Genomic DNA, 258,392 nt, shown 5'->3' on the forward strand with positions numbered 1-258,392 from the left:
ATTTTCAAAGCAAGTAACTTTTTCAAAATTCCCTCCATTTGATTTTTACAAATATTTATCCTGGTTATTCTTTCACGTAGTCCTACATATCTTATAATAATCAATAGCTTCCAGTCCAAATTACATATACATCTAAAACCACTTGACCTCCCTCCATTGTAAACCCATTATAATTGCAATTTTTAATTTCACAGATTTTATATGAATATTTTCTGTGATGGTCTAATTTTCAATAGCTCACTCTCCATATGAGCTGCAGCAATTGCGGTGGGTTTCGTGACCTCTCTTATCAAATGGTCACCTTTTATTTTTTCAAAATTCCTCCCTGTTGATTTTTTACAAATATGTATTATATTACAGCTGTGGTTATTGATTTACGTACAGATCAAATGTTCAATAGATTCCAGTCCAAATTACATATACATATCTAAAATCACTTGAGGTTAGGTCTCTGAACTTCCTCGTCCATAGTACCAAAGACAGTCAAAGAATTAAGAAACAAAAAAATAACAAAGTTGTTTAGAAACTCGTGCTAGTACAATAGCGAAGCCGCATCAAGCTACTCCTGTCCTGGTGACAGCTGAACAGATGGGGGATAGCCGACACTACGGAACTAGCTAGCTAGCTATCAGTACAGCCGTCAACGAAATCAAACAAAGGGGTTTGAGGGCGTAACTGTTATACTCGATTAAATCAAGAAAGAGTGGATTAAATATGAACGTTAACTAGCTTGTTGTAGTTTGCCAGCTCGCGTTAGCAAGCTTATTTTTTTGATAGCTACCGTTATCTAGCAATGTAGGCTACACGTTAGCTAGCTAACCTAACGTAAACGCTATTTTCGTAAAGCTTTTGAGGCCTGTTCATCCTGACAATTTATTTTATAGTTAGTTAACCGAGGACACTACCAGCTCATTTGCGAGGTAAGTAACTTGCGAGCTATTTTTCGTTGCTGTACTAAAACCAACTAGCATCTCATGAGAGCCAACATTGGCTACGTAGCCTAGACCTATTTCTAGTTATCGTGTGGGAAATGGCTGTGAACTATTTGTTAGCTTACTATCTGGCATCAACAGGTTAACGTTAGTGTTCTAATTTGGTAATCTAATTATACCTAGCTAGTTTAATAAAAGTTCTCAGTCAGATATAGTTAACTAACTACCTACAGTACAGGTAACTCATTAGCAATTTCAACATGGCTGTTACAGCCAGTCAATTTATCCTTGGCGTAAATTGGTCATAGCAAACTAACGTTAGTTAGCTAGCTAGTCAGCTACATTTCCCTGAAATATAACTGCCAAACAGCCGTCTATAATGTTAGCTAGTGTTGCTGATTAACATTACTAGCTAACGTTAGCTACATAATTTCATTTTGCAGAGTATTTTGTTTTTCTTCAACATATAGCTAGCTATTCTTTCTATACATGTTATTTTACACAGGTTAGAGTTTGGGAAGTGCACGTGGACTTCCCACCCGCTAGGATTGTTTTTGCTCACTGTAGCACTGCTGATCTGTGCTACTCCCTCCTAGCTATCTGCCATCCATCCGCAGCAACAGGATGACTGACGTCCCCATCCGAATCATCATGAGACGCCTCCACCAGGGCTCCAAATGATATGATAGTAGCTAGCTGGATTGCATTCTGTGCCAGCAGGAGCCTTGTGCAGGTTCTGCTGCTCTCATTGGAGCAGTTATCGCTACGGTTTTGGGAAAGCCTCGAGACATCCGGGACTATGGGAAACAGCTGCGTTTGTAGAGAAGAAAGTGACGTGGAGGATGGATCGGCAACTCGCAGGCAACTCAGGCGAGTTGATCACCCCGCTGCCGATCCCCCTGTGGCACGAAGCAGTCGGCCCCGGGACCCTGTCAGACCCCCACGGCGTGGCCGGGGACCCCATGAACCCCGCCGGAAGAAACAAAACGTGGATGGGTTGGTGCTGGACACACTAGCTGTGATCAGGACTCTAGTTGACAAGTAAGTGTTTGAAATGAAGTCTATTTCCCAACCAAGCTAGTGGACATGGCATGCATAATAAACGTTGCTTCCCTTCACAGGTCTTGTTATGTGTCTGAACTGTAGTACAGTTTGTTCAGATTGTGCAGGCCCTTTGTTGGCACTTCAGACATTCACAGCACTCACCTCTGTGGTCTTGAGATGTTTGAGGGGTGTGTAAACTCTCACACGGGATAGGCTTACATCTTGGTACAAGCTTGTTGGCCATTGAGGTGTTATCCTCCAGACAGCCTCTTCTGCTCCCTCAGAACCCTGTCAATAGTGTTTAGGTTGACCGAATGCTTCCTCAGAGCTATAGAGGTCTGGGTCTGATTTTACGCTCTAATGATAAAGGACTTGAACCTGTGAACAGAGACAGATTCTTCTCTGGGATTATCCTCCAGGAGGAGTTACCAAGGGAGCATTAGGTCTGCTGTCATTGGTCAGATTTATAGGCAGGAGGAGGGAGGCCAATGTGCCAGCCTCTCTATCAGACAAAACAACATCCTCAACAGTTGCAGCCATCCATCGCACTGTTCCGCTCTGCCTCTAGCTTGTCATCTGAATTTCATAACTGCTTAGAGCAAGACACTTAACATTGCACCCACACATTACATGTGATGATTATTGAACTTCACTGTCACAAGATTCTCTGTTCACAATCACATTTTGTTTTTTAGCGACCAAGAGCCCCCCTATTCCATGATCACGCTGCATGAGATGGCAGAAACGGGTAAGACAAATGTCCTTATATGGTACTGTATGTGAGCATTGATGTAATACATGGATTTCATAAGTTTCTCAAGAAAGATTGTTAATTTTCTTCAGTATCAGATAGAACAGTAAGAGGAGCTCTGTCCTCTGTGGCTGTCTCCTGTGTCAAATTAAGTAATTAGTGTGTACTCTTGGCAGCTTTAACCTCTGGATATCGATAGAGTGGATCATAAGGTTTCCCAGGCTTTGCCAGTCATTACTCTCTGTTAAAGGCTCTTCTAGCCCACACAATGATACTAATGCAGGCTTCTCATTCCGTCTCTAAGGCAATAATGAAATGCCTTTGCGCCTGCCTATTAGTCATGACAATCTCACCTGATCCCACAGCAAGATTGTGTTCATTTTACATTGAGACTTGCTTGTAAAGTTTTACTATTAATGCTACTCGTTTTTGAGAACCAGACCCATAGTGCTAGAGCATGGTGCTAGTTCTTGTGTACAGTCAGTGGCAGGTCTGAGCCTCTCTTTAGCTGGTTTCAGAGGTGGATCTAGCGGGGCCTATCAGTCTTAACATCTGTATCCAGCCCGCCAGCTTGTCTCTCCTCTCGTTGCCCAGTCCCTCCAGGATTTCGTGACTTTTTTGTGATTTCTGTGGCCAAAAATGCTTGATTTAGAGGCATCTTTTCTGAAATTCCGAGCTACATTTTGCGATGTTTTGTTCACGTTCATTTCATATAAAGCAATAAAAAGTCATATGTGCTCAGTTTTAGGATGATTTTTAAGCAGAATACATAATACAAAAACAATTAGAAGCATTTAAAGTGCTCGATTTGTTTATTTTCAACATTTAAAAAATGCATTCCCCCATAATCTGTAGGTACTAAAAAATATTAAACTAGGACAAAAGAAACACCTGTGGTCCAAGCTGTTTTTAAGACATATTATATCTCAAGGTCAACTTCCATGAAAACAATTAGAGACAAAGTGCTCTTTTGGGCTGTTTCTTTTTTTGAAGAAACGCAGCTCTTTTTCTGAACATAACGAGAGGTGAAAATCGGAAAAATAACACTTGCATCAATTAATTAGATAAAATATATATCCGTGTGTCATTTATAATCCACTCACACACACCTCTCTTCTCCATCAGGCTTGGGGCATGCTATCAACACGAGATGAACCTCTCATTCACACTCTCTCTCAAAATACAAATGGATTCAAAGCTGATCAATCGCTTTCAATTTGAGGATCAATATTTATTTAGCATAAGTTGTCTTCAAAATACTTGATTGCGATTTTTTAAAGATTTTTTTCTGAAAGGGTCATAAGGGAGATAAAGAACAGAAAACGTAAAAATAGAGTATTGTGGTTGATATGTACCTTTAAAACAGTATTGCCATTTCTAAAAAAAAAAATCCAGGAAGATTGTGCTGTCGTGATCCATATTAAGTTTTACAGAGAGTTTAAAACGGCAAAGCTGACAAATTGCACTCAGTGCTTTGAGCAGCGCTCCCCATAGACATCCTGGGGAGAGCAGAATGCCAACCACCCTACTAAAGGCAAGGTTAGCGGAGTAAAAGTTTGAGTAAAACGCCACTCACCTTGATTCTTTCAGCGCTTGCCACAGTCTTTCCTGCTACCACTTCAGTCATGGTGATCTACCGCTGCTGTGGGAACTGTTCTGACATTCTCATATGCTTTGCTGATTCGAAGTGACTGTTGATTGTCGACTTTCTCTTGTGTTCCAGCACAACGTTGCACGGAGTGCAAAACAATTTCCCACCACTTTCATGTAAAACATTTGGAAATTGTTTCGCACTTAACCTGTTATTTTTGATGGCAAATGATTGATTTATTTTCATTGTACTACCTGTCAGCCATCAACAATCAGCCATCTTCGCACGTGAAAACACTGACAGGCCGTGGGGGGGAAACTTTGTTGACGTGTGGTTGGAGACGGCCATTTTCCACGGTATTTGGTCAAAATTACGAACCCGCTTTTGATTGGACCCTTTTATGCGCTAAAAGGGCGGGGATTGGTCAAAATTGCGAGCTTTCGCGTAATATGCGCAGATTGTTGGATTTTGCATTGAATTTTGCGATTGCAGAATCCTGGGGGCACTGGTTGCCACAGCTGTGTACTGTTTACTTTATTTATAAGTGCATCTGTTGTTTTGATGGTTGAGAGAGACTGGTAGGTTTGGAGTAGGGCAGTCGGGTGTTGAGTCACTGCTACTGGGAAGGGTAGAATGGAGTTATTCCTGGGCCTGTTATCAGGAATAGAAGTGGGATTTTTCTATGTTACACACTGATGTTATGGATATCTGTAAAAGGGTAATTCCCCGTTAACGGAATTGCGCTGAGACTCAGATTTTTCACTTTAAAATGTATGCCAAACAAAGTTGAACAAACCATCCAACTACACTACATGACCAAAAGTATGTGGACACCCCTTTTAAATTAGTGGATTCAGTTATTTCAGCCACACCCGTTGCTGACAGGTGTATAAATTGAGGACACAGTGACTCAGTGACTTTCAACGTGGCACCGTCATAGGATGCCACCTTTCCAACATGTCAATTCGTCACATTTCTGCCCTGCTATAGCTGCTCCGGTCAACAGTAAGTGCTGTTATTGTGAAGTGGAAACGTCTAGGAGCAACAATGGCTCAGCCGCAAAGTGGTAGACAAGCTCACAGAACGGGACCGCTGAGTGCTGAAGCGCGTAATGTGTAAAAATAATCTGTCCTAGGTTGCAACACTCACTACCGAGTTCCAAACTGCTTCTGGAAGCAACGTCAGCACAAGAACTGTTAGTCAGCAACTTCATGAAATGGGTTTCCATAGCTGAGCAGCTGCACACAAGCCTAAGATCGACATGCGTAATGCTAAGCGTCAGCTGGAGTGATGTAAAGCTTGCCGGCTTTGGAGCAGTGAAAACGCGTTCTCTGGAGTGATGAATCACGCTTCACCATCTGGCAGTCCAAAGGACGAATCTGGGTTTGGCTGATGCCAGGAGAACTCTACCTGCCCCAATGTATAGTGCCAATTGTAAAGTTTGGTGGAGGAGGAATAATGATCTGGGGCTGTTTTTCATGGTTCGGGCTAGGCCCCTTAGTTCCAGTGACGGGAAATCTTAACGCTACAGCATACAATGACATTCTAGACGATTCTGTGTATCCAACTTTGTGCCAACAGTTTGGGGTGAGCCCTTTTTCAGCATGACAATGCCCCTGTGCATAAAGTGAGGGCAATACAGAAATGGTTTGTCAAGATCAGTGTAGAAGAACTTAACTGGCCTGCACAGAGCCCTGACCTCAACCCCATCGAACACCTTTGGAATGAATTGGAATGCCGACTACAAGCCATCAGTGCCACTAATGCTCTTGTGGCTGAATGGATGCATGTCCTCGCAGCAATGTTCCAACATCTAGTGGAAAGCCTTCCCAGAAGAGTGGGGGCTGTTATTGCAGCAAAGGGGGGACCAACTCCATGTTAATGCCCATGATTTTGGAGTGAGATGTTTGACGAGCAGGTGTCCACATACTTTTAACAAATTACACTGAACATTTTACAAAAACACATTTGTTAACAGAATTTCTGTAAAATCTCCCTCAGATTTTTTTATGTACCACGTTTACCAAAAACTCTAAATATTTGCTCCGAATTAAGATTCAAAGATGTCTGCAGAAGGAATGGGGTGTCAGCTATGAAATGACACCTTGACTTATTCAACTACAGTAAGTAAAGTGGATTTACAGACGTTAACAGAATTACATCACAGGTCCCTGATCTGTACTATACAGAAATGCATAATTATGGATATGAATGTCATTCTCTTCATGGTGATATAGCCTGAATAGTAGGCCCCTATAAATTCTGCATCGCTGTGAACGTGGACAGAATCATGTAATCCAGACATTTTAAAACGGAATTCAACAATATTTTTTTAAATCATTGAACTTAGTAGGAAATCAATTAAATGTATTGAACTTATTAAAACATTTATTAATATGCCTAAAATAATCATAAGCCATGAACAAAATGCATCACTGATTCCTATTTTCCTTCAACTTTCTGAAGAGGAAATGCGGTAATGCCCCTGTCTTTGTGGGCACATTTCTCTACCACTTTGTGTAGTCGTTAGCCTTTCCATCTACCAGAAAACTTATTGCTTTCTCAAAAACCCTCAATTAATTGTTAACTGCAAAGTAGCCTGATATCATGATTATTTGCATCAATAAGTATCTTGCTGGTGGGTAGTTGAATTAGGGTATCAACACCCCAACAACAACAACAAAATTCCAGACCTTGTGGTCTCCTGATGGGGTTGTTGCGGACTTAGAACATCCAGTTTTTGTTTTTCTTCTTGCAGATCAGTGGGACGCTAGAAGATCTACTTCTGTTTGCACTCCAAAAGGTCCCAGCTACATCACAAATGGTTGTTTTGTTCGATAAAGTCCTTTATATCCCCAAAAACTCAGTTTAGCTGGTGCGCTTCATTCAATAATCCACCGGTTTCCCTCCTTCAAAACGCATACAAAATGAATCCCAAACGTTACCAATAAACTTCTCCAAATAAGTCAAACAACGTTTATAATCAAACCTCAGGTACCCTAATACGTAAATAAACGATAAAATTTAAGACGGCGAATCGTTATTGTTATTACCGGAGATAAACAATGTACGCGCATTCACCAGAACATGTAACAAACACTACAGCCAAAATGGGAGCCACTTACAAAAACTACAAATTCTAGCTAATTTTTCCAAAAACAAGCCTGAAACTCTTTCTGAAGACTGTTGACATCTAGTGGAAGCCCTAAGAACTGCAATCTGGGAGGTTTTCCCTTCATATTAAAAATGACAGCCATAGGAATCAATGGTGGGATTAATTTTTTGTTCTTTTTTTTCTGGATAGTTTGTCCTTGAGTCTTTGCCTGCCATATCAGTTATGTTATACTCACAGACATTATTTTAAAAGTTTTAGAAACTTTAGAGTGTTTTCTATCCAAATCAATTATATGCATATCCCAGCTTCTGGGCCTGAGTAACAGGCAGTTTACTTTGGGCACGCTTGTCATCCAGATGTCAAAATACTGCCCCCTAGCCCAAAGAGGTTAAAGTATGATTTTGAGAGAAAAAAAATGGAGAAGAAACGAAACATGGGAAAAAGCCCAGGAGAAAGCATAATTAGGATTAAAAATAAACTGATGTAGTAGTACAGGGATAGGCAACTGATGGCCTGCGGCCCCCCTTTTTGTAGACCGCGTCTACATTTTTGTATTTTATGAACTCAGTCGGTCTCAACTTACTGTTGAGCGTTAGAATAGTAGAATACACAAGGTGCAATTTCAAAATGGTGTGCATCATCAGTTTTTCTCTCTGTCAGTCACTAACCATATTTACATCCACAGCGTTTATGCAAGTGAAGTCATTCTGTATAAAAAATTAATTAAAAGATCACGACAGCTGTGATGGAAACACAGTTTTGGTACAATTTGATAAATGCCAAAAAGATAATTTGTTTGTTGGACATGGTGAGATCCAACATAATTATGCTTGGGGACCCCAAAAAGCTAGAGCCAGCTCTGACTGCATGCATGGGTATGAATGTGGGTACACAGACCGACGAGCAACTGCGGCCCCCTGACGAGCCACTGTGGTCCCCCACCCTATCAAAGTTGCCCATCCCTTTTTATAGGGCTCTAGAATAGGTACACAAAAGTAAGGAGGATATTGCATACTTCTATTCTTCACACTGGCTATTATTTTAATGAGCTCTGCCCCAAAAAACACCTAATTTGGTTGGTTAGGACCAAGCCTGAACCAATCATAGAGGTCTGTTTCACAAGTTTGCACATCAAAGTACAGCACAGTAGAGCTCAGTATAGTACAATACAGTACATTATACTGTACTCATACAGTACATTATACTGTACTCATCAAGTGTAGTGTTGTCACGATACCAGAATGTACTTCGATAACAGGTTTAGTGTCATGATACTCAATGCCAGAATTATACCACGGCAAAAAAAGAAAACATATTATATAAAAAATATAAACGCAACATGTGAAGTGTTGGTCCCATGTTTCATGAGCTGAAATAAAAGATTCCAGGAATGTTCCATATGCACAAAAAGCTTATTTCTGTAACATTTTGTGTATACTTTTTTTACATCCTTGTTAAGTGAGCATTTCTTCTTTGCTAAGATAATCCATCCAGCTGACAGGTGTGGCATTTAAAGAAGCTGATTAAACAGCATGATCATTACACAGGTGCAGGGGACAAAAAAAGGCCACTAATATGTACAGTTTTGTCACGCAACACAATGCCACAGATGTCTCGTGTTTTGAGGGAGTGTGCGATTGGCATGCTGACTGCAGGAATGTCCACCAGAGCTGTTGCCAGATAATTTAATGTTCTCTACCATAAGTCGTTTTTAGAGCATTTGGCAGTACCTCCAACCGGCCTCACAACTGCAGACCATGTATAACCACGCCAGCGCAGAACCTCCACATCTGGCTTCTTCACCTATGGGATGGTCTGAGACCAGCCACCCGGACAGCTGATGAAACTGGGTTTGCACAAACAATTTCTGCACAAACTGTCAGACACCGTCTCAGGGAAGCTAATCTGCGTGCTCATCATCCTCACCAGGATCTTGACCTGACTGCAGTTCGGCGTTGTAACCAACTTCAGTGTGCAAATGCTCACCTTCAATGGCCACTTGCACGCTGTAGAAGTGTGTTCTTCGGGCCTCCTGAGTGACGCAGCGTTTTAAGGCACTACAGTCCCGGGTCTGATCCCAGGCTGTTTCACAGCCGACCCGGGAGACCCATTTGGCCCAGCATCGTCCGGGTTAGGGGAGGGTTTGGCCGGCCAGGATTTCCTTGTCACATCACACTCTAGCGATCCCTTGTGGCAGTCCGGTTGCCTGCAAGCTGACTTCGGTCGCCAGCTGGACGGCGTTTCCTCCGACACATTTGTTGCGGCTGGCTTCCGGGTTAAGAGAGCAGTGTGGCTGGGCAGGGTTGTGTTTCAGCGGTAGCATGGCACTCGACCTTCGCCTCCTGAGTCCGTAGGGGAGTTGCAGAGATGGAACAAGACTAAATACCAATTTGGAATTGGGAAGAAAAAGGAGTAAAAAACATGTGTGCTCTTCACGAATGAATCCCGGTTTCAACTGTACCGGGCAGAAGGCGTGTATGGTGTCGTGTGGGCGAGCGGTTTGCAGATGTCAACGATGTGAACAGAGTGCTCCATGGTGGCAGCGGAGTTATGGCATGGGCAGGCATAAGCTACAGACAACAAACACAATTGCATTTTATCGATGGCAATTTGGATGCACAGAGATACCGTGACGAGATCCTGAGGCCCATTGTCGTGCCATTCATCCGCCGCCATCGCCTCATGTTTCAGCATGATGAGGCACAGACCAATGATGCAAGGATTTGTACACAATTCCTGGGAGCTAAAAATGTCCCAGTTCTTCCATGGTCTGCATACTCACCAGACATGTAACCCATTGAGCATCTTTGGGATGCTCTGGATCAACGTGTACGACAGCGTGCTCCAGTTCCGCCAATATCCAGCAACTTCGCACAGCCATCGAAGTGGAGTGCGACAATATTCTACAGGCCTGATCAACTCTATGCGAAGGAGATATGTTGTGCTGCATGAGGCAAATGGTGGTCACACCAGATACTGACTGGTTTTCTGAACCACGCCCCTACTTTTTATTTTTAAGGTACAGTATCTGTGACCAATAGATGCATATCTGTATTCCCAGTCATGTGAAATGCATAGATTAAGGCCTAATGAATTTATTTAAATTGACTGATTTCCTTATATGAACTAACTCAGTAAAATCTTAGAAATTGTTGCATTTGTTTTTGTTCAGTGTAGTTTGCAGGGGTCTTCACTTCAATTTTGTGTTTTAAGGTATTAGAAATACATCAAGACTTAATCTGGTCGATATTTTCTAGGAGCCCTTTTCTATCTGTTTGAGCCTTTGTTTCTTCCTATTTTTTTGTAAAATGGATATGTATATGGATTCATTTCTCAATATTGATGCTTAGCTTTCATTTGACACCCAATTTCATATACTCCTATGAGCTGTTGCTGTTCATTGGTCCTTTTACATGGAAATGTCCAAAAGACATCCATCTGCCTTATGTGCTGCTGTTGCCACAGAAGTTAAAGTTGAGTTACATAGTTTTATCACAGGGAAAGGTTAGAAATTATTCAATTATTTTGAGTTAAGGATGGCTAGGGGGAAGAGAAGACAAAATAATACCTAACTTTCCACCAAATTCAAAAGTAATTGAGTTTCAGTTTCTGGCCAGTTGAGTTATGCACAACAAAGCCTCCAAGCAGACGTGCTTAGACGCTAAACCTCAGACTGCACATATCTGCATCTAGTGTGACAACTACAAAGAGGCTGTTAATTAACCAGTTTTGCTGTCCCCTGCTAACCTCCACCTTTTCCCCCTACCCTACCCCCTGTGCCACCCTAAGATGACGGCTGGTTGGAGGTGGTCCAGTCTCTGATCCGGGTGATACCGCTGGACGACCCACTGGGACCAGCTGTGATTACCCTGCTGCTTGACGAATGCCCACTGCCCACCAAAGTGAGTACTAGTTACCATCTGGGTCTCGTCTGTGTAATGCCTCCCAAGATCCATCTTCCTTGCCTAATGCCTACAAACAACTCAAATTCAAAGCTCAACTTCCCAAAGCATGGCCATCCACTCTTAGACACTCATTGGTAGCAGCTGATTACAACACACCAAGCTCATGTTCCAGTAGGGGTGGGGGGATTGATAGTTACTAAAAATAACTAGGGTTGAGGAGTGATGTTGCCACTACGGTGCATTTGTAAGAATGCAGGAATGATGGTTGGAGACAAGGTTTCCAGTTCAGGGTACTTATTAACTAACTAAAAAGCACAATACAGGCACATGGGGGTAGGATGTAGATTTGATGGCTTGTTAGGCCAGTAGGTAAGTTTGTGATACAAGTTATGATATGAGGTTGTGGTTCTGGGGGTTATAAAATGGAGATACTAACACATGTTAACATATAATCATGACTGACAAGTGCAAGTGGATAAGAAATTGAAAAGTATCAAACGAGGGGGATCACGTGACCCTTGAACGAGATGGCCGCATGAACTAGGAGCTCCGCACAAGTAGTTTCCAATTCCTAATCTTACCTCCACTTCAAGTTTAAACTCATTTAGCTTTAGTTAAAAAGTCATGGCGGCTTCAAAAGGCAACACTACAGGTGACATTTTTACCCGGACTCGAGTACTAGCGACGGAAAAAGCCTCCAAGAAGCAGCTAGCTTCAGAAAAAGCTAGCGCCATTAGCCAGGAGAAAGAGGACCCGTCCCCCCCCCGAGGCCCAACGAATGCCAACCTCGCACTCTGTCGAAGACATCTTTTCTGAGCTGAGATCCCAACGTACAGAACTCAACACTAAACTAGATGCCATTAACGCTCAGCTCAGTGCGATAGGGGGCAAGGTGACAATCCTGGAAAATGCTTTGCCTGATATAAACAACAAGATAACCATAAACGCGGGGCGCCTGGACGAGGCAGAGGGGCGAATCCTATCCACGGAAAACTTATTGACAGACGCCATGGAAACAATAGCATATGCTAAAAAAAAAATAGAGCAGCTGGAAGAGAAAACAGAGGACCTGGAAAACAGGGGGCGAAGGAATAATTGTGTTCTATTAAATCTGGGCGAAAAAGAAGAGGGAAACATGCCACTGATCCGCTACCTGCAAGACAAACTTCCCGAATGGCTTCACCTGTCCACCGACAGGCCCATAGAACTCGAGAGAGCTCACCAAGCACTGAGGCCCCCACCAGCAGCCAGACAACCACCGCGCCCAATCACCATACGTTTCCTGAGATTCACCGACAAGGAACGAGTCCTACAGGCGGCGAAAACCAACACCATTACAGTGGGAAACGCCAAACTCATCTTACTCCAGGACCTGTCAGCTGGAATACGCCGAAAGCGCCGAGAGTTTGACGAGGTGAAGAAATGCTCCATTGACCGAGGCATCTTTAGGGGATTCAAATACCCAAACGAGCTCAGGATTCTTCACCAAGGAGCCCTGCGACACTTCAAAACTCCCGAAGAGGCAAAACGTTTTTTGAAAGACAACCCCGGTCAATGAGAAATGGACCATTGACTAAATGCGATTACTGTTATTACTAAAGGAGGTAAGACAACATATAGCCGATATCCAAAGACCCACCGCCCTGCTAAATTTCATTATAGCCGTCCAATCTATATTTATGTTCCTTTAGCTGAGAGGGATAGGCCCCATATTATAACCTAGGCCTACTGTATGTAGGCTGGGCTATTGATTTTATTTTCTCCCTTTTTTAATGTGGTCTGGACGTATACGCCCCTAACACAGATACTCCTGCTTTTATGTCGAAAATGATAACTCTGTTCAATGAGCATTGTGTTTCCTTTGGAGTGTTGGCAGTTACTCAATGCGGGCGGAGAGGATGAGGCATTTCTTTGGTGGGGAGGGGGAGACGTTGTGCGTTGCTAACTGTTCCCTGTCTTTTTTTTTGTTGGAACACAGAATTGTGACTGAGCGGGGAGGTAATAGATCCAACGGGATATGTCGAGTTGTTTGGGAACTCGGCTGGGGTGTTCAGAGATTGTTATTTTATGTAAACTATTTATTTTCCTTTTATGTGAACGCAGCTGTAACTACTATCCACCTTTACCCAGAGATGACTTGCACTAAAGTTCGATTACTGTTCGATGACGATGACTAGTACCTTAAATCTATTGACATGGAACTGCCACGGTCTAGGCCATGCAATAAAACGGAAAAAGATACTATGTGCTCTAAAAAAAGAAAAAGCAGACATCGCGCTATTGCAAGAGACACACCTCTGTGATGCTGAACATGCCAAACTCCGCAGAGCTTGGGTGGGACAGGTGTATTTCTCATCTTTCAAATCCAACAGTAGAGGTACAGCAATACTTATCCATAAGAATGTTCCATTCATAATTGACAAAAACATATCTGATCCGGAGGGGAGATTTATTTTGATAACTGGGTCACTGTATGGGCAACCAATTACTATCTTAAACATATACGCACCTAACACAGATACTCCTGCTTTTATGTCGAAAATGATAACTCTGTTCAATGAGCATTGTGTTTCCTTTGGAGTGTTGGCCGGAGATTTTAATTGTACCCTGAACCCAACCCTAGACAAATCATCTCAAGCCACCACCACAAATCCTAGATCTGCAAAGATGTTGAACTCTCTTACTAAAGAGATGGGACTGATAGATATCTGGAGAGAGACTAATAGCTCAGCTATGGACTATACATACTACTCTAATGTCCATAACACCTACTCCCGTATAGATTACATTTTTATCCCAAAGAGTTTCATAAATTCAGCCACGTGTACAATCGGACCCATAGCGCTTTCGGATCACGCCTTTGTCCACCTCCGCTTTGACCTCTGCAAAAACATCCCGAGATCAAAGAGCTGGAAATTCAACACCTCCATGCTATCAAACGAAGCATTCCATACATTGGTAACTACATGGATAGACTTCTACACACAAGACAACAAAGATTCTCCTGTTTCTCCGGCCACAATGTGGGACGCTGCTAAAGCCACACTAAGAGGTCATCTAATTGCATATGCTTCCTCTAAGAAAAAAGCAATGGAAGCACACAGGCTAGATCTGGAGAGGGAGCTGGAACGCTGTGAAAAAGTACATAAACAATCTCCAGACAGCACCTCCTGGAGTCAACTTAAAGCAGCCAAAGCCAAACTGAATTTGGACTATACTCGGGAGATTAAAAAAAAAGTTTTCTTTACTAAACAGAAATACCATGAGTATAGCAATAGGCCTAGTAGATTGCTTGCTTATCAATTAAAAAAAGAGCAGTCAGAGCGTACAATTATGGCTATCCGAACAGCAGAGGATGAGGTCACATATGACCCAAAAAAGATCAATTTAACTTTTCATGATTTTTACTGCAAACTATATACCTCTGAGAGAAAACACACGGAGGCAGAACTCCACTCCTTCCTAGAGGGAATCTCGCTACCTAAACTATCAGAGACCGACCAAGAAGATCTCAACTCCCCCTTCACTCCTGAGGAGATCCTGGAGGCAATTACCTCCATGCCACCTAACAAGTCCCCAGGCCCAGATGGATTCCCCAGAGAGTTCTACAAAGCTTTTTGGCCCCAGCTTAGCCCTATTTTCATGCCAATGCTGGAGGATTTTTGCAAAAACGGAGTTCTCCCAGACTCAATGCACACAGCTCGCATTACAGTGTTGCTCAAAAAAGACAAGGACCCACTATCCTGCTCCTCCTTCCGGCCCATAAGCTTGTTGGATTTCGACTACAAAATAATTACCAAATTGCTCGCCAAAAGACTAAACACTCTTCTTCCCAAAATAATAAAAGCGGACCAGACGGGATTTATTAGAGACAGATACTCTTATGATAACATTCGCCGTCTTTTTGATATTATTGATCAAGTAAACGCACAGAAGACCCCTGTCCTGCTGGCTTCACTGGATGCTGAGAAGGCGTTCGACAGGATGGAGTGGAGCTTTCTGTTCTCAGTCTTAGAGAAGTTCAACATGGGCCCAAACTTTATTAAATGGATCAAATCACTATACTCTCATCCAAATGCCATGGTGACTACTAACGGACTGAACTCTGACAGATTCCCTTTGGGACGGGGCACAAGACAAGGGTGCTCGCTGTCCCCCCTGCTCTACTTGTTGGGGGCGGAGCCTCTGGCAGAGTTGATAAGGAGCAATCCAAGTATTATGGGTGTTCCTGCAGGCGGCCTGCAGCACAAGATTTCGCTTTACGCGGATGATGTCTTGCTCTACATATCCAACCCTGAGAAATCCCTTCCTCCCATTTTAGATACAATTGCTCAGTATGGCACGTTTTCAGGTTATAAGATTAACTTTAACAAATCCACTGTCTGCCCTCTCAATATTACACTCACCAGTTCTATGAAGACACTATGCCCATTCCAATGGAAGACACAGGGGTTTCAATACCTTGGGATATTCATAACACCAGATCTGAATAGGCTTTTCAAAGAGAATTATCTTCCACTCCTGGATCAAATCAAGAACAACCTCCAAACCTGGATCTCCCTCCCAATTAGCTTAGTAGGAAGAATTAATGTAATCCGTATGAACATCCTCCCTAGACTGAACTATTTATTTCAGATGCTCCCATGCTATCTCCCAGCTTCCTTTTTCAAAACAATTAACCAAAGCATCACCAAATTTATATGGGGCAATAAAAAACCTAGGATCAAGCTTTCCACTCTATCGAAACCTGAATCTAAGGGTGGTCTTGCCCTTCCCTCCCTTCAATTGTACTACTGGTCTGCCCAAATCCGCAACATGCTAACATGGATCACAAACAGACAAGAGTCAACGTGGAGCCAGATAGAAGCCCAATCTTGTGGTTCATTGCCACTAAGCTCAACTATATTCATTGATAACTTTAGTGAAGTGGGCAACATAGCCAAAACATTTGTGATTTACAGTACCCTACGAGCGTGGCGGGACTGTAAGAAATACCTGGGCATCTCCTCCCAAATATGTTCTCACTCGCCTATAGTAGGCAACCCAGACTTGCCAAAAGCCCTGAGAGATGCCAACTTTAATCTTTGGCATACTCTAGGAATCAGGACCTTTTCAGACCTATTTCATCAGAAGACCACTACACTGAAATCCTTTCAAGAGCTCTGCAAGGAATTCAATGTGCCAAGATCCCATTTTTTTAAATATCTACAAATTAGACATGTCATCTCCTCATTTACTTCCAAGAGGAGGTTTAGAACTCAGTTGAATGAAGTTGAAACCCTTCTTGTCACAGCACAATCCATTAAAGGCAAAATATCCTATATCTATAGACTCCTTTCTGAGAAAGGAGGATCCTCCTTTACTCCTTTGAAAATAATGTGGGAAAAGGACCTTGGTCTGACTATCAGTGATGAGTTATGGGCGGAGGTTTGCGACAGGGTATACTGCTCCTCTACTAATGTAAAAATGAAAGAATCTAATTACAAATTTTTGTACATTTTATTACACTCCCCTGAGACTCCATAAAATGAAAACAGACATTTCTCCTAACTGTAATAGATGTACCTCTGAAAGTGGAACCTATATGCATGTATTTTGGAGCTGTAGAGAGATTGCCAGATTTTGGCAATCTATACATACTGCTGCACAGAAAATACTAGATGTACAGTTTGATATGACCCCGTGTCTCTATCTTCTTAATGCCCAGCAGGACTTTGTTCTTGATCCTGACAGAGAAAATTTGCTCATGACCATTACATACTTTGCTAAGAAATGTATTCTTCTATTGTGGGCCTCTAATACTTCTCCTACATTTAAAATGTGGATTGACCAGATTGTTGACTTTCTCCCTCTTGAAAAGCTCACTTATGACCTCCACAAGAGACAGCCCAAGTTTGATAGACTCTGGTCTCCACTACTCAACTATATTTCAAATTGGACAGAGTGAATGGGGGAATCAGGGAGATGAGCAGATGCGTGTTGTGTAAGGTGCTGTAAAATCTAAAAACTAATTATTGGCTCGTCATCTCAGCTAAGGCTGGAAATAGCTAATAAGAACCTTGATAGTACTGCTGCAAGTTCTATAATTTAATTTTTTTTATAATTATTATTTGTGTGTATGTGTATATATATATATATATATATATATATATATATATATATATATATATATATATACATACATACATAAAACTATTTTTTATTATTTTTATTTTTTTAAGTCACATCTGTGAATGTGGAATGTGTTTGGTTGGTTGATTGAAAACTTAATAAAACTTTAAATTGAAAAAAAAAGAAAAGTATCAAACAAACTGAGGATATACAGTGCCTTTGGAAAGTATTCAGACCCCTTTACCTTTTCCACATTTTGTAAGGTTACAGCCTTATTCTAAAATGGATTAAATCGCCCCCCCCCCCCATCAACCTATACACAATACCCCATAATGACAAAGCTAAAACAGTTTTTTATACATTTTTGCTAATTTATAAACATTTAATAAAGTATTCTTACCCTTTACTCGGTACTTTGTTGAAGCACCTTTTGGCAGCGATTACATTCTTGAGTCTTCTTGGGTATGACACTACAAGCTTGGCACACCTGTATCTGGGGAGTTTCTCCCGTTCTTCTCTGCAGATCCTCTCAAGCTCTGTCAGGTTGGATGGGTAGCGTTGCTGCACAGCAATTTTCAGGTCTCTCCTGAGATGTTTCGATCGGGTTCAAGTCTGGGCTCTGGTTGGGCCACTCAAGGACATTCAGAGACTTGTCCCGAAGCCACTCCTGCGTTGTTGGCTGTGTGCTTAGGGTTGTTGTCCTGTTGGGACTGGAGCAGGTTTTCATCAAGGATCTTTCTGTACTTTACGCCGTTCATCTTTCCCTCGATCCTGACTAGTCTTACAGTCCCTGCAGCTGAAAAACATCCCCACAGCATGATGCTTCCCCGTTGGATGGTACCAGGTTTCCTCCAGACGTGACGCTTGGCATTCAGGCCAAAGAGTTCAATCTTGGTTTCATCAGACCAGGGAATCTTGTTTCTCATGGTCGAAGTCCTTTAGATGCCTTTTTGGCAAACTCCAAGTGGGCTGTTGTGCCTTTTACTGCACAACAGTGCAGTGATTGGTGGAGTGCTGCAGAGATGCTTGTCCTTCTGCAAGGTTCTCCCATCTCCATAGAGGAACTCTGGAGCTCTATCAGAGTGACCATCGGGTTCTTGGTTACCTCCCTGACCAAGGCCCTTCTCCCCTGATTGCTCAGTTTGGCCAGGCAGACCGCTTTAGGAAGAGTCTTGGTGGTTCCAAACTTCTTCTGTTTGAGAATGATGGGGGCCACTGTGTTCTTGGTGACCTTCAATGCTGCAGACATTTTTTGGTCCCATTCCCGGATCTGTGCCTTGACACAATTCTATCTCGGAGCTCTATAGAGAATTCCACCGAACTCATGGCTTGGTTTTTGCTATAAACCTGTTTTCGCATTGTCATTATGGGATTTTGTGTGTAGATTGCTGATATTTTTTTATTTAATCCATTTTTAGATTGAGACTGTAATGTAACAATGTGGAAAAAGTCAAGGGTCTGAATACTTCCCGAAGGCACTGTATATACAAAGGTATGTGGACACCCCTTCAATGAGTGGATTTGGATATTTCAGCCATACCCGTTGCTGACAGGTGTATAAAATCGAGCACACAGCCATGCAATCTTCATAGACAAACATTGGCAGTAGACTGGCCTTAAGAGCCCAGTGACTTTCAACCTGGCACTGTCATAGGATGGCACTTTTCCAACAAGTCAGTTTGTCAAATTTCTTCCCTGCTAGAGCTGCCCCGGTCAACTGTAAGTGCTGTTACTTTGAAGTGGAAACGTTTAGGAGCAACAACGGCTCAGCCGCGAAATGGTAGGCCACACAAGCTCACAAAACGAGACCGCCGAGTGCTGAAGCACGTTAAAATCGTATCTCGGTTACAACACTCACTACTGACTTCCAAACTGCTTCTGGAAGCAACGTCAGCACAAGGACTATTCATCGGGAGCTTCATGAAATGGGTTTCAATGGCCGAGAAGCCGCACACAAGCCTAAGATCACCATGCGCAGTGCCACGCGTCACCTCTAGTGGTGTAATGCTTGCCGCCATTGGGCTCTGGAGCAGTGGAAATGCATTCACTGGAGTGATGAATCACACTCCCCCATGTGGCAGTCCGACGGACAAATCTGGGTTTGGCGGATGCCAGGAGAACGCTTCCTACTGAAATGCATAGTGTCGTGGCAATTTCCTGTATTACCAAATGAGGAGAGTTACAAATCACACACCAGTCAGAGTTATACTTAAATGTCATCTTTAATATGTGAGCTTTAAAATCGCCCTTTGACTCTCAGATCAATTCAGTGTCTATAATGAATTCTGAGAGTGCCTGCAAAATAATTTTACTTGAAAGGAATATCCCATAGCCAGATAGCATTAGCTATAAATTATTGTTCAGTTTGGTCTCTAAGACGAGGTTCTAATCTCGTTCCTGGTACTTCATAGAACCAAAACATTACCTCATCCAAGGCATAACTCAATTGTCAACTCTATATTCTCCCATCTCAAGTAAACCCCCTCTTCTCCCCACTCCTGGACAAGCTCACTGAGGGGAGTGACTTGCGCACAGACATTGTGGAGCCAAGAGATAATTGGTTCCCCCTTAATCACGCCATCCCTTCACATGGTTTAACAGATATTTGTGGCCTGCTGGAGGTCATTTTGCAGGGCTCTGGCAGTGCTCCTCCTTGCACAAAGGCGGAGGTAGCGGTCTTGCTGCTGGGTTGTTGCCCTCCTACGGCCTCCTTCACGTCTCCTGATGTACTGGCCTGTCTCGTGGTAGCGCCTCCATGCTCTGGACACTACGCTGACAGACACAGCAAACCTTCTTGCCACAGCTCGCATTGATGTGCCATCCTGGATGAGCTGCACTACCTGAGCCACTTGTCGGTTGTAGACTCCGTCTCATGCTACCACTAGAGTGAGAGCACCGCCAGCATTCAAAAGTGACCAAAACATCAGCCAGGAAGCATAGGAACTGAGAAGTGGTCTGTGGTCACCACCTGTAGAATCACTCCTTTATTGGGGGTGTCTTGCTTATTGCCTATAATTTCCACCTTTTGTCTATTCCATTTGCACAACAGCATGTGAAATTTATTGTCAATCAGTGTTGCTTCCTAAGTGGACAGTTTGATTTCACAGAAGTGTGATTGACTTGGAGTTACATTGTGTTGTTTAAGTGTTCCCTTTATTTTTTTGAGCAGTGTGTGTATATATATATAGGGGTATATGCAGCAGTTTGGGCTTCCTGGCTCGTTGCGAACTGTATGAAGACCATTTCTTCCTAACAAAGACCGTAATTAAATTAAATTAAATATATATATATTTGGAATAATGACAGTTTTAATAATACTGAATGAACAGTTTTATTTTAACTTAATATAATACGTCAATAAAATCAATTTGGTCTCAAATAAATAATGAAACATGTTCAATTTGGTTTAAATAATTCAAAAACAAAGTGTTGGGGAAGAAAGTAAAAGTGCAATATTTGCCATGTAAAAAAGCTAACGTTTAAGTTCCTTGCTCAGAACATGAGAACATATGAAAGCTGGTGGTTCCTTTTAACATGAGCCTTCAATATTCCCAGGTAAGAAGTTTTAGGTTGTATTTATTATAGGAATTCAAGGACTATTTCTCTCTATACCATTTGTATTTCATATACCTTTGACTATTTGATGTTCTTATAGGCACTATAGTATTGCCAGCCTAATCTCGGGAGGCTTGAAGCCATAAACAGCGCAATGCTTGAAGCACAGCAAAGAGCTGCTGGCAAATGCAGGAAAGTGCTGTTTGAATGAATGCTTATGAGCCTGCTGCTGCCTACCACCGCTCAGACTGCTCTATCAAATCATAGACTTAATTATAATAACACACAGAAATACGAGCCTTAGGTCATTAATATGGTCAAATCCGGAAATTATCATTTCGAAAACAAAGTTTATTCTTTCAGTGAAATACGGAACCGTTCTGTATTTTATCTAACGGGTGGCATCCCTAAGTATAAATATTGCTGTTGCATTGCACAACCTTAAATGTTATGTTATAATTATGTACAATTCTGGCGAATTTAATTACGGTCTTTGTTAGGAAGAAATGGTCTTCATACAGTTCGCAACGAGCCAGGAAGCCCAAACTGCTGCATATACCCTGACTCTGCTTGCAAAGAACGCAAGAGAAAAAAATTAATTCATGTTAGCAGGCAATATTAACTAAATATGCAGGTTTAAAAATATATACTTGTGTATTGATTTTAAAGAAAGGCATTGATGTTTATGGTTAGGTACACATTGGTGCAACGACAGTGCTTTTTCAAGGATGCACTTGTTAAATCATCACCCGTTTGGCTGTGATTTGAGGATAATTTACAGGCACCGCATCGATTATATGCAATGCAGGACAAGCTAGATAAACGAATAATATCATTAACCATGTGTAGTTAACTAGTGATTATGTTAAGATTGATTGTTTTTTATAAGGTAAGATTAATACTAGCTAGCAACTTACCATGGCTCCTTGCTGCACTCGCGTAACAGGTAGTCAGCCTGCCACGCAGTCTCTTCGTGGGGTGCAATGTGTTTAGTCGGTGTCCAAAAATGCAGATTACCGTTATGAAAACTTGAAATCGGCCCTAATCAATCGGCCATTTTGATTAATCGGTCGACCTCTAATCTCAACATCAACTGTTCAGAAGAGACTGCATGAATCAGGTTTTCATGGTCAAATTGCTGCAAAGAAACCACTACCAAAGGACACCAATAAGAAGAAGAGACTTGCTTGGGCCAAGAAACGGGAGCAATGGACATTAGACCGGTGGAAATCTGTCCTTTGGTCTGATGAGTTCAAATTTGAGATTTTTGGTTCCAACCGCGAGACGCAGGGTAGATGAACAGATGATCTCCATGTGTGGTTCCCACTGTGAAGAATGGAGGAGGAGGTGTTATGGTGTGGGGATGCTTTACTGGTGACTCTCTGATGTTATTTAGAATTCAAGGCACAGTTAACCAGGATGGCTACCATAGCATTCTGCAGCGATACACCATCCCATCTGGTTTGGGACTATCATTTGTTTTTCAACTGGACAATTACCCAAAACATACCTCCAAGCTGTGTCAGGGGTATTTGACCAAGAAGGAGAGTGATGGAGTGCTGCATCAGATGACCTGGCCCCCACAATCATCTGACCTCCACCCATTTGAGATGGTTTGGAACCGCAGAGTGAAGGAAAAGCAGCCAACAAGTGCTCAGCATATGTGGGAACTCCTTCAAGATTGTTGGAAAAGCATTCCAGGTGAAGCTGGTTGATTGTGCAAAGTTGTCATCAAGGCAAAGGGTGAATACTTAGAAGAATCTCAAATATATTTTGATTTAAACAAATAACTAATTGGTTACTACATGATTCTACATGTCATTTCATAGTTTTGATGTCTCCCCTATTATTCTACAATACAGAAAATAGTACAAATAAAGAAAAACCCTTGAATGAATAGGTGTCCGAACTTTTGACTGGTACTGTACAATAATGCAAAGTACTCACTTTCAGTCACGCACAACATGGAAAGGAAAAGTTGTCCACCACAAGCATTCGCCAACAAAAATAAGAAAGACTGGAGGGAGAAACTGCTGCTTAAATAGTAAAAGGTTCTAATTAGGGATATTAGTCGCTTAGCCGCCCAAAATACATTTGACCGGTCATGCTCATCACTCTATAAGTGAATTTGCATTATTTCGTTCAATTAAATTGGTGCCAGAATTGAACAAATCTCGTCACTCATAAAACAGGAACAGAGTCTTGGTTGACCGAAATTATTATTTAGTCGAAAATAGTAATGTACAGTGACTTTAAAGTAGAAAGTACCTTTCGTACCTCAACTAATGGCGGTCTCTAGTCAGTGATCCACGAGCAAGCCAGAGCGGAGACTCGTTGCTAAGCAACTCCGAAGCAGGCTGCAGGGAGCAGCAATGAAAGAGGAGCAGCACGAAGCAGCTAAGAACAGCTGTGCCAGCAACCAAAGTTTCACAGCATTTCTCTCCAGTTCTACTGTTCATATCTACTTTTTTAGATTGTCCAGAAGCCAAAGGCACAATCCTAGTCATATTAACAACCCATCTAATTTGTTGCATATTTACGTTTTCCCTCTTTCTAAGTTTCTAACGGAGACGTTCATCACTCTGTCACATGAAACGGCTCTCATCAGGTGCATCTTTTAGAACAGTGTTTTCCCACATTGTAATTTAGGAAATGTTTGTAAATGATGTATTACATTCTCTGCTTCATTACAATAGTTGCATGTTTAATAATATGAGAGGATAGGCTTGCTATAGTCACTTTTTTTTAAAGCTAATAATGAAAACAATTCAGTTACTTCCATGCATAGTATTTTCGGGTTAAAGTATTTTTAAGCCTTGATACAATTGAGACATGGATTGTGTATGTGTGCCATTCAGAGGGTGAATGGGCAAGAAAAAATATTTTAAGTGCTTTTGAATGGGGTATGTTGGTAGGTGCCAGGCGCACTGGTTTGAGTGTGTCAAGAATTGCAATGCTGCTAGGCTTTTCACGCTCGATCGATTCCGGTGTGTATCAAGAATGGTCCACCACTCAAAGGACATCCAGCCAACTTGACACAACTGTGGGAAACATTGGAATCCACATGGGCCAGCATCCCTGTGGAATGTTTCGAAACCTTGTAGTGTCCATGCCCCTGATGACTGCCACGGTTGGCAGTCATCAGCTATCCTTTAGCTCGAAAAGCTATCGCCAGTTTTGTACAACGCGACTCAGGCCAGAGCATACCAGAACTATTTTCTCTCCATATCCCTGGATTTCTACCGCAAGCTCTGGACATTTACACCTGGATCTTGCAGCTAGCTAGCTGCTATCCGAGTGACTATTGGCTAACGTCGGTCCTGGAGCAAACATCAATTATTCCGGAGCTAGCCAGCTGAAGAGTTCCATCAGCCACTCCTGGGCTACAATCACCTATCCGAACCTGTTTTACTGCCAATGCGGAGCCCCCACCGGGCCTTCATGACTGGACTACCGACGTTATCTGCCCGAGGGAGCTATCCAACTGGCACCTCCGTCGCGACGTAACCTGAACGCCCATCTGCGGCCCGCTATTCGTTAGCGGTCTTATCGGCTGTTATCTGAATAGGTCTATCGGACAATTTTCTTGGGCCACTATAACTATTTAGCCAATTGGATTGGTCCCCTCTACCACACGGAACCCCACTAATCTACCAACGGAAACGCACGAGGTGGCTAAAAACAGACCTCCATCCTCTGCCAGCTTGCTACCCATGGCCCGGCTAGCTGTCTGAATTGCCGTGACCCCAACCAACCTCACTACTCACTGGACCCTTATGATCACTCGGCTAAGCATGCCTCTCCTTAATGTCAATATGCCTTGTCCATTGCTGTTCTGGTTAGTGTTTATTGGCTTATTTCACTGTAGAGCCTCTAGCCCTGCTCATTATACCTTATCCAACCTTTCAGTTCCACCACCCACACATGCGATGACATCACCTGGTTTCAATGATGTTTCTAGAGACAATATCTCTCTCATCACTCAATACCTAGGTTTACCTCCACTGTATTCACATCCTACCATACCTTTGTCTGTACATTATACCTTGAAGCTATTTTATCGTCCCTAGAAACCTGCTCCTTTTACTCTCTGTTCCGGATGTCCTAGATGACCAATTCTCATAGCTTTAAGCCGTACCCTTATCCTACTTCTCTTCTGTTCCTCTGGTGATGTAGAGGTGAATCCAGGCCCTGCAGTGCCTAGCTCCACACCTATTCCCCAGGCGCTTTCTTTTGACGACTTCTGTAATCGTAATAGCCTTGGTTTCATGCATGTTAACATTAGAAGCCTCCTCCCTAAGTTTGTTTTATTCACTGCTTTAGCACACTCTGCCAACCCGGAAGTCCTAGCCGTGTCTGAATCCTGGCTTAGGAAGACCACCAAAAACTCTGAAATCTCCATCCCTAACTACAACATTTTCAGACAAGATAGAACGGCCAAGGGGGCGGTGTTGCAATCTACTGCAGAGATAGCCTGCAGGGTTCTGAACTACTATCCAGGTCTGTACCCAAACAATTTGAACTTCTACTTTTAAAAATCCACCTCTCTAAAAACAAGTCTCTCACCGTTGCCGCCTGCTATAGACCACCCTCTGTCCCCAGCTGTGCTCTGGACACCATATATGAACTGATTGCCCCCCCATCTATCTTCAGAGCTCGTGCTGCTAGGTGACCTACACTGGGACATGCTTAACACCCCGGCCATCCTATAATCTAAGCTTGATGCCTTCAATCTCACACAAATTATCAATGAACCTACCAGGTACCGCCCCAAAGTTGTAAACACGGGCACCCTCTCATAGATATCATCCTAACCAACTTGCCCTCTAAATACACCTCTGCTGTTTTCAACATAGATCTCAGCGATCACTGCCTCATTGCCTGCATCCATAATGGGTCAGCGGTCAAACGACCTCGACTCATCAATCAATCAATCAAGTTTATTTTATATAGCCCTTCGTACATCAGCTAATATCTCGAAGTGCTGTACAGAAACCCAGCCTAAAACCCCAAACAGCAAGCAATGCAGGTGTAGTAGCACGGTTGCTAGGAAAAACTCCCTAGAAAGCCCAAAACCTAGGAAGAAACCTAGAGAGGAACCAGGCTATGAGGGGTGGCCAGTCCTCTTCTGGCTGTGCCGGGTGGAGATTATAACAGAACTATGCCAAGATGTTCAAAATGTTCATAAGTGACAAGCATGGTCAAATAATAATCATGAATAATTTTCAGTTGGCTTTTCATAGCCGATCATTAAGAGTTGAAAACAGCAGGTCTGGGACAGGTAGGGGTTCCGTAACCGCAGGCAGAACAGTTGAAACTGGAATAGCAGCAAGGCCAGGCGGACTGGGGACAGCAAGGAGTCATCATGCCCGGTAGTCCTGACGTATGGTCCTAGGGCTCAGGTCCTCCGAGAGAGAGAGAGAGAAAGAGAAAATTAGAGAGAGCCAAGATTTTCAAAATGTTCATAAATGACAAGCATGGTCAAATAATAATCAGGAATAAAAGTCAGTTGGCTTTTCATAGCCGATCATTAAGAGTTGAAAGCAGCTGGTCTGGGACAGGTAGTGGTTCCATAACCGCAGGCAGAGCAGTTGAAACTGGAACAGCAGCAAGGCCAGGTGGACTGGGGACAGCAAGGAGTCATCATGCCCGGTTTGCCGTGACGTATGGTCCTAGGGCTCAGGTTCTCAGAGAGAGAGAAAGAACGAGAGAATTAGAGAGAGCATACTTAAATTCACACAGGGCACTGGATAAGACAGGAGAAGTACTCCAGGTATAACCAACTGACCCTAGCCCCCTGACACAAACTACTGCAGCATAAATACTGGAGGCTGAGACAGGAGCGGTCAGGAGACACTGTGGCCCCATCCGAAGATACCCCCGGACAGGGCCAAACAGGAAGGAAAAACCCCACCCACTTTGCCAAAGCACAGCCCCCGCACCACTAGAGGGATACCTTCAACCACCAACTTACAATCCTGAGACAAGGCCGAGTATAGCCCACAAAGATCTCCACCACAGCACAAACCAAGGGGGGGCGCCAACCCAGACAGGAAGATCACGTCAGTAACTCAACCCACTCAAGTGACGCACCCCTCCCAGGGACGGCATGAAAGAGCACCAGTAAGCCAGTGACTCAGCCCCTGTAATAGCGTTAGAGGCAGGGAATCCCAGTGGAGAGAGGGGAACCGGCCAGGCAGAGACAGCAAGGGTGGTTCGTTGCTCCAGAGCCTTTCCGTTCATCACTGTCAAATGCTCCCTGAAACACTTCAGTGAGCAGGCCTTTCTAATCGACCTGGTCGGGTATCCTGGATGGATATTGACCTCATCCCGTCAGTAGAGGATGCCTGTTTTTTTTTGTTTTTTTTTAAATGCCTTCCTCGCCATCTTAAATAAGCATGCCCCATTCAAGACATTTAGAACCATGAACAGATATAGCCCTTGGTTCTCTCCAGACCTGACTGCCCTTAACCAACACAAAAACATCCTGTGGCGTTCTGCATTAGCATCGAACAGCCCCCGTGATATGCAACTTTTCAGGGGAGTTAGAAACCAATATACAATGGCAGTTAGAAAAGCCAAGGCTAGCTTTTTCAAGCAGAAATTTGCTTCCTGCAACACAATCTCCAAAAAGTTCTGGGACACTGTAAAGTCCATGGAGAATAAGAACACATCCTCCCAGCTGCCCACTGCACTGAGGATAGGAAACTCTGTCACCACCGATAAATCCACTATAATTGAGAATTTCATTTTTCTACGGCTGGCCATGCTTTCCACCTGGCTACCCCTACCCCGGTCAACAGCACTGCACCCCCCACAGCAACTCGCCCAAGCCTTCCCTATTTCTCCTTCTCCCAAATCCAGTCAGCTGATGTTCTGAAACAGCTACAAAATCTGGACCCCTACAAATCAGCCGGGCTAGACAATCTGGACCCTTTCTAAAATGATCTGCTGAAATTGTTGCAACCCCTATTACTAGCCTGTTCAACCTCTCTTTTGTGTCATCTGAGATTCCCAAAGATTGGAAAGCAGCTGTGGTCATCCCCCTCTTCAAAGGGGGGGGGGGGCACTCTTGACCCAAACTTCTACAGACCTATATCTATCCTACCCTGCCTTTCTAAGGTCTTCGAAAGCCAAGTCAACAAACAGATTACCGAGCATTTTGAATCCCACCGCACCTTCTCCGCTATGCAATCTGGATTCAGAACTGGTCATGGGTGCACCTCAGCCACGCTCAAGGTCCTAAACGATATCTTAACTGCCATCGATAAGAAACAATACTGTGCAGCCGTATTCATTGACCTGGCCAAGGCTTTCGACTCTGTCAATCACCACATCCTGATCGGCAGACTCGATAGCCTTAGTTTCTCAAATGATTGCCTCGCCTGGTTCACCAACTACTTCTCTGATAGAGTTCAGTGTGTCAAATCGGAAGGCCTGTTGTCCGGGCCTCTGGCAGTCTCTATGTGGGTGCCACAGGGTTCAATTCTTGGGCCTACTCTCTTCTCTGTATACATCAATGATGTCACTCTTGCTGCTGGTGAGTCTCTGATCCACCTCTTCGCAGACGACACCATTCTGTATACTTCTGGCCCTTCTTTGGACACTGTGTTAACAACCCTCCAGACGAGCTTCAATGCCATACAACACTCCTTCCGTGGCCTCCAACTGCTCTTAAATACAAGTAAAACTAAATGTATGCTCTTCAACCGATCGCTGCCTGTACCTGCCTTCCTGTCCAACATCACTACTCTGGACGGTTCTGACTTAGAATATATGGACAACTACAAATACATAGGTGTCTGGTTAGACTGTAAACTCTCCTTCCAGACTCACATCAAACATCTCCAATCCAAAGTTCAATCTAGAATTGGCTTCCTATTTCGCAACAAAGCATCCTTCACTAATGCTGCCAAACATACACTCGTAAAACTGACCATCCTACCGATCCTCGACTTCGGCGATGTCATTTACAAAATAGCCTCCAATACCCTACTCAATAAATTGGATCACAGTGCCATCTGTTTTGTCACCAAAGCCCCATATACTACCCACCACTGCGACCTGTACGCTCTCGTTGGCTGGCCCTCACTTCATACTCGTCGCCAAACCCACTGGCTCCAGGTCATCTACAAGACCCAGCTAGGTAAAGTCCCCCCTTATCTCAGCTCGCTGGTCACCATAGCAGCACCCACCTGTAGCACGCGCTCCAGCAGGTATATCTCTCTGGTCACCCCCAAAGCCAATTCCTCCTTTGGCCGCCTCTCCTTCCAGTTCTCTGCTGCCAATGACTGGAACGAACTACAAAAATCTCTAAATCTGAAACTGGAAACACTTATCTCCCTCACTAGCTTTAAGCACCAGCTGTCAGAGCAGCTCACAGATTACTGCACTTTGTACATAGCCCATCTATAATTTAGCCCAAACTACCTCTTCCCCTACTGTATTTATTTATTCAATTATTTTGCTCCTTTGCACCCCATTATTTCTACTTTGCACATTCTTCCACTCCAAATCTACCATTCCAGTGTTTTACTTGCCATATTGTATTTACTTCGCCACCATGGCCTTTTTTTGCCTTTACCTCCCTTATCTCACCTCATTTGCTCACATTGTATATAGACTTTGTATTTTTTTATTTTTTTAACTCCATGTGTAACTCTGTTGTAGTATGTGTCGAACTGCTTTGCTTTATCTTGGCCAGGTCACAATTGTAAATAAGAACTTGTTCTCAACTTGCCTGCCTGGTTAAATAAAGGTTAAATAAATAAATAAAAATTAAATTGAGGCTGTTCTGAGGGCAAAATGGGGTGCAACTCAATATTAGTAAGGTGTTCCTAATGTTTTGTACACTATGTGTACTGTGCCTTCAAAACATATTCACACCCTTAGATTTTTTCCCACATGTTACGTTACAGCCTGATATTAAAGTTGATTTAAATATATATTTTTTGTCACTGGCCTACACACAATACCCCATAATGTCAATGTGGATTTATGTAAAAAAAAATATATATATAAAAAATGTATTCATAATTAATAATTAAAAATGAAAGGCTGAAATGTCTTGACACAATACATATTCAACCCTTTTGTTATGGCAAGCATAAATAAGTTCAGGGGTAAAACATTTCTTAACAAGTGACGTAATATGTTACATGGACTCACTCTGTGTGCAATAATAGTGTTTAACATGATTTTTGAATGACAACCTTGTCTCTGTCCCCCACACATACAATTATCTGTAAGGTCCCTCAGTTGAGCAGTGAACACTGATTCAACCACAGAGGGAGAATATCCAATGCCTTGCAAAGACAGGCACCTATTGGTAGATAAAAATACAAAAATCAGACATTGAATATCCCTTTGATCATGGTGCAGTTATTAATTACATTTTGGATGGTGTACCAATACACCCATACACAAACATACAGGCGTCCTTACTAACTCAGTTGCCAGAGAGGAAGGAAAAAGCTCAAGGAGTTCACCACGAGGCCAATGGTGACTTTAAAACAGTTAGAGTTGATAGCTGTGACAGTAGAAAACTGAGGATGGATCAACAACGTTGTAGTTACTCCACAATACTAACCTAATTGACAGAGTAAAAAGAACAAAGCCTGTACTGAATAAAAATATTCCAAAACATGCATCCTGTTTCCAACAAGACACTAAAGTAATACTGCAAAAAAATGTGGCAAAGCAATTTACTTTTTGTCCTGACTACAAAATGTTATGTTTGGGGCAAATCCAATACAACATTACTGAGAACCACTCTCCATATTTTCAAACATAGTGGTGGCTGCATCATGTTATGGGTATGCTTGTAATTGTTAAGACCTACGGAGTTTTTCCGGATTAAAAAAAGAAACGGAATGGAGCTAAGCACAGGCAAAATCCTAGAGAAAAGCCTGGTTCAGTCTGCTTTCCACCAGACACTGGGAGATGATTTCAACTTTGAGCAAGACGACAACCTAAAACACAAGGACAAATCTACACGAGTTGCTTTCCAAGAAGACGGTGAATGTTCCTGAGTGGCCGAGTTACAGTTGACTTAAATCTACTTCTAAAATTATGGCAAGACCTGAAAATGGTTGTCTAGCAACGACCAAAAACTAATTTGATAGAGCTTGAATATTTTTTTAAAGAATAATGGGGAAATGTTGCACAGGTGTAAAAAGCTCTTAGACTTACCAAGAAAGCCTCACAGCTGTAATCACTGCCAAAGGAGCATCTACAAAATGTTGACTCGGGTGTGATTACTTATGTAAAATAGATTTTCTGTATTTCATTTTCAATAAATTTTGCTAACTTTTCTAAAAACATGTTTTCACTTTGTCATTAAAGGGTATTGTGTGTAGATGGGTGAGGGAAAAATAATACACTTTGAATTCAGCCTGTAACACAACAAAAGGTAGAATAAATCAAGGGGTATGAATACTTTCTGAAGGAACTGTATTATGAAAGAAAAGACTATATGAAGTTTCAATAGATTTCAAGAGACATTGTTTTCCTGTGTTGGGCGTTCAAAACAGTGCTGGTTTCCCCTCCTTTGTCAGGATGCTCTACAGAAGCTGTCCGAGATGCTGAGCTTGAGTGCCACTGTGGCCCGCCAGGATGCCATCATCCCTTCTAAGCACCGCAACACTACTGCTGTACTGGGCTGCCTGGCTGAGAAACTGGCTGGTAAGTGTGGATGTAACCTGATCTCCTTCATTCTCTTACACACACACACGTTTGTTTTACTATCCATGAAGGCACAATTGATTCCCATTCAAAATCCTATTTTTCTTAACCTAACCTTACCTAACCCTAATTGTAACTTTAAACCCTTAAGCCTAAAAAAATATTTTTCCTTGTGGGGACTGGCGAAATGTCCCCACTTGTTTTACTAAACTTGATGACTTCTGGTCCCCACAAGAATGGTAAACCCCAGACACACATACACACACACACACTCTTGAACTCACATAATCAACAGTGAAAAATTAAAATGCTCTCAAGTGCCACAGGTTATTTGACCCTAGTTCCCCAACCAGTATTTGGCATACCAAACGGTCATTGTGAACTGAAAGAGCTGATCCTGCAGGTTTGAGTTGTATGCTTGTCATGACACGGCCTAAATGCTCTGCCTTTGCTCTGACAGTTCTGCTGAGCCTGCAGCACTGGGCTGGGGAGAGGGTGGCCAGGGTGAGACAACTCAGTCTGTCTGACATACCCAACAGAGGTTGCCTCTACTATTCAATGTCTGTTTGTTTACACCCCAAACTTTGAATTACACTTTGTCTTTCTCTGGAAGCGTTGTGTTACTGTTTTTCTTTGTATTATTATTTTTTAACTCGGTATCGTTGGGAAGGGCTCGTAAGCAAGCATTTCACGGTAAAGCCTACACCCATTGTATTCGGCGCATGTGAAACATATTATATATAATAATTTTTGTTGGGGGGTGCAATCCTGTGCCTTTACTGTGGCCCTTAGCGTTGTTCCTTCACCTAACGCCCACTCCACATGTCTCAGGTCCAGCCAGCATTGGACTCCTGAGCCCTGGAACACTGGGGTACCTGCTGGAGAGCCTGGTGAGACCACAACAAACATGTAGAACCACACAAATGCTGTTGCGCTGTCAATAGTCATATACTTGGGTTACATGTCATTTTTCTGTAGAATGAGGCCTTGTCTAATTTATCTGAACATCTCTGTTCCCAGAGTTCTGAGGCCCATCCTACTGTAATGCTCTTTGCCCTCATAGCCTTGGAGAAGTTCTCACAGACCAGTAAGTTTGTCCCCTTATCCTGCACATCCTTCTGAAGGTTGCTATGCTATCCCATTGGCCACAAAACGGACTAGTAACTGTTATATTTCCCTGTTGCAGGTGAGAACAAGCTAACAGTGTCTGAGTCGTGTATAAGTGACCGACTGGGGGTTCTGGAATCGTGGGCTGACCACACAGACTACCTGAAGCGCCAGGTCGGCTTCTGTTCCCAATGGAGCCTGGATAACCTCTGTGAGTAGTAGGCTACATCATGTTAGGGAGGACAGTTCTCATCCACTGACTGTTAATATTCCCTCTATCCTGTCTCCTCAGTCCTGAAAGATGGCCGTCAGTTCACCTACGAGAAGGTGAACTTGAGCAACATCAACGCCATGCTGAACAGCAACGACGTCAGCGAGTATCTCAAGATCTCTCCCAGTGGACTGGAGGTGAGGGGGCATCTCTCTGTAACACGCCTGACAGAGCAGTATGACTAGAATGATCCCTGTTGCGCACACAATAAATGATTATACTTTGTTTGTCATGCTAAATGCCAGTATTACACTGATCAGTATCATCTTGTTCCATAGAGATAATGGATCTGCCCTTTTCTCCCCTCTCCCAAGGCGCGCTGCGACGCGTCCTCCTTTGAGAGTGTCCGCTGTACCTTCTGTGTGGACTCAGGCGTGTGGTACTATGAGGTCACAGTGGTCACCTCCGGGGTCATGCAGATTGGCTGGGCCACCAAGGACAGCAAGTTCCTTAACCATGTACGTGCTTACATGCTGTACTGATACACACAGCAAGCAGTGTTTATTTCTGCTAGAGACTGAATGCCATAATGTGTGTTTTTCAGGAGGGTTATGGGATAGGAGATGATGAATACTCATGTGCATATGATGGCTGCAGGCAGCTAATCTGGTACAACGCTCGCAGTAAACCACACTCCCACCCCTGCTGGAAAGAGGGTAAGTGCATCCCAAACTCCATACAGTTTCATGTTGTAGCTCAGAGGCAGGCTGTAATGGGGAGATGTCTGTCAACACCTCGGCTTACACACATTTGTTACCGAACTACTGTCTCTTACAAGCATATGCTTAAGCCTTACACTTTCTTTGATCTGTAGGAGATGCCATAGGTTTCCTACTGGACCTCAGTAAGAAGCAGATGCTTTTCTACCTGAATGGACATCAGCTCCCCTCAGAGAAGCAGGTGTTTTCCTCTGCAACGTGAGTATACACACCCTGCTCCTGCTTGCTCTATTTTCTGGCCATAATTCAAATGCACCCCACACAAGTATTGACATACTGTACATTTCAGTAACTCAATGCTACGTCCAATATCCTCATTAGTCTTCCTACTTCCTTTCTTTTTCCAGGTCTGGCTTCTTTGCAGCAGCAAGTTTCATGTCCTACCAACAATGTGAGTTTAACTTTGGGGCGAAGCCCTTCCGCCATCCCCCGTCTGTCAAGTTCAGCACCTTCAATGACTTTGCCTCACTGGCGTCTGATGAGAAGATTATCCTTCCCAGGTAAGTCTGAGCTAATGTAGCCTTGGGCAAAATGGTTAGGCTTGAAATGATCACTCTAGTTGAACAGGACAACTGCACATTATGTGAACTCCCATGTACCATTTAGTGACTGTTTGTGCTTGTGTGTGTTTCTCAGACACCGGCGCCTGGCCCTGCTCAAGCAGGTGAGCATCAGAGACAACTGCTGCACCCTCTGCTGTGACCAGATGGCCGATACAGAGCTGAGACCCTGCGGACACAGGTACAACAACTTCCCTATCTGTTTCACCCCTTGTACCTGTATTGAGTATCTATCCATTTGCCTGTGTGTTACGGCTCCTTACGTGGTCTCTGTGTGTGTTTGTATCCTTAGTGGGATGTGTATGGAGTGTGCCTTACAGCTGGAGACGTGCCCGTTGTGTCGCCAGGACATCCTGACCCGTGTCAGACTCATCTCACACGTGTCCTGACACATCACCTTCAAACCAGGACATGAACGCTCCTCCCCTCCTCCTATCACCTTTATCCCAGTAATCAACCCGACCAATAGGACTGTGAGGCTGTGCCAGGGTTCCTGATCGGACCCTGGGCCTAATGTGAGGAGGGAGTGATGGGACCTGACAGAGCTCCAGGAGAGATACAGTGTTGGGGATAGTGTAGGGAGAATAGGACAAGGAGTGGTAACCTTTTCTTCTGCTGCACTCCATGGCGCGTTCTCTCTGTGAGGAGATGGGGCCCCACATCCCATCTGGGAGCAAAAAAGTGCTTGAAGACTGAGGGGGCAGTGGGAGGAAGACAATTAGAGACATTACCAGGCAGCAGCATTTCCAGAATCACCCCATCAATCTTAATGTCATAAACTCAGTGTCTGCACATGGATCTGCCTAATGTTCCCTCCCTTAGCCTCTGGTCAATGTGTCCTGTGTATCTCTGCTCAGAGGTTTTACATGTATCTGTGATTCTCTTGTTTTATTCTGACTAAACGTAAAGGCACAACAACGAAGAGACAGCCTTGGTTGGCTCAGTTGGCTGTGACAATGATGTTAAGGCCCTGCTCGATCATACAATACTAACTGAGCACAGATTTGTGTACCTCTCTCTACTTGAACCATTTCTGGGTTGATTGAGTAACCATGCTGTTATAAATGAGATTGAATTTTTTTTTAAATAACTGTTATTCAAAATACTATTATATTTATCTACAATTCAAACAAAATGTAATGAAATTGGGGTTATTGAAATCACAGCTAATCACATTTTATTTACGGGGTTATATGAAGTGGTTGTGGAAAATCAGAAGGTACTACATCTCGATCAATACTAATGACTGCATTTGGCCACAGTGTGTATATATGGAGGACCAGTTGTCTCCAGTTCATTCCTGACAATGAGTTAGTCATGGAAGAAATTACGAGTTAAAAGTTCAATTGTATCTGTCTTTAATGGAGTAGCCCCAGGGGTCACAAAGATGTGATTTACTGAATAATCATTGTTTTCTGGGTTATGATAATTGTAATAAATGTATTGTGTTGCTTGTCAATGATGCCAATTTTATTGACAAGATTTAGCAGGCTAGCTACATCACTATTAAACGCATCATCAGCCAGAATGTATGATGTGTATGCCATGCCGCATTATCATGGGACGGAAAGAGAAATAAATGTAGTCCATGATTGCAATAAAGGACCTATTAACGCACTTAAACATTGAACGTTAATTTCAGTTCACACGATGTTGAGAGCCTGACCGTACCGTACTCAACTGTATTTCCGGAACTAATTAGCTGGGATCCGTTTCCTCAAGGGACTTAATTTTCTGAAGGGAGCGTTTATTTCGTTGCCTTGGTAATTTGGTGCCTTGGAAGCGATTACCGAAAATCAGACAAACCTATACGTTAGCTAGCTAAGTAGATTTACAATGGACGTGAAAGAGCGAAGTAAGTAACTTGACAAATTGTAAATCATAAAAATAAAGTCGGATGGGAATGATTGCTATCTATTGCTGAGCTTGTTAGCCTTTAGTGTGGTAACTTGTTTGCATGCTAATTTAATATTAGCTTCCATTAGGCTAGCTAGCTAATGTGTTGACATGTTATCTCATTGAGATCGTTTGTAATTTCTAATTCTTTGCCATATCTAATGTTATTGTGCAATGACTTATTTTTTAGATCTGCTGGGTGATGGAAAGAACATCGTTGAAATGATGGACTTAGAGGAAGAGAATTTTGCTGTTTCAAAGTATGTGTGTCTGAGGAAGAAGTGAGTGAGGTAACTAGGTTAGAAGATAATGATGGTTTATGTTGTTTGGTTGCTGACTACGGTATGTTTTAACCTCCCTAGCTCATCAGATGCTGATGCTGCCTTTGATGCTGTCATTGGGAGTATTGAAGACATCATCATGGGTAAATTGCAGTCTTAGACATGTTTCAATGTGTAAAGGTTAAATGAATTGCTAATGTTACTAAATTTCCACCTTAGAGGACGACTTCCAGCACCTGCAACAGAGCTTCATGGAGAAACACTATCTGGAGTTTGATGACTCAGAGGAGAACAAACTCACCTACATACCCATCTTCAACGAATATGTAAAGCAGTGTTTATGTTAATCTGCCTCCCTTATTTGAACTAACTCATGTACTGTAAGAGCGTTTTTTTTTTCTGAAAGTATGTCTCGATCATACATATTGTTTACTTCAACCTCAGATTGAGAAACTTGAGAAACGCCTCGAGCAGCAGCTGATGGAGAGGATTCCCTGTTTCAACATGAGCACATTTAACCATTTACTCAAGTAAGTACATTTCCCTTCAGGAGTAACTTTACATGCTGCCACTAGGTGGCACATTGCCCCTTGTAAACCAAGTACACCTCACTGCAGAGTGCAACATGTATTCAGTTTTTTTTCAACTCTTAATGATCAGCTATGAAAAGCCAACTGAAAATTATTCATGATTATTATTTGACCATGCTTGTCACTTATGAACATTTTTGAACATCTTGGCATAGTTCTGTTATAATCTCCACCCGGCACAGCCAGAAGAGGACTGGCCACCCCTCATAGCCTGGTTCCTCTCTAGGTTTCTTCCTAGGTTTTGGCCTTTCTAGGGAGTTTTTCCTAGCCACCGTGCTTCTACACCTGCATTCTAGCTGTTTGGGGTTTTAGGCTGGATTTCTGTACAGCACTTCGAGATATTATCTGATGTACGAAGGGCTATATAAAATAAAATTGATTGATTGATGTATTGGTTCTCGTTTCACAAAACATTTTTTTTGTTTCAGGCAGCACAAAGATGAGGTGTCAGGAGACATCTTCGACATGTTGCTTTCTTTTACAGATTTTATGGCCTTCAAGGAAATGTTAATTGACTACAGAGCAGTGAGTAACAACCCAGAATGTTTCCGATTTAGATTTTTTGATTTTAGGATCTGCACTAATCATTTGTTAGAGAGGATTGTCTCTATGTTGTTGTGTGTCAGAAACATAGAGATAGGTGGAGGACTCTAGTGCCCAAAAGCCAGTTTAGTATGGGCAGTGCCATTGAGTACTTGAACCATTTTGAAGTAATCAACTGTGTGGGACTTCCCAAGGTTTAAGGAATGATCACATAATTCCATCCAGGTCATCAGGAGGGATCAGCCAATAAATTATACTTGTGAGGAAACATTCCATAACTGCAGGTGGCAGTAAATTGCCAACCTTGGCTTTATACCTGTTCAAACAAAACACATCAAGGTGCCAGTGTGCACCCTTTCAGTTTCTTTGCCAACTCATAGAAGTAGTAGAAAAATAAAATTGACTACCTCAAAATGGAGATGGCATCAATGGTGCTGCCTGTGCTCTCATAGACGCCATGATGTGATGTCTATGCTCAGCACCTATACCTTCTGTCTTCAGGAGAGGGAGGGCCGAGGGCTGGACCTCAGTGATGGCCTAGTCGTGAGGTCTCTCAGCTCTGCAACCTCTAAACCCATCACCTCCAGAACAACAGAACTGAAATAACCAGTTAAGAATCATCCCCAAACCTACAAACATACACATTCATTTCAAATAATGTAGTGCTGCTGGTGACAGAACATAAGTGTTCATGTCTTGCCCATGCTCACCTTTTGTATTTGAACTGTTGCAGGTTTGCAATGGGAATGGTATCAGTATATTTGACATCTAGCCATTCTCTGGTGAAGATGGACACTTTTGTCCTCATGGCACAAGGTTTTTTTATTGAATTAATTACTTTGAGTTTTGTGTCTGATTTTTACATCCGTACACATATGTCTGAAGTTTCTAAAACAAACAGTATTTTTATTACGTCATGCACTCAGTGAATGTCACCGGTTTGTGCATATTTGCTTATGTCCCATTGTCTGTAAATAAGGGTTTCAAATAAAGACATTCAGTCATTCTGTAAAATCACATTCTACTTTATTTTAAAAAAGTGTACTGGTGTGGATAAACCACAGCGCACACAACATATGATTCTCTTGGTCTTCAGAATGAAAAACATTTCTGAATGCCTGTTCTACACAGACCATTGGGATGCATGTGTATCTACAAGTATTACAATATAAATAGTGTATCATTCATGACACTTTCCTAGAGTATATGATCATAGTGGTTATGTATGGGAGCATGTACAGTATGTGAGTCATGAGTGAGTGTACTGATAGATGTGCAGTGCTGGGGTTGCCATAGCAACATACTCAGGAATGGGCTGCAAAATGCTTCTGGTGTTCCTTCCAGTCATAATCTTGACATCTCAAAAATCTATTGATGTCTAGCTTTTTAAAAACAGTTATTTGATGAGCAGGCTCGGTATCTCCTCTTGTCACGGTCTTGTCACGGTTCACACTGTACAAGTCTCTGTGTATGAAGAGGGTTTCTCAGGATAAGTAGTAGAGTAGTCCTATGCAGCACCAGAGTTGCAGACTGCATAACCTCCATTCGACTTCCAGGCCATGTTGTAAAAGAAGGCGCTGGCTCCGTATATGTCGGTACAATGCAGAAAAAACGGAACAAGTGACAAACGCATAGTACGACCAAATCAGACATGAGAGCAGAATGTTATCATAAAATACATGCCTGCATTCATTATTTCTCGATTGTCAGTTAACTGATATTGTTGATTTCTTAACTGGCAATGTCGAGGATAGGCAGGTGGGTTGTCAGTACTTGTCATATCTGTATGGGCTTTAGCCAGCTCATTTTCCAATTGTTGTCATGCCATACATGCTACATATTGATAATGTCTGACTCCTGACCTACATCTATGATGTTTGTGAAAATCTCTGGCCAAATAATATTAATGGTAGGATGGGAATATTTATTGTCTTGACTCTAGAGTCACCGGGCTACTGATTTCCTGGGTTGTAAAAGGCAGGAGATGCATGTCTTTAAACACGCTTTAATCTCCTATGCATGGTGAAACTGTTCATAAACTCTGTTAGACACATTAACAGCCCTATGTCTTTGTGCAACAGGGCCAATGTTATGGTGACTAGCTTGTTCCTCCCAGGAAGATCAAGGGCTTGACATATGCCTTATTGTAAATAGCAAACACAGCCACAGACACGTAAAAAGGCACACAGACAGGCTTGCTGACTTCATAGTTGGTTTACCTAGTTCTAATCAGTTGATAAGTGACAGAAACGCATGAGAAGGCCTTGTTTAGACAAGCACTCCCCTTACAGAGGGCTATATAGACTGAGTCTGAATACATTCCAATCAATACTTGCTATTTTTTCATTGTCAAGCAGAAAACCTTTCACAGGAAGTGCGGATATCCACATTCTATACAGTTATTGGTAGAATGAATAGAAAACAAAGAAGTTTGTTTCTGGCCCTCCTACTACTTGATCTTTTTTCCACTAATTGGTCTTTTGACCAATCACATCAGATCTTTTAATGTCAGATATTTTTCAGAACTGATCTGATTAGTCAAAATACCAATTAGTGAAAAAAATATCACATTTAGGCTGCCTGTGTAAATGCAGCCAATGTTTCGATCCGATGTCTGCATGTGTCTTTGTATGTCTGTACCAGGTGCTCTGTTCTTGATTTACCTTAGCAGCTGCCATATGGCCGTAGCTGTATATGTCTACTGGTAAGGCGTGACTGATGCAGCATTGGCCAGAAACGCTGTGAGGTACAGAACGGCTGCCACAGTATTATACACCATCACCTACAAGATAGAGAACAGATGTTGATGAAGAAAAAACTATAGGAGCATACAGCCTAAACGTTCCATTTTCCATTGAATAACAATTACAATAACAGGAGGTTAGGTTAGTTGCACTTTAATTGGGGAGGACGGGCTCGTGGTAATAGCTGGAGCGGGATTATCAACAACCAATTTGACAGAGCTTGAATAATTTTTTTAAGAAAGTGGAAATCCAGGTGTGCAAAGCTCTTTGAGACTTACTCAGAAAGACGTACAGCTGTAATCGCTGCCAATGGTGATTCTAATTCATGTAAATTAGATATTTCTCTATTTTATTTCCAATAAATTCACATTGTCGTTGTGCGGTATTGTGTGTAGATGGGTGAGACAAAAACAACCTATTTAAAACCATTTTGAATTAAGGCTGTAACACAACAAATTATGAAATAAAACAAGGGGTATGAATAATTTCTAAAGGCACTGTTAGCCCACTGTCTGTATTAAGACATTGTCTATATCGGCTCTCAATAGCTTCCCCCCCCCCCGTGCCTGTCACAAACTCAAGTGTCCAAACCTTAGCCTATATAATGCAAGCGGACCTACTTCATAGCTCGCTGATATTCTTCCTTGTTTCATTATTCATTCACATGTTTTTCGCCATACTATTGTTACAAAAGTAGCTCGCTGGCTATGTTTTCTATAATTTTATAGACAATTTTCACTCGGGTGCATATGCTCATAACTGCTACCACAGCCTAGTAGAATAACGTCAGGATGGCCGAGTGGTCTAAGGCGCTGCGTTCAGGTCGCAGTCTCCCCTGGAGGCGTGGGTTCGAATCCCACTTCTGACAATACTTTTTGGAAAGGTAATTTAATAGTAGTAGGTAGCCAGTAACTAACTATTCGTTATTTTTTCTATTGAATTGATCAATGAATGGTGTTCTAAAAGAAAGAACGAAATAAATAAATAACTGTAGCCTATGATGATTAAGCGGTGATAAAACATAGGGAAACATTTTAGGCAATGTTATTGTGAATATTTGTATTTTGCAACTAAAAGCAAATTGATGTTGAAGCAAATTAACGTTAGCAGCTAGCTAGCATATAATCATTAGCTAGCTAGCTAACGTTAGCACGTGGTTTCAAACTCTTGAATAACATTAAGTTACTGTGGCAAGCTTGATCTTAATTTGTCCTCCGTCAGGCGAGACACCTTGGAAGCTATGTGCAATTCTCATAGCATTTATTTGTTTGTTGAACTGGGAAATAACAATGTAGCACGGCTACTTGTTAAGCGATATTTCGTCTTAAAAATATTTTTCCCATTAGCATTGGTCAGTCGTCTGTCGCAGTGCTTAATTTGAGCCGGTTCTGCCGGAACAGGATCAGGCACCTCTCAGTTTTGGACTGTTTCGTTTCTTAACCCATTTTCCAGGATCGGGTACCTCTCGTGGCATGAAACATTATTTTCACTGTTTGCAACGTAAAAATGTAGTTAATTTAAATTACCTCTGTAATTCTCCTACCCACTAAAAAGGTTTAATGAAAACGTGCCTAATATTCTAAGAATGTATTCATGTTGGGCCCGTCCGGGTTTATGGTTCACTTTCTATGATCTTTCTCCCTCTCTCTGCTAGACATTAATGAATCAATCCAATTTCTGAAGCCTTTTTCACATAAGCACATGTCACAAAGTACTTGTACAGAAACCCAGCCTAAAACCCCAAACAGCAAGTAATGCAGCTCTCATCTCTCCAGCGTTGCACTTCATTTATTTCCTTGTAGAATGATAGCCGCTGGAGGTGCTGCAGAACCCTTGATAAATTGAAATACATTTGCGAAATGTATAGAATTACTGCTGTCAGTTCAGAAAGAAATGAAATCATTTAGAGTACTGAACCAGGAGTAGATCTATAATTAAGCCACAGAGGAACAATAGCATATTTAAAATAAATAGCCTAGTTATGGATTGAGTGTAGCCCAATCACAAGGCATGCCTACAGTCAGGAACACGCAGAAAATCTGTCAGTGAACCGCATGCAGGCAAAACAGGACTTTTGCAATATTTCAAATACAATCGCTGGAAAACTCAGGTTGGAAAGCAAATCGATTCTGCTGAAAAAAAGACTGTGGGCTACCAAATGTTGTCAATTTACAAATAGGCCAATTGAGTGAACAACGAAAAAGATATGCTTTCGGTATGAGCGCAACGACTATCGCTGGTGAATGAGCTGTGGGTGAGTCAGTGAAACTGGAAAGCTTGTATTGTCACACGCCAGTTCATCTTGTTTGCCAAGTCAACCAGCGGGTTTCTCACAGCCCCTGCTGTTCACGAGTCTCTTTTTCCTCGTCCTCCTGGTTCTGACCCATGCCTGTCCCGACTCTGAGCCCGCCTTCCTGACCATTCTGCCTGCCTGCTGAACTGTACCGTTTTGGACAGTGACCTGGTTATGAACTCTTGCCTGACCCCGACCTCCCTTTGCCTGCCGGTTGGACTGTAATAAATATCAGAGCTCAAACCATCTGCTTCCCGTGTCTGCATCTGGGTCTGGCCTCTTTTTATATTTATAGGAATATAATCTCCTCATATTGTACAATATGTGTGTCTCCACACACCTAGGCCTAGGCTGGTGATGGATTCAAGACAAGGTCGTTTTTATTGATCTCAGTTTGTTAGTGTCAAAGTAGCCTGTCATTTCGATAATTTGTGAGCTATTAAAAAATATTCTGCTAAGGTCTCCAGTCATGTAGAATTGCATGAAATGTGTTATAATTTTTCTCTCTATCAATTCAATTCAAGGGGCTTTATTGACATAGAAAACATATATTTACATTACCAAAGCAAGTGAAATGGACAAACAAAAGTGAAATAAACAAAAAGTGAACAGTAAATATCACACTCATATTATGTCAATACACTGTTGTAATGATGTGCAAATAGTTAAAGTACAAAAGGGAAAATAAATAAACATAAATATGGGTTGTATTTACATTGGTGTTTGTTCTCTACTGTTTACCCTTTTCTTGTGTCAACAGGTCACACATCTTGCTGCTGTTATTGCACACTGTGATATTTCACCCAATAGATATGGGAGTTTATCAAAATAGGATTTGTTTTCTAATTCTTTGTTGGTCTGTGTAATCTGAGGGAAATATGTGTCTCTAATATGGTCATATATTTGGCAGGAGGTTAGGAAGTGCAGCTCAGTTTCCACCTCATTTTGTGGGCAGTGTGCACATAGCCTGTCTTCTCTGCCTACGGCAACCTTTCTTAATAGCAAGACTATGTCTGTACATTTAATTTTGGGTCAGCCACAGTGGTCAGGTATTCTGCCACTGTGCACTCTCTGTTTGGGGCCAAATAGCATTCTAGTTTGCTCAGTTTTTTTGTTAATTCTTTCCAAAATTTTAAGTAATTATCTTTTTGTTTTCTCATGATTTGGTTGGGTCTAATTGTGTTGCTGTCCTGGGGCTCTGTGGGATCTGTTTGTGTTTGTGAACAAAGCCCCAGGACCAGCTTGCTTAGGGGACTCTTCTCCAGGTTCATCTCTCTGTAGGTTACGTCTTTGTTATGGAAGGTTTGGGAATCGCATCCTTTCAGGAGGTTATTGATTTTAACGTCTCTTTTCTGGATTTTGATAATTAGCGGGTATCGGCCTAATTCTGCTCTGCATGCATTATTTGGTGTTTTACGTTGTACACGGAGGACATTTTTGCAGAATTCTGCATGTAGAGTCTCAATTTGGTGTTTGTCCCATTTTGTGAATTCTTGGTTGGTGAGTGGACCCCAGACCTCACAACCATAAAGGTCAATGGGTTCTATAACTGATTCAAGTATTTTTAGCCAGATCCTATTTGGTATGTCACATTTTATGTTCCCTTTGATGGCATAGAAGGCCCTTCTTGCGTTGTCTCTCAGTTCGTTCACAGCTTTGTGGAATTTACCTGTGGCGCTGATGTTTCGGCCGAGGTATGTATCGTTTTTTGTGTGCTCTAGGGCAACGTTATCTAGGTGGAATTTGTGTTTGTGGTCCTGGCAACTGGACCTTTTTTGGAACACCATTATTTTTGTCTTACTGAGATTTACTGTCAGGGCCCAGGTCTGACAGAATCTGTGCAGAAGATCTAGGTGCTGCTGTATTCCCTCCTTGGTTGGGGACAGAAGCAGCAGATCATCAGCAAACAGTAGACATTTGACTTCAGATTCTAGTAGGGTGAGGCCGGGTGCTGCAGACTTTTCTAGTCCCCGCGCCAATTCGTTGATCTATATGTTGAAGAGGGTGGGGCTTAAGCTGCATCCCTGTCTCACCCCATGGCCCTGTGGAAAGAAATGTGTCTTTTGCCATTTTTTACCACACACTTGTTTGTGTACATTGATTTTATAATGTCATATGTTTTTCCCCCAACACCACTTTCCATCAATTTGTATAGCAGACCCTCATGTCAAATTGAGTCAAAAGCTTTTTTGAAGTAAACTCAACATGAAGACTTTGCCTTTGTTTTTGTTTGTTTGTTTGTCAATTAGGCTGTGCAGAGTGAATACGTGGTCTGTCGTACGATAATGTGGTAAAAGCCTATTTGACAGTTGCTCAGTACATTGTTTTCACTGAGGAAATGTACAAGTCTGATGTTAATGATAATGCAGAGGATTTTTGGGTCTCTATGTTTTTGGTTGGATAGATTTCTCAATTTCTTTCTTAGGCTTTTGCATTCTTCATCAAACCATTTGTCAATTTTATTAATTTTCTTAGATTGTCTGTTTGACAATTTTTGATTTGATAGGGAAGCTGAAGGGTCAAATATACTGTTTAGGCTTTCTACTACAAATTTTACACCTTCACTAATACAGTGAAATGTTTTGTCCAGGAACTTGTCTAAAAGGGATTGAATTTGTTGTTGCCTAATAGTTTTTTGGTAGGTTTCTACACTACTTACCTTCCATCAGCCGAGAGCTGACCAGTGACACGTGCCTACCAGATGAGCTAAATTACTTCTATGCTCGCTTCGAGGCAAGTAGCACTGAAACATGCAGGAAAGCACCAGCTGTTCCGGACGACTGTATGATCACGCTGTCCGCAGTGGATGTGAGTAAGACCTTTAAACAGGTCAACATTCACAAGGCCGCAGGGCCAGACGGATTACCAGGACGTGTACCCTGAGTATGCACTGATCAACTGGCAAGTGTCTTCACATTTCAAACTCTCCCTGTCTGAGTCTGTAATACCAACATGTTTCAAGCAGACCACCATAGTCCCTGTGCCCAAGAGTACTAAGGTAACCTGCCTAAATGACTTCCGACCCGTAGCACTCACGTCTGTAGTCATGAAGTGCTTTGAAAGGCTGGTCATGGCTCACATCAACACCATTATCCCAGAAACCCTAGACTCACTCCAATTTGCATACCGCCTCAACAGATCCAAAGATGATGCAATCTCTATTGCACTCCACACTGCCCTTTCACACCTGGACAAAAGAAACACCTATGTGAGAATGCTATTCATTGACTACAGCTCAGCATTCAACACCATAGTGCCCTCAGCTCATGACTACGCTAAGGACCCTGGGACTAAACACCTGCAACTGGATCCTGGACTTCCTGATGGGCCACCGCCAGGTGGTAAAGGTAGGTAACAACACATCCGCCACGCTGATCCTTAACACGGGGGCCCCTCAGGGGTGTGTGCTCAGTCCCCTACTGTACTCCCTGTTCACTCATGACTGCATGGCCAGGCACCACTCCAAAACCATCGTTAAGTTTGCCAAAGACTCAACAGTGGTAGGCCTGATCACCAACAACGACGAGACAGCATATAAGGAGGAGGTCAGAGACCTGGCTGTGTGGTGCCAGGACAACAACCTCTCCCTCAACGTGATCAAGACTAAGGAGATGATTGTGGACTGCAGGAAAAGGAGGACCGAGCATGCCATCATTCTAATTGACGGGGCTGTAGTGGAGCAGGCTGAGAGCTTCAAGTTCCTTGGCGTCCACATCGCCAACAAACTAACATGGTCTAAGCACACCAAGACAGTTGTGAAGAGGGCACAACAAAACCTATTCCCCCTCAGGAGACTGAAAAGTTTTGGCATGGGTCCTCATATCCTCAAAAGGTTCTACAGCTGCACCATCGAGAGCATCCTGATTGGTTGCATCACTGCATGGTATTGCAACTGCTTAGCCTCCGACCGCAAGGCACTAAAGAGGGTAGTGCGTACTGCCCAGTACATTGCTGGGGCCAAACTTCCTGCCATCCAGAATCTCTATACCAGGCGGTGTCAGAGGAAGGCCCTAAAAATTGTCGAAGACTCCAGCCACCCTAGTCATAGACTGTTCTCTCTGCTACCGCACAGCAAGCAGTACCGGAGGGCCAAGTCTAGGTCCAAGAGGCTTCTAAACAGCTTCTACCCCCAAGTCATAAGACTACTGAATATATATACAAATGGCTACCCAGACTACTTGCATTGCCCCCCTCTTTTATGCTCCTGTTATTCTCTGTTATTATCTATGCATAGTCACTTTAATAACTCTACCCACATGTATATATTACCTCAACTACCTTGATTAACCGGTGCCCCCGCACATTGACTCTGTACCGGTACCCCCTGTATATAGTCTCGTTATTGTTATTTTACTGCTGCTCTTTAATTATTTTTTACTTTATTTGTTATTTTTTATGTATTTTTCTTAAAACTGCATTGTTGGCTTGTAAGTAAGCATTTCACTGTAAGGTGTTGTATCCGGTACATGTGACAAATACAATTTGATTTGATCTACAGCATTTCTTAATATTGTGCAGTTCCTTTGGCTTTGATGCCTCATGATTAACTATTGTTCTGTTCAGGTAGACTGTGATTTTGCTGTGATCTGATAGGGGTGTTAGTGGACTGACTGAACGCTCTGAGAGAGACTGGGTTGAGGTCAGTGATACAGTAATCTACAGTACTACTACCAAGGGATGAGCTGTAGTTGTACCTACCATAGGAGTCTCCTCGAAGACTACAATTAACTATGTACAGACCCAGCTTGCAACAGAGCTGCAAGAGTTGTGAACAATTTTTGTTGGTTGTTTTGTCATAGTTGTGTCTAGGGGGGCATATTTGGGAGGGAATATTGTCACCTCCAGGTAGGTGTTTGTCTCCCGTGTGCTAGAGTGAGTCAGGTTCTTGTCCAGTTCTGGCATTTAGGTCATCACAGACTGGGACATTCCCTGGGCCTGGAAATGGTTGATCTCCCCCTCTAGGATGGAGAAGCTGTCATCGTCAAAGTATGGAGATTCTATTGGGGGGATATAGGTAGCACACATGAGGACATTTTCCTCTGTTGGGATAATTTCCTTATTCATTTCTAGCCAGATGTAAAATGTTCCTGGTTTGACTAATTTAATAGAGTGGGTTAGGTCTTCTACCAAATTAACATACCACCTGCGTCTCTTCCCTGTTTCACACCTGGTAGTTTGGTGGATGGTCATCAGTGGTTCCATCTCCTCTATACCATGATTTTTATAGAATGACAATGTCTGTATTTCCAATTTCTTTGATAAAGTCTGGGTTCCTGCTCTTTAGGCCAAAGGCAGATGACCTCAGACCTTGTATATTCCAGGATGACATTAAAAGCTTTGTGTTCCATAGTGTCGAGTGTTGTTTTTGTGTGGTTTAGGCCCGGACCATTACAGTAGGTGTGAACAGAGCATGTTGAGCATCTGATACATACCTCATAGGTCGCAAGATGTGGCTTTGGGGGGTTCATTAGTAGGGTTTGGGCCTCTTGCTCTTCTTACGGCCTGGCATATGTGAGGCTGTCATGTTGAGGTCCTTGCTGCAGGGGCCATGGGGGTGGCATAGGTCTGATCAAGGGGGGGCCTATATAGGGTGTGGCCAGGGTTTGTTTGGGGTGGTCTCAGCTGGTTGGGGTATGGGTGTTGGTCCTTTTGGCATGGGTTCTCTCTGTGCAGGTCCTTCGGGAGGCGGTCTTGCAGGTCTGGGAGGGTGTACACACACACACACACACACACACACACATACACACATACACACACACACACCTCTGTTCTGAATGCTGGAAGGAAGCCCAGGACAGTGTTTTTACTGTGGAGGGGGTGAGCACTGGGCAGAGGTTTCTGTCTCCATTCTGTGACTTCCTCCTGGCAGCACGCACTCAGCCTGTGTTGATGGAGATGTCTGCACACCAAGTGTTGCAGCTGCCTCCGCAGGAGAAGGAAGGATCAAGAACAAGACCTCCTGAAGACCACAGATAGCTCTAAATCTCTTGTTCAGAGTCTGAGTACATGTTGACTGAGGTGTCTGATTCACTGTTCTTACTTCTGCGTTGTCTGGTGTAGTGAAAGAGGGGATTCATGACTTACATGGGGTGTAATTTCAGGGAGTCACTCAATCTGGGCCAGGCCTCTACAACCCTTTTCATGGAGAGCTACTATCTTGTAGGTTTTCACTCCAACCCTGATCTAGCACGCCTGATTCTAATAATTAGCTGGTTGATAAACTGTACCAGGTTAATTACAACCGGGTTTGGAGTGAAAACCTACAGGACGGTAACTCTCCAGGAGCAGGATTGGAGACCCCTGATCTGGGCTGTCCCTGCCCTGCTGTATCTATCCACCTGCAAAAACCTCTGCTAAATATGTATATGTGACCAATAAAATTGTATTTGATTTACAGTACATAGCCAGCCCACATGTAGCAATGCTGCCTCAGTCCCCAGGTAGGACTGGCTATGCTCCAAAAATGCACCCGCTCTGTCAGGAGGAGAGTATTTATGTCTCAGCGTTGGCACAAGTGCGAAGAAGAGGATGAAAGATGCTTATTATTTCAGTGGCGGTCTGTGGAGAGTAACTCTCCCTGTGTGAACATTCGGATCAGTGATTATTTTATTCAAACTTGGCTGATACCTCAGCCTTCTGGCTGGCTGTATATCATCAGGACACACACTTTCCACTCCACTTCGATACACTGTGATTTTCGTAGCAGGTGAGGATAGCATTTTCACTAACTCTAACCCTTTTCCTAACCTTAACCTCAGTCTCCTAACCTGCTACGTTAATTCTGCTAATCTGCTGCGTAAATTTGCATAACCTGTTACGAAAAAGTGTATAAAAAAGAGTTTCTCGTAAATCATCACTCTACCCCAGACTTGACCTTTACAGCCTGTCATCTTGTTCTCATATCCTCCCTGAGCTCCCAAGAAGAGAGAGACATTGTGTGACTTGTCATACTGGTCAACTGTCAAGAAGCTTGTCACATAGGTGCTATGAGGAAGAAGTCCTATGAGCCATTTTCCCGAAACCTGACTGTCACAGCATTCCTCAGTTTAGTGTCTAACACACTTGTTTGCCCCCTGTGTAAGCTGGACAGAGGGGCTTCTGTGTGTCAGCAAAAGCAAGCACCACCCAAGCAATGTAACAGCATGGTGATAATCTGCTGCCATCAAAATGATTTGAGAGGTTATTGTTCCTTCCGCTTTCACTCAGAAAATACCAGAGGCCTCATTTATTATTTATAGTCACTGAGAGTTAACTAAATATGTCACACACTGTAGCAAGAGGGTATGATGCTGTCATGGTGATGAAGAAAGATCCCTCATATTGTATCCCTTTTGGTGTGTCTCCTTACTCCACTATCACTGTGGGAATTTGACTTTTAAACACAGTCTGGCTGGCAAACACACATACCTCTTACACACTCATCATTCCAATTCTCACAAATTGTAACTTCACATAGCCTAATATCTACTGATAGTTGAGCAAGTACACACTCAGAAAGTACTTGTATTTATGACCTATTACTGTATTGTAGCTATATTAGTAATAGAATTGTGGACTTGAATCCCATGACTTGGATTTGAATCGAGTCTCACAAATATTATAACATGATACTCGACTTGAAATTGGAGCGTTGACCCTCATGACATGTCATTGAAGTAGTCAGTCTCGACAGATGATATGATACACTACATTACCAAAAGTATGTGGACACCTGCTCGTCAAACATCTCATTCCAAAATCATGGGCATTAATATGGAGTTGGTCCCCTCTGCTGCTATAACAGCCTCCACTCTTCTGGAAAGGCTTTTCACTAGATGTTGGAAGATTGCTGCGGGGACTTGCGTCTATTCATCCACAAGAGCATTAGTGAGGTCGGGCACTGATGTTGGACGATTAGGCCTGGCTCACAGTCTGTGTTCCAATTCATCCCAGAGGTGTTTGAGGTCAGGGCTCTTCCACACCGACAAACCATTTCTGTGTGGACCTCGCTTTGTGCACGGGGCATTTTCATGCTGAAACAGGAAAGGACCTCCCCCAAACTGTTTCCACAAAGTTGGAAGAACAGAATCGTCTAGAATGTCATTGTATTCTGTAGCGTTAAGATTTCCCTTCACTGGAACGAAGGGGCCTAGCCCAAACCATGAAAAACAGCCCCAGACCATTATTCCTCCTCCACCAAACTTTACAGTTGGCACTATGCATTCGGGCAGGTAGCATTCTCCTGGCATCTGCCAAACCCAGATTCATCTGTCAGACTCCAGAGAACGCGTTTCCACTGCTCTAGTCCAATTGCGGCGAGTTTTACACCACTCCAGCCGACGCTTGGCATTGCGCATGGAGATCTTAGGTTTGTGTGCGGCTGCTCGGCCATGGAAACCCATTTCACGAATCTCCCAACAAACAGTTATTGTGCTGACGCTGCTTCCAGAGGCCGTTTGGAACTCAGTAGTGAGAGTTGCAACGGACTACCATTTCGTGGCAGAGCCGTTGTTAGTCTTAGACGTTTCCACTTCACAATAACAGCACTTACAGTTGACCAGGGAAGCTCTAGCAGGGCACAAAAACATCCGGTGGTGCACTGCACTAGCTTCGAATACTGTAGTCCCCGCGATGTGCAACTTTTCAGGGAAGTCAGGAACCAACATACACAGTCAGTTAGGAAAGCAAAGGCTAGCTTTTTCAAACAGAGATTTGCATCCTGCTCCACTAATACCAAAAAGTTCTGGGACACTGTAAAGTCCATGGAGAATAAGAGGACCTCCTCTCAGCTGCCCACTGCACTGAGGCTAGGAAACACTGTAACCACCGATAAATCCACGATAACCGAGAATTTCAATAAGTATTTCTCTACGGCTGGCCATGCTTTCCACCTGGCTACCCCAACCCTGGCCAACAGCTCTGCACCCCGCAGCAACTGGCCTACCTGGTTGAAGGTGGGGGGAGTGTATTTCAATACCATACATTTCAGTAGAAATCCCCATTCTGCTTTCACTAGTATTCTTCAACATTGGGACGTGTCTCCAGTCTAAATGACTCAACAAATGATGAAGCATATATTATGTTGATTAAATTGCTATACCATGTGCAAGGAAAAATGGACAGAGCTCCAGTCAATGTCCTGGACACCAATACATATGAATAAAAACCCTGGAACAAAATCATATTTTCCCTCTTAAGTAGTATATCATGCTGTAAACGTATTCAACTTGTTTGTTCTCTTAAGTTGTGACTGGCCCATCCAGAAAGAAAAAAGTGCCCATGTACGTGCTATGGAGACTGTGAAACAGGAAATTGTATATGATGCAAAACATTTACTGGAATACTGCTGGATTAGTAAAAGTGTGCCCTATTCCCTGAACCCATCTGCTGAACAAAAAAACGGGTGTCTGAACTTGCATCAGAGGGGCAGACGGCTGACACAAACTATAGTAAATACCTGGGCTCTCATCCTTTTTTCAGTATTGAAGTAAAATATTGAAGTAGGCAGACACACATGGGGGCGCATGACGAACACACACACACACAGAGACTGACTGTGAGCACACCTTTGTTCTGGTTCTCCACAGAGTGTGATGTCAGAGGTCAGGAAGGATAGTGAATGGGAGGTGTGTGTGAGCGTGTGCTGGAGCACAGGAATGGGGCCATTCCTCTCCAGTATAAATACGGAGTCCTGGTGGGGACAGTGGTAGAAAAGTGAGGCATACACCTTCAGGGCTGTTTGAAAAGGCACAAGAGGAGTCAAACTTATCATAAAAGGAGGTAAAACGGCAGAGAAGGAGGAGATATTCACAACAAAGACTGGAAAATGGCTGACCAAAACGGTGAGTGATTTATCATTATTACACTGCTTTTTCAAACCATTGATAGTGCTCTCTGAAGTAGAGGAGACAAATATTACTTGCAGTTTCCATATCTGTGAAAAATGTGCTACCATATAAATAAAATGTGCTGTCGTATGAATTCACAGCAGTGTGTTGAGATCACTCATTCTAATTTAAGCAATGCATACCAGGAGAGTAAGAGACCAATTTAGGCTTGTATGCACTATTCATAAAAATAGAAGGATGGGCAGATGTGCTATCTGAAAGTTTATCCTGAAATGTATACATTTCTAAATTTATACAGAATATACAGTAGATCAGTGTTTCTTCTAGTGGAAAAAGATGGTCTGTTTCTGTGTGTGTTATAAGTGTCAGGATTTGGCCAGGATTGTTTTGGTCACTAGATGCCCCCATTGCGGCTTTTTGAACCTTTTGTTTTTCCCTTGTTATAGTTATTAATTGCACCTGTGCCTCATTTCCTTGTAGGTATTTAAACCCTTAGTGTTCCTCAGTTCTTTGCTCTGTGTTTGTATGTTAGCACCCAGCCATGCTGTGAAACTTTACTTCTCTAGTTGGATTTTTCTGAGGTACTCTGGTTTTGTTCTTGTTTATTTTTGATTATTCTTTTTAAGGTTTGTTTTTTCCTGCTGTTCTTACCACTTTGTGGATTTTCATTGTATCTTGGAGGATACTCCTTTTTTCTCTTGGCATTACTTTTGACGTTGTGGATTTATATTTTTTGCATGAAGATCTTTTTCCTTTATTAAACCACCGTCTCTAGTACTGCTGTGTCTGCCTCATCTTCTGGGTTCTGTCGACTATTAGTGACTGTTTCTCACACCGGGTCCTGACAATAAGTACATGGCACACAAGATTTCCTGCCAAAATAGATTAGCAAAAAGTAATCAACTTAAGGGCATTTTATATTTTTTTCACAACTTTGAACCTAAATCCAATAACATGATGAAATGCTTTGTGGATTTCACGTTGAATTCACGTTAGTTGACAACTCAACCAAATGTAAATCAAAACTACATGTTGAACTGACGTCTGTGCCCAGTGGGTATCATCAGCACAATGACTGCAAGTCTACAGATACCTTAGGGTATGCTACATAAAAATGCTATCCACAAGTTCATCTGACACGGGATAAGTTAAAAAAAAACGTATTGATTGCCAGAATCTCAATCTCGAATGTTTTCACACAGTACATCATGCTTGAATGGAGTTGCCTACCTACAGTAGCTTCTATAAATATGAAGTGTGGTCCTTGACTTGGTGACTCATAATGATAGTCAGGCTCCAATTGATGACTTGTCTGACCTTTCTGTTGTTTGACCTGTACAACCATTGTGATTGATATGACTAAAATAGAGATCTGTCTAGAAATATGAATATCTACTAGAGTATTAGTGTATGGCCTGGTTACCACCAAAATTCCCTCATGAACACATTATTCCTAACTACACAGTAGAAGTGACTGTGCCCTATGTTCTTTCTTTTATTGTGTTCCAGGTGTATTCATGGGGATGGACCTGCGTTGCCAGGTGAACAACCATGCCCATCGTACAGGGGAAATGGACATGGAAAGGCTGCTGGTTCGTAGGGGGCAGCCCTTCTCCCTCGCTCTGCAGTGCTCCACACCCCTGCCGCCCAAACACAAACTAGCCATGATCCTGCATCTGGGTGAGCAACTCAATGCCAAGGACCATAAGCTTTAGTCAGCTATAGAGTGGATACTATTGCAAAGTGGGAGGAGGAGTCAGTTATGATTGACAGATATAAAACGAAAATGGTCTGGTAAAATAGCTTTGACTGACAGTATATGAGTTTTTGTTTGTTTGCATGTTTAGGTAAGGAGGGTGAGGTGGTGGTGAAGGTTTTGGATGCCCGTGCTGGCCGTGACAAGTGGTGGTTCCGCCAGCAGAGGGCTCAGAATGAGGTGCTGCTGACGATCCACAGCCCAGCAGACGCCCCTGTGGGAATCTACAGCATGACATTGCTGCTCCTCTCCCCTGATGGACACATCCTGGAGCAGACCACACCAGAGACGTTCTACCTGCTCTTCAATCCCTGGTGCAAAGGTGAGCTCCGACACATAAACACACACACACAAATTAGTAGAATCAGTTGAAACGGCTCTGTTTTATTTGCTCCTTTGGTGAGGGGAACCAATAAGGGCTCAGGAAGGTGTCATCGGTATTCATTACTTTTGCACTCTTAGTAGGTCAGAGTCAGGGGACTCAACTTCTACTTCTGTTGTGTGTTTTTCTCAGTCTGTCTCCCCCTGTGTTTACTTTTAAATATGTTTTAGCTAAACATGAAATTACTAGAAGGGATAGAGAAATGTCAAAGTTGGTGAAGAGATTGCTGATATGAAAGCTGTCAATTATGTGATACAATATCAAGTCAATAAGATTGCTGTTGCCCCATATGTTTTCTCACTCAGTCTTTCCTCTGCTGGGTCTTTGTTTTTCTCCCTCCCAGCTGACTCTGTGTACCTACCTGATGAGGAGCTACTAGAGGAGTACATACTGAATGAAAATGGCCTCCTTTACCAGGGCTCCTGGGACCAGATCTCCTCACTGCCCTGGAACTTTGGACAGGTAGCAAACAGCACACCTCTGAAGGATGGACAGCTAACCCACCTGAGACAAAATTGATATATAGAGAGAAAATCTTTTGATCACAACCCATCGATCCATTGAGAACAAGAACTCAGTGTTGTGTTGCCTAAATCACTGTTCTAGCTGAGACGTTTTCAAACAGAAAGATAAACAACAGGGCATGTGGGAGGGTGTTGGCAGCCAGTAGTTTCTGGCGAGTCTGATAGCTTGATGGTGGCCTGTGTGAATTGTCACAGCTTGGTGGCATTGGAGACACAGTGCCTCAGCTGGCTGAATAAATGTCTTTGGTGGATGTAAGGCATTTCTACCCTGGCTGTGTGAAAATCCAGGGTTTGTCTCATTTCAGAGAGAGAGACATAGTCACATAGACAGTGAGAGACGGACAGACAGCCTGCATGGCTGATTGTCTCCATCTAGTGAGGAGGATGGTACATATTCACAGTCACAATCACCAACTGTATGTTAACACTGGTTTGAGATTTGCATACCTCATCATGAGCACAATGTGTTCTCATAATATTTTAACATTTCATTTTTCATAGTTTGAACAAGATGTGGTGGATATCTGTTTTGAAATCCTGAACAATTCACCTGCTGCACTGAAAAACCCAGAGATTGACACAGCCAACCGAGCAGATCCAGTGTATGTGAGCAGGACAATTACTGCAATGGTAAGGTTCACCATATAAAGTAATTATTTCTACATCTAGGGGAATAGATGACGCCGGAGAAGAAGGCTGACGTTTTACATGTTCCTATCCAATTGTGTTTTTTGGTTTGTTTCTTTGCGTTGTTTGTAACTTTTTTTTAAAACTTATTTTGTACATAATGCAACCATCTCTTATTAGAACTGCGATTTCTCACCATGAACTGGCAGAATAATTTTTCCGTTTAACGAGTCCGACGAGCCCGACGTGAATGGTATACTGCTTTCCCGGGAACAGGCCCAGATCCCCGTCATTTGCGTTACGATAAGACGGAGAAAAAGGGGCTGGAGGGCGGGCTGCCTTCTGAGAATTCGTAGGCAATCGAATAAACCCCCACTGCCTTCCATTCTGCTAGAAAATGTGCAATCTTTGGAAAATAAAATTGATGACATACGCAGCAGATTAAACTACCAACGGGACATTCAAAACTGTAATATCTTATGCTTCACAGAGTCGTGACTGAACGACGACATTATCAACATACTGGTTGATTAACGGCTGGTTATACGCTGTATCGGCAGGATAGAACAGCGGCATCTGGCAAGACAAGGGGCGGCGGACTATGTATTTTTGTAAATAACAGCTGGTGCACAATATCTAAGGAAGTCTTGAGGTTTTGCTCACCTGAGGTACATAAGCTGTAGACCACACTATTTACCAAGAGAGTTTTCTGTATTCTTCGTAGCAATCTACATACCACCACAGACTGAGGCTGGCAGTAAGACCGCACTCAATGAGCTGTATTCCGCCATAAGCAAACTGGAAAATGCTCACCCAGAGGCGGTGCTCCTAGTGGCCGGGGACTTTAATGCATGGAAACTTAAATATGTCTAACCAAATTTCCATCAGCATGTTAAATGTGCAACCAGAGGGAAAAAAACTCTGGACCACCTTTAGTCCACACGCAGAGACGCATACAAAGCTCACCCTCCATTTGGCAAATCTGACCATAATTCTATCCTCCTGATTCCTGCTTACAAGCAAAAATTAAAGCAGGAAGCACCAGTGACTCGATCAGTAAAAAAATGGTCAGATGAAGCAGACGATAATCTACAGGACTGTTTTGCTTGCACAGACTGGAATATGTTCCGGGATTCCTCCATGGCATTGAGGAGCACACCGCATCAGTTATTGGCTTCATCAATAAGTGCATCGATGACGTCATCCCCACAGTGACCGTACGTACATACCCCAACCAGAAGCCATGGATTACAGGCAACATCCGCACTGAGTTAACCTGTTTGGCGTGCAAGCCCGACGTCGGTACACTTATGACAACAGCCAGCTCAAAGTGCAGGGCGCGAAATTCAAAATACACTGCTCAAAAAAATTAAGGGAACACTTAAACAACACAATGTAACTCCAAGTCAATCACACTTCTGTGAAATCAAACTGTCCACTTAGGAAGCAACACTGATTGACAATAAATTTCACATGCTGTTGTGCAAATGGAATAGACAAAAGGTGGAAATTATAGGCAATTAGCAAGACACCCCCAAAAAAGGAGTGATTCTGCAGGTGGTGACCACAGACCACTTCTCAGTTCCTATGCTTCCTGGCTGATGTTTTGGTCACTTTCGAATGCTGGCGGTGCTCTCACTCTAGTGGTAGCATGAGACGGAGTCTACAACCCACACAAGTGGCTCAGGTAGTGCAGTTCATCCAGGATGGCACATCAATGCGAGCTGTGGCAAGAAGGTTTGCTGTGTCTGTCAGCGTAGTGTCCAGAGCATGGAGGCGCTACCAGGAGACAGGCCAGTACATCAGGAGACGTGGAGGAGGCCGTAGGAGGGCAACAACCCAGCAGCAGGACCGCTACCTCCGCCTTTGTGCAAGGAGGTGCACTGCCAGCGCCCTGCAAAATGACCTCCAGCAGGCCACAAATGTGCATGTGTCAGCATATGGTCTCACAAGGGGTCTGAGGATCTCATCTCAGTACCTAATGGCAGTCAGGCTACCTCTGGCGAGCACATGGAGGGCTGTGCGGCCCCACAAAGAAATGCCACCCCACACCATGACTGACCCATCGCCAAACCAGTCATGCTGGAGGATATTGCAGGCAGCAGAACGTTCTCCACGGCGTCTCCAGACTCTGTCACGTCTGTCACATGTGCTCATGTGCTCAGTGTGATCCTGCTTTCATCTGTGAAGAGCACAGGGCGCCAGTGGCGAATTGGCCAATCTTGGTGTTCTCTGGCAAATGCCAAACGTCCTGCACGGTGTTGGGCTGTAAGCACAACCCCCACCTGTGGACGTCGGGCCCTCATACCACCCTCATGGAGTCTGTTTCTGACCGTTTGAGCAGACACATGCACATTTGTGGCCTGCTGGAGGTCATTTTGCAGGGCGCTGGCAGTGCACCTCCTTGCACAAAGGCGGAGGTAGAGGTCCTGCTGCTGGGTTGTTGCCCTCCTACGGCCTCCTCCACGTCTCCTGATGTACTGGCCTGTCTCCTGGTAGCGCCTCCATGCTCTGGACACTACGCTGACAGACACAGCAAACCTTTTTGCCACAGCTCGCATTGATGTGCCATCCTGGATGAACTGCACTACCTGAGCCACTTGTGTGGGTTGTAGACACCGTCTCATGCTACCACTAGAGTGAGAGCACCGCCAGCATTCGAAAGTGACCAAAACATCAGCCAGGAAGCATAGGAACTGAGAAGTGGTCTGTGGTCACCACCTGCAGAATCACTCCTTTTTTGGGGGTGTCTTGCTAATTGCCTATAATTTCCACCTTTTGTCTATTCCATTTGCACAACAGCATGTGAACTGTATTGTCAATCAGTGTTGCTTCCTAAGTGGACAGTTTGATTTCACAGAAGTGTGATTGACTTGGAGTTACATTGTGTTGTTTAAGTGTTCCCTTTATTTTTTTGAGCAGTGTATATATTTTTTAAATATTTAACTTTCACACATTAACAAGCCCAAGACACCAGATGAAAGGTACACATCTTGTGAATCAAGCCAACATGTCCGATTTTTTAAATGTTTTACAGGGAAGACACAATATGTAAATCTATTAGCTAACCACGTTAGCAAAAGATACCACTATTTTTACTCCATCTGTTTTTTACTACATCAGTAGCTATCACAAATTCGACCAAATAAAGATATAAATAGCCACTAACCAAGAAACAACTTCATCAGATGACAGTCTGATAACATATTTATTGTATAGCATATGTTTTGTTAGAAAAATGTGCATATTTCAGGTATAAATCATAGTTTACATTGCAGCTACAGTCAGAAATTGCACCGAAAGCAGACAGAAAAATTACAGACACCAACGCCAAATAACTAAATACTCATCATAAAACATTTCTGAAAAATACATAGTGTACAGCAATTGAAAGACAGGCATCTTGTGATTCCAGACAATATTTCCGATTTATCAAGTGTTTTACAGCGAAAACACAATATAGCGTTATATTAGCTTAGCACAATAGCAAACATAACAACAGCATTGATTCAAGGCAAAAATTGCTATAACGTATAAACCACCAAAATATATGAATTGTTTCACTAACCTTCTCAGAATTCTTCAGATGACAGTCCTGTAACATCATATTACACAATGCATATAGAGTTTGTTCGAAAATGTGCATATTTAGCGGCACAAATCGTGCTTATACAATGAGAATAGTGTCCATAACGTCAAGCAATCTGTCCGGCGCCATCTTGTAAAGGCACCTTTTCTTATCAAAAACTATTCATAAACTTGACTAAAAAAATACAGGTTGGACAGCAATTGAAAGACAAATTAGTTCTTAATGCAATCGCTGAATTACATTTTTAAAATTAACCTTACTGCGCAATACAGGCTGCGATAACGCAAGGCTACACTGCAGGAAATGGCGTCTTATGCATTTGACATTTTTCAACAGAACAATGAATTATCAGCATAAATAGTTCTTACTTTTCGATGAACTCCCATCAGAATTTGGGAAAGGTGTCCTTTGTCCAAAAGAATCGTTGCTAGGTTGGAGAACGTCGTCTTCAACGTTGCAATTAGCAGTAAACAATAGCCATGTGGGCCAGAGATACCCAACTTCCTACAACGTCACAAATAAATACCCGAAAATCGCAATATACTGACATAAACTGATATAATTCGGTTTAAAATAACAACATTACGATGTCTTCAACACCTATATCGAATAAAAACAGAGCCGGATATATCTAGGAGCTAAAACGGGAGCTTCTAAAATGACATGCCAAGACCCTCCCTGCGTCAGAGCGAAGAGTGGAAAGATGGGACACTTCGGTTCCAAGCAATTTATAACCTTTTGGAACTACGTAGAAACTCCATTTCAATTCTCCCTATTCGCTGACACCCAGTGGAAGGCGTATGCAGTGCATCTCAACCAATAGAGGACAGGCAAATTAATACACAGGTCTCAGAACAGCCAGCAAAATTCTGCATTCTGACATACACATAGGAAAATTGCTCTAAGTCCAGTTCTGTTTCACCCACAGATATAATTCAAATGGTTTAAGAAACTAGAGAGTGTTTTCTATCCAATAGTAATAATAATATGCATATTGTACGAGCAAGAATTGAGTACGAGGCCTTTTTGAAATGGGCACCTTTTATCTGGCTACTCAATACTGCCCCTTGAGCCCAAAGAGGTTAAAGGCTAGAGCTGCCATAGCCATGAAGTGCGTTGAAAGGCTGGTTATGGCTCACATCAACACCATTATCCCAGAAACCATAAACTCCAATTTGCATACAGCCCTAACAGATCCACAGATGATGCAATCTCTATTGCACTCCACACTGCCCTTTCCCACCTGGAAAAAGAGAACACCTATGTGAGAATACTGTTCATTAACTACAGCTCAGCATTCAACACCATAGTGCCCTCAAAGTTCATCATTAAGCTATGGACCCTGGGACTAAACACCTTCCTTTGCAACTGGATCCTGGCCGCCCCCAGGTCGTCCTCAACACAGGGGCCCCTCAGGGGTGTGTGCTCAGTCCCCTCCTGTACTCCCTGTTCACTCATGACTGCACGGCCAGGCATGACTACAACACCATCATTAAGTTTGCCGATGACACAAAAGTGGTAGGTCTGATCAACGACGAGACAGCATATAGGGAGGAGGTCATGGCCATGTGGTGCCAGGACAACAACCTCTCCCTCAACGTGATCAAGACTAAAGAGATGATTGTGGACTGCAGGGGAAAGAGGACCAAGCATACACCCATTCTCGTCGACGGGGCTGTAGTGGAGCAGGTTGAGAGCTTCAAGTTCCTTGGTGTCCACATCACCAACAAACTAACATGGTCCAAACACACCAGGTTATACAGCTGCACCATCAAGAGCATCCTGACTGGTTGCATCACTGCCTGGTATGGCAACTGCTTGGCCTCTGATTGCAAGGCACTACAGAGGGTAGTGCGTACTGCCCAGTAAATCACTGGGGAAAAGCTTTCTGCCATCCAAGACCTCTATACCAGGCGGTGTCAGAGGAAGGCTCTAAAAAATGCCAAATACTCCAGCCAACCTAGTCATAGACTGTTCTCTCTGCTACCGCATGGCAAGTGGTACCGGAGGGCCAAGTCTAGGTCCAAGAGGCTTCTACACAGTGTCTACCCCCAAGCCATAAGACTACTGAATATCTAATCAAATGGCTACCCAGACTACTTGCATTGCCCTCCGCCCCCTTTTTACACCGCTGCTACTCTCTGTTATCATCTATGCATAGTCACTGTAATAACTCTACCTACATGTACATATTACCTCAATTACCTCGACTAACGGGTGCCCCCGCAAATTGACTCTGTACCGGTAATCCCCTGTATATAGTCTCACTATTGTTATTTTACTGCTGCTCTTTAATTACTTGTTACTTTTATTTCTTATTCTTATTTGTACTCCATTGTTGGTTAGGGGGTCGTAAGTAAGCATTTCACTGTGAGATCTATACCTGTTGTATTCGGCGCATGTGACAAATAACATTTGATTTGATTTAGTTATAATCTCACAGTAATTAACTTACTTCCTCTACATCTGTGCAGGTGAACGCTAATGATGACCGTGGCGTGGTGTTGGGCCGCTGGGACGGGAAGTATGATGATGGGGTGTCGCCCACACGCTGGACCGGCAGTGTGGCCATCCTCAGGCGATGGCGCGAGGCCGGGACACAGAGGGTGCGATACGGACAGTGCTGGGTGTTCTCAGGTGTAGCCTGCACAGGTGAGGCACACATACCGCGCCCTGACACAGGATAGCTCTCTTTTTTTCAACTACAAATTTCTAACACTCTCTGGCTCTATATTTTCTTTAACCTTTCATTAGGGCTCCAGTAATATTCAGCTCTGTAATTCTAGACAGACTATATGCTATTTGCTGATTGGCTCCTTCCGTTCACCTATCCCACAGTTCTTCGCTGTCTGGGTATACCTACACGCCCTGTTACAAACTACTCCTCTGCCCATGACACTGACGGCAACCTGAATGTGGACTATCTGTACAATGAGCAACTGGAGAGTGTGTCTGAAGGCAGGAAGGACATGATCTGGTAAAGCTCAAAAGCTACATTTCGGTCTCGACAAAGTCAGCACATTCATCTGTTTTTTTATAGTGGCCTCCCTCACATCAATACTGTAAATGCTTTGTGTGTGTAGGAACTACCATTGCTGGGTGGAGTCCTGGATGGATAGGGAGGATCTTCCTAAAGGCTATGATGGGTGGCAGGCTCTGGATCCCACCCCACAGGAGAGGAGTGATGGTACGGCCCCACTTGATATTCATGATCAGTCTGTCTCACTAAGGAAAAGCTCCTTTAAAACTCTGTTATTGGGCTCTTCGTAACCTCACTCTTCAAATCACCCCATCCCCCCCACTATCGTTCCCTTGTCTCTTAGGGGTGTACTGTTGTGGGCCCTGTCCAGTCAAGGCGGTGAGGGACGGTGATGTGGGGATGAAGTATGATGCAGCCTTCGTGTTCTCTGAGGTGAACGCAGACCTGGTCACCTGGATCGTCTACCCAGATGGCCAACGCTCACAGGTTTCCCTCAACCAGAAAACTGTGGGCCGAAACATCAGCACCAAGAGTGTGTATGGAGACTACAGAGAGGACATCACTAAACATTACAAATACCCTGAAGGTATTCACTTCCTTTCGTTAAGCACAGATAAGCACAAATATTCACACCTGCTTCAATATTAGCACAGATGGGAACCGAACAGAAAGAGTACAGTACCGTTATACACAACAAATACATCAAGGGAAGGGTGTTACTATATACACACACATACCGTAAAAACAGACATTTTATATAACAGTATGACATCGTCCTTTCTTTCTACCAGGTTCAGTGAAGGAGCGTGAGGTGTATGAGAAGGCAGGACGTCGGATAACGCAGCTGAATGGAGGACCAGGGCAGCTGGAGCTGAAGATCAGACACGCCCAGGCCATCCTGGGGACAGACTTTGATGTGATAGTGGAGGTGCACAACGTGGGTGGGGAGGACACCCCAGCGCAGCTGACTGTGACGTCCAACGCTGTCACCTACAACAGCCTCCACCGGGGGGAGTGCCATAGGAAGACTGCCAGCCTGACCGTGCCAGCCCAGAAAGGTGGGCCTCCGCTTGTCACATACACCATATAGGTGCCGTAGGCGAGACGAATCAAGACTCAGAACTGGTGTCAGTCCCTGTGTTAGATTTGTTTTTTTACTTGCACTGGGTGAGTCTGACCTACAACATCCCTGGGTTTCTTGTATTTTTAGGAAGCGAGTAAACAGAGCAAAAAATACCACACCAAAGTGAAAAGAATACAATAATACTTTTTCCTCTCATCCCTATTATTCTCACAGCTCATAAGGAAGTGATGCGTCTACGGTACGATCACTATGGGGCCTGTGTGTCTGAGCATAACCTGATCAGGGTCACAGCACTGCTCCAGGCCAGCAGCCAGCCCGACATCATTCTGCAAGAGGTCAACATCCCACTAAGCATGCCACAGCTCCAAGTCAAGGTACTAGGCTATACTGTATGTAACTGTAAATAGCTGGTGAATAATTGCTTGATGAATTGCGTGCTACTGTTTACACTTTGCACAATTGTCAAGATTGGCCATTTCCGGAGGGAAAGCAGTTGAAATATGCTGTAGGGGCTTGTTTTAGATATACTGAAATAATCCTCTCTGATTATGCCTGCACTGTCCATTTTCTTGCTTCAGGTAGTGGGAGATGCAGTTGTATCTCGGAAATTAATTGCACACATCAGCTTCACCAATCCCCTGCCTATCACCCTGAGAGGGGGACTGTTCACAGTGGAGGGGGCAGGTCTGACTGCACCACGGGAGCTCCAAGCACCGTAAGTATCTCTGTGTTGTATGTGAGGGGACACATTCTTCATTGACTGTCAGCATGTTTGCCAATAAGTGTGTTCAGAGAGAATGTTACATCAGTATTACAGCCATGTTATTACTCTAAGTATAGAGGTGCAAAGTGCTATTTAAGCATAGAAGTTGACTCATCTAAGGTTTTGCTTAAATAGCTATGATTGTGGGTTTATCCATGAGCAATGAGTGAGACATGGCAGAATGAGTTTGAACAATGGTCTACTTACAATATGTAGACCTGAAACTCTTTAAAGCCCGGGGCTCTTTAAAGATCCCACACCTCGTGCAGCAGCAGATTTCGGACAGCAAGGACATACTCTTGCAATGTGGTCAGACTATAAAGAACAAGATCTGATTTTCTCACACTCCACCTCCCCCAAAGACAAAGAGAGAGCCAGACATACCCTCCTTTTGCCAGGCCAAAGACGACTAACCTACCAGCCCAGCGTGGCTCTCCAGGACCACAAGCCAAATGTTACCACACATAACCTCCAACAGGAGACGCCAATGTAAACATAAGCCATCAGACTAAACACAGGATTATTTCTCTGCCCATCAGTGACGTGAGGCTGGGGTAAATTGAACATTCTTTGAATGTTATTATGTTCAGATTGTGATATATTATTAAATCATGATCCAGACTGTTTTGCTAAGAAAGACCCAAACAAAAAACATAATTCTTGCTGGATGAACCTAGCCTACCTCATCTTTTGGTCAGTCATCTCATATTGTTTAAGTGTGAAATATTTTTAAACATTCTATGGCACACTGTCATAGCAGCACATAGTGTAGTAGCACATAGAAGCACATAGTGTAGTAGCACATAGTGTAGGAGCACATAGCAGCACATAGTGTAGTAGTACATAACAGCACATACTGTAGTAGTACATGGTAGCACAACGCAGCACATAGTAGCACATAGTGTAGTAGCACATAACAGCACATACTGTAGTAGTACATAGTAGCACAACGCAGCACATAGTAGCACATAGTGTAGTAGCACATAGTAGCACAACGCAGCACATAGCAGCACATAGTAGCACATAGTAGCACATAGTGTAGTAGCACATAGTAGCACATAGTGTAGTAGCAAATAGCAGCACATAGTGTAGCAGCACATAGTGTAGTAGCACATAGTAGCACATAGTGTAGTAGCACATAGCAGCACATAGTGTAGTAGCAAATAGCAGCACATAGTGTAGTAGCACATAGTAGCACATAGTATAGCAGCACATAGTGTAGTAGCATATAGTAGCACATAGTGTAGTAGCAAATAGCAGCACATAGTGTAGTAGCACATAGTAGCACATAGTGTAGTAGCACATAGTGTAGTAGCATATAGTAGCACATAGTGTAGGAGCACATAGTGTAGTAGCAAATAGCAGCACATAGTGTAGTAGCACATAGTAGCACATAGTGTAGTAGCACATAGTAGCACATAGTATAGCAGCACATAGTGTAGTAGCATATAGTAGCACATAGTGTAGTAGAACATAGCAGCACATAGTGTAGTAGCACATAGCAGCACATAGTGTAGTAGCACATAGTGTAGTAGCACATAGTGTAGTAGCACATAGTGTAGTAGCACATAGTGTAGCAGCACATAGTGTAGCAGCACATAGTGTAGCAGCACATCGTGTAGTAGCACATAGTGTAGCAGCACATAGTGTAGTAGCACATAGTGTAGTAGCACATAGCAGCACATAGTGTAGCAGCACATAGTGTAGTAGCACATAGTAGCACATAGTGTAGTAGCAAATAGCAGCACATAGTGTAGTAGCACATAGTAGCACATAGTGTAGTAGCACATAGTAGCACATAGTGTAGTAGCACATAGTATAGCAGCACATAGTGTAGTAGAACATAGCAGCACATAGTGTAGTAGCACATAGCAGCACATAGTGTAGTAGCACATAGCAGCACATAGTGTAGTAGAACATAGCAGCACATAGTGTAGTAGCACGTAGCAGCACATAGTGTAGTAGCACATAGCAGCACATAGTGTAGTAGCACATAGTGTAGTAGCACATAGTGTAGTAGCACATAGCAGCACATAGTGTAGCAGCACATCGTGTAGTAGCACATAGTGTAGCAGCACATAGCAGCACATAGTGTAGTAGCACATAGCAGCACATAGTGTATTAGCACATAGTGTATTAGCACATAGCAGCACATATTGTAGTAGCACATAGCAGCACCTAGTGTAGTAGCACATAGTGTAGTAGCACATAGCACCACCTAGTGTAGTAGCACATAGTGTAGTAGCACATAGCAGCACATAGTGTAGTAGCACATAGCAGCACATAGTGTAGTAGCACATAGCAGCACCTAGTGTAGTAGCACATAGTGTAGTAGCACATAGCAGCACATAGTGTAGTAGCACATAGTGTAGTAGCACATAGTGTAGTAGCATATAGCAGCACATAGTGTAGTAGCACATAGTGTAGTAGAACATAGCAGCACATAGTGTAGTAGCATATAGCAGCACATAGTGTAGTAGCACATAGTGTAGTAGCACATAGCAGCACCTAGTGTAGTAGCACATAGTGTAGTGCAACATAGTAACACATACTGTAGTAGCACATAGTGTAGTAGCACATAGTAACACATAGTGTAGTAGCACATAGCAGCACATAGTGTAGTATTACATAGCAGCACCTAGTGTAGTAGCACATAGTGTAGTAGCACATAGTAACACATAGTGTAGTTGCACATAGCAGCACATAGCAGCACATAGTGTAGTAGCACATAGCAGCACATAGTGTAGTAGCACATAGTAACACATAGTAGCACATAGCAGCACATAGTGTAGTAGCACATAGTAGCACATAGCAGCACATACTGTAGTAGCACATAGCAGGACATACTGTAGTAGCACATAGTGTAGTAGCACATAGCAGCACCTAGTGTAGTAGAACATAGCAGCACATAGTGTAGTAGCATATAGCAGTACATAGTGTAGTAGCACATAGTAGCACATAGTGTAGCAGCACATAGTGTAGTAGCACATAGTAACACATAGTGTAGTAGCACAGAGCAGCACATAGGGTAGTAGCACATAGTAACACATAGTGTAGATGCACATAGCAGCACATAGTGTAGTAGCACATAGCAGCACATAGTGTAGTAGCACATAGCAGCACATAGTGTAGTAGCACATAGTGTAGTAGCACATAGTGTAGTAGCACATAGCAGCACATAGTGTAGTAGCACATAGTGTAGTAGCACATAGCAGCACATAGTGTAGTAGCACATAGTGTAGTAGCACATAGTGTCGTAGCACATAGTGTAGTAGCACATAGTAGCACATAGCAGCACATACTGTAGTAGCACATAGCAGGACATACTGTAGTAGCACATAGTAGCACAAAGTGTAGTAGCACATAGTGTAGTAGCACATAGCAGCACATAGTGTAGTAGCACATAGCAGCACATAGTAACACATAGAGTAGTAGCACATAGTTGCACATAGCAGCACATAGTGTAGTAGCACATAGCAGCACATAGTGTAGTAGCACATAGTAACACATAGTGTAGTAGCACATAGCAGCACATAGTGTAGTAGCACATAGCAGCACATAGTAACACATAGTGTAGGAGCACATAGCAGCACATAGTGTAGTAGCACATAGTAACACATTGTAACACATACCGTAGTAGCACATAGCAGCACATAGTGTAGTAGCACATAGTAGCACATAGTGTAGTAGCACATAGTGTAGTAGCACATAGCAGCACATAGTGTAGTAGCACATAGCAGCACATAGCAGCACATAGTGTAGTTGCACATAGCAGCACATAGTGTAATAGCACATAGTAGCACATAGCAGCACATACTGTAGTAGCACATAGTGTAGTAGCACATAGCAGCACCTAGTGTAGTAGAACATAGCAGCACATAGTGCAGTAGCATATAGCAGCACCTAGTGTTGTAGCACATAGTGTAGTAGCACATAGTAACACATACTGTAGTAGCACATAGTGTAGTAGCACATAGCAGCACATAGTGTAGTAGCACATAGTGTAGCAGCACATAGTGTAGTAGCACATAGTAACACATTGTGTAGTAGCACATAGCAGCACATAGTGTAGTAGCACATAGTGTAGTAGCACATACTAACACATAGTGTAGTAGCACATAGCAGCACATAGTGTAGTAGCACATAGTGTAGTAGCACATAGTAGCACATAGTAGCACATACTGTAGTTGCACATAGCAGCACATAGTGTAGTAGCACATAGTGTAGTAGCACATAGTAGCACAAAGTAGCACATACTGTAGTAGCACATAGCAGCACCTAGTGTAGTAGCACACAGTAACACATACTGTAGTTGCACATAGCAGCACATAGTGTAGTCGCACATAGTGTAGTTGCACATAACAGCACATAGTGTAGTAGCACATTGTAACACATACCGTAGTAGCACATAGCAGCAAATAGTGTAGTAGCACATAGTAGCACATAGTGTAGTAGCACATAGTGTAGTAGCACATAGCAACACATAGTAGCACATAGCAGCACATAGTGTAGTAGCACATAGCAGCACATAGTGTAGTAGCACATAGCAGCACATACTGTAGTAGCACATAGCAGGACATACTGTAGTAGCACATAGTAGCACATAGTGTAGTAGCACATAGCAGCACCTAGTGTAGTAGAACATAGCAGCACATAGTGCAGTAGCACATAGTGTAGTAGCACATAGTAACACATAGTGTAGTAGCACATAGCAGCACATAGTGTAGTAGCACATAGTGTAGCAGCACATAGTGTGGTAGCACATAGTAACACATAGTGTAGTAGCACAAAGCAGCATATAGGGTAGTAGCACATAGTAACACATAGTGTAGATGCACATAGCAGCACATAGTGTAGTAGCACATAGCAGCACATAGTGTAGTAGCGCATAGCGTAGTAGCACATAGTAACACATAGTGTAGTTGCACATAGCAGCACATAGCAGCACATAGTGTAGTAGCACATAGCAGCACATAGTGTAGTAGCACATAGTGTAATAGCACATAGTGCAGTAGCACATAGTGTAGTAGCACATAGCAGCACATACTAACACATAGTTTTGTAGCACGTAGTAACACATAGCAGCACAGAGTGGAGCAGCACATAGTAGTACATAGTGTAATAACACATAGCAGCACATACTAACACATAGTGTAGTAGCACATAGTAACACATTGTAACACATACCATAGTAGCACATAGCAGCACATAGCAACACACAGTGTAGTAGCACATAGCAGCACATAGTGTAGTAGCACATAGTAGCACATAGTGTAGTAGCACATAGTGTAGTAGCAAATAGCAGCACATAGTGTAGTAGCACATAGTAACACATAGCAGCACATAGTGTAGTAGCACATAGCAGCACATAGTGTAGTAGCACATAGTGTAGTAGCAAATAGCAGCACATAGTGTAGTAGCACATAGTAACACATAGCAGCACATAGTGTAGTAGCACATAGCAGCACATACTGTAGTAGCACATAGTGTAGTAGCATATAGCAGCACATAGTGTAGTAGCACATAGCAGCACCTAGTGTTGTAGCACATAGTGTAGTAACACATACTGTAGTAGCACATAGTGTAGTAGCACATATTAACACATAGTGTAGTAGCACATAGTGTAGTAGCACATAGTAGCACATAGTGTAGCAGCACATAGTGTAGTAGCACATAGTAACACATAGTGTAGTAGCACATAGCAGCACATAGGGTAGAAGCACATAGTAACACATAGTGTAGATGCACATAGCAACACATAGTGTAGTAGCACATAGTAGCACATAGCAGCACATAGTGTAGTAGCACATAGTAGCACATAGTGTAGTAACACATAGTAGCACATAGCAGCACATACTGTAGTAGCACATAGCAGCACATACTGTAGTAGCACATTGCAGCACATAGTGTAGTAGCACATAGTAGCACATAGTGCAGTAGCACATAGTAGCACATAGTGTAGTAACACATAGTAGCACATAGCAGCACATACTGTAGTAGCACATAGCAGCACATACTGTAGTAGCACATTGCAGCACATAGTAACACATAGTAGCACATAGCAGCACATAGTGTAGTAGCACATAGCAGCACATACTAACACATAGTTTTATAGCACATAGCAGCACGTAGTAACACATAGCAGCACATAGTAGCACATAGTGTAGTAACACATAGCAGCACATAGTGTAGTCGCACATAGCAGCACATACTGTAGTAGCACATAGCAGCACGTAGTAACACATAGCAGCACATAGTAGCACATAGTGTAGTCGCACATAGCAGCACATACTGTAGTAGCACATTGCAGCACATAGTGTAGTAGCACATAGTGTAGTCACACATAGTAGCACATACTGTAGTTGCACATAGCAGCACATAGTGCAGTTGCACATAGTGTAGTAGAACATAGCAGCACATAGTGTAGTAGCACATAGTAGCACATAGTGTAGTAGCACACTGTGTAGTAGCACATAGTAGCACATAGTGTAGTAGCACATAGTGTAGTAGCACATAGCAGCACATAGTGTAGGAGCACATAGTAACACATACTGTAGTTGCACATAGCAGCACATAGTGTAGTTGCACATAGCAGCACATAGTTGCACATAGCAGCACATAGTGTAGTAACACATTGTAACACATACTGTAGTTGCACATAGCAGCACATAGTGTAGTTGCACATAGCAGCACATAGTTACACATAGCAGCACATAGTGTAGTAACACATTGTAACACATACTGTAGCAGCACATAGTGTAGTTGCACATAACAGCACATACTGTAGTTGTACATAGTAGCACATAGTGTAGTAGCACATAGTAGCACATAGTGTAGTAGCACATAGCATTACATAGTGTAGTAGCACATAGCAGCACATAGTAACACATAGAGTAGTAGTACATAGTGTAGTAGCACATAGTAACACATAGTGTAGTAGCACATAGCAGCACATAGTAACACATAGTTTAGGAGCACATAGCAGCACATAGTGTAGTAGCACATAGTAACACATTGTAACACATACCGTAGTAGCACATAGCAGCACATAGTGTAGTAGCACATAGTGTAGTAAAACATAGCAACACATAGTAGCACATAGCAGCACATAGTGTAGTAGCACATAGTAGCACATAGCAGCACATACTGTAGTAGCACATAGCAGGACATACTGTAGTAGCACATAGTAGCACACAGTGTAGTAGCACACAGTGTAGTAGCACATAGCAGCACATAGTGTAGTAGCACATAGTAGCAAATAGTGTAATAGCACATAGTGAAGTAGCACATAGTAGTACATAGTGTAGTAACACATAGCAGCACATACTAACACATAGTGTAGTAGCACATAGTAACACATTGTAACACATACCATAGTAGCACATAGCAACACACAGTGTAGTAACAAATAGCAACACACAGTGTAATAGCACATAGTAGCACATAGTGTAGTAGCACATAGTGTAGTAGCAAATAGCAGCACATAGTGTAGTAGCACATAGTAACACATAGTAGCACATAGCAGCACATAGTGTAGTAGCACATAGCAGCACATAGTGTAGTAGCACACAGCAGCACATAGTGTAGTAGCACATAGTTGCACATAGCAGCACATACTGTAGTAGCACATAGCAGGACATACTGTAGTAGCACATAGTAGCACATAGTGTAGTATCACATAGCAGCACATAGTGTACTAGCATATAGCAGCACATAGTGTAGTAGCACATAGTGTAGTAGCACATAACAGCACCTAGTGTTGTAGCACATAGTGTAGTAACACATACTGTAGTAGCACATAGTGTAGTAGCACATAGTAGCACATAGTGTAGCAGCACATAGTGTAGTAGCACATAGCAGCACATAGTGTAGATGCACATAGCAGCACATAGTGTAGTAGCACATAGTAGCACATAGCAGCACATAGTGTAGTAGCGCATAGCGTAGTAGCACATAGCAGCACAAAGTATAGCAGCACATAGTGTAGTAGCACATAGTGTAATAGCACATAGTGCAGTAGCACATAGTAGCACATAGCAGCACATACTGTAGTAGCACATTGCAGCACATAGTAGCACATAGCAGCACATAGTGTAGTAGCACATAGCAGCACATACTAACACATAGTTTTATAGCACATAGCAGCACGTAGTAACACATAGCAGCACATAGTGTAGTAACACATAGCAGCACATACTAACACATAGTGTAGTAGCACATAGTGTCGTCACACATAGTGTAGTAGAACATACTGTAGTAGCACATAGTGTAGTAGCACATAGCAGCACATAGTGTAGTAGCACATAGTAGCACACAGTGTAGTAGCACATAGTAGCACATAGTGTAGTAGCACACAGTGTAGTAGCACATAGCAGCACATAGTGTAGTAGCACATAGTAGCACATACTGTAGTTGCACATAGCAGCACATACTGTAGTTGCACATAGTGTAGTAGCACATAGCAGCAACTTGTGTAGTAGAACATAGCAGCACATAGTGTAGTAGCACATAGTAGCACATAGTGTAGTAGCACATAGCAGCACATAGTGTAGTAGCACATAGTGTAGTAGCACATAGCAGCACATAGTGTAGGAGCACATAGTGTAGTAACACATAGTTGCACATAGTGTAGTAGCACATAGTAACACATTGTAACACATACCGTAGTAGCACATAGCAGCACATAGCAACACACAGTGTAGTAGCACATAGTAGCACATAGTGTAGTAGCACACAGTGTAGTAGCACATAGCAGCACATAGTGTAGTAGCACATAGTGTAGTAGCACATAGTAGCACATACTGTAGTTGCACATAGTGTAGTAGCACATAGCAGCAACTTGTGTAGTAGAACATTGCAGCACATAGTGTAGTAGCACATAGTAGCACAAAGTGTAGTAGCACACAGTGTAGTAGCACATAGCAGCACATAGTGTAGTAGCACATAGTAGCACATAGTGTAGTAGCACATAGCAGCACATAGTGTAGGAGCACATAGTGTAGTAGCACATAGTTGCACATAGCAGCACATAGTGTAGTAGCACATAGTAACACATTGTAACACATACCGTAGTAGCACATAGCAGCACATAGCAACACACAGTGTAGTAACACATAGCAACACATAGTGTAGTAGCACATAGTGTAGTAGCACATAGTAGCACATAGTGTAGTAGCACACAGTGTAGTAGCACATAGCAGCACATAGTGTAGTAGCACATAGTAGCACATAGTGTAGTAGCACATAGTGTAGTAGCACATAGTGTAGTTAGCACATAGCAGCACATAGTGTAGGAGCACATAGTGTAGTAGCACATAGTTGCACATAGCAGCACATAGTGTAGTAGCACATAGTAACACATTGTAACACATACCGTAGTAGCACATAGCAGCACATAGCAACACACAGTGTAGTAGCACATAGTGCAGTAGCAAATAGTGGCGCATAGTAGCACATAGCAGCACATAGTGTAGTAGAACATAGCAGGACATAGTATAGTAGGACACAGCAGCATATAGTGTAGTAGCACATAGTGTAGTAGCACATAGCAGCACCTAGTGTAGTAGAACATAGCAGCATATAGTGTAGTAGCACATTGCAGCACCTAGTGTTGTAGCACATAGTGTAGTAGCACATAGTAACACATACTGTAGTAGCACATAGTATAGCAGCACATAGTGTAGTAGCACATAGTAACACATAGTGTAGTTGTACATAGCAGCACAAAGCAGCACATTGTGTAGTAGCACATAGCAGCACATAGTGTAGTAACACATAGTGTAGTAGCACATAGCAGCACATAGTGTAGTAGCACATAGTGTAGTAGCACATAGTAACACATAGTGTAGTAGCACATAGCAGCACATAGTGTAGCAGCACATAGGGCAGTAGCACATAGTGTAGTAGCACATAACACATAGTAGCAGCACATACTGTAGTAGCACATAGCAGCACATACTGTAGTAGCACATAGCAGCACATACTGTAGTAGCACATAGCAGCACATAGCAGCACATACTGTAGTAGCACATAGCAGCACATACTGTAGTAGCACATAGCAGCACATACTGTAGTAGCACATAGCAGCACATAGTAACACATAGTAGCACATAGCAGCACATAGTGTAGTAGCACATAGTAACACATATTGTTGTAGCACACAGCAGCACATAGTAGCACATAGTGTAGTAACACATAGCAGCACAGAGTGGAGCAGCACATAGTGTAGTAACACATAGCAGCACATACTAACACATAGTGTAGTAGCACATAGCAGCATATAGTGTATTAGCACATAGCAACACATAGTGTAGTCGCACATAGTGTAGTAGCACATAGCAGCACATAGTGTAGTAGCACATAGCAGCACATAGTGTAGTAGCACATAGCAGCACATAGTGTAGTAGCACATACTAACACATAGTGTAGTAGCACATAGTAACACATAGTGTAGTAGCACATAGTAACACATACCGTAGTAGCACATAGCAACACACAGTGTAGTAACACATAGCAACACATAGTGTAGTAGCACATAGCAGCACATAGTGTAGCAGCACATAGTGTAGTAGCACATAGCAGCACATACTAACACATATTAGCACATAGCAGCACATAGTGTAGTAGCACATAGCAGCACATACTGTAGTAGCACATAGCAGGACATAGTGTAGTAGCACATAGTAGCACATAGTGTAGTAGCATATAGCAGCACATAGTGTAGCAGCACATAGTGTAGTAGCACATAGCAGCACATAGTGTAGTAGCACATAGTGTAGTAGCACATAGCAGCACATAGTTGCACATAGCAGCACATAGTGTAGTAGCACATAGCAGCACATAGGGTAGTAGCACATAGTAGCACATAGTGTAGTAGCACATAGCAGCACATAGTGTAGTAGCACATAGTGTAGTAGCACATAGCAGCACCTAGTGTAGTAGAATATAGCAGCACATAGTGTAGTAGCACATAGTAGCACATAGTGTAGTAGCACACAGTGTAGTAGCACATAGCAGCACATAGTGTAGTAGCACATAATGTAGTAGCACATAGTGTAGTAGCACATAGCAGCACATAGTGTAGTAGCACATAGCAGCACATAGTAACACATAGTGTAGGAGCACATAGCAGCACATAGTGCAATAGCAAATAGTTGCACATAGCAGCACATAGTGTAGTAGCACATAGTAACACATTGTAACACATACCGTAGTAGCACATAGCAGCACATAGCTAAACACAGTGTAGTATCAAAATAGCAACACATAGTGTAGTAGCACATAGCAGCATGTAGTGTAGTAACACATTGCAACACATAGTGTAGTAGCACATAGTAGCACATAGTGTAGTAACACATTGCAACACATAGTGTAGTAGCACATAGCAGCATATAGTGTAGTAACACATTGCAACACATAGTGTAGTAGCACATAGTAGCACATAGTGTAGCAGCACATAGTAGCACATAGTGTAGTAGCACATAGCAGCACATAGTGTAGTAGCACATAGTAGCACATACTGTAGTTGCACATAGTGTAGTAGCACATAGTAGCACATAGTGTAGTAGCACATAGTAGCACATAGTGTAGTAGCACATAGCAGCACATAGTGTAGTAGCACATAGCAGCACATAGTGTAGTAGAACATAGCAGCACATAGTGTAGTAGAACATAGCAGCACAAAGTGTAGTAGCATATAGCAGCACATAGTGTAGTAGCACATAGTGTAGTAGCACATAGCAGCACCTAGTGTTGTAGCACATAGTGTAGTAGCACATAGTAGCACATAGTGTAGTAGCACATAGTAACATATAGTGTAGTAGCACATAGCAGCACATAGTGTAGTAGCACATAGTGTAGTTGCACATAGCAGCACAAAGCAGCACATAGTGTAGTAGCACATTGTAGCACATAGCAGCACATAGTGTAGTAGCACATAGTAACACATAGTGTAGTAGCACATAGCAGCACATAGTGTAGTAGCACATAGTAGCACATAGTGTAGTAGCACATAGTAACACATAGTGTAGTTGCACATAGCAGCACATAGTGTAGTAGCACATAGCAGCACATAGGGTAGTAGTACATAGTACCACATAGTGTAGTTGCACATAGCAGCACATAATGTAGTAGCACATAGTAGCACATAGCAGCACATAGTGTAGTAGCGCATAGCGTAGTAGCACATAGTAACACATAGTGTAGTTGCACATAGCAGCACATAGCAGCACATAGTATAGTAGCACATAGCAGCACATAGTGTAGTAGCACATAGTGTAATAGCACATAGTAGCACATAGTGTAGTATCACATAGTATCACAGAGTAGCACATAGTAACTCATAGTAGCACATAGCAGCACATACTGTAGTAACACATAGCAGCACATAGCAGCACATACTGTAGTAGCACATAGCAGCACATACTGTAGTAGCACATAGCAGCACATAGTAACACATAGTAGCACATAGCAGCACATAGTGTAGTAGCACATAGTAACACATATTGTTGTAGCACACAGCAGCACATAGTAGCACATAGTGTAGTAACACATAGCAGCACAGAGTGGAGCAGCACATAGTGTAGTAGCACATAGCAGCATATAGTGTATTAGCACATAGCAACACATAGTGTAGTCGCACATAGTGTAGTAGCACATAGCAGCACATAGTGTAGTAGCACATAGCAGCACATAGTGTAGTAGCACATAGCAGCACATAGTGTAGTAGCACATATTAACACATAGTGTAGTAGCACATAGTAACACATAGTGTAGTAGCACATAGTAACACATACCGTAGTAGCACATAGCAACACACAGTGTAGTAACACATAGCAACACATAGTGTAGTAGCACATAGCAGCACATAGTGTAGCAGCACATAGTGTAGTAGCACATAGCAGCACATACTAACACATAATAGCACATAGCAGCACATAGTGTAGTAGCACATAGCAGCACATACTGTAGTAGCACATAGCAGGACATAGTGTAGTAGCACATAGTAGCACATAGTGTAGTAGCACATAGTGTAGTAGAACATAGCAGCACATAGTGTAGTAGCATATAGCAGCACATAGTGTAGCAGCACATAGTGTAGTAGCACATAGTGTAGTAGCACATAGCAGCACATAGTTGCACATAGCAGCACATAGTGTAGTAGCACATAGCAGCACATAGGGTAGTAGCACATAGTAGCACATAGTGTAGTAGCACATAGCAGCACATACTGTAGTAGCACATAGCAGGACATAGTGTAGTAGCACATAGTAGCACATAGTGTAGTAGCACATAGTGTAGTAGAACATAGCAGCACATAGTGTAGTAGCATATAGCAGCACATAGTGTAGCAGCACATGGTGTAGTAGCACATAGTGTAGTAGCACATAGCAGCACATAGTTGCACATAGCAGCACATAGTGTAGTAGCACATAGCAGCACATAGGGTAGTAGCACATAGTAGCACATAGTGTAGTAGCACATAGCAGCACATAGTGTAGTAGCACATAGTGTAGTAGCACATAGCAGCACCTAGTGTAGTAGAATATAGCAGCACATAGTGTAGTAGCACATAGTAGCACATAGTGTAGTAGCACACAGTGTAGTAGCACATAGCAGCACATAGTGTAGTAGCACATAATGTAGTAGCACATAGTGTAGTAGCACATAGTGTAGTAGGACATAGCAGCACAAAGTGTAGTAGCACATAGTGTAATAGCACATAGTAGCACATAGTGTAGTATCACATAGTATCACATAGTAGCACATAGTAACTCATAGTAGCACATAGCAGCACATACTGTAGTAACACATAGCAGCACATAGCAGCACATACTGTAGTAGCACATAGCAGCACATAGTGTAGTAACACATAGCAGCACAGAGTGTAGTAGCACATAGCAGCACATACTAACACATAGTGTAGTAGCACATAGCAGCACATAGTGTAGTAACACATAGCAGCACAGAGTGGAGTAACACATAGCAGCACATACTAACACATAGTGTGGTAGCACATAGCAACACATAGTGTAGTCGCACATAGCAGCACATAGTGTAGTAGCACATAGCAGCACATAGTGTAGTAGCACATAGCAGCACATAGTGTAGTAGCACATAGCAGCACATAGTGTAGTAGCACATACTAACACATAGTGTAGTAGCACATAGCAGAACATAGTGTAGTAGCATATAGTGTAGTAGCACATAGTAGCACATAGTGTAGTAGCACATAGTGTAGTAGCACATAGCAGCACCTAGTGTAGTAGCACATAGTAACACATGCTGTAGTTGCACATAGCAGCAAATAGTGTAGTCGCACATACTGTAGTTGCACATAGTAGCACATAGTGTAGTAGCACATAACAGCACATAGCAACACATACTGTAGTTGTACATAGTAGCACATACTGTGTAGCACATAGTAACACATAGTGTAGTTGCACATAGTAGCACATAGTAACACATAGTGTAGAAGCACATAGCAGCACATAGTGTAGTAGCACAGAGTAGCACATAGTAACACATAGTGTAGGAGCACATAGCAGCACATAGAGTAGTAGCACATAGTTGCACATAGCAGCACATAGTGTAGTAGCACATAGTAACACATTGTAACACATACCATAGCAGCACATAGCAACACACAGTGTAGTAACACATAGCAACACATAGTGTAGTAGCACATAGCAGCACATAGTGTAGCAACACATTGCAGCACATAGTGTCGTAGCACATAGTAGCACATAGCAGCACATAGTGTAGTAGCACATAGTGTAGTAGCACATAGCAGCACATAGTAACACATAGTAGCACATAGCAGCACATAGTGTAGTAGCTCATAGTAGCACATAGTGTAGTAGCACATGGTGTAGTAGCACATAGTAGCACATAGTTTAGGAGCACATAGTGTAGGAGCACATAGCAGCACATAGTGTACGAGCACATAGCAACACATAGTAACACATAGTGTAGTTGCACATAGTAGTTCATAGTAACACATAGCAGCACATAGTGTAGGAGCACTTAGCAGTTCATAGTAACACATAGCAGCACATAGTGTAGTGGCACATAGCAGCACATAGTAACACATAGTGAAGCAGCAAATAGTGGAGCAGCACATAGTAACACATAGTAGCACATAGCAGCACATAGTGGAGTAGCCCATAGCAGCACATTGTAACACATAGCAGCACATAGTGTAGTGGCACATAGCAGCACATAGCAGCACATAGTGTAGTTGCACATAGCAGCACATACTGTAGTAGCACATAGTAACACATAGTAGCACATAGCAGCACATAGTGTAGTTGCACATAGCAGCACATACTGTAGTAGCACATAGCAGCACATAGTGTAGTAGCACATAGCAGCACATAGTATAGTAGCACATAGTGTAGGAGCACATAGCAGCACATAGTAACACATAGTAGCACATAGTGTAGTAGCACATAACAGCACATAGCAACACATACTGTAGTTGTACATAGTAGCACATACTGTGTAGCACATAGTAACACATAGTGTAGTTGCACATAGTAGCACATAGTAACACATAGTGTAGAAGCACATAGCAGCACATAGTGTAGTAGCACAGAGTAGCACATAGTAACACATAGTGTAGTAGCACATAGCAGCACATAGTAACACATAGTGTAGGAGCACATAGCAGCACATAGAGTAGTAGCACATAGTTGCACATAGCAGCACATAGTGTAGTAGCACATAGTAACACATTGTAACACATACCGTAGCAGCACATAGCAACACACAGTGTAGTAACACATAGCAACACAGTGTAGTAGCACATAGCAGCACATAGTGTAGTAACACATAGCAGCACATAGTGTCGTAGCACATAGTAGCACATAGTGTCGTAGCACATAGCAGCACATAGTGTAGTAGCACATAGTGTAGTAGCACATAGCAGCACATAGTAACACATAGTACCACATAGTGTAGTAGCACATGGTGTAGTAGCACATAGTAGCACATAGTTTAGGAGCACATAGTGTAGTAGCACATAGTAGCACATAGCAGCACATAGTGTATGAGCACATAGCAACACATAGTAACACATAGTGTAGTTGCACATAGTAGTTCATAGTAACACATAGCAGCACATAGTGTAGGAGCACATAGCAGTTCATAGTAACACATAGCAGCACATAGAGTAGCAGCACATAGTGTAGTAGCACATAGTAACACATTGTAACACATACCGTAGCAGCACATAGCAACACATAGTGTAGTAACACATAGCAGCACATAGTATAGCAGCACATAGTAACACATAGCAGCACATAGTGTCGTAGCACATAGTGGCACATAGTAGCACATAGCAGCACATAGTGTAGTAGCACATAGTGTAGTAGCACATAGCAGCACATAGTAACACATAGTACCACATAGCAGCACATAGTAACACATAGCAGCACATAGTGTAGTAGCTCATAGTAGCACATAGTGTAGTAGCACATGGTGTAGTAGCACATAGTAGCACATAGTTTAGGAGCACATGGTGTAGTAGCACATAGTAGCACATAGTTGCACATAGCAGCACATAGTGTAGTAGCACATAGCAGCACATAGTAGCACATAGTGTAGTAGCACATAGCAGCACATAGTGTAGTAGCACATAGTGTAGTAGCACATAGCAGCACCTAGTGTAGTAGAATATAGCAGCACATAGTGTAGTAGCACATAGTGTAGTAGCACACAGTGTAGTAGCACATAGCAGCACATAGTGTAGTAGCACATAATGTAGTAGCACATAGTGTAGTAGCACATAGCAGCACATAGTGTAGTAGGACATAGCAGCACAAAGTGTAGTAGCACATAGTGTAATAGCACATAGTAGCACATAGTGTAGTATCACATAGTATCACATAGTAGCACATAGTAACTCATAGTAGCACATAGCAGCACATACTGTAGTAGCACATAGCAGCACATAGTGTAGTAACACATAGCAGCACAGAGTGTAGTAGCACATAGCAGCACATACTAACACATAGTGTAGTAGCACATAGCAGCACATAGTGTAGTAACACATAGCAGCACAGAGTGGAGTAACACATAGCAGCACATACTAACACATAGTGTGGTAGCACATAGCAACACATAGTGTAGTCGCACATAGCAGCACATAGTGTAGTAGCACATAGCAGCACATAGTGTAGTAGCACATAGCAGCACATAGTGTAGTAGCACATACTAACACATAGTGTAGTAGCACATAGCAGAACATAGTGTAGTAGCATATAGTGTAGTAGCACATAGTAGCACATAGTGTAGTAGCACATAGTGTAGTAGCACATAGTAACACATGCTGTAGTTGCACATAGCAGCAAATAGTGTAGTCGCACATACTGTAGTTGCACATAGTAGCACATAGTGTAGTAGCACATAACAGCACATAGCAACACATACTGTAGTTGTACATAGTAGCACATACTGTGTAGCACATAGTAACACATAGTGTAGTTGCAAATAGTAGCACATAGTAACACATAGTGTAGAAGCACATAGCAGCACATAGTGTAGTAGCACAGAGTAGCACATAGTAACACATAGTGTAGGAGCACATAGCAGCACATAGAGTAGTAGCACATAGTTGCACATAGCAGCACATAGTGTAGTAGCACATAGTAACACATTGTAACACATACCATAGCAGCACATAGCAACACACAGTGTAGTAACACATAGCAACACATAGTGTAGTAGCACATAGCAGCACATAGTGTAGTAACACATTGCAGCACATAGTGTCGTAGCACATAGTAGCACATAGCAGCACATAGTGTAGTAGCACATAGTGTAGTAGCACATAGCAGCACATAGTAACACATAGTAGCACATAGCAGCACATAGTGTAGTAGCTCATAGTAGCACATAGTGTAGTAGCACATGGTGTAGTAGCACATAGTAGCACATAGTTTAGGAGCACATAGTGTAGGAGCACATAGCAGCACATAGTGTACGAGCACATAGCAACACATAGTAACACATAGTGTAGTTGCACATAGTAGTTCATAGTAACACATAGCAGCACATAGTGTAGGAGCACTTAGCAGTTCATAGTAACACATAGCAGCACATAGTGTAGTGGCACATAGCAGCACATAGTAACACATAGTGAAGCAGCAAATAGTGGAGCAGCACATAGTAACACATAGTAGCACATAGCAGCACATAGTGGAGTAGCCCATAGCAGCACATTGTAACACATAGCAGCACATAGTGTAGTGGCACATAGCAGCACATAGCAGCACATAGTGTAGTTGCACATAGCAGCACATACTGTAGTAGCACATAGTAACACATAGTAGCACATAGCAGCACATAGTGTAGTTGCACATAGCAGCACATACTGTAGTAGCACATAGCAGCACATAGTGTAGTAGCACATAGCAGCACATAGTATAGTAGCACATAGTGTAGGAGCACATAGCAGCACATAGTAACACATAGTAGCACATAGTGTAGTAGCACATAACAGCACATAGCAACACATACTGTAGTTGTACATAGTAGCACATACTGTGTAGCACATAGTAACACATAGTGTAGTTGCACATAGTAGCACATAGTAACACATAGTGTAGAAGCACATAGCAGCACATAGTGTAGTAGCACAGAGTAGCACATAGTAACACATAGTGTAGTAGCACATAGCAGCACATAGTAACACATAGTGTAGGAGCACATAGCAGCACATAGAGTAGTAGCACATAGTTGCACATAGCAGCACATAGTGTAGTAGCACATAGTAACACATTGTAACACATACCGTAGCAGCACATAGCAACACACAGTGTAGTAACACATAGCAACACAGTGTAGTAGCACATAGCAGCACATAGTGTAGTAACAAATTGCAGCACATAGTGTAGTAACACATAGCAGCACATAGTGTCGTAGCACATAGTAGCACATAGTGTCGTAGCACATAGCAGCACATAGTGTAGTAGCACATAGTGTAGTAGCACATAGCAGCACATAGTAACACATAGTACCACATAGTGTAGTAGCACATGGTGTAGTAGCACATAGTAGCACATAGTTTAGGAGCACATAGTGTAGTAGCACATAGCAGCACATAGCAGCACATAGTGTATGAGCACATAGCAACACATAGTAACACATAGTGTAGTTGCACATAGTAGTTCATAGTAACACATAGCAGCACATAGTGTAGGAGCACATAGCAGTTCATAGTAACACATAGCAGCACATAGAGTAGCAGCACATAGTGTAGTAGCACATAGTAACACATTGTAACACATACCGTAGCAGCACATAGCAACACATAGTGTAGTAACACATAGCAGCACATAGTATAGCAGCACATAGTAACACATAGCAGCACATAGTGTCGTAGCACATAGTGGCACATAGTAGCACATAGCAGCACATAGTGTAGTAGCACATAGTGTAGTAGCACATAGCAGCACATAGTAACACATAGTACCACATAGCAGCACATAGTAACACATAGCAGCACATAGTGTAGTAGCTCATAGTAGCACATAGTGTAGTAGCACATGGTGTAGTAGCACATAGTAGCACATAGTTTAGGAGCACATGGTGTAGTAGCACATAGTAGCACATAGTTTAGGAGCACATAGTGTAGTAGCACATAGTAGCACATAGTGTACGAGCACATAGCAACACATAGTAGCACATAGTAGTTCACAGTAACACATAGCAGCACATAGTGTAGGAGCACATAGCAGTTCATAGTAACACATAGCAGCACATAGTGTAGTGGCACATAGCAGCACATAGTAACACATAGTGTAGCAGCACATAGTGGAGCAGCACATAGTAACACATAGCAGCACATAGTGTAGTAGCCCATAGCAACACATAGCAGCACATAGTTTAGTGGCACATAGCAGCACATACTGTAGTAGCACATAGTAACACATAGTAGCACATAGCAGCACATAGTGTAGTTGCACATAGCAGCACATACTGTAGTAGCACATAGCAGCACATAGTGTAGTAGCACATAGTGTAGGAGCACATAGCAGCACATAGTAACACATAGTAGCACATAGTGTAGTAGCACATAACAGCACATAGCAACACATACTGTAGTTGTACATAGTAGCACATACTGTGTAGCACATAGTAACACATAGTGTAGAAGCACATAGCAGCACATAGTGTAGTAGCACAGAGTAGCACATAGCAGCACATAGTGTAGTAGCACATAGCAGCACATAGTAACACATAGTGTAGGAGCACATAGCAGCACATAGCAGCACATAGTGTAGTAGCACATAGTAACACATTGTAACACATACCGTAGCAGCACATAGCAACACACAGTGTAGTAACACATAGCAACACATAGTGTAGTAGCACATAGCAGCACATAGTGTAGTAACAAATTGCAGCACATAGTGTAGTAACACATAGCAGCACATAGTATAGCAGCACATAGTGTCGTAGCACATAGTGGCACATAGTAGCACATAGCAGCACATAGTGTAGTAGCACATAGTGTAGTAGCACATAGCAGCACATAGTAACACATAGTACCACATAGCAGCACATAGTAACACATAGCAGCACATAGTGTAGTAGCACATAGCAGCACATAGTGTAGTAGCTCATAGTAAAACATAGTGTAGTAGCACATGGTGTAGTAGCACATAGTAGCACATAGTTTAGGAGCACATAGTGTAGTATCACATATTAGCACATAGCAGCACATAGTGTACGAGCACATAGCAACACATAGTAACACATAGTGTAGTTGCACATAGTAGTTCATAGTAACACATAGCAGCACATAGTGTAGGAGCACATAGTGTAGTAGCACATATTAGCACATAGCAGCACATAGTGTACGAGCACATAGCAACACATAGTAACACATAGTGTAGTTGCACATAGCAGTTCATAGTAACACATAGCAGCACATAGTGTAGTGGCACATAGCAGCACATAGTAACACATAGTGTAGCAGCACATAGTGGAGCAGCACACAGTAACACATAGTAGCACATAGCAGCACATAGTGTAGTAGCCCATAGCAGCACATTGTAACACATAGCAGCACATAGTGTAGTGGCACATAGTAGCACATAGCAGCACATAGTGTAGTTGCACATAGCAGCACATACTGTAGTAGCACATAGTAACACATAGTAGCACATAGCAGCACATACTGTAGTAGCACATAGCAGCACATAGTGTAGTAGCACATAGCAGCACATAGTATAGTAGCACATAGTGTAGGAGCACATAGCAGCACATAGTAACACATAGTAGCACATAGTGTAGTAGCACATAGCAGCACATAGTGTAGTAGCACATAGCAGTACATAGTGTAGGAGCACATAGCAGCACATAGTAACACATAGTAGCACATAGTGTAGTAGCACATAACAGCACATAGCAACACATACTGTAGTTGTACATAGTAGCACATACTGTGTAGCACATAGTAACACATAGTGTAGTTGCACATAGTAGCACATAGTAACACATAGTGTAGAAGCACATAGCAGCACATAGTGTAGTAGCACAGAGTAGCACATAGTAACACATAGTGTAGTAGCACATAGCAGCACATAGTAACACATAGTGTAGGAGCACATAGCAGCACATAGAGTAGTAGCACATAGTTGCACATAGCAGCACATAGTGTAGTAGCACATAGTAACACATTGTAACACATACCGTAGCAGCACATAGCAACACACAGTGTAGTAACACATAGCAACACAGTGTAGTAGCACATAGCAGCACATAGTGTAGTAACAAATTGCAGCACATAGTGTAGTAACACATAGCAGCACATAGTGTCGTAGCACATAGTAGCACATAGTGTCGTAGCACATAGCAGCACATAGTGTAGTAGCACATAGTGTAGTAGCACATAGCAGCACATAGTAACACATAGTACCACATAGTGTAGTAGCACATGGTGTAGTAGCACATAGTAGCACATAGTTTAGGAGCACATAGTGTAGTAGCACATAGTAGCACATAGTAGCACATAGCAGCACATAGTGTATGAGCACATAGCAACACATAGTAACACATAGTGTAGTTGCACATAGTAGTTCATAGTAACACATAGCAGTTCATAGTAACACATAGCAGCACATAGAGTAGCAGCACATAGTGTAGTAGCACATAGTAACACATTGTAACACATACCGTAGCAGCACATAGCAACACACAGTGTAGTAACACATAGCAACACATAGTGTAGTAGCACATAGCAGCATATAGTGTAGTAACACATTGCAGCACATAGTGTAGTAACACATAGCAGCACATAGTATAGCAGCACATAGTAACACATAGCAGCACATAGTGTCGTAGCACATAGTGGCACATAGTAGCACATAGTGTAGTAGCACATAGTGTAGTAGCACATAGCAGCACATAGTGTAGTAGCACATGGTGTAGTAGCACATAGTAGCACATAGTTTAGGAGCACATGGTGTAGTAGCACATAGTAGCACATAGTTTAGGAGCACATAGTGTAGTAGCACATAGTAGCACATAGTGTACGAGCACATAGCAACACATAGTAGCACATAGTAGTTCATAGTAACACATAGCAGCACATAGTGTAGGAGCACATAGCAGTTCATAGTAACACATAGCAGCACATAGTGTAGTGGCACATAGCAGCACATAGTAACACATAGTGTAGCAGCACATAGTGGAGCAGCACATAGTAACACATAGCAGCACATAGTGTAGTAGCCCATAGCAACACATAGCAGCACATAGTTTAGTGGCACATAGCAGCACATACTGTAGTAGCACATAGTAACACATAGTAGCACATAGCAGCACATAGTGTAGTTGCACATAGCAGCACATACTGTAGTAGCACATAGCAGCACATAGTGTAGTAGCACATAGTGTAGGAGCACATAGCAGCACATAGTAACACATAGTAGCACATAGTGTAGTAGCACATAACAGCACATAGCAACACATACTGTAGTTGTACATAGTAGCACATACTGTGTAGCACATAGTAACACATAGTGTAGAAGCACATAGCAGCACATAGTTTAGTAGCACAGAGTAGCACATAGCAGCACATAGTGTAGTAGCACATAGCAGCACATAGTAACACATAGTGTAGGAGCACATAGCAGCACATAGAGTAGTAGCACATAGTTGCACATAGCAGCACATAGTGTAGTAGCACATAGTAACACATTGTAACACATACCGTAGCAGCACATAGCAACACACAGTGTAGTAACACATAGCAACACATAGTGTAGTAGCACATAGCAGCACATAGTGTAGTAACAAATTGCAGCACATAGTGTAGTAACACATAGCAGCACATAGTATAGCAGCACATAGTAACACATAGCAGCACATAGTGTCGTAGCACATAGTGGCACATAGTAGCACATAGTGTAGTAGCACATAGTGTAGTAGCACATAGCAGCACATAGTAACACATAGTACCACATAGCAGCACATAGTGTAGTAGCACATAGCAGCACATAGTGTAGTAGCTCATAGTAGCACATAGTGTAGTAGCACATGGTGTAGTAGCACATAGTAGCACATAGTTTAGGAGCACATAGTGTAGTATCACATATTAGCACATAGCAGCACATAGTGTACGAGCACATAGCAACACATAGTAACACATAGTGTAGTTGCACATAGTAGTTCATAGTAACACATAGCAGCACATAGTGTAGGAGCACATAGTGTAGTAGCACATATTAGCACATAGCAGCACATAGTGTACGAGCACATAGCAACACATAGTAACACATAGTGTAGTTGCACATAGCAGTTCATAGTAACACATAGCAGCACATAGTGTAGTGGCACATAGCAGCACATAGTAACACATAGTGTAGCAGCACATAGTGGAGCAGCACACAGTAACACATAGTAGCACATAGCAGCACATAGTGTAGTAGCCCATAGCAGCACATTGTAACACATAGCAGCACATAGTGTAGTGGCACATAGTAGCACATAGCAGCACATAGTGTAGTTGCACATAGCAGCACATACTGTAGTAGCACATAGTAACACATAGTAGCACATAGCAGCACATACTGTAGTAGCACATAGCAGCACATAGTGTAGTAGCACATAGCAGCACATAGTATAGTAGCACATAGTGTAGGAGCACATAGCAGCACATAGTAACACATAGTAGCACATAGCAGCACATAGTGTAGTAGCACATAGCAGTACATAGTGTAGGAGCACATAGCAGCACATGGTGTAGGAGCACATAGCAGTTCATAGTAACACATAGCAGCACATAGAGTAGCAGCACATAGTGTAGTAGCACATAGTAACACATTGTAACACATACCGTAGCAGCACATAGCAACACACAGTGTAGTAACACATAGCAACACATAGTGTAGTAGCACATAGCAGCATATAGTGTAGTAACACATTGCAGCACATAGTGTAGTAACACATAGCAGCACATAGTATAGCAGCACATAGTAACACATAGCAGCACATAGTGTCGTAGCACATAGTGGCACATAGTAGCACATAGCAGCACATAGTGTAGTAGCACATAGTGTAGTAGCACATAGCAGCACATAGTAACACATAGTACCACATAGCAGCACATAGTAACACATAGCAGCACATAGTGTAGTAGCTCATAGTAGCACATAGTGTAGTAGCACATAGTAGCACATAGTTTAGGAGCACATGGTGTAGTAGCACATAGTAGCACATAGTTTAGGAGCACATAGTGTAGTAGCACATAGTAGCACATAGTGTACGAGCACATAGCAACACATAGTAGCACATAGTAGTTCATAGTAACACATAGCAGCACATAGTGTAGGAGCACATAGCAGTTCATAGTAACACATAGCAGCACATAGTGTAGTGGCACATAGCAGCACATAGTAACACATAGTGTAGCAGCACATAGTGGAGCAGCACATAGTAACACATAGCAGCACATAGTGTAGTAGCCCATAGCAACACATAGTTTAGTGGCACATAGCAGCACATACTGTAGTAGCACATAGTAACACATAGTAGCACATAGCAGCACATAGTGTAGTTGCACATAGCAGCACATACTGTAGTAGCACATAGCAGCACATAGTGTAGTAGCACATAGTGTAGGAGCACATAGCAGCACATAGTAACACATAGTAGCACATAGTGTAGTAGCACATAACAGCACATAGCAACACATACTGTAGTTGTACATAGTAGCACATACTGTGTAGCACATAGTAACACATAGTGTAGAAGCACATAGCAGCACATAGTTTAGTAGCACAGAGTAGCACATAGCAGCACATAGTGTAGTAGCACATAGCAGCACATAGTAACACATAGTGTAGGAGCACATAGCAGCACATAGAGTAGTAGCACATAGTTGCACATAGCAGCACATAGTGTAGTAGCACATAGTAACACATTGTAACACATACCGTAGCAGCACATAGCAACACACAGTGTAGTAACACATAGCAACACATAGTGTAGTAGCACATAGCAGCACATAGTGTAGTAACAAATTGCAGCACATAGTGTAGTAACACATAGCAGCACATAGTATAAAAGCACATAGTAACACATAGCAGCACATAGTGTCGTAGCACATAGTGGCACATAGTAGCACATAGTGTAGTAGCACATAGCAGCACATAGTAACACATAGTACCACATAGCAGCACATAGTAACACATAGCAGCACATAGTGTAGTAGCACATAGCAGCACATAGTGTAGTAGCTCATAGTAGCACATAGTGTAGTAGCACATGGTGTAGTAGCACATAGTAGCACATAGTTTAGGAGCACATAGTGTAGTATCACATATTAGCACATAGCAGCACATAGTGTACGAGCACATAGCAACACATAGTAACACATAGTGTAGTTGCACATAGTAGTTCATAGTAACACATAGCAGCACATAGTGTAGGAGCACATAGCAACACATAGTAACACATAGTGTAGTTGCACATAGTAGTTCATAGCAACACATAGTAGCACATAGTAGTTCATAGTAACACATAGCAGCACATAGTGTAGGAGCACATAGCAGTTCATAGTAACACATAGCAGCACATAGTGTAGTGGCACATAGCAGCACATAGTAACACATAGTGTAGCAGCACATAGTGGAGCAGCACATAGTAACACATAGCAGCACATAGTGTAGTAGCCCATAGCAACACATAGTTTAGTGGCACATAGCAGCACATACTGTAGTAGCACATAGTAACACATAGTAGCACATAGCAGCACATAGTGTAGTTGCACATAGCAGCACATACTGTAGTAGCACATAGCAGCACATAGTGTAGTAGCACATAGTGTAGGAGCACATAGCAGCACATAGTAACACATAGTAGCACATAGTGTAGTAGCACATAACAGCACATAGCAACACATACTGTAGTTGTACATAGTAGCACATACTGTGTAGCACATAGTAACACATAGTGTAGAAGCACATAGCAGCACATAGTTTAGTAGCACAGAGTAGCACATAGCAGCACATAGTGTAGTAGCACATAGCAGCACATAGTAACACATAGTGTAGGAGCACATAGCAGCACATAGAGTAGTAGCACATAGTTGCACATAGCAGCACATAGTGTAGTAGCACATAGTAACACATTGTAACACATACCGTAGCAGCACATAGCAACACACAGTGTAGTAACACATAGCAACACATAGTGTAGTAGCACATAGCAGCACATAGTGTAGTAACAAATTGCAGCACATAGTGTAGTAACACATAGCAGCACATAGTATAAAAGCACATAGTAACACATAGCAGCACATAGTGTCGTAGCACATAGTGGCACATAGTAGCACATAGTGTAGTAGCACATAGCAGCACATAGTAACACATAGTACCACATAGCAGCACATAGTAACACATAGCAGCACATAGTGTAGTAGCACATAGCAGCACATAGTGTAGTAGCTCATAGTAGCACATAGTGTAGTAGCACATGGTGTAGTAGCACATAGTAGCACATAGTTTAGGAGCACATAGTGTAGTATCACATATTAGCACATAGCAGCACATAGTGTACGAGCACATAGCAACACATAGTAACACATAGTGTAGTTGCACATAGTAGTTCATAGTAACACATAGCAGCACATAGTGTAGGAGCACATAGTGTAGTAGCACATATTAGCACATAGCAGCACATAGTGTACGAGCACATAGCAACACATAGTAACACATAGTGTAGTTGCACATAGCAGTTCATAGTAACACATAGCAGCACATAGTGTAGTGGCACATAGCAGCACATAGTAACACATAGTGTAGCAGCACATAGTGGAGCAGCACACAGTAACACATAGTAGCACATAGCAGCACATAGTGTAGTAGCCCATAGCAGCACATTGTAACACATAGCAGCACATAGTGTAGTGGCACATAGTAGCACATAGCAGCACATAGTGTAGTTGCACATAGCAGCACATACTGTAGTAGCACATAGTAACACATAGTAGCACATAGCAGCACATACTGTAGTAGCACATAGCAGCACATAGTGTAGTAGCACATAGCAGCACATAGTATAGTAGCACATAGTGTAGGAGCACATAGCAGCACATAGTAACACATAGTAGCACATAGTGTAGTAGCACATAGTGTAGTAGCACATAGCAGTACATAGTGTAGGAGCACATAGCAGCACATGGTGTAGGAGCACATAGTGTAGGAGCACATAGCAGCACATAGTGTACGAGCACATAGCAACACATAGTAACACATCGTGTAGTTGCACTTAGTAATTCATAGTAACACATAGCAGCACATAGTGTAGGAGCACATAGCAGCACATAGTAACACATAGTAGCACAGAGCAGCACATAGTATAGTAGCATATAACAGCACATACTGTAGTAGCACATAGTAGCACAATGCAGCACATAGTAGCACATAGTGTAGTAGCACATAGCAGCACATACTGTAGTAGCACATAGTAGCACAACGCAGCACATAGTAGCACATAATATAGTAGCACATAGCAGCACAATGCAGCACATAGTGTAGTAGCACATAGTAGCACATAGTGTAGTAGCACATAGTAGCACATAGCAGCACATACTGTAGTAGCACATAGCAGCACATACTGTAGTAGCACATAGTAGCACATAGTATAACATACTGTAGTAGCACATAGTAGCACATAGTAGCACATAGTAACACATAGTAGCACAGAGCAGCACATAGTGTAGTAGCATATAACAGCACATACTGTAGTAGCACATAGTAGCACAATGCAGCACATAGTAGCACATAGTGTAGTAGCACATAGCAGCACATACTGTAGTAGCACATAGTAGCACAACGCAGCACATAGTAGCACATAATATAGTAGCACATAGCAGCACAATGCAGCACATAGTGTAGTAGCACATAGTAGCACATAGTGTAGTAGCACATAGTAGCACATAGCAGCACATACTGTAGTAGCACATAGCAGCACATACTGTAGTAGCACATAGTAGCACATACTATAGTAGCACATAGTAACACGTACTGTAGTAGCACATAGTAACACATAGTGTAGTTGCACATAACAGCACATACTGTAGTAGCACAGAGCAGCACATACTATAATAGCACATAGTAACACATACTGTAGTAGCACATAGCAGCACATACTATAGTAACACATAGTGTACTAGCACATAGCAGCACATAATAATACATAGTAGCACATCGCAGCACATAGTAACACATAGTAGCACATAGCAGCACATAGTGTAGGAGCACATAGTGTAGTAACACATAGCAGCACATAGTGTAGTAGCCCATAGCAGCACATAGTGTACGAGCACATAGCAAGACATAGTAACACATAGTGTAGTTGCACATAGTAGTTCATAGTAACACATAGCAGCACATAGTGTAGTAGCACATAGTGTAGTAGCACACAACAGCACATAGTGTAGTTGCACATAGCAGCACATAGTGTGGTAGCACACAACAGCACATAGTGTAGGAGCACATAGCAGCACATAGTGTACGAGCACATAGCAAGACATAGTAACACATAGTGTAGTTGCACATAGTAGTTCATAGTAAAACAGAGCAGCACATAGTGTAGTAGCACATAGCAGCACATAGTGTAGTAGCACACAGCAGCACATAGTGTAGTAGCACACAACAGCACATAGTGTAGTTGCACATAGCAGCACATAGTGTCGTAGCACATAGTGGCACATAGTAGCACATAGCAGCACATAGTGTAGTAGCACATAGTGTAGTAGCACATAGCAGCACATAGTAACACATAGTACCACATAGCAGCACATAGTGTAGTAGCTCATAGTAGCACATAGTGTAGTAGCACATGGTGTAGTAGCACATAGTAGCACATAGTTTAGGAGCACATGGTGTAGTAGCACATAGTAGCACATAGTTTAGGAGCACATAGTGTAGTAGCACATAGTAGCACATAGTGTACGAGCACATAGCAACACATAGTAGCACATAGTAGTTCATAGTAACACATAGCAGCACATAGTGTAGGAGCACATAGCAGTTCATAGTAACACATAGCAGCACATAGTGTAGTGGCACATAGCAGCACATAGTAACACATAGTGTAGCAGCACATAGTGGAGCAGCACATAGTAACACATAGCAGCACATAGTGTAGTAGCCCATAGCAACACATAGCAGCACATAGTTTAGTGGCACATAGCAGCACATACTGTAGTAGCACATAGTAACACATAGTAGCACATAGCAGCACATAGTGTAGTTGCACATAGCAGCACATACTGTAGTAGCACATAGCAGCACATAGTGTAGTAGCACATAGTGTAGGAGCACATAGCAGCACATAGTAACACATGGTAGCACATAGTGTAGTAGCACATAACAGCACATAGCAACACATACTGTAGTTGTACATAGTAGCACATACTGTGTAGCACATAGTAACACATAGTGTAGAAGCACATAGCAGCACATAGTTTAGTAGCACAGAGTAGCACATAGCAGCACATAGTGTAGTAGCACATAGCAGCACATAGTAACACATAGTGTAGGAGCACATAGCAGCACATAGAGTAGTAGCACATAGTTGCACATAGCAGCACATAGTGTAGTAGCACATAGTAACACATTGTAACACATACCGTAGCAGCACATAGCAACACACAGTGTAGTAACACATAGCAACACATAGTGTAGTAGCACATAGCAGCACATAGTGTAGTAGCTCATAGTAGCACATAGTGTAGTAGCACATGGTGTAGTAGCACATAGTAGCACATAGTTTAGGAGCACATAGTGTAGTATCACATATTAGCACATAGCAGCACATAGTGTACGAGCACATAGCAACACATAGTAACACATAGTGTAGTTGCACATAGTAGTTCATAGTAACACATAGCAGCACATAGTGTAGGAGCACATAGTGTAGTAGCACATATTAGCACATAGCAGCACATAGTGTACGAGCACATAGCAACACATAGTAACACATAGTGTAGTTGCACATAGCAGTTCATAGTAACACATAGCAGCACATAGTGTAGTGGCACATAGCAGCACATAGTAACACATAGCAGCACATAGTGTAGTAGCCCATAGCAGCACATTGTAACACATAGCAGCACATAGTGTAGTGGCACATAGTAGCACATAGCAGCACATAGTGTAGTTGCACATAGCAGCACATACTGTAGTAGCACATAGTAACACATAGTAGCACATAGCAGCACATACTGTAGTAGCACATAGCAGCACATAGTGTAGTAGCACATAGCAGCACATAGTATAGTAGCACATAGTGTAGGAGCACATAGCAGCACATAGTAACACATAGTAGCACATAGTGTAGTAGCACATAGCAGCACATAGTGTAGTAGCACATAGCAGTACATAGTGTAGGAGCACATAGCAGCACATGGTGTAGGAGCACATAGTGTAGGAGCACATAGCAGCACATAGTGTACGAGCACATAGCAACACATAGTAACACATCGTGTAGTTGCACTTAGTAATTCATAGTAACACATAGCAGCACATAGTGTAGGAGCACATAGCAGCACATAGTAACACATAGTAGCACAGAGCAGCACATAGTGTAGTAGCATATAACAGCACATACTGTAGTAGCACATAGTAGCACAATGCAGCACATAGTAGCACATAGTGTAGTAGCACATAGCAGCACATACTGTAGTAGCACATAGTAGCACAACGCAGCACATAGTAGCACATAATATAGTAGCACATAGCAGCACAATGCAGCACATAGTGTAGTAGCACATAGTAGCACATAGTGTAGTAGCACATAGTAGCACATAGCAGCACATACTGTAGTAGCACATAGCAGCACATACTGTAGTAGCACATAGTAGCACATAATATAGTAGCACATAGTATAACATACTGTAGTAGCACATAGTAGCACAGAGCAGCACATACTATAGTAGCACATAGTAACACGTACTGTAGTAGCACACACTGTAGTAGCACATAGTAACACATAGTGTAGTAGCACATAGCATAACATACTGTAGTAGCACAGAGCAGCACATACTATAATAGCACATAGTAACACATACTGTAGTAGCACATAGCAGCACATACTATAGTAACACATAGTGTAGTAGCACATAGCAGCACATAATAATACATAGTAGCACATCGCAGCACATAGTAACACATAGTAGCACATAGCAGCACATAGTGTAGGAGCACATAGTGTAGTAACACATAGCAGCACATAGTGTAGTAGCCCATAGCAGCACATAGTGTACGAGCACATAGCAAGACATAGTAACACATAGTGTAGTTGCACATAGTAGTTCATAGTAACACATAGCAGCACATAGTGTAGTAGCACATAGTGTAGTAGCACACAACAGCACATAGTGTAGTTGCACATAGCAGCACATAGTGTGGTAGCACACAACAGCACATAGTGTAGGAGCACATAGCAGCACATAGTGTACGAGCACATAGCAAGACATAGTAACACATAGTGTAGTTGCACATAGTAGTTCATAGTAAAACAGAGCAGCACATAGTGTAGTAGCACATAGCAGCACATAGTGTAGTAGCACATAACAGCACATAGTGTAGTAGCACACAACAGCACATAGTGTAGTTGCACATAGCAGCACATAGTGTAGTAGCACACAACAGCACATAGTGTAGGAGCACATAGTGTAGTAACACATAGCAGCACATAGTGTACGAGCACATAGCAAGACATAGTAACACATAGTGTAGGAGCACATAGTAGTTCATAGTAACACACAGCAGCACATAGTGTAGTAGCACATAGTAACACATAGTAGCACATAGCAGCACATAGTAACACTTAGCAGCACATAGTAACACATAGCAGCACATAGTGGAGTAGCACATAATGTAGTAGCACATAGTAGCACATAATATAGTAGCACATAGCAGCACATAGTGTAGTAGCACATAGTAGCACATAGTGTAGTAGCACATAGCAGCACATAGCAGCACATTGTGTCGTAGCACATAATATAGTAGCACATAGCAGCACATAGTGTAGTAGCACATAATATAGTAGCACATAACAGCACATAGCAGCACATAGTGTAGTAGCACATAGTAGCACATAATATAGTAGCACATAGCAGCACATAGTGTAGTAGCACATACTGTAGTAGCACATAGCAGCACATAGTATAACAGCACATACTGTAGTAGCACATAACAGCACATAGCAGCACATAGTGTAGTAGCACATAGTAGCACATAATATAGTAGCACATAGCAGCACATACTGTAGTAGCACATAGCAGCACATACTGTAGTAGCACATAGTAGCACATAATATAGTAGCACATAGTATAACATACTGTAGTAGCACATAGTAGCACAGAGCAGCACATACTATAGTAGCACATAGTAACACGTACTGTAGTAGCACACACTGTAGTAGCACATAGTAACACATAGTGTAGTAGCACATAGCATAACATACTGTAGTAGCACAGAGCAGCACATACTATAATAGCACATAGTAACACATACTGTAGTAGCACATAGCAGCACATACTATAGTAACACATAGTGTAGTAGCACATAGCAGCACATAATAATACATAGTAGCACATCGCAGCACATAGTAACACATAGTAGCACATAGCAGCACATAGTGTAGGAGCACATAGTGTAGTAACACATAGCAGCACATAGTGTAGTAGCCCATAGCAGCACATAGTGTACGAGCACATAGCAAGACATAGTAACACATAGTGTAGTTGCACATAGTAGTTCATAGTAACACATAGCAGCACATAGTGTAGTAGCACATAGTGTAGTAGCACACAACAGCACATAGTGTAGTTGCACATAGCAGCACATAGTGTGGTAGCACACAACAGCACATAGTGTAGGAGCACATAGCAGCACATAGTGTACGAGCACATAGCAAGACATAGTAACACATAGTGTAGTTGCACATAGTAGTTCATAGTAAAACAGAGCAGCACATAGTGTAGTAGCACATAGCAGCACATAGTGTAGTAGCACATAACAGCACATAGTGTAGTAGCACACAACAGCACATAGTGTAGTAGCACACAACAGCACATAGTGTAGTTGCACATAGCAGCACATAGTGTAGTAGCACACAACAGCACATAGTGTAGGAGCACATAGTGTAGTAACACATAGCAGCACATAGTGTACGAGCACATAGCAAGACATAGTAACACATAGTGTAGGAGCACATAGTAGTTCATAGTAACACACAGCAGCACATAGTGTAGTAGCACATAGTAACACATAGTAGCACATAGCAGCACATAGTAACACTTAGCAGCACATAGTAACACATAGCAGCACATAGTGGAGTAGCACATAATGTAGTAGCACATAGTAGCACATAATATAGTAGCACATAGCAGCACATAGTGTAGTAGCACATAGTAGCACATAGTGTAGTAGCACATAGCAGCACATAGCAGCACATTGTGTCGTAGCACATAATATAGTAGCACATAGCAGCACATAGTGTAGTAGCACATAATATAGTAGCACATAACAGCACATAGCAGCACATAGTGTAGTAGCACATAGTAGCACATAATATAGTAGCACATAGCAGCACATAGTGTAGTAGCACATACTGTAGTAGCACATAGCAGCACATAGTATAACAGCACATACTGTAGTAGCACATAACAGCACATAGCAGCACATAGTGTAGTAGCACATAGTAGCACATAATATAGTAGCACATAGCAGCACATAGTGTTGTAGCACATAGCAGCACATACTGTAGTAGCACATAGTAGCACAACGCAGCACATAGTGTAGTAGCACATAGTAGCACATAGTGTAGTAGCACATAGCAGCACATAATATAGTAGCACATAGCAGCACATAGTGTAGTAGCACATAATATAGTAGCACATAGCAGCACATACTGTAGTAGCACATAGTAGCACATAGTGTAGTAGCACATAGTAGCACATAGTGTAGTAGCACATAGCAGCACATAATATAGTAGCACATAGCAGCACATACTGTAGTAGCACATACTATAGCAGCACATAGCAGCACATAGTGTAGTAGCACATAGTAGCACATAATATAGTAGCACATAGCAGCACATAGTGTAGTAGCACATAGCAGCGCATACTGTAGTAGCACATAGTAGCACAACACAGCACATTGTGTAGTAGCACATAATATAGTAGCACATAGCAGCACATACTGTAGTAGCACATAGTAGCACATACTGTAGTAGCACATAGCAGCACATAGTGTAGTAGCACATAACAGCACATACTGTAGTAGCACATAGCAGCACATAGTAGCACATAGCAGCACATAGTAGCACACAGTAGCACATAATATAGTAGCACATAGCAGCACATACTGTAGTAGCACATACTCTAGTAGCACATAGCAGCACATAGTAGCACGGAGCAGCACATACTATAGTAGCACATAGTAACACATAGTGTAGTTGCACATAGTAGCACAACGCAGCACATAGTAGCACATACTGTAGTAGCACATAGCAGCACATACTGTAGTAGCACATAGTAACACATAGTAGCACATAGCAGCACATAGTAGCACACAGTAGCACATAATATAGTAGCACATAGCAGCACATACTGTAGTAGCACATACTGTAGTAGCACATAGCAGCACATAGTAGCACGGAGCAGCACATACTGTAGTAGCACATAGTAGCACAACGCAGCTCATAGCATAACATACTGTAGTAGCACATAGTAGCACAACGCAGCACATAGTAGCACATACTGTAGTAGCACATAGTAACACATACTGTAGTAGCACATAGCATAACATACTATAGTAGCACATACTGTAGTAGCACATAGCAGCACATTGTCACAACTTGGTCATTTCTGGCAGCAAACCAGATTTAACTATTTACTGTGTGTGTGGCCTTTCCCAGAAAAAACAAACAAAAAAAAAACGTTGGTATTACCGGGTCTGAAGACACTTGTCAGAGACTCCAGTCACCCAAGTTATAGTTTGTTTTCGCTGATACTGCACGGCAAGTGGTACCGGAGCGCCAAGTCTAGGACCAAAAGGCTCCTCAACAGCTTCTACCCCCAAGCCATTAGAATACTGAACAATTCAGAAAAATCGCCACCGGATGATTTACATTGACCCCCCCCCCCTCCTCACCACTGCTGCTACCAAAAGTAATTCCGTCACCATTTTAAATAAGCATGCCCCTTTAAAAAAATGTAGAACTAAGAACAGATATAGCCCTTGGTTCACTCCAGACCTGACTGCCCTCGACCAGCACAAAAACATCCTGTTGCGGTCTGCACTAGCATCGAATAGTCCCCACGATATGCAACTTTTCAGGGAAGTCAGGAACCAATACATGCAGTCAGTCAGGAAAGCAAAGGCTAGTTTTTTCAAACAGAAAGTTGCATCATGTAGCTCTAACTCCAAAACGTTTTGGGACACTGTAAAGTCCATGGAGAATAAGAGCACCTCCTCCCAGCTGCCCACTGCACTGAGGCTAGGAAACACTGTCACCACCGATAAATCCACGATATTGGAAAATTTCAATAAGCATTTCTCTACGGCAGGCCATGCTTTCCACCTGGCTACCCCAACCCCGGCCAACAGCTCTGCACCCATGCAGCTACTTGCCCAAGCCTCTCCAGCTTCTCCTTTACTCAAATCCAGATAGCAGATGTCCTGAAAGAGCTGCAAAACCTGAACCCATACAAATCAGCTGGCCTTCACAATCTGGACCCTCTCTTTCTAAAATGATCCGCTGCCATTGTTGCAACCCCTAATACCAGTCTGTTCAACCTCTTTTGTATCGTCCGAGATTCCCAAAGATTGGAAAGCTGCCGCGGTCATACCCCTCTTCAAAGGGGGTGACACTCTAGACCCAAAATGTTACAGACCTATAACCATCCTGCCCTGTCTTTCTAAAGTCTTTGAAAGCCAAGTTAATAAACAGATCACTGACCCTTTCGAATCCCACCGTACCTTGTCCACTGTGCAATCCCGTTTCCGAGCTGGTCACGGCTGTACCTCAGCCATGCTCAAGGTACTAAACGATATCATAACCGCTATCGATAAAAGACAGTACTGTGCAGCCGTCTTCATCAAACTGGCCAAGGCTTTCGACTCTTGTCAATCACCGTATTCTTATCGGCAGACTCAACAGCCTTGGTTTCTCTAATGACTGCCTCGCATGGTTCACCAAATACTTCTCAGACAGAGTTCAGTGTGTCAAATCGGAGGGCCTGTTGTCCGGACCTCTGGCAGTCTCTATGGGAGTGCCACAGGGTTCAATTCGCGGGCCGACTCTTTTCTCTGTATATATCAACGATGTCGCTCTTGCTGCAGGTGACTCCCTGATCCACCTCTACACAGACGACACCATTCTGTATACATCTGGCCCTTCTTTGGACACTGAGTTAACAAACCTCCAAACGAACTTCAATGCCATACAACACTCCTTCCGTGGCCTCCAACTGCTCTTAAACGCTAGTTAAACTAAATGCATGCTTTTCAACAGTTCGCTGCCCGCACGACTAGCCGCACTACTCTGGACGGTTCTGACTTAGAATATGTGGACAACTACAAATACCTAGGTGTCTGGCTAGACTGTAAACTGTCCTTCCAGACTCATATTAAACATCTCCAATCCAAAATGTAATCTAGAATTGGCTTCCTATTTCGCAACAAAGCCTCCTTCCCTCACGCCGCCAAACATACCCTCGTAAAACTGACTATCCTACCGATCCTCGACTTCGGTAATGTCATTTACAAAATAGCTTCCAACACTCTACTCAGCAAACTGGATGCAGTCTATCACAGTGTCATCTGTTTTGTCACCAAAGCCCAATATACCACCCACCACTGCGACCTGTATGCTCTAGTCGGCTGGCCCTCGCTACATGTTCGTCGCCAGACCCACTGGCTCCAGGTCATCTATAAGTGTTTGCTCAGTAAAGCTCCGCCTTACCTCAGCTCACTGGTCACGATAACACCCACCCGTAGCACGCGCTCCAGCAGGTATATCTCACTGGTCATCCCCAAAGCCAACACTTCCTTTGGCCACCTTTCCTTCCAGTTCTCTGCTGCCAATGACTGGAACGAATTGCAAAAATCACTGAAGTTGGAGACATATCTCCCTCACTAACTTTAAACATCAGCTATCTGAGCAGCTAACCGATCACTGCAGCTGTACACAGCCCATCTGTAAATAGCCCATCCAATCTATCTACCTCATGCCCATATTGTTTTCATTTACTTTTTTGCTCATTTGCACACCAGTATTTTTACTTGCACATCATCATCTATCACTCCAGTGTTCATTCGCTAAATTGTAATTACTTTGCCACTATGGCCTATTTATTGCCTTACCTCCTCTCACCATTTGCACACACTGTATATAGACTTTTTTTCCTATTGTGTTATTGACTGTACGTTTGTTTATCCCATGTGTAACTGTGTTTGTGTCACACTGCTTTGGCCAGGTCGCAGTTGTAAATTAGAACTTGTTCACAACTGGCCTACCTGGTTAAATAAAGGTGAAATAAAAAAATACTCGGTTTGTTTGTTACCTATGCATAGTCACTTCGCCCCCACCTACATGTACAGATTACCTCAACTAGCATGTACCCCTGCACACTGACTCAGTACTGGTGCCCCCTGTATATAGTCTCGTTATTGTGTTACTTATTACTTTTTATTTTAGCCTACTTGGTAAATACTTTCTTATTCTTGAACTGCACTGTTGGTTAAGGGCTTGTAAGTAAGCATTTCACGGTAAAATCTGCACTTGTTGTATTCAGTGCATGTGGAAAATAGTTTGATTTGAACCACAATTTACATTCGAGGATCATACCAAGGCTGAGTTAAGAGAACCATGCTTTATTTTCTTCTACAGAGGCAACATTGGCCCAGGTGAAGATGTGAAGGTCAAGTTGTCCTTCAAGCCCACCCGTGCTGGCCTGAGAAAACTGATGGTCGACTTTGATGCAGACAGACTGAGGGATGTTAAGGAGGTTGCCACTTTGATTGTGCGAAACAGATGAACTGTGAATTAAGAATGTATATCATATTTCATAGGTATATTTTTTATATGTAAACATATCCCTGTGAATGCAATATAAAAGTGAGGTGCAAAATAACGGGATGGTTTTTCATATTATTCTTTGACCTTAAGGGATTTGTTTTACCTTGTCCAAAGAAGTTAAGATTAGCAAAGAAAGGTGGGCCTCTAAATCCAAAAGTATTGTTAGAGTCGGAAGACTATCTATTTGTGAGAAAAAAGTAACTGTACTGTTACAGTATTTACATGATATAGCACACTATTTAGAAGCACATATTGCCTAGGACCAAGAAGCATGGAGGCAGCCTTTAGTTATTATGACCCCAGCCTCTGGAATAGCCTGCCAGAGAACATATATTTTTTAAAGAGATCATAAAACATTTTTTGCTTTGCTTTAAGGGTGCTTTTTAGTTGTTTAGTTTGTGTCATTCCTTTGTTTTTTAACTTGTTTGTTGTGTAGTAAATATTTCAGCGTTTATTTTCATAGTTTTTTTTTTTTTTTAAATCCTGTAAAGCACATTGCTTTGCATTCCATGTCTGGAATGTGCCATATAGATAAAGCTTGATTTGATGATATTCTACACCGCTGTGGCTTAGATAATGTATTCTGTTCTTAATAATTTCATAATTATGAAACATGTTTTACTTTAATAAATGATTTATTTTTAAATCTATGCATGGAGTCTGACGTGTCAAAACAGTAAAAATTGACAAATGTTATGACTGACTTTTTTCTTAACATCTTTTTTCATCTAACCTAGGCAGCCTATCATGGCTTGATGTGCATTCCCAGTAATACACTTGTGTCCCCCATGGACCTGCTCATACATAAGGCATAATTTTCCTCCATAACTAGCTTTAATGGTGAGAAGTGGAGAAAAAAAATGGAGTAAATATGCATTCTTTCTTTATGCAACACCATTTTCAGACCAATCCACGTTCAGCCAAAAGGTGTGCAACATCGTAATTTGTCCAAAAATCAGAAAATGATTGTGGCCAAAGGCCTTGTCACCATTAAAGCTAGTTGAGGAAAATGATGCCTTTGCAGCCTGAATGTTGGATGCTTTATGTACGAGCAGGTCCACAGGGGACAAGTGTATTACGAGGAATGTACATCAAGCCTAGACGATCAGCTGCCTAAGCTAGAGATCATCATGCAACACATTTTTCAGTCTCTCAGCTCTCTGATGGTGGTGCTTTTCTTCGTACTGCCTTGGACAGTGCTTGCTGAATGACAGGGTAGAGTTTGAAACACCCCTCAATACATGTGCGCACACCCCCAGTCAGGGTGTCCTCGCCCATCTCGCCATCCGATTGTAGTCCAGAAATCTGGTTCAGACTGGGGAGAAATGCAACTGTCAGGCTTCCCAAATTCTCCCTGGATCCTGAGGCCAAGTTGCATCCATGTTCCTCCAGAAAGGTAGGGTCAATAAGGTATGTGGCACCTTCCTGACGGATTGAGCATCCAAGAACCAGATCGTACATCTCTATACCTGCGTCCGCCAGCGCCATGGACGCACAGGTGACTGCATGCGCCAGGACGGCGCCGTCGTTTTCAAGGACCATCACATTTACTTCAATCTGAGAGCGAGGATACTTCTGCAAGCACACTCCTGGCCTCAGGCTCTCCAACAGCATCAGTGACAGATCCTTTTCATCACTACCTTGAATCCACGAGCCTCTCTCTCGACAAGAGAATGGGGCAAATCTCATGTCAGTAATCAGTCTTCCGGATTTCATATCGGTCTCATCCTTGCGCTCAGTCTCTCTGGGTCCATACACACAGCAGATGAGCTTCGTGTTCCCAGCTTCAATGTAAGCTGAACCTTTGGCTTGACTTATCAGCCCACATCGGACAAAAACTGAACGGACATCCACTTGACCACGCTGCCTGCCATCTACCCTGGCGTCGTTGGACTTCTTTACCGCGGTTTTACACAGAAAGAGAGATGGACTTTGAGACACTTCTGGGCCACGTACCCTTTTTGTATCAGTCGGCATGGTCGGGGAATAGTCCTTCCAAAAATGTTACTTGCTTGGGCCGCGTGATGTATTTGTCCAAGACTAGTTATTGCTAACTGCTTTTTCTGCTCCGGTTGCTCAATGGCTGTATGCTCGATTAGATCACATGGTATCGTGTGTGCGTCACCAAATATCTTCCCCGGCCATCACATTGTGCTTGTAGTTCCTCCTCACACATCAGCTCACCTGTCACCTGCTGGACTGGAGTACAGAAATTAAACAAAAATAAATTCCACAGTGTATAGAATACGATACATGCATTCTAATAATGCATCAGGAAATATACATTTTTTATTTTCAATCCACATATTGCTCTATAAGAGAAAATAAATAGACATTTTTATTGCATCAGCCATCGATAGCAGTTCGCGCAAGTGCGGTCGCGGGTTTGGCAATGATTGACAGTAAATTATAACCAATAGAAACTGAGTACCAATGCAGTGACTGTTCTGTCAAACCAATAGTGGCAGTGTATATGCGGGAACACTGCATTTCACTTTGATTGTGCCAGCGTGTGGTGTCTGTGCGAGCGGTGACAGAAACAAAATAAAGATAAACTTTGTGAGTATGGGAAATGTTTAATTGATAGGAGTATAGTTAATGGTGCCTGTCATTGATAAAATGATTAAAACAGCGTATTTATGTCTAATATAGCTACTTAATTCGTTCGAATGTCGCATATAGCTGACGTTTTCATTAATGACTTGAGAAATGAGAATGGCAATTATTCATACACTGTTGGATTATGCCTTACTATGGTATTAACTAGCTGGGTTTAAAGTTATCTCCATTAGCTAACTTTATTTAGCTAGTTAGCTAGTTACCTATATGGGTAATTAGCAGGCTGGCTAGCTAGCTAGCTAGCTAGCTAGGCAACCATTTAAGAACGAATGTATTACTAGTCAACGAATTTGCAAAGGGAGACGTGGAAGGGCTCAATGTAACCGCCTCATTTTAGCACGAATGCATCGATTAAAAAAACAACTACGGTCAGGGCAGGTTACAATTGGAGGATGAGTTTGCTGTAAAAATAAAAAAGACGGTGCGGGCGGTCGTTAACTCGGTTGTCAGGACCGGGACTAGCTCAAACTCTCTAGGCGGCGTTTTGCCTTCTCCCTACAGTTTTCAGCATTCGCTTTGCCCACAACTGGCTTGTATGAACTACAACCCTGACGCTATGTTTTTAAGGTTTAGTATTGTCAATCATCGCTTGTGACATAGCTTTCGAAGTATATGGCTCTTTCATCAGCAATAAGTAATCCTTCAATTAAAAAAGAGAAACATACTGTAGCAGTTTTGCACAGGTCAATACAGCTATGGATGCCTCCATCTGACGAAACTAAACTTCCGCTATACACTTCCCGACTTAAAGCCGGTGTACACTACAAGATTTTGGCCACGATTTAGCTGTCCCAGACACTTTTGAGATCGAAGACAAAATACCGATGTAGTTGCCTACTCTCGGCGCGCGGCCGTCATTGACACTTAATGTAATCGAGTCAAATACGCAATCTGGGGGCTATGGTTCTTGTCTTTGAACAGTCAGACGTCCCTATATTTTTAAACAGGTTTGATGTTGTCGGCACAAAATCTGCAATGCTCTTGTGTGAGATGCGCAAAGACAAGTTGAGAACGTTTGTACTTGCCTTCAACCAAAGCAAAAGTGTCAAATCTGTACAGTCTGACGTTCACAAGCAATGTGTAATTCAAAATGATGGCTAGAAATTTCAACACTGTATGGCAAGCGTGAATCCTGCCGACAACGATCTCTCTTGGGTTCCCGAGTGGCGCAGCGGTCTGAGGCACTGCATCTCAGTGGAAGAGGCGCAGGATTCACGCTTGCCATGCAGAGTTGAAATATCTAGCCAACATTTTGAATTAAACATTGCTTGTGAACGTCAGACTGTACCGATTTGACACTTTTGCTTTGGTTGAAGGCAAGTACAAACGTTCTCAATTTTCTTTGCACATCTCACACAAGAGCATTGCAGATTTTGTGCCGATAACATCAAACCTGTAATTTGTTCTTAACTGACTTGCCTAGTTAAATAAAGGTTAAATATATTTTTGTATATATTTTTTTTAAAGTCTGACTGAACGTTTAAGGTTGCTTTGAGCGACAGTTTGTAGCTACGTTCAATCGAATCACGTCATTTATTTCGCGAGACAGCATGGTTTCGACAAGCCTCACGACCAAGTGAAGAATCTTGTAGTGTGTGACCACCAGCTGTGCCACGTCGTTTAGTGTGTGCACCGCTATGGTGGCCACACACACAAAAAAACTACTGGAAAGACGGTCGTTTAATGTAAGAGGCTTAGCGATGTTAGGATTTTGAGTCGTGTAGTGTCCACCAGTCTTTACACACAGGTGTTAGGAGAATATAAGATAGCTAATTAGCACAGGTGGTCACCTCTTGGCTTCCACCTGTTTTCTCTAAACAAGCACGGTAGCATGGAGATATGGCATTGTGGGAATCAATTTAACCTTTTTTTTTTTTTAATTATTTTTTTTTAGATATTTTTTATTTTATTTCTGGCTGATATGAAAGAGAAGGTCCTTATGCTTTGGGGCTCTGAACAGAACTCCCCCATACATAAGACGCCTTCATCCAATTACTCTTATATGTAATGGAACTGAGAGTCATGATCAAGGGCTAGACCAGGACATGCCATTGGCTGTTAACCCCCAGGGGAGACACATGGGAGGTAATCTGCACCAGCAGTGGAGTTTCCTGCATTATCAAGGATTCCACCTCAGGAAATAGGACCTCTGTTACCTTTTAATTGTGGCTGTGACATATGCTATATGTCCACACATGACTTGGTTTTACTTTAAAGTAATGACTAGCTAAGTAATCAAGTAATCTTTGAAAGTTTAAGATTGACTGGCAGGTGTAAATTAGGATTACTGTATACAGCAAAATGAAAATCCTACCTCAGGGGAGGGACAGGAGATTGCTTTAAAGGTAGTCATACAAAGAGGAGTGTTGTATTCATGTGGGATCTTCTCCTGCCTTCCAGCCAGGCCTGCTATGAAGCTTCAACATTGGTGAAGATAATGGGTCTAAGGCCTAGACAGACCCTGGGGCCAAACTTGTCATAAACATGCTGCATAGGCCTATCCAAGGATGTGGAAGGCAGCTGCAATTAGTGTTATATAGGTCCAGTCAGGGATGTGCTGTAACGTAAACATTGTTTTTACATGAATTTGGTTGAAGCTGATATTCAGTTTGCCCCAAAAAAAGAAGCAAAACCCATGTTTCCACCTGCTATTCCAGTGGAAGCAAGGACACAGAATAATTTAATTGAAACTTTAGTTTATTACCTACAGTATTCGGACCTGCCTACCCATACTTTCTCCCTTACCGGCATTTCATGTGTTTGTTCCTAACTGTTTTTCCACTGTCTGTGTGATCGTCAGTCCTTTCAGAATGGATTCTTTGTTGACTGCTGCTCAGATCCGTGAGAAATTCATCGACTTCTTCCGTCGCCATGAACACCAGTATGTCCACTCATCCGCCACCATACCTTTGGATGACCCCACACTTCTCTTCGCTAATGCTGGCATGAACCAGGTACGCTGCAATACTATCCCCTCCCCATACTTCTCCCCTGGCATGAACCAGGTACGCAGCAATACTATCCCCTCCCCGTACTTTCCCCCTGGCATGAACCAGGTACGCAGCAATACTATCCCCTCCCCCATACTTCTCCCCTGGCATGAACCAGGTATGCAGCAATACTATCCCTTCCCCCATACTTCTCCCCTGGCATGAACCAGGTACGCAGCAATACTATCCCCTCCCCATACTTCTCCCCTGGCATGAACCAGGTACGCAGCAATACTATCCCTTCCCCCATACTCCTCCCCTGGCATGAACCAGGTACGCAGCAATACTATCCCCTCCCCATACTTCTCCCCTGGCATGAACCAGGTATGCAGCATTACTATCCCTTCCCCCATACTTCTCCCCTGGCATGAACCAGGTATGCAGCAATACTATCCCCTCCCCCATACTTCTCCCCTGACAAGAACCAGGTACGCAGCAATACTATCCCCTCCCCATACTTCTCCCCTGGCATGAACCAGGTACGCAGCAATACTATCCCTTCCCCCATACTTCTCCCCTGGCATGAACCAGGTATGCAGCAATACTATCCCCTCCCCGTACTTTCCCCCTGGCATGAACCAGGTACGCAGCAATACTATCCCCTCCCCATACTTCTCCCCTGGCATGAACCAGGTATGCAGCATTACTATCCCTTCCCCCATACTTCTCCCCTGGCATGAACCAGGTATGCAGCATTACTATCCCTTCCCCCATACTTCTCCCCTGGCATGAACCAGGTATGCAGCAATACTATCCCCTCCCCCATACTTCTCCCCTGACAAGAACCAGGTACGCAGCAATACTATCCCCTCCCCATACTTCTCCCCTGGCATGAACCAGGTACGCAGCAATACTATCCCCTCCCCATACTTCTCCCCTGGCATGAACCAGGTACGCAGCAATACTATCCCTTCCCCCATACTTCTCCCCTGGCATGAACCAGGTACGCAGCAATACTATCCCTTCCCCCATACTTCTCCCCTGGCATGAACCAGGTACGCAGCAATACTATCCCTTCCCCCATACTTCTCCCCTGGCATGAACCAGGTACGCAGCAATACTATCCCTTCCCCCATACTTCTCCCCTGGCATGAACCAGGTACGCAGCAATACTATCCCTTCCCCATACTTCTCCCCTGGCATGAACCAGGTATGCAGCAATACTATCCCTCCCCCCATACTTCTCCCCTGACATGAACCAGGTACGCAGCAATACTATCCCCTCCCCATACTTCTCCCCTGGCATGAACCAGGTACGCAGCAATACTATCCCTCCCCCCATACCTCTCCCCTGCAGGTCTGTTGAGAGTGTGGCTCTATTGGCTAATTAAAGCCTCAACTCAGTGGATGTGTCTTAGCATAGTGGAATATTACCCTCTGGGAGTGTATTGTTCTGAAAAAAAAGTATCCTAAACTAACACATTCTGTCTGTATTTGAAGCTTTTTTCAGTTGCATGGAAAGAATAGACTATTTGAAGTATACTCATCCCAATTTAACGCTATCTTTCTTACCCACCCTCTCTCTTTGTCCACCTATCCAACCTCCCCATCCAGTTCAAACCTATCTTCCTGAACACCATTGATCCGTCCCACCCCATGGCCAGACTCAAGCGTGCAGCTAATACACAGAAGTGCATCCGCGCTGGGGGCAAGCACAATGACCTGGATGATGTGGGCAAGGACGTGTACCACCACACCTTCTTTGAGATGCTGGGCTCCTGGTCCTTCGGAGACTACTTTAAAGTAAGTCATGGCGACCGGATGTTAGATACTGTAGTAATCTTCTCATCTGTAATGATGCAGCAACATTTTAACAAGTCTCTCAAGATAGTGTTTGCGTGTTGGGAAGATTAATTGATTGTATATCTCTTATTTACTTTCCTGCTGACTCCACTCCCTGCAGCACCTTGCTTGTACGATGGCCCTGGAGCTGCTGACTAAGGAATTTGGGATTCCCATCGAGCGTCTGTACGTAACCTACTTCGGGGGTCATGAAGAAGCTGGGCTGGATCCAGATCTGGAGTGTAAACAGATATGGCTGGACCTCGGGTGAGTGAGTTTCAGGAGTAGGAAATTCTTGTCAGATCGAATAGGGCTATTATATATTCAAATCTACTTGAATGAGTGAAATAGGCTGCACTCTTTCTATTCTTGTTATTGTGGTCAGTAACACTATGTGTTGGGTGATAACTCTCTCAGGGTACTGTTCCCTTTTCAAACCTCTAGATGCCACTTTGCTGGTTACAAAAACAGTCTTGTGAGAACAGTCATGTTTTCGCTCTGTGCCCGTGTTCCCTCCCAACCTGCTCCTACTGTAACCTCTCCCTTCTGAGTCTCACCTGGGAAGGATTTATTAGTCGGATTCCATTGCAAAACGTTTCGTCATTTGCAACGGAAACCATTTAGCATTTACTTTAGGAACCAAATTGAAGCAAACGGTACCAAACAGGGTACCTTACATGAATTTGTCCAATAGAACCTCTAGTTTTTGTTGCAAAGTATTTTCCAACGGAATATGACTAATGAATACACCCATGTTTTACCTGTGTCTCTTTTCTGGGTGACAGAATGGACGAGGCTCGTATTATACCCGGCAGCATGAAGGATAACTTCTGGGAGATGGGGGACACAGGTCCTTGTGGGCCCTGCAGTGAGATCCACTTTGACCGCATCGGGGGGAGAGATGCTGCCCACCTGGTCAATATGGACGACCCCAATGTGCTGGAGATTTGGAACCTGGTGTTCATCCAGTACAACAGGTAATGAATTTATAAATAGCTGTAAAATATGTGACTGACTGGCTCGATTGGGTCTCATGTAGCAAAATCTGTTTTATTTTAAAACATTTTTTTTTACATTGGATAAAAGTAGACTAAGAGCTAGAAATAGTTGAGGAACAATGGGAAAGTAACTCTGCTTTGAAAGTTGATAAACTTGTTACCCCACTTTTGAGGAAATTGTCCTTGAATGTTTTGGTACACCTACTGGAGAGCTCTTCTTTGTCGACACCCATTTAGCAACGTTCCAGCTTCTTAAGCCCCATCCATCTCTTTAAGGATTCACTTGTGAGTCCATGTGCTTAACAGTGAGTACGGTAGTGTACAACCAAAGATTTCAAGACTAAACGCTGGTTTATACTACATTTATCGACATGTCTGTATACAGTTGTCGCAGTGACATCATGAACATTCTATTGTCGTCCGACATCAAACTTGTCGTTATGAAAAAGTATAAACACAAAAACGACAGGCTGCATGACATCAGCAGCCTGGTGGTCCATAATTGCATAACTGGTGTATTTTAAAGCCAATAAACCCACCCTTTTAAAAATGAATTTGGTATGTAGTGAATTCGGAAAATATTCAGACCACTTGACTTTTTCCACATTGTTACTTTACAGCCTTATTCTAAAATGCATTAAATAAATAAAAACATCTCAAATCTACACACTACCGTATAATGAAAAAGTGAAACATGTTTTTAGATTTTTTTTGCAAATGTATAAAATAAATACCTTTTTTACTAACATGTTCAGGCCCTCTGCTATGAGACTCAAAATTGAGCTCTGATGCATCCTGTTTCCATTGATCATGCTTGATGTTTCTAAAACTTGATTGGAGTCAACCTGTGGTAAATTCAATTGATTGGACTTGATTTGGAAAGGCACACACCTGTCTATATAAAGGTCCCTTTGTTGACAGTGCATGTCAGAGCAAAAACCAAGCCATGAGGTCGGAGGAATTGTCCGTGGAGCTTCGAGACAGGATTGCGTCGAGGCACAGATCTGGGGAAGGGTACCAAAACATTTCTGTAGAATTGAAGGTCCCCAAGAACACAGTGGCCTCCATTATTTTTAAATGGAAGAAGTTTGGAACCACCAAGACTCTTCCGAGAGCTGGCCGCCCGTCCAAACTGAGCAATCAGGGGATAAGGGCCTTGGTCTGGGAGGTGACCAAGAACCCGATGGTCACTCTGACAGAGCTCCAGAGTTCCTCTGTGGAGATGGGAGAACCTTCCAGAAGAACATCCATCTCTGCAGCACTCCACCAATCAGGCCTTTATGGTAGAGAAGCCAGACCGAAGCCACTCCTCAGTAAAAGGCACATGACAGCCCGCTTGAGTTTGCCAAAAGGCACCTAAAGGACTTCGACCATGAAAAACAAGGTTCTCTGGTCTAATGAAACCAAGATTGAACTCTTTTGCCTGAATGCCAAGCGTCAAATCTGGAGGAAACCTGACACCGTCCTTACGGCAGCATCATGCTGTGGGATTGTTTTTCAGCGGCAGGGACTGGTACACTAGGCAGGATCGAGGGAAAGATGAACGGAGCAAAGAACAGAGAGATCCTTGAGGAAAAATTGCTCCAGAGCACGCAGGATCTCAGACTGGGATGAAGGTTCACCTTCCAACAGGACAACGACCCTAAGCACACAGCCAAGGCAACGCAGGAGTGGGTTCGGGACAAGTCTCTGAATGTCCTTGAGTGGCCCAGCCAGAGCCCGGACTTGAACCTGATCGAACATTTCTGGAGAGACCTGAAAAAAGCTGTGCAGCGACACTCCCCATCCAACCTGACAGAGGTTGAGATGATCTACAGAGAAGAATGGGAGTAACTCCCTAAATACAGATGTGCCAAGATTGTACCCAAGAACACTCAAGGTTATAATTGCTGCCAAAGGTGCTTCAACAAAGTACTGAGTGAAGGGTCTGAATACTTATGTAAAAAAAATATATATATACACACTTGAAAAATTCTAACCTGTTTTTGCTTCGTCATTATGTGTTATTGTGTGGAGATTGAGGGAATTATAAAAATAATCAATTTTAGAATAAGGCTGTAATGTAACAAAATGTGGAGAAAGTCACTGGGTCTGAATACTTTCCAAATGCACTATATGTCAATCCAGCAAACCAGGCAACTTTCTAAACAATGTTTTTGTTAGTTTCTAACTTGTAAGCTAGCTAGTAACGTTAAGTTAGTTGACTAGCCAGTTTTAATAATGACCATATCCTATAGCTTAACTTTACAGGAAAATGCGCCTCCCGGGCGGCGCAGTGGTTTAAGGCACTGCATCGCAGTGCTAGCTGTGCCACCATAGTTTCTGGGTTCGAGCCCAGGCTCTGTCGAAGCCGGCCGCGACCGAGAGGTCCAGCGTCGTCCGGGTTAGGGAGGGTTTGGCCGGTAGGGATATCCTTGTCTCACTAGTGACTCCTGTGGCTGGCCGGGTGCAGTGCACGCTGACCAGATCGCCAGGTGTACGGTGTTTCCTCCGACACATTGGTGCGGCTGGCTTCCGGGTTGGATGTGCATTGTGTCAAGAAGCAGTGCGGCTAGGTTGGGTTGTGTTCCGGAGGACGAATGGCTCTCGACCTTCGCCTCTCCCGAGTCCGTACGGGAGTTGCAGCAATGAGACCAGACTGTAACTACTACCAATTGGATACCATGAAAAGGAAAAAAATTTACTTTACTGGAAAATGAACTCACAACATCATTATTTACAAGTTAATTGGTGAGCTAATTACAGAAAATAGCTTACGGTTGAGAGTGTGACGAAGTAAAAGCAGGTCATTCTCCCTGAGAATTTTTAAAAACTTGGACACTGTCTCGTTGGCCTAACGTTATATCCTAATTTGACTTTGGTGCAGGTCATGTTCTTTTTTTGTCACATGCACAGGATACAGAAGCTGTAAACAGTACAGTGAAATGGTTACTTGCATAGTGGAGTCTTTTTGGTTTAGACATGTAGCTAGCTAAACAATGAACCATAATCCAAACTTTATGAATCTACAGGTAGCTAAATATAACTAGCTAAAATTAGGCTATAACTAGCAAGGCTCTGAGATATGAATAATATTACTACGCAGATCATACACATAATGTTAGCTAGCGAGCAGCCAGCTAACATTAGCTATCTAGCTAACAGTACACTTTAACTTGAAATGAAAACAACTTTCTGACAAAATGAGAAACGTATAATATCTGAAAAATGTAGCTAGCTAGACTCTTACCTGTATACATGGATGGACACTTCTCCCTCTGTCACGGATTCCATGGTTGCCCTTAGTTTGAAAATGTAATCCGGAGACAGGTGTTTTTTTTTTTTCATGGATAAACCAACTAGGCTTGTAATTTTACAATTGTATTTGTATTTAAGATGGCATACAAGTTTGTTTATTAAGGCACATGAAAGTTCCCATGTTCCAGAAAGCATTTCTGACATACATTTTGAAAAATGTTTTTACGTTCAAAAGTATGTCCTGTAAAGTACTGACGTGCGACACACCTAGTTTCCTGAAACGAATAAGAGTATTGTGTTCAATTCAAGTCCTGTGTAATGCACATGCAGTTGGGCGTAGATGCATGATCTGACTGAACCTCTTCCTCACCAGGGAGTCTGAGACAGAGCTGAAGCCCCTGCCTAAGAAGAGCATTGATACAGGCATGGGTCTGGAGCGTCTGGTCTCTGTGCTGCAGAATAAGATGTCCAACTACGACACAGACCTTTTTATCCCCTACTTCCAGGCCATCCAGAAGGCAAGCACCACTACCAAACACTATTTACCATTACTCTCTGGGTGCTCTGAATGACCTGTCTGACAGTACCAATGTGGTTTTCTGAACAGGGTACAGGAGCCAGGGACTACACAGGAAAGGTTGGTGTTGAGGACGTAGATGGCATTGACATGGCCTACCGTGTCCTGGCTGACCACGCCCGCACCATCACCATTGCCCTCTCTGACGGGGGCAGGCCAGACAACACAGGGAGAGGGTGAGCCCCTTTTAACTGTCTGGCTGACTGTCTTTTGTCTATGTTTGTGTGAACATCATTCTCTTAATGTGCCCATGTTATCCTTCTCCCTCTGTGTTTAGATATGTGTTGAGGAGGATCCTGCGTCGTGCTGTGAGGTACTCTCACGAGAAGCTGGGTGCTCAGAAAGGCTTCTTTGCTACCCTAGTTGACGTGGTGGTAGAGTCCCTGGTAAGAAAGTCATCCCACTCTTCATGTTATTCACCATTTCTCCTTCTGTCTTAGTCCTTTCCTGTTTTCCTCTGCTGTCCCCTCGAAGGTGGAAAAATGTGTCATTCTGGCCTTGAGCAAGGCAGTTAACTCCCAACAACAACTGCTCCCAGGGCGGTTGACGGTGATTTACAGCAGCAACCCGCACCAACCTGATTGACGGGTTGGGTTAAATGTGGAAGATACATTTCAGTTGTACATCTGACTAGGTATCCCCTTTCCCTCTCCAGGGCGATGCCTTCCCTGAGCTGAAGAAAGACCCAGACATGGTAAAGGACATCATCAATGAGGAAGAGGAGCAGTTCCTCAAGACACTCAGCAGGGGGCGAAAGATCCTGGACAGAAAGATCCAGAGTCTGGGAGACAGCAAGACCATCCCTGGTACTGAATGGCTACATTAGCAAATTCGATTAATTAGAAACATTTACCTTGTTGTCAAAACAGAATGTTTTTTTAAAACCCTTTTTCTCTTTTCTCCCTGTGAAGGTGACACTGCCTGGTTGCTGTATGACACATACGGTTTTCCCCTGGATCTCACTGCCCTAATTGCTGAGGAGAGGGGGATGATGGTGGATGTTATTGCTTTTGAGGAGGAGAAGAAGGCTGCCCAGGTGAGAGTAGAGAAATGGTGACCAGTAGAAAAGATGGAGCCTTGGATTGGCATGGAATTGATGTGGATTTTTGATGTGCCTGTGAAGGTGGGAAATGTACTGCTTTGTGAATGTATACAGACATGAATGATGTCCTCTCTGTCAGCATTTCTCAGTCAGTATTGCACTGTAAGTGACAAGTGCCTTCTTCTGCTTATTAGATAAATCAGTATTTACAATACATTACAGCTCTAGTACTTGCAGTGTTAATTCATACTGAAAAGCTCCATTCCATGTTGAGTGAAGGTCCAAATCACTTCAATAATGTCATATGATATCAGGGCTAAACATGCCATTTGGCTTTCTATCTAAATAATGAGTATGATGTTTCAACATAATGAATGACTGATTCATCATTGGTGTAAAGTTAGTTGTAGGTTTATTCAATGTAAATAGAACGGGGATTGGGCTGACTCATCCATGTCCCTTCCACTCAGGTTAAGTCCCAGGGGAAGGGCTCTGGGGATGAGGACCACATCATGCTGGACATCTATGCCATCGAGGACCTTCGCAACAAAGGCATCGCTGCTACTGACGACGCACTCAAATACAGCTACAGTGCTGACGACAGCGGCAAATATGGTGAGAGACGCAAATAAAATGAGCTCAGTTTTATTAACCAACTCAGAAAGATGGTTTGCTTGTTATTTATTCAAATCGCTTTCTTGCTTGTGTCTGTTTTAATCCCTGTATATTTCTCTGTGGTTGTCAGTGTTTGAGCAGGCTGTGGGCACGGTGCTGGCTCTGAGGAGGGAGCGTGCCTTTGTGGATGAGGTGACGACAGGGCAGGAGTGTGGGGTTCTGCTGGACAAGACTTCGTTCTATGCGGAGCAGGGAGGACAGAGCTTCGACGAGGGCTACATGCTGAGAGAGGACGACTCTGTAGATGATGTAAGGACCTACAGGGAGGACAGACGGGCCAGTTGTAAAAGCCATATTAGACATGAATGTTGGCAGCAGGTAGCCTAGCGGTTAAGAGCGTTAGGCCAGTAGCCGGAAGGTCACTGGTTCGAATCCCCACTAGGTGGAATGTCTGTCGATGTGCCCTTGAGCAAGGCACTTAATCCTAATTGCTCTAAGTCCCTCTGGATAAGAACATCTGCTAAATGACTGTAATGTAATTCTCTGTCTCCCTCTCACACCACATTTACTCCCTTCCTCAGAGGATGGAGTTCACAGTGAAGAACACTCAGGTTCGGGGTGGATACGTGCTGCATGTAGGAACGGTTTACGGCACTCTGAAGGTTGGAGATAACGTCATTCTGCATGTGGATGAGGTAATGCATCACTCAGAAGTACATTTTAATGACTCAATTTTGTGATCTTTTCTTAACTGCCTTGGTATTGAAAAGTCATTACATCTCTACTGTCCAACCCCCCGCCACCCCCCGTCTCCCAGGCTCGTCGTAGGCCCATCATGAGTAACCACACTGCCACCCACATCCTCAACTTTGCCCTGAGGGAGGTCCTGGGAGAGGCTGACCAGCGTGGCTCCCTGGTGGCTCCTGACCGCCTGCGCTTTGACTTCACCGCCAAAGGTGCTCTGAGCACAGAAGAGGTGCGACGCACAGAGGAGATTGCCTGCACAATGATCCGCGATGCAAAGGTGAGAGGTCATAGGTCACTGAAAGTATGAGTAGGGGGTATGTTAATTTCTGTTTGATCAAGTGTTGTTTTTACACTGAGCTCTTTGGTTGCTGGTGTTATTGATCTAGGGCCTGTTGGCTATTGTTCTATTTGAGTATTGACCTTGACTGTTTCCTTGCCTTATTGCACCTTAACATTCTGTATCGTCTCCTGTTTTCTTTTATACAGTCACCCCAAGGCTACTGTCATCCTTTTCTCCTCCTCACAGAATGCACTGTTTTCAAGCTTGTATTACCAAGTCACGACATCAGCTCTTTCTGTCTCTCTACAGCCTGTCTATGCCATGGATACCCCCCTGGCAGCAGCTAAAGCCATCCAGGGTCTACGTGCTGTGTTTGATGAGACCTACCCTGACCCGGTGCGCGTGGTGTCCATTGGCATCCCCGTGGCTGACCTCCTGGCTGACCCCAGCAGCGCTGCCGGCTCCCTGACCTCCATCGAGTTCTGCGGAGGAACGTGAGTACACAGTGTTAAGTTCATGTTTTAAGTATCCCTATATTTCTGTGATTACGGGGCTATCACTCAGTCAAGAGTGCGCATGCGCAGGAAGTCTGTTGGTTGATGGACCTAGCCTTGAGTGAAATGGCTACCTTGTAGTGTGTTCATATAGTATAGGAAACTTTGTTAAACTGGAACCTTGTCGTTGTGTCATTTCGAGTTAACATTGGTAGCAGAGGATGGTTAATAACTACAATGTGCCACCTCGCTTCGACGAGAAGAGGTCGTACGAAAGTTGGAAAAATGGACTTGCAATCTGGACACGGGTTACTAATCTGGACGTGAAAAAGCAAGCACTTGCGGTGGTATTATCGCTCGAGGGAAGAGCGAGAGATACACTGGAAATATCCGTAGAGGATTTGAACAAGGATGACGGTATGGGAACTTTGATCACAGCACTGGATTCTGTATTTCTTAAAGATGAGAAAGACCGTGCCTATGAGGCATAATCAAACTTTGACAGTGTTACGAGAGATATTTCGGTTGCAATGACGGACTACATCATTGATTTCGAACAGAGGTACAATAGAATGCGGAAGTACGACATGGTTCTCCCAGATGCAGTGTTAGCTTTCAAGTTGCTAGATACTGCCTGTCTAGATGGTAGGGAGAAACAGTTGGCTTTGACTGCTTGTACTGTGCTGACTTTTGCATCTATGAAGTCGGCACTAAAAAGAATATTTGGTGAAAAGACGTCTGTCGCGCCAATAACAGATGGAATGCAAGTGAGTGACGCAGCATATTACACGGAGCAGCAGAGAAAAGGCGCCAACAAGTCACGTTCTCAAGACAACCAGAAGAGGGCGCCATTTCCCGGCACAAATCCACTGGACAAATATGCAAGGAGATCAAAATGTGTTATTTGTCAAAGCACTTACCATTGTGTTGAAGACTGCCCTCATAAAAATGAACAAGTTAAACTAACAGAGGAAAATGTAAACACAGAGATAGAGCAGTGTAACATTACACTGTTTTCAAATGAATCTGCTTTTGATACTGAGATTTTTATAGTTGAATCCTTAGGATCTGCGGTGATTGATACTGCATGCACACGGACAGTGTGTGGTGCAAAATGGCTTGATAGCTATGTCAGTGAACTAAATATGAAAGAAGTACAAAATATGATTGACACACCAAGCAACAGAGCTTTCAAATTTGGAGATGGGAGAATTGTCCATTCTACCAAGAGTTAAGATACCAGCAAAAATTGGTCAGACTAAGTGTCACATTGAAACAGAGGTGGTCCCTACAGATATCCCCTTACTATTAAGCAAAGCTTCCCTCAAGAAGGCAGAGGCTGTACTAGACATAAAAAATGATAAGGCAGTGATGTTTAAACAACCAGTGACTCTTGAACTTACTACCTCAGGCCACTATTGTGTAAACATTTTACATTTAAGTCATTTAGCAGACACTCTTATCCAGAGCGACTTACAAATTTTAGACAAAGACATCACACAGAGTCCATGCAAAAAATGAGATTCTGACTGACACAGAGAACATGAGCACTAAAGGAAAAACACAAAGTATTGTTAAAGCTTTACAAACAGTTTGGACATGATACAGTTAACAGACTTCAGAAGTTACTCAGCAGTTCAGGGAATAATGATGATGAGAAGTACGAAACTGGAAACAAAATGTACCACAAACGAGTTGACTGTCACGAGTGGAAAGGACCAGGAGTAGTCATTGGTCAAGATGGTGTGGTAATATTTGTGAGGCACGGAGGCATGATTGTCAGGGTGCATCACTCAAAATTGCGGAAAGTAAATGATAAACAAGAGAGCGGCTGTTGCTGAGAATCAGTCTCCTAATGAAAAGGACACAGTAACAGACACAAACATACCAGATGTCGCATCCAATGATATGGACACTGAAACTGACACAGGAAATGGAGCAGAGACCTTCAACCATGCCACAGGTAATACTGTTGAGCGTTCAAATGAGGAAAACATTCAACAACAGCCACATGTGTTAAGAGAACATGGTTGTTCCAATTTGAATACTGGACAAACTGTTAAATACATGGACAGAGAAAGTGGTATTCCACATACAGCAACCGTCATTGGACGAGCAGGAAAAGTAAAACACAAGAACTGGTACAACTTGCAGTACTCTAAACCAGCTACACTTTCTGGTACAACAGGGTCAGCTGACCTGTCACTTGTAGATAATATCAGAATTGAACCAATGGAAAATCGAGAAAAACAGAATGACATTCAAAATGATGATGTACTTGAAACAAAGGACGTGTCATTTGACTCAGCTAAGCTAGGTGAGCTCAGTAATTGGAGGAAAAATGGAGTGTTTGAGGAAGTCAAAGACATTGGCCAAAAATGTGTCTCAACAAGGTGGGTGTGTACCCTTAAAGAATCCTTAACTGGAATAGTGCCCAAAGCACGTCTAGTGGCTAGAGGTTTTGAGGAGCTGGCTGCTAAAGAACTCCCAAAAGACTCACCGACATGCGCCTCAGAGTCACTCAGATTGCTGATGTCAGTGATCTGCCAGAAAAAATGGAAACTTAATTCCATAGACATCAAATCTGGATTTTTGCAGGGAACAGAGCTGTCAAGGGACATTCACATCCGACCTCCGCCTGAAGCTAAAAGCGAAGGAACACTGTGGAAACTAAAAAAGGGTGTGTATGGACTGGCAGATGGATCACTCTACTGCACATATGTCAGAGTCAAGGCCCGCGGGCCACATCCGGCCCGCGAGAAGGTTTTTTACGGCCCCTGGGATGATCTTGATTTATTATTAGAACCGGCCCGCAGACCGCAGCAAGCCGGCAGCCCGCAGATCTTTTACACGCACCAATACTACATTTCCCACAATGCAACGGTGACGCACCGAGCAGTAGGCTGCTTCATTTCAATATTTATTGGCACAGCAGTCGTCAGCATCACAGTAAAATTAACTTTCAGATACCCATCAAAAATGGCAAAACGGAAGGTGGACACTGAGAACCGGGGGTTTCAAACAAGGTGGGAGTCGGAGTATATGTTCACGGAGGTAGCTGGAAAACCTGTGTGTCTTCTGTGTGGAGAAAGTGTGGCGGTACTGAAAGAGTATAATCTGAGACGACATTATGAAACGAAACACGCGGACAAAAACAAGAATATGGACATGGAACAAAGGCTACAAAAGGCAGAGGAATTAAAACGAGGCCTCAAATCTCGACAGGCTCTGTTCAAAAAAGCCAAATCACAAGGCCAGGCTGCTGTCAAGGCCAGTTTTATTTTGGCAGAAGAGATCGCTAAATCAGCCCGGCCATTTACGGAGGGGGATTTCATCAAAAACTGCATGATTAAAGTTTGTGACGAAGTTTGCCCAGAAAAAAGGCAACTCTTTTTAAATGTGAGTCTGAGCAGAAACACCATTGCCGAGAGAGTAGACCAGTTGTCCATCAATCTAAAAGAGCAGCTTGTGAAAAAGGGAAAAGATTTCATTGCATATTCCTTGGCTGTGGATGAGAGCACCGACATTTCTGACATTGCCCAGTTGTCAATTTTCATCCGCGGAGTGGACTCCAGCCTAAGCGTGACAGAGGAGTTTTTGGCTTTACGTCCTATGCATGGCACAACTACGGGGCATGATTTGTATGAAGAGGTGTCAAGATGTGTAAATGAGATGGAGCTGCCTTGGGAAAAACTCGTGGGTTTGACAACCGACGGAGCACCTGCGATGTGTGGACACAGGAGCGGACTGGTGGCGAAGATACGGGAAAAGATGCAAGAGGAAAACGCGACAGGTGAGCTGACAGCTTATCATTGTATCATACACCAGGAAGCGTTGTGCGGTAAAGCCTTGAAAATGGAGCATGTAATGAGCATCATCACGCGCACAGTTAACTTTATCAGAGCCAAAGGTTTGAATCACCGCCAGTTCAAGGCATTTCTGACGAAGTTAGAAACGGAGCATGGTGATTTGCCTTATCACACAGAGGTGCGATGGCTAAGCCAGGGAAAGGTGCTTCAAAGATGTTTCGAGCTTCGTGAGGAGATTTGTCTGTTCTTGGACAGCAAAGGGAAAGACACAACACAACTCCGAGACGAAATGTTTCTGTGTGAAATGGCTTTTCTGTGTGACATTACGAGTCATCTGAATGCAATGAACTTGCAGCTGCAGGGTCGGGATCATGTCATCTCTGATATGTACAGTACAGTGAAGGCATTTAAAACCAAACTGACTCTGTGGGAGACGCAGATGCGGAAAGAAAATTTGAGCCACTTTCCCAGCTGCCAGACCATGAAAGAGAAGCTCTCTACCAGTGCGTTCCCGAGCGCACAGTTGGCTGATAAAATAGGTATGCTTGCCGCTGACTTTCGACGCCGATTTGCTGACTTTGAAGCACAAAAAAGCAGGTTGGAACTGCTCGGTAACCCATTTGCTGTTGACGTGGAAAGCTCACCACCAAACCTCCAAATGGAGTTGATTGACCTCCAATGCAATGATGCACTGAGGGCAAAATATGCGGCAGTGGGTGCTGCGGAGTTCGCCCGTTTCCTCCCCGACACAATGCCCCAGCTGCGCATCCAGGCTGCTCAAACGTTGTCTATGTTTGGCAGCACATACCTGTGTGAACAACTGTTTTCTTTGATGAACCTGAACAAAACATCACACAGAAGTCGACTTACTGCTGAACACCTCCACTCAATTCTGAGGATTTCCTCAGCTCAGAGCCTTACCCCGAACATTGATGAACTTGTGGAAAAGATGGGACACCACCAAGTATCACCCTCAACCTCAAACAAGTGAACATTACTGTGCAATCACATATTTAGAGTTTTTACTCAGTTCAAGTTTAAAAGTTAAAGTTTAATATTTGTTTTCACTGCATGTTACTTCTCCTTAAACAAAGTGTTGTTTTTGATTAATAGATTTTTGCACTTTATTTTATTGTATTTCAATCCAATTATATTTTAAAAATATTTCAGTTGAGTGGATGATAGAAAATTGCTATTATTGTTTTTTTCTTTGAAGTAAATTTAGCCCACTTTTGCTAAAATAGAAAATATAGGCTACTGATGGTGCCTTGAATACCGGTTTCTTTCATTTAATGTTCATGTTATGGGGATTTTTATATAAAGGAAATTTGTCTTTTGTGTCTGTTGAAAATTAAAGATTACTGACAGAGCCATAAGAAAATATTGCTTTATTTATCTGATCATATTGGAATATATTTGTTAGCTTTTCAGTAGGTTCAATTAGGTTCACTAGACTATATGCGTCATTTAAAAAAATTTCAATGAACATTCGAACAGTCCGGCCCTCGGCTTGTAGCTAAATTTTTTATTTGGCCCTCCGTCCATTTGACTTTGACACCCCTGCTCTACTGGTACAACAAAGTCAAGGCAACAATGCTGAATACAGGTGGAAAAATGTCACAAGTGGATCCTGCAGTCTTCTATTGGCTTGATCAAGACTGCAATGTGACTGGAGTACTTGCCTGTCATGTTGATGACTTTATCTGGGGTGGCTCACAGACCTTTGCTTCAACTGTGATTCCACACCTCAAAGCTGTTTTCTAGGTTGGCCGAGGTTGGCCGTGAGGAGCATAATCATTTTTGTTATGTTGGCATAGAGTTTATTACAGTTGATGGAAAAATACTGATGCAACAGGAGAGCTATATCAAGAATCTTCAACCCATCCACATGGATTCTTCAAGAGCCGTACAAAGGAATTCCCCTTTATGTGGAATTGAAGCTGGTCAATTGAGGTCAAAGATAGGACAAATTTTATGGGCTGCGAGACAGAGTAGACCTGGTTTGATGGTTGCAACTTGGCATCTAACACAAAACACGCCACTGTACAAACCATTCATGAGGCAAACAAAGTTGTTCGTAAACTGAAATCACAACAAATGACTTTAAAGTTTCAGCATGTTGGAAAACTAGTTGTCTTCAGTGATGCTTCGCTAGGTTAACACTGGTGGGACAAAACGGCACTTCCTACCTGTAGTTTGTGTCACTGACAACTACTCATTAGTTGATGCTGTGAAGTCAACCAAGTCTGTCACAGAGAAAAGACTTTGAGATTAGCAGCATCAAGGAACTTATTCAAGCACAGAGAATCCAGTGGATTCTGTGGTCGACCACAAAGGAACAGGCTCTCGCTCCTACAGGCTCTCAGTAATGGAAAGTGGCAGCTTGAGTAATACAAATAAAAACTGTCACACAACCCATTTGTAATGGATCTTGAATAATACTTGGACATTTAATTATGTTGTTAATGTTTTATTTGTCTTTAAAGAAAAGGGGGAGATTGTTAAGTTCATGTTTTAAGTATCCCTATATTTCTGTTATTACGGGGCTATCACTCAGTCAAGAGTGCACATGCGCAGGAAGTCTGTTGGTTGATGGACCTGGCCTTGAGTGAAATGGCTACCTTGTAGTGTGTTCATATAGTATAGTAAACTTTGTTGAACTGGAACCTTGTCATTTCGAGTTAAAACACAGCTCCCCTTGCAGTTGCTTTGCATAATTACATCTCATGATTCAGAAATACAGAGATGTTGTTTGAGAATTTACTGAGATTGTTGCTCGGTTCTATTCTGTACATTCTATCTGTAACTTCAGGCACTTGCGGAACTCTGGACATGCTGCACCTTTTGTCATTGTGTCAGAGGAGGCCATCGCCAAGGGAATCCGCCGTATCGTCGCAGTGACAGGAGCAGAAGCACAGAAGGTGAGAGGACAGAAAGGTTCCCAACCATTACTGGATGCTTGACATTTGTGTTCTTCATTATACTACAGGTTCTTAGTCAAATCACTGGGTGATGATTGGTATAGGTATCACTCTTTCATAACCGCTATTTACTCAATGGTAACTGACTAACTTGAATCCCGTCCCCACCCTGCTCTGTTCAGGCCCACAGGAAAGCAGATGCTCTGAGGCAGTCTCTGTCTGCTCTGGGGGAGAAGGTGAAGGTTCAGACCGCCCCCAATAAAGACGTGCAGAAGGAAATCGCTGACATGACAGAGGTGAGAGCTGTCGCAGAACATCCAGCCCTAATGAGCCGTGTCTATCTGCGTGTTTACTTACTATGTCTCTGTTCTGTGTTGCAGTTTCTGGGCATGGCAGTGATCTCCCAGTGGCAGAAGGATAAGATGAGGGAGGCCCTGAAGGGCTTGAAGAAGACCATGGATGACCTGGACCGCGCCAGCAAGGCTGATGTCCAGAAAAGGGTAAGAGAGAGGGGTCAGACATGGGGTTTAGGGGGGGGGGGGGGTTAAGAGAAAGGGGCCAGACATGGGGTTTAAGGTGGGGGGGGTTAAGAGAGAGGGGCCAGACATGGGGTTTAGGGGGGGTAAGAGAAAGGGGCCAGACATGGGGTTTAGGAGGGGGTAAGAGAAAGGGGCCAGACATGGGGTTTAAGGGGGGGGGGGGGGGGGGTTAAGAGAAAGGGGCCAGGCATGGGGTTTAGGGGGGGTAAGAGAGAGGGGCCAGACATGGGGTTTAGGGGGGGGGTAAGAGAGGGGCCAGACATGGGGTTTAGGGGGGGTAAGAGAGAGGGGCCAGACATGGGGTTTAGGGGGGGGGTAAGAGAGAGGGGCCAGGCACGGGGTTTAGGGGGGGGGGGGGTAAGAGAGAGGGGCCAGACTTGGGGGTTGGTGGAGTTTTCTTTTTTTACTAGGTGAAGGGATACTACATGTCATAGAAACTGATGTACTATCTAGGCTGTGTAGTTGGGGAGTATGCAGGTCATTCTATATGAATGGTGCTTTCCTCATGTTCTCTGGTTCAGCTGGTCTTTAATTGCTATATTCTCTCTGCCTCCCCTCCCCCAGGTTCTTGAAAAGACCAAGGAGATGATTGACAGCAGCCCTAACCAGCCGCTGGTAGTCATGGAGATGGAAAGTGGAGCCTCTGCCAAGGTAACAACAGCATCATTTTCTCTCCTCTACAGCCAACCCTACCACTGTGGAGAATTACAACACAGCATGGCACAGATTATCCCTAAATTCGAATCATACATTTATGTCTAATTCCACTTCTATTTTCTAACCCTTTCACTGTGTATTTTTGTGTCCCAGGCTCTGAATGAGTCTCTGAAGCTGCTGAAGACCCAGTCCCCCCAGACTGCTGCTATGCTCTTCACCGTAGATAACGATGCTGGAAAGATCATCTGTTTATGCCAGGTGCCCCAGGTAAACCATGTGCTCAACCTGTGTGTTTACATCCATTCACAGATTAGCTCCTTATTTTTGCTTAATGCAATAACCTTCATTTTTTGTTGGGACAGTATCTTATCTGTTGACTTTCTCCTCTACCAGGATGTTGCCAACCGGGGTCTGAAGGCCAGTGACTGGGTGCAGGAGCTCTGCCCTCTGATGGATGGCAAAGGTGGTGGAAAGGATATGTCTGCCCAGGCAACTGGCAGGAACACACACTGCATAGAGGAGGCACTGCAGATGGCCAACCAGTTTGCCCAACTTAAACTGAGTAAAAATGAATAGAGGGGAGGAGGCTGGGGTGTGGTGAATGATTATGGGGAAAGATCCCTCGATCCAACCCCACCATCCCCACTGGAATGTTCCAGCTCTGTTCTCTGTGACTCTGAACTGGACATCCAGAAAATTGTATAGTAACATTCACCCATCCAAAGGTTAGAAAGGGAAGCTCTTTCTCTGAAAGAGATGCATCTGCAATTTTAAGGAGCATAACATGGTTTTGATCCATGCACAATTTGATTGGTCCCTGCAAGATCTGTGGTCGAAGGATTAGGTGATCAAATGATTGATAGGTGTACAAGGAGGCTACCCCCAACATCCTTACCTGATCTGTCTTCCCACTTTAACTAATGATGAAAATGCTCAACGGTGAACTGCTTCAGTTCATTGCTTGTTTCTCTCTATTTCATTGGCCTCTCCCATGTCATTGTGTTTCACTTCCCCTCCCTGACTGGGGAGATGTGGTCTCTGCAGACTGTCTTTCCTGCCAGTTGTAACGTACATTCACAACAGCAACCTTGGCACCTGTCAGCGCCACCAGCTGTGTAATAGTTTTGTCTGGCATCTTAATATTAATGTAGTCAATTAATAATGAATTAAATAAACGGGTGACATGACATTGTCAATTCTGTGAAATGCATTTTATTGCCACTTATGAATGCGTTGTGACGTTCATGTCTTGATGAATTCCATGTTGTGGAATAAAAATACTGAAAACACTTGATTTCTTAATTTCTCCTACTAGTATTTAGATCTGTCTTCTCTTGTATTTAGATCTGTCTTCTCCTGTAGTTCATAGGTGATGGTCTGATGCTAGGTAACGATGTCCAGCATTAGTACAAGGGCTGACGTGTTGTAAGTGCTCTCTTACTGCCCCATTGTAGAAAAAACCCAGAAAACCACAATTTTTTCATGTTGCTTTTATTTTCACAATAGCATATGATTAAAAACAGTCCATCACACACACTGAGGTTTTAAGTAGTAAAGAGGGAGTGCTTACAACCAATGATAGTCATAATACTAATGAGGATACTACTGGTAATAATGATAGTAACACTGATGGTACGTACAGTCTGTTGTCAGTATATATTGTTGTTGTGCACAAGAGACCTCTAATGAAGAGCTGGAGATGAAGCCATCAAAACACTGCAACAGCATAGATGCTTCATAAGAGACCATTCAGCTATCACTAGAAGCCACTCAAACCAGACCCGATGAACTCAAATACATTCAAAACTATCCATTACGGAACAATACTATCAGGGACAGCAGAGTTGAAAGGGATTTCTCAGCTTTCACACAGTCAGTTCCCCACAGTGTACACAGCAATCGAACAACATATTAGGGAAAGTACTGTATCCTTATGCACGTTGAGCTAAAACGTGGCGTTCAGCTACAATGTGCTGGCATTATTGATACAGTAGATATGGGTATTGACCTGTTGGATAAACAGAGTTATTACAAAAGTAATTGGGAGTAACGGAATTAAAGTTATGTCCAATCATTAGAACAATGTCAATTGTGTTTGATTCTCTTTGAAGTATTGCACATTTTATTTCTGGCGTAGTCAGTAATATCACCCAGGAAAGTGTTGGTATACTTACTAAGAAACATTCCATGTAAAACACAGAAATAAGGTGGAGATATGTTTTAACCACTAGACACAATGCCATCGGCTGTCATCTTGAACACATTACCTCAGCAGATACGAATCACAGACACAATGGCAAAATACTGATTGAGAAGAGCAAATGAATATAACCATAGTCATCAACTTTACCCATTTCTAGTCACAGATAAGAGTTGATTTTCTTTCATCTCTAGATAATGAGTTGTTTAAAAAGCAACAGCATAAAGGAAGCCTCTCTACGTGGCTCCTAGAGAAAGGCATAGTGAATCATATGGGTCCAGAAGGCACAGCTCTCAGCCAGGCAAGACCAGAGGGGGTGGGTATAATATAAGGTGTATGGTCTAAGTCGGAGAAGACATTTGAAGCTCTCAGAATATGTGTATGTGTCAGAGACATGACTGACACGCTGTTATGATCACAATAGCAGTACCCATAGTAGAAGGGGCTTTGGGTTTGTGTGAATGTCCTGTGCAGACTAAATCAAGCTTAAGATAGCACACGTGTACTGAGGTTTATGGTGCACTGCAGGAAAGGTATGTCCAACACTGGGACAAGGCACGCAAGCATGGATGTGTGTGTGTTGTCACATGGCTGTAAATTGCTGATATGTGTCTATTTTGTTATGAGAGGGGTCTAACTGAAAATCTCACTTTGACAACACTAAGTAAATCACACAATTTTGTTTACAGCACTCTCTCGCACATACACACACTAGTAAGGAGTGAGGGCTGATAAGAACTCACTGGCACTCCGTAGATGTCCTTAAAGTATGTGTGTCAGGTAGAGACACATACCTGAAACAAAACAAAAATTACACACAGAAATGAGTTATGTATAGGAATTAGTTACAGTGATCTGCCCAACTCAATGTCAGAGTGTTAGATAAGAACATGATGTGCAAAGGATAGATATAATACAAGTATATCATACAGTACATGATGGTATATACCATATTTATGATATCATCATAGGATTACACAACAGCAGACATCCTTAACTGAATGTCGCATTGCCAAATTGGCTAATAACTACTGCAGCCAGGACTAAAGAAAGAGTTTTTACATTTAACTAAATTAGCACACGCCCTTATCCAGAACGACTTACAAAAGCAATTAGGGTTAAGTGTGTTGCTCAAGAGCACAGATTTCTAACCGAGTCAGCTCAGGGATTTTAACCAGCAATCTTTCAGTTACTGGCCGACACACTTAATTGCTGGACTACCTGCCTAGACCCTGCTAAGCTACCTTTTCAGAGTTCCTAAACTCTGATCTGAAAATATAGTGGCATTTTTTACTAGCAGTCGGGTTAGTTATGTTGTGCCATATTACTTTCCGTTATCAAGTGGTCATCATTAGACACAGAGGAGGCAGCCTTCCGTTTGTCCTATGTACATATAATGTATGGGCCTCAGAGTGATGCAGTATCCCTTAACAGGCAGCAGGAGGCAGCAGGTCATCTTAGTGTGAGCTCTTTGTACTCAGTCCTATACTTATTGGTATTAGCTCTAAATGACCAACAACATTGTGTGAACGGTGTATGTGTGGAAGAGTGTGTGTGTATGTTAATGAGTGAGTAGTGTTAGTCTTATCCCAATATGTCTGCTTGTGTTGTTGTTGACCATGTGTAAGCCTCTCCCCAATCTACCTAATTAGCAGGATGATTAGTCACTTAAAATGGTTAAAACAAATCAAACGATTAATACTGTATATGTGGTCAAATCCCTGTGGACCGTACATACTTTCAACATGATAGTCATATAATTACAACAGTAACTCTTATTTTTAAGTAGCCTCTGGGCTTCCAACCACGTAAACTTCAACTACCTAGTACTCCCAGCTCCGAGGGGCAAGGGGGCTTTAACAGCAGCTATACAGGTGGGTGTGGACACGGCAGGGGTAGATCAGTGTCCGTCACTGGTTGCCATGGCATTTAGGGTGGGGGCTACAGAGTGGGAGGGGGCTGAGTCTCTGGGTGTGAGACCCCTAAGGCGTGTGATGACTCAACCCCCTGCGGATGAGCAGGAGGTGGGATTGTGGATGGGACTGGTTCACAGGTCCATACAGTGGCTAGGTCAGACTTCTCCACCCCCACTACATTATTCCTATAGTTCTGACCGTCCATTTCTCCTCAGGGCTGAGGGCTATGGAGGTAGGCCTGTTGGGGGCAGAGTGTGTAGTCACATGTAGTTCCACTCACAGCCATCAGCATCTTACCCTCCTGCACAATGGGAACAGGGTCATCAGGCAACGTATGATCTAGTGTTATGGAACCTTCTCTATGCAAATCACAAAGAATCAGATAACTAAGCACATAAAGACGTCTGGTGGTGATGGTTACTCTAGTGTTCCTGCAAGCCTGCCCAGCCCACCACACCTCCAGCACTCACTTTCCTGGAAAAACTGTGATCTTTCTGGCCTTCGCCAGCGAGTCGATGATCTGGGCCTCGTAGTCTGCGTCATGTACCCCTGTTTTCCGGAACTCTCCAGAGTAGCGGTTCTGCTCCCAATAGTGGTGCCAGTTGCCTCGACTGTCAGCGCCAAAGCCAAAAACATTCACCTGGAGAACAAGACCAAGGTTTTCAAACATTACAGATAGACCAACAAATTATGTTCATGTCAATCCTAACAGACTGAGAGACGTGTGTGTGTGTGTGTGTGTGTGTGTGTGTGTGTGTGTGTGTGTGTGTGTGTGTGTGTGTGTGTGTGTGTGTGTGTGTGTGTGTGTGTGTGTGTGTGTGTGTGTGTGTGTGTGTGTGTGTGAGCACCTCACCTCGTCACACACGTGCAGAGCGAAGAACAGGACCAGCATGCCTGTGGAGGGGTAGCGTCCGTGGTGCCTGGTCCAGCGGTCATGGATGTACTTGAAGAAGGCTGGGTTGAAAATCTGAACCTGTGGAGATAAACAGTTTGTAAAGAGTTGACTTACCATTAATTAATAATTCTTCCTAAATTTGTACATGTCAATAAGAAATCTCTAAATAGCCATTTACACATTTAATCATTTAAATTATTTATTAATGATTTATAAGATAATGAATAAGGTTTTTGATCATAGTATGTTCACAATTTGTAAATGATTAATAATGTACTAAAAATGTACCAGTTATAACGGAGTTATTGTCAATTCATAAAATTATTTACAAGGTATTTATATATATCATGAATGGGATATTTATAAATTGTTAAATTAATGCATTTGTAAATGTCAGTACATACACTTACTTCTTCAGTTGTTGATTAATGTAGAGTCTTAAGAAACATTTACTAACTATATATACTTTACAAACATTTATAAATGACTTGTTACTCCCCAAAAGCTGGCTGCATTAGTAGACAGTACCTAAAGCTCCACCAACGGCTAGAAATGACCTAAAACATGATATGGTCAAAGAAAAAGTATGCAATACAAGGTAGAACATCTATTTCAATTAAAAACAGAGCATCTACAGAATCAATTGTATTGCATTCATTTCTTGCTTGAACAATTTCAGTTATATATTTCCTAAGGTTCACAACTGCAGCAATTAACAAAGACCTGATAAATCACAAGTGATCATCAACCCTCGGCAACTTGCACTTGACCCAAAAGCATATGTGCAGTGCTATATGGCCGTTTAACACTGAAATAGCCGGGCCTCGAATAATAAAAATAGCTGGCAATGACGCAGCCTTGAGGCAGCTACATTTTAACAAAGCCAATTTCTTCTTTGTTTAGGCAGGTCTAAAGAAACATTATGATATTAAGACTTTTGCACATTTTTGGTTGACTGAGTGAAGGAAATGCTGTAAATTATGAGCTCTCGATGTATTGTGAAAGATGAGACGTTGAGGATTGTAAATACTGCTTTGATGTCATACAAGCAAGACAAACACCCATGAGTCCAAACGTGCACTTCACATTTCCATATCATAAAACTCATTTCATATACAGTGTCAACGTTTATGATCATTATGTTTGATGTACACTTATAAGATGACATGGTGTCATACCTTAGGTTATTCTGAACAGAATGAGCCTGCCTGTCTACTGTGAAGAAAATTGGCGCGACACACGCACCTGAATGCACTCCGTTCTATGCGCACCAAATTATGATCCGTTTCCATGAATTGCATTGTGAAAGCCTATATATCGTATTGTATAACTTAGCTAGTCATACTGGCTAATAGAATAAGCTTTTAAATTATGCCCACCTGACCCAGATTGAGATTTATAATTGACCGCTTTAGGATTGCGTGTGTGATGTCAGGGATGCAGGGCTGAGTTCCAAACAAAACAACTACAAGTGTGCTTGCTCTAGTTCCTCAACAGCACAGCTACACTCTTAGAATAAAAGGTGCTATCTAGCACCTAAAAGGGTTCTTCAGCTACAATTATGTTCCGTTGAAAAGTACAATTGACTGATACATATAAGAGATCGGAGAGATTCTGATGATAGATGTAGTACCTTGTCTTTGTCCACCCGTAGAAACTGCTTCACAGGGGCGTAGGTACTGAGAGAGAGAGAGAGAGAGAGAGAGAGAGAGAGAGAGAGAGAGAGAGAGAGAGATGAAACACCCTTTTATCCTTTACTTTCTAAATTGCTTTTAAGTGATTGAATGATTCACAGATGGCACGTTGTTCCCGTGTTTCCACAGAGAGAGTGCTCTGTTGATGATGTGCTCTGACCTGGACTGGGAGGAGAGAGAGAAGAGAGAGCGAGAGAGAGAGTGGCACTGTGCTTGTGAAGGTGTGAAGCAGCAGGTCACTTTGAACATGTGAACAAAATCTGCTAGTGTGAAAAGATGTGTGTGTTAAAGCAAAATAAATGGAGCTGGATTGAGTTTGAATGTGTGTGTGTGTGTGTGTGTGTGTGTGTGTGTGTGTGTGTGTGTGTGTGTGTGTGTGTGTGTGTGTGTGTGTGTGTGTGTGTGTGTGTGTGTGTGTGTGTGTGTGTGTGTGTGTGTGTGTGTATCCATGCGTAAATGCATGTGTGTGTGAGCATTGCTCTCACAAGCGGATCTGTCCAGTGGAGAGTGCGCTGGTGATCCACAGCAGGTCCAGGGTCTTGAAGGGCACCAGGACAAAGCTGACATTGGCTGCCAGGTTCTTGGCACTCTCTGGGTACATGAAGTGGTGGGTGGTGTGGCTGCCTGCATCCTCCTCATAGCCCACCGTGGGGGCCAGGTTGATCCTGAAGGACACAGACAGGACAGACACAGTGAATCAGACCATGCTGGAAGTAACTCCAAAGACAAACAGACACGGACAGAGGGATATCCAGACTTTAGGGAAGAACGACAGACAGACAGACACCATAAAGACAGAGTAGTAGCTGGTTGGGCCCACGCAGGCAGGCTTCACAAGGCAGCAAATGGCTGCTGATCCCTGGATGCTGTGCTGAGTTTCATTACTGTTATTTATCCTCCCACACACATTCTACTGTCATTAAAAACACTCTCTCTCCCCCCTCTCTCATATGCAAACCCACTCCCATGTTTAGATATTGTCACTGATTGTCTTCATCCCTGTCCATGGATTGTGTATGCGTTATGTGTGTGTGTAATTGTATAGTGGACTGTATGCATGGCTGTGCATGTGTAATGTTTGTGTGAGTATATGCTATGTATGTGTCTGTCTGTGTGTTTGCAGACAGACAGGGAGAGGGATTAGCTCAGTAGGATTTAGTGCATTACTGTTATAATCTATATGTTTTGCTGCCTTTATCTTCTTAAGACACAAAGCCGCAGCCTAGGGAGAGCTGCTGGTCACATGACCAATTATCCAGCCAATGTGGAGGGAAGATTTCATCAAACATAATCAGATTCAAGACATCAGAAGAACCAATTGTTGAGTACACCCTACGCCCCCTCCCCACCCACCGACCATAAGGGTACACAATGTCCTGCAGAGATACGAAAGCTTACAATCGCACTATTATACACTGTATAATACACTGTATAATACAACTTAACAGCTAATAAACAGATTTAGAAAACGAGCATCCTCTTTCTCTCCCACCCCCTCTCCTTCCCTTCCTCACCTCATGATGTAGTTGTGGCCGTCTATGGTGGGCCCATACCCGGCCCCACGGAGGTTGCCTGAGTTCCCCACCACTGCACAGCGCAGGCAGCGGGCGGGGTCCCAAGAGCCGTAAGGGGAGCGACCTGGGATCACCTGGAACAGCCGCAGCAGCACCTGCTGGATAGTGTGGGGCTTGAACTGAGGCTGCAGCATCTACATGCAGGGGGCGACAGAGAGGCAGCACAGTCAGGAGAGCAGGCAGGGGCAGTAACATAGACTCATATGGGAGGACAGGCCACTGAGACTGGCTGAGGAGAGGGGGATGGGATGGGAGAAGAAGAGGTGGTTCTGAGGGCAGAAAAGGACACTCTCCTCTCTTTCCTCCACCAGGATGTCGAAATAGGGCAGAGGGGGAGGGTGTAGTAGTGATTCATGAAAAAAAGAAAAGGAAACAGAATATTTAAATGAACGTGAAAAGAGGTGAGATGTTTTGGGGGGAAATGGATGGAGAGAGGACATCTATGTATAAAACCTCCCAACAAAGAAACAAAATAGTTCCATCAGACTATTGGCACCCCTTTCAAATAGCTCTCCCTCTCCCACAAGCAACCCTCTTTCTCTCTCTCGCCATCTCTCTCCTCGCACAGCTGCTCCCCCCTGCCACCTCCTCCCCAATTCTCAGTTTCCCCCGCATGACCTTCTCACTGTCTCTCTATTTTCCTCTCTCCCCATTGCTCCCCCTCTATCCTTTCCTCTATCTCTCTTGCTCCCTCTCTCATCTCTCTCCCTCTCCTCGATGCCAACGCCTGCCACTGCACAGCGGATTTCTGCGGGGTCACTAATTCTTGGCAGATGTTTAGTGGGCACTGCTGCTGCCAGATAGTGTCTTTACTGCTCTGCTCCTGCTCTGCTCCTGCTCTGCCCCTGCTCTGCTCCTGCTCTGCCCCTGCTCTGCTCCTGCTCTGCCCCTGCTCTGCTCCTGCTCTGCTCCTGCTCTGCCCCTGCTCTGCCCCTGCTCTGCTCCTGCTCTGCTCTGCTCCTGCTCTGCCCCTGCTCTGCTCCTGCTCTGCTCCTGCTCTGCCCCTGCTCTGCTCCTGCTCTGCTCCTGCTCTGCCCCTGCTCTGCCCCTGCTCTGCTCCTGCTCTGCTCTTCTCAGGCTTCATTGTAGAGAAACTATGACTATACTCTTCACTACCCCCTCTCCCTTATACCAGGTATATACACTGAGTGGCGCAGCGGTCTAAGGCACTGCATCTCAGTGTTCACTGTTTCTCAAACTAGACACTCTAATGTACTTGTCCTCTTGCTCAGTTGTGCACCGGGGCCTCCCACTCCTCTTTCTATTCTGGTTAGAGCCAGTTTCCACTGTTCTGTGAAGGGAGTAGTACACAGCGTTGTACGAGATCTTCAGTTTCTTACCAATTTCTCGCACGGAATAGCCTTCATTTCTCAGAACAAGAATAGACTGACGAGTTTCAGAAGAAAGTTATTTGTTTCTGGCCATTTTGAGCCTGTAATCGAACCCACAAATGCTGATGCTCCAGATACTAAACTAGTCTAAAGAAGGCCAGTTTTATTGCTTCTTTAATCAGGACAAGAGTTTTCAGCTCTGCTAACATAATTGCAAAAGGGTTTTCTAATGATAAACTTGGATTAGCTAACACAACGTGCCATTGGAACACAGGAGTGATGGTTGCTGATAATGGGCCTCTGTACACCTATGTACATATTCCATAAAAGAATCTGCCGTTTCCAGCTACAATAGTCATTTACAACATTAACAATGTCTATCTACACTGTATTTCTGATCAATTTGAAGTTATTTTAATGGACAAAAATTTTGCTTTTCTTTCAAAAACAAGGACATTTCTAAGTGACCCCAAACTTTCGAACTGTAGTGTATGTTATTTACCTTTGTGTAGCATAAGATCAATCAATCAATGTGCATGCAAAGAACACATTGAATCAAACAATTCAAAAAATGTACACACAATAGAGCATGTTGGGAAATATGACAGAGGGTCTTTGCGAGTTTGTGATGATTGTACTGTACCTTTATATCCAAAATATTGGGTAGAAAAGTGGACCATTATACTAGATTATCAACACATGTACCCTAAAAGGCACCAAACAGAGATTATATGTGTATGTCTGAAGGTACATTATGTGTATTTTGATATTTTTGTACCCCCGAGAACAATACTGTACTCTAACTGTACCCTTTTTTTGAGAGTGTAAGGGGCCAGCACTCTGCTCAAAGACTAGCCAATTCCATAAGAGATATGTTCCAAAAACAATATCTTCTAACCAACTCAAAATTGCAGACTTTTGACTTTACAGGAGACACATTATTCCTAATCTATGCACTCCTTCACCTTTCCCTACCTCATTAGTTCCTCCTCTCTCTAATCTTGTTTACTTTACACTGTTTCGGTACTGGCCGGTCTACTTCTATTAACAATCTCACCTAATTATCTAGTGAGATATATATAAAGCCAGCAACTCAAGGACGTGACACTAAATAGGCTAAACCTCTGAACTCCCACCTCCTCTACGTTAATGTTAGAAATAACAACCTCTTTTAGCCAAGTAATCACATAGGCTTGATTTCCTGACAGTAATTCAAACAGAACTCCAGGGACATTTACAGCTCTGTCTTCTTTTAATATGATTGGCAGAGCTGCTCTCATTCTTTCCATGGAGACCAGGAGAACGAAAGAGAATGGGTAAAATGGAGTAAAAATAGGTGGTGTTCAACTGGATCACTTACCACCCACCAATAGTAGACATCTGAAGGCAGCTGGATGTTGTCCCGTGTCCACACGGGGGAAATGTCCGGGTCGTAGTTCTCATCGAACCAGTCCGACACCCCAGGGTCTCCCACACAGCGGGGGCAGGCACATGTCTTCTCCTGCTGGGTGCCCTCTAGAGGGCTTAGCTGGTGGGCGCCAGCGTAGTTGGGCACTAGTTTAACTCGGCGAGACTCCTCCCATCCGGGTGGGTCCAGGTAGGGCAGGCCGACGCCCCCCCTCAGGGAGATGGAGAAGAAGAGGGAGGTGAGAAAGACCAGGCCCAGGGAGCCCAGCAGCACCCACACCCTCAGTGAGCACCGCATGCCCCCTCCTCCACCGCCGCTAGACCCCGGCCGACCCCCCCGCTCCACGCTGGCCCCGCCTGTCAACCAGGGCCTTAGCTTCCCTGACCTCTGGCCCCTCGCCCCCCCAGGGCCGCCCCACACCCAGCCCCAACCCCAGCGCCCCTCCCGGTGCTGGGTGACGGACGGCACCCGGCCCCCCCACTGCCATGCACCGCTCCCTGCCACTGTCCCCACCCTACTGGCCTCAGCTCCACTCAGCGTGCAGGCTGGCTCTCGCTGGCTCAGAGAGAACACTCTTCCAGTCCGTCAAACAGAGAGAGGGAGAGCCGCCGCACCACAGTGTGTCTCTCAGTGTCTCACACTAAACACTTTCTCCCAGAGTTGTGTGTTGCTCCCTTCACTTTCTGTCTCTCCACACGTGGCTGCCGCTCTTCACACCTTCCACCCAGCCCCGAATTTCCACACACAGCACTGCTCAAGTCCTGGATGGGAGCTCCAGCAGAGTGTCTGCACATAAAAAAACTGACGAACTCAACACAAATTGTACACTGTTAGTCTGAGAACCTGTCAGAGCCTATCACGCTGTGTTAACCTTGGTTAGCAGTCGTATCCACCTACAGTGATATCCATGGTAAAAGTCAGGTACTGAGTCATTAGTGTCATCTCAGTCGTCCAAGTGGTTAGTCCGCTCCTTGCGTTTGGAGTCCTCTGTGAAATGCTGAAGCAGTCTTCTGAGTGATATGCTCTAGCAAGCTAGATGGGAGAAAGAGGGTAGAGATTGCTGGGAGACTGATGTGAAAGAAGCTCCATCGAGTCTCTCGTCATCCTGAACAAATAACACGTCTTCCTGCCTCCCTTTGTCTCGCTCTCTCTTCTCCTTCCTTTTCACCTCTTTGCCCCTGTCTCGCTCAAGCTTTTTTTCTGTCAGTAGAACCACTTCAGAGATTCTGAGACTAGCAGAGATACTCAGGACCTTGTGTTCTCCTCTGAAACACAGGGTCTGGTGCTCTGTAGTCTAGTTCTCATTGAGGCTGTGAGTGGTGTGTGTCCCTGTGTTGGCAGACTGAGCATCTTCCAGCCCTTCTAATGCCCTGGGTCCAGGTTCTCTGTCTAAATTCCAGTGGTTTTCAGCCAGAGTAAAAACAGAATACAGTAAAATCCCCAAAGTAATCAAAGCATTCTGACCATAATGACAAAGGGGATTGACCCAGAATCTTAAGAAAAGTAGATATGATGACCTTAAAACAGCTTACCAATGAATGATCTCCAAGGAACCGTGAGGCAATGAGTGACTGGATTAAAAAAAAAAGATAAACCAATCAAAATCAAAAAATCCCATCACTCCATCTGGCGCTGATCGTCAAACAGGACAGCAGGGAAGGGAGGAGGGGCTCAGTAGCTGTCCAGCAGTGGAGATTATTTGTGTATATGTGTATGTGTGTGAGGCTGGGCCACTGCCTGCCAGTAGCAGGAGCAGTAGGGTTTAATTGAATTCTGCGGTGTGGTGTTGGTGGAAGTACAGATTGTGTCAGGATAATGTGCCCTGACCTGCTGTTCTGCCTAATCTGTAATCTCGATGCTGCGGTCGCCTGCCCACCACAGTGCCTGCTCTCTGCCAGCCAGATGCCAACCTTCTGCCCAGTGGCCCTTCAGAGTGGTTTAGTCCTGCTGTTAGCCAGTCCTTGGCTGTATGTGTGTGTCCACCTCTCGATCCCTGACACAAAGACAGCCTCACAGGGGAACAGAGGAGCAGATAGACACAGTGGCCCCTGTAGCTCCTATATCTCCTGCTCCCTATCTACTTGCTTCCTGATCTCTGTCCCCCTGAGACACCAACACACTGTTGTTTAGGAAGGAGTAGACCCCTGGAGAGAGGAGATAAAAGAAGTGAGGGTGTGAATCAATAGTGCATTTATAACACACAGGCATTGTGGTGATTCCCAGGAATATAGATACTGACATTTACCTTGGTATTTGACTTTATGACAGCATTTGATTTGAAAGCTTTTGTGTCGTTCAAGGTATTGTGTCTGCTGTGAAGAAAGCCACGTCTGAGCCCCTCTCAGCCTTTACTCTTTCCCTTGGTCTTTATACACAAACACACAAAACACAATTAGAATTTGTCGTCACAATATAACAGATTTTCCATCTCCCATATTCCTCTGCTTCAGCCTAAAACCGCTTTCCATCTCTACTGCTTATGCTCTTTGACTTCCTCTTCCCTCCCAAACACCTCATTTCCCTCTCATTCTCAGGCCTGTCTCTGAGGACAGAACAGAGGATGTGCTTCTATCTTTGGGCCTCTCCGGGGACCGGAGCTTATAGATGAAAAGAGACAGTCTCTACAGTATGGCTGAGGCACTCTGCTGTCAAAGACCAGAGGTGACATGTGGAAAGAAAGAGACAATCACCAAATAATGTTCCACAGTGACTCGACCATAATATGCTGGTAATTATGCAACTACAATACAATACAGCGCTCACAGAGAGCAACAGTGTAGGTAAGCTCTTGTGCAAAACCATTTGAATTCAATCACTTTTTGACAGTACCCTTTTTGATTTGAACGAAATGTTCCATAGTGGGTCAATTGAGACATTGTTTACATTCAGCATCACTTCGTCAACGGAAATGTCGTATTATTTCTATCAAAGATATCTACATATATTTAAAGATTTTGTGTATCTTTGGAAATAATCAGAATTCATGTAAACATTACAGTTTGTACATGTGTATCTTTATTTCCCAAACACAATTCAACACAATCACAATCACGTTTTTGTCTTTGAATAATTGAAGCACCCTTTAACACAAGCTTAACACCAAACAAACACTTAGTACTTTATTATTATTATAATTTATTGTTGACCTAGGCCAGGCCTTGTTGTTACCTCATATCCCAGTGATAATGCCATGCATTACGTCTGGGAGAAAAACACGTCTATTTGCTCAACTTGCCATTTGCTCAACTTACCCCAAGGCAAACATTTTGACTATATTAGCCCACACAGCTACAAGGATGCACATTCATGCTAGGTTTAGAACCTCATATTCAAGCTTATAGAGACACCAACTGAAGGATAGAATCTTAAAATGATCTCCTTTGATTTAGATACAAGCATCATGAAACCTCTAGCACAATAAATTAATTTGACTTGGTGAAAATCTTCCCCCCCAACATCCTTACATTTTAGTCATTTAGCAGACACTCTTATCCAGAGTGACTGTATACATTTTCATACTGATCCCCGTGGGAATCAAACCCACAACCCTGGAGTTGCAAGCACCATGCTCTACCAACTGAGCTACACAGGACCATAGGAGACATACTGAAATCATAGAAATATAGATAATAGAATAGACATGATCCTTTAAGTTGACATTCAAAGGTGGGTGGACCGGCAGCCATCTTTTAGGTAGTAATTATAAGTAAAATGTCAATTTAATTTTAATGGTGTACCAACTAAATTGCAGTGGTCTGAAGGGTCCATTCTATTTCTATGATTGAATTGACACCCACCCTGTACTCCAGAGTACGTTGTGTCTGAACTGAACACAACACAAAACCTCAGTAGAGTCTACGCGTTTTTAGATAATTGACGTTTAAGGTTAAAATAAATAATGATACAATAGCTTGACAACCCTGTTTGTAAGCGTTTAAATGATATCAAACTCAACCTTTTATCTTTTCCAGTGATGAAGAGATGCATGTCTCATGGTATGGTGGGGTATGACAAATGGGTCAACTTTCTGACTACTTCTTCCATGGGCAAACATGTATGGCAGGTTTTGTTTAAATCAAAAAGGGATGCTGTCAAATAGTGATTGATTTCAAATGGATTTACCCCCTTACATAGACATATGGTTGTGCAGTAACACCTGTTGTAATTACAATGTTTGAGCTATTGGTAAAGGGTGTATCAGTGTCTGTACTCAGTTAATATGGCACTATGGCTTTCACCAAAGAGGAGACTTCAGGTTTCCATGACTACCAAAATAATAGACTGGACTGCTTCTTTGTGCGGTCAGCAGAGATGTGTGTAACGCTCACTGAATCAAATTTACAGAAAGACAAGGAAAGACTAACATACAGAAAAGACTGTTGAGCCACAAACATTTCAATGTTTACAAGTGGGCCAGCCTGGGCTTACCAAAATGCTTCCAAAAACAATAGCATACAGCACACACTAATACTCAGGAAGAAGAGATCAGTAAAGTACACACTGGCAGTGGAACAGCCTAGCTCCACTGAACTAAACAGGTGGCTATGGCAGGCTGCTGCTGCTGGGTACTGCTGCCTCAGCTTCAGATTCAATTATAGGCACTGTGATTCCATGTGTGGGCGTAGTGCTAAAGTTCCAATAATGCCTTGCGTTGTTCCCAATTAGAAAAAATATATATTTTAGATGACATATTCATCAGCAAGCATTGCATTTGTTCCTTAAAGCTGTGGAGCCTACTTAAGGATCCTTGAGAACAGGGACATCAAAAAAGAGCAAGAAAGAGAGAAGGAGAGGGAGAGAGATTAAAAGGAGCGTGGAAGTTGGAGGGAGATTCAGGAGAGAGGATTGAGACTTGAGTGATTGCTACCTGTAGAGAGATACGCTATATCTATCTTCCTGTGACAGGAACATACAGCACAAGCAACAACCACAGGCTTGGCTCTGGTCTCACTCACTGCTCCTGTATGATGCAGCGGTCATGGTGCATGTCATGTCCGCGAGTGACCTCACCCTCAGCCGTATTGTCACGGCCGTCGTAGGGAGGAGACCAAGGCGCAGCGTGGTATGCGTACATTCTCTTTATTATAAGAATGAACACTGAACAAAACTAACAAAAACGAATGTGATCCCCAATCAGAGACAACGATAAACAGCTGCCTCTGATTGGGAACCAATTCAGGCCACCATAGACCTACATATGCCTAGACTTACAAACACCCCCAGACATACAAAAACCCTAGACAATACAAAACAAGCATACCCACCCTCGTCACACCCTGACCTAAACAAAATAATAAAGAAAACATAGATAACTAAGGTCAGGGCGTGACACGTCTCTTCCGTTAACCCACACACTTCTAGAAAGTGCATGCGCACACACACACAAAGTAGGACTCTTTGTTCCATCTCTGTCCTGATTTTGTACATGGGGTTGTGGGGGTCAGGAGGCGTGAGGTGCCTAAGTTTCCCTGGAAACATTGCCTCACAGCTGGCTGCCATGGCATTGTAGCAAAAAGAAGTGATTAAAAAAATACTTAAACAGTAGACGTATCATGACACAAGGCGAGACCCAGATGCAGACAAAGGAGGTAAATGGTTGGAATCTTACAATGTTTATTAATCCAAAGGGAATAGGCAAGAGAATGGTCGTGGACACGCAAAAGGTCAATACCAGATCAGAGTCCAGGAGGTTCAGAGTGGCAGACAGGCTCGTGGTCAAGGCATGCAGAATGGTCAGGGAGGCGGATACAGAGTCCATTAACAGACAAGGGTCAAAACCAGGAGAACTAGAAATAGGAGAAAATCAAAAAGCAGGAGAATGGGGAAAACCACTGGTTGACTTAGAAAAACATACAAGACCAACTGGCACAGAGAGACAGGAAACACAGGGATAAATACACTGGGGAAAATCAGCGACACCTGGAGGGGGTGGAGACAATCACAAGGACAGGTGAAACAGATCAGGGCGTGACTCGTTGTGTAGCAGCCTTAAGAAAATGCAGGCAGAACTTCTGTAGACAGAGCTTTATGATGGATGCCTTATTCTGTGAAATGAGAGTTTACAGTGCAGTCACAGTGACAGACATAGTCACAGTGACAGACAAAATCACAGTGACAGACATAGTCACAGTGACATACATAGTCACAGAGTGACATACATAGTCACAGTGACATACATAGTCACAGAGACAGACATAGTCACAGTGACATACATAGTCACAGTGACAGACATAGTCACAGAGACAGGCATAGTCACAGTGACATGCATAGTCACAGTGACAGACATAGTCACAGAGACAGACATATATAGTCACAGAGACAGACATAGTCGCAGAGACAGACATAGTCACAGTGACAGACATAGTCACAGAGACAGACATAGTCGCAGTGACAGACATAGTCACAGAGACAGACATAGTCACAGTGACAGACCTAGTCACAGTGACAGACCTAGTCACAGTGACAGACATAGTCACGGTGACAGACCTAGTCACAGTGACAGACATAGTCACAGTGACAGACATAGTCACAGTGACAGACATAGTCACAGAGACAGACATAGTCACAGAGACAGACATAGTCACAGTGACAGACATAGTCACAGAGACAGACATTGTCACAGTGACAGACCTAGTCACAGAGACAGACATAGTCACAGTGACAGACATAGTCACAGAGACAGACATAGTCACAGTGACAGACATAGTCACAGAGACAGACATAGTCACAGTGACAGACATAGTCACAGTGACAGACATAGTCACAGTGACAGACATAGTCACAGAGACAGACATAGTCACAGAGACAGACCTAGTCACAGTGACAGACCTAGTCACAGAGACAGACATAGTCACAGAGAAGGACATAGTCACAGTGACAGACCTAGTCACAGTGACAGACATAGTCACAGTGACAGACATAGTCACAGAGACAGACATAGTCACAGAGACAGACATAGTCACAGTGACAGACATAGTCACAGAGACAGACATAGTCACAGAGACAGACATAGTCACAGTGACAGACATAGTCACAGAGACAGACATAGTCACAGTGACAGACATAGTCACAGAGACAGACATAGTCACAGTGACAGACATAGTCACAGTGACAGACATAGTCACAGTGACAGACATAGTCACAGAGACAGACATAGTCACAGAGACAGACCTAGTCACAGTGACAGACCTAGTCACAGAGACAGACATAGTCACAGTGACAGACATAGTCACAGAGACAGACATAGTCACAGAGACAGACATAGTCACAGTGACAGACATAGTCACAGAGACAGATATAGTCACAGAGACAGACATAGTCACAGAGACAGACATAGTCACAGTGACAGACATAGTCACAGAGACAGACATAGTCACAGTGACAGACATAGTCACAGAGACAGACATAGTCACAGTGACAGACCTAGTCACGGTGACAGACCTAGTCACGGTGACAGACCTAGTCACAGTGACAGACATAGTCACAGTGACAGACATAGTCACAGAGACAGACATAGTCACAGTGACAGACCTAGTCACAGTGACAGACATAGTTACAGTGACAGACATAGTCACAGTGACAGACATAGTCAAAGAGACAGACATAGTCACAGTGACAGACATAGTCACAGTGACAGACCTAGTCACAGTGACAGACATAGTCACAGTGACAGACATAGTCACAGAGACAGACATAGTCACAGTGACAGACATAGTCACAGAGACAGACATAGTCACAGTGACAGACATAGTCAGTGACAGACCTAGTCACAGTGACAGACATAGTCACAGTGACAGACATAGTCACAGAGACAGACATAGTCACAGAGACAGACATAGTCACAGTGACAGACATAGTCACAGTGACAGACCTAGTCACAGTGAGAGTTCCAGAGGAGTATTGTGCTGTCTCTTAGGTCTTTGTATGACCCTCGCTATGGCATTGTTACGGAGCCTCAGTGCTGATTCAGAGACCCTCTGCTGTCAGAATACTGCTGTCCTCTACCACAAATCACCAGCTCAACTGTACGAAGCAGTAACAGTGCTCAGATAATACAAAGTAGATGAGACAGTATGTGAGTTAGTGAGAAGTAATATAACTTGTCTGTGTATACATGAGTTCTTATTTGTGGAATATGGCACAGTAGGCATATTTCATAATTAGATGTTTTATCATGGATATGCTATATTTCATACTACTTAAAACTGACTTTAGACTTAAGATTTTTGAAACTCCATAAATGTTCTCTGTAGCCCTGATGCCCTCTCATCTTCCCTCCACAGTGCTTACTGTTCAATAAGTCCCAGCTTGGAGGTCTGTTCTCTGTAGCCCTGATGCCCTCTCCTCTTCCCTCCACAGTGCTTACTGTTCAATAAGTCCCAGCTTGGAGGTCTGTTCTCTGTAGCCCTGATGCCCTCTCATCTTCCCTCCACAGTGCTTACTGTTCAATAAGTCCCAGCTTGGAGGTCTGTTCTCTGTAGCCCTGATGCCCTCTCCTCTTCCCTCCACAGTGCTTACTGTTCAATAAGTCCCAGCTTGGAGGTCTGTTCTCTGTAGCCCTGATGCCCTCTCATCTTCCCTCCACAGTGCTTACTGTTCAATAAGTCCTAGCTTGGAGGTCTGTTCTCTGAGGACTGACCAGCTACTGCTGAGTGTGTGAGTCAGCTCAGCTCCCTGCTCTGTTCAAGGCCATAACACTGTAATGCAGCCTGGCTACTGTCAGAGGAGAGGCCACTTAGCGCGACAATGGATACCCCCAGATAGCCAGAGTGTACTGACTCACTTTATTAAATACCAACAATGTAAAATGACCTACTTAATTTCCAGAGTCTCCACATATTATCATAATTTTATCAAATTCAACCAATGGTGACTGCGGGTGCTCAATGAGCAATAATTCAAGGCAGACGTTCCATTGTTAAGGATCATTGGCATTTCATTGTTGTTGAATTAGGGTTGTGTTATTTTGAGCTGTCCTTGACAAAATTGCAGAAACAAATGCGTGGCAATAAAGCACAGCTGAATAGAGAATGAATTGAGGTTTCACACAGAGGGCTCTTAAAGGTCAGGTACCCCTCCCTCCCTTGCTGTCCTGTTCCTCCTCCCACATCGTCCCACCTAACTCTCTCTTTCTCTCTCTCTCAACCGAGTGGCCCCTTTAACCTCCTCATTGTCGATCCTCACTCCATATCACATTTCTCAATCATTTCACTGTGTCACATTCCGTCCCTTTGCTATATTCAATTCCTTTCTATCTTCATTACTCAATACAGCAAACTAATATTGCTCCTTCATCGCTCTCTCCCTCTGCCTCTCTTCCTGCCAGTTTGTGACCATTGAAGGTTCTCACAGGCTCCCAGGTCTGGGGCCTGTTGCCAGGGCCCGCCGCAGAGCCCATCCATCCAGTGGAAAGCAGGGGTGACAGAGTACTGGAACGCAGCCTCAGCTAGTCTGGGCTGGTCTGACACAGTTAACCCCTAGCTGGCTCACTCACTACCACTTAGGATACAGTAGGCATGTTATGAGCATGGCCTACCTGAAAAACAGCTCAGTTATACTGGATTACCCTAAAACGGGAGGTATATGCAAATGCACTGAATATTGTAAAACCCAAGAGACTAAAAATGTACAATTACCCAATGAAAAGGAAAACAGTGGTAGGCTACAAGATAGGGTGGATAGGATATCAAGGTCTGAAGTCCCCCTGTAAATAAAAGGTGTGTGTGTGGGAGAAATAGGATATTAGATTCATGAAGCGTCTCTACTCATGCCAGGCTTGAGCACACATCAAATTTCCCAGGTGAGGACAAACTTGTTACTGACAGGATCAAAAGCCTGACTGCACAAAGCCATCACATTTTCTGTAAGCTGATGTGATGGCTGTCTCTGCAAGGAGACTATCCCATCTGTTAGGAATCCAGAGCCAGTTATGGCAGTAGCTGAGCGTGAAAACACACACACACACACACACACACACACACACACACACACACACACACACACACACACACACACACACACACACACACACAGGAAGCATTTTGTTTTTAAAGATGGGCATGGGTATACAATAAATACTGTATGCCACTTTCTGCTTCAAAAAGGGGTTTCCTAAAGTGGAATAAGTAGGGATGTCCTAGTCCAACTATGTGTTGTTAAAGATAGCTATGCATCCCGGATTGCCTTGCACCGCATGTTGTCTCAATGAGCCCGACATCAACATATCTACCTCTCTATCGGACATCAGTCTGCATGACAACCTGCCTATTTACAGCACACTTACAGAGGTCCTTGTGCACAAAGATGTTACAGTAGGTTACTTCGCAATTGAATCATTGTGTGAATAAGCTATTTTAGGTTGTAATGAAGGATGCTCCGTACAGTAACCTACTTAGAACTCTCACTGGACACATTTTAACAGCACTCTGTATGGCCTTAGAAGTGAGTAACCTAGTTACAGCTGTGTTTATAGGACTTTTGCTGGCACTTTCAATTCCCTGGGTAGCATATTATTAACCTAGTAAAAGGTCAAATTGGTGAATGTTGTTGAGCTCAATTGGAAAATACTTCAGAGTGGACTATATAAGTCTACATGTCTAGCCCTGTACAAAATGTTTTAAAAAATCCTCAATGGTGCAACAGAAAATCCTGTCCCACTGGGCACCGGCGTCAGTTCAACGTCTAGTTTTGATTTACATTTGGTTGAGTTGTCAACCAACGTGAAATCCTCCCCAAAAATCACCGTGTCATTTGATTTAGGTTCAAATTTGGGTGAAAATAATATGAAATTCCCTTACTTTCATGACTTTTTAAAAATGCAATTCAGTTTTCCATGTTCATTCAACGTCATCACATAAATCAACGTTTCCACAAGACGTGGAAACGTTGATTCAACCAGTTTTCGCCCAGTGGGGTAACACTTTAATTAGGGTACACTTTGAGGGGATTGTAAAGGGGTTTATTATAGTGAGCTAAATATGAGTTCATTTGTATACTGAACAAAACTATAAAAACATAACATGCAACAATTTCAAAGATTTTACTGAGTTACAGTTCATTTCAGGAAATCATTCAATTGAAATAAATTCATTAGGCCCTAATCTATGGATTTCACATGACTGGGAATACAGATATGCATCTGTTCACAGATACCTTTAAAAAAGGTAGGGGTGTGGATTAGAAAACCAGTCAGTATCTGGTGTGACCATTTGCCTCATGCAGTGTGACACATCTTTTTCTCATAGAGTTGATCAGGCTGTTGACTGCGGCCTGTGGAATGTTGTCCCACTTCTCTTCAATGGCTGGTCGAAATTGCCGGATCTTGGCCGGAACTGGAACACGCTGTTGTACATTTTGATCCAGAGCATCCCAAACATGCTCAATGGGTGACATGTCTAGTGAGTATGCAGGCTATGGGAGAACTGGGACAATTTCAGCTTCTAGGAATTATGTACAGATCCTTGCGACACGGGGCTGTGCATTATCATGCTGAAACATGAGGTGATGGAGGCGGATGAATAGCACAACAATGGGCCTCAGGATCTTGTCACAGCATCTCTGTGCATTCAAATGACCATTGATAAAATGCAATTGTATTTGTTGTCCATAGATTATGCCTGCCCATACCATAACCCCACCGCCACCATGGGGCACTCTGTTCACAATGTTGACATCAGCAAACCGCTTGCCCACACGACGCCATACACGTGGTCTGCGGTTGTGAGGCCGGTTGGACATACTGCCAAATTCTCTAAAGCGATGTTGGATGCGGCTTATGGTAGAGAATTAACATTAAATTCTCTGGCAACAGCTCTGGTGGACATTCCTGCAGTCTGCATGCCAATTGCACACTCCCTCAAAACTTGAGGCATCTGTGGCATTGTGTTGTGTTACAAGAGTGCACATTTTAGAGTGGCCTTTTATTGTCCCCAGCACAAGGTGCACCTGTGTAATGATCATGCTGTTTAATCAGCTTCTTGATATGCCACACCTGTCAGGTGGATGGATTATCTTGGCAAACGAGAAATGCCCACTAACAGGGATGAAAACAAATTTGTGCATAAAAATTGAGAGAAATAAGCTTTTTGTGCGTATGGAACATTTCTGGGATCTTTTATTTCAGCTCATGAAACATGAGATCAACACTTTACATGGTGCGTTTATATTATTGTTCAGTGTAATTTATAATTCATCAGTAAATAGTTACAGTATGATTAATTGGTTTAAAGTGTGTGCTTGTCATTTTGGTGCTTGTCAAATCAGGTTTATACATGGCTGCACAGTTAGTAGTCCTTTACGGTAAGATAGCTGAATGCTCTATAGGTCCTGGGCAGTATCACTGACAGTGTAGTCCCAGAACCGGATATTGAATTTGAGCCGAGACCTCAGCACCATATGGGTCAATGAGCACAGGCTTGAACAGACTCATTTTGTCTCTTATCTATTCCATCAAACCATGGGCTGAATGACTCCTAAATTCTGTCGGTCACATAATTAATTAGGCTGAAGAAAATGCATGTTCGATAAAATCAACATTTATTCACATCTCAATAACACATTCCTACACACAGCTTGCTGCTACTATGTTTTTTAATTATGTGTGTGTGTGCTAATTACAACGTAACTGTTATTTGATGTAAACATTATTTGAGTGAGTAAAAAAACAACTGAAATGAAACAGTGACAGTACCAAATATAGTAAACAGGGTATGGCACATAGCCAATGATTGACACAATCTGGACCATTGAGCCGGATGCCCGTGAGCCTAGGCTCTGACATTCGAAGAATTTTGCGACAGGGATTTGTATTTCAAAGCTCCTCACGGAATGTTTGGGCTATACATACATTCCTAGAGTGTTAAGTGGAAATCCAATTCACTAAGCTATACTTCATCTGCCACAACACCTATGGCTATTAAGGCTATGTGCAATTAGGGCTACCGGTAGCGTAAGTGTACCTATTTAGACATTTCTAACGTATACAGACCTCATTTTCATAAAACATATTAATCTCTCATGTGAAGTTTTATGACTTTGCTTACACCATTTTTTTCTGTGAGATACAAAATATTTGATCAAACGTGAAAAGTCCAGACTGGGCTAAATGGGTAGTGAATGTTCCCTTTAAGCCCACGGGGGTTCCAAATAAGCCCACCTCTTAAATAATCAATTTTAATTAATTTCCAAATGTTAAAAACGTACAAACAGACATGTCTTATGTAAGCTTAAATTATAATCATCTCCCCTAAACATATTCAAATCAATTGATCATTACTATTCATCATGGAAGAAGCATTCATAACAGTTAATCGTATCCGCCAAGATCAATTTGGGCTCAGGGTTTTGTTCTTGCCAACCAGTACACACCTGATTCAACTAATCAACTAATCATAGACTTCAATTAGTTGAATCAGGTGTGCAATTGCTTGGTTAGAACACAAACCTGAACTCACAATGGCCCTCTGTGGATAAGAAGCCATGCAACAAAGACCATAACACACCCAACTTTCAATAAATTATCTGAAACCTGATTCACATTTGCTGTACTGCTATTCTTATGAAATAGTTCAACTGGTGTTCCTAAAGCCTGTCTGAAGACATTTTCTAATCTCCCACCCTACTGTTGTATGACAAAGGTACATGTGGTGAACCAAAAAATAGAAACACCTGGATGAATTAGGGACAACAATATGACAATGCCACGGCCTTAACTGCATCCAATAGTCATCTTCTTGTCCCTCTTTTGTTTCCATTTTTCTCCACTACTTGTAGGTCTTTTATCCCTGATATCTTTCATGCTGATCTTATTCTTCTCTCTCTGCGTCAAACGTCTTAGAGAGAGTACAGAGGCTTTTAATTGTTCTTCATTTTTATATATTTTTTATTTTTTATTTAACCTTTATTTAACTAGGCAGATCAGTTAAGAACAAATTCTTATTTACAATGACAGCCTACCAAAAGGCAAAAGGCCTCCTGAAGGACGGGGGATGGGATTAAAAATACAAATGAAATACAAATATAGGACAAAACACACATCACGACAAGAGAGACACCACAACACTACATAAAGAGACAACAATGAATTCATCATGGTATTTTAATCAATTTAAATCTGAAGAAAAAACATTTATGCTCAGGTTTATTGAATATTAGGGATATCAACACACTATCCCCATGTGTTTCAATACAAACCAGGCTTAATACGAGCATACTGGGCCTAATTGTAACAACAGTGATTTATGGTGAAAAATACAGAATAGCAAAGTCTACTCATAAAATAAACTCAGCAAAAAAAGAAACATCGCTTTTTCAGGAACCTGTCTTTCAAAGATAATTCGTAAAAATCCATAGAACTTCACAGATCTTCATTGTAAAGGGTTTAAACACTGTTTCCCATACTTGTTCAAGACAGCGCTACAGGGAGACAGGACGGACAGCTGATCGTCCTCGCAGTGGCAGACCACGTGTAACAACACCTGCACAGGATCGGTACATGCGAACATCACACCTGCGGGACAGGTACAGGATGGCAACAACAACTACCCGAGTTACACCAGAAATGCACAATCCCTCCATCAGTGCTCAGACTGTCCGCAATAGGCTGAGAGAGGCTGGACTGAGGGCTTGTAGGCCTGTTGTAAGGCAGGTCCTCACCAGACATCACCGGCAACAACGTCGCTTATGGGCACAAACCCACCGTCGCTGGACCAGACAGGACTGGCAAGAAGTGCTCTTCACTGTAAAGTTGCGGTTTTGTCTCACCAGGGATGATGGTCGGATTATCGTTATCGTCGAAGGAATGAGCGTTACACCGAGGCCTGTACTCTGAAGCGGGATCGATTTGGAGGTGGAGGTTCTGTCATGGTCTGGAGCGGTGTGTCACAGCATCATCGGACTGAACTTGTTGTCATTGCAGGCAATCTCAACGCTGTGCGTTACAGGGAAGACATCCTCCTCCCTCATGTGGTACCCTTCCTGCAGGCTCATCCTGACATGACCCTCCAGCATGACAATGCCACCAACCATACTGCTCATTCTGTGCGTGATTTCCTGCAAGACAGGAATGTCAGTGTTCTGCCATGACCAGTGAAGAGCCCGGATCTCAATCCCATTGAGCAGGTCTGGGACCTGTTGGATCGGAGGGTGAGGGCTAGGGCCGTACCCCCCAGAAATGTCTGGGAACTTGCAGGTGCCTTGGTGGAAGATATTTAAATATTTACATATGTTAAGTTTGCTGAAGATAAACGCAGTTGACAGTGAGAGGACGTTTCTTTTTTTGCTGAGCTTATTTGGAAACTAATGGTTTGGGGTATAAATATACACTATAGACTACAATATTATGCAAAGTTAGTATTGACAATATTGAACAATATTTATTTATTTCCATTTACATTCTGTATAGAGAGGGTGCTTTTTGTGCTACTGTACCCTTTAAGCCCACCTGAGATAAATGTCACACCCCTCGACTTTTTCGACATTTTGTTATGTTACAGCCTGAATTTTTAAATTGAGAGTTTTTGTTACTGGTCTACACACAATAGCCCATAATGTCAAAGTGGAATAATGTTTTTCGAGATGTTATTTTTTACTAACTAATTAAAAATTAAAAGCTAAAATGTCTTCAGTCAATAAGTATTCAACCCTTTTGTTATGGCAAGCCTAAATCAGTTCAGGAGTAAAAATGTGCTTAACATGTGAAATAATAAGTTGCATGGACTTACTGTGTGCAATAATAGTGTTTAACATGATTTTTAAATGACTACCACATCTGTACCCCACACATACAATTATCTGTAAAGTCCCTCAGTCAAGCAGTGAATTTCAAACACAGACTCAACCACAAAAACCAGGGAGGTTTTCCAATGCCTCACAAAGGGCACATATTGGTAAAGCAGACATTGAATATCCCTTTGAGAATGGTGAAGTTATAAATTAAACTTTGGATGGTGTATCAATACACCCAGTCACTACAAAGATATAGGTGTCCTTCCTAACTCAGTTGTCGGAGAGGAAGAAAGCCTGTAAGAAAATATGGTAAGCAAATATACTTGAGTTGCATACCAAGAAGAGACCGTGAATGTTCCTGAGTGGCCAAGTTACAATTTTGACTGAAATCTATGGCAAAAACTGAAAATGGTTGTCTAGCAATGACCAACAAACAATTTGACTGAGCTTGAAGAATTTTGAAAATAATAATTGGGCAAATGTTGCACAATCCAGGTGTGGAAGCTCTTAGAGACTTACCCAGAAAGACTCAAAGCTGTAATTGCTGCCAAAGGTGCTTCTACAAAGTATTGACTCAGGGGTGTGTAAAGGAGATATTTCTGTATTTAATTTTCAATAAATGTGCTAACATTTCTAAAAACAAGTTATGCTGCCACTGTATTGACTGTGACATGTGGCACGACTGCTAGCATGACTGCTAGCATGTTTTCAATTGGCAAGAAATAGTAATAAATACCCATATAGTATGCTATCATGTGCATATATCAACACATTAATCTATTAGTTCTACATTAAGTTTGATCACTTATCTAAGAAGGTACAATTTGAGAGTCGCCTCCACACCAACATTCTTTTGCAACTTTGAAATTGGCCACAAATAGGAACTTACACATAACTGTCAATAACTTAATAACAAAACATCTTATTGATCTATAATAAAAACTGCTATGGATAGAACAACCACATTGAAACATTAAATAGCAGAACATTAAATAGAGAACGCCCCCATCCACTTCGACGGGGCTACAGTGGAGCGGGTTGAGAGCTTTAAGTTCCTCTGGGTCCAAATCACTAAGGACTTAAAATGGTCCACACATGCGCACAGTCATGAAAAAGGCGTGACAGCGCCTCTTACCCCTCAGGAGGTTGAAAAAGTTTGGCATGGGACCTCAAATCCTCAAAAAGTTCTACAGCTTCACCATTGAGAGCTTCTTGATTGGTTGCATCACTGCTTGGTATGGCAACAGCACCGCCCTCGATCGCATGGCGCTACAGATCGTGGTTTGGACAGCCCAGGACATCACTAAGGCCGAGCTCCCTGCCATCCAGGACATCACTGAGGCCGAGCTCCCTGCCATCCAGGACATCACTGGGCCGAGCTCCGTGACATCCAGGACATCACTGGGACCGAGCTCCCTGCCATCTAGGACATCACTGAGGCCGAGCTCCCTGCCATCCAGGACATCTATATCCCCAAGCTACAAGACTGCTAAACAGCTAACAAAATGAGTAGACTAACTGTATTTGATTTTTTTAAATTGCACCGTCTCTATGCACACTGACAGGCCTCACCACACTCCAACACACACATAACATGCACACACATGTATACTGACTCAACACACATGCACACACACACTCACATACAATCTTCATTTATGCTTCTGCTACTCTGTTAATCATACATCCTGATGCCTAGTCATCCTACCCCTATACATATGTAAATCACTCCAGTATCCCTGCACATTGTAAATATGCTATTATTTGTATTTCTTGTGTGTTTTTGTTCTGCTTTATGTTATTTTTTAGTGCAAACTTTATATTGATTACTGCATTGCTGGGTTTAGAGCTTGCAAAAATGTATTCCACTGTACTTGTGCACATGACATAAAAAAATCTAACTTGAAGCTCACATGCATGATTCTAAATGAAGAAGTGAATTTGAAATGGACAATACAAACGTGTAGGCCTAATATGTCACGTGCCCATAAACTTTTCCAATTCCTGTTGCAACAAAGTAACCAAGCCGGAGCCTCCACGCTTGACCTAAAACATTGTTGCCTACCAGTCAGGAACCAGTTGAGATGCATGCATCTCAGGTTATTACTGTTAATTGCAGTGTCCCCACAACCCCTCACCCGAGCACTTGCCCTCCATCTTTCATGGCACTGCTGTATCTTAGCAACACTGGCAGATCGATAGGGGCAGTTCAGAAATTGAACAACACCCTGTTTAAAACTGAGAGCTGAGACCAAGATACAAAGAAACGGCATATCCTACATTGGGGACCACCAAACCGATGCATTAATCAGAAATAGACTATATCCCCAACATCTCGTCATTCTTTCACAAATCTAGGCTTTTCATTCAACCCAAACACATCCTAATGAATATTCTAATGAAATGTAATTCAAGCAGTATTCTTGAAAGCCTTACCTTGTAAATCTGATTTCGCCAGCTTCTAAACCTCGAAAGCCATCACCTATCTGTGCTGAGTCCCCCCCCCCCAAAAAAATATATATATTCTCATTTAATTTGTCGTATGCATCTAACGGTAGGCTATGTGTTTGCCTCTATGTACTCACGTTGTCGGAATGTAAATTAGTTTCCACTCTAAACTACAATGAATGTATCAAAGTGAGAGAGGACGAGCATTAGGCAAATTTCATCATATGTCGTATTCAGCCTGTGCAGTGACGAATCCAGATGTGAGCCTATATTGTGAAATGTAGTCTAGGTAAAATACAAATTATTTTGAGGCAGTTTCTGGTAAAAACACATCCCTGCCTTTAATTCGACAGGCACGGCAGTGTTTCAGCGAGGAAGGATCCAGTTTCTCAGCTCAAATCCCGATGGCTGTGGCAGCTCCGGAAAAATAGAGATCCGCATTCCACTAGTATTCTGCCAACAGCACAAACGAAAACGTCACTTTGCATGATAATGACGAATCATAAAAAATAAAAGCCCACATTTCAAAACATTGCAATGTGAATAACTCACAAAAAATATATTACATTCGATGTCCATTTGTGTTGTGCTTATAAGAAAATGCAACAAGGAATTTATGAAAGCAATTACAAATATGCAAAAAAAAAATGATGTTAGGACCACTATCGAAAAATACAATGTTCAGACTGGTATGTTCCCAATATTGGGCTGTAGAGAAAAAAATATTCTATGTGCCGAGGTAAAAGTGGAGTTGGGAATACTAGAAATAGCATCATATATAAATTCTACAGACCCTACTGAGTAATCCCAACCCCACTTTTACCTCAGCTAATATTAAAAAAGATTCTCTATAAGCCAATATGTATTTCATACAGCGCAGTGGGCTCCCGAGTGGCTTCAGCTGTCTAAGAGGCGTCACCACAGACCATGGTTCGATTCCAGGCTGTATCACAACCGGCCGTGATTGGGAGTTCCATAGGTTGATGCACAATTGGCCCAGTGTGGTTAGGGTTTGGCCGGGGTAGGCCGTCATTGTAAATAAGAATTTGTTCTCATCTGACTTGCCTAGTTAAATAAATAAAATGAAATAGTGCATTGCAATAAATGGAGTGGGTGGATCAAGGAGTCAACAGCACTCTCTATTAAACCCATTGGTCAGCACATGATACCATTTTAAGTTTTGCAGACTCTATTGAGTAATTCCAATTACGTATATTTGCATTTTATTAAAACCCACTGTGCACAGACGTCAGTTCAACGTCTAGTTTTGATTTAAATTTGGCTGAGTTGTCAACTAACATGCATTCAATTTGAAATAAACAACAAATTTCACCATGTCATTGAATTTAAGCTAAACGTTGGGTGGGAAAATTACAAAATTCTCTTACGTTGATGACGTTGAAATGTTTTGTTTAAATGATGTGGAAACGACGTAGATTTTACCTGTTTTTGCCCAGTGGGAAGAGGATTTCTTTAATTATAAACTGGGTGCTTCGAGCACTGAATGCTGATTGGCTGACAGCCATGTTCAGACTGTATACCACGGGTAAGACAAAATATTTACTTTTACTGCTCTAATTATGTTGGTAACCAGTTTATAATAACAATAAGGCACCTCGGAGGTTTGTGGTATATGGCCAATATACCACCACTAAGGGCTGTATACAGGCACGTCGCGATGTGTCGTGCTACCAACTGCCCTTAGTCGTGGTATATTGGCCATATACCACACCTCCTTGTGCCTTATTGCTTAAATATAGCCTACACAATGGGAGTTTTGGAGTGGAATGCCGAAAGTAGCCGACTGTAAACTGAAATCGACAAGTAAAGTCGGGGAAGGTACATATGCACTGACAGCAAGTCAGACAACTTCTGCTGTTTCTAGGAAACAAAACAATGGCCTTTGTCATTGCCAATGAAATGGATGCTGTCGAAATTCCACTTCTCCTACATGTTGCTGAACATGATCAACATGGAAGAAACCTAGTTAGTCACAAGACCTGTTTAGTATTTTAGTGATGGTTTTCTCATAATATAACCAGGAAGTGAGTGAGTGCATAGGCTACTAGAATGAGAACATAGGAGGTGTTTTGGCAGCACATGGGATATGCTCTGTTGTTTGCCATTACTTCATGCCCTTGTGTACCTTCATCACTATCATTTGTGATTGTATAACATGGAATTGTAACAGATGTGATTAAATGGAGTCCACAAAGATTCGTACTGTATGGTAATTGATTGTATGTCAACATCACTACAGCCTGGAGTGTATTTATTTAATTCTAAACCTTTATTTTGCTTTTGTCAGTAAGGATGTAAAGAACAGAATTTGATTCAATCACATGAAGGACAAAATACTCACTGTACAGAAAATGATTAGATTATACATGCACATTAGTTCACATAAATTACTGGGTAAACAATATGAAAAGGATTACATTATACATGTACATCAGTTCACATAAATTACTGGGTAAACAATATGACAAGCAATATACCAAGCAGTCAAATGCACTTGGTATTGAACCCACAACTGGTGTCTGGGGTACATGCTCATTAAGGGCCGGATTCCTGGACACAGATTAAGACTCTAAAATTGCCAGTGTAGAAATCCCCTACAATAACCCATGTGTAGCCTACAATGTGTACAGTCGTGGCCAAAAGTTGTGAGAATGACACAAATATACATTTTCACAAAGTCTGCTGCCTCAGTTTGTATGATGGCAATTTGCATATACTCCAGAATGTTATGAAGAGTGACCAGATGAATTGCAGTTAATTGCAAAGTCACTCTTTGCCATGCAAATGAACTCAATCCCCCCAAAATATTTCCAGTGCATTTCAGCCCTGCTACAAAAGGACCAGCTGACATCATGTCAGTGATTCTCTCGTTAACACAAGTGTGAGTGTTGACGAGGACAGGGCTGGAGATCACTCTGTCATGCTGATTGAGTTCGAATAACAGACTGGAAGCTTCAAAAGGATGTTGGTTCTTGGAATCGTTGTTCATCCTCTGTCAACCATGCTTGCCTGCAAGGAAACACGTGCCGTCATCATTGCTTTGCACAAAAAGGGCTTCACAGGCAAGGATATTGCTGCCAGGAAGATTGCACCTAAATCAACCATTTATCAGATCATCAAGAACTTCAAGGAGAGCGGTTCAGTTGTTGTGAAGAAGGCTTCAGGGTGCCCAAGAAAGTCCAGCAAGCGCCAGGACCGTCTTCTAAAGTTGATTCAGCTGCGGGATTGGGGCACCACCAGTACAGAGCTTGCTCAGGAATGGCAGCAGGCAGGTGTGAGTGCATCTGCATGCACAGTGAGGCGAAGACTTTTGGAGGATGTCCTGGTGTCAAGAAGGGCAGCAAAGAAGCCACTTCTCTCCAGGAAAAACATCAGGGACAGACTGATATTCTCCAAAAGGTACAGGGATTGGACTGCTGAGGTCATTTTCTATGATGAATCCCCTTTCTGATTGTTTGGGGCATCCGGAAAAAGCTTGTCTGGAGAAGACAAGGTGAGCGCTACCATCAGTCCTGTGTCATGCCAACAGTAAAGCATTCTGAGACCATTCATGTGTGGGGTTGTTTCTCAGCCAAGGGAGTGGGCTCACTCACAATTTTGTCTATGAAAACAGCCATGAATAAAGAATGCTACCAACATATCCTCCGAGAGCAACTTCTCCCAACCATCCAGGAACAGTTTGGTGACGAACAATGCCTTTTCCAGCATGATGGAGCACCTTGCCATAAGGCAAAAGTGATAACTAAGTGGCTCGGGGAACAAAAAAATCAATGTTTTGGGTCCATGGCCAGGAAACTCCCCAGACCTTAATCCCATTGAGAACTTGTGGTCAATACTCCAGGCGGGTAGACAAACAAACTCCAAGCATTGATTATGCAAGAATGGGCTGCCATCAGTCAGGATGTGGCCCAGAAGTTAATGACAGCATGCCAGGGCAGATTGCAGAGGTCTTCAAAAAGAAGGGTCAACACTGCAAATATTGACTCTTTGCATCAACTTCATGTAATTGTCAATAAAAGCCTTTGACACTTGTGACATGTTTGTAATTATACTTCAGTATTCCATAGTAACATCTGACAAAAATATCTAAAGACACTGAAGCAGCAAACTTTGTGAAAATGAATATTTGTGTCATTCTCAAAACCTTTGGCCACGACTGTATTCCATTTTATTCACACTTAATAGACAATCAACAAATATGAATTTGTTGGGTGACAACAATATTACAGACAAGATAAATTGTATGCTATAACATTGGACACAACATTATAGTAACATCGAGATAAATACATTAGCTTCTGTATTTGTCGCAAGTAGGATATTTGATTTACTTACTGTACGTTAGAAATTTGGATCACATGTAGGCCTATGTACCTTCAGAAAGTATTCATACCTCTTGACTTATTCAACATTTTGTTGTGTTACAGCCTGAACTCAAAATTGATGACATGTATATTTTTTTCTCACCCATCTTCACACAATACCCCATAATGCCAAAATTAAGATATGTTTTTAGAAATGTTAGCAAATTCATTGAAAATGAAATATAGAAATATCTAATTTACGTACTTTAAGTATTCACACCCCTGAGTCACTACTTTGTAGAACTACCTTAGGCAGTGATTACAGCTGTGAGTCTTTTTGGATAAGTCTCTAAGAGCTTTCCACAACTGGATTGCTCGACAACCATTTTCAGGTCTTGTCATAGATTTTCAATGAGATTTAAGTCAAAACTATAACTCGGCCACTCACTATGAAGCTAAGCAGGGTTGTTCCTGGTCGGTCCCTGGATGGGAGACCAGATGCTGCTGGAAATGGGGTTGAAGGGTCAGTCTTTTGGATAGGATGTTAAACGGGTGTCCTGACTCCTTGTGGTCACTAAAGATCCCATGGCACCTATCGTAGGAGTAGGGGTGTTAACCCCGGCGTCCTGGCTAAATTCCCAATCTGGCCCTCATACCATCATGGGACACCTAATCATCCCCTGCTTCCAATTGGCCCCCTCCTCTCCCCTGTAACTAATCCCCAGGTTATTGCTGTTAATGATGTGTTCTCAGTCAACCTACCTGGTGAAATAAGGGTTAATAAAATAAGAAGCAACATTCAATGTCTTCTTGGTTAGTTGCTTTGCCACATTTTTTGCAGTATTACGTAAGTGCTTTGTTACAAACAGGATGCATGTTTTGGAATGTTTTTTTTATTCTGTACAGGCTTCCTTCTTTTCACTCTGTCCATTAGTAACTACAATGTTGTTGATCCATCCTCAGTTTTCATCCATCACAGCCATTAAACTCTGTAACTGTTTTATAGTCACCATTGGCCTCATGGTGAAATTCCTCTCCGGCAGCTGAGTTAGGAAGGACGCCTGTCTCTTTGTAGTGACTGGGTGTATTGATACACCCATCCAAGGTGTAATTAATACCATGCCAACACCATGCTCAAAGGAATATTTTTTACCCATCTACCAAATGGTGTCCTTCTTTGCGAGCCATTGGAAAACCTCCCTGGTCTTTTTGGTTGAATCTGTGTTTGAAATTCACTGCTTGATTGAGGGACCTTACAGATAATTGTATGTGTGGGGTACAGAGATGAGGTATAGTCATTCAAAAATCATGTTAAATGCAATTATTGAACACAGTGCATCTATGCAATTTATTATGTGACTTGTTAAGCAAATTTTTACTCCTGAACTTATTTAGGCTTTCCATAACAAAGGGGTTGAGTACTTATTGACTCACGACATTTCAGCTTTTCATTTTTAATTGATTTGTTAAAAAATAATAACAAATAATAATTCCACTTGGACATTGTTGGGTATTTTGTGTAGGCCAGTGACAAAACAATATCAATTTAATCCATTTAAACATAACATAACAAAATGTGGAACAAGTAGATGATTAACTATAATTAGATTGTAAGGAAGTAAGGATAAAGACGTATTTAAGCTCTAAATATCCACCCACACAGCGGTCCCTCACAGCGATGCTACAGCTTTCTCCAGGGCCAGAGGAGCTTCCAGAGCTCACCCTGGCAGAGCACCCTACCACTGTGCTCCAGCCGACCCCAGCAGCGTAGATCTAGCCTATTCTGACAATGCAGTTCAAGTTAGTAGTGAGGCCTACTACACCGGCTCCTGCCATGGTGCTTCAGCTCGCCACTCCCACAGCTATGCTTCAACCAGCTCCTGTCGCAGAGTCTTGGCTGGTTCCCACAGTTGTGCCATCGCCATCTCCAGTGACAGAGGTTCTGCTGTCCCCTGTTCTGAACCCAAGATTAATCCTTCCTCCCTGCCTGTTCGCGAGCAGGAAGACCTACAGTCTTCTCCAGGGACGGAGGAGATACCAGAGTTCACCCTGAGGGAGAACCCTACTCCAGCTGACACGAATGTCAGTTGGTCCATAATGCGGGAGCCCTGTCTGTAGCTGCTGAAGGTACCAAATCTGGCCCTGCCACTCAGACCTCTCCGGTCCCTGTCTGGTGGGATCTGCCTAGTCCTACCTTGGACGTCCAGCCTACTGCTGTCCAAAGACGTCTCCCTGCTCCTCCCTGGGAGCCCCCTCCAGGCTCTGCTGCAGTGGCTCGGTCCACGTTTGCTGTCTTGGCTCTGTCAGTCCCTGCCTGTTGGAACCTGCCGGTCTCAGCCCTGGGGTTCTTGCTAGACCCTCTGAACTGTTTCCTGCTAGCTCCAGCCTTGGGAGACACACCTGACGTTCCCATGGGGAACCCTCCTGACAACCCTGTGGGGGACCCTCCTGACCGAGATATTCAGTGTCCTGTTGTAGGAGACACCTCACCTTCTGCCCTACTAGGTGCTCAGTCTATAGCCCCAGTAGGTCCAGAGTATCTTATCCCTCAGTTCCCAGATCACCTAGTGGCTTCAGAGTTTCCTGCTGAGCTGGGTCCCCAGTTTCCTATCTCAGTAGGTCCATAACTTTCTGTCCTGATAGATCTAACATGCCCTAGCTCACATTCTGTAGCCCAGTCAGGCCCCAAGTCACTAGCTCTGTCAGGCCCCAAGTCAACAGCTCTGGGCACTCTTTTTCTCCCTTTCAGGTGTGCAGCTGTCTCCTATCCTGAGATCTTCGCCTGTTGCTTCTTTGGGAATCCAGCTGATCTCAGTTCCGGTCCCAGAGCCCTCTCCTTTTGCTGACGTGGTGGTCCGCCCATCTACTGTCCTGAGATCTCCACCCGTCGCTGCTGTGGAGATCCAGCAGATCCCAACTCCTGTCCCTGGGACCTCTCCAGTCGCTGAAGGGGCGGCCTCGCCATCTCTAGTCCTGAGAACTTCATTGAGACTTGCGGCCAAACCTCCGCCATCTGCCGTACTGAGACCATCATTTAAAATATATATATATATTTCACCTTTATTTAACCAGGTAGGCTAGTTGAGAACAAGTTCTCATTTACAACTGCGACCTGGCCAAGATAAAGCAAAGCAGTGTGACACAGACAACAACACAGTTACACATGGAATAACATGAAATAAAAAATCAACAAGCCAATAACACAATAAACAAGTCAATGACACAGTAGAAAAAAAGAAAGTATATATACAGTGTGTGCAAAAGGCATGAGAAGGTAGGCAATAAATAGGCCATAGTAGCGAAGAATTACAATTTAGCAGATTAACACTGGAGTGATAAATGAGCAGATGAGCAGAGTGTTGTACGGCATTGAAGCTCGTTTGGAGGTTAGTTAGCACAGTGTCGAAGGAAGGGCCAGAGGTATACAGAATGGTGTCGTCTGCGTAGAGGTGGATCAGGGAATCACCCGCAGCAAGAGCGACATCATTGATATATACAAAGAAAAGAGTCGGCCCGAGAATTGAACCCTGTGGTACCCCCATAGAAACTGCCACAGGTCCGGACAACAGGCCCTCCGATTTGACACACTGAACTCTGTCTGCAAAGTAGTTGGTGAACCAGGCGAGGCAATCATTAGAGAAACCAAGGCTACTGAGTCTGCCGATAAGAATATGGTGATTGACAGAGTCGAAAGCCTTGGCCAGGTCGATGAAGACGGCTGCACAGTAATGTCTTTTATCGATGGCGGTTATGATATCGTTTAGTACCTTGAGCGTGGCTGAGGTGCACCAGTGACCGGCTCGGAAACCGGATTGCACAGAGGAGAAGGTACAGTGGGATCCGAAATGGTCAGTGATCTGTTTATTAACTTGGCTTTCGAAGACTTTAGAGAGGCAGGGCAGGATAGATATAGGTCTATAGCAGTTTGGGTCTAGAGTGTCACCTCCTTTGAAGAGGGGGATAACTGCGGCAGCTTTCCAATCTATAGGGATCTCGGACGATACGAAGGAAAGGTTGAACAGGCTGGTAATAGGGGTTGCAACAATGGCGGCGGATAGTTTTAGAAAGAGAGTGTCCAGATTGTGAAGCCCAGTTGATTTGTACGGGTACAGGTTTTGCAGCTCTTTCAGAATATCTGCTATCTGGATTTGGGTGAAGGAGAAACTGGGGAGGCTCGGGCGAGTAGCTGCGGGGGGAGCGGAGCTGTTGGCTGGGGTTGGAGTAGCCAGGAGGAAAGCATGGCCAGCCGTAGAGAAATGCTTATTGAAATGTTCAATTATCATGGATTTATCGGTGGTGACCGTGTTACCTAGCCTCAGTGCAGTGGACAGCTGGGAGGAGGTGCTCTTGTTCTCCATGGACTTTACAGTGTCCCAAAACTTTTTGGAGTTAGAGCTACAGGATGCAACTTTCTGCTTGAAAAAGCTAGCCTTTGCTTTCCTGACTGACTGCGTGTATTGGTTCCTGACTTCCCTGAGCAGTTGCATATCGCGGGGTCTATTTGATGCTATTGCAGTCCGCCACAGGATGTTTTTGTGCTGATCAAGGGCAGTCAGGTCTGGAGTGAACCAAGGACTATATCTGTCCTTAGGTCTGCATTTGTTGAAAGGGGCATGCTTATCTAAGATGGTGAGGAAAATACTTTTAAAGAACGACCAGCCATCCTCGACTGACGTGATCAGGTCAATATCCTTCCAGGATACCCGGCCAGGTCGATTAGAAAGGCCTGCTCGCAGAAGTGTTTTAGGGGTCGTTTGACCGCGGACCCATAGCGGACACAGACAATGATCGCTGAGATCCTGATTGAAAACAGCAGAGGTGTATTTGGAGGGCATGTTGGTCAGGATAATGTCTATGATGGTGCCCATGTTTACAGATTTAGGGTTGTACCTGGTGGGTTCCTTGATGATTTGTGTGAGATTGAGGGCATCTAGCTTAGATTGTAGGACTACCGGGGTGTTAAGCATATCCCAGTTTAGGTCACCTAACAAAATGAACTCTGAAGATAGATAGGGGGGGCGATCAATTCACATATGGTGTCCAAGGCAGGGAGCGGAGGGGGATCGATAACAGGCGGCAACAGTGAGAGACTTATTTCTGGAGAGATTAATTTTTAAAAATAGAAGTTCGAACTGTTTGGGTATAGACCTGGAAAGTATGACATCAAGCTCTGCTGCTGCCGCCACGCCCGTTGCTGCTTCGTGGCTCCAGCAGCCTAAGTATCCAGTCCTGAGATCCTTGTCGAGCTCTGCCCTTTTGTTGTTGATTTCAAATCTGTACAACACATTTGGGGGCCGCTGTTAAAACGTCCAGCTTCAGTCAGCTGATTCTAGCCATCTTTTATGGTTAGTTCTAGTCGGGCAGCTTAGTCTCCAATTCAGAGGACCCCCACTTTTGTTAGTGTCTTATTGGTCTAGGTCACGCCAAATAGTTATCACCACATCACGTTCAGCCTATCAGTGGCCTTGATTCCCGTGACTTCAGTTTCAGTTAGTCTATGACCCCAGCACGCTGTATGGTCAGTAACGTGCTTTCCCCATCCTGATGAGCACTTCTACAGTTTTCCCTCCTGCTGAACTTTTCCACCTGTGGACTGAATTGATGTATGTCGGATGTTTTAATTGTGCGTACATCTAAATGTAAGTGCCGTGAGATCTGTTTCATTATGTGGAGCTAAGTTTTGTGGCTTATTCTATACAATTACCGTGTGTTGAGCTTGTTATCCAGCGTTAGCACTACACATAGCATTTTGCATTGGAATGTATGAGCATTTTAGCATTACTGTTAGCGATTAGCCGTTTTAGCATTGCTCATTTATGGTGCTAGGCTATTTTCTATCCTGTATATATCACTCATGCCCGTTGCAATTATATTATGTATATTTCAACAGTACTGTAATGTTTATTTGATTATATTTGCCTGAGTTTCATGTGTACAAGTCCAGTAGGCTGTTTAGTTTTGCTGTAGTGTATAGCCCTTGCTGTTATACACTTTCCTGTGCTAGCTTATAAAGCCATGTCATTCATATTATAGCAGTGCTATAGCCTAAGTTTTCTTTCTCCTCTTTCCTTTCAGGACCACGTAGTTAATGTCAGTTCTCACTGGACATGATTCTCAGTTATCTGAAACATGAGTGGTCAGATGTATGACTGTGGAGATCTTCTTCAATTAAACTTTCCTTAACCTGGACATCCGCCTCATCCTTGTTCTGACTGGACATTTTGTAGTGGTTGCTACCGGCCTTAAGCCAGCACCTAAGGTTTCATATAACATTCATGGTCATTCGATTCTCTGCAACCCTACCCCTATTTTTGACATGGATGGTAAGCAATAGCTAAGGTTGTTTTTTTGTCCAAAATGAAAAGGATTGCATAGAAAATAGATTTGACAATGCTTGCTACGTGCGTTTCCATTAAACTTTCTTATGTTGATCAAAATAGCTGGGCGTAAGGATGTCACACCTAAAATAAACACTTTTTCACATTAACCTACAGTGTCGAGTAAAAAGTAAGTGGGTTATGTCTATCCATTACCCATTTATGCAAATTGCACATTAATAAATTGGAGACAGCTGTCGTGGAAAATCGTGTAACAACTATAACACTTACAAGAACTTGTGAATTCAATATAGGCTTTTAAAACAAAATATCAGAAGCCGTATCAGTCCGCGGAAAAGACCAACTTCCATAAGCACTGGCTCTGTTTTTATACACATACAGCATACGAGTCCATCCCACATGCAAATGAGGTTCCTTCCCTCAGTCCATCTGCCACCATTATCTTTTAGTTTAAGCTTCCTGCTTGTTCACGCCCAATAACGCCCATATCTGCTCTTGATTAGATTATAATGGTGGCAGGTCCCTTTCGTGTCCTAAAAATAATATATGTCCAGCTATCCTATGGGCCTATCTCTTTGGCCTTTGTATTTACGTTTTTAGCTTGGTGTGCTCTTTGGTATGTTGCCCTTATTAGGACTAGTAGACTGTGTGTTCCTCCAACATTAGTATGTCCAGCTTATCCTAGGCACTTATGGCCTTGGCCATTATACTTATGTTTGTTCCTCTCTATCTAATCTTTGGTATGCTGCCCTTTACAGAATAGTATATGCACTTAAGTGTCACCTTCTCCTCTTGTGGTCTAATGTACACCTGCCTTTGCTCTATAGCATTATATCTGTCCCTATATGTACCATTTACTCCCACACAGCCTGTATGCCCTCCCACATATCTGTTTCATGTCTTAGGTTGCCCGCAAAAGCCAGCATCGATAGAATGCAATAATTTACAAATATTTTGCCATATTCTAATAATTCTCATGTGCCAACGTATTTCCACAGTCCGTGACATGGTGAAACTTGCACTCCTGTAGATTTGACATAATTGGATGGTGGAACTTGCTTCCAGCCAACCAGAAAAGCAAGTCGAAACATTTATTATTAACATCATTTATTCGGAAAACCCAGATCCATCATTGATTGTCGCAATAAAGAAAGTTAGACTAAAGAAAAATCATCGCCTGTCAAATGGATAACAATGTCGATCTTTAGAAAATGTCTCATATCTGCCGTTTCCATTTTTTGTTGTTGCTGACATTGATTTTGTTGAATAAACCTGGGTCAATGGAAACCTGCCTATTCATAGATGACCTGCCTATTCATGATCAACCATTTATCAGCATGCAGTGCTTTTTTCTTCCAATAAAACAGAAGGTTGTCTCCCACAATGCTTTGGTTCCAACTTTAAGTTGCAGTTAGTGAGGAGAAACTGCAGAAATTTCCAGTCGACTGCAATCAAAAGTTATCACGATTGTAGTAAAGTCATGCAGTCGACATGTAGTTATAGGACACAGGGCGAGACCCAGAGATGCAGACATGGGAGGCAGATGGTTTGAGTCTCTGATATTTATTATAACCCAAGGGGCAGGCAAGAGAATGGTCGTGGACAGGCAAAAGATCATAACAAGGTTAGAGTCCAGGAGGTACAGAGGCAGGCTCGAGGTCAGGGCAGGCAGGCAAGGGTCAAAACCAGGAGGACTAGCAAAAACAGAAAAGGAAAAAGCAGGAGCATGGAGTAACACGCTGGTTGACTGGACAAAACAAGACGAACTGGCACAGACAGACAGAAAACATGGGGGAAATGGGTGACACCTGGAGGGGGTGGAGACAAGCACAAGGACAGGTGAAACTCAGGGTGTGACAGTAGTCCCAAGTCAACATACCAGTATTGGTGTAAACTAAAACTTTCTAAAGAAATGCTGGTATAAATAATACAATAATACAAGTATGGGGCCTCCCGAGTGGTGCAGTGGTCTAAGGAACTGCATTACAGTGCTAGCTATGCCACTAGAAATCCTGGTTCGAGTCCAGTCTCTGTTGCAGCTGGCCGTGACCGGGAGAACCATGGGGCGGAGCGTCGTCCAGGTTAGGGGAGGGTTTGGCCTGGCAGGAATGTCCTTGTTCCATCGCGCTCTAGCGACTCTTGTGGCGGGCCGGGCGCATGCACACTGACATGGTTGCCAGGTGTATGATGTTTCCTCTGACACATTAGTGTGGCTGGCTTCTGGGTTAAGCAGGTATTGTGTCAAGAAGCAGTGCAGCTTGGTTGGGTTGTGTTTTGGAGGACGCACGGCTCTCGACCTTCACCTCTCCAGAGTCCGTGCTGGAGTTGCAGCGATGAGACAAGACTGTAACAATCAATTGGATACCACGAAATTGGAGAAAAGGGTTAACAGAAAAAACTAATAAAAGTAGGTGAAATTGTCATTATATTTTTTTTACAAAGGTGGAAAAACGATTGTAAAAAAAATAATTAAAAAAATGTACAATTATAATCCCAGTTTAGCGGGTCTTTGCAGGGGGACTATTATTTTGAAATATAAAATATAATACCCTGCTGCTAGGAGAACGGTAATCCGCATTTCTCAAAACCTCTAAAATGGCTTTGGGATTTGTAGTTCTTCTGGTCATAAATCCATTCCAACACCATAGCCTCAGCTGGGTGAATTCAATAAAACCATGGTGGTGTGCTTCAAGGGAACTGTCGTTTCGTCATAATAAGACGCAACCACCGTGTCGAAAATACAGGCACGCGAACATATGCCAGATGACTGATTATGATTTAACGCTTGTGCAAGATCTATACTACTCTGCGCATGCTTATCTGTAGCATATCAGAGCTTAATTAGAGCCGGATCCTGTGGCAGCTCTCCGTTTTGGACTGTTTTGATTCCGGAACCTGTTTTGCCGTATCCTGTACCTCTTGTGGCATGAAAAATAATTGTCACTTTTTGCAATGTAAAAATTCTAATAGAAGCGATCAATGTTTATTCGAGTTGCCTATTAGTTAATTCTCCTTGCCCCACAAAAAAAAACGTATGTGAAAAAGTAGATTTTAAGCCGGGTCCTAATATTATAAGAGTTGATTTGGGTTGGATCTGCCCGGGTTATTGGTTGGCAAAATATTGAAACTAACCTATGTATAAGACCATCGCTTGGCGCTGGCTGTGTGAGAAGCGCATCATTATGTCTCTCATACAGTGGCGACCAGTCATTCAAGGCAAGTGGCTAAGCCCCACACTTTTAAGTAAAAAATATATATACTTTTTTTGGGGGGGCTTGCATGTTTTGCTTGTTATTTTGGCATTAGTAGGTGTCACATATCAGTTTGCAAACAATGTTAAGAAAATGTAATTGAGTTATTAATAAAGCTGCATACAAACATGGTCTCTTTTTGTTTTCTTGACTAAGGCAGCTCCAAAATGCAGGTGTTTCAGCCTAGCCTGCTTTCTGTGGTGGTGGGACTAGCCAGCAGAAACAGAGCGTTGCGCCTGATTGGCTCGGTTTTCTGTCATGATTGACTCAGTTTTCTGTCACTCATGGGACAGTACGTCATCCCCAATTCTAAGGTTAGAGCTTGAAAATGTTTGCCCCTTGTGGTTCTGCCATAGAGTTATATTAGAAGTGCCCATCCAAGAAGGCTCAAGATCATTGGCCACAGATAGAATGACATCAAATCACATTATATCTACAGTAGCTTTGATTGGACTGATCATGTCAACATCATACTTTCATACTTTCAAAATCTTAGCTAGCAAGCGAGCAGTCGTCACCATTAATCAGGTCGACAATCAACTTCTTTTCAATCCTTGTCATATGAAGAGAAATTAGAGATAAGACGTCTTGGTGCTCATCGACCAAATTCAACAATGAGTGGTTTGGGAAGGTATCAGTGACTAACTGTGAGTTCAAGACAACTGGGAACTCAAGTTTTCGTTGTCTGTTTATATGTAAGAACGGCCCATGTTCTGAATTCTATCGCTATACATTTCAAAAGTGCTGAACAAATAGTTATATTGACTACCTCCGTCCTCTCTCGCTCATTAATGTTTTAATCAAAATTACGGATTGCCTCTTATCCGCTTGTCGCCACTGCTGACAACCGTATACCACAGGTATGACAAAACATCTATTTTTACTGCTCTAATTACGTTGGCAACCAGTTTATAATAGCAATAAGGCTCGAGGGGATGTGGTATGTGGCCAATATACCACGGCTAAGGGCTGTTCTTATGCACAACGCAAAGCGGAGTGCCTGGATACAGCCCTTAGCAGTGGTATATTGGCCATATACTACAAACCCAGTGGTGACTTATTGCTATTATAAACTGGTTGCCAACGTAATTAGAGCAGTAAAAATAAATGGTTTGTCATACCCGTGGTATACGGCTGTCAGCCAATCAGCATTCAGGCCTCGAACCCCTCAGTTTATAACAAGGAATAGCCTACAGTCAGGAACGCGATGCAAATCTGTCAGTGAAAAAACAGCACCCAGACAAAACAGGCCTTTCACAATATTTCAAATACAATCGAGGGAAAACACCGGTTGGAAAGAAAATGGCTCCTGCTGAAAAGAGAAGACTCTATGCTGTATGTAACCGATGTGAAATGGCTAGCTAGTCAGCGGGGTGCACACTAATAGCGTTTCAATCGGTGACGTCACTCGCTCTGAGACCTTGAAGTAGTTGTTCCCCTTGCTCTGCAAGGGCCGTGGCTTTTGTGGCACGATGGGTAACAATGCTTTGAGGGTGACTGTTGTCGATGTGTGCAGAGGGTCCCTGGTTCGAGCCCAGGTAGGGGCGAGAAGAGGGACGGAAGCTAAACTGTTACATTAGTGCCGTGACCCGATCATTAAGAGTATCTCTACGGCTCCTGCAGTCTCCAGAGAGTTGAAAACAGCAGGTCTGGGACAGGTAGCACGTCTGGTGAACAGGTCAGGGTTCCATAGCCGCAGGCAGAACAGTTGAAACTGGCCAGGTGGACTGGGGACAGCAAGGAGTCATCATGCCAGGTAGTCCTAAGGCATGGTCCTAGGGCTCAGGTCCTCCTCCGAGAGAGAGAAAGAGAGAATTAGAGAGAGCATACTTAAATTCACACAGGACACCGGATAAGACAGGAGAAGTACTCCAGATATAACAAACTGACCCTAGCCCCCCGACACATAAACTACTGCAGCATAAATACTGGAGGCTGAGACAGGAGGGGTCAGAAGACACTGTGGCCCCATCCGATGATACCCCCAGACAGGGCCAAACAGGAAGGATATAACCCCACCCACTTTGCCAAAGCACAGCCCCCACACCACTATAGGGATATCTTCAACCACCAACTTACCATCCTGGGACAAGGCCGAGTATAGCCCACAAAGATCTCCGCCACGGCACAACCCAAGGGGGGGGCGCCAACCCAGACAGGAAGATCACGTCAGTGACTCAACCCACTCAAGTGACGCACCCCTCCTAGGGACGGCATGAAGAGCACCAGTAAGCCAGTGACTCAGCCCCTGTAATAGGGTTAGAGGCAGAAAATCCCAGTGGAGAGAGGGGAACCGGCCAGGCAGAGACAGCAAGGGCGTTTCGTTGCTCCAGAGCCTTTCCGTTCACCTTCACACTCCTGGGCCAGACTACACAGTCTTCAGTAAAGACTTAAAAGTTGAGACCGAGTCTGCGTCTCTCACATGGGTAGGCAGACCATTCCATAAAAATGGAGATCTATAGGAGAAAGCCCTGCCTCCAGCTGTTTGCTTAGAAATTCTAGGGACAATTAGGAGGCCTGCGTCTTGTGACCGTAGCGTACGTGTAGGTATGTACGGCAGGACCAAATCGGAAAGATAGGTAGGAGCATGTAATGCTTTGTAGGTTAGCAGTAAAACCTTGAAATCAGCCCTTGCCTTAACAAGAAGCCAGTGTAGGGAGACTAGCACTGGAGTAATATGATCCAATTTTTTGGTTCTAGTCAGGATTCTAGCAGCCGTATTTAGTACTAACTGAAGTTTATTTAGTGCTTTATCCGGGTAGCCAGAAAGTAGAGCATTGCAGTAGTCTAACCTAGAAGTAACAAGCATGGATAAATTTTTCTGCATCTGTAACGGCTTTCTTCCTGGGATGAAGGAGAGGACCAAAATGCAGCGCGGTTATTGTTCAACATGTTTAATAAGGCGATGAACATTAACAAATAACAAAATAACAAATGTGAAAGCCGAGACAGTCCTATCTGGTGCAGAACACAAACACAGAAACAACCACCCACAATCCCCAACACAAAACAAGCCACCTATATATGATTCTCAATCAGGGACAACGATTGACAGCTGTCTCTGATTGAGAACCATATTAGGCTGGACACAGAAACAGACTAACTAGACACACAACATAGAATTCCCACCCAGCTCACGTCCTGACCAACACTAAACCAGCAAAACACATAAGAACTCTGGTCAGGACATTACAGCATCATTTATGGACAGAAAGTTTCAGATCTTTGCAATGTTACGTAGATGGAAAAAAGCTGTCCTTGAAACAGTCTTGATGTGTTCGTCAAAAGAGAGATCAAGGTCCAGAGTAACGCCGAGGTCCTTCACAGTTTTATTTGAGACGACTTTACAACCATCAAGATTAATTGTCAGATTCAACAGAAGATCTCTTTGTTTCTTGGGACCTAGAACAAGCATCTCTGTTTTGTCCCAGTTCAAAAGTAGAACGTTTTCAGCCATCCACTTCCTTATGTCTGAAACACAGGCTTCTAGCGAGGGCAATGTTGGGGCTTCACCGTGTTTCATTGAAATGTACAGCTGTGTGTCATCCGCATAGCAGTGAAAGTTAACATTATGTTTTCGAATGACATCCCCAAGAGGTAAAATATATAGTGAAAACAATAGTGGTCCTAAAATGGAACTTTGAGGAACACCGAAATGTACAGTTGATTTGTCAGAGGACAAACCATTCACAGAGACAAACTGATATCTTTCCGACAGATAAGATCTAAACCAGGCCAGAACTTGTCCGTGTAGACCAATTTGGGTTTCCAATCTCTCCAAAAGAATGTGGTGATCGATGGTATCAAAGGCAGCACTAAGGTCTAGGAGCACGAGGACAGATGCAGAGCTTCGGTCTGACGCCATTAAAAGGTAATTTACCACCTTCACAAGTGCAGTCTCAGTGCTATGATGGGGTCTAAAATCAAACTGAAGCATTTCGTATACATTGTTTGTCTTCAGGAAGGCAGTGAGTTGCTGCGCAACAGCTTTTTCTAAAAATTTTGAGAGGAATGGAAGATTCGATATAGGCCGATAGTTTTTTATATTTTCTGGGTCAAGGTTTGTCTTTTTCAAGAGAGGCTTTATTACTGCCACTTTTAGTGAGTTTGGTTAACATCCGGTGGATAGAGAGCCGTTGATTATGTTCAACATAGGAGCGCCAAGCACAGGAAGCAGCTCTTTCAGTAGTTTAGTTGGAATAGGGTCCAGTATGCAGCTTGGAGGTTTAGAGGCCATGATTATTTTCATCATTGTGTCAAGAGATATAGTACTAAAACACTTAAGTGTCTCTCTTGATCCTAGGTCCTGGCAGAGTTGTACAGACTCAGGACAGCTGAGCTTTGGAGGAATACGCAGATTTAAAGAGGAGTCTGTAATTTGCTTTCTAATGATCATGATCTTTTCCTCAAAGAAGTTCATGAATTTATTACTGCTGAGGTGAAAGCCATCCTCACTTGGGAAATGCTGCTTTTTAGTTAGCTTTGCGACAGTATCAAAAAGAAATGTCGGATTGTTCTTATTTTCCTCAATTAAGTTGGAAAAATAGGATGATCGAGCAGCAGTGAGGGCTCTTCGATACTGCACGTTACTGTCTTTCCAAGCTAGTCGGAAGACTTCCAGTTTGGTGTGGCGCCATTTCCGTTCCAATTTTCTGGAAGCTTGCTTCAGAGCTCGGGTATTTTCTGTATACCAGGGAGCTAGTTTCTTATGACAAATGTTTTTAGTTTTTAGGGGTGCAACTGCATCTAGGGTATTGCACAAGGTTAAATTGAGTTCCTCAGTTAGGTGGTTAACTGATTTTTGTCCTCTGACGTCCTTGGGTAGGCAGAGGGAGTCTGGAAGGGTATCAAGGAATCTTTGTGTTGTCTGAGAATTTATAGCACGACTTTTGATGCTCCTTGGTTGGGGTCTGAGCAGATTATTTTTTGCGATTGCAAACATAATAAAATGGTGGTCCGATAGTCCAGGATTATGAGGAAAAACATTAAGATCTACAACATTTATTCCATGTGACAAAACTAGGTCCAGAGTATGACTGTGGCAGTGAGTAGGTCCAGAGACATGTTGGACAAAACCCACTGAGTTGATGATGTCTCCAAAAGCCATTTGGAGTGGGTCTGTGGACTTTTCCATGTGAATATTAAAATCCCCAAAAATTAGAATATTATCTGCTATGACTACAAGGTCCGATAGGAGTTCAGGGAACTCAGTGAGGAACGCTGTATATGGCCCAGGAGGCCTGTAAACAGTAGCTATAAAAAGTGATTGAGTAGGCTGCATAGATTTCATGACTAGAAGCTCAAAAGACGTTTTTTTTTTTTTGTGTAAATTGAAATTTGCTATCGCAAATGTTAGCAACACCTCCGCCTTTGCGGGATGCACGGGGGATATGGTCACTAGTGTAACCAGGAGGTGAGGCCTCATTTAACACAGTAAATTCATCAGGCTTAAGCCATGTTTCAGTAAGGCCAATCACATCAAGATTATGATCAGTGATTAGTTCTGTCACGTTCCTGACCTGTTTTCCTTGTTTTTGTATGTGTTTAGTTGGTCAGGGCGTAAGTTGGGGTGGGCATTCTATGTTATGTGTTTCTATGTTGGGTTAAATGTGTTGCCTGATATGGTTCTCAATTAGAGGCAGGTGTTTGACGTTTCCTCTGATTGAGAACCATATTAAGATAGGCTGTTCTCACTGTTTGTTTGTGGGGGATTGTTCCTGTGTCTGTGTATGTCGCACCACACGGGACTGTTTCGTTTTCGTTCGTGTATGTGTTCGTTCCTGTTTGTGCGTTTTGTTCTCAAGTTCAGGTCAGTTCACGTCAGTTGTTATTTTGTAGTTTATTCAAGTGTTCTTCGTGTTCGTCTTTATTTAATAAATTCATTATGTATTCAACCAACGCTGCATATTGGTCCGATCCTTCTCGCCTCTCCTCGTCAGATGAGGAGGACGACTTAGACGAGCGTTACAAGTTCATTGACTTTAACTGCCTTTGAAGTGAGGGATCTAACATTAAGTAGCCCTATTTTGAGATGTGAGGTATCACGATCTCTTTCAATAATGGCAGGAATGGAGGAGGTCTTTATCCTAGTGAGATTGCTAAGGCGAACACCGCCATGTTTAGTTTTGCCCAACCTAGGTCGAGGCACAGACACGGTCTCAATGGGGATAGCTGAGCTGACTACACTGACTGTGCTAGTGGCAGACTCCACTAATCTGGCAGGCTGGCTAACAGCCTGCTACCTGGCCTGCACCCTATTTCATTGTGGAGCTAGAGGAGTTAGAGCCCTGTCTATGTTGGTAGATAAGATGAGAGCACCCCTCCAGCTAGGATGGAGTCCGTCACTCCTCAGCAGGCCAGGCTTGGTCCTGTTTGTGGGTGAGTCCCACAAAGAGGGCCAATTATCTACAAATTCTATCTTTTGGGAGGGGCAGAAAACAGTTTTCACCCAGCGATTGAGTTGTGAGACTCTGCTGTAGAGCTCATCACTCCCCCTAACTTGCCAGCAGCATACCACCCTGCATATCACTACTGGCTTGCTTCTGAAGCTAAGCAGGGCTGGTCCTGGTCAGGCCCTGGATGGGAGACCAGATGCTGCTGGAAGTGGTGTTGGAGGGCCAGTAGGAGGCACTCTTTCCTCTGGTCTAAAAAATATCCCAATGCCCCAGGGCAGTGATTGGGGACACTGCCCTGTGTAGGGTGCCGTCTTTCGGATGGGACGTTAAACGGGTGTCCTGACTCTCTGAGGTCATTAAAGATCCCATGGCACTTATCGTAAGAGTAGGGGTGTTAACCCCGGTGTCCTGGCTAAATTCCCAATCTGGCCCTCAAACCATCATGGTCACCTAATAATCCCCAGTTTACAATTGGCTCATTCATCCCCCTCCTCTCCCCTGTAACTATTCCCCAGGTCGTTGCTGCAAATGAGAACGTGTTCTCAGTCAACTTACCTGGTAAAATAACGGTAAAATAAAAAATAAAATAAATAAATAACTGGGAGGGGGCCAGAGACAATTACTCGATGCCGACACATCTTTCTAGCTGATTTACACGCTGAAGCTATGTTGCGCTTTGTGACCTCTGACTGTTTCATCCTAACATCGTTGGTGCCGACGTGGATAACAATATCTCTATACTCTCTACACTCGCCAGTTTTAGCTTTAGCCAGCACCATCTTCAGATTAGCCTTAACGTCAGTAGCCCTGCCACCTGGTAAACAGTGTATGATCGCTGGATGATTCGTTTTAAGTCTAATACTGCGGGTATTTTCCCTTATCCGGGAAAGCCCCAAACAACAGACAGGAACGTTAGACCATCGAAGAGGCGCAGATATGATGAGAACTACATTGATTTGGGGTTCACTTATATTGGGAGTAGTACCTTCACTCAGCCACAGTGTGTTATGTGTGCAAAAGTACTATCTCACAACTCGATGAAACTTTCACTCTTGCGCAGATATTTAGAAACAAAACATGCCAATTTGAAAAATAAGCCACGGGAGTTTTTTGATCGAGAATTAAGACGATTTTCGAGTAGTAAGACATGTATAAAAGCAACAGATACCATTAATAAGAAGGGTCTAGAAGCATCTTATATGGTGAGCTACTGAGTGGCTAGGACAGGCAATCCCCATACTATTGTGGACGACTTCCTGCTGCTGCAGATATGGCTGGAACAATGCTGGGGGAAAAGGCCCCAATAAAATATACAGACAATGTCTCCATCAAACAACACTGTTTCACAACGCATCAGTGACATGGCAGGAGATGTTTTGAAACAATTACTGCTTTGAATACAAGCCAGTGAATTATATGCGTTACAGCTGGATGAGTCAACAGACATGGCGGGCCTGGCACAGCTCCTGGTATATGTCCGTTACGTTTATGGGGGGTCAATTAAGGAAGACATCCACTTCTGCAAACCACTGGAAACCAGGACAACAGGAGAGGATATTTTTTAAGTACTGGACAGCTTTGTGACATCAAATGGACTTTGGTGGTCAAGATGTGTTAGTATCTGTACTGATGGCGCAAAGGCCATTACAGGGAGACATAGTGGAGTGGTAACGCGCATGCAAGCAGTTGCTCCCGACGCTACTTGGGTACACTGCAGCATCCACCGAGAGGCTCTTGCTGCCAAGCCTGACAGCTTGAAAGACGTTTTTTGACACTTCAACGAAAATGGTTAACTTTGTTAAAGCAAGGCCCCTGAACACACGTGTATTTTCTACACTATGCAATGATATGGGCAGCGACTATGTAACGCTTTTACAACATACAGAGTGCGCTGGTTATCAAGAGGCAAAGTATTAACATGTTTTTTTTTAAATTGAGAGACAAGCTTTTCAGTAAAGTTTTCTTTACTGACCATAATTTTCACTTGTCTGATCGCTTGCATGATGACGAGTTTCTCACACGACTGGCCTATCTGGGTGATGTTTTTTCTCGCCTGAACGATCTGAATCTAGGATTACAGGCACTCTCTGCAACTATATTCAATGTGAAGGACAAAATTGAGGCTATGATTAAGAAGTTGGAGCTCTTCTCTGTCTGCATTATCAAGGACAGCACACAGGTCTTTCCATTATTGTAAGATTTTTTGTGTGCAAATGAACTCAAGCTTACAGACAATGTCAAATGTGATATAGCGAAGAACCTGAGTGAGTTGCATGCGCAATTACGCAGGTACTTTCCCGAAACGGATGACACAAACAACTGGATTTGTTATCCCTTTCATGCCCTGCCTCCAGTCCACTTACCGACATCTGAACAAGAGAGCCTCATCGAAATTGCAACAAGCAGTTCTGTGAAAATTGAATTTAATCAAAAGCCACTGCCAGATTTCTGGATTGGGCTGCGCTCAGGGTATCCTGCCTTGGCAAATCTAGCTTTTAAGACACTGTTGCCCTTTCCAACCACATACCTATGTGAGAGTGGATTCTCGGCCCTCACTAGCATGCAAACTAAATACAGGCACAGACTGTGTGTGGAATATTATTTAAGACTGAGACTCTCTCCAATAAAACCCAACATTGCAGAGTTATGTGCATCCTTTCAAGCACACCCTTCTCATTAACCTGTGGTGAGTTATTCACAATTTTCGTTGAACATATAAGGTTTTATATGTTAGATGGTTAAATAAAGAGCAAAATGATTGATTATTATTACTTGTGCCCTGGTCCTATTAGAGCTCTTTGTCAGTTCCCACGAGCCGGGTTGTGACAAAAACTCACACTCATTCTTATGTTTAATAAATGTATTGTATAGTGTGTGTGGCAGGCTTACAATAATGGTAATAAACAACATTTGAGAGTGCGCTGACCCTGGTGCTAGAGGGGGTACGCAGCAGGAGGTTGAATGTTTGAAGGGGTATGGGACTTATAAAACATTTGGGAACCACTGCTGTAGGGGACTCTTTATTATGCACATGAACTGATCCCAAAAATGTATATGCTGCTAGACATATTTCAGTTCAGAATCTTTACATCATGTCGTTTTTGTGAGCTATAGTGACTTTATTCTAACACGTTGTGGATGCTTTTTGGGGGACATCTCTCTCAATTAAATTAAATCCAAAGGGCTTTATTGGCATGGGAAACATGTTTACATTGTCAAAGCAAGCGAAATATGCAATAAACAAAAGGGAAATAAACAATAAAAAATGAACAATCAGAAATGATCTCTCTGAGTCTGCAGTCTACACTGACTGACGACTACCTGCACGGCTGCACCTGCACCTTTTGTCCAACCTAAGCAACGCATGGGCATTGTCGCCACCTATTGGAATAGCTCGTCAACTGTAATTCATTGCGCCTTTTCATTATATTTTTATGATAATTTCAAGACAAGTAGAATGTAGAGATTTTCCATTTGAGATAAATCAAATATAACGTCTATGTCGTAACCGCTTTGAGTTTCGTGTTATTCCCATATAATTGTGTAGCTAGGTCTCAGGCACATTGTGGACCGATTTTTGATGACGTCGCAGATCGTGAAGAGGACCCACGATCGACAGGAAAGCGTTTGTTTGCAGATTTATCAACAAATTGACGGTGTGACTGAAATTCATAATCTAGTTGATATCAGTTTCATCCTAACTGATACATCGGTAAATCATTTTCATACAATATCCGCACAATACAATATAGAAAACAAAATATATATCAATATTTTCTTTTTACGTCTTCCTCAATTTTGAAGATGGGCGCTTGTGGGTATACGGAGTGATTGAATGAAACAACTGCGAGTGCTAGGGTAGCTAACTCGAGCAACAAGCCTTGTTTTGCAAAGTTACATTGTCTATTTCGTTAAAATATTTTGTAATGGTGGGCTAACGTTACTGTTATTATTGCGGTTATGTTGGACCTGGCTGGTTGCAACAACGACCAATGGGTTTGTGTAGAATCAACTTTCCGCAGTTGGCTGGGCTCTACGTAGTAGCTAACTAGATAGCTAGCCAACTAGTAGCTCCACCCGTGTCTTTGAAAGCGCCTTTGTATGTAGTCTATGTTGTCTAGCTAGCTATCATCAGCTGAGTTGACAATGTTTTTGCTTGCGGATGTATAATGTGTCTGCAGTATCCTGTGCAATAGTTAGCTAACTTAGTGCGGTAACTAGTTATGTTATAACACTGAAATGCTTGCGGTAATGCAAAAATGTACTCCTCCTTTCTTCCTCAGAACCTGGTGTTGCTGTGGCCTCTTTGACCTGCACCTGAAGGTAGAGAAACAGACACTATGTTTCTGTATAACCTGACCCTGCAGCGTGCCACTGGCATCACCCACGCCATCCATGGAAACTTCTCAGGTACATAACATTCTTCTCTTGGGGTCTCATCCAGGTTTTTTTATTTTATTTTACCGTTATTTTACCAGGTAAGTTGACTGAGAACACGTTCTCATTTGCAGCAACGACCTGGGGAATAGTTACAGGGGAGAGGAGGGGGATGAATGAGCCAATTGTAAACTGGGGATTATTAGGTGACCATGATGGTTTGAGGGCCAGATTGGGAATTTAGCCAGGACACCGGGGTTAACACCCCTACTCTTACGATAAGTGCCATGGGATCTTTAATGACCTCAGAGAGTCAGGACACCTGTTTAACGTCCCATCCGAAAGACGGCACCCTACACAGGGCAGTGTCCCCAATCACTGCCCTGGGGCATTGGGATATTTTTTAGACCAGAGGAAAGAGTGCCTCCTACTGGCCCTCCAACACCACTTCCAGCAGCATCTGGTCTCCCATCCAGGGACTGACCAGGACCAACCCTGCTTAGCTTCAGAAGCAAGCCAGCAGTGGTATGCAGGGTGGTATGCTGCTGGCGATGCTGGATAATGTAACCTGTGATCTGGTATGGTTATCATTATTGTCTTGCCTTGCAGGAACCAAGATGCAGGAGATAGTTGTTTCCAGGGGGAAGATCATTGAGCTGCTGCGCCCAGATGCCAACACAGGGAAGGTTCACACCCTGCTTACCATGGAGGTGTTTGGCATCATTCGCTCCCTCATGGCCTTCAGGCTGACAGGAGGAACTAAAGGTGTGTGTGTGTTATGAGATGTATGTGTGTGTGTCAGCATATATGTGTGTCTGCATGTACACCTGAGATTCAGACCCCTTGACTTCCCACATTTTGTTACGTTACAGCATTATTCTAAAATTGATTAAATTGTTTTCCTCCTCAATCTACACACAGTACCCCATAATGACAAAGTGAAAACAGGTTTTTAGAAATGTTCGCTAATGTACTACAAATAATATACAAATGCCTTACTTGCATACTTATTCAGACCCTTTGCTATGAGACTTGAAATTGAGCTCAGGTGCATCCTGTTTTCATTGATCACCCTTGAGATGTTTCTAAAACTTGACTGGTCCACTTGTGGTAAATTCATTTGATTGGACATTATTTGGAAAGGCACACACCCGTCTATATAAGGTCCCACAGTTGACCGTGCATGTCAGAGGTCGAAGGAATTGTCGTAGAGCTCCGAGACAGGTTTGTGTCGAGGCACAGATCTGGGAAAGGGTACCAAAAAATGTCTGCAGGATTGAAGGTCCAAGAACACCGTGGCCTCCAAGTTGGATCCACCAAGACTCATCCTAGAGCTGGTCGCCTGGCCAAACTGAGCAATCGGGGGAGAAGGGCCTTGGTCAGGGAGTTGACCAAGAACCTGATGGTCACTCTGGCAGAGTTCTTCTGTGCAGATGGGAGACCCTTCCAGAAGAACAACCATCTCTGCAGCACTCCACCAATCAGGCCTTTATGGTAGAGTGGCCAGACGGAAGCCACTCCTCAGTAAAAAGCACATGACAGCCCGCTTCGAGTTTGTCAAAAGGCACCTAAAGACTCTCAGACCATGTGAAACAAGATTCTCTGGTCTGATGAAACCAAAATTGAACTCAGGCCTGAATGCCAATCGTCACGTCTGAAGGAAACCTGGCACCACCCCCACGGGTGGCAGCATCATGCTGTGGGGATGTTTTTCAGCCGCAGGGACTGGGAGACTAGTCAGGATCGAGGTAAAGATGAATGGAGAAAATTACAGAGAGATCCTTGATTAAAAACCTGCTCCAGGGTGCTCAGGACCATAGACTGGGGCGAAGGTTCACCTTCCAACAGGACAACAACCCTAAGCACACAGCCAAGGCAATGCAGGCGTGGCTTCGGGACAAGTCTCTGAATGTCCTTGAGGGGCCCAGACTTGAACCCGATCAAACATCTCTGGAGAGACCTAAAAATAGCTGTGCAAGGACGCTCCTCATCCAACCTGACAGAGCTTGAGAGGATCTGCAGAGAAGAATGTGAGAAACTCCCCAAATACAGGTGTGCCAAGCTTGCAGCGTCATACCCAAGAAGACTCTGCTGTAATCGCTGCCAAAGGTTCTAAAACAAAGTACTGAGTAAAGTGTCTGAATACTTTTTTAAATGTGATTTTTAATTTTTAATACATTAGCAAAAATGTCTAAACCTGTTTTTGCTTCATCATTATATTGTGTGTTTGAGGGGGAAAAACAATCAATTTTAGAATAAGGCTGTAACGTAACAACATTTGGAGAAAGTCTCTGAATACTTTCCGAATACACTGTATATAATGATTGTGACTGAGTTCAATCTCAAAAGTAGTTTGAATAGCCTAAAATCAGAAGGTAGCCAGGGGGCTAATAATGAGAGAGTACAAACAACAATAGCGTACAGATAAATCTAAGGAAAATCCCTCCATGCAAGGTTGAATACCAAATTGCCAATAACCTATCCTCCTACTAGGCCTATCAAAAGCTTTAAGACAAGTTTATGGTCTAATGCCGCAGTTATCGCAATATCAAATCATTTCTGGGTAATAAGGAAGTACCTTACTGTGATTAGTTTTCAAGGAAAATGGTTTAAAAAAATAAAGCTTCTTAGCAAAGAGCAATTGGTAATCGGTGTCGTCAACATGTTAATTACAGGGTCCTCCCGGGTGGAGCAGTGGTCTAGGGCACTGCATCGCAGTGCTAGCTGCGCCACCAGAGTCTCTGGGTTCGCGCCCAGGCTCTGTCGCAGCCGGCCGCGACCGGGAGGTCCGTGGGGCAACGCACAATTGGCATAGCGTCGTCCGGGTTAGGGAGGGTTTGGCCGGTAAGGATATCCTTGTTTCATCGCGCTCCAGCGACTCCTGTGGCGGGCCGGGCGCAGTGCGCGCTAACCAAGGGGGCCAGGTACACGGTGTTTACTCCGACACATTGGTGCGGCTGGCTTCCGGGTTGGAGGCGCGCTGTGTTAAGAAGCAGTGCAGCTTGGTTGGGTTGTGCTTCGGAGGACGCATGGCTTTCGACCTTCGTCTCTCCCGAGCCCGTACGGGAGTTGTAGCGATGAGACAAGATAGTAATTACTAGCGATTGGATACCACGAAAAATTGGGGAGTAAATGGGATATAAAAAACATGTTAATTACACGGTTCATAAGCAGTTCATAATATGGTCATAACTGTCATGACCAATATTGTCACGTTCCTGACCTATTTCTGTTAGTTTGTTGTATGTGTTAGTTGGTCAGGACGTGAGTTTGGGTGGGCATTCTATGTTTTCTGTTTCTATGTTGGTTTAAGGGTTGCCTGGTATGGCTCTTAATTAGAGGCAGGTGTTTGGCGTTCCTCTAATTAGGTAGGTTGTTTCACAGTGTTCGTTGTGGGTGGTTGTCTCCTGTGTCAGTGTTTGTCGCACCATACGGGACTGTTCGGTTTGTTTTGTATATCGTTCTTTTGTGTAGTCTATTTTCCTGTTCGTGAGTTCTGCGTTGTATGTGAGTTCGCATGTCCAGGTTTGTCTACTCCGTTTTGTTAGTTTATAGTCAAGTTCGTGTTTTCGTCTTTTCTGTAAATAAATATGTCAACTCAAGACGCTGCATTTTGGTTTAATCCCTGCTCCTCCTCTTCGAATGAAGAGACAACAAAACAACAAAACGGAGTAGACAAACCTGGACATGCGAACTCACATACAACGCAGAACTCACGAACAGGAAAATAGACTACACAAAAGAACGATATACAAACCGAACAGTCCCGTATGGTGCGACAAACACTGACACAGGAGACAACCACCCACAACGAACACTGTGAAACAACCTACCTAAATATGACTCTCAATTAGAGGAACGCCAAACACCTGCCTCTAATTAAGAGCCATACCAGGCAACCCTTAAACCAACATAGAAACAGAAAACATAGAATGCCCACCCAAACTCACGTCCTGACCAACTAACACATACAACAAACTAACAGAAATAGGTCAGGAACGTGACAAATATTTTCACCTGCCAAGAAGTTTCCATTCGTTAAAGTTTCTCAAGTCCTTTGTTTTTGTTGTAATGAATTCTTCAGTCATGTTTTTTTTTCATTATATTTTTTTATAACTTGTAGAAAATACACTTTAAAACACTGTCATGAAGCATTATGATCATTCTGTGTCACTTTACTTAGATTAAGAAAATACACTGACACTCAAGACACACTATGACCACCATAATCATATACGGAAGATAGGCCTATCACGTACAATCCCTTATATCAGTCAAAAAGAGGGTGTTTTGTCCTGCAATCTGCTCCTGCATTCATCCCTGTCATCAGCAACAGGGCATTGGGGTAGGTGCATGTCTGACATCAATGTGTGTGCAATTACAATGAGCATTTAGCATGCTCAATAAATAAAACAGTGTGTGGTAGGTTTTGACACTCTTATGTAGGTGTCATAACCAGCCATAAAATCAAGCAATATATGTCACATCAGGTGTAAATATACTCTGTGTCATGACAGTGTTATGGTCATATTATAACAGGTTATTATAACATGACCCTGGTGTTAACTTCTCTAGGGGGTGTGGGACAGTAGCGTCCCACCTGGCCAACATCCGGTGAAATTGCAGAGCGCCAAATACAAATAAAATCACTATAAATGTTTAACTTTCATGAAATCACAAGTGTAGTACATCAAAATAAAGCTTAGCTTGTTGTTAATCCAGCCGCCGTGTCAGATTTCAAAAAGGCTGTACGGCAAAAGCAAACCATGCGATTATCTGAGCAGCTCAGCACACAAAACATTACATACAGTTACCGGCCAAGTAGATTAGTCACAAAAGTCAGAAATAGCAATAAAATGAATCACTTACCTTTGATCTTCGTATGGTTGCACTCACAAGACTCCCAGTTACACAATAATGTTAGTTTTGTTTGATAAAGTCCCTCTTTATATCCAAAAACCTCAATTTTGTTGGCGCGTTTTGTTCAGTAATCCAATAGTTCAAATGCGGTCACAACGTGCAGACAAATTCCAAATAGTGTCCTTAAAGTTTGTAGAAACATGTCAAACGATGTTTATAATCAATCCTCGGGTTGTTTTTAGCCTAAATAATCGATAATATTTCAACCGGACAATAGCGTCGTCAATATAAAAGAAAAACAAGAAAAAAAGCGCTCTGGGGACATCCCACTATCCACTTATTCAAAGTTGTCATTCTCCCTAACATTTCCGAAAACTTGAAATCGGCCCTAATTAATCGGCCATTATTTTAACAGTTTTCGAAACTTTGGAGTGTTTGCTATCCAAATCTACTAATTATATGCATATCCTAGCTTCTGGGCCTGAGTAGCAGGTAGTTTACTTTGGGCACGATTTTCATCTGGAGGTGAAAATAGTGCCCCCTACTAGAGGTTGACCGATTTATGATTTGTCAACGCCGATACCGATTATTGGGGGACCAAAAAAGCCAATGCCGATTAATCGGCCGATTTTATTTATATATATATATAATTTTTAAATGTATTTTATTAATACCCTAGTGAGGTTAAGTAAACTGTTATTGAGCAATTCCTCAAGCAAGACTTTTGCCAGGACTGTCTGGGAGTGGTCTGAGTGGGGAATGGAAAACTGAAAACTGTTATTGGCAGAGGGGTATGGAACTCTTTCTTATTGGTCTATTAACTATGCTGAACAAAAATATAAACGCAACATGTAAAATGGTCCGAAATAAAATAAATGCTCCATATGCACAACGTTTATTTCTCAATGTTGTGCACAAATTTGTTTACATCCCTGTTAGTGAGCATTTCTCCTTTGCCAAGATAATCCATTCACCTGGTTAAAATATCATTATGCCGGCGCTGGGGACAAACATGACAACTCATGTTTCAGCATGATAATGCACAGCCCCATGTCGCAAGGATCTGTACACAATTCCTGGAAGCTGAAATTGTCCCAGTTCACACAGATACAAACCTGCTCCATGCTGAAGCTCTTCCACCAGAAAGGATATTTGAAAAGATGAGCCTGCACTTAGCCTCTGCCCAGACTTTCAACAACATTGTCTTTCGTCATGATTCATCCAGTTGTAGCAATACATTTTCCTGCTATAGCCCAATGGTCGTTTTAGCCGGTTTAAAATTATAATATATTTTGGGGGGGGCCAATAGTAGGCAATACCATTGTATATCTCAGTGTTTTATGGATACATAATCACAATAGGACCAATGTTGACATCGCCCAATCCTAGTGTGAAGTAGATGCAAGTTTTCTGTGTGTGGTTGAACAGCTCTTATTTTAAATTTGAGACATTTGTGCTTTTGATCCCCAGACTATATTGTGGTGGGCAGTGACTCAGGCCGCATCGTGATCCTTGAGTACCACCCCTCCAAGAACATGTTCGAGAAGATCCACCAGGAGACCTTTGGCAAGAGTGGATGTCGTCGCATCGTCCCTGGACAGTTCCTCGCCGTCGACCCCAAGGGCAGAGCAGTCATGATAGGTAAAGAGCTCAGAGAACTGAGAGATATGATGTTGTGGAGAGAGTTGGTAATGGTTTGAAAATTGAACAAAATTTCAAGTTGACAAATCCTTGGCTTGATGAGAGAATCCCCTGTTGCAATGGACATGTTTTTTGTCTGTTGTAGTTTGCTAATTACCTCTGTGTTTCCAGGTGCTGTAGTTTACTGATAACCTCTGTGTTTCCAGGTGCCATTGAGAAGCAGAAGCTGGTGTACATCCTGAACAGAGATGCAGCAGCGCGTCTCACCATCTCCTCTCCCCTGGAGGCTCACAAGGCCAACACACTGGTCTACCATGTGGTAGGAGTTGATGTGGGCTTTGAAAACCCCATGTTCGCCTGTCTGGAGATGGACTATGAGGTGAGAGCCTAGCACTGGCCGCTATGATTTGTGAATTTGCTCATGCGCTCTTGTTACGTACTAAAGAAACTTACCTAATCTATGTTTACACACAGGCTCCGATGTGCTTCTGTTTTATTCTCTATACAGCCAAGTGCTGTTGAAATTATGAGTCTTCATGTCTCTTCTCTGACAAACCACTGTAGGGAGCTTAAACACTTCTGATTCCAACATAATCCCACTGTTGTAGCTGCTTTGCTAATAAAGATGTTCTGTAAATTCTCATCCTGTCCTCTTCATTTCCACTGACCCACGGTGTGTGGCATATGACCTCTCCCTCCTTCCAGGAAGCTGACAATGACCCCACTGGCGAGGCTGCAGCCAACACACAGCAAACCCTGACCTTCTATGAGCTGGACCTGGGTCTGAACCACGTTGTGCGCAAGTACAGCGAGGCCCTGGAGGAGCACGGCAACTTCCTCATTACAGGTAGCTACACTGAACAATAATGTAAACGCAACATGCAGCATTTTTTTTTTTACCAAGTTACAGTTCATATGTGACCGACCAGCTCGATTTGGTCCTATATAGCGGGGGGTGGGGGGGGGGGTTACATTGGATATAAGAGACTCGGTCCTCGAAAATAGTATATCACACACTACAGTTGAGGAACAAGAGAAAGTAATCCTGGTTTGAAAGTTGATTAACTTGTAACCTCACTTTTGATAAAATGACCCTTGAATGTTTTGGTACACCTACTGTGGGGCTCTTTGTCTACACCTATTCAGTATCGTTCACACCCTCTAAAGCCTTAGCCCCACCCATCTCTTTAAGGATTCACATATGAGGCCGTGTACTAAACAACCAAAGATTTCAAAACTAAAGGCTGGTTTATACTACAGGTGTGTTTGTAAATTTGATCTGGAGTGCCAGAGTGTGCTCAGGGTGGGCTCTAGGCGTTCATAAACTCAGAGAGTTGTCAGTTTATCAGTTTGTAAATTCAGAGCGTTTCGCTCTCCCGAGTGTTCAGAGCGCACACTGGACGCTCTGGCCGAGGAGTAGGGTTGATCCGAGCATTCTGACCAGTCAAGAACCCTAATATTGGCAAGTTTGCTAGCTACTTCCAGACAAAACTCTCTAGAAAGGCAGGAACCTAGGAAGAAACCTAGAGAGGAACCAGGCTCTGAGGGGGGCCAGTCTTCTTCTGGCTGTGCCGGGAGGAGATTATAACAGTACATGGCCAAGATGAAGAAGTTCATAGATGACCAGCAGGGTCAAATAATAGTCCTGAGGCGTGGTCCTAGGGCTGAGAGAGAGCTTAAATTCACACAGGAGAGGAGAAAAATTCCAGATATAACAGATTGACCCTAGCCCCCCAACACAAACTACTGCAGCATAATTACAGGAGGCGTCGGGAAACACTGTGACCCCGTCCGACTATAACCCCGGACAGGGCCAACCAGGCAGGATATAACCCTACCTACTTTGCCAAGCACAGCCCCCACACCACTAGAGGGATATCTTCAACCACCAACTTACTACCCTGAGACAAGGCTGAGTATACCCCACGAAGATCTCCCCCACTGCATGAACCCGAATGGGGTGCCAATCCGGACAGGAAGATCACGTCAGTGACTCAACCCACTCAAGTGACGCACCCTTCCTAGGGACGGCATGGAAGAGTACCCGTAAGCCAGTGACTCAGCCCCCATAATAGGGTTAGAGGCAGAGAATCCCAGTGGAGAGAGGGGAACCGGCCAGGCAGAGACAGCAAGGGCGGTTCGTTGCTCCAGAGCCTTTCCGTTCACCTTCACACTCCTGGGCCAGACTACACAGTCTTCAGTAAAGACTTAAAAGTTGAGACCGAGTCTGCGTCTCTCACATGGGTAGGCAGACCATTCCATAAAAATGGAGATCTATAGGAGAAAGCCCTGCCTCCAGCTGTCCGCCTCCAGCGGTTCGTCTTGTCTGACCTCAGATAATTCTCTGGTTTTCATTCTTTTGTCCATGCTCATTGCGGTACACACAGTAACACAAAACAGGAGAATGAGTCATTTTCTCTATTCAAACTGGTTGAATATGTGATTTTTATACTGCATGCACCTTCAACTCACAACAGGTGAGTTCAATTCCAAAGTAAATGATAATCACCTGCTTGAAATCTAACTACTTCTAGACGGTGCCAATAATATTGTCTGGGCCATTTTAGGATTTCTTTGTGGAATTAGCTCAGATTTAGTAAATTATTCAGATTGGTTTGTTTTGTACAACTGCATACCGAAGACATACATATGTGGATACCAAAATATGTTTTCATTTCAACTGTTTTCTGGAAGAAATTGTGCATTATTTGAAAAAAGTGCAAGGGTTCATTATTTTTGGCCATGACTATATAATAATTAAAGTAAAATAACAACAGCAAGACTATATACAGGGGGTACCGGTACAGAGTCAATGTGCAGGGGCACAGGTTAGTTAAGGTAATATGTACATGTAGGGCTCCTACATGGTCTAAGGCACTCCTACATGGTCTAAGTGGTCTAAGGCACTGCATCTCAGTGCTAGAGGTATCACTACAGACACCCTGGTTTGATTGCAGGCTGTATCACAACTGACTGAGATTGGGAGTCCCTTAGGGCGGCGCACAATTGACCCAGCCTCGTCTGGGTTTGGCCATCATTGTAAATAAGAATTTGTTCTTAACTGACTTGCCTAGTTAAGTATAATGTAGGTAGAGTTAAAGTGACTGCATAGATAATAAACAGAGACGCAGCAGCGTGAAAGGGGGGGAAATGCAAATAGTCTGAGTAGCTATTTGATTAGCTGTTCAGGAGTCTTATGTCTTGGGGGTAGAAGCTGTTAAGAAACCTTTGGACCTAGACTTGGCGCTCCGATACAGCTTGCCGTGTGGTAGCAGAGAGAACAGTCTATGACTAGGGAGGCTGGTGTCTTTGACAATTTTTAGGGCCTTCCTTTGACACCGCCTGTTATAGAGGTCCTGGATGGCAGGAAGCTTGGCCCCGGTGATTTACTGGGCCCTACGCACTACCCTCTGTAGTGTCTACTAGCAGTTGCTATCCCAGGCAGTGATGCAACCAGTCAGGATGCTCTCGATGGTGCAGTTGTAGAACTTATTGAGGATCTGAGGACCCATGCCAAATCTTTTCAGTCTCCTGAGGGGAAATAGGCTTTGTCGTGCCCTCAGCAATAGGTCAGTTATTCTGCGCTTTGGCACACTCGGAGGTGAGTGCTCTGAAATCGTATTAGATAGCCAGATCGAATTTACCAGCTACGTCTATCGACAGTTGTCGCAGTGACATGAACATTCTATTGAAATGCATACTTGCATAGTGTTTAGACATGTAGCTAGCTAGCTAAACAATGAACCATAATCCCAACTCATAACGTTACTACCCTGCAAGAATCTGCAGGGAGCTAACCAACCAGGTTCAATGTTAGCTAGCTAACATTAGGCTATAACTAACAATGCAACTATAACTAACAACGGCTCTGAGATACAAGTGATATTACTACTCAGATCATACATGTAAAGTTAGCGAGCCGGCCAGCTAACGCTAGCTAGCTAACAGTACACTAACTTGACATGAAAACAACCTTCTGACTAAATTAGAAACGTATAATATCTGAAAATGTAGCTAGCTAGACTCTTACCTGTATACATGGATGGACACTTCTCCCTCTGTGTCACGGATTCCATGGTTGCCCTTAGTTTGAAGATGTAATCCGGAGAAAGGTGTTTTATACAACCGAATTCTGGGTGTTCTCTTTTCGACTTTGCAATCTAATGCCAGGATTTTCTCCATCTCCTTAGCTATCATACTCTAATTCCACTGATTTCAATACTCGGTCCAATAGAAAGTGTAGTTCTACTACGTGATATCTTTCAAAAAATCCTTGTTAGAAAGGATTACATACACATACTGACCAGCTCATGCTATAGACAGAAGCATGCTACATGGCAGACCAATCCATAATCATCTCTCGGCATGTCCAGTCCATTATCTCAGCCAATCATGGCTAGCGGGAAGGTTGCTGCTCTTCCATGGCTAAACCAACTTGGCTCGTAATTTAACATTTGTTTTCCTATTTACAAATGACATACAAGTTTGTTATTAAGGCACATGAAAGTTCACATGTTCCAGAAGGCATTTCTGCCAATAAACGCATTTGGATAAATAAAAAGTTTGTTTTCCTGTGAAGTAGTGTTGCGCGACATACACCTTGTTTCCTGAAACGAGTCGCATGTATAAGGAAATCAGTCAATTGAAATATATTAATTGGCTGTGCGAAGTTGCTGGATATTGGTGGGAACTGGAACCCGCTGTCGTACACGTAAATCCAGAGCATCCCATACATGCTCAATGGGTGACATGTCTGAGTATGCAGGCCATGGAAAAACTGGGACATTTTCAGCATCCAGGAATTGTGTACAGATCCTTGCAACATGGAGCCGTGCATTATCATGCGGTGATGGCAGCGGCTAGATGGCACGACATTGGGCTTGAGGGTCTTGTCACGGTATATCTGTGCATTCAAATTGCCATCGATAAAATGCAATTGTGTTTGTTGTCCATAGCTTGTGCCTGCCCATACCATAACCCCACCGCCACCATGGGGCACTCTGTTCACAACTTTGACATCAGCAAACCGCTCGCCTACATGACGCCATACACACTGTCCTGCCTTGTGCCTGGTACAGTTGAAACCAGGATTCATCCGTGAAGAGCACACTTCTTCAGCGTGCCAGTGGCCGTTAAAGGTGAGCATTAGCCCACTGCAGTGGATTACGACTCCGAAAGACCCTGGTGAGGACGACGACCACGCAGATGAGCTTCCCTGAGACGGTTTCTATCAGCTGTCATGGTGGCTGGTCTCAGACGATCCCGCAGAGGAAGAAGCTGGATGTGGTGGTCCTGGGCTGGCGTAGTTACACGTGGTCTGCGGTTATGCGGCCTGTTGAACGTATAGTGACGACATTCTGTACAACAGCTTTAGAGGCGACTTATGGTAGAGAAATGTACTTATGGTTGAGAAATGATCTGGCAACCGCTCTGGTGGACGTTCATGCAGTCAGCATGCAAATTGCACGCTCCCGCAACTTGAAACATCTGTGGCGTTGTGACAAAACTGCACATTTTAGTGGCCTTTAATTGTTCCCAGCATAAGGTGCACCTGTGTAATGATCGTGCTGTTTAATCAGCTTCTTGATATGCCACACCTGTCAGGTGGATGGATTATAATTTGTGCACAATTTCCGGGATCTTTTGTTTCTGCTCATGAAACCTGGGACCAACACTTCAGATGTTGCATTTATATTTTTGTTCAGTGTACATTATTTCCACTAGAGGGCAGTCAGAGCCAGGTTATGAGTTGTTTGCAGGCTGGATTATAAAAAAAAAAAAATAATTAAACTTAGGTGTAAACCTATTGTGTGATTATTACCCTTTCCCCCTCTCTTTTCCAGTTCCTGGAGGCTCTGATGGGCCCAGTGGAGTACTCATCTGTTCAGAGAATTACATCACCTACAAAAACTTTGGGGACCAGCCTGACATTCGCTGTCCCATCCCACGCAGGAGGGTGAGTTTCTGTTATGTTTTATAAATGCGAAAACGGATTTCGAATAACTTGGCTAACAAGACATGGTCGTACATGTTAACAGTTTGAATGTTTGTGTGGATCACAGTTGATTTGATACCATCTCCACTGAACCCTCAATTCTTTTTTCTTTTGCCTGAACACAGAATGACCTGGATGACCCTGAGCGAGGCATGATCTTCGTCTGCTCAGCCACCCACAAGACCAAGTCCATGTTCTTCTTCCTGGCCCAGACGGAGCAGGGCGACATTTTCAAGGTCACCCTGGAGACAGATGAGGAGATGGTGAGGCCAGCAGGGTGCAGTCTGAGACAGGAACTGGGGAAGGGGGGGCAGAGGTGTTCATCTGATGTGTGGGAAATAGAACCGTGCTGTTGAGGTGATGAGTCTTCATGTCTCTTCTCTGACAAAAACATGGAGAGAGCATAAACACCTCTGATCTCAGCATGCACACACACTAACTCGGGTCAGTGTTCACATGATGGGATATTCTGTGATTCCTTCTATTTCAAATAAACGTTTGTATCCCCCAGGTTACAGAGATCAGGATGAAGTACTTTGACACCATACCTGTAGCCACATCCATGTGCGTGCTGAAGACCGGCTTCTTATTTGTGTCCTCAGAGTTTGGTAACCAGTAAGTCATTCATTATACTGTAATACCTCACACATCCCATCTATGTCCATGCCTTTTGCTCTCTTGTGTTCATTGTCTTCTCTCTCTCTCTGCTAGTTACCTGTACCAGATAGCCCATCTGGGAGATGATGATGAAGAGCCAGAGTTCTCCTCTGCCATGCCCCTGGAGGAGGGAGATACCTTCTTCTTCCAGCCACGCCCCCTCAAGAACCTAGTGCTGGTGGATGAGCAGGAGAACCTCTCCCCCATCATGTCCTGCCAGGTGTGTGTGAATCTCTTTGTGTTGTATGTTTGGTGTGCGTGCAACGGTTTTAGCTTTTGATTCCCATGGATTGTATAGTGGATGAACTTAGTGTGCCACTCCTTTCCCTTTGTTCTCATGAACCAAATTGTAACATCTTTAGCTGGGGTAGGTGTGTTTTCCCACTATTTTTAGCACAATGAACCTGATTTTGACTTTACTTGAATGCGAGTTAGTTGGAGTACAAAGATTATATTCTTTTTTACCCATTTTTATAAGTAGGATTCACGTTAACCCCCTGTCCCCAGACACACACACACACACACACACACACACACAGATTCTTCTGAAGTCTTTCGGCAAGGTTTGAGGAGAAGTTGTGCTGTTGAAGTGATGAGTTTCTCATGTCTCTTCTGACTAAATATTGTTAGGTTCTAATTATAAGAGTAAGAACTCAACAGACGCTATGAAAGCTTAGACCAAGTTTATTCTTCTCAAAGGATCGAACAGTTTACCCGACAAAGACATGATTAGAATAGTGTTGGTATATGTACCCCACTGTGGGTGGAGTCTCCTCCTTGCTAAACATTGCATCTTTTTTTGCTAGGCAGGAAACTAAGTGATTGGGGTAATAAACTGTTCCTTTTCCCTTAGTGACCTGTCCTCGACCCCCTTATCCACACCTCTCCCCTTATCAGTACTGCTACGTGACCATTTTGCCTGCTCTCAGCCAAGCTTAATTGCACCCACCATAACCCTTTCTCCGACAGACAACTCCTGGTGTAAATCCTGGGCTACGGCACCCTTCATGTCTCTATTAGAACAAATAAATCACAATAGTTAAAGCTCACAAATCCAAACCTATCAATGGAGAGAGTTTCAACACCTCTGATCTCAGCGTTAGAACGTGACACAGACACCACATGTGAGACTACCTTGTTTACTTCTGGAGCTGTACTACTTGTTAAATTCTGTCCTCTTAGAATACATACGAATCTCTTACTCACCACTGGCTCATTGTTCCACTCACCTCATCTGTTTCTCTCTCCCTGTGTAGATTGCTGATTTGGCTAATGAGGACACTCCTCAGCTGTATGTGGCCTGTGGCAGGGGACCCAAATCCACCCTCCGAGTCCTCAGACATGGGCTGGAGGTATGTGTACTGCTATTCCACCTCCCATCGCACATTCACATCCCAGAAAGTGCTCATGCACACATTCTCTCGGTGTGGCACATGCCACAGTATTATTTGAACAATGACAACATTTTAACAAAATCATGCGGAAACTCACTCACATGCACACCGGAAACCAGAGTTGGGACAGAGTTTGGGTTTTAAGTTTCTGGTGCTGTTGCTTTTCTCACACACCAGTTAATGTTTGACGTGTTTAAGAAGCTGGATGAAATGATATACATGTCTTCTCTGACAAAGCACCAGAGAGAATGTGTGTATACCTCTGATCTCAGCAGATCTCAACCTGTTAATGCAGAGGTAACAGACTGGTAAATGCTTAGGTTAGATTACAATGAAAGTCTGATCAGTGATTGTTCCCTCCAGGTATCAGAGATGGCTGTGTCTGAGCTGCCCGGTAACCCCAATGCTGTGTGGACTGTGCGCCGACACATTGAAGGTGCTTGTTCTTTATTTTTAACTAGTTGCAAGTTATTCTCCCTTCTACCTCATTACAGTCCACTTTTGCAGTATTTGGTTGCAGTTATTGTGTAGGACATGGTTGTAAAGTGGCATTGTTTTAATCTTAATACTGTCAGGTCTCATGTTGTAGACTGGCATCAGAGTGCATTCTTGAAAAAAGTCACTCAGCCAGACTATTCCCAGAAGTCATGTGATTTCAGAGATTTTTCCTGACGTGGTATAGTGCAGTGGCCTAGTTCCACTGCAGCTGCCTGGTAGAGACCTGTTCAGGCGTGGCTTCACTTTCACTCTAGCATTCATCCATTACACAGAAGACATGGCTCATCCAGCTGTTTAGCCTGCACAAGTCAGACATTGTAACTTCTACACACTGGGTTACAGACGTAGATTTCAAGATTGTGATGCCATGCTTTAGGTTAGTGGAAAACCAAAATAAGTGTGAGATTGATTGTACATCATGTACCAGATTAGGGCACATTCCTCTGAAGTCTCATGGCAGGGTTTGTTGTGCTGTTGAAGTGATGAGTTTGTCATGTCTCTTCTCTGACAGAAATATCAATGGAGAGAGTTTAAAACACCTCTGATCTCAGCATTATACATACTTTTTGAATAAATAAACTCAGCAAAAAAAGAAATGTCCCTTTTTCAGGTCCCTGTCTTTCAAAGATAATTCGTAAAAATCAAAATAACTTCACAGATCTTCATTGTAAAGGGTTTAAACACTGTTTCCCATGCTTGTTCAATGAACCATAAACAATTAATGAACATGCACCTGTGGAACGGTCGTTAAGACGCTTACAGCTTACAGGCGTAGGCAATTAAGGTCACAGTTATGAAAACTTAGGACACTAAACAGGCCTTTCTACTGACTCTGAAAAACACCAAAGAAAGATGCACAGGGTCCCTGTTCATCTGCGTGAACGTGCCTTAGGCATGCTGCAAGGAGGCATGAGGACTGCAGATGTGTCCAGGGCAATATGTCCGTACTGTGAGACGCCTAAGACAGCGCTACAGGTAGACAGGACCGACAGGTGATCGTCCTCACAATGGCAGACCACGTGTAACAACACCTGCACGGGATCGGTACACCCGAGCACCACACTTGCGGGACAGGTACAGGATGGCAACAACAATTTCCTGAGTTACACCAGGTACACACAATCCCACCATCAGTGCTCAGACTGTACGCAATAGGCTGAGAGAGGCTGGACTGAGGGCTTGTAAGCCTGTTGTAAGGCAGGTCCTCACTAGACATCACCGGCAACAACGTCGCCTACGGACACAAACCCACCGTTGCTGGACCAGACAGGACTGGCAAAAAGGGCTCTTCACTGACGAGTCGCGGTTTTGTCTCACCAGGGGTGATGGTCAGATTCACGTTTATCATCGAAGGAATGAGTGTTACACCGAGGCCTGTACTCTGGAGCGGGATCGATTTGGAGGTTGAGGGTCCGTCATGGTCTGGGGCGGTGTGTCACAGCATCATCGGACTGAGCTTGTTGTCATTGCAGGCAATCTCAACGCTGTGCGTTGCAGGGAAGACATCCTCCTCCCTCATGTGGTACCCTTCCTGCAGGCTCATCCTGACATGACAATGCCATCAGCCATGCTGCTCGTTCTGTGCATGATTTCCTGCAAGACAGGAATGTCAGTGTTCTGCCATGGCCAGCGAAGAGCCCGGATCTCTACGTCTGGGACCTGTTGGATCGGAGGGTGAGGGCTGGGGCCATTCCCCCCAGAAATGTCCGGGAACTTGCAGGTGCCTTGGTGTAAGAACTGGCAAATCTGGTGCAGTCCATGAGGAGGAGATGCACTGCAGTACTTACTGCAGCTGGTGGCCACACCAGATACTGCTGACTGTTACTTTTGACCCCCCCCCCCCCCCCCCCTTTGTTCAGGGACACATTTAATTTCCGTTAGTCACATGTCTGTGGAACTTGTTCAGTTTGTCTCAGTTGTTGAATCTTTTATGTTCATACAAATATTTACACATGTTAAGTTTGCCGAAAATAAACGCAGTTGACAGCTGTTTCTTTTTTTGTTGAGTTTAAATGTAATTGATGATATTGATGAATTGCTTCATGTATCAGATTAACACTAAACCATAGGTTTATTGAATAAAAGGAAGGGTCCAGAAGTCCCCTCGGTGTGAAACTCATTTTAACACCTCTCCTCCTCCAGATGAGTTTGACGCGTACATCATCGTTTCCTTCGTCAACGCCACCCTGGTTCTGTCTATCGGTGAGACCGTAGAGGAAGTGACAGACTCTGGCTTCCTGGGGACAACCCCCACCCTCTCCTGCTCTCTGCTGGGGGAGGATGCTCTGGTGCAGGTCAGTCACCCACACTACACACGCCTCTCACAGTGGCCTGAACATGCACCTTATGTTCCGGAGGGAATACAATGCTAATGCTTGAAGTGAAGATGAAGGGAGTTGAAGTGCATGACAGATTTAATATGGCTGTTGAAGTGATGAGTCTTCATGTCTCTTCTCTGACATTACAATGGAGAGAGTGTAAACAACTCTGATCTCAGATACACAAACATTAGACACCCTGGCCAGGCCCCTTCCCCAGCCCTGTGTAAACTGAATAACCCTGTTGTACAGGTGTATCCTGATGGGATCCGTCACATCCGTGCTGATAAGCGTGTGAATGAGTGGAAGACTCCAGGGAAGAAGACCATTGTGCGCTGTGCAGTCAACCAGAGGCAGGTGGTCATCGCTCTGACCGGAGGAGAGCTGGTCTACTTTGAGATGGACCCTGTGAGTATACTTTCATCCCCTGGGTGTCTATTTTCTCAGCCAAGTTCGGTCTTTGAGTTTGACCCAGTTTCGTCTGCTTTTTGCAAATATCCAGAAGTCTCTCCTGCTCAGTGTAAAGGTTATATTTCTTCTGACAAATATTTATGATAACCGTCCCCCCTGTCTCTCCCCCCAGTCTGGCCAGCTGAATGAGTACACAGAGAGGAAGGAGATGTCAGCTGACGTGGTGTGTATGAGCTTGGCCAATGTCCCCCCTGGTGAGCAGCGCTCCCGTTTCCTAGCGGTGGGGCTGGTGGACAACACCGTCCGCATCATCTCCCTGGACCCCTCGGTATGACTCTCACCGTACTCTGTGCAGCCCGTGCGTTCTGTTTGTTTGTTTGTCTGTTTAGAATGGGTCTGATTCATACTGACTGCTCTGCGAGTTGGTAACAAGCACCAGATGTTCTTGGACAATTACAAGGAAACTCATCTAGAGCTCGTTTTCTCTGCTCACGTTTTTTCTTTTTGTTGCAATTCCAGCCAGGGTGAAAAAAACAAAGTTAACACGGTGCCATTGTGGATATTTGCCCTCTTTTTAACATGCGTTTATCTCAAAGCTGTGTTTGTAGCCACTAACCCCTTTGTGTGTTTGTGGTGTAGGACTGTCTCCAGCCCCTCAGTATGCAGGCCCTGCCAGCCCAGCCTGAGTCTCTGTGTATAGTGGAGATGGGAGGAGTGGAGAAGGAAGATGAGCTAGGAGTGAAGGGCACTGTCGGCTTTCTCTACCTCAACATCGGACTGCAGGTAAAATACACTATGACAAAAAGCTTGACGAACATCTCATTCCAAAATCATGGGCATTAATATGGAGTTGGTCCCTCTTTGCTGCTATGACAGCCTCCACTCTTCCGAAAAGGCTTTCCACTAGATGTTGGAACATTGCTGTGTGGACTTGCTTCCATTCAGCCACCAGCGTTAGTGAGGTCAGGCACTGATGTTGGGAGATTAGGCCTGGCTCGCAGTCATCGTTCCAATTCATCCCAAAGGTGTCCGATGGGGTTGAGGTCAGGGCTCTGTGCAGGCCAGTCCCGTTCTTCCACACCAATCTTGACAAACCATTTCTGTATGGACAATGCATGGGTGCATAGTCATGCTGAAACAGTAAAGGGTCTGTCAGAACAGAAATTACAAGGGTATGTTATAATGCTGTTATTGCATCAAATGGGTGTTTTATGTAACATAATAAGGGGTTGTTAGAATGCTCATCTGTGTGTTCTACTGAGGATGGCCCTCTGGGAGATTTACGATTCCTTTGGGTGATACTGCATTCCAGAGCATGAGTTAATGTTTCTGTGCTGGGGTACCAGGGGAGTTGACTCTGGGGCCAGACCCTGGTCTCTACACAATGAGATACTGTCTGCTGTGAATTATAAGTATCTTTCATACTAATCTTAACCTTGTGACCCATTCCATTAATCTGTTTGTCATGCAGCCTGAAGGGGGTGAATCTTGGCTATAAAAGACCTTTGTGTTTTTGACTCGGGACTCTGAATTGATTCGTTGACCAGCCATTATTAACGTGGAGCACTCAATCGATTCACTTTATATGTGTGTATTGTATTGACCTGTTCCCTTATTAACAAGTGAGTAAAGATTTAGTTTAAGTATAACTCTGACTTATGTGATAAATTTGTCTCATTTGATAGTAAAGAAATTAACCACAAAGTTGGAAGCACAGAATCATCTAGAATGCTGTAGCGTTAAGATTTCCCTTCACTGGGACTAAGGGGCCTAGCCCAAACCATGAGAAACAGCCCCAGACCATTATTCCTCTTCCACCAAACTTTACAGTTGGCACTATGCATTCGGGCAGGTAGTGTTCTCCTTGCAAGATTCGTCCATTGGCCTGCCAGATGGTGAAGCGTGATACATCACTCCAGACAACGCGTTTCCACTGCTCCAGAGTCCAATGATGGCGAGCTTTACGCCACTCCAGCCGACGCTTGGCATTGCGCATGGTAATCTTAGGATTGTGTGCGGCTGCTCGGCCATGGAAACCCATTTCATGAAGTTCCTGATGAACAGTTTTTGTGCTGATGTTGCATCAAGAGGCAGTTTGAAACTTAGTAGTGAGTGTTGCAACGGTCCTGTTTTGTGAGCCTGTGTGGCCTACAAGTCAGCGGCTGAGCGGTTGTTTGTCCTAGACGTTTCCACTTCACAATAACAGAACAGTTGTTCCGGTGCATCTCTAGCAGGGCAGAAATTTCACAAACTGACTGGAAAGGTGGCATCCTATAACGTTGCCACGGTGAAAGTCACTGAGATTTTCAGTAAGGCCATTCTACTGCCAATGTTTGTCTATGGAGATTGCATGGCTGTGTGCTCGACTTTATACACCTGTCAGCAACAGGTGTTGCCGAATCCGTTAATTTGAAGGGGTGTCCACATACTTTTGTCTGTATATAGAGTGTATATGTCCTCTGTTGAGGAAGAGTTTGAGTAGAGGGATATTGTGGTGCTGTTGAAGTGATGAGTTTCCTCATGTCTCTTTTCTGACAAATAATGGAGAGAGTTTAGAACATCTCTGATCTCAGCATACAGTATATATATATATATACACTTACACTATCTGTTACTGCCTGTTTACTTCTGCCACTGTATTACTTGATATTTTGTGCTCTGTTGGAATACATACTAGAGCTTTTATTTGTGACGTTAACATGTCTGTCTTTCCTCAGAATGGTGTGTTGCTCAGGACCGTGCTGGACCCAGTGACTGGAGACCTGTCTGATACTCGTACTCGGTACTTGGGGTCGCGACCTGTGAAGCTCTTCCGCGTCAGGATGCAGGGACAGGAAGCTGTAAGTGAAATCTTATTAGTTGCTATGTTTTTGCAGCTTTATGGAGCTGAAACATAACATTGAGGCTGTGTGTATTTGTATCCTCTCTGACATCTTCATCTCCTTCAGGTGTTGGCCATGTCTAGTCGCTCCTGGCTGAGTTATTCCTACCAGTCCCGATTCCATCTGACGCCCCTGTCCTATGAGACGCTGGAATATGCCTCTGGCTTTGCCTCTGAACAGTGTCCAGAGGGCATTGTGGCAATCTCCACCAACACCCTGAGGTACACACACACAGAGAGAGAACTAAAGTAAACACATCAACACTGAGTGTACACAACATTAGGAACACCTGCTCTTTCCATGACGAACTGACCAGGTGAAAGCTATGATCCCCTATTGATGTCACTTGTTAAATCCACTTCAATCAGTGTAGATGAAGGGGAGGAGACGGGTCAAAGAAGGATGTTTAAGCCTTGAGACAATTAAGACATGGATTGTGTATGTGTGTCATTCAAAGGGTGAATGGGCAAGACAAAATATTTAAGTGCCTTTGAATGGGTTATGGTAGTAGGTGCCAGGTGCACTGGTTTGTGTCAAATGGTTTACCTCCCAAAGGACATCCAGCCAACTTAACACAACTGTGGGAAGCATTGGAATCAACATCCCTGTGGAACGCTTTTGCCACCTTGTAGAGTCCAGACGAATTGAGGCTGTTCTGAGGGCAAAATTAGGGCAACTCAATATTAGGGAGGTATCTTTAATGTTTTGTGTGCACTCAGTATCTATTGAGGAAATGTCTTCATTGACAAGGCTTGAAAGTAGAGCAGTTATGCTGTTGAAGTGATGAGTCTTCATGTCTCTTCTCTGACAAACCAATGGAGAGAGTGTAAACATCTCTGATCTCAGCATATACACAGATCACATCTCATTTTCTCTCATTCACCCTCAACCATCCTCATTCTCAATTATAATGCTGATACTTAACTTTTGAATTATGTCCCATTTACTTTTTGAAATGTTATTTCTGTTCCTATTATGGCTGAGTTGTGGCATGGCACACCTGTTACGTGGTACACATCTTCTGACACCTCTTGTCTCCCTCTTAGGATTCTGGCCTTGGAGAAGCTGGGTGCCGTGTTCAACCAGGTGGCCTTCCCCCTGCAGTACACACCTCGCAAGTTTGTCATTCACCCAGAGACAAACAACCTGATACTCATAGAGACTGATCACAATGCCTACACAGAGGCCACCAAGGCCCAGCGCAAGCAGCAGATGGCAGAGGTATGGTTCTGTTCTGACTAAGAGGGAGAGAGTGCCGAGGCTATGTGTTGTACACCCAGGCTGTGTAGATTGTGTGGGCTGATATTATGAAAGTGTAGATATAAGATAGGCAAAACTTAAATATAAATAATTTACAATTGTTTTTATAGCACTTTTCTAAAACCCGAAGAGGATTAATTGAAGGCAGGGTTTGAGGCGAGGGGTGTTATGCTGTTGACATGATGAGTTTCTCATGTCTCTTCTCTGACAGAATAATGGAGAGAGCTTTAAACATCTCTGATCTCAGCATATATACAGAGATTACACACACAGTGTAGAGATTGACTTGGGGAATTAGGCTAATACTTTGCTTCAATTTATGTCTATCTCTCACCCCATCCCTACTTTTCTTTCTCTCTGTTTGTAACTGACGCTGACACCACTTCTGTGTTGTTCCCTTCTATAGGAGATGGTTGAGGCAGCTGGTGAGGATGAGAGGGAGCTGGCAGCAGAGATGGCTGCTGCCTTCCTCAATGAGAACCTGCCAGAGGCCATCTTTGGGGCGCCCAAGGCCGGGTCTGGCCAGTGGGCCTCTCTGGTGCGTCTGGTCAACCCCATCCAGGGAACCACTCTGGACCTTGTCCAACTGGAGCAGAATGAGGCTGCCTTCAGGTGAGGACAGGATGGATGAGTGGAAAAGAGCTCCCCAGCTTGTAGTTCTAAAAAAAAAAACTAAATGGATGAATTCTGTTTCGTTCAGCCATTCCTATGGGAGAAAAAATGGGGTTTTGGGACAAACGCCAAAATAAGGTCAGATCTTATATGTTTTGTTCTATGAGATAATGTTATGGCCCTATAAAATCTGCGCTGCAAAAAAAAACAGACGGAATCACAGAATCCTGACATTTAAATGGAATTCAACAACATACATTTTTTTTATTGAAGTTAATAGGAAATCAATTTAGGAGAAAATGTATTAATTAGCCCAAGTTAAACATAAGACGTGAACAAAATGCATCATGAACCACATGAACCGTAAAGTCAAATTGTCAACAAAAACATTTATTTGCAACATCTGTGATGGATGCAGTCAAAAAAATTGTTTGATGTGGTGGGATCTTTTGTGTTTAAAAAAAATAATTATGTGGGAAATGGCAGTGGACACGCCTTTATGTGCAAATATTGATGTGATAACCATATCAAAGCACATTTGGAGTCATGCGATGATATGTTGTGTGGTCCTCCCACTACCACTCGGGAAACCATGCATTTTATTAGGCTACAAATGAATTAAGTTATGATGAACTTTACAGGGTGGTGAAAGTGCAGTGTCGAGCTTGATGCTTCTTTCCAAAAAATATTGAGGGTCTTATTCTGGTGACACGATAATCGATGCTTGGCTGCCGTTTGACAAAAAAAAAAAAATCTTACTCCTATCCCCGGTAATCTACATTTGGTATTTAATTAGGATCCCCATTAGCTGTTGCAAAAGCAGCAGCTACTCTTCCTGGGATTCACACAAAACATGAAACATGACATAATACAGAACATTAATAGACAAGAACAGCTCAAGGACAGAACTACATAAATAAAAGGCACACGTAGCCTACATATCAATACCAATACATTAACAAACTATCTAGGTCAAATAGGGGAGAGGCGTTGTGCCGTGAGGTGTTGCTTTATCTGTTTTTTGAAACCAGGTTTGCTGTTTATTTGAGCAATATGAGATGGAACGGAGTTCCATACAATAATGGCTCTATAATACTCTACTCTTTCTTGAATTTGTTCTGGATTTGGGGACGGTGAAAAGACCCCTGGTGGCATGTCTGGTGGTGTAAGTGTGTGTGTCAGAGCTGTATGTAAGTTGTCTATGTAAACAATTTGGGATTTAACACAATGTTTCTTATAAAAAGAGACTGGCATCCGTAGTATTTATATCCGCCTTCAGGTTACAATGAAGAGCAAGACGTGCCGCTCTGTTCTGGGCCAGTTGTAGCTTAAACTTCTTCGGGATCGGTCTCCCTTCCACGGAACGGTTGAGCTAATGTAGGCTAATGCGATTAGCATGTGGTTGTAAGTAACAAGAACATTTCCCAGGACATAGACACATCTGATATGGGCAGAAAGCTTAATTTCTTGTTAATGTAACTGCACTGTCCAATTTACAGGAGCTATTACAGTGAAATAATACCATGCTATTGTTTGAGGAGAGTGCACAATTTTGAACATGAAACGTTATTAATAAACAAATTAAGCACATTTGGGCAGTCTTGATACAAAATTTAGAACAGAAATGCAATGGTTCATTGGATCAGTCTAACATTTTGCCCATGCACTGCTGCCATCTAGTGGTCAAAATCTAAGCTACACCTGGGCTGAAATAATACATTTTGGCCTTTCTCTTGCATTTCAAAGATGATGGTACAAAAAAATACAAAAGAACGGTTTTCTTTCTTTGTATTATCTTTTACCAGATCTATTGTGTGTTATTCTCCTACATTCCTTTCACATTTCTATAAACGTCAAAGTGTTTCCTTTCAAATGGTACCAAGAATATGCATATCCTTGCTTCTGGGCCTGAGCTACAGGCAGTTAGATTTGGGTATGTCATTGTAGGCAAAAAGGGTTTTAACTAGATCTTTCCTTGCAGCACTCGGCCACACGACTGGACAATAATCAAGATAAGACAAAACTAGAGCTTGCAGGGCTAGCTTTTTTGAATGAATAACCTTGTCACGTAGACTAGACAACCCGCACAACCTACCTGCATTGCATCTGCCAGCTGTTGGCTTGAGCGCAGGTGCCAAGGCCAGAGTGGCACATTTTCTATTTAACTGACAAAAATGTGATGAATAGGCATTGAACATTAGATTTTTATTCGGTACATGAACACTTAAGAGAAAGTATGTTTTGTGGGCACTAGGTCATCACACACTGATTTGTATCCACAAGAAGTTCATTTGGTGGAAATGCGGATTCTATAATATTTGCATGAAAATCACCAATTGGATGGAAACCTAGCTACTGATTCATATTTTCCTGGAACTTCCTGAAGCAGCACAGGAATGCCTGTGTGTGCTGCTGGTAGATGGAAATAATCAATTAAACGTTAACTACAGATTTACATTCATGTATTTATGTATGCCTAGCTGACAGAATACATATTTGCATCAATCAAGTGGCAATTTATTTTGAAAACTGCAATCACATGAGCGCTACAGAAACGCTGTTAACTAGACAAGGTTTCTGGCTAGTGTACATTTGCATTAAAGGATAACTGCACCCACATTTCTACATTTCTTAGATTTTTCCCAGACCACAAGTGGACTCCTGATGTGGTTAAAGCATTGGACTTAGAACATCCAATTGAGTTGTTTTTCTATTAAACAGGTGTGATTTTGAGAGCCTAAACCTGGGAGAAACAAAAACCTGGAAAAGCCAAATCGGGGGGGGAAACAAACAGGATCATGCAAAAAAAAAAATATAACAGATTTTATAAGGCCCTATAATATCAGTCGGATTACATTACCTTTATGAATTATGAAGCCTTTGTGCTTTAGGTGCTTGTTTTGATTTACATAAATGTTTCAAAATGTACAAGTGACGTTTGCTGATGAAGATCTTATAGAACAAAATGTATAACATCTCCTAAGCCTTTGTTTAACACAAACCTTATTTTCTGTGTTTGTCCCAAAAAAACATGGAGTTCTCCATAGGCTTTGGCCATCAAGCCATAGCGGAGTTAGCCTGCGTTAGTGCCAACATAAAGACGTTATTGCTCTCGTTAGGGCCACTAGGGAGATGTTATTATTGGCTCTGCTGGTTTTCCTGTTCAGATTACCAGCTCTTATGCAATTACACAGAGAAAATCTTAACTGTCATTTCAGGCAAGGTTTGAGGAGAGTGAAGTTGTGCTATTGAAGTGATGAATCTTCATGTCTTCTTCTTGATTTAGTAATAATGAAGAGCGCTTTAAACACCTCTAATCTTAGCATTTAACACAGTTCACATGCAAAAGGTAGATATTGACACAGGGAATAGTACTTATCCCTTCCCGCTCTCCTACTTTCCCTTTGTGTTCTGTCCCTGCAGTGTGACTGTTTGTCGGTTTGCCAGCGGAGGTGATGACTGGTATGTGCTGGTGGGGGTGGCCCGGGACATGATCCTTAACCCCCGCTCTGTGGGAGGCGGTTTTATCTACACCTATCGGCTGGGAGGGGGAGGGGACAAACTGGAGTTTATGCACAAGGTGAGTGAGTGACAGAGGATATGACTAATCCAGTGGTTTTCTGGTCTTGTTGACCACAGCTGTGTGCACAGGAATTCCCCGGCTGTTATTTCTGAATGGTCATAATTGCCATTTGAGAGTCAGAGTACTCTTTCTTGTTTCCACCCCTCCCCTTTACCCAACTCCCTGAGGGACAATGGGGACTTTGTTGACGCATTCTGACTTTCTGTCCCTTTTCCAGTCTCAGCGGGTCTTATCAGTATTTTAGGCTTTACATTTTTTGTTTAACCATTTAACCAGGCAAGTCAACTAAGAACAAATGCTCATTCAAAAAGGTGTGATTTTGAGAGCAAACCCCTGAAAAAAATGGAGGGAAGCGGAAACCTGGAAAAACACAACAGAGAGAACTGAATTTGAGGGGGGAAACGGAATCAGGCAAAAAATAAAACATTTTTAAAAGGCCCTATAATATGTAACTTAACATTACCTTTTTGAATTATGAAGCCTTTATGTCACCTGTCAAGAACAAGGCCCGTGGTACATTTCTATCCGGCCTTCGTAATAATTTGGGTTGTCAATTAATTTTGGCCACCTTCCATGGCCTGCCAGAACAGCTTCAATGTGCCTTGGCATAGATTCTTCAAGTGGACCTAAACCACGCCAGGAAAATGCACCCCACACCATAACATATACTTTGTATCCTCGTTTACTGAAGTGTTTCCTTTGTTTTGGCAGTTACCGGTATGTCTACATTCGGGTAGGCCGCAGTTTGGGCAGCATGCGTGTCAAATATACAGCTTGTTGCGTTGTGGCCATAGACACATAATGCATAGAAGGGTTTTGTAACCCTGGCAATTTGACTGTTAAATTGATGGAAACAATAGCAATGGATATCAGTCCTGACTTGAATGGGAACTGACATCTAGGGTTGCAAAGGGTCTGACATTTTCAATGGGATGTTAAGCCCTGGAATTTGGGGAATTTTGCTTAAATTCATCAGAGTTAGCTTATAACAGTGAACCTTTTTTTGTGGGATACACATAAGGCAATTATAGGTATTGTGGCATATTTTGGTTAAACTATCCCCAATTCAATGGAATTGCAACCGTCTGCATGCACAGTGCACTCTTCCATCACATGTACACCTGATTCTCAAGATATTGCACACTAATGAGATGCTATTGAGCCCACACTACTACACTGTCTGAGCCAAGGTCTACATGCTTTCTAGTAAGTTTTGATCTCCTGCAATACTGGGTGGGGTGAATATACACTGCTCAAAAAAATAGAGGGAACACTTAAACAACAGAATGTAACTCCAAGTCAATCACACTTCTGTGAAATCAAACTGTCCACTTAGGAAGCAACACTGATTGACAATAAATTTCACATGCTGTTGTGCAAATGGAACAGACAAAAGGTGGAAATTATAGGCAATTAGCAAGACACCCCCCAAAACAGGAGTCATTCTGCAGGTGGTGACCACAGACCACTTCTCAGTTCCTATGCTTCCTGGCTGATGTTTTGGTCACTTTTGAATCCTGGCGGTGCTCTCACTCTAGTGGTAGCATGAGACGGAGTCTACAACCCACACAAGTGGCTCAGGTAGTGCAGTTCATCCAGGATGGCACATCAATGCGAACTGTGGCAAAAAGGTTTGCTCTGTCTGTCAGCGTAGTGTCCAGAGCATGCAGGCGCTACCAGGAGACAGGCCAGTACATCAGGAGACGTGGAGGAGGCCGTAGGAGGGCAACAACCCAGCAGCAGGGCCGCTACCTCCGCCTTAGTGCAAGGAGGTGCACTGCCAAAGCCCTGCAAAATGACCTCCAGCAGGCCACAAATGTGCATGTGTCAGCATATGGTCTCACAAGGGGTCTGAGGATCTCATCTCGGTACCTAATGGCAGTCAGGCTACCTCTGGCGAGCACATGGAGGGCTGTGCGGCCCCACAAAGAAATGCCACCCCACACCATGACTGACCCTTCGCCCCACAAGGGTGCGTTCTGAGCCCTCTCCTGTACTCCCTGTTCACCCACGACTGCGTGGCCATGCACGCCTCCAACTCAATCATCAAGTTTGCGGATGACACTACAGTGGTAGGCTTGATTACCAACAACGACGAGACGGCCTACAGGGAGGAGGTGAGGGCCCTCGGCGTGTGGTGTTAGGAAAATAACATCACACTCAACGTCAACAAAACAAAGGAGATGATTGTGGACTTCAGGAAACAGCAGAGGGAGCACCCCCCTATCCACATCGATGGGTCAGTAGTGGAGAAGGTGGAAAGTTTTTTAAGTTCCTCGGTGTACACATCACGGACAAACTGATTTGGTCCACCCACACAGACAGCGTTGTGAAGAAGGCGCAGCAGCGCCTCTTCAACCTCAGGAGGCTGAAGAAATTCGGCTTGTCACCAAAAGCACTCACTAACTTCTACAGATGCACAATCGAGAGCATCCTGTCGGGCTGTATCACTGCCTGGTACGGCAACTGCTCCGCCCACAACCGTAAGGCTCTCCAGAGGGTAGTGAGGTCTGCACAACGCATCACCGGGGGCAAACTACCTGCCCTCCAGGACACCTACACCACCCGATGTCACAGGAAGGCCATAAAGATCATCAAGGACAACAACCACCCAAACCACTGCCTGTTCACCCCGCTATCATCCAGAAGGCGAGGTCAGTACAGGTGCATCAAAGCAGGGACCGAGAGACTGAAAAACAGCTTCTATCTCAAGGCCATCAGACTGTTAAACAGCCACCACTAACATTTAGCGGCCGCTGCCAACATACTGACTCAACTCCAGCCACTTTAATAATGGGAATTGATGGAAATTATGTAAAAATGTACCACTAGCCACTTTAAACCATGCCACTTAATATAATGTTTACATACCCTACATTACTCATCTCATATGTATATGTATATACTGTACTCTATCATCTACTGCATCTTGCCATCTTTATGTAATACATGTATCACTAGCCACTTTAAACTATGCCACTTTATGTTTACATACCCTACATTACTCATCTCATATGTATAGACTGTACTCTATACCATCTACTGCATCTTGCCTATGCCGTTCTGTACCATCACTCATTCATATATCTTTATGTACATATTCTTTATCCCTTTACACTTGTGTGTATAAGGTAGTAGTTGTGGAATTGTTAGGTTAGATTACTTGTTGGTTATTACTGCATTGTCGGAACTAGAAGCACAAGTATTTCGCTACACTCGCATTAACATCTGCTAACCATGTGTATGTGACAAATAAAATTTGATTTGATTTGAAGCTCAGCTACACCCGATGTCAGCACCAAGAGGACAGATGCTTGTCGCGTCTACTCCCGCTCCCCCTCTCCGGAGCTCAACGTTGCCGGTCTACCAACCACCGGTCCTGGCAAACCATCATTACACACACCTGCGCCACATCATGTAGTAGTTGTGGAATTGTTAGGTTAGATTACTTGTTGGTTATTACTGCGTTGTCGGAACTAGAAGCACAAGCATTTCGCTAGACTCGCATTAACATCTGCTAACCATGTGTATGTGACAAATAAAATTTGATTTGAGAAGAGATTTCTGAATGTTCTTCGCCCAGCATACACCCCTCCAACCAGTTATGGTCTATCTACTCATTTGCTGGATGCAGACTTCAACAGAGTTCAAACAAATCATAGAGAAAGCAGACTGTATTGCAATCATCTCTGATGGGTGGTCGAATGTCGTGGGCAAGGAATAATTAACTACATCATCTCCACTTCTCAACCAGTATTCTTCAAGAGCACAGACACAAGGGACAACAGAAACACTGGTCTCTACATTGCAGATGAGCTGAAGGCAGTCATCAATGACCTTGGTCCACAGAAGTTATTTGCACTGGTGACAGACAATGCTGTGAACATGAAGGCTGCTTGGTCTAAAGTGGAGGAGTCCTACCCTCATATTACACCCATTAGCTGTGCTGCTCATGCATTGAATCTGCTACTCAAGGATCTCATGGCACTACAAGAGAGCCAAGGAAATGGTTTGCTATGTGAAGTTAAAGCAGCAATCTACCTCACCAAGTAAAGTGAGAAGAATAAGAACACCACATTGAAGCTGCCCAGCAATACCTGTTGGGTTGGTGTTGTCATCATGTTTGACAGTCTCATAAAGGGGAAGGAGTCTCCAAGAAATGGCCATATCACAGTCTGCCGATATGGACAGCCATCAAGAGGATCTCCTGGATGATGTATTTTGGGAGAGAGTGGTAAACAGCCTGAAACCAACAGCAGTAGCCATTGCACGTATTGAGGTAGACAGTGCCATCCTGTCTGATGTTCAGGCTCTGCTTGCAGATGTAAGAGAAGAAATCCGTACTGCCCTGCCCACTTCACTGTTGTTCCAAGCAGAGAAAACTGCAGTTCTGAAATGCATCAAAAGCGTGAATACTTCTGCCTAATGCCCATACACACCACAGCGTACATGTTGGGCCCCAAGTAAGCTGGCAAGAGCATCCTGTCTGGTGCCGAGATCAACCAGGCCTATGGTGTCATCATTACCGTGTCTCGCCCCCTGGCCTGGATGAGGGAAAGGTTATTGGCAGTCTGGCAAAGTACACTTCCAAGCAAGGGCTTTGGGATGGAGATGCAATATTGCCGTTGTGCCAACATCTCATTAGCCACTTTGTGGATCTGAGGCTATTTCCCCTGTTGCCTCCATCATCCTTCAAATCCCACCAACATCAGCCTCCTCAGAGCGCAACTGGTCCTTGTTTGGGAACACATACACCAAAGCACGCAACAGGCTGACCAATACAAGGGTTGACAAATTGGTGGCCATCTTTGCAAATTTGAGGCTTTTTGAGGCTCAACAAGCCATTCTCAACAAGGTTGGAACGTGACAGTGAAGATGAGGCCTCAGTCAGATGTTCAAGAGGTGGACATTGAGGAGGTCCAGGTTGAAGACATGGAAGTCTGAGAGGAAGACAACCAAAGCTTTAATTTCTAGACTATAATTTTACAGATGTATGTTAAATGTTTTTGGAAGATGCGATGGATCATTGGATCATTCAATATTCCCTTTTGTTGTTCAGTGAAATCATCCCATGTGAAGAGTCAACTCATTTAATTCAAGTTCAAGTCGTAACTAAAGTTTTTTTTATTTCTATTGGAAGGATTTAATCATTTGCAATTATTGTCTACTTATGATAAGGTAAAATGTTTATGTTTCTGTCCCCATATGATATGGTAAATATATCCAATGCAAAAAACATTTAAATGGTATTAATATTAATTTGCATATATTCCCGTGAATTTTCATTAATTCCGACAAAGTTTCCACCCGAGTATTCCCCAAAATGTGCAACCCTACTGCCATCTATGGATTATATTTCTAATGTTTGTTGCGGCTGTCAGTTTATCCTTGTGCAGATTTACAATCTTGGGAAAAACGCACAGTTGAAAACAAATGCCTACTGTAGAAAAGAGAAGACTTATCCATCTGTAGAACCAATGAAAACTATTTTTAGCTAACCGCAGCACCGTTTTTCAAAGTACCTCATCTTGAGATAGGCTGTTGCCACGACGAGCGCTTCGGCCATCACCGTGAGTAGCCTATGGCTTCATCATTAGGTGTGTGTGCCACTTGAAATTGTATTTAGTAGCCTACTGTAGCCTATAATATATACTGTATATATATTTCTTCGTAATATTGTACACTCTGTGTGTCGCTATATTGGCCTGGGCTATTGTTTGAATTCAAGACCAGATTGATCGCAGTTAGTCGGCGTAGCCAGTCGTTTGGTCATTTGTGTGGTATTAAAAAAAGATAAAGCTAATGTCTTCTGTCATGGAAATGACGTAGAATTACTTAAAATCTGTTTTTAAAAGGCTGAAATTTTTTGGGCCCTGCTAAATTATGTTAAATTATGAAATACGAAATAATAATCTGCTCAACTGTAGCCTACATTAAATGTAATCTTGGTTGTCAAAAAGTTACTAGATAAAGGATTTACAAGCAGGTATAAATTGACTGCTGAGTCGTCTATTTTATGAAACTACAGCCGGATGCGCTGCTATTGTGTCCTGTTTACCGCACACAGCGGAGGGAAATTGTACAGACCCATACCACAGTCCTCGCTAGGCTATTAAAAGTTTGCAGCCTGGCTTCTATTTTTAATGCTTGACAACGAATTACAAAAAAACGAAACCTGCAACATAACACCATGCGGAGGAGAACCAAGCATGCCTATTACAGCAACATTTGAGCAGTAGCCTAGGCTGGCTACTCAACTATAACACATTTTAAGTGCGCCATACAGCAATGCTGATTTCAACCGCAGCGGTGAGTCATGCAGTGCAAAACAAATATTAACCTAGCTATGTTTTTGTTATTTGGAGTTAAATACTTTTTTTGCAGCATATTATGCACATTTGCAAGCATAGCAGCAAAGGCTGGACCAAGATTATTGATCTATTTAGTTTTTATGCTTAATGCTATATACAGCATCTTATGTACATCAAGGGCCATATTATTTCTATTAAAACATTGGCTAGTTTGGGTCGCAGTTGTATGCAAGTTGTTTTTTGTAACAACAAGCAGGCAATGTCTGGCCCACAAATTCGTAGTTTTTTCAGTATGGCCCTTGCACTGGTTGAGTTTGACACCCCTGAGTTATGTGCTTGTTTTGATTAAATAAATGCTTCAAAATTCACAAATTAGCGGATAAAGATTATCTCATGGAACAAAATGTGTATTAGATCTCTTAAGCCTGTGTTTACCACAGACATTATTTTCAGAATGGTCATAATTGCCCTTTGAGAGTCAGAGTACAGTACCATCATTCTTACCCCCCCGCCTTTACCCAACTCCCTGAGGGACAATGGTGACTTTGTTGGAGCCTGCTGCCCTTTTTACAGTCTCACTGGGTCTTATCAGTATTCTGGAGTCTAACATCTTATTTACGATGATGGCCTGGCAAGAGGCAAAATGTTGTGCTAAAGAGAGGATACTTAAAATGGCCTTATGTTTGCGCCTGCGTTTTGCTAGTGATGTCCACCCGCCAACACTGTCGAGATCACAATGGTGAGTTCGACAACTCTGATTGTTGACAAAACGAAAGGCTGCATGATACAGAGTTAAGAGCCTTCAGTGTAGAGCAACACAGAGAAAAAAGTACAACGAATCACCTATTTTCTGGCTGGAAGGAAAAAACAGCTTTGTGCCGGTAATAAAACCCAATAAAATAAAACCCAAAAACCCAATACGCTTGAGTTCCCTGACAAGGTTCTCTACATGGGTGGTGAAGCTCAACTTCTCATCCACCCAAACTCAAAGAAATGTGTAAGCTTTGACAGGCTCTACAGAATGTCCTTTCAATGTATGTTACTGACCTTTACTATCAGTTGTTGACATGGTAAAGGAATGTTGTTTTGACAGACTCCAGTGGAGGACGTTCCTCTGGCCATCGCTCCGTTCCAGGGCCGTGTGCTGGTGGGCGTTGGCAAACTGCTGCGCATCTACGACCTGGGCAAGAAGAAGCTGCTCCGGAAGTGTGAGAACAAGGTGAGACCGAAGCCTGACGTTTCACACACCCACAAAAATAAACACACAAGGATGTATAAAAAACTATTGACTCTACTGTGTAAACACAAGACCAGATAGCAGTGTGGCAAGTGGCTGGTTAGCAAGGCTAACAAGCTCTCAGACCAGGAAGTGTCGAGGGGTCAGATTGATGCTCCTGTGACTGTCTTTTGTAATCGCACCACTTTACTTTTTATGGGATTCAAATGGATATAATTGTCATTTTTTTGTCAACGATCTACACAAAATACTCTGCCAAAGTGCTCTCAATTCACTGGTATTTAGCAATGTTTTTTTATCGATTGTAGGGCTGTAGCCACAGGATTCTCGTAGTTTTCAACCATCAATCACAACCTTTTCAGCTGGCAAAATACAGCCAATGGCGCGCACGCCGCCTCTCGCCACATCTGCTTCAGAAAACGGCGTCAATCACTCCCACACAGCTAGCAAGCTAGCACTCGTCATGGAAATGGGGATGGCGGAATGTAAATTTGTTCCAATCCCTGTCAACCCATACATTAAAACGTAGCTATGAAGCTCTACTTTGTAACCTGCTGTTTTTTTTATTTTCTCCGATTTAAAAAAAATTATTGATGTAGCCGAAAAACTTTTTACCTAATATTTCAGTCCAAGAACGTCCAATGACCGTGAAACAACCTCAGGACTTTCCAAAACTTTTTAGCAATACAATATCACATCGATCTTACTCTGGTAGGTTGACTAATACCTTCCACCAAGAGCAAATATGAATACATCGATTTTTGCGGTTTTCACAAAAAGGGCTGTTGCAAAGAGTTGAAAGTGCTTAGCTTAGCTTGCTTTACATTTGCAATCATGTCGTGTACAGTTTATAAGTTACGGTATTAGTGTTTTTAGACATCGGTAACAACTGCCATGTTAATGTTTTTTTAAATGATTTATGACATTGACATTTAGTAAATTAATTTATGTCCTTTTATGATGGTATTTGATGTTTCTGAATATTAATAGTTATAAACATGCTTTGAGTAGTGCAAATGAATTGTAAGTTGTTTTAATGGGCTTTCTTCATTCTGACTGCTTGAAACTTTTCAACCAAACTTCACTGTCAGTTTTTATCCTATTATTTTAGGTTGACGTAGTCTTATTTGTAGAACATTGAATATAAATCCTCCTTTGTAGTCACAAACTCTGGTACTCGACCAGTAGTTATCATTTGCATAGTTATTTAATTCCAGCATTAACTTCAAGAAATGTAATCAATTAATTTCCTGCAGTAGTTTATCATGTATACACTGTCACGTTTCTTTTGTCTTTGTATGCCTCTTATTTATTTCTTTATGAGAATAATCATTCTATTTGACCTCTATTAAATTTCAGTTTTTACTTTCGCAAAGTGACGACAGTATGACGTTTTCCAGGTGTCTCTACTCCCGAAGTTGTTGACTTGTTCTTGCAAGTTCGCTAGTCATTCTCAGCTGAAGAGCAGTTTCTTATTGCTGATTTAAATTGTGATTGCTATATTTTTTTTATGCGTCATTAGTGAGTTATTTCATGGAACAAATCATCTATCCACAGCATTGTGTGTGTATATATACCGGTATATAGTAAAATGCAATTTACCACCCAGCCTAGTTTAAGACTAACCTGAAGTATTTTAGTTTAACGGTCTCAAAGGAATCAAGTTAACCGCTGTAGAATTGATAGCTATCTAAGTGCATTAATCACGTTCGGGAGAAGATTGATTTGTAAGAATCTCCTTCCAAAATCAAAGATAAAAGGCCACAGCATCATCCATCCATTGTACCAAAGGACAATTTACCACTGTCCACCTCTTGTTTAGGTTCCAGACCTTCCAAATAAAATCTATATGGCAGTCCATTGAGGACAGAGGTGTTCAGTTGATGTCATCTGTCTCGTTTGCAGCATGTGCCCAACCTGGTGACTGGTATCCACACCATCGGTCAGCGGGTCATAGTGACTGATGTACAGGAGAGTCTGTTCTGGGTGCGCTACAAGCGCAACGAGAATCAGCTGATCATCTTCGCTGACGACACCCACCCTCGCTGGGTCACCACCGCCTGCCTGCTGGACTACGACACCATGGCTTCAGCCGACAAGTTTGGCAACATCAGCATTGTATGTGGTCACTCTTTATTGTGCCTTTCTTACAAAGGTGTTGGGTATTATATTGGATACTACCTTTTCTCTAAAAGGAAGTGTTTGCCAGACGCGCCATACTAACAGTTTTATCCAATTTATGATATTTCAATGATGCCACAAACATCTTGATGGCTTTTACACTTACATTTTGTACCCCCTCAGGTGCGCCTTCCCCCTAACACCAGTGACGATGTGGATGAGGACCCAACTGGGAATAAAGCATTGTGGGATAGAGGTCTGCTGAACGGAGCTTCTCAGAAGGTACAGGCTTTCTGCTCTTCTGTCACAGCTCTATAGAGACTTGTTGTCTGTCCCTCGATCTGTGGATCACTGTTTGTCTTGGTGATGTTGTGGTTTGCCTCATTCGAGGCCAGACCTGCTCTCCAAATCTTGGCAGCTCTCCAGGCCAATTTGCTGTTAAATATGCTGTTTTCCTTTTAAGCTGTTTATTGGAAGCTTTTAAGAGCTAGAAGATGTTTAGGTAGTCAGTGGGAAATTCCCTCCGCTTGGACTTATTGTGGGCAATTGGTAAAAAGGGTGCATATAAGCAATGTTTTCTGGGTGTGTGTCATGGGTGAGAATTGTTCTGTAATACCCTGTCTGTGCCTGACCCTGTACCATGTCTGTTCCCCTGTGTCAGGCTGAAGTGATCATGAACTACCACATTGGGGAGACGGTGCTGTCACTGCAGAAGACCACACTGATCCCCGGAGGCTCGGAATCTCTGGTCTACACAACTCTGTCTGGAGGCATCGGCATCCTGGTGCCCTTCACTTCCCACGAGGTACCTCACTCACACACTCAATGTCTCCAGAAAGTATTCATACCGCTTGACTTATTCCACATTTTGTTGTTACAGCCTGAATTCAAAATTGGTGAGATTAAAATTTATATATATATGTTATCAATCTACACACAACACCCCATAATGTTTAAGTGAAAATATGTTTTGAGAAAGTTTTGCAAATTTATTCATAATGAAATACCGAAATCTAATTTACATAAGTTATTTGCACCCCTTTGCTATGACACTCCAAATTCAGCTCGTGTGCATCCAATTTCCATCATTACAACTTGTTTGGTTTCCACCTGTGGCAAATTCAATTGTTTGGACATGATTTTAGAAAGAAACAGACCTGTCTATAGAAGGTTCCATAGTTGACAGTGCAGAAACTATTAGGTTAAAGGAATTGTCCGTACATCTCCAAGATAGAATTGTGATGAGTCATATAGTGCATTGGGAAAGTATTCAGACCCCTTGACTTTTCCCACATTTTGTTACGTTTTAGCTTTATTCTAAAATTGATTAAATTAATTTTCCCCTCATCAATTTACATACACTACCCCATAATGACAAAGCGAAAACAAGTTTTTAGAAAATTTTGCTAATGTATTACAAATAAAAAACAAATGCTTTACTTGCATACGTATTCAGAACCCTTTGCTATGAGACTCGAAATTGAGCTCGGGTGCATCCTGTTTTCATTGATCATCCTTGAGATGTTTCTAAAACTTGACTGGTCCACCTGTGGTAAATTCAATTGATTGGACATTGTTTGGAAAGGCACACACCTGTCTATACAAGGTCTCACAGTTGACCGTGCATGTCAGAGCAAAAACCAAGCCATGATGTTGAAGGAATTGTCGTGGAGCTCTGAGACAGGTTTGTGTCGAGGCACAGATCTGGGAAAGGGTACCAAAAAATGTCTGCAGCATTGAAGGTCCCCAAGAACACCGTGGCCTCCATCATTCTTAAATGGAAGAAGTTTGGAACCAGCAAGACTCTTCCTATAGCTGATCGCCCAGCCAAACTGAGCAATCGGGGGAGAAGGGCCTTGGTCAGGGAGGTGACCAAGAACCTGATGGTCACTCTGACATAGTTCCTCTGTTGAGATGGGAGAACCTTCCAGAAGGACAACCATGATCTCTGCAGCACTCCACCAATCAGGCCTTTATGGTAGCGTGGTCAGACGGAAGCCACTCCTCAGTAAAAGGCACATGACAGCCCGCTTAGAGTTTGCCAAAAGGCACCTAAAGACTCTCAGACCATGTGAAACAAGATTCTCTGGTCTGACGAAACCAAGATTGAACTCTGGCCTGAATGCCAAGCGTCACGTCTGGAGGAAACCTGGCACCATCCCCACGGTAAAGCATGTTGGTGGCATCATCATGCTGTAGGGATGTTTTTCAGCCGCAGGGACTGGGAGACTAGTCAGGATCAAGGGAAATATGAATGGCGCAAAGTACAGAGATCCTTGATGAAAACCTTCTCCAGAGTGCTCAGGGCCACGGACTGGGGCGAAGGTTCACCATCCAACAGGACAATAACCCTAAGCGCACAGCCAAGACAATGCAGGAGTGGCTTCGGGACAAGTCTCTGAATGTCCTTGAGTGGCCCAGCCAGAGCCTGGACTTGAACCCGATCTAACATCTCTAGAGAGACCTGAAAATAGCTGTGCAGCGACACTCCCCATCCAACCTGACAGAGCTTGAGAGGATCTGCAGAAAATAATGAAAGAAACTCTCCAAATACAGGTGTGCCAAGCTTGTAGCGTCATGCCCAAGAAGACACGAGACTGTAATCGCTGCTAAAAGTGCTTCAACAAAGTACTGAGTAAAGGGTCTGAGTACTTATGTAAATGTGATATTTCAGTTTTTTATTTTTTATTAAATGTGCTAACATTTCTAAAAACCTGTTAATGCTTTGTCATTATTGTGTATTATGTGTAGATTGATGGAGAATAAAATAAAAAAATAAAAATACATTTTAGAATGAGGCTGTAACATAACAAAATGTGGAAAAGTTCAAGGCATCTGAAAACTTTCTGAATGCACTGTATATATGGAAAAAGTAATCAAATCGATTGGTCAAAATATCTTTTTGGGGTCGGGACAGCCCTAATTGATGTGGAGAATTAATCTATGGTGTGCCTGTTTGTCTTCAGGATCATGACTTCTTCCAGCACTTAGAGATGCATATGCGCTCAGAGTTCCCCCCTCTGTGTGGCAGGGACCACCTCAGCTTCCGCTCCTACTACTTCCCTGTAAAGGTGGGTACTACCTGATTAGGTTGCATTACTATTCCCCTAGTATGGTGGGGCAAAGAAAGCCACAATCTATACTCCCAGCGATGTAGAGGGAATGTGTCCAGAGGACACCACTGTTAACAAATGGAATCAGATACCAAATATTTTGGGTGAGAAGTTATGCCAGGAACCAACTGCATGTGGTTCCTGACATATATTTGGCTGGATCAGTATTAGTATTGTATTTATTATGGATCCCCATTAGTTCCTGCCAAGGCAGCAGCTACTCTTCCTGGGGGTTATTATAGATCCCCATTAGTTCCTGCCAAGGCAGCAGCTACTCTTCCTGGGGGTTATTATAGATCCCCATTAGTTCCTGCCAAGGCAGCAGATACTCTTCCTGGGGTCCAGCAAAATTAAGGCAGTTATACATTTTTAAAAACATGACAATACATTCATAACAGATTTCACAACATATTAAGTGTGTGCCCTCAGGCCCCTACTTTACTACCACATATCTATAACGTGTGTATATAGTGCATGTGTTATCGTGTGTTTGTATGCATGTGTCTTTGTTTGTGTTCCTTCAGTCTCCCCTGTTCCATAAGGTGTATTTAAAATCCACTTGCATGAGTTATATGTACTACTGTGCGCCTCCCGTAGTCTGTTCTGGACTTGGGGACTGTAGACATGCTGTGAATTATTAACAGATTGCATGCGGTCTCTGAACATGATTGTGAAAATCGGAAGCCTTGTTCTTTGGCCATCCAGACAGTCTTACCTACTGTTTCTGACCCTCTCTCCTGTCTGTGTGTGCAGAATGTGATAGATGGAGATCTGTGTGAGCAGTTCAACTCCATGGACCCCCACAAGCAGAAGAGTGTTGCTGAGGAGCTGGACCGTACCCCCCCTGAGGTCTCAAAGAAACTGGAGGACATCCGCACACGCTATGCCTTCTAGAACCCTCCTGTACTGTACATACACAAATACACTCACTATGTTAACATGAGGAGGAGTTGAGAGCTTTCTTGGTTTCCTGCCGAGATGTCGACAAAACATAGTTTCCTTGCCTCTTCACAATCTATGAACACTCTGAATTGATCTTTAGGCCCTGTTTTCTTTATTAGGCCTATAAAATGTCATGAATTGGGCTAACAGTCTATGGTGAATATTTACCCCAAGGTTTTCACTCACGGGATGTCATTTAAACCTAGACGGATTCTGTAGAATGTATCATGTGTGTAGCATCAGTGCTTTAGAGTCTCATACAGGAGCAGTCGCTGGGTTTTCAACCGTGAGAAGCATGACCTAGTAAACCCTTTGATAGAATTAGCTCGACTGTTTTTGCATTGTGTGATTTGTTTAAACGATTCATTTGAAGTATTTTTCTGTAACTGTGCTACAAATGGATTTTGTTTTCTGTATCGATTTGAATCCTAAAAACGTCAGTGTCCAGCAGCTGTTTATTTAGTGCTTAAAAAGTATATTCCTTTGATGGACAAATTGTCCATATCTATTACACAGGATGACAGGATTGTGTAAAAATAGCGATGGGAAGTGATACCATTCCGTATTGGTCATAAGAAAACAGGCAGGCAAATTTGTAAATAAAGTGTTTTTTTAATCTCTTGTAATGCCTTGTCACATTGTCTGTTATAATTATGTGGGAGAGGCAGAGGAGCAGTGAGTTTTAACAATATCTGCATACTTTACTGTTTAATTGGATTACAAAGCCAGCTCTGATTTTGGCTTTCATTTTACAATAGGTCTTCTGTGTCTTGTTTTTCAGTCTGCTCTCATGGATGGAATTTAGAATTTTTCACTGAAATGGTGAAACGGCAATAATATCCTCAAGGATCATAGCCTTTTTTTCAATTTTCGCCTAAAATGACAAACCCAAATCTAACAGCCTGTTGCTCAGGACCTGAAGCAAGAATATGTATGTTCTTGATAACATTTGAAAGGAAACACTTTGACATTTGTGGCAATGTGAAATTAATGTAGGAGAATATAACAAACTAGATCTGGTAAAAGATAATACAAACAAAACATTTGTTATTTTTTTCTTCATCTTTGAAATGCAATAGAAAGGACATACTTTCAGATAGGAGTCTAGGTGTAATTTTGATTGTGGGCACCAGATGGCAGCTGTGTGTGTACAAAGTTTGACTGATCCAGGGAAGAATTACATTACTACACAATATTTTGTATCAAGTCTGCCAGGAGTTTGCCCAAATATGCGGAATTGGTCAATTGATACATTTGCAAGTGCATAACTATAGAGAACATACAAAAATGCGATGGTAATAAAACAAAGTTTACACACTCCAAGGAATGTCACACATGATGGATCATTAGCTTATACACTAACTTTCACACATCTAGTTGTCTGGGCCGGGTGGGTGTGGAGCCAGAGAGAGCAGTGGGGTCAAACTGGAACCCAGTTCCTACTTTAGAACATAAATATTTTATCTCTGGGACCTTCAGGATGACAATTCAGAGGAAGATTACTGAATGTAAGTACATTATTTATCTTCAGAGGTGAATGTATCAAACCAGTTGCCGTGATAAGTTTTTGTTGTGCACTCTCGTCAAACAATAGCATGGTATTTTTTTCACTAACAGCTACTGTTAATTGGACAATGCAGTTAGATTAACAACAATTTAGGCTTTCTGCCCATAAAAGACATGTTTATGTCCCGGAAAGTTGGCTGTTGTATGTAACAACATTCTAGGCACATTAGCATACGTCAGCAACAACCGTCCCGTTTAGGGACACCCATCATATAGAGGATGAGGCTTAGCCAATCATATATGCAGATGTTGATTGTAAGATAAATCTGTTATGTATGAATGAATCATGTCTATGTCCCTTCCTTTGAGATTATTTGCACTCCGGGAGATTGTATGCCAATCCGTTTTATTGGCTCTTAACCAACTGTGCTAGTTTGTTTTTTTGCATTGTTTGGAACTTATTTTGTACATAATGTTGCTGCTACCGTCTCTTATGACCGAAAAGAGCTTCTGGACATCAGAACAGCGATTATTCACCTCAAATTGGAAAAATAATTATTCTTTAATGAGTCGGACAGGAAGGATATACTCCAAACAGGCCCTCATCCCCGTCATTCGCTGGAGAAAGAAACAAATTTCGCGGAAAGAGATTGGGGTACCTTGTGAGGATCAAGCGAAGAGTGGCTAATCTGCCTTTGCCATCCGTACTGTTAGCTAGCGTTCAATTGCTGGAAAATAAATGGAACAAACTGAAAGCATGTATATCCTACCAACGGGACATTAATAACTGTAATATCTTATGTTTCACCGAGTCGTGGCTGAACGACAACATTAATAATATACAGCCGGCAGGTTATACACTATCGGCAGGATGGAACAGTAGTAGGACACGGGGCGGGGCCCTATGTATATTTGTAAACAGCTGGTGCACGATATCTAAGGAAGTATAGGTTTTGCGCGCCTGAGGTAGTGTGGTCTACAGCTTATCATTAGATACTCTATCTACCTAGTGAGTTCATCTGTATTTTTCATAGCTGTCTACATACCACCATAGACCGATGCTGGCACTAAAACCGCACTCAATGAGCTGTACACTACCTTTCAAAAGTTTGGGGTCACTTAGAAATGTCCTTGTTTTCCATGAAAACATACATGAAATTAGTTGCAAAATGAATTTAAAATATAGTCATGATGTTGACAAGGTTATAAATAATGAGTTTTAATTGAAATAATTATGTCCTTCAAACATGGCTTTCGTCAAATAATCCTCCATTTGCAGCAATTACAGCCTTGCAAACCTTTGGCATTATAGTTGTCAATTTGTTGGGGTAATTTGAAGAGATTTCACCCCATGCTTCCTGAAGCACCTCCCACAAGTTGGATTGGCTTGATGGGCACTTACGTACCATAATGTCAAGCTGCTCCCACAACAGCTCAATAGGGTTGAGATCCGGTGACTGTGTTGGCCTCTCCATTATAGACAGAATACCTTCTGACTGCTTCTTCCCTAAACAGTTCTTGCATAGTTTGGAGTTGTGTTTTGGGTCATTGTCCTGTTGTAGGAGGAAATTGGCTCCAATTAGGCGCCGTCCACATGGTATGGCAATGAGTTGCAAAATTAAGTGATAGCCTTCCTTCTTCAAGATCCCTTTTACCCTGTACAAATCTCCCACTTTACCAACACCAAAGCACCCCCAGACCATCACATTGCCTCCACCATGCTTGACAGATGGCATCAAGCACTCCTCCAGCATCTTTTTATTTTTTCTGCGTCTCACGAATGTTCTTTGTGATCCGAACACCTCAAACTTCGATTCGTCTGTCCATAACACTTTTTTCCAATCTTCCTCTGTCCATTGTCTGTTCTTTTGCCCATCTTAATCTTTTATTTTTATTAGCCAGTCTGAGATATGGCTTTTTCTTTGCATCTCTGCCTAGAAGGCCAGCATCCCTGAGTCGCCTCTTCACTGTTGACGTTGAGCCTGATGTTTTGCGGGTACAATTTAATGAAGGTGCCAGTTGAGGACTTGTGAGGCGTCTGTTTCTCAAACTAAACACTCTAATGTACTTGTCCTCTTGCTCAGTTGTGCACCGGGGCCTCCCACTCCTCTTTCTATTCTGGTTAGAGCCAGTTTGCGCTTTTCTGTGAAGGGAGTTGTACACAGCGTTGTACACAGCATTGTCTTGGTAATTTCTCACATGGAATAGCCTTCATTTCTCAGAACAAGAATAGATTGAGTTTCAGAAGAAAGATCTTTGTTTCTAGCCATTTTGAGCCTGTGAACGAACCCACAAATGCTGATGCTAATCTAAAGAAGGCCAGTTTTATTGCTTCTTTAATCAGTATAATTTTTTTATTTCACCTTTATTTAACCAGGTAGGCTAGTTGAGAACAAGTTCTCATTTGCAACTGCGACCTGGCCAAGATAAAGCATAGCAATTGGACACATACATCAACACAGAGTTACACATGGAATAAACAAAACATACAGTCAATAATACAGTAGAAAAATAAGTCTATATACAATGTGAGCAAATGAGGTGAGATAAGGGAGGTAAAGGCAAAAAAAGGCCATGGTGGCGAGGTAATTACAATATAGCAAGTAAAACACTGGAATAACAGTTTTCAGCTGTGCTAACATAATTGCAAAAGGGTTTTCTAATGATCAATTAGCCTTTTAAAATGATAAACTTGGATTAGCTAACACAACGTGCCATTGGAACACAGGAGGGATGGTTGCTGATAATGGGCCTCTGTACGCCTATTTAGATATTCCATTAAAAATCAGCTGTTTCCAGCTACAATAGTCTTTTACAACATTAACAATGTCTACACTATATTTCAATTTGAGTTTTTATTGATAAGCAATTTTGGTGCATTACTAATCGGTAGTAAGGCAATTACTCAATGTTGTGACGGGTATTAGGACATTTAACCTGTATCTTGATCATTCAAGTTAAGGCACTGATGCCCAACAATTGATATGGATTTAGCAGAGGGTTATTTTGAGTCACTGCCTCTTCCTCTACTTTTAATTTTCAACGTGTCATTCAACAGCAGAACATAATACCATTGTGCCGTTTTCGAGGTTGGTGTTGTGCCATTCCTGAGGTTGGTGAGATTGCTGGGAATATAGGTAGTTAGGCATAGTGCAGAGAGATGTTTGTAAACTAAGTGTGGTATCTTTCAGTGAGCTTGTTTGTGCATATTTGTGTGATCAGTGTTGCACCCCAGTGTATGTTTGTTATTATGGCTTGAAGAGGTGCTTATTCTTTGGAATGTGTTTGTCATTCACCACAGTTTGACTCAAGACTCAACCAGTTGCCTTGTTAATGTAGCTTGTCAAAATGATGGTGAAACATCCTTTCTACTGGCCAGAGATAGACGTCCCAATTAAAGACATATTTTCAAATTGCATGCATATTTACATATAAATGTATACTTAGTAATCTGTCTCAGACATTTATTTACTTCAATTAAATAGTTTTCTAAAATAACTTCAGTAAACTCCATTGACCTCTTTACTGCATCTGTTTCATGCAAACATCTTGGTGTTGTAACTGCAAGCAGGAATGAATATGTTAGCAGACTAAAATATTGAGCACCGGGGTCGTTCACCCCGCCCCTTGTTTGAGTAAGAATGCTGAGGATGTACATTCCCTTCATTGGAGAGTCATTGGTCTCCATCTTCTGGGATTTCCCCCCTGATGTCACTTTGTCTGGACTAGCAGATGGTGTTGTTATGATTGAGGTTTGGTTTAAGATTTTGGGGTCTGCACTGTACATGGAATGCCCCTTCTCAAAATGTCTCCAGTGTCTATCTGGCTCTAGGCCAGCCTGAAATCTGAAATGACAGTTCGTCTCGATGGCCTACAGCAGGGGTTCTTAAAGTGGGGTCTGTGGATGAGGTACAGCAGCTAGTCCGGAGCCAGATCTAAAACATGTAGTTAAAAAATATATTTTTTTTACATCAATTTTTAAAAAGAATATTACTAACTGATTAAACACATTTTGGCTGAGGGATCCATGGAATAAGTTTAGAAGGTGTAATACAATATTATTAAACAGAAGCAAATGGAACAAAACATACCTGAATTTGTCCAATAGAAGCTCTCGTTTGCAATTGTTGGACTTATGATTACACCCTAGATCAGTTAGATGCAGGCAAGACAGTATTTAAAGCGACAACAACAAAACATCTCTGCCCCATGACAAAATGTGTAGAATTGCAGGAAAATTGCTTGAAAACTGCTAAATGTTCTCTCAGATGCCAAGAGATGGGCCTTCCCAGGGCCTGAGATTTGTTTAGTTCGGCCATGCACTGTCAAAGTCATAGTAGAACTCCTTGTATGCTTTTTTTTTTTTTATCTCACTGGAGTTTTTCCTGATTGAGGGGGTCCCTGATGAATTTACTATCACAAAAGGGGTCCCGGCCCCAAAAACGTTTGAGAACCCCAGGTGTAAAGGAGCTTCCTCTGCAATTATCTTGATTTTGAAACATAGAAATAAACAATATTGTATCAGAGGTGTTTGCTTTCACCAGTAAACTTTTTTCACACACAGCATCTGAAGGGAAGGAAACAGGGGAGAGGATTCCACTTTGACTGTTGGCTACCCACCCCTTCTAGTGTAATTAGGTTTAGGCTATTCTAATAAGACCTAGACTTTGATTTTACAGCTGACTAATGGATGATGATAAGTTAACCACTTGGGTCAGAAGGCAAATGAATGTCCTCCATAATATTTGTAATTTTCTCAAACACGAGCAGCCCCATTTCAGCTTCAGAAATGTTACCAAAACCATTAACAAATCCTGTAGCCATTGAAGTATTATTTTCCAGAGTCTCATTCATGCTGCACCTCAGTACTGCGGGATAAAGCCCAAATAAATCCATAATGATCCACGTGGGCGTTTGTGGTGGGACAGTTTGGTACCCTAGCTGTCCTGAGTAGGCTTATGTTGGTCACTCGAGCATTCAGTCTATTTGTTCACAATGAACTCTGCCCTAGAAGATAAGTGGTGTTAATGTCATGAAATTGTGTGATTGTGAATAAATTGCCTTACATGGCCGCGTGGCTGTTGAGCACATGGAGTAAGTTTTAAGCCTATGGAGCTGAATGTGGAGTATGGTGCGATATCTGTGCCAACAAATTGTATTTGAATTCTATAATTTTTTATTTGTATTAGGATATTGAATTAGAATGTACTATTTAGGGCAGTCTAGTCGGGGGTGAGAATATTATTTGGGAGAGTTATGGCGCAGTGCATGGAAAGTGAAAGTAAAACCTGACAATTTACGCCTGCAAGGTGGAGCTGGAGACGACCATATGGGCATTGCGCAATTAATCAATATTCTCTCGTTTTGGAATTCTGGGCCAAAGAAAGTGAGGCTTCAGGGAGTTTCCCAAATTCGCGTTCGCCTAAAACGGGGGTTTTGCTCTGGGAGTTGCTACGCGCAGGTCATCTATTAAAGATGACATTGTTTCAATGTCACTGACCAGACACGCACGCGTGGTTTCCCAGCCTTGTAAGTAAGTCGTTTGTGTGAACCATGTGTGCTTTTGGTCGCTGCTGCTGATGGTCATTCTGAAGATAACGGAGTGTTGAAGTTGCGAGTTTCTGTGGAGTTACTGCTGTGATTGTGCAGGTGAATATGGAAGTGATATTTGTAACGTCTTGAGCAAATATTGGATGTGTATTGCTGCGCTTAGCCAACTTTAGTTATATGGCCTTATAAGACATGTTATTATTTAATATGGACGCTGAGGATGCAACCCGAAGGTGCTGTTTTGATATTGTAGGCTATAGGGCTAAATAATGAAGACCCTTGGGATCCATGATCCAAAGGATAGATTATAACATTTCCCATCATACTTAGAGACATGTTATTTGCCAGTGTTGGCTATGCCTACTCTATTTGCTATGCATTTTATTGTCATATAACATATGTCCATACATGTGATATATGTAAGTTATTTTTGGGGCACTGTCCTCTACTTTTCTCCAAGTTACAGCTGTGATGTGTGATTTAATGTTCTTGTTGTCAATTTTGTCATAATTTTCTGTATTTTTTTTGGAACTGATCATGGAAATTCACGTGAATGAATGATCACATCATTCACACGCCATTCACATTTGTCATGCCTCCAGATGTGAGAATTTCAGAATTCAAATGTATTTTGGATTCACATGTGAAGTTGAGTCATTAAAACTCGTTTTTCAACCACCCCACAAATGTCTTGTTAACAAACTATAGTTTTGGCAAGTTGATTCGGACATCTACTTTGTGCATGACACAAGTAATTTTTCCAACAATTGTTCTGTGATTGTGCATGACACAAACGATTTTACCAACAATTGTTCACAAACAGATTATTTCACTTATAATTCACTGTATCACAATTCCAGTGGGTCAGAAGTTTACATACACTAAGTTGACTGTGCCTTTAAACAGCTTGGAAAATTCCAGAAAATTATGTCATGGCTTTAGAAGCTTCTGATAGGCTAATTGACATAATTTGAGTCAATTGGAGGTGTACCTGTGGATGTATTTCAAGGCCTACTTTCAAACTCAGTGCCTCTTTGCTTGACATCATGGGAAAATCAAAAGAAATCAGCCAAGACCTCAGAAAAAATGTGTAGACCTCCAAGTCTGGTTCATCCTTGGAGCAATTTCCAAATGCCTGAATGTACCACGTTCATCTGTACAAACAATTGTACGCAAGTATAAACACCATGGGACCATGCAGCCGTCATACCGCTCAGGAAGGAGACGCATTCGGTCTCCTAGAGATGAACGTACTTTGGTGCAAAAAGTGCAAATCAATCCCAGAACAACAGCAAAGGACCTTGTGAGGATGCTGGAGGACACAGGTACAAAAGTATCTATATCCACAGTAAAACGAGTCCTATATCGACATAACCTGAAAGGCCTCTCAGCAAGGAAGAAGCCACTGCTCCAAAACTGCCATAAAAAGCCAGACTACGGTTTGCAACTGCACATGGGGATAAAGATCGTACTTTTTGGAGAAATGTCCTCTGGTCTGATGAAACAAAAATAGAACTGTTTGGCCATAATGACCATCGTTATGTTTGGAGGAAAATAGGGGATGCTCGCAAGCCGAAGAACACCATCCCAACCGTGAAGCACAGGGGTGGCAGCATCATGTTGTAGGGGTGCTTTGCTGCAGGAGTGACTGGTGCACTTCACAAAATAGATGGCATCATGAGGGAGGAAAAGTATGTGGATATATTGAAGCAACATCTCAAGACGTCAGTCAGGAAGTTAAAGCTTGTTCGCAAATGGGTCTTCCAAATGAACATTGACCTCAAGCATACTTCCAAAGTTGTGGCAAAATGGCTTAAGGACAACAAAGTCAAGGTATTGGAGTGGCCATCACAAAGCCCTCACCTCAATCCTATAGACAATTTGTGGGCAGAACTGAAAAAGCGTGTTCGAGCAAGGAGGCCTACAAACCTGACTCAGTTACACCAGCTCTGTCAGGAGGAATGGGCCAGAATTCACCCAACTTATTGTGGGAAGCTTGTGAAAGGCTACCTGAAACGTTTGACCCAAGTTAAACAATTAAAAGGCAATGCTACCAAATACTAATTGAGTGTATGTAAACTTCTGACCCACTGGGAATGTGATGAAAGAAATACAATCTGAAATAAATCATTCTCTACTATTATTCTGACATTTCACATTCTTAAAATAAAGTGGTAATCCTAACTGACCTAAGACAGGGAATTTTCACTAGGATTAAATGTCAGGAATTGTGAAAAACGGGGTTCAAATATATTTGGCAAAGGTGTATGTAAATTTCCGACTTCAACTGTATATATACAGTATCAGTCAAAGGTTTGGACACCTTCTCATTCAAGGATTTTTCTTTATCTTCACTATTTTCTACATTGTAGAATAATGAACACATCAAAACGATGAAATAACACATATGGAATCATGTAGTAACCCAAAAAGTGTTAAACAAATCAAAATTTATTTTATATTTGAGATTCTTCAAATAGCCACCCTTTACTTTGATGACAGCTTTGTACACTCTTGGCATTCTCTCATCCAGCTTCACCTGGAATGCTTTTCCAACAGTCTTGAAGGAGTTCCCACATACGGTGGGGCAAAAAAGTATTTAGTCAGCCACCAATTGTGCAAGTTCTCCCACTTAATAAGATGAGAGAGGCCTGTAATTTTCATCATAGGTACACTTCAACTATGACAGATAAAATGAGAAAAAAAATCCAGAAGATCACATTGTAGGATTTTTAATGAATTTATTTGCAGATTATGGTGGAAAATAAGTATTTGGTCACCTACAAACAAGCAAGATTTCTGGCTCTCACAGACCTGTAACTTCTTCTTTAAGAGGCTCCTCTGTCCTCCACTCGTTACCTGTATTAATAGCACCTGTTTGAACTTGTTATCAGTATAAAAGACACCTGTCCACAACCTCAAACAGTCACACTCCAAACTCCACTATGGCCAAGACCAAAGAGCTGTCAAAGGACACCAGAAACAAAATTGTAGACCTGCACCAGGCTGGGAAGACTGAATCTGCAATAGGTAAGCAGCTTGGTTTGAAGAAATCAACTGTGGGAGCAATTATTAGGAAATGGAAGACATACAAGACCACTGATAATCTCCATCGATCTGGGGCTCCACGCAAGATCTCACCCCGTGGGGTCAAAATGATCACAAGAACGGTGAGCAAAAATCCCAGAACCACACGGGGGGACCTAGTGAATTACCTGCAGAGAGCTGGGACCAAAGTAACAAAGCCTACCATCAGTAACACACTACGCCGCCAGGGACTCAAATCCTGCAGTGCCAGACGTGTCCCCCTGCTTAAGCCAGTACATGTCCAGGCCTGTCTGAAGTTTGCTAGAGAGCATTTGGATGATCCAGAAGAAGATTGGGAGAATGTCATATGGTCAGATGAAACCAAAATATAACTTTTTGGTAAAAACTCAACTCGTCGTGTTTGGAGGACAAAGAATGCTGAGTTGCATCCAAAGAACACCATACCTACTGTGAAGCATGGGGGTGGAAACATCATGCTTTGGGGCTGTTTTTCTGCAAAGGGACCAGAACGACTGATCCGTGTAAAGGAAAGAATGAATGGGGCCATGTATCGTGAGATTTTGAGTGAAAACCTCCTTCCATCAGCAAGGGCATTGAAGATGAAACGTGGTTGGGTCTTTCAGCATGACAATGATCCCAAACACACCGCCCGGGCAACGAAGGAGTGGCTTCGTAAGAAGCATTTCAAGGTCCTGGATTGGCCTAGCCAGTCTCCAGATCTCAACCCCATAGAAAATCTTTGGAGGGAGTTGAAAGTCCGTGTTGCCCAGCAACAGCCCCAAAACATCACTGCTCTAGAGGAGATCTGCATGGAGGAATGGGCCAAAATACCAGCAACAGTGTCTGAAAACCTTGCGAAGACTTACAGAAAACGTTTGACCTCTGTCATTGCCAACAAAGGGTATATAACAAAGTATTGAGATAAACTTTTGTTATTGACCAAATACTTATTTTCCACCATAATTTGCAAATAAATTCATTAAAAATCCTACAATGTGATTTTCTGTATTTTTTTTCTTCTCATTTTGTCTGTCATAGTTGAAGTGTACCTATGATGAAAATTACAGGCCTCTCTCATCTTTTTAAGTGGGAGAACTTGCCCAATTGGTGGCTGACTAAATACTTTTTTGCCCCACTGTATGCTGAGCACTTGTTGGCTGCTTTTCCTTCACTCTGCGGTCCAACTTGAACTCTGAAGAATTTATTTGGGCTGCAATTTCTGAGGCTTCTAACTCTAATGAACTTATCCTCTGCAGCAGAGGTAACTCTGGGTCTTCCTTTCCTGTGGCAGTCCTCATGAGAGCCAGTTTCATCATAGTGCTTGATGGTTTTTGCGACTGCACTTGAAGAAACGTTCAAAGTTCTTGAAATTTTCCAGATTGACTGACTTTCATGTCAGTCATAATGGACTGTTGTTTCTCTTTGCTTATTTGAGCTGTTCTTGCCATAATATGGACTTGGTCTTTTACCAAATAGAGCTCTTCTCTATACCACCTCTACAACACAACTGATTGGCTCAACGCATTAAGTACAGAAATTCCACAAATTAACTTTTAACAAGGCACGCCTTTTAAAATTGAAATGCTTTCCAGATGACTACCTCATGAAGCTGGTTGAGAGAATGCCAAGAGTGTGCAAAGCTGTCATCAAGGCAAAGGGTGGCTATGATGAATCGAAAATGTTAAATATATTTTGATTTGTTTGACAGTTTTTTGATTACTACATGATTCCATATGTGTAATTTCATAGTTTTGATGTCTTTACTATTATTCTACAATGTAGGAAATAGTCAAAATAAAGAAAAACCCTTGAATGAGTGTGTCCAAACTTTTGACTGGTACTATATATAAAACATTTAATTAAATGTCAATGATTTTACTGAGTTACAGTTAATATAAGGAAATCAGTCAATTGAAATACATTAATTAGGCCCTAATCTATGGATTTCACATGACTGGGCAGGGGCAGCCAATCAGAATTAGTTTTTCCCCACAAAGGGGATTTATTACAGACAGAAATACTCCTCAATTTCATCAGCAGTCTGGGTGGCTGGTCTCAGCTGATCCCGCAGATGACGAAGCCGGATGTGGAGGTCCTGGGCTGGCATGGTTACACGTGGTCTGCGGTTGTGAGGCTGGTTGGACTCACTGCCAAATTCTATAAAACAACGTTTCAGGCAGCTTATGGTAGAGAAATTAACATTAAATTCTCTGCCAACAGCTCTGGTGGGCATTCCCGCAGTCAGTATGCCAATTGCACACTCCCTCAACTTGAGACATCTGTGGCATTGTGTTGTGTGACAAAACTGCACATTTTAGAGTGGTCTTGTATTTTCCCCAGCACAAGGTGCACTTGTGTAATGATCATGTTGTTTAATCAACTTCTTGAAATGCCACACCTGTCAGGTGGATAGATTATGTTGGCAAATGAGAAATGCTCACTAACGGGGATGTAAACAAGTTTGTGCCAAAATTTGAGAGAAATACGCTTTTTGTGTGCATGGCATCTTTTATTTCAGCTCATGAAACATGGGACCAACACTTTACATGTTGCATTTATATTTTTGTTCATTGTGTATGTATGTATGTATATATATATATATTGTGTGGCAATGACTGAGCCGTTGTTGCTCCTAGAAATTTCTACTTCACAATAACAGCCCTTACAGTTGACCGGGGCAGCTCTAGCAGGGCAGAAATTTGATGAACTGACTTGATGGAAAGGTGGCAGTGTGGTGCCACGTTGAAAGTCACTGAATTCTTCAGTAAGGCCATTCTACTGCCAATGTTTGTCTATGGAGATTGTGTGGCTGTGCGCTCGATTTTATACACCTTTCAGCAACGGGTGTGGCTGAAATAGTCAAATCCACTAATTTTAAGGGGTTTCCACGATATAGCCGTCTGTAGTGCTGGCAAAAAAAAATGTTTTCCCCCCACCCCCAAACATCTTCCCGCAGCTTTGTCTATGCACCGGTTTTGGCAATACAGTGTTTCAAAATTCAAACTTCTCCTTTTGACATTAAGTGGTTGGTGGCCGTAGATGTACACGAAGGTCTGTCATCAAATGTCAACGTATACTGTACATTGATTATTTCCTGTTCTTTCAACCTGACAAGGGTTTTGTGGTGTTTATAGCTATTCAGAACAAATCTGATTGAAACCAGTGAAGACAGTCAATGTCGAACTGTTAAAAATGCCTGTCTGTGTTGCTGTTACAGGCTAACAAGGAGCGAGAAGAACCTTGTGGTGCTCTGGAACAGTGTGTGATCTGAGTCGGAGGCCTCCAGCGTGTTTGAACAGGGGCATAAATTGGAGTATGGTCCGGTCAACAGCCTGGCTCCTGGGAGCTCTATTGGGTAAGAGAAGTCCTGTGGTGCATGTGTGAAGAATTGGGGGGCTTGCGGATGTCACTCTAACCTACAGCAACTGCCCTGGGAACTACGTGTCAGGTCAAAGGCTAGAATCTTGACATTTTGTGGGGATGTAGTGGTGTGGGATCAGAACTGAGATTATGTGTACCGGTAGATTATGGATGTTATTCCTGGTTTCTTGAATATTTTTTGTTTGTGTTGCAATGGGCTGGGTGAGGCCCCATCACTTCAGCCACTTATACACCTACTGAGCGCTAAGAGGCCCTTAATAGTGTGAGGAAATACATCTGTCAGTAGAGACCGTTGGGAGTTTATAGTACCATACGTCTGTTCAGCAACTGAGCCCCAGTTGTCTTTGGAGAGTGGTAATAAATTGAATGATGCATACCTTTTCCCATTGGGCACCATGGTTGCATACCATATGTTAGTAAAAGAAAATCAATCACACTGACATTCTTGTATATTCTACAAAGGGTTCTTCATTTAATGGACCACGAATGTTTCGGACAATAGACCTTCATCACGATTTACACAAAGTTTGTTCTGCTATGGAGAAACCCCTAAAGGGTTTTCGTAAAAGAGATCAAAGCCCCCCCCCCCCCCCCTTAAACTGAAGAACTGTAGAAGACGTCATAGGTCTGATCAGTTCCTATCTCAGATTGAAAGAGAGATAACAAAAAAAAGTGTTGCGTAGGTCTGGTTTCTGTTCCAAAAAAGCTGTTAAACCGATGTATCTAACCACGTCCTGTAACAGAGAGAAAGAAATACACACACTTGAGTAAAAAATGAGAGGAAGAACGTGTATTGAAGGCAAGAGAGGGGGGTAGGGTGAGTGAGGTATCTGATGTTTGAGCCCCTGACTGTAGAAGTGCAGTGAGGTACATTCCTAGGAAGTGTGCTGTGAGGTCTTGGAGATTTTGCTGACTCAGAGTCACTATACAATCATCTACATCTAAGCCCTCGGCCACAGGATCTAACCACACAGTGGTCCACAACAGACTGGCTTTGGACTGCATGCCACCAGTCACTCTGCCCCCACTGCTATGAAACTGTGCTAGTCAGAGTTAGTTACTCCTGAGAAAAAATACCCTTTTGTCAAAATAGGTACTACTGTCTCAGTCTGCGTTTGGACCACAGGACCAAAATCCTGTTTTCAAACATAATAGCAAAAATGTACCACTGACCATGACTGTATTGGATGTCTCCTGCACTTGACCGCATGCAGATTAAGGTGAAAGCGTTTTAGAGGAGATTATTGTTGTGTTTAATCAGTATTGTAATCTGGCTCAGCTGGGGCTTTCTCTTAGATTGGTGGATTCTCAGTGAGATGATGAGTCTGATGGAAAGAAGAGGTCATGGTTCAGCATAATTCATTTTAGCAAAGCAACCACAGAGGTCTAGCTAGGAGCTATGGTCTGGCTTTGCACTGTGACAGTCTCAACATCTTTACTCAGTTCTCACCACAATTATACCACTTCAATACTGCTACGACACTGTTTTAGAATATTTAACTGCGTCAGTGAGTGACATGTTATATGATATCATATGTATGTTGTGCCCCCTGTAGGTTTGATATGTGTACTACCACCTGTTTTGATGACGCCCAGAACAGCCCAGTGCACGTCTTTGAAGACGTTGAAAAACAAACTCATAGGCAGAAGACGTAACATGGTAAGAAGGGGACAGGATATATCGAGACACTTACAACACATTTGGAATATTAATGAAATTAGGCAAGACTAGTGTGTGGATCACAGCATAGAAAAAAGACAATGACAGTTGATATATGTGGTATTTTTCTACAAACACAATCTGACACCAACATTTTTCCTGTCTTTTTAACAGAAACACAATTTACCCATTAATTACACCATCAGAGTTCACTATGAGGAGGTCTTCAAACTCAGCAACATCACCAGGCTGGTGAGTCCCTCCCTTTGTTTCCTTATCATTATCACTGGTCTAACTTAAATCATGGAAAAAATCTACTTGTCACACCACCCACTCACTCACCCTTTGTCTACATTGCTTCCTTATTCTCCCTCCTTTATCTTCACTCTTATCACTCCATCAGTCACCTAGCAACCAATTCCATAGTCCAAGTCGATATTCACGTAATAATAAGAAATTCTCCTCGACCACGCACACAAATTGGGGAAAACAAAAACATTTTCCCTTTCACACCCATTGTAAAAGAGCCCACTTTGTCCTTGATTTTTTTGTCATACAGAAAAGGGGTAATCTAGGTAACCACACCTTGTTTTCCCCACAGGCAGGCTCTTGATGTACATCCAATGATGTACATAAAACCACAGAGTTTCTAAACCCAGAGGTGCAAAACCGTGACAATTCCCGGGAACGCTTGTGAAACAGACCAAACACACCAGGCCGGGGTTTGACAAGTCCCCTTAGTTGTTGATTTTCTCCAAATTTAAAGATACAACCTAGATTTGAGCCTATGTCTTAAGTAGTTGAACATGTGAGACCACCGTTAGACCCGATGACGTGTTTCTACACATGAGCTTAGCTAGCTAAAAGCCAATTTATGCTTGATCTGTAAATTTGGTGGTAGGCTCCTTATGGAGGGTGTGACTCAATTTCGGAGCCTCCGGGGGCATGCAGAGGCCAAATTGAGCTCTGTACCGCATCCCCGTGCACCCCCCCCAAATTTTGTAACAATGCGGATGCCTCTGTATAGCTCCGCATTGAAATTATTGGTTGACATTAGGTGGCGGTGGGAGGTTGTGTATAAACACAAACTCACTTCCTTGACAAATTCCTTCACAACAGCTCTGCTCCACAGTTCTGCGCTGCTCCACCAAGCACAAGAAATATGAATGCCCTGACTTCTGCAGAGGCCATATCACTGTAAATACTACACGGCCAATGCAGATGTCAGATTGACCATGCAGCGCCTTTTAGCTAGCCATGACATTGCCTACAAGTGTGATCAGGAATTTCTTTTGGAGAAGCAGTTTCAGCATATAATCATGCTGTACTGTCTTTGTATACACCCTGGATTGCTGACGCTATGTATTGGCCATTGAGAGGCTTTGAAGTCACCTGACTGCAATATTGGCACTCCCCAGTAGGAGCAGTCCTCCATAGGAATGAAAGGAATTCTACAGTATTTGAATTAAATGTTGTCAAGGACAAAATTACATGTATTTAACAATGTTTTTGTTGTAGTGGGGAAGTGACATTAGTAATCTAAAAACATTTAACTTGAAGGAAAATATTTTATGTTTAGCTCACATAATATAATTTAAAAGTGTGCAAAAACAAATGTATACATTAATAAATGCATTTCTATAGCTTCTAAAATATTTTGTACAACGGTGAGGGAGTGTCAAGATGGAGGCACGGTGTCTTGAACACACCACCCCCTATCATTCATCTAGTGTATGTATAAATCATTGGTTCTATCTAATACAGTACCAACTGGGACTATGAGCAGCAGCACTTAAGCAGCACTTATTAGTTTGTTATACAGTACCAGTCAAAAGTTTGGACACACCTACTCATTCAAGGGTTTGTCTTTATTTTTACTATTTTCCACATTGTATAATAATAGTGAAGACATCAAAATGATGAAATAACACATGGAATCATGTAGTAACCAAAAAATGTTAAACAAATCAAAATATATATTAGATTTTAGATTCTTCAAAGTAGCCACCCTTTTCCTTGATGACAACTTTACACACAATTAGTGAAATGATCTACAGGTGCATCATTTAATAATAAGCGCTTTCATCAAGAGGCACGTGCACATCATTCTAGAGCAGAGTGCATTGTATAAAGAGGTCCCCATGGAGATGAAAATGGCTGCATTCTCTAAGCATTGTTTCAGAGACCTTGCCATCACCATAGAAATAAGAATTAATAGAATGGGTTTGGAACCTCTTACCCTGGCAATTTGACTGGTGTACACTCGCAATGGCTTCCTTGTATTGTGATGTAATCATTTCCATGGTAATGTAGAATGTTCATTCAAATGATGCTAACTGATGTGGCTCATGCAATGGAATGTATTTTTTGTAATGTAATTTAAGTTGATTCAACAAATCACAGCACAGATTGATGGGTACATTTCCTACTTTTACTTCCTGCCTGTACTTCCTGCTTTGGGTACACTCGCAATGGCCGCCAGTCCACCCATTATGCCATCAATGACTTGAATGGGGACGCCCATTCTATTTATTCTTATTTCTATGGCCATCATGTACAGACCCAGTTGGTATTAGATAAAATGTCGCAATCCTGCCTGTGGGGAAAACAACATGTGGTTACCACATTGTCTCACAGTAAAAACTTGACCTTTTTCAAATGCAATTTTCTTGTTTGTTTTTGTCGATTACAATTCTACATTTAAGAAAAGTACATCATCCAACATTAGCTGCTCCCTAGCGTTCTCACTACTTAGAAAAACGTAATATTGTAGGGATTCCCTCGTGCTTCTTTTCATGACAATGCTAGCAGCCACTTGAGTGAGTGGGTGCAAGCTGGCTACCGACCAACAACACAAACAAACGGACTATACAGCTTTAAGTAGTGAGAGGAGTTACAAACGGACTGTACTAAACAAGTTAAATGTCTTACCTGGGATTAAATGTTTTCCACAAATCTAGCTACGTGTAGCCTATTTCCCACTCTCCCACGACATAGCCTGAAGCCACAGGGCTCTTCTCGCAGGCTCTATTTCCCTACGTGAGAGCATTGCGATACGTAGGTGGATATTTTTGACCTGGTTACATGTACATTGAACAACACAGCAGCTTTTCGGGCATGTTTTGTTATTTCTGTATAACAAAAAACCAATGACAATGTTGTTGGGGGTTAATAGAATTTGTGGGCGTGGTCGAGAGGGGAATTCCTTTTTACGTGAATACCGACTGGGGCTATACTAAAAATGTTACAAGTGAGTCAGGAAAAATAAATTGCTTTGAGACTCTGAGGGCAGACTTCATCCTAAAAGCGAACAAGGAAATTAAAGTAGACCTTCTGTTCTACATGGAGGATCCTAATGCTTGGCACACAGCTTTCCACAAGACCAACAATTAACTTAACATGTCAGAAAGTACCACTATCTTATAGAGGAGGAGATCAGCCTGGTGCGTTGGCATACGGATGAGATCCGTGAGCTGCAGTGTGCATTGAAAAATGTTGAGGACAACCAGGCTCTTAGGATGGAAGTGTGCAGACTTAGAGAGGAACTGTCCAGCACAGTCAGCACTAGCCACATGCAGAACCTGCAGAAGGAGCTACATGAGCTAAGGCAGGAATTTCTCAGCCACAACCATCCACTCTACAAAGAGTTACACAAAAACTCAGGACCAAGGCAACAGCTGAATCAGAACCCACCAACCAAGCAACCCAAGCAACCAACATAACCAACCAATGCACCAGGCTGATCCATCCGTCTCATCCCTGTAGTTACTCACATCCCTCCTGCCATCCTCCACAGACATTATATTAATGATGGACTCCAATGGAAAGTTTATATTAGAGAATACACTTTTCGCAAATAAAAAGGTAGCAAAGTTATGGCGTCCCACAACAGAGAGAGCTATGGAGCTCTTGACTGTGGCCCAGCTTGGCTTCCCCAGCCATATCATCATGACCTGCGTACCCAACAGGAGAGGGTGGCCACATCACTAAGGGGAGTGATAGAGAGGGCCTCCACCATCTTCCCCCTTGCGAAGATCGTAATTTCTACCCTGCTCCAGAAGAGTTTTCATTCACATCATCAGCCCTCATATGTAGAGAGTTTGAAGCTTCGCACCCCCACAACCTCCCTCTCAGGCTAGTTTTGGTTACCCTCCCTACTCCCATCCCCAGGACTGGCCTTGGACACTACTGCCCCCCATGGCAGCCCCAACCTTGCAACAGGAGCCACACCAAGGCCTCCTGTGCACACCCAGAATGGAGCATTGGCAGCCACTCCGGTTCCCTACAGCAGCTCAACTCCTTTGGCGGAGTTGACAAATAGCTGTAGATGACCCTATGTCTGTTAGCTCTTATGGGAATGAGCTGAATACCCCCTCTGACTTTAAGTCTCGCAGGGGGTTTGGGCAAGTGCACGATAAGAAAATGGACACAGGGCCGAGTGACGCAGCGGTTTAAGGCACAGGATGGCAGTGCTAAAAGCGTCACTACAGACTTGGGTTCGATCCCAGGCTGTATCACATCTGGCCGTGATCGGGAGTGCCACACGTCGGCACACAATTGGCCCAACGTCATCCGGGTAAGGGGAGGGTTTGGCCGCGGGGACTTTACTTGGCTCATCACGCTCTAGCGACTCCTTGTGGCGGGCCGGGTGACTTCGGTTGTCAGTTGAACGGTGTTTCCTCCGACTCATTGGTGCAGCTGTCTTCCGGGTTAAGCGGGCGGGTGTTAAGAAGCGTGGTTTGGCGGGTCATGTTTCGGAGGACACATGAAGCGGATCTTCACCTCCCGAGCCCGTTGGGGAGTTGCAGCGATGAGAAGATAGAACTTGTGGAGAAAAAGGGGGGTAAAATACAAATAAAAAATAATAATGATAAAATGGACACAATTTAAATGTGGGTACAGTACTCGTGTCCTGACGTTCTGGTTCTCTCGGAAACATGGTTAAAGGGTTCTGTCTCTGATAAAGACATTGAAGTAAATGATTATAATGTATTTAGATGTGACAAATTACAGAAAAGTGGTGGGGGGGTTGCCATATATGTAAAATTAAATTTCATGGCGTCCCAATCTTTAAATATTTCTGGTCCCAAGACAATTTTGCTCCTGGTTGTAGATGTGTCCTTAACCCCCCCACCGATGCCATGGTGGATGCTATTGGTGCTATATCTGAGTGTTTAACACCTTTTATGTCCTCGGAGTTGGTCATTTTAGGGGATTTGAATCTGGATTGGCTATCCCCAGCCTCAGATCAATTTAAGAGTATGTGCTTTGATTTTAATCTGACACAATTGATCTCAAAACCACACGGCTAAATGTGAAAAACCCTGTTAACTCCTCATTGATTGATTTAATTCTTATGTGATGCTTTTAATCATAATTTCATCTCGGCAGGCTTTTTATTTGAGACAAACGGTGGTTTAATTGACCCTGATCAGACAATCGACTGCTCTTCCCTCTGCCAGACTCTAGCTGACTCGACAGTTATCCCGTCAACTTCTAGTGAATCTTTGTTTTAATTACAACAATTTATTATCAGCGATGTTCTAGATACCTTGCTTAAGATTGATGTAACAACAAAAAAATCCACTGGGGCTGATATGCTTGATCCATTTTCTCTGCAGCTCTCTGCCACCCTGATTGCTGAATCATTAACCCATATGTTTTACCTAACAATTATATTTGGTACTATCCCCAAGGTTTGGAAGGCGGCCCATGTACTCCGCCTTCACAAAGGTGGTGTGACCCTTGTGACCTAAATAATTATCGCCCTATTTCTAAACTTTCTTGATCTAGCTAAAATATTAGAATCCTTGATTAATTCTCAGCTAAGATCTTATTTTTGAAAACATATTCTAAATGTACATCAGTCAGGTTTTAGACCAGGTCATAGCACTATCCCTGCTGCATCCATAGTTATAAATGATGTGTTTAACTGTATGGATAAAAGGCACCATTGTGCTGCCCTCTTCATTGACCTGTCAAAGGCTTTTGATACTGTTGATCCCTCACTGCTAATTCAGAGCCTTTCCTCAATTTAGAATATATCCTCAATAAAAATATGTTTCTTCAATAGAATAGGTCCTGCCTCTCGCTAAATAGTAGAAAGCCGACTATTCGGACAACGATCTTATTGGTCCTAGACTATGGCGACATCATCTAAATGAACGCACCTGCCACTTCATTAAAGTCGTTAGATGCAGTTTCTCATAGCACACTGCACTTTATTACAGGTGACAATTTCAGTACTCGTCACAGCATTCTCTACCAGAAAGTTGGTTGGCCTTCTTTGATGTCACGTAGGTTGATACATGGCTATGTTTTCAATTATGAAGCCATTTTATAAAAGTCCCACTGTTCCTAATATCTTTACTAAACTTTAGACATACGACTTACCGCACCCGATCTCAGGTATAGTTAACTCTGGAAGTTCCTTTGGTCTTTACTGAGTTAGGTAAATCAGCTTTTAGTTTTCTTAAACCTTATTTGTGGAACAATCTTTACAAATTATTAAACTGGATGTTTTGGTGCCTATAGGGAAATTCAGAAAGCTGATTGAGGACCTTATTAATGATGAATGTGTTTGTTTGTTTATGACGGTTTTTCTTTCTGCTTGCATTTTGTATTTATATTTTGAAGTGTGTATTTTCTGGAATTTATGTAATTCAGGGCTCATCTGTAAAAGAGACCTTGGTATCAGTATGACTCCCTGATAAAGGTTAAATAAACATCTATCTGTTCCTATCTCACTCCAATCTACCGCACTTCTTTCTCTTGTCTTTGTCCCTCCAGAGGGCGAGGGTGGAGGATCTGGAAGACGGGGACCTGCAGGATGTGTGGCTGTTGGTCAACCAGGAGGTGTTGAAGAGGATTCTGAGGGTCTTGCCAGTGAGACACCCCTCCTACAAGTACACCACCGACCTGGAGGATCTCTTCAGGAAGGTCCAACAGGTGTTCCCACCACAGAGTGATGAGGTGTGTAAGACCGGCCATAGTGTCACCATCACTGTTCTACCCATCTCTCTGTTTGAACAAACGTATCTCATAATGGCCATGTATATTTATCTCTCAGAGAGAGCCACCAGAGCGAATAGAGGAGATCTACAAAAGGGTTAAGGAGATTGACTCAAAAGGCTGGAGGTTCGTGACTCCCAAATCTCTGTTGGATAACTGCTATCGGACAATGCACTGTCTCTTCAAAGACTGCTTTCCCAGTGAAGACAGAGAGCAAGACTGTGAGTGCACTTCATTCCCTTACTGTACTTCCTCTCTTCCATTACCTCTGAACTCTGCCCTCTCTAATTCAATTACCCACTGTCCATCAAGAGTACTTTTCCAGACATGCAGTTTTCATTCATTCCTCCTCTTGTAACATGAGTCTTAACTACTTGTTAAAGTGTGACAGAAGTCAGATGATACACTATATATACAAAAGCATGTGGACACCCCTTCAAATTTGTGGATTTGGCTTTTTGAGTATACCTGTTGCTGACAGGTGTATAAAATTGAGCACACAGCCATGAAATCTCCATAGACAAACATTGGCAGTAGAATGGCCTTACTGAAGAGCAACGTGGCACCGTCATAGGATGCCACCTTTCCAGTCAGTTCGTCAAATGTCTGCCCTGCTAGAGCTGCCCGGTCAACTGTAAGTGCTGTTATTGTGAAGTGGAAACGTCTAGGAGCAACTACGGCTCAGACGCGAAGTGGTAAGCCACACAAGCTCACAGAACGAGACTGCCGAGTGCTGAAGCGCGTAGTTCAAAAACATTGTCTGTTCTCGGTTGCAACACTCACTACTGAGTTTCAAACTGCCTCTTGATGCAACGTCAGCACAATAACTGTTTGTCGGGAGCTTCATGAAATGGGTTTCCATGGCGTGCATCCGCACACAAGCCTAGGATCACCATGCGCAATGCCAAGTATCAGCTGGGTTGGTGTAAAGCTCGCCGCCATTGGACTCTGGAGCAGTGGAAACGCGTTCTCTGGAGTGATGCTTCACCATCTGGCAGTCTGACGGACAAATCTGGGTTTGGTGGATGCCAGGAGAAAGCTACCTTCCCAAATGCCTAGTGCCAACTATAAAGTTTGTTGGAGGAATAAGGGTGTGGGGCTATTTTTCATGGTTCGAGCTAGGCCCCTTAGTTCCAGTGAAGGGAAATCTTCATGCTACAGCAGATGATATTCTAGACGATTCTGTGCTTCCAACTTTGTGGCAACAGTTTGGGCAAGGCCCTTTCTTTTTCAGCATGACAATACCCCCGTGCACAAACTGAGGTCCATAGAAAAATGGTTTGTCGAGCTCGGTGTGGATGAACTTGACTGGCCTACACAGAGCCCTGACCTCAACTCCATCTAACACCATATTAATGCTCATTATTTTGGAATAAGATGTTCGATGAGCAGGTGACCACATACTTTTGGACAGAATAAAACAATTAATGAAAGTCCCATGATGCTAGTGATTGTCTATTTAGTATATAACTTAATGACCATCATTATTCACATTACTTTAATTAAATATTTTGGTTGTTGTGTATGTTACATTTGTTTTATTTGATGACTTTATTATTTCATTCCAAGTCATCTCTACAGAGCTGCTGCCTATGCAGTCTGACAAAATCACTATTTTAGTAGTTATTCAAAGTAAATAAGGCGTAGCTGTATGACTGCTAAATACCAAAAGTTGGCATTTTCCCCATCAACACAAACCTACTCAACTGGTTTGGCATACTGTATATGGGCTTGTTGTGTTCATTGCGTCTCGTCAGTGTCTGTAGACACTATGTTCTTATTCAACACTGTTTGAAGAGAGATGGTTGTCTATGCCCAGGTCATACTCATTGAGGTCTGTGCCATAAAAGGACTTGGAACTGCCTGTCAATATCTCCTGTTAGCCTATTTATTAATAATTTACACATCCTATATAGGTAAAACATAGCTATGTGTTGCCTGGTTAGACTGGTCAAACAAAGTTTAACCCAGATGGTACTTTGAGTTAATGTAAAGAAAGCTAAGTCATGTCAGACCGTGGGAAAGAACTTACTGGCTGATTTTGACACTATCTTAAAGGGGAAGAGATGAGATGTTGGCTGCTTCCCACACATCCTGCCAGCCCTCTCACTGTTTTCTTTGTCTTTATGTGCATCATACTGACACAACATAGAGCCGTAGACATGTTATGTTAAGGCCTGTTATCATGTCTGTATCATGCACTATTAACTTCACAGGTTAATTGCATCAGCACCTCTTAATTTGATATTTTACAGAGAGATCAGTGGAGGTTTTGAGGCTATATAATATCTGTTAACAATTCAATTGAAGAGTTTCCATATGAAAATATAAGGCAGGAAGGAGTATAAAGCACTCGTGAGGAACATGAATAGTGAATATAAAAACCACAAGAAGAAAAAACAGATAACATAGCAACACAAAAATATAGTGAATAGGTTAAGGGCTTACTTCATGGCTAGGATGTTCAAAGCAAACCAAAACAAGTTTCATATAGTGTCATTGATTATTAGAAACAGTTGGTATGATTTTATCAGAAATATTTAGATATGATTTTATAATGATTCATCTGTCACTTACACTATTTTCTTCCCTCAGATTGTGGCTTACCTCACTGGCGGAAGGGCAGAAAGAGACTACAGTAAACCTGAGAAGGGCGCTATTGTTTTTATATGTATATTTATAATATATTGTCTACTGATGTTTATGTTCTGTGTTTTGATTGTGGGTTCTAGATGTGTTTAGACAGTTGTATGGTATAGGGCAGGTGGCTATGCTCAAGCAGAGCGCGATATAGCATTTCTATTTTTATTATTTTATATTTTTTTGCAATCAGGGAACACTTATAGGTGACATAGGTATTAGCAACTGTTGCCCATAAAACTAAGAACACAAACATAGCCAACTGCTCTCATCTCTGACTGTTTGTCTTTATGAACATTATAGTAAATGTGTTTGTTTAAAACTGTTATTTCTATGTTTTTTATAAAATGCTTCAAGGTGTTTTGCTGACTTGCAGGCATAGTCAGTGAATTCCTGCCACTTATGTATTTGGCATTATGCACATCAATGCTGAAATAAAGCAATTTGTGAAAATCTATTCCAGGTTCAACAAGAATTTCTGCAGTATGATTGATTGTGGTCAGATTACATCAGAGTTGTTTATGTACACAAGAGATTGTTTACATGCACACTTTTAATAATTGGATATTAAACTGATTATGGCAGTAGACAGATTACGCAATAATCATGTCACACCTTACTCTGTTTATCTTAATCGGTTTGAGGTCAAAATGGAAACTTAAAACGGCTGGTTTTCTGAGCAATCTTTCAAATTATTAGGACATGTAAACACCTTAATCGGTGTTCCAGCAGTGTGTGATCCGCGCATGTGCTAGCACCAGCCAAGCGAGCCTCCTTTAGCGGTGGCTAAAGTTAGCTGTAGTTTTCTAATGGCTGTTTAAATAAAACTGAAGCATGGATTAGTACTTTCCGGGTGAGGAAATATCTAACATCAAGTTGTAAAATAGTGAACTACTCCTTTTAAGGTGTCTACCATTAGACTCCTTAGTTAGTTCACTGCAGCTAGCGACTGGAACAAGCTGCAAAAAACACTAACCGGACCGTTTCATCTCCATCTCTTCATTCAAAGATTCAAATCATGGACACGCTTACTGACAGTTGTGGCTGCTTCGCGTGATGTATTGTTGTCTCTACCTTGCCCACTGTGCTGTTGTCTATGCCCAATAGTGTTTGTACCATGATTTGTGCTGCTACCATGCTGTGTTCCATGTGTTGCTGCTATGTTGTTGTCTTAGGTCTCTCTTTATGTGGTGTCTCTTGTCGTGATGTGTGTTTTGATATTTTTATTAATGTTTTATTTTGAATCCCAGCCCCCGTCCCAGCAGGAGGCCTAGCCGTCATTGTAAATAAGAATGTGTTCTTAACTGACTTGCCTAGTTAAAGGTACATTTACATTTACATTTAAGTCATTTAGCAGACGCTCTTATCCAGAGCGACTTACAGATTGGTGCATTCACCTTATGACATCCAGTGGAACAGCCACTTTACAATAGTGCATCTAAATCTTTTAAGGGGGGGGGAGGGGGGGGGGGGTCAGAAGGATTGCTTTATCCTATCCTAGGTATATTCCTTGAAGAGGTGGGGTTTCAGGTGTCTCCGGAAGGTGGTGATTGACTCCGCTGTCCTGGCGTCGTGAGGGAGTTTGTTCCACCATTGGGGTGCCAGAGCAGCGAACAGTTTTGACTGGGCTGAGCGGGAACTGTACTTCCTCAGTGGTAGGGAGGCGAGCAGGCCAGAGGTGGATGAACGCAGTGCCCTTGTTTGGGTGTAGGGCCTGATCAGAGCCTGAAGGTACTGAGGTGCCGTTCCCCTCACAGCTCCGTAGGCAAGCACCATGGTCTTGTAGCGGATGCGAGCTTCAACTGGAAGCCAGTGGAGAGAGCGGAGGAGCGGGGTGACGTGAGAGAACTTGGGAAGGTTGAACACCAGACGGGCTGCGGCGTTCTGGATGAGTTGTAGGGGTTTAATGGCACAGGCAGGGAGCCCAGCCAACAGCGAGTTGCAGTAATCCAGACGGGAGATGACAAGTGCCTGGATTAGGACCTGCGCCGCTTCCTGTGTGAGGCAGGGTCGTACTCTGCGGATGTTGTAGAGCATCAACCTACAGGAACGGGCCACCGCCTTGATGTTAGTTGAGAACGACAGGGTGTTGTCCAGGATCACGCCAAGGTTCTTAGCGCTCTGGGAGGAGGACACAATGGAGTTGTCAACCGTGATGGCGAGATCATGAAACGGGCAGTCCTTCCCCGGGAGGAAGAGCAGCTCCGTCTTGCCGAGGTTCAGCTTGAGGTGGTGATCCGTCATCCACACTGATATGTCTGCCAGACATGCAGAGATGCGATTCGCCACCTGGTCATCAGAAGGGGGAAAGGAGAAAATTAATTGTGTGTCGTCTGCATAGCAATGATAGGAGAGACCATGTGAGGTTATGACAGAGCCAAGTGACTTGGTGTATAGCGAGAATAGGAGAGGGCCTAGAACAGAGCCCTGGGGGACACCAGTGGTGAGAGCGCGTGGTGAGGAGACAGATTCTCGCCACGCCACCTGGTAGGAGCGACCTGTCAGGTAGGACGCAATCCAAGCGTGGGCCGCGCCGGAGATGCCCAACTCGGAGAGGGTGGAGAGGAGGATCTGATGGTTCACAGTATCGAAGGCAGCCGATAGGTCTAGAAGGATGAGAGCAGAGGAGAGAGAGTTAGCTTTAGCAGTGCGGAGCGCCTCCGTGATACAGAGAAGAGCAGTCTCAGTTGAGTGACTAGTCTTGAAACCTGACTGATTTGGATCAAGAAGGTCATTCTGAGAGAGATAGCAGGAGAGCTGGCCAAGGACGGCACGTTCAAGAGTTTTGGAATGAAAAGAAAGAAGGGATACTGGTCTGTAGTTGTTGACATCGGAGGGATCGAGTGTAGGTTTTTTCAGAAGGGGTGCAACTCTCGCTCTCTTGAAGACGGAAGGGACGTAGCCAGCGGTCAAGGATGAGTTGATGAGCGAGGTGAGGTAAGGGAGAAGGTCTCCGGAAATGGTCTGGAGAAGAGAGGAGGGGATAGGGTCAAGCGGGCAGGTTGTTGGGCGGCCGGCCGTCACAAGACGCGAGATTTCATCTGGAGAGAGAGGGGAGAAAGAGGTCAGAGCACAGGGTAGGGCAGTGTGAGCATAACCAGCGGTGTCGTTTGATTTAGCAAACGAGGATCGGATGTCGTCGACCTTCTTTTCGAAATGGTTGATGAAGTCGTCTGCAGAGAGGGAGGAGGGGGGTGGGAGGGGGAGGAGGATTCAGGAGGGAGGAGAAGGTGGCAAAGAGCTTCCTAGGGTTAGAGGCAGATGCTTGGAAATTAGAGTGGTAGAAAGTGGCTTTAGCAGCAGAGACAGAAGAGGAAAATGTAGAGAGGAGGGAGTGAAAGGATGCCAGGTCCGCAGGGAGGCGAGTTTTTCTCCATTTCCGCTCGGCTGCCCGGAGCCCTGTTCTGTGAGCCCGCAATGAGTCGTCGAGCCACGGAGCGGGAGGGGAGGACCGAGCCGGTCTGGAGGATAGGGGACATAGAGAGTCAAAGGATGCAGAAAGGGAGGAGAGGAGGGTTGAGGAGGCAGAATCAGGAGATAGGTTGGAGAAGGTTTGAGCAGAGGGAAGAGATGATAGGATGGAAGAGGAGAGAGTAGCGGGGGAGAGAGAGCGAAGGTTGGGACGGCGCGATACCATCCGAGTAGGGGCAGTGTGGGAAGTGTTGGATGAGAGCGAGAGGGAAAAGGATACAAGGTAGTGGTCGGAGACTTGGAGGGGAGTTGCAATGAGGTTAGTGGAAGAACAGCATCTGGTAAAGATGAGGTCAAGCGTATTGCCTGCCTTGTGAGTAGGGGGGGAAGGTGAGAGGGTGAGGTCAAAAGAGGAGAGGAGTGGAAAGAAGGAGGCAGAGAGGAATGAGTCAAAGGTAGACGTGGGGAGGTTAAAGTCACCCAGAACTGTGAGAGGTGAGCCGTCCTCAGGAAAGGAGCTTATCAAGGCATCAAGCTCCTTGATGAACTCTCCGAGGGAACCTGGAGGGCGATAAATGATAAGGATGTTAAGCTTGAAAGGGCTGGTAACTGTGACAGCATGGAATTCAAAGGAGGCGATAGACAGATGGGTAAGGGGAGAAAGAGAGAATGACCACTTGGGAGAGATGAGGATCCCGGTGCCACCACCCCGCTGACCAGAAGCTCTCGGGGTGTGCGAGAACACGTGGGCAGACGAAGAGAGAGCAGTAGGAGTAGCAGTGTTATCTGTGGTGAGCCATGTTTCCGTCAGTGCCAAGAAGTCGAGGGACTGGAGGGAAGCATAGGCTGAGATGAGCTCTGCCTTGTTGGCCGCAGATCGGCAGTTCCAGAGGCTACCGGAGACCTGGAACTCCACGTGGGTCGTGCGGGCTGGGACCACCAGGTTAGGGTGGCCGCGGCCACGCGGTGTGAAGCGTTTGTATGGTCTGTGCAGAGAGGAGAGAACAGGGATAGACAGACACATAGTTGACAGGCTACAGAAGAGGCTACGCTAATGCAAAGGAGATTAGAATGACAAGTGGACTACACGTCTCGAATGTTCAGAAAGTTAAGCTTACGTTGCAAAAAAAAAAAAACATTCTTATTGACTAAAATGATATAGTACTGCTGGCTGGTGAAGTAGGCTGGCTAGCAGTGGCTGCGTTGTTGAAAGTGTAGCTGGCTAGGTAACCTCGACAATTTCTCTAAATTTCTCTAAACTACACAATTATCTTGTATACAAGGACAGCAAAGACAACTATGTAGCTAGCTAACACTACGCTAATCAAGTCGTTCCGTTGTAATGTAAGTTTCTACAGTGCTGCTATTCGGTAGAAGTTGGCTAGCTAGCAGTGTTAGCTAGCAGTGTTGGCTAGGTAGGAGAACGGCAGCGCGGCGGGCGAAAATAGCTGGCTAGTTAACCGATAATTACTCAAAACTACACAATTATCTTAGATACAAAGATAGCAAAGACAACTATGTAGCTAGCTAACACTACACTAATCAAGTCGTTCCGTTGTAATGTAATCGTTTCTACAGTGCTGCTATTCGGTGGCTAGCTGGCTAGCTAGCAAGGGTTGACTACGTTACGCTACGTTAGGACGAAAATAGCTGGCTAGCGAACCTCAATAACTACACAATTATCTTTGATACAAAGACGGCTATGTAGCTAGCTAAGTAGGTAAACTATCTCTCTCTCTCCCTCTCCAAGGTGGCTTAGCAGTTCAGACGTCTTTTCCGTATTGTCTTGTCGTGTCCTGTATATATATATATATATATTTACACCTTTTCTTCACATATCTTTTATTTATTTTATTATCCAAGAACTCAACTACAAAAGCTTTCCTGCAACCCGCTTCACCAATTACAATAAGTAATATTTACCTCAATCTGAAAATCCATCGTGGAAGATAACCAGGGGCTAATTCAGAAGCTAGCCTGATAGCTAACCAGAAGCTACTCCGATAGCTAGCCAGAAGCTAATCTGTAGCTGCCCCGAAATTAGCCGGTTTGCTAGCTAGCGTTGGTGTTTCAGCTGCCCACGTTTTGCGGTCATCAGCTATTCCTTTAGCTCGATAATCTACCGGCACTTTTGTGCAACGCGACTCGGACCGGAGCATTCCGGGACTTTCTTTCTCCCAGTTTCCCCGGATTCCAACCGCAGGCTCTGGACACTTGCACCTTGATTTCGCAGCTAGCTAGCTGCATACCGTGTGACTATTGGCTTACGTCGACCCCGGAGCAAACTCAAATCATGCTGGAGCTAGCCAGCTGAGGAGTTCCATCACCATCCGGACCCGTTTCTTTTGTTGCTGCTGCAGATACGGAACCCCACCGGGTCTTCACGACTGACTGCCGACGTTATCTGCCCGAGGGATTTATCCAACCGGCAAATCCGTCCCGACGTTACCTGAACGCTCACCTGAGGCCCGCTAATCGTTAGCTGTCCTATCGGCTGCTATCTGAACAAAACCCCACTACACGGAACCTACCGACGGAAACGCACGAGGTATCTACAAACAGACCTCCATCCTATGCTGCTACCGATAGCCATATACCCGGCCAGCTGTCTGGATCGCCACGACCCCAACCAACCTCTACTCACTGGACCCTTACTGATCACTCGATTAAGCATGCCTCTCCTTAATGTAAATATGCCTTGTCCATTGCTGTTCTGGTTAGTGTTTATTGGCTTATTTCACTGTAGAGATTCTAGCCCTGCTCTCTATACCATATCCAACCTATCAGTTCCACCACCCACATATGCGATGACATCACCTGGTTTCAATGATGTTTCTAGAGACAAGATCTCTCTCATCATCACTCAATACCTAGGTTTACCTCCACTGTATTCACATCCTACCATACCTTTGTCTGTACATTATTCCTTCAAACTATTTTATCGCCCCCAGAAACTTCCTTTTACTCTCTGCTCTAGTAGCTCTAGGCGACCAATTCTCATAGCTTTTAGCCGTACCATTATCCTACTTCTCCTCTGTTCCTCTGGTGATGTAGAGGTGAATCCAGGCCCTGCAGTACCTGGCTCCACTCCTATTCCCCAGGCGCTCTCTTTTGATGACTTCTGTAACCGTAATAGCCTTGGTTTCATGCATGTTAACATTAGAAGCCTCCTCCCTAAGTTTGTTTTGTTCACTGCTTTAGCACACTCTACCAACCCGGATGTTTTAGCCGTGTCTGAATCCTGGCTTAGAAAGACCACCAAAAATTCAGACATTTTTATCCCCAATTACAATATTTTCAGACAAGATAGAACGGCCAAAGGGGGCGGTGTTGCAATCTACTGCAAAGACTGCCTGCAGAGTTCTGTTATACTATCCAGGTCTGTTCCCAAACAATTTGAACTTCTACTTTTAAAAATCCACCTCTCTAAAAACAAGTCTCTCACCGTTGCCGCCTGCTATAGACCACCCTCTGCCCCCAGCTGTGCTCTGGACACTATATGTGAACTGATTGCCCCCCATCTATCTTCAGAGCTCATGCTGCTAGGCGACCTAAATTTGAACATGCTCAACACCCCAGCCACCCTACAATCTAAGCTTGATGCCCTCAATCTCACACAAATTATCAATGAACCTACCAGGTACCACCCCAATTCCGTAAACACGGGTACCCTCATAGATATCATCCTAACAAACTTGCCCTCTAAATACACCTCTGCTGTTTTCAACCAAGATCTCAGCGATCACTGCCTCATTGCCTGCATCCGTAATGGGTCAGCGGTCAAACGACCTCCACTCATCACTGTCAAACGCTCCCTGAAACACTTCAGCGAGCAGGCCTTCCTAATCGACCTGGCCGGGATATCCTGGAAGGATATTGATCTCATCCCGTCAGTAGAGGATGCCTGGTCATTTTTTAAAAATGCCTTCCTCACCATCTTGAATAAGCATGCCCCATTCAAGAAATTTAGAACCAGGAACAGATATAGCCCTTGGTTCTCTCCTGACCTGACTGCCCTTAAAACCTGTTTGGGGTGCAAGCCCGACCTCGGACCGAAAATGACAACAGCTGCAGAGCGCGAAATTCAAAATCTATTTTTTAAAAATATTTAACTTTTACACATTAACAAGTCCAATACAGCATTTGAAAGATAAACATCTTGTCAATCCAGCCAACATGTCCGATTTTTTAAATGTTTTACAGAGAAAACACCACATATATTTATGTTAGCTCACCACCAAATACAAAAGTGGACAGACACGTATGAATTATGATTATGAAGTATGAATTATGATTGAAGTAGCATGCACAACCAACCGAAATAAACTAAAACCAACCTAAAGAGCCCAGAAAAAACGACCTCAGATGACAGTCATATAACATGTTACACAATAAATCTATGTTTTGTTCATAAAAAGTGCATATTTTAGCTATAAATCTGTTTTACATTGATGCTACCCAAAAATGCTAATACATAGCTACAGTCTGAATCCAGCCGGGAGTAGCCAGAGAAAATACATACACCAACGTCGGCTACTAATTACACCTCATAAAACATTTCAGAAAAACATATGGTGGATAACTAATGAAAGACAGATATCTTGTGAATACAGACAACATTTCCGATTTTTGAAGTGTTTTACAGCGAAAACACAATATATCGTTATATTAGCTAACATCATAAGCTAGCATAAGGCAGCATTGATTCTAGTCAAGCGCTAGCCTAGCATAGTTAGCAGCGTTAGCATTCAACAGTTCGACATATATATGAAAAAGCATCCCAAATTGGGTCTTATCTTTCTTGGTACTCCATCAGAATGTTGTAACGGGGTCCAATGTCCAGTAGAGTCTTTAGTTGGGTTCCAGAACGAATGATTTCCCTCTTTGGTTAGCTAGCACGGTAGCATTGCTGCGCCAGAAAGCGTTTCTTCAAAAAATTCTTCCGTCGTTTCACATCTAAAGTCCAGAATAAATTGCAATAATATAATTAAAGTATATTGAAAAAACAACCTTTAGGATGATTTTGTGACATGTAGCAAATAATATCGTAGTCAGGCATCATATTCAAAGTTATCTACCTTGTTCCAGAAGCCGAGATCTAATTATCCTTCGCGCCCGGATTTTTATTTTTACTGCGCAGGTTTTACAAGAAGTTCTGTTATTCAGTCCAGGGACGAGATATTCGACCCCTTTCAATTCTCACTTCCGCATTACAGTCTGACGTACGCCTCTGACGTGTCCCTATGGTCCCAAGTCAAATGGCCTTTTATAGAGAAGGTCTTAAAGAGACACATCGCATTTTGGGAAACTCAATTCGGCTGGGAAAATGGCTGTAAAAATATTTCTGTTCGACTTAGAGAAACAATTCAAACCTTTTTAGAAACTACAGACTGTTATCTATCCAACAGTAGTAAATATATGCATATTGGAAAATAAAAAGTTTCTTAGGAGGCCGTTTGAAAATGTGCACACATTTTCCAGTTTTTTCAATATTCAGCGTGCAGCCATAACAGGTTAACCATCAGAAAAACATCCTATGGCGTTCTGCATTAGCATCGAACAGCCCCCGTGATATGCAACTTTTCAGGGAAGCCAGAAACCAATATACACAGGCAGTTAGAACAGCCAAGGCTAGCTTTTTCAAGCAGAAATTTGCTTCCTGCTACACAAATTCAAAAAAGTTCTGGGACACCGTAAAGTCCATGGAGAATAAGAACACCTCCTCCCAGCTTCCAACCGCTCTGAAGATAGGAAACACTGTCACCACCGACAAATCCACTATAATTGAGAATTTCAATAAGCATTTTTCTACGGCTGGCCATGCTTTCCACCTGGCTACCCCTACCCCGGACAACAGCACTGCCCTCCCCTCTGCTACTCGCCCAAGCCTTCCCCATTTCTCTTTCTCCCAAATACAGTCAGCTGATGTTCTTAATGAGCTGCAAAATCTGGACCCTTACAAATCAGCCGGGCTAGATAATCTGGACCCTTTCTTTCTAAAACTATCTGCTGAAATTGTTGCCACCCCTATTACTAGCCTCTTCAACCTCTCTTTCGTGTCGTCTGAGATCCCCAAAGATTGGAAAGCAGCTGCGGTTATCCCCCTCTTCAAAGGGGGGGACACCCTTGACCCTAACTGCTACAGACCTACATCTATCCTACCCTGCCTTTCTAAGGTCTTCGAAAGCCAAGTCAACAAACAGATTACCGACCATTTCGAATCACACCACACCTTCTCCGCTATGCAATCTGGTTTCAGAGCTGGTCATGGGTGCACCTCAGCCACGCTCAAGGTCATAAACGATATCGTAACCGCCATCGATAGGAAACAATACTGTGCAGCCGTATTCATTGACCTGGCCAAGGCTTTTGACTCTGTCAATCACCACATCCTCATTGGCAGACTCGACAGCCTTGGTTTCTCTAATGATTGCCTCGCCTGGTTCACCAACTACTTCTCTGATAGAGTTCAGTGTGTCAAATCGGAGGGTCTGTTGTCCGGGCCTCTGGCAGTCTCTATGGGGGTGCCACAGGGTTCAATTCTTGGACCGACCCTCTTCTCTGTTTACATCAATGATGTCGCTCTTGCTGCTGGTGATTCTCTGATCCACCTCTACGCAGACGACACTATTCTGTATACTTCTGGCCCTTCTTTTGACACTGTGTTAACAACCCTCCAGGCGAGCTTCAATGCCATACAACTCTCCTTCCGTGGCCTCCAACTGCTCTTAAATACAAGTAAAACCAAATGCATGCTCCTCAACCGATCGCTGCCTGCTCCTGCCCGCCTGTCCAACATCACTACTTTGGACGGCTCTGACTTAGAATATGTGGACAACTACAAATACCTAGGTGTCTGGTTAGACTGTAAACTCTCCTTCCAGACCCACATCAAACATCTCCAATCCAAAGTCAAATCTAGAATTGGCTTCCTATTCCGCAACAAAGCATCCTTTACTCATGCTGCCAAACATACCCTTGTAAAACTGACCATCCTACCAATCCTCGACTTCGGTGATGTCATTTACAAAATAGCCTCCAAAACCCTACTCAATAAATTGGATGCAGTCTATCACAGTGCCATCCGTTTTGTCACCAAAGCCCCATATACTACCCACCACTGCGACCTGTACACTCTCGTTGGCTGGCACTCGCTTCATACTCGTCGCCAAACCCACTGGTTCCAGGTCATCTACAAGACCCTGCTAGGTAAAGTCCCCCCTTATCTCAGCTCGCTGGTCACCATAGCAGCACCTACCTGTAGCACGCGCTCCAGCAGGTATATCTCTCTAGTCACCCCCAAAACCAATTCTTCCTTTGGACGCCTCTCCTTCCAGTTCTCTGCTGCCAATGACTGGAACGAACTACAAAAATCTCTGAAACTGGAAACACCTATCTCCCTCACTAGCTTTAAGCACCAGCTGTCAGAGCAGCTCATAGATTACTGCACCTGTACATAACCCATCTACAATTTAGCCCAAACAACTACCTCTTTACCTACTGTATTTATTTATTAATTTATTTTGCTCCTTTGCACCCCATTATTTCTGTCTCTACTTTGCACTTTCTTCCAATGCAAACCAACCATTCCAGTGTTTTTTATTTTTTATTTTACTTGCTGTGTTGTACTCACTTCGCCTCCATGGCCTTTTTATATTTTATTTATTTATACATATATCTGTTTGCCTTCACCTCCCTTATCTCACCTCACTTGCTCACATTATATATAGACTTATTTTTTTTCACTGTATTATTGACTATATGTTTGTTTTTACTCCATGTGTAACTATGTGTTGTTGAATGTGTCGAACTGCTTTGCTTTATCTTGGCCAGGTCGCAATTGTAAATGAGAACGTGTTCTCAATTTGCCTACCTGGTTAAATAAAGGTTAAATAAAAAAAAAATATATATATATATATAATTCTTAATGGTCCAAGGATCTTTATATTTTCAGAGGTCGACTGGCTCTGGCAGCCAAAACAGCCAAATACTCCATCTAAACGTGAATGGATTCATAATTGCGATATGGTTCAAGAATCATAAAGCCCTTTACTTTGTCACGTCAAAATAATTTCACAAATGCAAAATACACACTTACTGTACACTGTTTTAACCAGCTTTCTCACAGTAGTGTAACAGTATAACTTTACGGCGTCCCCTCGCCCCGACACGGGCGCGAACCAGGGACCCTCTGCACACATCAACAACTGACACCCACGAAGCGTCGTTACCCATCGCTCCACAAAAGCCGCGGCCCTTGCAGAGCAAGGTGCAACACTACTTCTAGGTTTCAGAGCAAGTGACGTAACTGATTGAAACGCTAGTCGCGCGTACCCGCTAACTAGCTAGCCATTTCACAATCGTTACAGTAGCAGCCGACAGTATTTTTCAGTGACAACATGTTTCTGGCGGCCTTATTCCGTTATACACAGGTGTTCGGAGCATGCTAGATAGCTAATTAGCACATGTGGTCCGTCTGTCTTCCGTAAACAAGTGCTGGAACGTGGAGATATGGCCATGTAGGGACAGAACCTAAAGACAGACCGTGTTCGTAAATTCACTATTGAGTGCGCTCTGGGCGTTCGTAAATTCAGAGTATTGTCAGATTGTCCGTTCGTAAATTCAGAACGTTTCGCTCTTGAAGCTTTCAAAGCGCACACTCGACGCTCTAGTAAGTTTTTTAATTATTTTTATTATAATAAATGTTTTATTATTACATTTCAAATTACAACAAAAATAATAATAATATACGTGTTATGTCCTATCTGAAGAAACATAAAATAACATTAAAGTGAAAAAAATGTAATCACTACACATGAATTGAGCAAGTTGAGGTGACTAAACTGCTTGGAGTAACCCTGGATTGTAAACTGTCATGGTCAAGACATATTGATACAACAGCAGCTAAGATGGGGAGAAGTCTGTCCATAATAAAACGTTGCTCTACCTTCTTAACAGCACTATCAACAAGGCAGGTCCTACAGGCTCTAGTTTTGTCCACCTGGACTACTGTTCAGTCGTGTGGTCAGGTGCCACAAAGAGGGACTAAGGAAAATTGCAATTGGCTCAGAATAGGGCAGCACAGCTGGCCCTTGGATGTACACAGAAAGATAATATTAATAGTATGCATGTCAATCTCTCCTGGCTCAAACTGGAGGAGAGATTGACTTCATCAATACTTATATTTATGAGCGGTATTGGCATGTTGAATGTACCGAGCTGTCTGTCTAAGCTACTGGCACACAGCTCGGACACCCATGCATACTCCACAAGACATGCCACAAGAGGTCTCTTCACAGTCCTCAAGTCCAGAACAGACTATGTGAGGTGCACAGTACTACATAGAGCCATGAGTACATGGAACTCTATTCCACATCAGGTAACTGATGCAAGCAGTAAAATTAGATAAAAAAAAAAACAGATAAAAAAACACCTTATGGAACAGCAGGGACTGTGAAGCAACACAAACATAGGCACAGACACATGCATACTGTACACACACACGATAACATACGCACTATACACACACATACACATGGATTTAGTACTGTAGATATGTGGTAGTGGTGGAGTAGGGGCCTGAGGGCACACAGTGTGTTGTGAAATCTTTGAATGTATTGTAATGTTTTAAAAATGGTAAAAACTGCCATGGCAGCAGCTAATGGGGATCCATAATAAATACAACAAAATAAAAAATGCTGTAAATTACTTGAATCATTAACTCTGATAAATCTATTATAGTAGTAGATCAGGATTGGAATATCCATTGCAGTGTGTAATGCAGCCTAGTTTTATTTACACCATCCCAGCAGATATCTTAGAAATATAACTTTACTTTGTAGCCTATAGGCTATGGATCATTTGATTGAGAACACACTAAATATAGCCTATCGGTGCACTTGATATTGCAGGCCCAGCGGAGAATCAGAGATGAGGAACTAATTCTAAAATATAGATATTTCATCAGTTACAAATTACATGACCATCCCCTGGACTAGATTTAAAAAAAAATACTAACCCATGCTCTTGACTGAAATTGAAAAGGCATTACCCTCACCCAGTTTCCTCCAGGGAACCATTCAGTAAATATCGATCCATCCCTAATAATCCTGTTTACATGGACACATCTGAAATCAGGCTACCTGATGGCTAGCCCTTGATCATGACTTTCAGTTCTATTACATTACACATGAGAGTCATTGGACAAAGGCGTCTTCTGAAGGGGGGAGTTTTGTTAAGATCCTCGACGATCGGTCTGAACATTAACATGCATCGCCTGTGGTTTGGTTTTGGAAGCAAAGTTCAATTGATGCACACCTTTATAGGGTTAATCTA

At 43.1% G+C, this 258,392-nt stretch overlaps 9 protein-coding genes, 2 long non-coding RNA genes and 1 other non-coding gene across 16 annotated transcripts; 8 read left to right on the forward strand and 4 right to left on the reverse strand.

Moving 5' to 3' along the window:
* The first annotated feature begins 363 nt into the window (after window positions 1–363).
* rspry1 (ring finger and SPRY domain containing 1) lies at window positions 364–35,961 on the forward strand. Its single transcript, XM_055934298.1, has 15 exons — window positions 364–920; window positions 1,529–1,973; window positions 2,672–2,724; window positions 11,223–11,335; window positions 31,561–31,687; window positions 32,519–32,577; window positions 32,708–32,774; window positions 32,874–33,005; window positions 33,087–33,202; window positions 33,380–33,523; window positions 33,610–33,721; window positions 33,880–33,982; window positions 34,132–34,284; window positions 34,421–34,525; window positions 34,637–35,961. The coding sequence occupies exons 2-15, from the start codon at window positions 1,615–1,617 to the stop codon at window positions 34,731–34,733; spliced, it is 1,740 nt and encodes a 579-aa protein (XP_055790273.1). The 5' UTR covers window positions 364–920; window positions 1,529–1,614; the 3' UTR covers window positions 34,734–35,961.
* A 98-nt stretch (window positions 35,962–36,059) lies between these two features.
* LOC129862532 (ADP-ribosylation factor-like protein 2-binding protein) lies at window positions 36,060–38,671 on the forward strand. 4 transcript variants are annotated; one of them, XM_055934301.1, is made up of 8 exons: window positions 36,060–36,199; window positions 36,431–36,521; window positions 36,603–36,664; window positions 36,741–36,847; window positions 36,966–37,051; window positions 37,540–37,636; window positions 38,156–38,263; window positions 38,388–38,671. In XM_055934301.1, exons 1-7 carry the CDS (start codon window positions 36,181–36,183, stop codon window positions 38,258–38,260), a joined length of 567 nt encoding a protein of 188 aa, XP_055790276.1. In that variant the 5' UTR covers window positions 36,060–36,180; the 3' UTR covers window positions 38,261–38,263; window positions 38,388–38,671. The 4 variants fall into 4 exon arrangements, with proteins under 4 accessions (XP_055790276.1, XP_055790277.1, XP_055790274.1 ...); XM_055934302.1 differs by having other exon boundaries at window positions 36,431–36,500; XM_055934299.1 differs by lacking the exons at window positions 38,156–38,263; window positions 38,388–38,671 and having other exon boundaries at window positions 37,540–38,147.
* Window positions 38,672–41,183: 2,512 nt separating this feature from the next.
* Window positions 41,184–41,266, forward strand: trnal-cag (transfer RNA leucine (anticodon CAG)). The gene has a single exon. It is a non-coding gene; the product is annotated as a tRNA-Leu (tRNA).
* An 11,230-nt stretch (window positions 41,267–52,496) lies between these two features.
* Window positions 52,497–103,429, forward strand: LOC129861827 (protein-glutamine gamma-glutamyltransferase 2-like). Its single transcript, XM_055932971.1, has 13 exons — window positions 52,497–52,512; window positions 54,028–54,198; window positions 54,366–54,596; window positions 55,000–55,118; window positions 55,682–55,810; window positions 61,871–62,048; window positions 62,235–62,373; window positions 62,480–62,583; window positions 62,720–62,962; window positions 63,168–63,434; window positions 63,674–63,834; window positions 64,039–64,175; window positions 102,645–103,429. Exons 1-13 carry the CDS (start codon window positions 52,497–52,499, stop codon window positions 102,790–102,792), a joined length of 2,043 nt encoding a protein of 680 aa, XP_055788946.1. The 3' UTR covers window positions 102,793–103,429.
* Window positions 103,430–103,449: 20 nt separating this feature from the next.
* Window positions 103,450–105,030, reverse strand: exosc6 (exosome component 6). The gene has a single exon (XM_055934305.1). It carries the CDS (start codon window positions 104,808–104,810, stop codon window positions 103,986–103,988), a length of 825 nt encoding a protein of 274 aa, XP_055790280.1. The 5' UTR covers window positions 104,811–105,030; the 3' UTR covers window positions 103,450–103,985.
* A 255-nt stretch (window positions 105,031–105,285) lies between these two features.
* LOC129862534 (alanine--tRNA ligase, cytoplasmic-like) lies at window positions 105,286–127,429 on the forward strand. The gene is made up of 21 exons (XM_055934304.1): window positions 105,286–105,392; window positions 108,253–108,406; window positions 109,997–110,185; window positions 110,346–110,491; window positions 111,010–111,201; window positions 114,833–114,977; window positions 115,067–115,212; window positions 115,314–115,422; window positions 115,692–115,842; window positions 115,948–116,072; window positions 116,549–116,693; window positions 116,824–117,002; window positions 117,275–117,388; window positions 117,511–117,717; window positions 118,030–118,214; window positions 124,836–124,944; window positions 125,127–125,240; window positions 125,325–125,444; window positions 126,048–126,134; window positions 126,294–126,407; window positions 126,534–127,429. The coding sequence occupies exons 2-21, from the start codon at window positions 108,263–108,265 to the stop codon at window positions 126,714–126,716; spliced, it is 2,904 nt and encodes a 967-aa protein (XP_055790279.1). The 5' UTR covers window positions 105,286–105,392; window positions 108,253–108,262; the 3' UTR covers window positions 126,717–127,429.
* On the forward strand, window positions 118,221–124,829 carry LOC129862533 (general transcription factor II-I repeat domain-containing protein 2-like). The gene has a single exon (XM_055934303.1). It carries the CDS (start codon window positions 120,027–120,029, stop codon window positions 123,012–123,014), a length of 2,988 nt encoding a protein of 995 aa, XP_055790278.1. The 5' UTR covers window positions 118,221–120,026; the 3' UTR covers window positions 123,015–124,829.
* A 175-nt stretch (window positions 127,430–127,604) lies between the features above and the next one.
* On the reverse strand, window positions 127,605–137,527 carry st3gal2 (ST3 beta-galactoside alpha-2,3-sialyltransferase 2). Its single transcript, XM_055934306.1, has 7 exons — window positions 137,111–137,527; window positions 134,360–134,553; window positions 133,331–133,510; window positions 132,785–132,830; window positions 131,110–131,229; window positions 130,727–130,896; window positions 127,605–130,557 (listed from the first exon to the last, which is right to left on the reverse strand). The coding sequence occupies exons 1-7, from the start codon at window positions 137,453–137,455 to the stop codon at window positions 130,542–130,544; spliced, it is 1,071 nt and encodes a 356-aa protein (XP_055790281.1). The 5' UTR covers window positions 137,456–137,527; the 3' UTR covers window positions 127,605–130,541.
* An 84-nt stretch (window positions 137,528–137,611) lies between these two features.
* LOC129862537 (uncharacterized) lies at window positions 137,612–155,779 on the reverse strand. The gene is made up of 3 exons (XR_008760778.1): window positions 155,318–155,779; window positions 139,404–139,523; window positions 137,612–139,302 (listed from the first exon to the last, which is right to left on the reverse strand). It is a non-coding gene; the product is annotated as an uncharacterized LOC129862537 (long non-coding RNA).
* A 23,439-nt stretch (window positions 155,780–179,218) lies between these two features.
* sf3b3 (splicing factor 3b, subunit 3) lies at window positions 179,219–220,476 on the forward strand. The gene is made up of 27 exons (XM_055934307.1): window positions 179,219–179,350; window positions 179,922–180,048; window positions 180,625–180,780; window positions 186,346–186,516; window positions 186,723–186,895; window positions 187,222–187,363; window positions 192,360–192,472; window positions 192,637–192,774; window positions 193,023–193,126; window positions 193,223–193,388; window positions 194,425–194,520; window positions 194,926–194,998; window positions 197,203–197,354; window positions 197,631–197,786; window positions 197,962–198,117; window positions 198,429–198,572; window positions 200,507–200,629; window positions 200,738–200,892; window positions 201,718–201,892; window positions 202,338–202,543; window positions 205,967–206,123; window positions 213,531–213,656; window positions 215,580–215,792; window positions 215,979–216,077; window positions 216,457–216,600; window positions 218,762–218,866; window positions 219,662–220,476. The coding sequence occupies exons 2-27, from the start codon at window positions 179,979–179,981 to the stop codon at window positions 219,800–219,802; spliced, it is 3,654 nt and encodes a 1,217-aa protein (XP_055790282.1). The 5' UTR covers window positions 179,219–179,350; window positions 179,922–179,978; the 3' UTR covers window positions 219,803–220,476.
* A 6,158-nt stretch (window positions 220,477–226,634) lies between these two features.
* On the forward strand, window positions 226,635–245,103 carry il34 (interleukin 34). Of its 2 annotated transcripts, none has more exons than XM_055934308.1 (7): window positions 226,635–227,005; window positions 233,172–233,309; window positions 234,892–234,995; window positions 235,170–235,247; window positions 241,785–241,967; window positions 242,065–242,227; window positions 244,602–245,103. In XM_055934308.1, the coding sequence occupies exons 2-7, from the start codon at window positions 233,270–233,272 to the stop codon at window positions 244,646–244,648; spliced, it is 615 nt and encodes a 204-aa protein (XP_055790283.1). In that variant the 5' UTR covers window positions 226,635–227,005; window positions 233,172–233,269; the 3' UTR covers window positions 244,649–245,103. The 2 variants fall into 2 exon arrangements, with proteins under 2 accessions (XP_055790283.1, XP_055790284.1); XM_055934309.1 differs by having other exon boundaries at window positions 226,635–226,885.
* LOC129862541 (uncharacterized) lies at window positions 233,935–238,146 on the reverse strand. Its single transcript, XR_008760779.1, has 3 exons — window positions 237,927–238,146; window positions 234,509–234,660; window positions 233,935–234,069 (listed from the first exon to the last, which is right to left on the reverse strand). It is a non-coding gene; the product is annotated as an uncharacterized LOC129862541 (long non-coding RNA).
* Window positions 245,104–258,392: the final 13,289 nt, after the last annotated feature.

Source organism: Salvelinus fontinalis, chromosome 9, assembly GCF_029448725.1.
Source record: "Salvelinus fontinalis isolate EN_2023a chromosome 9, ASM2944872v1, whole genome shotgun sequence".
Classification (NCBI taxonomy): domain Eukaryota; kingdom Metazoa; phylum Chordata; class Actinopteri; order Salmoniformes; family Salmonidae; genus Salvelinus; species Salvelinus fontinalis.

Bases quoted from the DNA above. Each gene is read 5' to 3' on its own strand.
- rspry1 (XM_055934298.1), top strand. From the start codon at position 1,615: ATGATAGTAGCTAGCTGGATTGCATTCTGTGCCAGCAGGAGCCTTGTG. The intron at 32,578-32,707 runs GTGAGACCACAA...CTCTGTTCCCAG, and splicing joins GGTACCTGCTGGAGAGCCTG to AGTTCTGAGGCCCATCCTAC. The intron at 34,285-34,420 runs GTAAGTCTGAGC...TGTGTTTCTCAG, and splicing joins GAGAAGATTATCCTTCCCAG to ACACCGGCGCCTGGCCCTGC.
- LOC129862532 (XM_055934299.1), top strand. The intron at 36,848-36,965 runs GTAAAGCAGTGT...CTTCAACCTCAG, and splicing joins TACCCATCTTCAACGAATAT to ATTGAGAAACTTGAGAAACG. The intron at 37,052-37,539 runs GTAAGTACATTT...TTTTTGTTTCAG, and splicing joins ACATTTAACCATTTACTCAA to GCAGCACAAAGATGAGGTGT.
- LOC129861827 (XM_055932971.1), top strand. The intron at 55,811-61,870 runs GTAAGGTTCACC...ACATCTGTGCAG, and splicing joins GCAGGACAATTACTGCAATG to GTGAACGCTAATGATGACCG. The intron at 63,835-64,038 runs GTACTAGGCTAT...TTCTTGCTTCAG, and splicing joins TGCCACAGCTCCAAGTCAAG to GTAGTGGGAGATGCAGTTGT.
- exosc6 (XM_055934305.1), bottom strand. From the start codon at position 104,810: ATGCCGACTGATACAAAAAGGGTACGTGGCCCAGAAGTGTCTCAAAGT.
- LOC129862534 (XM_055934304.1), top strand. From the start codon at position 108,263: ATGGATTCTTTGTTGACTGCTGCTCAGATCCGTGAGAAATTCATCGAC. The intron at 115,213-115,313 runs GTGAGCCCCTTT...CTCTGTGTTTAG, and splicing joins CCAGACAACACAGGGAGAGG to ATATGTGTTGAGGAGGATCC. The intron at 117,718-118,029 runs GTGAGAGGTCAT...GTCTCTCTACAG, and splicing joins CAATGATCCGCGATGCAAAG to CCTGTCTATGCCATGGATAC.
- LOC129862533 (XM_055934303.1), top strand. From the start codon at position 120,027: ATGATAAACAAGAGAGCGGCTGTTGCTGAGAATCAGTCTCCTAATGAA.
- st3gal2 (XM_055934306.1), bottom strand. From the start codon at position 137,455: ATGCGGTGCTCACTGAGGGTGTGGGTGCTGCTGGGCTCCCTGGGCCTG. The intron at 133,511-134,359 runs GTGAGGAAGGGA...TGTGTCCTTCAG, and splicing joins GGCCACAACTACATCATGAG to GATCAACCTGGCCCCCACGG. The intron at 130,897-131,109 runs GTGAGGTGCTCA...CTTGTTCTCCAG, and splicing joins CTCTGCACGTGTGTGACGAG to GTGAATGTTTTTGGCTTTGG.
- sf3b3 (XM_055934307.1), top strand. From the start codon at position 179,979: ATGTTTCTGTATAACCTGACCCTGCAGCGTGCCACTGGCATCACCCAC. The intron at 198,573-200,506 runs GTAAAATACACT...GTCTTTCCTCAG, and splicing joins ACCTCAACATCGGACTGCAG to AATGGTGTGTTGCTCAGGAC. The intron at 216,601-218,761 runs GTACCTCACTCA...GTTTGTCTTCAG, and splicing joins TGCCCTTCACTTCCCACGAG to GATCATGACTTCTTCCAGCA.
- il34 (XM_055934308.1), top strand. From the start codon at position 233,270: ATGGTCCGGTCAACAGCCTGGCTCCTGGGAGCTCTATTGG. The intron at 233,310-234,891 runs GTAAGAGAAGTC...TGCCCCCTGTAG, and splicing joins GCTCCTGGGAGCTCTATTGG to GTTTGATATGTGTACTACCA. The intron at 242,228-244,601 runs GTGAGTGCACTT...TTCTTCCCTCAG, and splicing joins TGAAGACAGAGAGCAAGACT to ATTGTGGCTTACCTCACTGG.